Here is a 288358-nt window from a genome sequence, read left to right on the forward strand (position 1 = left end):
TCTGGGAGTCACCACCCCGATGATGATGAAGCTTTTGGGAGTCACCACCCCGATGATGATGAAGCTTGTGGGAGTCTCCATCTCTAAGATGATGAAGTTTCTGAGAGTGAAACCCTGATGATGAAGCTTCTCAGAGTCACAACCCAGATGAGGAAGTTACTGGGAATCACCACCCTGATGATGAAGGTTCTGGGAGTCACCACCCCGACGATGAAGATTCTGGGAATCACCACATCGATGATGAAGCTTCTGGGAGTCACAAAAACGATGATGAAGTTTCTGGGAATCACCACCCCAATGATGAAGCTTCAGGGACTCACCTCCCCGATGATGAAGAAGCTTCTGAAAGTCACCACCCCGATAATGAAGCTTCTGGGATTCACCACCACCATGATGAAGCTTCTGGGAGTCACCAACCTGATGATGAAGATTCTGAGAGTCACCACCACTATGATGATGAAGCCTCTGGGAATCACTAAACTGATGATAATGAAGCTTCTGGGGGTCACCACACCGATGATGATGAAGTTTTGGAGTCACCACCTCCAGGATGATGAAGCTTCTGGGAGTCTCCACCTCGAAGATGATGAAGCTTCTGGGAGTCAAAACTCTGATGATGAAGCTTCTGTGAATCACCACCCCAATGATGAAACTTCTGGGATTCGCCACCCCGATGATGAAGACTGTGGGAGGACCACCTCGATCATGATGCTTCTGGGAGTCTCCACCCCGGTTATGATGAAGGTTCAGGGAGTCACGACCCCAATGATGATGAAGTTTCTGGGCATCACCAACTCGATGATGATGAAGACTCCCGAAGTCATCACCCCGAAGATGATGAAGCTTCTGGGAGTCACCAAGCCTATGATGATAAAACTTCTGGGAGTCACCATCCCGATGATGATGAAGCTTCTGGGAGTCACCACCTGAAAGATGATGAAGGTTCTGGGGTTCGTAACCCCAATGATGGAGCTTCTCAGAGTCCCCACCCAGATGATGAAATTTCTGGGAATCACCACCCCGATGATGAAGCTTCTTGGAGTCACCACCCTGATAATGATGAAGTTTCTGGGAGTAACCATGTCAATGTTGATGCAGCTTCTGGGAGTCACCACCCCGTTGATTAAGCTTCTGGGAGTCCCCACCCCGACGATGAAGCTTCTTTTAGACACCACCCAAATGATGAAGCTTCTGTGACTCACCACCTCGATCATGAAACTTCTGGGAGTCACCACCCCGATGATGATGAAGCTTCTGTGAGTCACCACCACGATGATGAGGCTTCTGGGAGTCCCCACACTGATGACAAAGCTTCTGGGAGTCACCACCCCAATGATGAAGATTTTGGGATTCACCATCTTGATGATGAAGCTTCTGGGAGTCAACAGCCCGATGATGAATCTTCTGGGAGTCACCATCCGATGATGGAGCTTCTGTGAATCACCACCCCGATGATGAAACTTCTCAGAGTCTCCACCCTGATGATCGAAATTTTGGGAAGAACCACCCCGCGGATGATACTTCTGGGAGTCACCACCCTGATGATGATGAATGTTCTGGGAGTCACCACCCAGATAATGATGAAGCTTCTGTGAGTCACAAACCCTATGATGACGAAGCTTCAGGGAGTCACCACCCTGATGATGGTGAAACCTCTGAGAGTCATCACATCCATGATGAAGCTTCTGGGATTCACTATCGCCATGATGAAGCTTCTGGGAGACACCATCACGACGATGAAATTTCTGAGAATCAAAACCCCGATGATGAAGTTTCTGGGAGTCACCATCCCAATTAAGAAGCTTCAGGGGTCACCACCCCAATGTTGAAGCTTCTGGGAATAACCACCCCGATCATGAAGCTTCTGAGAATCACCAAACCTATGATGAAGCTTCTGGGAATCACCACCCCAATGATGAAACTTCTGGGAGTCGCCACCCTGATGATGGAGATTTTGAGAAGCACCACCCTGCTGATGATACTTCTGGGTGTCACCACCCCGATGATGAATCTTCTGGGAGTCACCACCCCGATGATTAAGAAGCTTCTGGGAGACACCACCACTGTAATAAAGCTTCTGGGAGTCACAACCCTGATGATGATGAAGCTTCTGGGATTCACCAACCCAATGATGATGAAGCTATAGGGAGTCACCACCCTGATGATGGTGAAGCATCTGGGAGTCTCCACCTCGAAGATGATGAAGCTTCTGGGAGTCAAAACCCGGATGATGAAACTTCTTGGAGTAACCACCCAGATGATGAAGTTTCTGGGAATCACCATCGCGATGATGACGCTTCTGGAAGTCACCACCCTGATGATGAAGCTTCTGGGAATCACCACCCCAATGATGAAGCTTCTGGGGGTCACCAAAACGATGATGAAGCTTCTGGGAATCACCACCCCTATGATGAATCTACAGGGATTCACCTCCCCAATGATGAAGAAGCTTCTGAGAGTCACCACCGCAATGATGAAGCTTCTGGGTTTCACCAACGCCATCATGAAGCTTCTGGGAGTCAGCACCCCTATGATGATAAAGCTTCAGGGAATCACCATGCCGATGATAAGGAAGCTTCTGGGAGTCCCCACCCCGATGATGAAGAAGCTTCTGGGAGTCACCACCCTGAAGGTGATGAAGCTTTTGGGAGTCAACACCCCGATGATTTAGCTTCTCAGAGTCAACACCCCGATGATGAATTTTCTGGAAATCACCACCCCGATGATGAAGGGTCTGGGAGTCACCACCCAGATGGTGATGCCTCTGGGAGTCTCCACAACGATGATGAAACTTCTGTGAATCACCACCCCGTTCGTGAAGCTTGAGGGAGTCACCACCATGATGATGATGAAGCTTCAAAGTGTCCCCACCCCAATGACGAAGCTTCTGGGATACAACACCGCAATGATGAAGCTTCTGGGAGTCAGCACCCCGATGGTGAAATTCTGGGAACCACCACCTCAATGATGAAGCTTCTGGGAGTCACCACCCCAATGATGATGAAGCTTCTGGGAGTCACCATCCCGAAGATGATGAAATTTCTGGGAGTCACCACTCCGATGTTGAAGCTTCTGGGAGTCACCACCCTAATGACGATGAAGCTTCTGGGGGTCATGAACCCTATTATGAAGCTTATGGGAGTCACTATCCCAATGATGAAAATTCTGGGAGTCACCACCCCAATGATTAAGGTTCTGGGTGTCACCACCACGATGATGAAGCTTCTGGGAGTCACCACCCTATGACGTAGCTTCTGGGATTCACCAACCCGATGATGAAGCTTCTGGGAGTCACCACACCGATGATGACGAAGCTACTGGGATTCACCACCCGACGATGATGAAGCTTCTTGGAGTCACCACCCGAATGACGAAGCTTCTGGGAGTCACCACCCTGATGATGAAGAAGCTTTTGAGAGTCATCACCGCGATGATGAAAATTATGGGAGTCACCACCCAGATGATGAAGTTTCTGGGATTCATAACCCCGATGATGAAGCTTTTCGGAGTCACCAACCCAATGACGAAGCTTCTGGGCTTCACCACACCAGTGATGAAACCTCTGTGAGTTACCAACCCGATGAAGAAGCTTCTGAGATTCATCATCCCGATGATGAAACTTCTGAGATTCACCACGCCGATGATGAAACTTCTGGGAGTCAACACAATAATGATGAAGCTCCTGGCAGTCAACCAACATGATGATGATGAAGCTTCTCAGAGCCACCACTACGATGATGAAGCTTCTGGAATTCACCACACTGGTGATGAAGCCTCTGGGAGTCACCAACCCGATGATGAAGCTTCTAGGAATCATTTCCCGATGATGAAATTTCTGGGATTCACCACCTCAATGATGAAAGTTCCAGGAGTCACCACCGTGATGATGATGAAGCTTCTGGGAGTCACCACCCGGAAGATGATGAACCTTCTTTTAGACACCACCCCAATGATGAAGCTTTTGGAAGTCACCAACCCGATGATGATGAAACTTCAGGGAGTCACCACCCTGATGATGATGATGCTTCCAGGAGTCACCACCCCAATGATGATGAATCTTCTGGGAGTCACCACCACGATGAGGAGGCTTCTGGGAGTCACCACACCTATTATGAATCTTCTGGGAGTTACCATCCTGATGATGAAGATTGTGGGATTCACCATGCCTATGATGAAGATTCTGGGGGTCACCCCAGTGAGGAAGCTTCTGTGAGTCACCATTCAAAGATGAACTCTTGGGAATCACCACCCTGATAATGCAACTTCTGGGAGTTGCCACTCCAATGATGGAGATTTGGGGAAGTACCATTCCGCTGATGATACTTATGGGAGTCACCAACTCAATGATGATGAATCTTTTCGGAGTCACAACCCCGATAATGATGAAGCTTCTGGGAGTCACCACCCCTGTGATAATGAAGCTTCAGGGAGTCACCACCCTGATGATAATGAAGATTCTGCGAGTCACCACCCACATGATGAACCTTCTTGGATTCACTACCGCCATGATGAAGCTTCTGGGGGTCACCACCCCGATGATGAAACTTCTGAGCATCACCACCCCGATGATGAAGTTACTGAGAGTCACCACACAAATGATGAAGCTTCTGGGAGTCACCACCCCAACGTTGAAGATTTTGGGTATCACCACCCCAATGATGAATCTTCTGAGAATCACCACACCGATGATGAAGTTTCTGGGAGTCACCACCCAACGATGAAGCCTCTGGGAATCACCACCCCGATGAAGAAACTTCAGGGAGTCAGTACTCTGATGATGGAGATTGTGGGAGGCACCACCACCTGATGACACTTCTGGGTGTCACCACGCCGATGATGATGAATCTTCTGGGAGTCACAACCCCGATGACGATGAAGCTTGTGGGAGACACCACCCCTATGATGATGAACCTTCTGGGATTCACCAACACGATGATGATGAAGCTTCTGGGAGTCACCACCCCGATGATGGTGAAGCTTTTGGGAGTCTCCATCTAGAAGATGATTAAGATTCTGCAAGTCATGACCCTGATAATGAAACTTCTCAGAGTCACCACCCAGATGATGAAGTTTCTGGGAATCACCACCCCAATGATGAAGCTTCTGGGAGTCAACAAAACGATGACGAAGCTTCTGGGAATCACTACCCTGATGATGAAAATTCAGGAATACACCTTCCAGATGATGAAGAAGCTTCTGAGAGTAACCACCCCCATGATGAAGCTTCTGTGATTCACCACAGCCATGATGAAGCTTCTGGGAGTCAACACCCTGATGATGAAGCTTCTGGGAGTCACCATCCCAGTGACAATGAAGCTTCGGGGAATCACCACCCCGATGATAATAAAGCTCTGGGAGTCACCCACCCGAAGATGATGAAGCTTTTGGGAATCACGACCCTGATGATGATGAAGGTTCTGAGAGTCTCCACCTCGAAGATGATGAAGCTTCTGGGAGTCAAAACCCTGATGATGAAGCTTCTGGGAGTCACCACCCTGATGATGAAGCTTCTAGAAATCACCACCCCGATGATGAAACTTCTGGAATTTGCCACCCTGATGAAGATTTTGGGAGCACCACCCCTATCATGATGCTTCTGGGAGTCACCACCCCAGTGATGATGAAGCTTCTGGGAGTCAACACCTTGAAGTTGATGAGGCTTCTGAGAGTCAAAACACCGACAATGAAGTTTCTCGGACTCACCAGGTGGATGATGAAATTTCTATGAATCACCACCCCGATGATGAAGATTCTGGAAGTCACCACCCAGATGATGAAGCTTCTGGGAGTCACCACAACGATGATGAAGATTCAGGGTATCACCACCTTGAAGATGAAGTTTCAGGAAATCACCACCCCGATGATGATGAAGCTTCTGAGAGTCAGTACCCCGATGATGAAGCTTCTGGGATTCACCACTGTCATGAGGAAGCTTCTGGGAGTCACCATCCCGATAATGAAACTTCTGAGAATCACCACCCCAATGATGAGGTTTCTAGAAGTCACCACCCCAATGTTGAAGTTTCTGGGAATCACCACCCTGATGATGAAGCTTCTGAGAATCACCACCCCGATGACAAATCTTCTGGGAGTCACCACCCCAATGATGAAGATTTTTGGAAGCACCACCCTGTTAATGATACTTCTAGGAATCACCAAACCGATGATAATGAACCTTTTGGGAGTTACCACCCCGATGATGAAGCTGCTGGTAGTAACCACCATGATGATGATGAAGCTTCTGGGAGTCACCATCGTGATGATGATAAAGCTTCTGGGAGTCACCACCACGATGATGAAGCTTCTGGGAGTCACCACCCCGATGAGGAATCTTCTCAGCATCACCACTCATACGATGATGCTTCTGGGAGTCATCACCCTGTTGATGAAGCTTCTGGGAATCACCAACCCGATAATGAGGCTTCTGGGAATCACCATCCCTATGATGAATCCTCTGGGAGTCAAAATCCCAATGATGAAGCTTCTGGGAGCCACCAACCCGATGATGAAGCTTCTCGGATTCACCATCCCGATGATGATTATTCTGGGAGTCACCACCCTGATGATGATGAAGTTTCCTGGCATCACCAGCCCAATTATGAAGCTTCTGCGAGTCACCACAACGATGATGATGAATCTTCTGTGAGTCACCACCCCAATGATGAGGCTTCTGGGAGTCCCCATAATGATGATGAAGCCTCTGTGAGTTAACTCCATGATAATGAAGATTCTGGGCATCACCATCCAGATGATGAAGATTCTTGGAGTCACCACAAGGATGATGATGAAGCAACTGGGAGTCACCATCACGATGATGCAACTTATGGGAGTCACCACCCTGATGATGATGAAGCTTCTGGGAATCACCACTCCCATAATGATAAAGCTTCTGGGAGTCACCACTCCAATGATAAAGCTTCTGGTAGTCACCACCCTGATGATGAGGTAACTTCTGAGAGTCACCATCCCGAAGATGAAGCTTCTAAGAGTCACCACCCGATGATGAAGCTTCTGTGAATCCACACCCCAATGATGAAGATTCTGGGAGTCACCAACCCGATGATGATGAAGCTTCGTGGAGTCACAATCCCGATCATGATGAAGCTTCTTGGAGTCACCACCCCAATGATGCAAATTCTGGGAGTCACCACCCTGATGATGATGAAACTTCAGGGAGTCATCAAGCCAATAATGAAACTTCTAGGAGTCACCACCCTGATGATGAGTCTACTGGGATTCACCATCCCGATGATGAAGCTTCTGGGAGTCACCAAAACGATGATCAAGCTTCTGGGAATCACCAACCCGATGATGAAGCTTCAGGAATTCAACTCTCCGATGAAGAAGAAGCTTCTGAGAGACACCACCCAGATGATGAAGCTTCTAGGATTCACCACCGACATGATGAAGCTTCAGGGAGTCAGGACCCTGATGATGAAGCTTCTGGGAGTCACCACCCCTATGATGATGAAGCTTCTGGGAGTCACCACACTGATGATAATGAATCTTCTAGGAGTCACCACCCCGATGATGATGAAGCTTCTAGGAGTCTCCACTTCGACGATGATGAAGCTTCTGGGAGTCAAAACCCTGATGAAGAATCTTCTGTGAGTCAACACCACGATGATGAAACTTCTGGGAATCACCACCACGATGATGAAACTTCTGGGATTCGCCACCCCGATGATGAATATTTTGGGAGCACCACCCCTATCATGATGCTTCTTGGAGTCACCACCCCATCATGATGCTTCTGGGTGACACGACACAGATGATGTTGAAACTCCTGGGATTCACCATCCCTAAGATGATTAAGCTTCTGGGAGTCACCACGCCTATGACGATGATGCTTCTGGGAGTCACCAACACGATGATGAATCCTATGGGAGTCACCACCCCAAAGATGATGAAGCTTCTGGGGTCATAATCCCGATGATGATGCTTCTCAGAGTCACCACCCAGATGATGAAATTTCTATGAATCAACACCACGATGATGAAGCTTCTGGGAGTCAAAACCCCAATGATGAAGCTCCTAGGAGTCAAAACCCCGATGATCAAGATTCTGGGAGTCATCACAACGATGATTAATCTCCTGGGAATCACCACCCCGATGATGAATCCTCAGGACGTCACAACGCCGATGATGATGAAGCTTCTGGGAGTCACCAACCCAGTGATGATGAAGCTTCTGTGAGTCACCACCCCAAAGATTATGAAGCTTCTGGGAGTCAACACCCCGATGATAAAGCTTCTCAGAGTCACAATCCTGATGATGAAGTTTCTCAGTATCACAACCCCAATGACGAAGCTTCTGGGAGTCCCCACCCCAACGATGAATCTTCTGGGAATTACCTCAATGATGATGAAATTTCTGGGAATCACCACCCCGTTAATGAAGCTTCAGGGAGTCACCAACCCAACAAACATGAAGCTTCTGACTGTCACCACCCCAATGATGAAGCTTCTGTGATTGACCACCACAATGATGAAGATTCTGGGAGTCAGCACCCTGAAGATGAAATTTTGGGAATCACCACCCCGATGATGACGAAGCTTCTGGGAGTCACCACCCCAATGATGATGAAGCTTCTCGGAGTCACCACCCAGATGTTGAAGTTTCTGAGATTCACCAACACGATAACGAAGCTTTTGGAGTCACCACACTGATGATGAGGCTTCTGGGAGTCACCACGACGATGAAGATTCTGGAATCACCACCCCAATGATGAAACTTCTGGGAGTCTCCACCGCGATGATGATGAAGCTTCTCAGAGTCACCACCACGAAGATGAAGCTTCTGGGATTCAACACCTTGATGATGATGCTGCTGGGAGTCACCAACCCGATTATGAAGCTTCTGGGATTCATCTCCCCAATGATGAAACTTCTAGGATTCACCATCCCGATGATGAATATTCTGGGAGTCTCCAAAGCGATGATGATAAAGATTCTGGGAGTCACCACCCTGATGATGATGAAGCTTCTTGGAGTCACAACCCCGATGATGATGAAGCTTTTAGGAGTCACCCCCCAGATGATGATGAAGCTTCTGGGAGACACCAGCCCAATGATGATGGTTCTGTGAGTCAACACTCTGAAGACAAAGTTTCTGGGAGTAACCACCCTGATGATGAACATCCTGGGAGTCACCACCCCGATTATGAAGCTTCAGGGAATCATCACCCTGACGGTGAAATTTCTGGGGGTCGTCAACCCGATGATGAAGATTTTGGGAAGCAACATCATGATCACGATGCTTCTGGGAGTCACCATCTCGATGATGATGAATCTAGTGGAAGTCACCAGCCTGATGATGATGAAGCTTCTGGGAGTCACCACCCCGATCATGATGAAGCTTCTGGGAGTCACCACCCCAATGATGATGAATCTTCTGAGAGTCACCGTCCCGATGATGATGAAGCTTCAGGGAGTCACCACCCCGATCATGAAGGTTCTGTGAGTCACCACCCTGATGATGATGAAGCTTCTGGAGGTCACTACCCCGATGTTGAAACTTCTGGGAGTTGCCACCCGATTCTGATGAAGCTTCTGGGAGTTACCACCCTGAAGATAATGAAGCTTCTGAGAGTCATCACCCCGATGATGAAGCTTCTGGGAGTCACCACCCTGATGACGAAGCTTCTGGGAGTCACCACCCAGATGATGAAGCTTCTGGCAGTCATCACCATGATGTTGAAAATTATGGGAGTCAGCACCCTGATGAGGAAGCTTCTGGGATTCAAAAACACTGATGAAATTTCTGGGAGTCACCATCCCAATGATGAATCTTCTGGGAGTCACCACCGCTATTATGAATCTTCTGGGAATGACCACCCCGATGATGAAGCTCCTGGGAGGCTCCATTACAATGATGATGAAGCTTCTGAGAGTCACCACCCCGATGATGAAGCCTCTGGGAGTCACCAATCTCATGAAGAATCTTCTGGGATTCATCATCCCGATGATGAAAGTTCTAGGATTCAGCAATCCCATGATGAAAATTATAGGAATCACCACAGCGTTGTTGATGAAAACACTGTGAGTGTCCACCCCTATGCTTATGAAGTTTCTGAGAGTCAACACCCCGATGATGATGAAGCTTCTAGGAGTCACCCCCCAATGATGGCAAAGCTTCTGGGAGACACCACCACAGTGATAAAGGTTCTGTGAGTCACCACCCCGATGATAAAGCTTCTGGGAGTCACCACCCCGATGAGGCTTCTGGGCCTCCCAAAACCGATCATGAAGCTTCTGGGAGTCACCACCCCGATGATGAAGATTCTGGGATTCACCATCCCGATGATGAATCTTCTGGGAGTCAACACACCGATGATGAAATTTCTGGGAGTCACCACCCTGATGATGAGGCTTCTGGGCATCCCAACACTGATCATGAATCTTCTGGGAGTCACCACCCCGATGATGAAGATTCTGGGATTCACCAACCGGATGATGAAGCTTCTGGGAGTTAACACACTGATGAGGAAGATTCTGGGACTCACCACCCTGATGAGGAAGCTTCTGGGATTCAACATCCCTATGATGAAGCTTCTGGGAGTCGACACCCAGATGATGAAGATTTTGGGAAACACCACCCTGATCATGATGCTTCTGGGAGTCACCACACTGATGATGATGAATCTTCTGGTAGTCACCACCCCAATGATGACGAAGCTTCTGGGAGTCACCACCCTGATGATGATGAAGCCTCTCGGAGTCATCATCCAGATGTTGAAGTTTCTGGGATTCACCAACACGATGATGAAACTTTTCGGAGTCACTACACTGATGATGAGGCTTCTGGGAGTCACCACAACGATGATGAAGTTTCTGGAATCACCACCCCGATGAAACTTCTGGGAGTCTCCACCGCGATGATGATGAAGCTTGTGAGAGTCACCACCCCGAAGATGAAGCTTCTGGGATTCAACACCTCGATGATGAATCTTCTGGGAGTCACCAACCCGATGATGAAGCTTCTGGGATTCATCTACCCGATGATGAAAGTTCTAGGATTCACCACCCCACTGATGAATATTCTGGGAGTCTCCAAAGCGATGATGATGAAGATTCTGGGAGTCACCATCCTGATGATGATGAAGCTTCTTGGAGTCACAACCCTGATGAAGATGAAGCTTTTAGGAGTCACCCCCCAGATGATGATGAAGCTTTTGGGAGACACCACCCCAATGATGGTGGTTCTGTGAGTTACCACTCCAATCAAAAATTTTCTGGGAGTCACCAACCTGATGATGAAGCTTCTGGGAGTCACCACCATAATGATGAAGCTTCTGGGAGTCACCACCCTGATGAAGAATCTTCTGAGAATCAACACTCAGATGATGATGTTTCTGGGAGTAATCACCCCGATGATGAAGCTTCTGGGAGTCACCAACCTGGTGACGAAGCTTCTGGGAACAACCATCCCGATGAATCGCCTGGGAGTCACCACTCCGATGATGAAGATTCTGAGAGCCACCACCCCAATGATGAAGTTTCTGGGATTCACGACCCCAATGATGAAGATTCTGGGAGTCATCACCCCGATGATGATGAAGCTTCTGGGAGTCACCACCACGATGATGAAGCTTCTGAGAGTCACCACCCAAATAAAGATGAAGCTTCTTGGAGTCACCACCCTGATGATGATGAACCTTCTGGAAGACACCACCTCGACGATGAAGCTTCTGGGAGTCACCACCCTGATGATGAAGCTTCTGGGAGTCACCACCCCGATGATGAAAATTCTGGGAAACACAACCGCGATGATGAAGCTTTTGGTAGTCACAACCCCAATGATGATGCTTCTGGGAGTAACCACACCGATGATGACGAAGATTCTGGGAGTCACAACCTGACGATGATGAAGATTCTGGGAGACACCAGCCCTTTGCCGAAGCTTCCGGGAGTCACCAACCTGATGATGAGGAAGCTCCTGAGAGTCACCACCGCGATGATGAAAATTATGGGAGTCACCAACCAGATGTTGAAGCTTCTGGGATTCATAACCCTGATGATGAAGCTTCTCGGAATCACCACCCCGATGATGAAACTTCTGGGATTCACCACCCCAATGATGACTAAGCTTCTGGGAGTCACCACCTCGATGATGATGAAGGCTTTGGGATTCACCACCCCAATGATAATGAAGCTTCTCAGTGTCACCATGCAAATGATGACGAAGCTTCTGGGAGTAAACACCACGATGATGGTGAAGCTTCTGGGTGACAGCACTACGAAGATGATGAAGCTTCTGGGAGTCAACACCCCAATGATGAAGCTTCTCAGACTCACCACCCCGATGATGAAGTTTCTGGGAATCACCAACCTAATGATGAAGCTTCTGGGAGTCACCACCCCAATGATGAAGCTTTTGGGAGTCACTACAACGATGATGAAGCTTCTGGGAATCAACATCCTGTTGACGAAGTTACAGGGAGTCACCACCCCAATGATGGTGAAGCTTCTGAGTGTCAACAACCCGACGATGAAGCTTCTGAGACCCACCACCACAATGGTGAAGCTTCTGGGAATCACCAACCCGATGATGAAGTTTCAGAGAATCACCACCCCAATGATGAAGCTTCTGAGAGACACCACCAAGATGATAATGAAGCTTCTCAGAGTCACCATCCTGATGATGATGAAGTTTCTGGGAGTCATCACCCCGATGATGAAACTTCTGGGAGTCAACACCCTGATGATGATGAAGTTTCTGTGACTCATTACCCCGATGAAGAAGCTTATGGGAGTCACTACACCGATGATGAAATTCCTGGGATTCACCACCACGATGAAGAAATTTCTGGGTGTCACCACTCCGATGCTGAAGCTTCTGGAAGTCACCACCCTGATGATGAAGCTTCTGGGATTCACCAACCCGATGATGAAGGTTCTGGGAGTCACCACCCTGCTGATGAAGATTCTGGGAGTCATCACTGCGACGATGAAAATTATGGGAATCACCTCCCGGATGATGAAGCTTCTGGGATACATATCCCTGATGATGAAGCTTATCAGAATCACCACACCGATGATGAAGTTTCTGGGAGTCAACACCCCGATGATGAAGCATCTGAGAGTAACCACCCTGACAAGCTTCTGGGAGTCACCACCCCAATGATGAAGCATTTATGAGTCAACACAACGATGATGAAGCATCTCAGAATCACCACTCCGATGATGAAGCTTCTGGGAGTAACCACAGCAATGGTGATGAAGATTATGAGGGTCACCACCAATATGATGAAGCTTCTGGGATTCTCCAAACCAACGATGAAGCCTCTGGGAGTCACCATCCCGATGATGAAGCTTCTGGGATTCATCATCTCGATGATGAAACATCTGGGATTCACCACTCCCATGACGAAGTTTCTGGGAATAACCACCCTGATGATGATGAAGCTTCTGGGAGTCACCACACCGAAGATGAGGCTTCTGGGATTCCCCACACCGATGATGAAGCTTGTTGGAGTCACCACGATGATGACGAAGATTCTGGGATTAAACATCCCATTGATGAAACTTTTGGGAGTCCAAACCCCGATGATGAAACTTCTCGGAATCATCACCCCGATGATGAAATTTCTGGGAATCACCACTGCGATGATGAAGCTTCTGGGATTCACCACCCCGATGATGAAGCCTCTGGGAGTCACCAACCTTATGATGAAGCCTCTGGGATTCATCACTCCGATGATGAAACTTCTAGGATTCACTAATCCCATGATGAAGATTGTGGGAGTCACCACCACGATGATGATGAAGATTCTGGGAGTATCCACCCAGATGATGATGAAGTTTCTGGGAGTCAACACCCTGATGATGATGAAGCTTCTAGGAGTCACCTCCCCAATGATGATGAAGCTTCTGAGACAGACCACACCAATGATGAAGGTTCAGTGAGTCACCATCCCGATGACGAATCTTCTGGGAGTCACCACCCTGATGATGATGAAGCTTCTGGGAGTCACGACCCTGATGATGAGGCTTCTGGGAGTCCCCACACTGATGATGAAGCTTCTGGGATTCACCATCCCAATGATGAAGCTTCTGGTGGTCAACACACCGATGATGAAGATTCTGGGACTCACCACCCCGGTGATGAAGCTTCTGGGAATCACCACACCAATGATGAAATTTCTGGGAGTCACCACCCTGATGATGAAGATTTTGGGAAGCACCACTCTGTTCATGATGCTTCTGGGAGTCACCACCTCCATGATGATGAATCTCATGGGAGTCACCAGCCTGATGATGATGAAGCTTCTGGGAGTAACCACCCCGATGATGATGAAGCTTCTGGGAGTCACCACCCCGATGATGATGAAGCTTCTGGGAGTCACCATCCCAATGATGATGAAGCTTCTGGGAGTAACCACCCTGATGATTATGAATCTTCAGGGAGTCACCACCCCGATGATGATGAAGCTTCTGAGAGTTACCATCCCGATCATGATGAAGCCTCTGGGAGTCAGCATCCCAATGATAAATATTCTGGGAGTCACCACTCCGATTATGAAGCTTCTGGGAGCCACCTTCCCAATGCTGAAACTTCTGAGAATCCTACCCCGATGATGAAAATTCTGGGATTCACCAAACCGATGATGAAGCTTCTGAGATTCACAACCGCGATGATGTAGCTTCTGGGAGCCACCACCCTGATGATGAAGTTACTGAGAATCACCGTAGACATGATGAAGCTTCTGGGAATCACCACCCCATTGATGAAGCTTCTGGGAGTCACCACCCCGATAATGAATCTTCCGGCAATCAACAACCCGATGACGAAGCCTCTGGGAGTTACCACCATGATGATGAAGCTTCTGGGAGTCATCATCCTGATGACGAAGCTTCTGGGAGTCACCACCCCGATTTTGAAGCTTCTGGGAATCACCATCCCAATGACGAAGCTTCTGGGAGTTACCACCCTGATGATGAAGCTTCCGGGATTCACCACCCCGAATATGAAGCTTCTGGGAATCACCAACCCGATGATGAAGCCTCTGGGAGTCACCACCCCAATTATGAAGCTCCTGGGAGTCACCAACCTGATGATGAATCTTTTGGTAATCACCACCCCTATGATGAAGATTCTGGGACTCACCACCCCGATGATGATGAAGCTTCTGGGAGTTACCAAACCGATGATTATAAAGCTTCTGGAGTCACCACTCTGATGATGAAGCTTCAGGGCGTCACCACCCCGATGATGAATCTTCTGAGAATCATCACCCCGATGATGCAGTTTCTGGTAGTCAACACCCTGATGATGAAGCTTCTGGGAGTCACCAACCCGATAATGAAGCTTCTGGGAATCACCATCCAGATGACAAAGCCTCTGGGAGTCACCACCCAGATAATGAAGCTTCTGGGAGTCTCCACCCCGATGATGAAATTCTGGGAGCCACCACTCCGATGATGAAGCTTCTGAGAATCACCACCCCGATGATGAAGCTTCTGCAAGTCAACACACCAATGATGATGAAGTTTCTGGAAGTCACCATCCAGATGATGATGAAGCTTCTCGGAGTCACCACACCAATGATGAAGTTTCTGGTAGTCACTACCATGATGAAGATGAGGCTTCTGTGAGTCCCCACCCAGATGATGAAGCCTCGGAGTCATCACCCCGATAATGAAGCTTCTTTGTGACACCACCCCGACGATGAAGCTTCTGCGAATCACAACCCCGATGATGAAGCTTCTGGGGGTAACCACCACGATGATAATGAAGTTTCTGGGAGTCACCATCCCTATGATGATGAAGCCTCTGAGAGTCAGCACCCTGATGATAAAGCTTCTGGGAGTCACCACCCCGATGATGAAGCTTCTGGGAGTCACCAGCCTGATGATGAAGCTTTTGGTAATCACCAACCCGATGATGAAGATGCTGGGGCTCAACACCCTGATGATGAAGAAGCTTCTGGGAATCACCTCCCCAATGATGATAAAGCTTCTGGGAGTCACCACCCCGAAGATGAAGCTTCTGGGGGTCACCACCCCTATGATGAAGCTTCTGAGAGGCACCCCCACGACGATGAGATTTCTGGTAGTCGCCATCCAGATGATGAAGCTTCTGGTAATCACCAAACCGATGATGAAGCCTCTAGGATTCACCACTACGATGATGAAGCTTCTGGGAGTCACCACCCTGTTGATGAAGCCTCTGGGATTCACCTCAGTGATTATGAAGCTTCTGAGAGACACCACCCCGATGATGAATCTTCAGTGATTCACCACCGCCATGATGAATCTTCTGGGAGTCACATACCCGATGACGAAGCTTCTGGGAAACACCACCCCATCAATGAAGCTTCTGGGAGTCACCGCCCTGATGATGAATCTTCTGGGATTGAACACCCCGATGATGAAACTTCCGGGAATCACCAGCCTGATGTTGAAGCTTTTGGGAATCACCACCCCGATGATGAAGCTTCTGGTAGTCACCACCCTGATGATGAATTTTCAGGTAATCACCACACCAATGATGAAGCTGCTGGTATTCACCACACCGATGATCATGAAGTTTATGGGAATCACCACCCTGATGATAATAAAGCTTCTGGGAGTCACCACCCTGATGATGAAGCTTTTGGGAGTCACCACCCCAACGATGATGAAGCTTCTGGGAGTCTCCACCTTGAAGATGATGAAGCTTCTAGGAGTCAAAACCCCGATGATGAAGGTACTGGGAGTCATCACCCAGATGATGATACTTCTGAGAATCACGACCCCGATGATGAAGTTTCAGGGATTCACCACCGCAATGATGAAGCTTCTGGGAGTCACCACCCCAATGGTGAAGATTCTGGGAATCAACACCCCGATGATGAAGCTTCTGAGAATCAACACCCTGATTTTGAAGCTTCTGGGAATCACCACCCGGATGATGAAGCTTCTGGGAATCACCATCAAGATGATGAAGTCTCTGAGAGTAACCACTCCGATAATCAAGCTTCCAGGAGTCACTACCCCGATAATAAAGCATCTGGTAATCACCATCCTGATGTTGAAACTTCAGGGAGTCAACACCCCAATGACGATGAAGCTTCTGAGAGTCACCACCCCGATGATGAAGTTTCTGGGATTCACCACCGCGGTGATGAAGCTTCTGGCAATCACCACTCCAATGAAGACGAGGCTTCTGGGAGTCAGCACCCCGATGATGAAGCTTCTGGGAGTCACCACCCTGATGATGATGAAGCTTCTGGGATTCACTACCCCAATGGTGAAACTTCTGGGAATCACTAACCTGAGGATGAAGCTTCTGGGATTCAATACCCAGATGATGAAGCTTTTGGGAGTTACCACCCCGATGATGAAGCTTCTGGGAGTCACCATCGCGATGATGATGATTCTGGCATTCACCAACCTGATGATGAAACTTCCGGGAGTCACCACCCCGATTTTGATGAAGCTTCTGGGAGTCACCACCCCAACCATAATGAAGCTTCTGGGAGTAATCACTCAGATGACGAAGCTTCTGGGAGTAACCACCCTGATGATGAAGAAGCTTCTGGGAGTCATCAACGCGATGATATATTTTATAGGAGTCAGCACCATTATGATGAATCTTCTGGGATTCAAAACACCGATGATGAAGTTTCTGGGAGTCACCACCCCGATGATGACGCTTCTGGGAGTCACCACCGCTATTATGAAGCTTCTGGGAATCACCACCCCGATGATGAAGATTCTGGGAGTCTCCATCATGATGATGATGAAGCTTCTGAGAGACAGTGCTCCGATGATGAAGCCTCTGGAATTCACCACCCCGAAGATGAAGCCTCTGGGAGTCACCAACCTGATGAAGGATCTTCTGGGATACATCACCCCAATGATGAAAGTTCTAGGATTCAGCAATCCCATGATGAAGATTATGGGAGTCACCACCGCATTGATGATGAAGATTCTGTGAGTGTCTACCCCTATGATTATGAAGTTTCTGGGAGTCAAAACCCCGATGATGATGAAGCTTCTTGGAGTCACCCCCGAATGATGGTGAAGCTTCTGGGAGACACCACCCCAGTGAAAAAGGTTGTGTGAGTTATCAACCTGATGATGAAGATACTGGGATTCACCACCCCGATGAGGCTTCAGGGCGTCCCAAAACCGATGATGAAGCTTCTAGGAGTCACCACTGGGATGATGAAGATTCTGGGATTCACCATCCCAATGATGAAGCTTCTGGGAGTCAATACACCGATGATGAAACTTCTGGGAGTCACCACCTCGATGATGAAGCATCTGGTAATCACCAACCCGATGATGAAACTTCTGGGAGTCACCAAACCAATGATGAAGATTTTGCGAAGCACCACGCTGATCATGATGCTTCTGGGAGCCAACACCATGATGATGTTCAAACTTCTGGGAGTCACCACCCCGATGATGAAGCTTCTGGAAGTCACCAACCCGATGATGATGAAGCTTCTGGGACTTAACACCCTGATGATGATGAAGCTTCTGGGAGTAACCACCACGATGATGATGAAGCTTCTGGGAGTCACCAACCCGACAATGAAGAAGCTTCTGGGAGTCCAAACCCTGATGGTGAAACTTCTTGGAATCATAACCCGAATGATGAAGTTTGTGGGAATCACCACTGCGATGATGAAGCTTCTGGGATTCATCACCCCGATCATGAAGCCTCTGGGAGTCACCAACCCGATGATGAAACTTCTGGGATTCTTCACCCCGATGATGAAACTTCTAGGATTCACCAATCCCATGATGAAGCTTCTGGTGGTCAACACACAGATGATGAAGACTCTGGGAGTCACCACCCCAATGATGAAGCTTCTGGGAATCACCACCCCAATGTTGAAGCTTCTGGGAGTTGACATCCTGATGATGAAGATTTGGGGAAGCACCACTCTGATCATGATGTTCCTGGGAGGCACCACCCCGATGATGATGAATCTTCTGGAACTCACCACCCCGATGTTGACGAAGCTTCTGGGAGTCACCACCCTGATGATGATGAAGTTTCTTGGCATCACCACCCGGATGTTGAAGTTTCTGGGATTCACCAACGCGATGATGAAGCTTTTGGAAGTCACCACACTGATGATGAGGCTTCTGGGAGTCACCACAATGATGATGAAGTTTCTGGAATCACCACCCTGATGATGAAACTTCTGGGAGTCTCCACCACGATGATGATGAAGCTTCTGAGAGTCACTACCCCGAAGATGAAGCTTCTGAGATTCAAAAACTCGACGATGAAGCTTCTGGGAGTCAACAACCTGATGATGAAGCTTCTGGGATTCATCTCCGCGATGATGAAACTTCTAGGATTCACCACCCCGATGATGAAAATTCTGGGAGTCTCCAACGCGATGATGATGAAGATTCTGGGAGTCACCACTCTGATGATGATGAAGCTTCTTGGAGGCACAACTCTGATGATGACGAAGCCTTTAGGAGTCACTCCCCAGATGATGATGAAGCTTCTGGGAGACACCACACCAATGATGATGGTTCAGTGAGTCACCATTCCGATGACAAAGTTTCTGGGAGTAACCACCCTGATGATGAAGCTTCTGAGAGTCACCATCACGATTAAGAAGCTTCGGGGAATCATCACCCTGGTGATGAAATTTCTGGGAGTGACCACCCCAATGATGAAGATTTTGGGAAGCACCACCCTGATCATGATGCTTCTGGGAGTCACCACCTCGATGATGATGAATCTACTGGGAGTCACCAGCCTGATGATGATGAAGCTTCTGGGAGTCACCATCACGATGATGATGAAGCTTCTGGGAGTCACCACCCCGATGATGAAGAAGCTTCCGGGAGTCACCATCCCAATGATGATGAAGCTTCTGTTAGTCACCACCCCGATGATGACGCTTCTGGGAGTCACTGCCGTTATTATGAAGCTTCTGGGAATCACCACCCCGATGATGAATCTTCTGGGAGTCTCCATCATGATGATGATGAAGCTTCTGAGAGTCAGCACCCCGATGATGAAGCCTTTGGAATTCACCACCCTGAAGATGAAGCCTCTGGGAGTCATCAACTTGATGAAGGATCTTCTGGGATACATCATCCCGATAATGAAAGTTCTAGGATTCAGCAATCCCATGATGAACATTATGGGAGTCATCACCGCATTGATGATGAAGATTCTGTGAGTCTCTACCCCTATGATTATGAAGTTTCTGGGAGTCAAAACCCCGATTATGATGAAGCTTTTTGGAGTCAACCCCCAAATGATGGTGAAGTTTCTGGGAGACACCACCACCGTGAAAAAGGTTGTGTGAGTCACCACCCCAGTGACAAAGCTTCTGGGATTCACCACCCCGATGATGGGGCTTCAGGGCATCCCAAAACTGATGATGAAGCTTCTGGGAGTCACCACCCTGATGATGAAGATTCTGGGATTCAACATCCTGATGATGAAGCTTCTGGGAGTCAAGACACCAATGATGAAACTTCTGGGAGTCACCACCCCGATGGTGAAGATTTTGGGAAGCACCACCCTGATCATGATGCTTCTGGGAGTCGCCACCACGATGATGTTGAATCTTCTAGGAGTCACAACCCCGATGATGATGAAGCTTCCTGGAGTCACCAACCCAATGATGAAGAAGATTCTGGGAGTCACCACCATGATGATGATGAAGCTTCTGGGACTTAACACCCTGATGATGATGAAGCTTCTGGGAGTCACCATCCCGATGACGATGAAGCTTCTGGGAGTCACCAACCCGATGATGACGCTTCTGTGAGTCACCACCCTGACGATGATGAATCTTCTGGGGTTCACTACCCCGATGTTGAAACTTCGGGGAGTCACAGCCCTGATCATGAAACTTCTGGGAGTCACCACACCGATGATGAAGCTACTGGGAGTCACCATCCAATGATGATGAAGATTCTGGGAGTCACCAACCCGATGATGATGAAGCTTCTGGGACTTAACACCCTGATGATGATGAAGCTTCTGGGAGTAACCACCACAATGATGATGAAGCTTCTGGGAGTAACCAACCCGACGATGAAGAAGCTTCTGGGAGTCCAAACCCTGATGATGAAACTTCTTGGAATCATCACCCCAATGATGAGGTTTGTGGGAATCACCAGTGCGATGATGAAGATTCTGGGATTCACCACCCTGATGATGAAGCCTCTGGGAGTCACCAACCCAATGAAGAAGCTTCTGGGATTCCTCACCCCAATGATGAAACTTCTAGGATTCACCAATTCCACGATGAAGATTGTGGGAGTCACCACCACGATGATGATGAAGATTCTGGGACTATCCACCCAGATGATGATGAAGTTCCTGGGAGTCAACGCCCTGATGATGATGAAGCTTCTAGGAGTCACCTCCTCAATGATGATGAAGCTTCTGGGAGACACCACCCAAATGATGAAGGTTAAGTGAGTCACCACCCCGATGACGAAGCTTCTGGGAGTCACCATCCCGATGATGATGAACCTTCTGTGAGTCATGGCCCCGATGATGAGGCTTCTGGGAGTCCTCACACCGATGATGAAGCTTCTGGGAGTCACCACACCGATGATGAAGATTCTGGGATTCACCATCCCGATGATGAAGCTTCTGGTGGTCAACACACAGATGATGAAGATTCTGGGAGTCACCACCCCGATAATGAAGCTTCTGGGAATCACCACCCCAATGTTGAAGCTTCTGGGAGTTGACACCCTGATGATGAAGATTTTGGGAAGCACCACCCTGATCATGATGCTCCTGGGAGTCACCACCCCGATGATGATCAATCTTTTGGGAATCACCACCCCGATGATGACGAAGCTTCTGGGAGTCACCACCCTGATGCTGATGAAGCTTTTCAGCATTACCACCCGGATGCTGAAATTTCTGGGATTCACCAACGCGATGATGAAGCTTTTGGGAGTCACCACAATGATGATGAGGCTTCTGGGAGTCACCACAATGATGATGAAGTTTCTGGAATCACCACCCCAATGATGAAACTTCTGCAAGTCTCCACTGCGATGATGACGAAGCTTCCGAGAGTCACCACCCCGAAGATGAAGCTTCTGGGATTCAACATCTTGACGATGAAGCTTCTGGGAGTCACCAACCTGATGATGAAGCCTCTGGGATTCATCTCCACGATGATGAAACTTCTAGGATTCACCACCCCGATGATGAATATTCTGGGAGTCTCCAACGCGATGATGATGAAGATTCTGGGAGTCACAACCCTGATGATGATGAAGCTTTTAGGAGTCACTCCCTAGACCATGACGAAGCTTCTGGGAGACACCACCCCAATGATGATGATTCTAGGAGTCACCACCTTGATGACAAAGATTCTGGGAGTTACCACAATGGTGATAAAGTTTCTGGGAGTCACCACCCCGAATATGAAGCTTCTGGGAATCACCATCCCGATCATGAAATTTCTGGGAGTCAACACCCCGATGATGAAGATTTTGGGAAGCACAACCCTGCTTATGATGCTTCTGGGAGTCACCACCCCGATGATGATGAATCTTCTGGGAGTCACCACCCTGATGATGATGAATCTTCTGGGAGTCACTACCCTGATGATGATGAAGTTCTGGGAGTCACCACCCCAAAGATGTTGAAGCTTCTGGGAGTCATAACACCAATGATGAAGCTTCTTGGAGTTACCTCCCCGATGATGAAATTTCTGGGAATCACCACCCTGATGATGAAGCTTCTGGGAGTCACCACTCTGAAGATGAAGGTTCTGGGAGTCATCATCCAGATGGAGAAGATTCTGGGAGTGACTACGTCGATCATGAAGCTTTTCGGAGTCCCCATCCCGATGATGACGAAGCTTCTGGCAGTCACCATCCAGAAGATGAAGTTTCTGGGAATCACCACCCTGATGATGCAGCTTCTGGGAGCCACCACCCCAAAGATGAAGCTTCTGGGAGTCACCACTCTGATGATGAAGCTTCTGGTAGTCACCACAGCGATGATGAAGCTTCTGGGAGTCACCAACCCGATGAGGAAGCTTCTGGGAGTCACCAACCAGATGATGAAGCTTCTGGGATTCATCACCCCACTGATGAAACGTCTAGGATTCACAACCCTGATGACCAATAATCTGGGAGTCACCTAAGTGATGATGATGAAGCTTCTGTGAGTCACAACCCCGATGATGATGAAGCTTTCAGGAGTCACACCCCCGACGACGATGAAGCTTCTGGGAGACACCACCCCAATGATAATGATTCTGTGAGTCACCACCTCGATGACAAAGATTCTGGGAGTCGCCACAATGATGATGAAGTTTCTGGGAGTCACCACCCCGATCATGAAGCTTCTGGGAATCACCACCCCGATGATGAAATTTCTGGGAGTCACCACCCCAATGATGATGGATCTTCTGGGAGTCACCACCCTGATGATGATGAAGCTTCTGGGAGTCACCAACCTGATGACGATGAAGCTTCTGGGAGTCACCAACCCGAAGATGATGAAGCTTCTGGGAGTCAAAATCCTGATGATGAAACTTCTCAGAATCATCATCCGTATGATGAAGATTATAGGAATCACCACTGCGATGATGAAGCTTCTGGGAATCACCACCCGATGACGAAACTTCTGGGAGTCTCCACCGTGATGATGATGAAGTTTCTGAGAGTCACCACCCCAATGATGAAGCTTCTGGGATTCAACATCCCGGTGACGATGCCTCTGGGAGTCAACAACCCGATGATGAAGCTTCTGGGATTCCTCACCCTGATGATGAAAATTCTAGGATTCACCACCGGGATGACGAATATTCTGGGAGTCACCACCGTGATGACGATGAAGACTCTGGGAGTCACTACACTGATGATGATGAAGCTTCTGGGAGTCACCACCCTGATGATGATGAAGCTTTTAGGAGTCACCCCATGGTGATGATGAAGCTTCTGGGAGACACCACCCAAATGATGAAGGTTCTGTGAGTCACCACCTGATGATGAAGATTCTGGGAGTCACCACCCCGATGATGATGAAGCTTCTGGAAGTCACCACCCCGATGATGAGGCTCCTGGGAGTCCCCACACCGATGATGAAGCTTCTGGGAATCACGTCCCTGATGATGAAGATTCTGGGATTCACAACCCTGATGATGAAGCTGCTAGGAGTCAAAACCCTGATGAGGAAGCTTCTGGGAGACACCACCTCGATGATGAAACTTCTGGGAGTCGCCACCCCGATGATGAATATTTTAGGAAGCACCACCCTGATCATGCTTCTGGGGGCCACCACCCCGATTATAATGAATCTTCTGGGAATCACCACCCCGATGATGATGAACCTTCTGGGAGTCACCACCTCGATGATGAAGACTTTGGGAATCACCACTCCAATGATGATGCTTCTGGGAATCACCACCGCCATGACGGAGCATCTGGGATTCACCATCCAGATGATGAAGCTTCTGGGAGTCAACAACCCGATTATGAAGCTTCTGGGATTCATCACCCCCCTGATGAAACGTCTAGGAAACATCTCCTCCATGATGAATAAAGTGGGAGTCACCTACGCGATGATGATGAAGCTTCTCAGAGTCACAACCCCGATGATGATGAAGCTTCTCAGAGTCACAACCCCGATGATGATGAAGCTTATAGGAGTCACCCCACGATGATGGTGTAGCTTCTGGGACACACCACCCCAATGACGATGATTCTGTGAGCCACCACCTCGATGACAAAGATTCTGGGAGTCACCGCAATGATGATGAAGTTTCTGGGAGTCACCACCCCGATTATGAAGCTTCTGGGAATCACCACCCAATGATGAAATTTCTGGGAGTCACCACCCCAATGATGAAGATTTTGGGAAGCACCACCCTGCTCATGATGCTTCTGGGAGTCACCACCGCGATGACGATGAAGACTCTGGGAGTCACTACACTGATGATGATGAAGCTTCTGGGAGTCACCACACCGATAATGATGAAGTTTTTAGGAGTCACCCCACGATGATGATGAAGCTTCTAGGAGACACCACCCCAATGATGGTTCTGTGAGTCACCACACAGATGATGAAGCTTCTGGGAGTCACCACCCCAATGATGGTGAAGCTTCTGGGAGTCACCACACCGATAATGATGAAGCTTTTAGGAGTCACCCCACGATGATGATGAAGCTTCTAGGAGACACCACCCCAATGATGGTTCTGTGAGTCACCACACAGATGATGAAGCTTCTGGGAGTCACCACCCCAATGATGGTGAAGCTTCTGGGAGTCACCACACCGATAATGATGAAGCTTTTAGGAGTCACCCCACGATGATGATGAAGCTTCTAGGAGACACCACCCCAATGATGGTTCTGTGAGTCACCACACAGATGATGAAGCTTCTGGGAGTCACCACCCCAATGATGGTGAAGCTTCTGGGAGTCACCACCCCAATGATGAGGCTTCTGGGAGTCCCCACACGGATGATGAAGCTCCTGGGAATCACCTCCCCGATGATGATTCTGGGATTCACCACACCTATGATGAAGCTGCTGGGAGTCAAAACCCCGATGATGAACCTTCTGGGAGACATCTACTCGATGATGAATCTTCTGGGAATCACCACCCCGAAGATGAAACTTCTGGGAGTCGCAACCCCGATAATGAATATTTTGTGAAGCACCACCATGATCATCATGCTTCTGGGAGTCACCACCCCGATGTTTATGAATCTTCTGGGAATCACCACCCCTATGATGATGAAGCTCCTGGGAGTGACCTCCACGATGATGATGAAACTTCTGGCAGTCACCACCATGATGATGAAGCTTCTGAGAGTCACCACCCCAATGATAAGGCTTCTGGGAGTCCCCACACTGATGATGAAGCTTCTGGGAATCACCTCACCGATCATGAAGATTCTGGGATTCACCATTCCGATGATGAAACTTCTGGGATTCGCCACCCCAATGATGAATATTTTGCGAAACACCATCATGATCATGAGGCTTCTGGGAGTCACCACCCCGATGATTATGAATCTTCTGGGAATCACCACCCCTATGATGATGAAGCTTCTGGGAGTCACCTCTCCGATGATGATGAAATTTCTGGCAGTCACCACCACGATGATGCTGAAGCTTCTGGGAGTCACCACCCCAATGATGAAGCTTCAGAGAGTCACCACCCCAATAATGAAGCTTCTGGGAGTCACCACCCCGATGATGAAGCTTCTGGGAGTCAACAACCTGATCATGAAGCCTCTGGGAGTCACCACTCCGATGACGAAGCTTCTGCGAATCACCACTATGATGATGATGAATCTTTTGGGAGTCACCACCCCGATGATGATGAAGCTTCTGGGAGTCATACGGCGATGAAGATGAAGCTTCTGGGAGTCACCACACTGATGATGATGAAGCTTCTGGGAGTCACCACCCCGAGAATGACGAAGATTCTGGGAGTCCCCACCCCGAGGATGAACTTTCTGGGAATCACCACCCTGATGATTAAGCTTCTGGGAGTCAACACCCTGATGATGCACCTTCTGGGAGTCACCAACCCAATGACGAAGTTTCTGGGAATCACCGCAACAATGATGAAGCTTCGGGAAATCACCACCCTGATAATGAAGCTTCAGGAAGTCACCACCCCCATGATGATGAGGCTTCTGAGAATCACCACCCCAATGATGAAGCTTCTGGGATTCACCACCACGATGATGAAACTTCTGGGAAACACCACCCTGATGATGAAGCTTCTGGGAATCACCATCCCAATGATGAAGCTATAGGGAGTCACCACCCCGATGATGAAGCTTCTGGGAGTCACAACCCTGATAATGAATCTTCTGGGAATCACCACCCCGAAGATGATGGTTTTGAGAGTCAACTCCCCGATGATGATGAAGCTTCTGAGAGTCACCACCCCGATGATAAGGCTTCTGGGAGTCCCCAACCTGAAGACGAAACTTCTGGGATTCACCACCCCGATGGTGAAGATTTTGGGAGTCACCACCGTGGTGATGATGTAGCTTCTGGGAATCACCATCCTGATGATGCTGAAGATTCTGGGAGTCACCACCCCGATGATGAAGCTTCAGTGAGTCACCACTCCAATGACAAAGCTTCTGGGAGTCACCATCCCGATGATGATGAAGCTTCTGGGCGTCACCACCCCAATGATAAGGCTTCTGAGAGTCCCCACCCCGATGATAAAACTTCTGGGATTCACCACCCCAATGATGAAGATTCTACAATTCACCATCCCGATCATGAAGCTTCTGGGAATCAAAACCCTGATGATGAAACTTCTGGGAGTCACTACCCAATGATGAAGCTTCTGGGAATCAACACCCTGATGATGAAACTTCTGCCGGGCGCGGTGGCTCACGCTTGTAATCCCAGCACTTTGGGAGGCCGAGGCGGGCGGATCACAAGGTCAGGAGATCGAGACCACAGTGAAACCCCGTCTCTACTAAAAATACAAAAAAAAAAAAAAAAAATTAGCCGGGTGTGGTGGCGGGCGCCTGTAGTCCCAGCTACTCGGAGAGGCTGAGGCAGGAGAATGGCGTGAACCCGGGAGGCGGAGCTTGCAGTGAGCCGAGATTGCGCCACTGCACTCCAGCCTGGGTGACAGAGCGAGACTCCGTCTCAAAAAAAAAAAAAAAAGAAACTTCTGGGAGTCGCCACCCCAATGAGGAAGATTTGGGAAGCACCATCACGATGATGATGCTTCTGAGAGTCACCACCCCGATGATGATGAATCTTCTGGGAGTCACCACCCCAATGATGAGGAAGCTTCTGGGAGTCACCATGCGGATGATGATGAAGCTTCTGAGAATCACCACCCTGATGATGAAGCTTCAGGGAGTCACCAACCCGATGATGATGAAGCTTCTGAGAGGCACAATCCCGATGCTTCTGAGATTCACCACCGTGATGATGAAACTCCTGGGTGTCACCACGCCGATGATGAAGCTTCAGGTAATCAGCAACCCGATGATAGAGCTGCTGGTATTCATCACCACAATGATGATGAATTTTCTGAGATTCACCACCCTGATGATGATAAAGCTTCTGGGAGTCACCACCCTGACGATGAAGCTTCCGGGAGTCACCACCACGATGATGAAACTTCTGAGAATCACCACCCTGATGATGAAGTTCCTGGGAGTCACCAACCCGACTATGAAACTTCTGGGAGTCACCACGCTGATTTCGAAGTTTCTGGATATCACCAACCCGATGATGAAGTTTCTGAGAGTCACCACCACGATGATAAAGTTTCTGGGATTCGCCACCGGGATGATGAAGCTTCTGGGAATCACAAACCCGATGGTGAAGCCTCTGGGAGTCAAAATCCCGATGATGAAGCTTCTGGGAGTCACCACTCCGATGATAAAGCTTCTGGAATTCACCACCCCGATGATGAAGATTCTGGGAATGAACACCTTGATGATGAAACTTCTGGGAGTCGCCACCCTGATGAAGATTTTGGGAAGGACCACCCCGATGATGATGCTTCTGGGAGTCACCACCCTGATGATGATGAATCCTCTGGGAGTCACCATCCGGATGATGATGAAGCTCCTGGGAGTCACCACAGCGATGAAGATTAAGCTTCTGGGAGTCACCACCCCGATGATGAACCTTCTGGGAGTCACCACCCCAATGATGATGAAGATTCTGGAAGTCCCCATCCCGAGGAAGAACTTTCTGGGAATCACCACACTGATGATTAAGCTTCTGGGAGTCACAACCCCGATAGTGAAGCTTCTGGGATTCACCACCACGATGATGAAGCTTCTGGGTGTCACCATCACAATGATGAAGATTCTGGGAATCACCACCATAATGATTAAGCTTCTGGGAGACACCACCCTTATGATGAAGCTTCTGGGATTCACCACCCCATTGATGAAGCTTCTGGGAATCACCAATCCGATGATGAAGCCTCTGGGAATCACCACCCCGATTATGAAGCTTCTGGGAGTCACCACCCAGATGATGAATCTTTCGGTAATCACCACCCTGATGACGAATATGCTGGAGCTCACCATCCCGATGATGAAGCTTCTGGGAGTCTCAGCTGTCCCCTACCTGGGGGATGTCAGGCTTCTTCACCATCAGGCTGGCAGAGGCTCCAAGGACTGGTGTGGAAGGACAGAGCAGTTTTCCCATGTGACGGGGAACTTGTTTCAGAGGTGTCAAGAGATCCACACTAAGCCTGGTGCTATAAACTCCAGCTGGTTCCCAAATGAAGTTTTGTGGGGATGGGGAAGGAGGGTGATTTCTAGGATAGGGGAAATATGCCGTTGGTTGAATATAGGATTGTACTTCTCGATATGTCTTGGAAAATTTCCTTTGGTTTTGGAAGCCTCAGAACCCTCCAGAATTTCAATTTCAGAGGCTAAGTCTTTGAGGGTCCCAACAAGAAATATAAACACTACAGCCTGCTGGTGAAAAAAAAAAAAATGGCGGTAGTGAGGAGAGGAGGATACTGAGGGAAATGTTTCTTCTTGGCTCATGACAGTTCCTTTCTGTGAAAGGGTGCAATTGACAGAAACAGTGGGGCTTCACCTGTGGCATCACTTTCTCTACCTTAGCAAGGAGGAGGGCCTCATCTGGTTGGAAAATTTCAGAAAAAAATACTAGCTCTTTCTTTTTGTCCTCTCTGATGTTAACTCATCGGCAGAAATGTGAGTTCTTGACAGCTTCTCCATGCTGTAAGTCTTATGTGGCACCACTGCTTGGGTTGTGTGAATCTACCTGCCAGAGGGTTGAGGGTGGGAGTACCTGAAACTGTTGAATCCTGCAAATACAAACCACAGCTTCCGTTCTAGTCTTTATCTGTCATACAGGTTAGAGTTGCACTTTCCAATCTGCAACTCTTGTGTCTTGTTTCTGTGCGAAGAACGTGGGTGTGGATGGGCATATTTATTGTGTCCCTGTGATAGTTAATTTTATGTGTCAACTTGGTGAGGATATGGCACCTAGTTGTTTCATCAAACACCAGTCTATATGTTGCTATGAAAATATTTTTAGATGTGATTAACATTTAAATCAGTTGACTTTAAGTAGAGCATATTTGTGTCCATAATGTGGGTAGGCCTCATTCAATCAGTTGAAGGCTTTCAGAGCCAAGACTGAGATTTCCCAAGAAAGCAGCAATTCTGACTCACGACTGCAACATATAAATCCCACCCGAGTTCCCAGCCTACCGACTCAAGACTGCAACACCAACACAACTGACTTTCCAGCCTGCCAGCTTGCCCTAGGGATGTAGACTGGCTAGCTCCCACGGTTGCATAAGCTAATTCCTTGAAATAAGTCTCTCTCTCATATATGTCTCCTAATGGTTCTGTTTCTCAGAAGAACTCTGGCTTATACAGTCCCTCATGATCCCCACACATAATGACTAATAACTCTGGCTGATATCATTGAGTCCTCAACTAATCCTCACAATTACTTACAAGATAGGCAATAGCATTCCTCCCATTTTAAAGATGGGGGAGCTTAGATGTGAAACAGTTAAGTAACTTGCTCAAGGCTGTGGAACTAGTAAGTGGAGATGCAGCATTTGAATTCAAATTTTCCTGAAACCGTAACTTACGTGTTTAACTATTATTCTCTGCAGCCTCCAGGCCACAAAAGGAAGTCCTACTCAAAGTTATGATATACTGCACAGTTAAGTTGAAAACACCCATTTGATCATAGTCAAGAGAGGAAAGTCTTTGTCTGTTAGTCTTATGCTGAGTGTTTATATTTTGGGTGTCTCTCTGTTTCAGTGTGGGATGAAAGAATTACATGTTAAAGCTGATAGTAATAGCCCAATTGTTACTTCTCTGGCCAGCCTCATGGGAGCTTCCATCCCTTAGTTTGGGATGTGATCTATGGTTCTGAGTGTCCTTTTTGTATTTGTTACTCTAATATTTAGCATAATCAGTAACTCTCAACGATGGCTATAGGAAGCACAAATACCAGCAAGGATAGTGGCATGAAGAAATAAAAGAATCATCATTGATAAAATTCACCTTTGAGGATTTATTCATACATTCATCTGTCTCTTTGTGCATTTATCTGATAGTCGACCAGAAAAGTTTATTGAGAAGTTATTCTGTGCATGTATTTTTATTTCATTCATTCATTTATTCAGAAATGAAATTATTACTACATACTCTGTCTCGCTAGGTGGATTCTCCCAAATTCACCCTTGTTTTCACACCCTGCCTTCAACTTCTCTCCCATCTACCTCTTGGAAATGTACCTAACCCGTTTCTATTCCCTCACAGCCTCGCACTATATTTTCCATGACGATATTTGATAAACTAATTCAGAGAAATGGATTAATGGAATTGAATGGCATAATGGTTAAGACATACTCAGTTTAAGTGAGTTTTTTTAAAAGCACATCATCTTGATGCAGAAGCAATAACTTTTATGATGGACACTTCAGGCAATACATTATGAGTGGTTTTGGTCTGATGAGCCTTCCCAGTGTCCATTCAACCTCACTACCCATGTTGAGGGTAGCAGTACCATTTTATCAGAAGCCAGCAATATGTCATCTTGCATGACATATTACTTGTTCATAGGATGATTCTGTCATAACATAAAAAGAACCAAGTATTTGCATTAAGAAACTATTTATGTAAGAAAAAGACAATGACTGAAAGAGGCCAACAGACTTCAAAGTGTCTCCTCTCTGGCTTCATAAAAATACTTTACTCCTTTGACAGAGGCTGAAGCTGCCTAATCAATAGCCATATTCCTGAACAAACATTTTGGTTAGGATGTAATTCCCACCAATATTTTGGTTAGGCTGTCTATTTAAAAGACTACATTTTCCATGCTCCATGTATCTAGCTAGTAGGGTGTTTCTTCTAGGAAGGTTCTACAAGTAATGCTGACTCAGCTAAGAGGTGTTTCCTTTTGTTTTTCCCTCTTCTTCCTGTCTGCAAAGCAGACATAAAGACTGTAGATTCAGCAGCCATTTTGGAACAAGAAGCAATGTTAAGAATTGAAGACATATAATAATATTACAGAGTGTAAAGATACGGAGAGTTTGGGTCCTTGGTGAGTAGGGAATTATCCCCTCCATATTGGACTACCTACATCCAGAATTCTTTGATGTAAAGAAGATATACATTTCTGCCTCATTTCAAACTTCTTCAATTTTTGTTTCCATGTATGTGTCCTACTCACCTGAATCTGATGGCAACTAACACATCCCCCAAGTTTATCATTAAAATCTATGAACTACATTATTCCAATAATAATGTTTCATTGGCCAGCTGTGGTGGTTCACGCCTGTAATCCCAGCACTTTGGGAGGCTAAGATGGGTGGATCACGAGGTCAGGAGATCGAGACCATCCTGGCTAACACAGTGAAATGCCATCTCTACTAAAAATACAAAAAATTAGCCTGGCATGGCGGCAGGTGCCTGTAGTCCCAGCTGCTTGGGAGGCTGAGGCAGGAGAATGACATGAACCCAGGAGGCAGAGCTTACAGTGAGCCGAGATCATAACACTGCACTCCAGCCTGGGTGACAGAGCGAGACTCCAACTCAAAACAAAACAAAAATAATGTGGGCAGCAGTTCCAAGATGGCTGAACAGGAACAGCTCCAGTCTACAGATTGCAGCATGAGCGACACAGAAGATGGGTGATTTCTGCATTTCCAACTAGGTACGGGGTTCATCTCACTGGGGCTTGTCAGACAGTGGGTGCAGGACAGTGGGTGCAATGCACCAAGTGTCAGCTGAAGCAGGGTGAGGCATTGCCTCACCCAGGAAGTGAAAGGGGTCAGGGAATTCCCTTTCCTAGCCAAGCAAAGGTGTGACAGACAGCACCTGGAAAATCGGGTCACTTCCACCCCAATATTGTGCTTTTCCAATGGTCTTAGCAAACGGCACACCAGGAGATTATATCCCACGGCTGTCTTGGAGGGTCCCAAGCCCACAGAGCCTTGCTCATAGCTAGCACAGCAGTCTGAGATCGAACTGCAAGGCAGCAGTGAGGCTGGGAGAGGGGCACCCACCATTGCTGAGGCTTAAGTAGGTAAACAAAGTGACTGGGAAGCTCAAACTGGGTGCAGCCCATCACAGCCCAAGGAGGCCTGCCTGCCCCTGTAGACTCCACCTCTGGGGGCAGGGCATAGCCGAACAAAAGGCAGCAGAAACCTCTGCAGATTTAAATGTCCCTGTCTGACAGCTTTGAAGAGAGAAGCGCTTCTCCCAGCATGGAGTTTGAGATCTGAGAACAGACAGACTCCCTCCTCAAGTGGGTCCCTGAATCCTGAGTAGCCTAACTGGGAGGCACCCCCAGTAGGGGCTGACACTTCATATGATCAGGTACCCATCTGAGATGAAACGTCCAGAGAAACAATCAGGCAGCAACATTTGCTGTTCAGCAATATTAGCTTTTCAGCAGCCTTCACTGCTGATACCCAGGCAAACAGGGTCTGGAATGGACCTCTGGCAAACTCCAACAGACTTGCAGCTCAGTGTACTGACTGTTGGAAGGAAAACTAACAAACAGAAAAGACATCCACACCAAAATCCCATGTGGATGTCAGCATCATCAAAGATCAAAGGTAGATAAAACCACAAAGTTGGGGAAAAAAGAGAGCAGAAAAGCTGAAAATTCTAAAAATTGGAGCGCCTCTCCTCCTACAAAGGAATGCAGCTCCTCACCAGCAATGGAACAAAGCTGGACAGAGAACGACTTTGATGAGTTGAGAGAAGACAGCATCAGATGATCAAACTTCTCCGAGCTACAGGAGGAAGTTCAAACCCATCACAAAGAAGCTAAAAACCTTGAAAAAAGATTAGACGAATGGCTAACTCGAATAACCAGTGTAGACAAGTCCTTAAATTCTCTACACTGATGGACCTGATGGAGCTGAAAACCATGGAACGAGAACTACGTGATGAATGCACATGCTTCAGTAGCTGATTTGATCAACTGGAAGAAAGGATATCAGTGACAGAAGATCAAATGAACGAAATGAAGCAATAAGAGAAGTTTAGAGAAAAAAGAGTAAAAAGAAATAAACAAAGCCTCCAAGAAATATGGGACTATGTGAAAAGATCAAATCTACGTCTGATTGGTGTACCTGAAAGTGATGGGGAGAATAGAACCAAGTTGGAAAACACTCTGCAGGATATTACCCAGGAGAACTTCCCCAACCTAGCAAGGCAGGCCAGCATTCAGATTCAGGAAATACAGAGAACACCACAAAGATACTCTTCCAGAAGAGCAACTCCAAGACACATAATTGTGAGATTCACCAAAGTTGAAATGAAGGAAAAAATGTTAAGGACAGCCAGAGAGAAAGGTCAAGTTACCGAAAAAAGGAAGCCCATCAGACTAACAGCTGATCTCTCCACAGAAAATACAAGACAGAAGAGAGTGGGGGCCAATATTCAACATTCTTAAAGAAGATAATTTTCAACCCAGAATTTCATATCCAGCTAAACTAAGCTTCATAAGTGAAGGAGAAATAAATACTTTACAGACAAGCAAAGGCTGAGAGATTTTGTCGCCACCAGGCCTGCCCTAAAAGAGCTCCTGAAGGAAGCGCTAAATATGGAAAGGAAAAACCGGTACCAGCCCCTGCAAAAACATGACAAATTGGAAAGTGCATCAATGCTAGGAAGAAACTGCATCAACTAATGAGCAAAATAACCAGTTAACATCATAATGACGGGATCAAATTCACACATAACAATATTAACATTAAATGTAAATGGGCTAAATGCTCCAATTAAAAGACACAGACTGGCAAATTGGATAAAGAGTCAAGACCCATCAGTCTGCTGTATTCAGGAGACCCATCTCATGAGCAGAGATACACATAGGCTCAAAATAAAGGGACGGAGGAAGATCTACCAAGCAAATGGAAAACAAAAAAAAAGCAGGTGTTGCAATCGTAGTCTCTGATAAAACAGACTTTAAACCAACAAAGATCAAAAGAGACAAAGAAGGCCATTACATAATGGTAAAGGCATCAATTCAACAAGAAGAGCTAACTATCCTAACTACAATATGCACCCAATACAGGAGCACCCAGATTCATAAAGCAAGTCCCTAGAGACCTACAAAGAGACTTAGACTCCAACACAATAATAATGGGAGACTTTAACACCCCACTGTCAACATTAGACACATCAATGAGACGGAAAGTTAACAAGGATATCCAGGAATTGAACTCACCTCTGCACCAAGCGGACCTAATAAACAGCTACAGAACTCTCTACCCCAAATCAACAGAATATACATTCTTCTCAGCAACACATCGCACTTATTCCAAAATTGACCACATAGTTGGAAGCAAAGCACTCCTCAGCAAACGGAAAAGAAAAGAAATTATAAATGGAAACTGAACAACCTGCTCCTGAATGACTACTGTGTACATAACGAAATGAGGGCAGAAATAAAGATGTTCTTTGAAACCAGTGAGAACAAAGACACAACATACCAGAATCTCTGGGACACATTCAAAGCAGTGTGTAGAGGGAAATTTATAGCACTAAACGCCCACAACAGAAAGCAGGAAAGATCAAAAATGGACACCGTAACATCACAATGTAAAGAAACAGAGAAGCAAGAGCAAACACATTCAAAAGCTAGCAGACAGCAAGAAATAACAAAGATCAGAGCAGAACTGAAGGATATAGAGACACAAAAAAACCTTAAAAAAATCAATGAATCCAGGAGCTGGCTTTTTGAAAAGATCAACAAAATTGATACACCACTAGCAAGACTAATAAAGAAGAAAACAAAGAAGAATCAAATAGGTGCAAAAAAAAATGATAAACGGGTTATCATAACTGATCCCACAGAAATACAAGCTATCATCAGAGAATACTATAAACACCTATATGCAAATAAACTAGAAAATCTAGAAGAAATGGATAAATTCCTGGACACATACACCCTCCCAAGACTAAACCAGGAAGAAGTTGAATCTCTGAATAGACCAGTAACAGACTCTGAAATTGAAGCAATAATTAATAGACTACCAACCAAAAAAAGTTCAGTCCCAGACGGATTCACAGCACAATTCTACCAGAGGTATAAGGAGGAGCTGGTCCCATTCCTTCTGAAACTATTCCAATCAATAGAAAAAAAGGGAATCCTCCCTAACTCATTTTATGAGGCCAGCATCATCCTGATACCAAAGCCTGGCAGAGACACAACCAAAAAAAGAGAATATTAGACCAATATTCCTGATGAACATCGATGTAAAAATCCTCAATAAAATGCTGGCACACCAAATCCAGCAGCACATCAAAAAGCTTATACACCATGATCAAGTGGGCATCATCCCTGGGATGCAAGGCTGTTTCAACATACGCAAATCAATAAACATAATCCAGCATATAAACAGAACCAAAGACAAAAACCACATGATTATCTCAATAGATGCAGAAAATGCCTTTGTCAAAATTCAACAACGCTTCATGCTATAAACTCTCAATAAATTAGGAATTGATGGGACATATCTCAAAATAATAAGAGCTATCTATGACAAACCCACAGCCAATATCATACCAAATGGGCAAAAACTGGAAGCATTCCCTTTGAAAACTGGCACAAGACAGGGATGTCCTCTCTCACTACTCCTATTCAACATAGTGTTGGAAGTTCTGGCCAGGACAATCAGGCAGCAGAAAGAAGAAAACAGTACTCAATTAGGAAAAGAGGAAGTCAAATTATCCCTGTTCGCAGATGACATGATTGTATATCTAGAAAACTCCATTGTCTTAGCCTAAAATCTCCTTAAGCTGATTAGCAACTTCGGCAAAGTCTCAGGATACAAAATCAATGTGCAAAATTCACAAGCATTCTTATACACCAATAGCAGACAAACAGAGAGCCAAATCATGAGTGAACTCCCATTCACAATTGCTTCAAGGAGAATAAAATACCTAGGAATCCAACTTACAAGGGATGTGAAGGACCTCTTCAAGGAGAACTACAAACCACTGCTCAGCGAAATAGAAGAGGACACAAATGAAAGGAAGAACATTCCATGCTCATGGATAGGAAGAATCAATATCAAGAAAATGGCCATACTGCCCAAAGTAATTTATAGATTCAATGCCATCCCCATCAAGCTACCAATGACTTTCTTCACAGAATTGGAAAAAACTACTTTAAAGTTTATATGGAACCAAAAAAGAGCCTGCATTGCCAAGTCAATCCGAAGCCAAAAGAACAAAGCTAGAGACATCACGCTACCAGACTTCAAACTATACTACAAGGCTACAGTAACCAAACAGCGTGGTACTGGTACCAAAACAGAGATACAGACCAATGGAAAATAACAGCGCCCTCAGAAATAATGCTGCACATCTACAACTATCTGATCTTTGACAAAACTGACAAAAACAAGCAATGGAGAAAGGATTCCCTATTTAATAAATGGTGCTGGGAAAACTGGCTAGCCATATGTAGAAAGCTGAAACTGGATCCCTTCCTTACACCTTATATAAAAATTAATTCAAGATGGATTAAAGACTTACATGTTAGACCTAAAACCATAAAAACACTAGAAGAAAACCTAGGCAATACTATTCAGGACATAGGCATGGACAAGGACTTCATGTCTAAAACACCAAAAGCAATGGCAACAAAAGCCAAAATTGACAAATGGGATCTAATTAAACTAAAGAGCTTCTTCACAGCAAAAGAAACTACCATCAGAGTGAACAGGAAATGAACTCAAACAAATTTATAAGAAAAAAACAACCCCATCAAAAAGTGGGCGAAGGATATGAACAGACACTTCTCAAAAGAAGACATTTATGCAGCCAAAAGGCACATGACAAAATGCTCATCACTGGCCATCAGAGAAATGCAAATCAAAACCACAATGAGATACCATCTCACACCAGTTAGACTGGCGATCATTAAAAAGTCAGGAAACAACAGGTGCTGGAGAGGATGTGGAGAAATAGGAACACTTTTACACTGTTGGTGGGACTGCAAACTAGTTCAACCATTGTGGAAGTCAGTGTGGAGATTCCTCAGGGACCTAGAACTAGAAATACCATTTGACCCAGCCATCCCATTACTGGGTATATACCCAAAGGTTTATAAATCATGCTGCTATAAAGACACATGCACACGTATGTTTATTGCGGCACTATTCACAATAGCAAAGACTTGGAACCAACCCAAATATCCAATAATGATAGATTGGATTAAGAAAATGTGGCTCATACACACCATGGAATACTATGAAGCCATAAAAAATGATGATTTCATGTCTTTGTAGGGACATAGATGAAGCTGGAAACCATCATTCTCAGCAAACTAACACAAGGACAAAAAACCAAACACCTCATGTTCTCACTCATAGCTGAGAACTGAACAATGAGAACACATGGACACAGGAAGGGGAACATCACACACCGGGGACAGTTTTTGGGTGGGGGGAGGGGGGAGGGATAACATTAGGAGATACACCTAATGCTAACTGACGAGTTAATGGGTGCAGCACACCAACACGACACATGTATACATATGTAACAAACCTGCACATTGTGCACATGTACCCTAAAACTTAAAGTATAATAATAATAAAATTAAAATTAAAGATCAAGAATTCTGGCCCAAAGGGCCTGCAGCTGGTCTTACCATCTATCAAAAAATCTGAATTTAAATGGAGACACATTGGATTGTGACATGCAATAAAAGAACTAAAGCAGCAGTGGGTCTTGATTTGGGTTTCCTTTCCACCCTACACAGCTCCAGTGAATGGAGGAGTGACCATGCCTGTGCTGCTCCTGATACATCTGGGGTGGTTCCCACTGACAGTGGTCAACCTTTGGGATTTTCTACACATTGCAGGGTCACTGTCCATCTATGCTAACCTAGAATGTCCAGATAAAAGCTCCTGTTTAGAGACTGGAGAGAAAACTCAAACCTGAAGGCCCATGAACTGTCTCAGTCTGGGGAGAACACATGTAGGAAAGGCTACAGAATCTGATGTAAGAAGCCTAATTTCAGATTGACCCATATAGCTTTAAGATTGTGAATAATTACCTTACTTTTCAATGCTCTGTTATTCTCTCATCAATGAGAAAAGTGAACCAAATAGTCTCCCATATCCCTTCCAATCTTAACATACTCTGACTTTATGATTAAAGAGTGATATTGACTTGGTGCAGTGGCTCACACCTGTAATCCCAGCACTTTGGGAGGCCGAGGTGAGCAGATCACCTGAGGTGGGGAGTTTGAGACCAGCCTGACCAACATGAAGAAACCCTGTCTCTACTATTTTTACAGAATTAGCCAGGTGTGGTGGTGCATGCCTGTAATCCCAGCTACTCTGGAGGCTGAGGGATGAGAATTGCTTGAACCCAAGAGGCAGATGTTGTGGTTAGCCAAGATCGCACCATTGCACTCCACCCTGAGCAACAAGAACAAAACTCCACCTCAAAAAAAAAAAAAAAAAAAAAAAAAAAGTGATACTAGTAAGGCTAAAACTGTGGCTGAACCCCAATAGGAGCCTGCTGGGATTATGTTATGCAAAATTACTCCACACAGAGCCATTCTGACCATGTCCCTCCCTACACCAGCTATCATACAGATATGCACTACTGGTATGAGAAGTCCTTGCTATAGAGGACATTGACTGATTCAATAATAGACTGATTAAGTCATTCAACCAAAAAATATTTACTGAGCACCTTCTAGGTATTTAGGTATACAACAGAGCAAAACAGACAAAAATCCCTTCCCTCATGGAGCTTACATTTTAGTGAAAGAGGAAGAGGAGTCAAGTATCAAATAGGAAATATGAGTTGAGGATATATTTTATGCAGAGCAGCCTGGAGGCCCTTCATAAGGTGACTTTTGAGCCAAAATCCAAAGCAGTGAGAGTGAGCCATGCAGACATAAGGGGAAGAATGTTCCAGGCAGAGGGAACAGCAAGGCCCAGAAACAGGAAAAGGTCAAGCATGCCTGGCATGTTAAAGGAAACACCATGAGCTCAGTGTTTATAAAGAGGAGTAAGAGCAGGAGAGTAGCAGGAAGCACAGTGAGACAGGTAGTAGGGGACCAGATAATGTAGAAAACAAAGCCACTGGAGAATTTGAACAGAGGGGTAAACATGATCTGAATTCCATTGTAAAAGGATTGTTCTAGCTGTTGTACTGAGAGTAGACCGGGTGGGTGTGGTGGCTCATGCCTGTAATCCCAACACTTGAGAGGCCGAGGCAGGCAGATTACTAGAGGCCAGGAGTTCAAGACCAGCCTGGCCAACAGGACAAAACTCTGTCTCTACTAAAAATACAAAAAAAAATAGCCAGGCCTGGTGGCTCACGCCTGGAATCCCAGCTATTAGGGAGGCTGAGGCAGGAGAATAACTTGAACCCAGGAGGTGAGGGTTGCAATGAGCCAAGATCACAACATTGCACTCCAGCCTTGGTGACAAAGCAAGACTCCATCTCAAAAAAAAAAAGAGAGAGAGAGAGAGACAGTAGACTGAAAGAGGCAAGCATGGAAACAAGGAAACCAGTTAGGAGACTGTGGAGATAATCCAGGTGAGAGATGATGGCAGATAGGTCCAGGGTGGCAGCAGTGATGAGTGAAGAAGGACAGACTCTGGGATGTATACTGAAGTTGAATCAACCAGGCACTGGAGGACAGGATGATCTTGGAAAATCTTGGGACTACTGCAGAATCGAATGAAGCTAAATGGCACTAAATTCCAACATCCACTGTGAAATCCTGGGATCAGGGATTTGTTCATTTCTGTCACCTATTGTCCCCACCCAGTGCTTGGCATATAATGGGGATATAAAATGTCTTCAATTCTTGAATGAATAAATGTGGAACTGAATATATTACAAAGCCAAAAACCCTGTAGTTTGATAGGTTATTAGGAAACCAAAAAGCGTGTGGTACTAGACATGTTTTACTAATAATGGAACAATGGATTCTCTCCCCTGAGTAAATCTATTTCTCATTTTTTTTTTGAGAGTCTTGCTCTGTCACCCAGGCTGGCAGTGGCACAATGTTAGCTCACTGCAACCTCCACCTCCCAGGATCAAGCAATTCTCATGCCTCAGCCTCCCCAGTAGCTGGGACTATAGGCACCCACCATCATTCCCAGCTTATTTTTTTTTTTTGTATTTTAGTAGAGACAGAGCATCACCATGTTGCTGAGGGCTGTCTCAAACTCCTGAGCTCAGGTAATCCACCTACTTTGGCCTCCCAAAGTGCTAGGATTACAGGCATGAGCTACCACACTCAGCCTGAATCTATTTCTTTTTATAAAAAAAATTCCCTTTATAACTTATTTCACATTAATAAGCAATGAAGCTGACAAACAACTTCATATAATACAGTTGAAAATCTGAACAACTTCGCCATTTCCCTGAGAGGCCAGATGTAGTCACCAAACCTCATACCACCTCAGTAACTTCCAACTAAAACACAAGGATAAATGTTATACAAGTAGTAAGCTCATGTTCTTATAAATAGTAAATCATGTGCCAGGCACCGTGGCTCACACCCGTAATCCCAACACTTTGGGAGGCTGAGGTGGGTGGTCACCTGTGGTCAGGAGTTCAAGACCAGCCTGGCCAACATGGTGAAACCCCATCTCTACCAAAAACTACAAAAATCAGGTGTGCGTGGTGGTGCATACCTGTAGTCCTAGCTACTTGTGAGGCTGAGGCATGAGAATACCCTGAACGTGGGAGGCAGAGGTTGCAGAAAGCCGAGATCATACCATTGCACTCCAGCCTGGGCAACAGAGCAAGACTCTGTCTCAAAAATAAAATAAAATAAAAATAAAGGCATACAGGATGTCACTTACATGGACAGGTGTTCAGAGCTTGTGTGGAGGAGTTATGGATAAGGATGAAAGGCAGCTTGGAGACAATGGAGGCTAACTGGAGTTACTGGATGAAGAAAGGAGGGAAAGAGAGACAAAAGGGAAAGGGTAAGGGGAGTGGAAGATTCACCTCAGTGTGGAGGTCATCTCTGATTGCTGACAAAGGAAAATGTTGGAGAAGGTCTGAAAATATTGCTAAAGGTCGGCAGTTTCAGAAAATCTTATAATATGTCCTTTACTTTAAAAGAAAACTCAGCATCTCAAAGGTTTAGTAGGAGTTGTTCCCCACCTCACACCGATTTCAGTAGTTGAACCATTCAGCCACAGAAAATAACTTCAGTATGAACACATTAGAATACTACCAATAAAGACATGGGACTCTCCTCCTCTGAGGTCAAGCACTTCTATTCACTTGCTGCTTGGCCTCCTCTTCTGCCCATTCTCACCTCCTTTGCTGGCATCTGTTCCTCCCATGGAGGACTTCACGCCCTCCTCACACAGCCAGATGCCACCTCCCACTCTTCGAGGCTCCATCATGTGCCTGGCTCCACCGCCTTCTCATGTATGACATCTACCTTTCACCAAGCTGAGGACACAGTGCACCCATGGTGTGTTTAAGGAGACAGTTCTGATGGCCACAAAATTCTTTTGTCATGTGCTCTGTGATTTTAATTGTCCTGTCCAAACACTAATGCATGGTCCACAGTCAGGCCAAGTAAGGTTATGTTAAAATGAGGAACCACCAAGCACCTTTAATTCCTTCCAAGATCTTTTATGAGTGGGACAGAGTCAAGTGCTGTTAGTGATGGCAAGAAGAAGATTCTCCTTCTGGTGACACCTGCTGTACTCTGGTGATGATGGCAAGTCCAGCACTGCTCCAGCACCCAATCCTTGCAGTGTCTTCTACGACACTTGCACATTCTTTATATAGTACAGGTTTCGCATTCTCACTTTCTGCAATAACTGTCACAACTGCCCCTAACAAAATTGGTGACTGCACTCCTCACAACCTTGAATTTGAGCTTTGTCTTCAGAAATGAAGTTTTCTACAGGTTTCATCATCTTCAGACTAATGCAAACTGAAGATCTACCTCCAGGAATATTTTTCTTTCTCTATTACCTCCCTTAGCAAGAAATGTATAACTTCCAATCTTCAATTCTTCACCAATGCTTTGATTCTTTGGCTAAATCAAAAGCATGCTAAGGGCAAGGTGTGGTGGTTCACACCTGTAATCCCAACACTGCGGGAGGCCAAAGTGGGTGGATCACAAGGTCAGGAGTTTGAGACCAACCTGGCCAACATGGTGAAATCCCATTTCTTCTAAAAATACAAAAATTGGCCAGGCATGGTGGCATGCAGCCGTAATCCCAGCTACTCAGGAGGATGAAGCAGGAGAATTGCTCGAACCCGGGAGGCAAATGTTGCAGTGAGCTGAAATCATGCCACTGCACTCCAGCCTGGGTGAAAAAGCGAGACTCTGTCTCAAAAAAAAAAAAAAAAAAAAAAAAAAGATGCTAAACCTATGAGTTAAACACTGAGTTTTGTCTTCTCCAATGCAGAACTCTTGGACAAGGATAATTTTCTTACCCTACTACAGAATTTCTCAACCACTTTCCATGCCATAATCCACACAAAATCTATTTGGCACATTGACTGACCTTAAGTAATTGCCCCAAGGTACTGTGGAAGCTGAAGGAGCAGTATTTTAGGATACACCCATTAACCCAACTTGAGAACATGTATTCACCTTAGCATTCATGAGAATGATTAACTGCACAAATTTGTAAACACCTAATATACACACATAATTCATACTTGATTCCCAACACTTATTTCCTGACAATACAAAACTTCATACTAAATGGCCATTTATTAGTTCTTGGCAACATAAGTTCCTAAGGTAATGGATGATCTACAAATTGTGGTCACTTACTCTGACAATGCACAATGGCAAACAAAAAGCTGGGAAAGAAAGGTACACTTAGAGCTCTAATAAAGAAACTAGGCTGGGCACGGTGGCTCACGCCTGTAATCCTAACACTTTGGGAGGCCGAGGTGGGTGGATCACTTGAGGACAGGGGTCCGAGACCAGCCTGGCCAATGTGGCAAAACCCCATCTCTACTAAAAATACAAAATTTAGTCAGGCATGGTGGCATGCACCTAGAATCCCAGCTACTCGGAAGGCTGAGGCAGGAGGATCACTTGAACCTGGGAGGCGGAGGTAGCGGTCAGCTGAGATCGCACCATCGTACTCTAGTCTGGGCAACAAGAGCAAAACTTCATTCCCCGCAAAAAGAAAATAACATTATTTGTTCAACAAGAGACTTATTGGATCTTTTTCTGTTAGGCTGTGATATTCATGTGCAGGCCAGTATTACAGTATTTGTCATTTTAGGAACAGGGCACACATGAATAAACATAAAGGTCTAAAGGCAAATAGTAACTGCTATCCCTGAACAGCTGAAATGTGGCTACTTCAAACTGAAATATGCTGTGAGTATGAAAGACACACCAATTGTCAACAAAAAGAATATACGCAAATGAAGAATGTGAAATACTTCATTGTGTATTTATAATGATTTCAGGTTGAACTCGAAAATATAAAATTATGTATGTGGCTTGCCTTTATAGCACACGTTGTATTGCTCTTGGATACTACCGGTCAAAATTCAAAGCTTAATGCCAGGTGCAGTGACTCACATATGTAATCCCAGCACTTTGGGAGGGTCAGGCAGAAGGATCACCTGAATCCAGCCTGGCCAATATGGTGAAAACTCATCTCTACACAAAATAAAAAACTTAACCAAGCATGGCTAACTTAGCCTGTAATCCCAGCTACTCAGAAGGCTGAGGCAGGAGAATTGCTTGAGCCTGGTTGCAGTGAGCCGAGATCACACCACTGCACTCCAGCCTGGGTGACAGAGTGAGACTCTGTATCAAAAAAAGAAAGAAAAAAAGAAAAACCTTGGGTTATCCCTACACTGCATCTGTTCATATTGATAAATCACAGAGTGCCTATATTGAGCTTCTGCAAAAGATTTTTTGGGGAGGTGAAGGAAGGAGCAGTTCCATCATGTAAAAGATTAATTTTTAAAAGCTTCAAGATTAATCTGTGCTTTTAAAAAGGATTTCACAACTATTTTACTTGTTGTATTTGTTCTTGGCTGAGTAACTTCAGTTGTATTGTGAGTAAGAAGTTTTGGTCTGTGAAAAACAGTTGATAATAATATTATAATAAAACATTTAGAAGATATTTACAGGTCTCTCACACAGCTTTGCACTGCTAAATATTATTATTATTATCTGAGATGGAGTCTCGTTCTGTCATCCAGGCTGGAGTGCAGTGGCACGATCTCGACTCACTGCAACCTCCACCTCCCAGGTTCAAGCTATTCTCCTGCCTCAGCCTCCCGAGTAGCTGGGACCGCAAGTTCACACTACCACACCTGGCTGATTTTTGTACTTTTAGTAGACACAGGGTTTTGCCATGTTGGCCAGACTGGTCTTGAACTCCTGGCCTCAGGTAATCCACCTGCCTCAGCCTCCCAAAGTGCTGGGATTACAAGCATGAGCCACTGTGCCCGGCCAATTTTTAAACATAATCCATTCTGCCTTCATTTTACAGTGAAAAAAATCATTTTGGTGACTTGAATTTTGAAAATAGCAATTTTCAGACATTCAGGTGAGACCACCTGGATGTCTCCAAAGTCATCTTTTTTGTAAGATAAATATGCAAAAGTCACTTTTCCCCCAAACCAGCCCAATTATATTTCTGAATCTTAGATGAACTGTCCCACAGCACAGCCAGAAGCAGCTTGCTGTATCATCTAAAAACTTTCCTCTCCCTTATAACTCAGTCCCAACGAATATACACAGATGCACAACCTCAATCAGTAAGCAAGACTCTACCCACTTCAACATTCCTTCCATGAGTAGAGAGAGGCTTTCTCTTCCTACACCCCAACACTCAAACTACTCATGAGTTACCCTTCAAAATCAAGCCAGAATAACTTTTCTAAAGGGCAGATCCAAATTATTTTAAGAGGAAACTGCTATGAGACCATTTAATGACTGCCACTGCTTTTGTAGGAGCCAAGGCCTTCCTCCATTTGGCCACAAAAGTCTATCTAAGCAATCCCACCATGCCCACATGGCACTCCTCACTCCACACAGAATGGGCAATGTATGTGAATATGTGAGGATATTTGACTCCTCTCTGCCTTTATTCATATTTGAAACACACTGCCTCCCTTCTGGATGCACAAATGACTGATCTGGGTGTGCCATCCTTGCCTTCTCCCCAAAAAATGCTCAATAACTCTTCATTGCATTTTTCTGAGTATTAAGCCTCCCAAGGACAGGGTTCTTGCTAGAACCAATTTTGCACATCTGATGCTTATACTAAATAAATGTTTGTTCAATAAATGAATCTAAATGTTAATTTTAATATAAAGAAGTCATAATGAGAGGGGAACAAAAGGCCCATCTTGGTCAAATTAATCTTTCCTTAGAGAAGACAATGGATTTGTTTCCGCAGATTATCATCTTACCTCTTAATAACAAACTTAATTCGATTGCTCACTTGAAAGATGTTTTCGAGCCTTGGGATTCCATGTAATGGGGGGCTTCTGAAAGGAATGTTTTCCGGTAGTCCTTCCACATTCAGCTCATTCACATGTGTTTCAAATTTTTGGTATGGTACAGCCTTGGCTTCAGTGCTCCCCAAGGCTTCAGCTGAAAAACCAAAGTAATTCAGAAGATTATGTTTGTGTTGAAATCAGATTTTAGTACAATCCAAAGCAAGGTGCAGGTCAATTTTTTAATTGGAAAAACTCTAGAAACATATTTACTAACTATTGAAACAGACTTAAAGCAAAGGCAACTATAAATGACCCATCATTAGACAGATCAACGACACAGAAAATTAACAAGGATATTAAGGACTTGAACTCAGTTCTCGACAAAGCAGACCTAATAGACATCTAGAGAACTCTCCACCCAAATCCACAGAATATACATTCTTCTCAGCACTTCATCGCACTTATTCTAAAATTGATCACATAATTGGAAGTAAAACACTCCTCAGCAAATGCAAAATAACGGAAATAATAACAGTCTCTCAGACCACAGTGCAATTAAATTAGAACTCAGGATTAAGAAACTCACTCAAAACTACACAACTACATGGAAACTGAACAACCGGCTCCTGAATGACTAGTGGGTAAATAACAAAATTAAGGTAGAAATAAAGATGTTCTTCAAAACCAATGAGAACAAAGACACAACATACCAGAATCTCTGGGACATATTTAAAACAGTGTTTAGAGAGAAATTTATAACACTCAAGGCCCACAAGAGAAAGCAGGAAAGATTTAAAACTGACACCCTAACATCAAACTTAAAAGAACTAGAGAAGCAAGAAGAAACAAATTCAAAAGCTAACAGAAGACAAGAAATAACTAAGATCAGGGCAGAACTGAAGGAGACAAGAAAAACCCTTCAAAAATTCAATGAATCCAGGAGCTGATTTTTTGAAAAGATCAACAAAATAGATAGACCACTAGCCAGAATAACAAAGAAGAAAAGACAAGAATCAAATAGATGCAATAAAAAAAATGATAAAGGGGCTATCAACACTGATCCCACAGAAATACCAACTACCATCAGGGAATACTATAAACATCTCTATGCAAATAAACTAGAAAATCTAGAAGAAATGGATAAATTCCTGGACACATACACCCTCCCAAGTCTAAACTGGGAAGAAGTCAAATCCCTGAACAGACCAGTAACAAGTCCTGAAATTGAGGCAGTAATTAATAGCCTACCAACCAAAAGAAGTCCAGGACCAGACACATTCACAGCTGAATTCCAGCAGAAGTACAAAGTGGAGCTGGTACCATTCCTTCTGAAACTACTCTAAACAATAGAAAAAGAGGGACTCTTCCCTAACTCATTTTATGAGGCCAGCATCACCCAGATAAAACCTGGCAGAGACACAACAAAACAGAAAATTTCAGGCCAATATCCCTGATGAACATCGATGTGAAAATCCTCAATAAAATACTGACGGCCGGGCACGGTGGCTCACGCTTGTAATCCCAGCACTTTGGGACGCTGAGGCAGGCAGATCACGAGGTCAGGAGATCAAGACCACGGTGAAACCCCGTCTCCACTAAAAATACAAAAAATTAGCCGGGCGTGGTGGCGGGCGCCTGTAGTCCCAGCTACTCCGGAGGCTGAGGCAGGAGAATGGCATGAACCCAGGAGGCGGAGCTTGCAGTGAGCTGAGATTGCGCCACTGCACTCCAGCCTGGGCGACAGAGCGAGACTCCATCTCAAAAAAAAAAAAAAAAAATACTGACAAATCAAATCCAGCAACACATCAAAAAGCTTATCCACCACAATCAAGTCAGCTTCATACCTGGGATGCAAGCCTGGTTCAACATACACAAATGAAAAAATGTAATCCATCACATACACAGAATCAATGATAAAAACCACAGGATTATCTCAATAGATGCAGAAAAGGGCTTCGACAAATTTCAATGCCCTTCATGCTAAAAACTCTCAATAAACTAGATATTGATGAAACATATCTCAAAATAATAAGAGCTACTTATGACAAACCCACAGCCAACATCATGCTGAATGTGCAAAAACTGGAAGCATTCTCTTTGAAAACTGGCACAAGACAAAGATGCCCTCTCTCACCACTCCTATTCAACATAGTATTGGAAGTTCTGGCCAGGGTAATCAGGCAAGAGAAAGAAATAAAGGGTATTCAATTTGGAAGAGAGGAAGTCAAATTTCTGTTTCCAGATGACATGATTGTTTATTTAGAAAACCCCATCATCTCAGCCCCAAATTGCCTTAAGCTGATAATCAACTTCAGCGAAGTCTCAGGATACAAAATCAATGTGCATAAATCACAAGTATCCCTATACACCAATAATAGACAGAGAGCCAAATCATGAGTGAACTACCATTCACAACTGCTACAAAGAGAATAAAATGCCTAGGAATACAACTTACAAGGGATGTGAAGGACCTCTTCAAGGAGACCTAAAAACAACTGCCCAAGGAAATAAGAGAAGACGCAAATAAATGGGAAAATACATGCTCATGGATAGGAAGAATCAATATTGTAAAAATGGCCATACTGCCCAAAGTAATTTATAGATTCAATGCTATCCCTATCAAGCTACCATTGACTTTCTTGACAGAATTGGAAAAAACTACTTTAAATTTCATATGGAACCACAAAAGAGCCCACATAGGCAAGACAATCCTAAGCAAAAAGCACAAAGCTGGAGGTATCACGCTACCTGACTTCAAACTATACTACAAGGCTACAGTAACCAAAACAGCATGGTACTGGTACTAAAACAGATATATAGACCAATAGAACAGAATAGAAGCCTCAGAAATGACATCACACATCTACAACCATCTGATCTTTGACAAACCTGACAAAAACAAGCAATGGGGAAAGGATTCCCTATTTAATAAATGGTGTTGGGAAAACTGCTTGAGCCATATGCAGAAACTGAAACTGGACCCCTTCCTTACACCTTATACAAAAATTAGCCCAAGATGGATTAAAGACTTACACATAAGACCTAAAACCATAAAAACCCTAGAAGAAAACCTAGGCAATACCATTCAGGGCATAGGCACGGACAAAGACTTCATGACTAAAACACCAAAAGCAACGGCAACAAAAGCCAAAATTGACAAATGGGACCTAATTAAACTAAAGAGCACAGCACAGCAAAAGAAACTATCAACAGAGTGAACAAGCAACCTACAGAATGGGACAAACCACAGAATGGGACAAAATTTGTGCAATCTGTCTATCTGACAAAGCGCTAATTTCCAGAATCTACAAAGAACTTAAACAAATTTACAAGAAAAAAACAACCCCATCAAAAGTGGGCAAAGGATATGAGCAGATACTTCTCAAAAGAAGACATTCATGCAGCTAAAGAACATATGAAAAAAAAGCTCATCATCAATGGTCATTAGAGAAATGCAAATCAAAACCACTCCAGTTAGAATGGTGATCATTAAAAAGTCAGTAAACAGAAGATGCTGGAGGGGATGTGGAGAAATAGGAATGCTTTTACACAGTTGTTGGGAGTGTAAATTAGGTTAACCATTGTGAAAGACAGTGTAGCGATTCCTCAAGGATCTAGAACCAGAAATACCATTTGATCCAGCAATCCCATTACTGGGCATATACCTAAAGGATTATAAATCATTCTACTATAAAGACACATACGCAAGTATGTTCATTGTGGCACTATTCACAATAGCAAAAACCTGGAACTAGCCCAAAAGTTCATCAATGATAGACCAGATAAAGAAAATGTGGCACATATACACCATGGAATACTATGCAGGCATAAAAAAGGATGAGTCCATGTCCTTTGCAGGAACATGGATGAAGCTGGAAACCATCATTCTTAGCAAACTAACACAAGAACAGAAAATCAAAAACTGCATGTTCTCACTCATAAGTGGGAGTTGAACAATGAGAACACATGGACACAGGGAGGGGAACATCACATATCAGGGCCTGTCGAGGGGTTGGGGGCTAAAGAAGGGATAGCATTAGGAGAAATACCTAATGTAGATGAGGGGTTGATGGGTGCAGCAAACAACCATGGCACGTGTGTATAGCTATGTAACAAAACTGCACGTTCTGCACATGTACCCCAGAACTTCAAGTATAATAAAAATAATAATAATCACAAAATCCTACCCCCAATCCAAGGCCACAATTTAATTAAAACAGGACAAACAAAAAAATCACTCAGTTTATTTCACTCCACAACTTGTATGTGTGGCTTACAATGCATTTACTTTAATATCAGTCTTGATAAACTCTGGGGCAGAAAGCCAGGGGTAACCCACCTAATCCTTTCATGAAATGTCTCCAACATGGCCTCGAGTGTGTGGGATCTTTCTCAAGCCCCCATGCTTAAGTGCCATTTGCTGATGGCCCTTCACCATGAGTGAAGAAGCTGTGTCACTAGTTGAACACTAGATACAAGAGAGCATGAGAATCATGCTTGCAGCTGTAGTTAGCTGGGGGGCTGGTGGAGGGCACTGCTCCATGATTGTGTATTCTGAGTTCTCCCATTTTAATGATAACTGTATATGTTTTCTATCTTTGAAGATACTTGCATTGTTACGTATCAGAATCGCAAGGCTGAGAAATAAAAATTTTAAAAACGAAAATAATAATAATAGCCAAGCACAGTGGCTCACGCCTGTAATCCCAACACTTTGGGAGGCCGAGGCGGGCGGATCATGAGGTCAGGAGATTGAGACCATCTTGGCTAACACGGTGAAACCCCATCTCTCCTAAAAATACAAAAAATTAGCTGGGTGTGGTGGCGGGCACCTGTAGTTCCAGCTACTCAGAAAGCTGAGGCAGGAGAATGGCATGAACCTGGGAGGCAGAGCTTGCAGTGAGCAGAGATCGCGCCACTGCACTACAGTCTGGGTGACAGAGCGAGACTCCATCTCAAAAATAAATAAACAGATAAATAAATAAATAAATAAATAAATAAATAAATAAATAAATAAATAAATAAAAATTACCCATCATTAACAGCCTGATTTTGGCAAATTTAAGTGCCCTGGTCCCAAGACAAAATAACTCTAAGATCTTAAAAGATTGAACTCTATTTTTCAATATCCTCAGGAAGAAGAGAGAGAAAAAAAATCATTATAGACAATAAAGAATACAACCTAAATACTATTTTTTTTCTTTTTCGAGATGGAGTCTTGCTCCGTCACCCAGATTGGAGTGCAGTAGCATGATCTTGGTTCATTCCAACCTCTGCCTCCTGGGTTCAAGTGATTCTCCTGCCTCAGCCTCCTGAGTAGCTAAAATTACAGTTGCCTGCCACCATGTCTGGCTAACTTTTGTACTTTTCAGTAGAGTCGGGGTTTCACTATGTTGGCCAGGCTGGTCTCAAATTCCTAACCTCAAGTGATCCACCCATCTCTGCCTCCTAAAGGGCTGGGATTATAGGCATGAGCCACTGCACCCGGCCTGCAAATACTATTTGGAAGCAGCCTTTTGCTACGAACTGTTCATGACTGTAATAACCCTCCTCCATTTGCTGCTGCAAACTGGCACATTTCAGGCTAAACTTTCATCTACACTGAAACAACAAGATCAATGTTCTTTACCCCCTTCAACCTCGTGAGCAAGATACATATATATATATATATACGTATACATATATATATATGTATACGTATATATATATATACGTATATATATATATGTATACGTATATATATACATATATATATATATATATATATATATATATATATAACTTTGCACACAGAATTCATGGAATGGGAAATAAAAAAAGTAAGCAGAGGCCAGTTTAGATTACAAGAAGCATAACAACCAAAGTTAGCACATGAAGATTTTTTGGATCCAGATTTAAAGCAAAATTTTTCAGATAATGAGAAAATGAGATACTGTCCATGTAAGAGTGAGAAACTTGGCTGGGTGTGGTGGCTCATGCCTGTAATCTCAGCACTTTGGGAGGCCGAGGTGGGAGGATCACCTGAGGTCAAGAGTTCAAGACCAGCCTGGCCAATATAGCGAAACCCCGTCTCTACTAAAAATAGAAAAATTAGCCAGGCATGGTGGCATGTGCCTGTAATCCCAGCTACTCAGGAGGCTGAGGCAGGAGAATTGCTGGAGCACAGGGGGCAGAGGCTGCAGTGAGCCGAGATTACGCCATTGTACTCCAGCCTGGGTGACAGTACAAGACTCTGTCTCAAAAAAAAAAAAAAAAGAAAAAGAAAAGAAAAGAGTGAGGAAACTCAACTAAGGGCTGCATATGAGCTGACACCAAAAAAATCATTGTCAATTTTGTCAGATATGATGAGATACTGGTTGTGTAGGAATACGTAAATGCTGTTCGGGGATGCACACTGAACAGATAAAATGATGTGATGACTGATGTGCTTTGCAATATTCCTACAAAGGGAGGTAAAGGAATAGAACAAAATGTGAGACAATCTTAAAGATCACAGAAATTGAGGAATGGGTATTTTAGTGGTCATTGTACTATTTTCTCTACTTTTGAATAGGTGTAAAAATTGTGATTTAAAAATGTAAAATAAAACAGCCGGGTGCTGTGACTCATACTTGCAATCCCAGCACTTTGGGAGGCTGAGGCAGGTGGATCACATAAGTCAGGATTTCGAGACCAGCCTGGTCAACATGGTGAAAGCCTGCCTCTACCAAAAGTACAAAAAACAAACAAACAAAAAATCAGCCAGGTATGGTGGCAGGCATCTGTAATCCCAGCTACTCAGGGGGCTGAGGCAAGAGAATCCAGGAGGCAGAGGCTGAAGTGAGCTGAGATTTTGCCACTGCACTCCAGCCTGGTGACAGAGTGAGAATCCACCTCAAAAAAAAAAAAAAAAAAGAAAAGAAAAAAAAGTAAAAATGAATTGACTAATCCCTGCTCTGAAGCCACATCCAAACAGAACTCTAAAAAAAAGATTCACGCAATTCACATGGTGCTGCTTATATGCACATCTCCCTCGCACCTCTGTATGTAACATTTAAATATTTTGCAACATGATGGGTGGGAGTGGCTCAAAGCTGGACATGCTGGCATGTGCCTGTAGTCCCAGCTACTTGGAGACTGAGGCAGGAGGATAACGTGAGCATAGGAGTTCTAGTCCAGCCCAGACAGCATAAGAAGATCCTGTTTCTTTTTTTTTTTTTTTTTTTTTGAGATGGAGTTTCACTCTTGTTGCCCAGGCTGGAGTGTAATGGTGTGATCTCGGCTCACTGCAACCTCCAGCTGCTGGGCTCAAGCAGTTCTCCCGCCTCAGCCTCCCGAGTAGCTGGGATTATAGGCACACACCACCACACCCAGCTAATTTTGTATTTTTAGTAGAGATGGGGTTTCTCCATGTTGGTCAGGCTGGTCTCAAACTCCCGACCTCAGGTGATCCGCCTTCCAAAATGCTGGGATTACAGGCATGGGCCACCGCACCCGGCCAACCCTGTTTCTTTAAAAAGAAAGGTCGGGTAGCTGTCAGGGAGCTCCTTGATGAATTATTTTGGCAATATCAACAATTGCTATCAAAACACCACTATAAAATCCAAAATTATATCTATTCCCAGATCTTTCTCCTTAGTTCTAAACTCATTTAACCAACTGTCTCCTCCACCTCCACACCTCAACTTAAATGTCAACTCAAAATAAATAATAATTAACTTATTTGTTCTTAGACTGGCTTTCCTCTAACATCTCAAGACTTGTCTTAAATTCTTACTTAATGTTATTAGCACCAAATCTGAAAGACTCTAGTATACAGACTCTTTGATATAAGAAACACGTGTTTTTGAGAAACCACACAAAATAAAATAATTATCATAGCTGTAAAAACAAATATGCCCATAAACAAATAACAGTAAAGGATTACAGGATTTCAGTCACACTAGAGAGTGATGTTAAATAAAATTATTCTGTTAATTCAACAAGAAAATATATAAACCTAATTCTAACAAACTTTCTATAAAATAAAAAAGAACCAATTGTTGAAGTTGAGAGTGAAAAAAGTGGAAGTTTCAGAAAGAGGTGAGGCCCACTGCAGAATGTGCTCCTCACGTATCATCAAGGCTGTCCCAATCACACCCCCTGCCTCCCCATCCCCTTATTCCACTTAATTCTATCCCAGACCTTAACACCTTATGTAGTAAATATCTCCTACTTACTACAGGTTTCCCCACCAGATTAAATGCTCCAGAATGTATGGGGCAGTTCCCCCTGCACCTGACTCACAGGTGCCAAATGACTGCAGGATTATGAGGCTGGAAGTAGTAAATATTTCCTCAATACTTGCAGTGGTTCACAGCCATGAGAAATCTAATATTTCCTCTCTCCCTTTCAGGAACCTTAAAGAAAGCAGCAATACTGTCGTAGGCATTTGAATGACAGCAACTCGATTTTAAATAGGAGCTGGGTAAAATGAGGCTGAGACCTACTGAGCTGCATTCCCAGATGGTTAAGTCTTTCTAAGTCACAGGGTGATGGAGGAGGTCAGCACAATATACAGGTCATAAAGACCTTGCTGATAAAATGAGTTGCAGTAAAAAAGCCAGCCAAAACCAAGATAACGACGAAAGTGACCTCTGGTCATCCTCACTGCTACACTCCCACCAACGCCATGGCAGTTTACAAATGAATGGCAACATCAGGAAGTTATTCTCTATGGTCTAAAAGGTGAACCATAAAAATACTCCACTCCTGGCGGAGTTCGGTGGCTCTCACCTGTAATCTCAGCACTCTGGAAGGCCAAGGCGGGTGGATCACCTAAGATCAGGAGTTTAAGACCAGCCTGGCCAACATGGTGAAACCCCATCTCTACAAAAAATTCAAAAAGAAATTAGCTAGGTGTGGTGGTACATGCCTGTGATCCCAGCTATTCAGGAGGCTGACACAGGAGAATCGCTTGAACCCAGGAGGTAGAGGTTGCAGTGAGCCAAGATTGCACCATTGCACTCCAGCCTGGACTCCATCTCAAAAAAAAAAAAAAAAAAAAAAAAAACAGTATGAGAGCCCGGGCGCGGTGGTTCAGGCCTATAATCCCAGCAAGTTGGGAGGCTGAGGTGGGTGGATCACCTGAGATTAGGAGTTCGAGACCAGCCTACCAACATGGTGAAACCCCATCTCTATTGAAAATACAAAAATTAGCTGGGCATGGTGGCAGGTGCCAGTAATCCCACCTACTTGGGAGGCTGAGGCAGGACAATAGCTTGAACCTGGGAGGTGGAAGTTGCAATGATCCGAGACCACGCCACTGCATTCCAGCCTGAGTAACATGAACGAAACTCTGTCTCAAAAACAAAACAGTAAGAGAAAACTGGAGCTGAGTACTACTCATTGTATTTACTTTCCTAAATGAAACATCATTATAAAAAACATTACTCAGTAATATAATTTAATTGAAGGGGAAAAAACAGACTTACCAGATTTTTTTGCAAAAAGCTGATCCACCATCTTTCATAATTTAGTGATTCTGGTATACCATACTTCCTTCACTATCGAAATCACAGGAATACAAGTTTTCAAAATCTAATGGGCTTAATAACTTAGGTTATTAAATATTATTATTATAAAATGGCAGTATTTTTCTTTCCTGTGACTAATTTTTTTTTTTTTTGACATGGAGTCTCACTCTGTCGCCCAGGCTGGAATGCAGTGGCACAATCTCGGCTCACTGCAAGCTCTGCCTCCTGGGTTCACACCATTCTCCTGCCTCAGCCTCCCGAGTAGCTGGGACTACACACACCTGGCTAATTTTTTGTATTTTTAGTAGAGAAGGGGTTTCACCGTGTTAGCTAGGATGGTCTCGATCTCCTGACCTCGTGCTCCACCCGCCTCAGCCTCCCAAAGTGCTGGGATTACAGGCGTGAGCCACTGAACCTGGCATCTGTGACTAATATTATTTCTAAGATCCAGATTGTATTTATTACTGAAACAATGCTGACATACACTGCACAAAAAAAGGAAGAATCAGACATTCGTTAAAGCTAGGAAAAAGCAGAACTGTGTGCTCAAGAACCACTAGCAGGCAGGACAGGCTGTCTCATGCCTATAATCCCAGTACTTTGGGAGGTCAAGGCGGGCAGATCATCTGAGGTCAGCAATTCCAGACCAGCGCCGGGCGCGGTGGCTCAAGCCTGTAATCCCAGCACTTTGGGAGGCCGAGGCGGGCGGATCACGAGGTCAGGAGATCGAGACCATCCTGGCTAACACGGTGAAACCCCGTCTCTACTAAAAATACAAAAAATTAGCCGGGCGTGTTGGCGGGCGCCTGTAGTCCCAGCTACACGGGAGGCTGAGGCAGGAGAATGGCGTGAACCCGGGAAGCGGAGCTTGCAGTGAGCCGAGATCGCGCCACCGCACTCCAGCCTGGGGGACAAAGAAAGACTCCGTCTCAAAAAAAAAAAAAAAAAAAAAAAAAAAATTCCAGACCAGCCTGGCCAACATGGTGAAACCCAAACTCTACTGCAAATAAAAAACTTAGACAGGCATGGTGGCAGGTGCCTGTAATCCCAGCTACTTGGGAGGCTGAGGTAGGGAGAATTGCTTGAACCCAGGAGGTGGAGCTTGCAGTGAGCTGAGATCATACCACTACACTCCAGCATGGGCAACAGAGGAAAACGTCATCTCAAAAAAAAAAACAGTGAACAGTTAGCAAGTGCCATTTGCTATGTGGAGACTAGGGATATGATCTTGCTGGCAATCCTTCCATTTTAGTAAATCTAAACAGTGTGATTCCATTCTTTTTTGTCTGCACTCCACTCCAGAGCCAAAACAAGTAAGAAAATCAATTATATTTCTATTTCTTTCAAAACACATCTAACAATTAAGAGATGATATGCATGGCTCCATACTCTAAAAGGAACCTTCTTATGTCCTGGGTATCGTGGACATTTGATGAATGCTTGTTCAGTTGACTAGTGTAGACTTCAATTATAAACTGTTCAATGCATTATGCCAGATAAATCTTGCATGTCAAAAGTAGGGCAACTATTGTGCTTTTAGTTATGTCTACCCATAAATGCAACATTTACATGTATTTATAAGGGGTTAATAAAAAGAAAATGAGTTTATTCTTCTAAAGAGTATTAGAATTTTGATAACATGAATTCTCCTGTCCTGGAACATAATTAAAAGTAAGAGAGATCTTATTTCATGTGAAAGGTACCATTAAAAAAATCATTGTTAAGAATTAAATAATTATTTCACATAATCTTCTAATCTGATTTAAGACTGAAGACCTACCTCCTAAAGCTGGTTTATCAAGTTGTAAGTCTTCATGTGTTGAATTCATAAGTTCATGTCTGAAAGGTGAGAATAAATACTTAATATTCACTAGGCAATATTCAGCAAAGTAATATTCACTGGTGCATATTTTACATTTCATCACCAAGGGTGGCTTTGAAAAGAAAGGCTGGCCATGGTGGCTCACACCTGTAATCCCAAAACTTTGGAAGGCTGAGGCAGACAGATCGTGAAGTCAGGAGTTCAAGACCAGCCTGGCCAACATGGTGAAACCCCATCTCTACTAAACATACAAAAATTAGCCAGGCGTTGTGGCAGGTGCCTGTCATCCCAGCTGCTCAGGGGGCTGAGCTAGGAGAATCGCTTGAACCTGGGAGGCAGAGATTGCAGTGAGCCAGGATCATACTCCAGCATGGGCGACAAAAATGAAACTCCAGCTGAAAAAAACAAAAGAAATATCCCATTACTTTAAGGCAATGTAGATACAGCCAGAATTTCTACAGAAATCTGAACCACATTATAAAGCCAGAAAAACATACCAGCTAATATTATTTAATACAGATAGTAGTAAATGGAAGAAGTATTTTTTTTTTTTTTTGAGATGGCATCTCGCTCTGTCACCCAAGATGGAGTGCGGTGGCAGGATCTCAGCTCACTGCAACCATTGCCTCCTGGATCCAAGCAATTCTCCTGTCTCAGCCTCCCGAGTAGCTGGGACTACAGGCACCTGCCACCATGCCCTACTAATTTTTGTATTTTGTAGAGACAGGTTTTCACCATGTTGGCCAGGCTGGTCTTGAACTCCTGACCTCAGGAGATCCGTCCACCTCGGCCTCCCAAAGTGCTGGTATTACAGGCATGAGCTACCAGGCCTGGCCGGAAAAGGTAATATTTTCCAAACATAAACATTAGCGTAACCCTATTGGACTTATAAAAATATTTTTTTTTAGTAACAGAAGCAGAAGATTCTCCTGAACTGTATCGTTTCAGCTAACATTTATTTACTTAAGATGAAAATAATATAACAGCTATAAAAAGTCAAGAGGTAGCCAGGTGCAGTGGCTCATGCCTGTAACCCAAACACTTTGGGAGGCCGAGGCAGGTGAATCGCCTGAGGTCAGGAGTTGAGACGAGCCTGGCCAACATGTTGAAACCCCATCTCTGCTAAAAATATAAAAATTAGCCAGGTGTGGTGGCAATTGCCTGTAGTCTCAGCTGCTAGGGAGGCTGTGGTGGGAGGATCACATGAACCTGAGTGGTGGAGGTTGCAGTGAGCTAAGATCGCACGACTGCAATCCAGCCTGGGTGAGAGAGCAAGACTGTTTCAAAGCAAAAAAGAAAAAGTCAAGAGCATGGGGAGTATTAAAATCAGACAGAACCAATGGTCTATCATCAGAACAGCTCCATTTTTTTGCTATCATTATGCGTTAAGGTCAATTTGCTAAACATTAATATTTGTATTAAAGTTTTAAGTGTACCATATAACACATTAGTGCTGACTTAGGTTTAATGTTCTTTGCTGTACAATATACTTGAATATCATACTTATATATCACAACAAAAGTATCTTTCCCTAAGGCAATTACCATTAATACTGCTTTAAAGTTATAAAATGTGGGCTGAGGGGTGGCTCACACCTGTAATCCCAGCACTTTGGGAGTCCGAGGCAGGCAGATCACGAGGTCAAGAGATCAAGACCATCCTGGTCAACATGGTGAAACCCCATCTCTACTAAAGTACAAAAATTACCTGGGTGGGGTGACGAACACCTATAGTCCCAGCTACTTGGGAGGCTGAGGCAGGAGAATCTCTTGAATCTGGGAGACAGAAGTAGTGGTAAGCCGAGATTGCAACTCCAGCCTGAACAACAAGTGTGAAACTTTGTCTGAAAAAAAAAATTATGAAATGTGAAGACTGTTTTTATAATTTTACAACACTTGAGCATTACTGTCTTTAAATAATCTAATAAATCACCATCACAACAAAAGCCCCACAAGCTAATCTGTTTCACCTTATAAAAAGCACTGACATTTAGTGTGCGGTAATTTGTTGCAGCAGCCACGGGAAACTAGTATTGTAGTGAAGCCTCAAAACCCACCTGAAGGGGCTGGGCATGGTGGCTCATGCCTGTAATCCCAGCACTTTGGGAGGCCGAGGTGGGTGGATCACTTGAGGTCAGGAATTCGAGACCAGCCTTGCCAACATGGTGAAACCCCATTTCTAAAAGAAATACAAAAATTAGCCAGGCGTGGTGGCACATGCCTATAATCTCAGCTACTCAGGAGGCTGAGACATGGGAACTGTTTGAACCCAGGGTGGGGCAGAGGTTGGAGTGAGCCAAGATTGTGCCACTGCACCCCACCCTGGGTGACAGAGCAAGGCTCCATCTCAACAACAACAACAACAACAACAACAAAACCCACCTGAAGAAGGTTTTCAGTTCTGTCAACAGTGCCCCACCAAACCCCTTAGAAGCACACATTCCTTTGCTGTGGGCCATGGACAGGAAGAAGGAAGTGCCTCCTCATGGCAGGGGCCTACCCAGGAGAAATTCAAGGGAAGGCACTGCCAGGCCGGTCCTTCTGCCACGGCCATTTTCTTTTTTTTTTTTTTTTTTTGAGACACACTTTCACTCTGTCTCCGAGACTGGAGTGCAGTGACACAATCTTGGCTCACTTCGACCTCTGCCTCCCCAGTTCAAGCGATTCTCCTGCCTCAGCCTCCTGAGTAGCAGTGATTACAGGAGCATAGCATGCCTAGCTAATTTTTGTATTTTTAGTAGAGATGGGATTCTGCCATGTTCCCCAGGCTGGGCTCAAACTCCTCGCCTCAAGTGATCCACCTATCTCAGCCTCCCAAAGTGCTGAGGAGTGAGCCACCACACCCAGCACTCACCAAGGCCTTTGATAGCAGGCTTTTTCCAGGTGAGCACTCTTGTCTGGTCTGGTTCTGCCCCACTCTCCCTCTCACCAAGTTGGAATCCCTCACTACTTTTCAGTAGAGGAGAGTGTGTACCCCAATCTCAGCTTGGTATGATTCAGGTCTGCATTTAACTCATGAAACCTGGCTGATCTGGGGAAAAAAGTGTCTCTCTGCAGGTATGATATGGGATGGGCCTGTCCCCAGGACCCTGGGAGAGGGAAGCCCAATGTCCCAACAGGTTGGCAGTGCTAGGGAAGGGAAAGTGTTATGGTAGCCCCAAGACTAAAAAGAGGCAGCAGAGGGAGCAGGGCATCATTCCTATTGAACTCATGCCGCTGCCTGAGTGAGGTGAGAGAGGAATGCACCCGAGTGACGTGAGGCAGAGAGGTGCGGTTCCAGGGTGGCCTTCACCCTCCCTTCCTGCCATGTTACTCTGCTCCCCTGCAGGTGAGCCTGCCCACTTTGGGCTTAGGGATGCCGCTGAGGCGTGTACTTAAACGCAGCCTCCCATGAATCATGTCTCCAGGAGTGGGGCAGAGCAGGGAGGAGTCCTAGACAGAGGAGAGGCCAGGGCAGGAGGGAGTGGGCCTCAAACTCCAGGAGGGGGCTCTTCTCATGGGTCCTCTTTTCCGGTCTCTCCTTCCTTTCCCCTGGGCTGATCACCTGGGGAAGAACTGAGGCAAGGTTTCTCATCCTCAGGGCTGAGGGGTTCAATTACCAGGCCCAAGTAGCTGGGATTACAGGCAAGCACCACCATGCCTGGCTAATTTTGTATTTTTAGTAGAGACAGGGTTTCTCCATGTTGGTCAGGCTGGTCTCGAACTCCTGACCTCAGTTGATCCACCCACCTCTCCCTACCAAAGTGTTGGGATTACAAGTGTGAGCCACCGAGACTGGTCAAGAAATCCTTTTTTAAAAACGAGCTGGGCTCAGTGGCTCATGCCGAAAATCCCAGCAATTTGGGAGGCCGAGGTGGGTGGATCACTTGAGGTCAGGAGTTTGAGACCAGCCTGGGCAACATGATGTAACCCCATCTCTACTGATATATATATATATATAAATTAGCTGGCTGTGGTGTTGGGCACCTGTAATCCCAGCTTTTCAGGGGGCTGAGGCAGCAGAATCACTTGAACCTGGGAGACAGAGGTTGCAGTGAGCCAAGATCATGCCACTGCAATCCAGCCTGGGTGACAACAGTGAGACTCCATCACAAAAACAAAAACAGATTCCATCTCAAAAATAAATAAATAAATAAAAATAAATGAAACAAAAAACGTGGTATGGCAATGAAAATACTGTGTTGAAGTTTCATAGAAAATAAAAGACCACTCAGATACACTAAGCTGTCTTTTTAGATGAGTATATTTGTTATTCTTATTTTACAGCTAAAGAAACCAGTTCAGAGAATGCTATTTGATTGGACCATGTTGCATTTCTGGACAGTGCAGCTGAGATCAGACTTCGTGTGTAACTCCACTAGCCTACCAGGGTGCCTCTCATAAAGGTAAGAAATGTAAATTTGGCCTAATATACAGTTTCCAGGGCCGCACTGGGTCCATTCTACATACAGTACTTCTATGTTCATCAAGGGAAACCTTAAGGGAAGGTGAAAATGCTTCTAGAAGGCAACTGGACACCAGCGCCCTTGTTTGTCGCCTTTGGGCTCTTCCTCTAAGGCCAATAGTGACCTGAAATTACTGATTAACTCTTCCAATCAAGTGGACAAAAGGGTACCAAGGTCGTCAACATCAGACAAATTCACCTGAGGACCTATCTATGTGCTTTGAAAGACAAAACTGCTTTTGTAAAGGATACTGTATTTCAGAAAAACATAATCATATTAACAACTAATAACACTGTAAAATGCTGATGTGTTGAATGCTACTTTAGAAAAACCTGTTCAAATCTAGGAAAAAAATTTGATAGAAAACTACATATAGGCTGGGCGAGGTGGCTCATGCCTGTAATCCCAGCACTTTGGGAGGCTAAGGCGGGCAGATCACGAGGTCAGGAGCTCCAGAGCAGCCTGACCAACATGGTGAAACCCCATCTCTATAAAGATACAAAAAGTTAGCCGGGCATGGTGGCATGTACCTATAATTCCCAGCTACTCAGGAGGCTGAGGCAGCAGAATCGCTTGAACCCAGGAGGCAGAGGTTGCAGTGAGCCAGTGAGCCAAGATCTGCACCCCAGCCTAGGTGACAGAACAAGACTCTGTCTCAAAAAAAAAAAAAAGAAAGGAAGGAAGGAAGGAGAAAGGAAGAAAGAAGAAGAAAGAAAGAAAACTACGTATCAATTATCTAGCTAGCTAGCTATCTAGAGACAGGCTTTCATTCTATTGCTGAGGATGGAGAGCAGTGGGATGATCATAGCTCACTGCAGCCTTAAGCTCCTGGCCTCAAGTGATCCTCCTGCCTCAGCCTCCTAAGTAGCTAGGGCCACAGGTGGACACATTTACACCTCGGTTTTTTGTTTGTTTTATACAGATAGGGTTTCACTACATTGCCCAGGCTGGTGTCAAACTGGAGTCTCGCTGTGTCCGCCAGGCTGGGGTGCAGTGGTGCGATCTTGGCTCACTGCAACCTCTGCCTCCTGGGTTCAAGCAATTCTCCTGTATCAGCCTCCCGAGTAGCTGCGACTTCAGGCATGCACCACCACATATGGCTAATTTTTGTATTTTTTGTAGAGACTGGGTTTCACCATGGCCAGGCTAGTCTCAAACTCCTGACCTCAGGTGATCCACCCGCCTCGGCCTCCCAAAGTGCTGGGATTACAGGCGTCAGCCAACGAGCCGAGACGAGCACTTTATGTTATTAAATAGCCTAACCCAAGCAGGGCGTGGTCCCTCATGCCTGCAATCCCGACAACTCTCATGGCCAAGGTGAGTAGATCGCTTAAACCCAGTTGCTCGAAACCGGCCTGAGCAACATAACCAGACCCCCATCTCTACAAAAGGTACAAAAATTTGGCCAGGTGTGCACCGCGCCTGGCTAATTTTTGTATCTTTTGTAGAGACTGGGTTTCGTCATGTTGCCCAGGCTGGTCTCGAACTCCTGAGCCCAAGCCATCCATCCTCCCGCCTCGGCCTCCCAAAATGCTGGGATTACAGGGCCCAGCCAGCCTCATGTTTTATTTAAGCGGTCCCTCCCTGTTGCACACTTGGATAGTTTTTTTTTTTTTTTTTTAGACAGGGTTTACCTCAGTCTGGCAGGCTACAATGCTGTGGTGGGATCATAGCTCATTGGAGCCTCGAACTTTGGGGTTCAAGTAGCTGGGGGGCTGAGGTAGGACTACAGAGATCCGGTCGCACCATATTGCTAGGTTGCTCTTGGCCTGAAGGGGTCCTCCAGCCTCGGCCGCGCCTGGACATAGTCTTCTAGTTTTGACCAAAATAAACACTGTGCTTGGTCTGAGTTTTCAACTACCCTTCTCCAGCCAGCAACATACAGGACCTGGCGGAGAGGTCGTGGTTACCAGGCTACACGCTGAGAAGACTGCCCAGCTGCAAGGACCCTACGGCCCCAGTGACGTCGCCGAACGCCCGCGCCTGTGACGTCACCGAAGGCCCACCTCTATGGCGTCACTAAGGACCGCCTCTCACGCGGAGCCAATCGGAACTCGCGGAGGGGCTGCTGGGGGCTTCCAGGAGCGCGCCTGTGCGGACGGCTGGCTGCAGGCGGCCGGGCGGGTTGTAACCCGCCGCTGGACTGGCGCTTTTGTGTCCGGAGGCTTCGGCCTGGCCGCCGTCGCCTATAAGCTACAGGAGGAGCTTTACGACTTGGCCGGGCGCAGCAAAGGCCAGACTCTGCGCGAACAGGCGCCACGCGCCAACCGGCCGGCACCTGGCGGACACCATCGCACGGGTGGCGCAGAAGCTCCTCAATGGCCAGCTCCAGCTGCAGCAGCGGCCGCGCACTCGCCTCACCTGAGCTTGGGTACGTACGCCCCACAACACCTCCCCCAGCCAGGGCCCGGGGACCCCCGGGAGCGTCCCCCCGCTACCTGGCGCTGCTCATCCTGGGCGGGGTCGGTCCCCTCTGAGGCTGCCCCTCATTAGGGAGCTGCACCCCTGAGCTTGACCTCTGAAGGCCCTTTGCGATAGCATTAAGCCTTTGAAACTTTGTAGCTGGTTAGAAGGGGCTAGAAAACGAAGAAAACATCTTTTAAAAAATATAAGCGATCGGCGGGGTGCGGTGGCCCACGCCTGTAATCCCAGCACTTTGGGAGGCTGAGGCGGGTGGATCACGAGGTCAGGAGTTCAAGACCAGCCTGGCCAGCATGGCGAAACCCCGTCTCTACTAAAAACACAAAAATTAGCCGGGCGTGGTGGCGGGCGCCTGTAATCCCAGCTACTCGGGAGGCTGAGGCAGAGAATTGTTTGAACCCGGGAGGCGGAGGTTGCAGTGAGCCGAGATCGCACCACTGCACTCCAGCCTGTTGGACAGACTGAGATAACGTCTAAACAAACAAATATATGTATGTATTTATATATATGCGATCGAGCCCAGGAGGTTGAGATTACAGTGAGCCGAGATTATATCAGCAATCAAGCACGGGAGGTTGAGGTTACAGTGAGCCGAAATTGTGCCATTGCACTCCAGTCTGTGTGACAGAGGGAGACTCTGTCTCTAAAAAATTATATGTAAGTGAGAGCTTTTCTTCCAGCGCTCATGCTCAGATTGAAGAAAGTAGTTGGGCCAGGACCCGAGGCTCACGCCCGTAATCCCAGCACTTTTGGGGGCCGAGGCCGGCAGATCGCTTGAGCTCAGGAGTTCCAGACCACGTTGGGCAACGTGGTGAAACCCTGTCTCTACAAAAATACCAAAAATTAGCTGGGCGTGGTGGCAAGCGCTTGTAATCCCTGCTGCTTGCGGAGCTGAGGCGGGAGGATCGCTTGAGCCTCGATCCTCGCTGCAGCCTCCACCTCCTGGGCTCAGGCAATCCATTTCAGCCTCCCAAAGTGCTGGGATTACAGGAACGAGCCATCGTGCCTGGCCTTACACTATATTTTAATGCTTTTTTAGAAAATGGAAACTTACAGGCAATTCACTTCTTCAAACTAATGATAAGGAAATGATGCTGTTCTGTCCTGTTACGTGTTTTGTTTGCGTGTATGTGTGTGTGTGTTTTTCTTTTTTGAGACAGGATCTTGCTCTATTGCCCTGGCTGGAGTGAGGTGGCGCGATCATGGCTCACTGCAGCCTTGACCTTCGGGCTCAAGGAATCCTTCCCCGTCAGCCTCCCCAGTAGCTAGTACTACAGGTGCCTGCTACCACACTTGGCTAATTCCTTTTTTGACATGGAGTATCACTCTGTCTCCCAGGCTGGAGTGCAGTGGTGCAATCTTGGCTCACTGCAGGCTGGTCTCAAACTCCTAACTTCAGATGGTCCACCCACGTTGGCATCCCAAAGTGCTGGGATTACAAGTGTGACCCACTGTGCCCGGTGATTTTGCTCATTTTAGGTACTAGAACTTTTTAATTTAATTTTTTTTTTTTTCCTGAGATGGAGCCTTGCTTTGTTGCCAGGCTGGAGTGCAGTGGCATGATCTTGGCTCACTGCAACCTCTGCCTCCTGGGTTCAAGCGATTCTTCTGCCTCAGCCTCCCGAGTAGCTGGGAATACAGGTGCGTACCACCACACCAGGAGTTCAAGGCTGCAGTGAGCCATGATCGTGCCACTGCACTCCAGCCTGGGCAACAGAGCGAGACCCTGACTCCACAAGTAAAGAAGTCAACATCATATGATCTGTACCAGGGTACAGGCAGGTGCTATTATCCCCACTTTCCATCCTCAACTCTGAGTTGAGTCATACATCAAACTCTAGTAAAAAGTGGCATGCTCTCAGTCAAAGGGGCAAGCCCAAACCACGTGGAAAGGATCTTATCTCTCTTGAGAGCTAATATAAAAAGAATTCCTCCTAGATATAAGCATTGTGACATCAGTTACTTAGGCTAAACATGCCTATTATGCTAAGTGAATTATTAACAATAAATACTTTAACTCTGTGCCATGTTAATTATCATAATATGATTTACGATTTGTTTTAACCTTAGGTTATATGTACCTTGAAGCCATTTATATTTTGGTATACTTTTAATGGTTACTATACACTAGACTATGTATATTGGACTAGACATGGAGAGTCAAAAAGAGTATGTGATCAGAGTAGAAATCATGCCCTAGCTTCCTTCGTGTCTACCTCCTACCTCAAGTAGAAGCAGTAGAAAAAGTAATTACCTAAGATTTTTTGGATTCTGGTTTGTGGAGAAGCACCCTTATATTTAGGCTGATGGGTGGCTAAATTAGAAAGTATTTTTTGTGATTTAGAATTTTATAGGGAGATGTTCATTGTGATTAATTATTCTTTGAATTAGCAGATTTTTGCTTTTTATAGCTGCATGATTTCTTGTTTATTATTCATTCATTGTTGTCTATTAATAAACAAAAACTTTATTTCACTGAAACAGCGATATATAATCCAAGTTGGGTTTTTTAATAATGACTGACTTTTTTCTTTGGGAATACATTACTGTTAAAAATGTAGATTATTAGATACATTATTTTTAATGAATATAAGTGGTATAATTAGAGGGCTGAAAAGAATCCTTGGAAGCATTAGTTTAATTTGATAGCTAAGAAACTGAGGACAAGATACTTATTCTTTGTAGCATATTTTCTAAAGTTATTTTATTGTCTCACCAAGAAGTACTTGCATAAAGCCAGTTCGATTCTAGCATCTGTTGAATATTTAAGGTTGAGTAAAGTGGGTGAGTTTAACAGATATTTTCCCTTATTTCTTTTAGGTGAATGTGCTTTGGGAAAGTCGACATTAATCAACTCATTATTCCTCATAGATTTGTATTCTGCAGAGTATCCAGGTCCTTCTCACAGAATTAAAAAGACTGTACAGGTATGGATATTAGTATTGTTAATTGATGATAAGCTGGAATAATATTAATACACACAAAGCACATGTTGTAACTTTTATTATGCTTCCTTAGAGGTAAGATGCAAACTTGCCCTTAGGTAGTGTAAGATGGTAAATATGACTTCATCAAATTAAAAAAAAAAGGAGAAGAAGTACAGTTAATCAGAAGAATTATCTTGACTAGAACTTTCCAAATTTGTCCTAAGGACTCTCCTAGAGATGACACTGTGACATAGTAACCAATTCCCCTGGAGTTGTGCTATCTAGTATGACAGTCATTTGCCATATGTATAAATCAGTTAAAATTAATTAAATTAAAAATGCAATTTCTCATTTGCTCCAGATAGATTTCAAGTGCTCAACAGCCACATATGGCAAGTGGCTGCCATTTTGTGCAGCACATATATGAAGATTTTCATCATTGCAGAAAATTGCGTTGGACGATGTAGAGAAAACATGATTTACAGAAAAGCTATTGTTATTTAAATACAGTGTTCTATATTAGTCAGTGGGATAATACCATATCATAGTTAAATGGCAATAGCAATTCTGTAAGACTCCCAAGGTATATATGATCTAATTTACTGCTTCTCAGTCTTTGCTATGCATTCCAATCCTGGGTATCCTGTTAAATTTACTTCTTCTAGTAGGTCTGAGATGGGCTGTATTTCTACAGTTCTAACAAGATCCCAGGTGATACTGATGCTGCTGGATGGTAGATCACACTTTATAGAGCAAGGGGCTAAACTCTAGATGTGCACTTCTTATTAAATCGTACAGCAGCCTGTAGCCACTTCTCATCTTAGCAAAGGTCACCTAACTTCAAGTAACATGACTTGGGTTCGTATACGAAGTTTGCCACTTATTTGATAAAGTTGTTTAACTTCTTTAAACCCGTTTACTTTTCTATAAAATGGAGATAATACCTATCATAAAATTGTTTTTAAGACATACTCTAAAATAATGTAGCTAGAGAGAAGAATTCTCAGTATTGTAAGAAATTTAAAACTATTTGCTTTAATTTTATCCATTTGTATAAATTCTATCTCAATCCTAATTTAAACCTGATATTTAGACCTTCAGTTTTTCCATAAGTCCTAAGTGAAGAAAACAACTATGAAATTTTAGTCTGAAGTAATTATCTTAGTAGTTTATAAATAATATTTTTATTTTTGTTTGAATTCACATTGTTTTTGAGGTATTTTTCTGTCAACTATTAAAACTCCTAAGTTCATCATGAAGTTTTTATATTATTTAAAGTAATCTCTCATTTGAAATTTAAAACTGAATATAATTGTTTTCATATTATGAAGTGTGTTATTAATACACTTAGTGCAAATAATATGCTAATAATTTAGCTGTGTTTCAACAATAAATAGTTTATTTTCTTTCATTTGGAACGTTTTGAAGTAATGAATAAAGATTTATTCAACATAATTTATATTTTTGAATCTTTATATAGAATAAGTGGACATATCTTCCACTGGTAAATTCATTTTGCCTATTTGAAAATATCGATTATTGTCCGTTAACAGTCATCAGTTAATTCATATGTAGAATTGCAACTTAATTGTTTGTTTATTTGCATTCTATAGCTGGCAGCCTGTTATCGATTACATTGATAGTAAATTTGAGGACTACCTAAATGCAGAATCATGCATGAACAGACATCAGATGCCTGATAACAGGGTGCAGTGTTGTTTATCCTTCATTGCTTCTTCAGGACATCGGTCAGTACCTTGATGCTTCTGATTCCTTTTTGTTGTTGTTGCTTACTGTTACCTGTATGTGCATATTTTAGTAATCTTTAAGTTTGTGAAGTACATACAGCTATACCCATTATGAAGTACCAAATTTCATGTAGAAATGTCTTAGTTGAAAAGCCTTTTCAAGTCCTGTATAAGCTAAGTGATTTTACTCCTTAGTTCTTTATTCATAAGGATTTTCCCTGCTTCGTGGAAATAAACAGTGTTGCCACCGTGGTTTGAGGTCTCAGTGTGGCAAATTTAGCTTTCATGTTGACCACTCTGCTACTAATTGAACGACCAAATGAAGAGAAGTAGCCATACCAGTTAGACCTACTCAGAATCAAAGACGCTATTTATTATAAGTCTCGTAAGAGATGGTTATCAAAAGCACTTGCATGCCAGTGTTTTCTTGTGCCATTTCTTTCTACAATAAATCTATTTGGCTTCTGTTTCACCTTAGCTGTCATAGACATGTTGTTTAGGTATCATATTGTCATTACTAACTTTTTGTTTATTAGGGCATAAGACCTAAGAATCTAGACATTAATCTGATGTGATTGTTCTGTTATAGTTAGCCTGTACTCCCTTTTTTTGTTCTTTGTACTTCCCCTTTATTTTGAGTACATATATGTGTCATTGACAACTGCAGATTTTTCCAGTTATTCTTCCTCAGTCTTTTCCTTTGGGTAAGTAACTCAGCATACATAATTCAGCCACCTGATAATTGTAACTCCACCATCTCTCCACTGAAAGAACTGTAGTAGCATCAGGCTAAACAGCATTAAGTTATCTAACACTCACATTACAGTAGTAGTGTAAACCAATTCCTTCAAGTATACCTTTCTCTTCTATTTTTGGCTTCTCGCTCTCTTTTTTTTTTTTTTTTTTGTAGATGGGTCAATGCCCATTATCACTCTAGATGGATAAGGGAGCCTTAATTATATACTTACATGTTTGCACTGTCAGATTGGAGTGGGTAAAAATGTTTCTTCTTTTATGTTTAATACTCTTTTTTTATTTATTTATTCTTTTTGCTATGCCCTAGACAGTTACATAACTGAAGACTCCCACCTTCAAGCAGGATTGCGTAGTACATGTTTGTAACTACTTCACATTGCCTTTTGTTGAGGTAATTTCAGTTTTTATTATTATTATTATACTTTAAGTTCTAGGGTACATGTGCACAACGTGCAGGTTTGTTACATATGTATACATGTGCCGTGTTGGTTTGCTGCACCCATTAACTGGTCATTTACATTAGGTATTTCTCCTAATGCTGTCCCTCCCCCATCCCCGCACCCCATGACAGGCCCCAATGTGTGATGTTCCCCACCCTCTGTTGAAGTGTTCTCATTATTCAATTCTCACCTATGAGTGAGAACATGTGGTGTTTGGTTTTCTGTCCTTGTGATAGTTTGCTCAGAATGATGGTTTCCAGCTTCATCCATGTCCCTACAAGGGACATCAGCTCATCCTTTTTTATGCCTGCATAGTATTCCATGGTGTGTATGTGCCACATTTTCTTAATCCAGTCTATCATTTAACGGTGTTCTCAGTTTACATATTTAAATCACTAAACTGGCTCTTTGACTTAAAAGGCTCAAAAAAAGTAATCTCAAAAATACAGCACACTGTATAACCTTTTATGAGTATTTATGTAGCTTCTTGAATTTATATTTTTAAATCTTTCTCATTTAACTTGTCAGGGCCTTTTCCTGAAAGCCAGCTGAGTGAAATCTTAACCTGCAGTTAAGTCAATAAAATTTGTCAGCTTATAACCAATTTTATTATTTTAGATCTGGACTCTCTCCAAGTTTAGTAATTCTCATGAAATCACATTCCTCCCATCCCTTTGGGGAAAATTTTATTTCTTAAAATTGCATGGGAAATGAGAGCTTTTTTAAAAGAAAAAAATTTTTATATTCAAATGATATCTAGTGGCTTTGCACCATTTCTGATTTGTCACAAGGGGTAAGATGTTTAAAATTGCTTTATCTTATATATAAACTGTACCTTTGAATAATTTCTCAGTTTTAACTATTTTTAGAAATGGAGCAAAGTTTTGCCCATTGGTACATGATATTGTGGATTAAGTGAAAGAATATGAGGCCAGGTGTGGTGGCTCACACCTGTAATCCCAGCACTTTGGGAGGCTGAGGCAGGTGGATCACCTGAGGCCGAGAGTTCGAGACCAGACTGACCAACATGGAGAAACCCCGTGTCTACTAAAAATACAAACTTAGCCGGCCGTGGTGGCACATGTCTGTAATCCGAGCTACTAGGGAGGCTGAGTCAGGACAATCCCTTGAACCTGGGAGGCAGAGGTTGCGGTGACCCGAGATCACACCATTGCACTCCAGCCTGGGCAACAAGAGTGAAACTCCTCCTCCTCAAAAAAAAGAATATGACACAGAATTTTATGTATAGAGTTCCAGATACCCTGCTTACTACAGACTGAAATTCCATGCAGTCTAACACATTAATCAGAGCCTTTCCATCTTGTCTGGGTAGTCCCTAGGTTCCCTTTTTAGAGGGATTTGTTTTTAGAGTAATTATAAATTGGTCCAACCGTGTACTTTCAGTGCCTCCTACCTCCCTCTACAAAGTATGAACTGCATGCATGGCTAATTTATTATTTCAGTTATTATTCCTTCATGTGCATTGTTCCCTATTTTGTAACTATTATTAAAGTAAAAAACTGACTTGGAACATGAATTTTAAAATAGTGTTTTATCCTTCAAGTATTAATTACCGCTTTTAGAAAAATTGGTATCATCCAGTGAGTTTTATACAGGATTTTTTTCCCTTAGAAATACATACATACGTACATACAAAAAAATTTATCATTTACCCTGTAGTTGTTTATTATGCTGTAGACTTTGAGGTTAAATAGTCTTTTCTCTCTAGTGTGGGTTTATCTTCTAGAAATGATAAAGGATTTTCTATTGCTTAAAAACAAGGTTTAAAAACTAAATTTGTTGATGAAAAGACCAGCCAATATAAAACTAAATGGAAAGAAGAAAAAAATTCAACCAGAATGTAATATACATGTGAACTAAATGATTTTTGTTGCTGATGTTTTGTAGGCTTCTGAAATTTAATGAGATTTTTACAAGGTTTACCTTTTCTCCCTAAAGTTTAATATTTAAACTGACTTCAATGTTTGTTTTTCCCTTTGATTACATTTAAGAAGTTGACTTCTCTAATTTCCTTATCAGGTTTATTTTTAAATATCTTTCTCTTTAAAAGTTGGGATATTATAATAAGTATTCAGCAAGTGTTGACTTGCATTTAAATAGAAAATCTTGTTATTTGGATTTTAATACTTTATATTAAATGCCTTTAAGATTTATTAAAATTTTAGATTAACTGAACTCTACTTTTTTGTCACTGGATTAATAAGCAGGCTTGTATCTGACATAATAGCTTAATAAAGCAGTGGCAATTTAAATTAGTCATGAGTATAAATTGAAAAACCATAATTTAGAAATCTGAGATTGAATAATTCATGGCATTTCTATTTAGTGTTTTATATAATGATTAATAAAAAGAAGCAAAACTTAATTTTTTTTTCAAAGATGGATAGGTTCAGGCCAGATGCAGTGGCTTACGCCTTTAATCCCAGCAGTTTGGGGACCAAGGCAGGAGGATTGCTTGAGGCCTCAGACTAGGCAACATAGTGACATCCTGTCTCTATAAAAAATAAAAGAATTAGTTGGGGCTGGGCGCAGTGGCTCACACCTGTAATCCTAGCACTTTGGAAGGCTGAGGCAGGGGGAACACCTGAGGTCAGGAGATCAAGACCAGCCTGGCCAACAGGGTGAAACCTTGTCTCTACTAAAAATACAAAAATTAGCTGGGGGTGGTGGCGGATGCCTGTAATCCCAGCTACTTGGGAGGCTGAGGCAGGAGAATCGCTTGAACTCGGGAGGCAGAGGTTACCGTGAGCTGAGATTGTGCCACTGCACTCCAGACTGGGCAATAAGAGTGAAACTCAAAAAAAAAAAAAATTAGGCGTGGAGTCACACTCCTGTAGTCCTGGCTACTTAGGACTCCAAAGTGGAAGAATTGGAGGCTATGGTGAGCTATGACTACACCACTGCACTCCAGCCTGGGTGACAGAGCAAGACCCTGTCAAAAAAGTAAATAGAAATGGATAGGTTCGTTTAGTTAACACTAGTGAGGCAAGAACACAGTTTACAGATAATATAAACAGTGTTATTCCATCCACACACTCTTTTTCATTGTGCTCCCTATTATCTGAATGCCAGTGTCAAATTTCAAGGGATTTAAGACAAGGAGAATTAGAATAGGCAACTATCTTAATTCTCCATGTTTGCTTTCTCCCCCTCACTGTCTCTTTCTTCCTGTCAGCCTTACTACCACAGTGAAGTACATACAGTAATCTTTGTTAATAAAAAGACTGGACTATCTTATTAGTCTTAGGACTCTGATCCCCCCAATTTTAATGTATATGTTTCTCTTTCTTCATTTTAAAATGTCAGTCAATTCAATTATTAGTATTAGTCAATACTGTTAATAACAGAATGAGACCTTTATTTCATTTTTCTCATGTTTTTATAAAAATTAAGGAATACCACTTTAGAATGGTGGTCCTTTTCAAAATATTTCTAGTGTCTTCATTTATTCTTGTGAAACATAAAATTTTAGTCCACAGTGTATTCTCGATTTGAGGATTTTGGTTCTCATTTAGAATTGCTAAAGGACATAAGGAAAATCAGAGCAGCTTACTTTTTTCTCAGCAAATATTTGGGCACCTTCACGAGTGTTAGATACCGTGCTAGTCCTGAGGATACAGATGAATGAGACAAGGCCCTCGCTGCAAAGAGTATTTCAGTGAGAAGATGGGAAAAACAAATACAGATGCTCCTCGACTTGGGACAGGGTTACATTAACCCATCGTAAGTTGAAGATACGTTTGATACACCTTGCCTACTAAACATGATAGCGTAGCCTACGGTTGGACAAATCATCTAACATAAAGCCTATTTTGTGATAATGTTTTGAATATCTCATGTAATTTATTAAATACTGAAAGTAAAAAACAGAATGGTTGTATGGTTTCTATTCAATGCGTATTGCTTGCACACTATCAAAAATTTGAAAAATTGTTAAGTGCAATCATAGTGAGGAAGCATCTGTATGCAGGCAGGCAGTTACTGTACAGCACATTAAGCGTTGTGACCACATAGAAATATGCCTAGTCTTAGGTTGGAGAAGGATTCCCAGTGGAAATTGGATCATAAACCAGTGTCCTGAGGATGAATAGGAATTAGCCAGGCCAAGGAGAAGCAGGATGATAATGGAGGGTGTTCCAGCCGAGGTGGTAGCCTGTGGCCAGATGTCAAAGTATGGTGCTTTCAAGGAATTGTAAGAAGTTCAGAAAGTTGGCACATTGGAAGTAGGAGGCAAAGGAAAGGCTAGGAATGCTAAGAGATGAGGTCAGTTGGAGAATCTATGTCTTCACAAGCCTCGTAGGCCATGCTAGTTAAGGCATCTGGTCTTTAATAAGATTTTTGGTCAGGGCATAACTTAATAAGATTTGGATTTAGAAAGACCACTCTGACTTCAGTATGGGTGGTTTGTATTACAGTTATTCATTCCAAAGGTCTTGGTGGCCTAAAGTAATGGAAATGGAGATATATATACATCTATACACATACTATATATATATGGGAAGAGGATTAGAGGAGGGGAGGAATCCTAGGTTTCCCACTTGAGTAATTAGGTAGACTGTAGTGCTGTTCACTGAGATAGGAAGCATAGAAGAGAGAAAATGAGGTTCAGATGAGCTTTTGATTTTAAGGAGCCCATGGAACACCCGGGTAGCATATCCACTGGGTAAACACAAATCTGGAAGGTAACAGTGAGATATGGGGTGTGTATGAAGATTTGAGAGTCAGTTGACCAATTGAAGATAATTGAAATCTAATTGGGGATGTGAAGAATCTTGTTCACTCAAACTGATCAGTTCAGTCATATTAAATACTATGTATTTCAGACTTAAACCATTGGATATTGAGTTTATGAAGCGTTTGCATGAAAAAGTGAATATCATCCCACTTATTGCCAAAGCAGACACACTCACACCAGAGGAATGCCAACAGTTTAAAAAACAGGTGAGCAGGATGTGTTAACTCAGGTTTCTTATACCATTCTCATAATTTGCAGTTTTTACTATTTTTAGTATGTGTTGCAATCCATTCCTCTTACTGCTTTACTGTATTGTCATTTATGCTGTATTAAAAATAGCTCTTGAATCTTCTGCCTTAGTTTTCCCCTCAAAACTCTTACCCATTATCATAATATCCTTATCCTTTGTCAGTTTTTAAATATGGTTGTTTTAAGTGTTTTGTTTTGTTTTTTCTTTTTTTGAGATGGAGTCTCGCTCTGTTGCCCGGGTTGGAGTGCAGTGGTGTGATCTCGGCTCACTGCAAGCTCTGCCTGCCGGGTTCACACCATTCTCCTGCCTCCGCCTCCCAAGTAGCTGGGACTTACAGGCACCTGCCACCACACCCGGCTAATTTTTTTGGATTTTTAGTAGAGGCGGGGTTTCACCGTGTTAGCCAGGATGGTCTCTATCTCCTGACCTCGTGATCCACCTGCCTTGGCCTCTCAAAGTGCTGGGATTACAGGCCTGAGCCACCGCGCCCGACCTTAAGTGTTCTTTAATAACACCCCCACACAGACAATTTCTCCCCATACTTTTTAGAATTATTTTCTTAAAATGAATTCCCAGGAAGTGGATTATTCTTTCAAAGTCTGTGATTGTATTTATGGGTCTTTATCTCCCCCACTCCCCATTTTGTCATGGTGCTTCCCCACTAAAACAAATTCATTTTATAAAGCATACATCTGTTTCACTGTGACTTTGCCAGCATTGTTTGTTATTTTTATTTTGAAAACCTTTTGGGAATGAAGTGGTACCTAATCATTTCTTTATCTTTTCCTTTTATTTTCCAGAAAGGCTGAACATTTTAAAAACAAAGTTTTCTTTTCCCCTTTTTGTAAACACCTGTTCAAATCCTTTGTCTTTTTGACCAGTACTACTTGGTATTGCCCGTATTTATTGATACGGGTTCTTTTTATTCTGGGTATTTAGTTCTCTCTCATTTTCACTGTATTTTTTATATTTTTTTCTTTTGCTGCTTATATCCTATTTTTGTTTTCAGTGTACTTTATAGGATATTTATAGTTTAAGTTATTGTTCAAACCCATGACCCTAAAATTAAGATTCTCATGCTGTATGACTGAGCTAGCTGGAAGACCGCTAAACTGTTTCTCTAGACTCATGTCTAGTTGTCTCAATAATATTGAGTTATACAGTCACACATATTTCTAATTTAATTGTGTTTGGTTCATTATGTATTACATTTTATGAAATGTAGGGTCAATTCTGGAACCTTTCTCTCTTCCAGTAGTCTTTATTTTTGGCCAGTAGTATATTGTTTAAACCACAGCAACTTTGTATAATATTTAAAAATAGATTGTAATTATCTCTATTGTCCGTATAGTACTGTTGTAACAAAATATTTTGTTTTTCACCTTTTTCAATATGAATTTCAGAATACCTTGAAACCTGTTATGAAAAGCCTGTTCAAATTTGCTTTGAAGTTATGCTAAATTCATATAAATTTTCAGAATGTTTGAGTACGTTTTTACTGTATCTAGCATTTTTCTGTTTTGCACTTACCCATTTCCATTTTTAGTTTGTAATGTGCTAAGTTTCAAATACTATCATGTAATACATTTCTCTTCTTTTATTATGTATTTCAATTTGGATTTTTACTGATAAAAGTAAAAAAGATGAATATGAAGTGACCTCTTCTTTCAAATTGGTCACATTCATGTGGTTGTACTCAGGTCATTTAATATACAACCTCTGACTAAAACCACTGGTTTTAGAGCCAGCTACTATTATTCGTTTTTCTCATCATGTATTTTCACCTCATTTATTCTGTTTTATTTTGTTTTTTTAATACATATATGTAGGTACATACCCTAATTGTAAAATATATGTGGTTCTATTTTTTTCAGTGACAATTTTATTTCTGTTTGCTTCTATCTAGTATAGTAACCATGTAACACAATTTGTTCAGGGTCCTTTTATAGCTACTGGGAACCTTTGCCATGAAAATTGCACCAAAATATAAGTATAGGCAGGGAAGCTAGTTTTAGGTGTATTAGCCATTGGTTTGTTATGGGCCCAAGGAAGGATAGGGAGTTGGAAATTATTTGGATGTCTATATTCTGCTTAGAATTTGGAGTGATTTTGGACATGATAATTTAATTTGAACTAGATCCTTCCTGATGTTATTATTAAGTTGTCTTCTTTAGTTTTGTGCATTCTCCTTATTAATTCTTGATTTCTAGGGTGTGTTTTCTCCCTATGTCCTTCCCTAATCTTGTAACTGTTGCTCCTCAGTTTGTGTGTATGCACATGTACACGCAAGGATTTTTCTGATGAATGTGCAGGGAGCAGTGGTGTACTTAGTTTTACTTTACTTTTGCCAGATTCTACTAAAAATTTTAAGTGAGTTTAGCCCTGTTTATTCAACTAAATAAGACACTTGGGGATTTATATCTAAAGGAAAAATCTCAGTCATTGTAAATAAATGACCTAAAGTCATTATTGTGGAAATCAATCAGAGAAATCCCTTTCTGGAGTTTTACATCTTTTTTGGAACTCTTTTGGTATGATAGCTATATGACTTTAACACTTCTGAAGTAATTGGATTTGGTGTTTATATATCAACTTTACAGTTTTAAAAAAAAAAGACCAGCATAGTACTTTGATTTTAGATTATAATTTTGCATCATTAAAAAACAGTAAAGGATCTGGAAACAAGGGGCCATATAGGAATCTAAGAAGCATGTAATAAACATAAGACTAATGTACTAATTATTAATGTACCAATTATGTATGGTACTCTTTGGCTGCTTCTTCCATTTTGCATAATGAAAGAAATCCAAGAACATAAAATATATGAATTTCCAGAAACAGATGATGAAGAAGAAAATAAACTTGTTAAAAAGATAAAGGTAGGTTCATCCCTGTACATACACTAAAGTAATCTGAGACCTTAAAAACATACTACAACGTCCACAGGAAAGATCAAAAGTATCAGTGTTTTAAGTAGTTGGCTTATAAAATGCCTAGGGAGATTTAATGTTGAATTCAACTTTATAGTTAACTTTGAAGATTAGCTAGTATATATAATAAGGAATTGTATAAACTACTGAGGTGAATAACACAACCCTTATTTCAAATTGTTTTTAATTAACTGGCTTTCATATTATTTAATTTTTTCCCTCCTAAAAAATAAGTGATGAGAAAGGAAAGGAGAGAATTCCTTCTGTTATGTTTTAATTGCCAGACAAAAATGTATTTCTTTTGTCTTTATAAAAGCCAACCAAAATTAAAGCTAGATAGGAGGAATAAGTTCTAGCGTTCTGTAGCATTGTAGGGTGGCTGTAGTTAACAGTAATTTAGTCTATATTTTCAAATAGCTAGAACAGAGGATTATGAATGTTCCCAATACTGAAAAATAAGTATGAGTTGATAAATGTGCGAATTACTCTAATTTGATCATTACATATTTGTATACAGGTATCAGAATACCATACTGTACCCCACAAATATGTACAATTACGTTTCAATTAAAAATAATAAAAACCAACCAAAAATTTACATCAAAATAATTTTCTGTAGTTTAATTTATCATGGTTTTCTAAGTACTTTGGCCCTAAAAATGGTATACTGAATAATGGCATTATGTAAGCAAATACCTTGGAATAACGAAATGCTTATACCTCGCCAGTGAAGAATTTCTGCAGTTGTATGAAATGGCTGGTTATATATTTCCGGGAGCCACAGAATTGTGAAGGGCTATGCATGGATGAATACAAATCCAGTCACCTGGATTTGAAATTCATGGTTAGAGCTTAGCAAATATACTATTCCCTGCTTTAGGTACTGTTATAGTTGGTTCATGATTAAGTAGGCAGGCTAGTCATTAGCCTCCTTTTTTTTTTTATCCTCAAATGCTTTTCTATACATATGTGTATATATACACATATATATACACATATATACACACACACACACACACATATATATATATATATATATATTTTTTTTTTCTTTTGGAGACAGAGTCTTGCTCTGTCACCCAGGCTGGAGTGAAGTGGCACATCTTGGCTCACTGTAAGCTCTGCCTCCCGGGTTCATGCCAGTCTCCTGCCTCAGCCTCCCAAGTAGCTGGGACTACAGGCGCCCGCCGCCACGCCCGGCTAATTTTTTGTATGTTTAGTAGAGACCGGGTTTCACCATGTTAGCCAGGATGGTCTCGATCTCCTGACTTCGTGATCCACCCACCTCGGCCTCCCAAAGTACTGGGATTAGAGGCGTGAGCCACCGCACCCAGCCAATGCTAATATATTTTTTACCTTTTTCCTCCCAAGTATGGGACAATTTTCTGTAGTGATTTTTAGTAAATAGTTTGCCCAGTATATTCTTGAATATTCTTAACTTTAAAGAGGAAATTTGGCAGGGCGCAGTGGCACATGCCTGTAATCCCAGCACTTTGAGAGGACAAGGCAGGCGGATCAGGAGGTGATGGGTGAGGGGACCCAAGTAGCAGGAGGCTGGTGGTATACTGACAGAAGTGGGTGGAAGAGGCCAAGGTGCAGCCAGCTGTCACTTCTTGGAACTCTCAAGTTAGAGGGCCCATGGGAGGGCCTGTTGAAGGACTCAAGCATTTGGATTTCAACAACAGAGAGGACTTAATCGCCTCTCATTGTTACCCAGAAAAGCAGCAACTACCAACAGTGAATTACAAAAGCCTTTCTCCTCCCTACCCCAGCATAGGAGGGAAGGGGCTAGAGCCAGGAAACAGGAGGGAATGGAAGTGTCCTAGAGGCAGGGTTACACTTTTCACTCTAAGGTGAGGGAGTGAGAAGAGGAGTTAAAGAGCAAATCAAGCTCCCTAAACCACAAAAACAATGGGCCCTAGGGGAGGGAAGTAAAAGAGATTTAAAATAAGTGACCTTGGACTTCTAAAATGGAGATATTTTAAATAATCCAAAGTATCAAAGATGTAAATAAACTCATATTTTGTAATGGGATCTACTATTCAATGAGTTGGGAAGTCTGACGTACTATGATTGGAGAGGGTAACTGGAAAAAGTAAAAATTGGGTTACAGAATATCTCCACTAAACACTGGAAAATCAGATGATTACAGACAGACTTAGACTAGCAGGAGATAAGCCTAGAGAGAGGTAGGTGGGAGTCACAACATTAAAGGCTATATTGTGCTAAGAAGCTAAGAACTTAGAACTTTGGACTCAAACTATGGGAGCCACTGACAAATTCTAGACAGGGGAGTCATATGATCAGAGTGAAGAAGATACCCTTTGACAACAGAGTAAAGACTGTTTGCAAGAAAGTCAGACTCATCTAGATTAGGTAGATTACAAAATACAAATAAAACACTCTTGTTAGCAAATATTTAGGTAACTCTTTGTGACTATGTCAATAAATTACAATATTTTTCTCTCAATGTAAAAAAAAATTACCATACATCTAATGATAAAATTGTTTCCTATGTCTTCAATGTAAACTTCAGTAAAATGTGTGTTTGCATTTTTCATCATCTATAAGCTGATACGTTTTGCTAACTGGCTTACATTTTATGCCTCAAAAGACAAATGGCTATATAGAAGACCAAAGCTAGAGAAGATATTACTTTACAAAATTAAGACTGCTATTCCTTGTTGAATAATATTTTTATAATTTCCAGGCAACTAGAACTCATGAAAATTTTTTTTATACGGTAACATATATTTTTTCAAAGGTATATGTTTTTAGCATCATTACTTTAAAGCAATTTTGAATGCTAAACTGAGTTAATCGCTCTAAATTCCATCTTTTACCCCCACCACTGACCTGAAAGTATTCAGTTACAATGAAGGTGGTACTTTAGAGACAAAAGTCTCCAACGGTGTTTCTGAAAACCGAACACCTAATAGAAAAACATTTCTAATCAACCTTGCTGAACATGGACATTTTTCAGCTCATTAGCCAGTCAAATCAAACCAAAAACTGAACCTGGTTCCAACTTTTTTACCTTAGGGGAAGTAGAATATATTGGTGAAAACGAGCCTAGAGAAAAATGAAAGATTTATAACACTCTACATTTAGGAAAACATATGACTGAGTGTTTTATGCAACGTGGCTTGCTGAAAGTGCCTTAAAGTAGGAGACAGGACAGAAAGAGAAAAAGTCTACTCTTAGCTCAGGCAGTAACTAACTGGGGTAAACTCCCTGGTCTTTATGTGGAGAGGCTGTAAAACAAAAAGGTAAGACATGCTTACCTTTTCATCCAACTCTAGAATATTATACTATTTATCTGTTTTTTTCATTATAGTTTAGTGAGAAAAAAAATCCCAAAAGAATAAATGTTGAAAATTTAATCAGATGCATCATGTGTTTTAGTTAACAGCATAATAAATAATTGAAAGTATTTATTTTTAAAAAAATAGAAAGACCAAAATAAAATAATTAGGGATTGTAAAATAAACCACCTTTTAAAAATGTTTAAAAAAACTAACATTTCTAAAGCCTTGTAACTCAAAGTATGAAATGCAAATCAGAAGCATCATTGGAATCACTTGGAAGCTTATTAGGAGTTTATTAGAAACAAAATCTCAGGCCCCAAACAAAACCGACTGTACTAGAATCTACATTTAGCCATGATCCTTTAGCAAATCTTATGTGTGTTGAATTTTAGAAGTTATAGAAACGTCAGTTTAAATAACTCCAATGAAATGGTTTCCAACACATAACTTAGGAAATTAATTTAGCCTAAATTCATTTTCAAAGAGTACGTCTCTTATTGTTATCCTTGTTCAAGTGGCTAAGACAAGTGTAAGTTTGATTGTCCATACATATTCAATTTTTTCTGAAATTTTCAACATATAAATATAGTTGTGGGAACACATTTCATTTTGTCAAATAAAAGGGATCCAATCAGCTGATTTTAGGCAAAGACACTCTAGAATTAAACACCACAGTTCAGAAAGCACCCTCATAAATGAAAAGCTTCATTCTCGTTATTGAGACCTTGCCCTGGTGTGCTATCATGAAAGAGAGTTTTCTTTTTGTCAACTGTGCATTTTTTTTTCCAGCTCACAACAAAACCCAGCTCATATTCCACCATTCACGGGCTTTCATTATTCTTTACCCTCTTTCTCTTGTAACACTTCACAGCGCCTCTCGCTCAGGCAACTGCTCTAAGTTTAGAAAAGCTGGTGAGGAGATGGTCTATCTGCACTCTGTGATTTAGTGGACTTGAAAAAAAAAAAGCACTAAGAACAATCAGAGGAAAGATGTGATGACGAAGATAAAGAAGGAATAAGGGAACAGGACCAGGTGATACTAGATAGAAAATATCAAGAAAAGCATTTAGTGAGTAAACTCAGATGCATAAAGTTGCATAGAAATAAAGCTTTTTGTTTGCTTTCCTGTGGCTTTGTCATCTTACAAGTTTTACTAAAGAATTTGTATTCTGAATAATAGCTTTGGGGTTGTAAATATAAGAAATAGAGATTACACTATAGATTTTGTTTATTAAAGGGTATAGTGACTTTCAGCTTTTAAAATGACAAATGTTTATATTCACTATTGTTTATTCATTCAGTCATGTGTTGTTCTTCAGTAAATATTTGAGTGAACTGTGTTCCAGTAAAACAAATAACAAATAGAAAAAGATCCCTGACCTCAAGAGGCTTGTTTTCTTTTTTCTTTTTTCTTTTTTTTTATTTTGGAGTTGGAGTCTCACTCTGTCTCCCAGGCTGGAGTGAAGTGGCATGATCTTGTCTCACTGCAACCTCTGCCTCCCAGGTTCAAGCAATTCTCCTGTCTCAGCCTCCTGAGTAGCTGGGACTACAGGTGTATGCCACCACCCCCAGCTAATTTTTGTATTTTTAGTAGAGGTGGGGGTTTCACTATATTGGTCAGGCTGATCTCCAACTCCAGACCTCAGGTGATCCACACACCTCAGCCTCCTAAAGTGCTGGGATTACAGGGGTGAGCCACCCCTGGCCACTGGAGCTTGTGTTTCAGTGGGGTTGGTGGAGATGAGGAGAGACAAAAATAAGCTATAAACAAAATAACTAACTAACTGCTAGAGGATTCTATTATAAACTAAATCAACAATTCACTTTCATTTTATTCCACATGCACTGAGAATAAGTATTTCAAGCAGTGAAGGGAATAAAGTGTATAGTAATATACAAGAAGAAACTAATAGTTCCTTTTAAAGTCCTTGGCAATTAAGTGAAGGAGATATAACTGGGACATAGGTAAATATTATAAAAGATTATTCCAAATGGTTTAAAAAAAAGGCATTCTAAAAGGTTTCAGAGGACTCAGACAAAAAAAATTTTTATTTAAATAAATGAGATGACAAGAAATGAGGAAATGGAATATTCCTTCAGAGAAAGGAAGTGCTAATTTTAAAGCTTAAATAATAGATGTGACAAGTCGTGCTTAAAGAAAATATTTCAACTGTGTAATAAAAATACATTTCCCAAGTTGAAAAATATATTTTAAAAATCTGGCCGATTTTAAACTTCAAAGAATGAAGGCTCTGAGCTTTGACTAATCCAAAAGGAATATTTATATAAGGTTTTATGAACGTCTGTATCCTTGTTTTGAGCCTATTTCTTTTCTGCCATGTACCTCTACTTTCACTGTTGGTATCACTCAGCAACTGTGTTTTTGTGAAGTATAAATTAAAATTCAAATTGAAGTTTTTTAGTTGGCTTAGAAGTTGTTTTGTTAGTGAAATCACTTTTTTTTCTTTTTTTTGAGATGGAATCTTGCTCTGTCCCCCAGGCTGGCTTGCAGTGGCACAATCTCTGCTCACTACAAGCTCCGCCTCCCAGGTTCACGCCATTCTCCTGCCTCAGCCTCCCGAGTAGCTGGGAATACAGGCGCCCACCACCACGCCCGGCTAATTTGTTGTATTTTTAGTAGAGATGGGGTTTCACCATGTTAGCCAGGATGGTCTCGATCTCTTGACCTGGTGATCCGCCCGCCTCGGCCTCCCAAAGTGCTGGGATTACAGGCGTGAGCCACCACGCCTGGCTGAAATCACTTTTAAAATATAGGGCAATGTTAGATAAAGGTGGAGAATGCTTTAAAACTGCCAATCAAATAGAAAACCAAGGTTTGAAGAGGATAAATCATGAGTAAAAACACCCAGTAATAAAGGCGTCCATTGTTAGGTTGATGTTTTCTTAAGGGCTTTAAGAAAAGATGAATTCATTTTTATTCTCTAAAGAAAAAAAAAATGGGTTTTACCTGATTCTTTTTTTACTTTAAGCAGTAGAAGGACAAACAAGGCAAGTCAGTGTAATGGCAATGAAGAAACCGAATGTGTACAGGAAGTGTACAGAAAGACTTTTCAAATTCCAATGGGCAGTGGGTGAGGCAATAAATATTAGATCAATACAAAAATGGTATTAACAGTTAACTTTTGTATTATGTTTCACAGCCTACAAATGTTTTTTGCATACCATGTTATTTAACTCAACACAACTCTTTACTTTCATTAATCATTTGTTATCTATTAGTCACTGTTATTCATGAAATAGACTGAATGCCTACTGCTAAACCTTGAACTATTTTCATTTTAAGTTCTTTCTTTAAGATGGAAGGATGAAAAGAAACTTCTCAAATGCCTCATCCACAAAATCTAGTCTCATGCAATGATATGGATTGTTAGTGACACAAATGGGTGTACAAAAATTCTTTTGATTGCAGAAAACCTACCCCAAACTGACTTCAACCAACATGACTCCAAAGATATAAAAGCAGAGGTTGATTTAGGACTTGTAAAATATCACTAAGATCTAGCTATGGGCTCCATATGCTTTACAGTGCCTCTATATTCAGGCTGCAATAGGAAGGTCCCGGCAACTGAGTACTGCCACATCATGGCAGCACCCAGTCCATCAAAATATAGTCTGCTTTCTGGCTAACTTAAAACAAACTCCAGAATTTCTGTTCTGGAGGACAGAACACTAATGTTCTGATGATAAAAAGTATGGCAGTTACTGGCAAAAGCAACAAGTATCTATTACATCAAAATGCTGCAAATAAGAGTGCTTCACACTTTGCTATTTTGTTCTCTCCATGACTAGTCTATTCCTTCTCCAGTCCATCTTATCTGCTGATCCCAGATTAATTGTCCTAAAGGACAGACTTATTCATGTTACATCTTTGTCCAGAAACCTTAAAAGTTCCCTGTGATTTATGGAACAAATGTCAGACTTCTTAGCCTGACATTTAATGTCCTTCACAATCTGGTCATGCCCAATTCATCTAACCATTCTTATCTCCAGCCTTTGCTTCTGCTGCGTGCTTTACAAAATGTGTTTTCTTACCCTCTCTATTGTCTAAATTGTACTGATAGTGTAATAAGTAAAGCAAATGGCATGTTTTCTTATGAAGCTGAAAGTAATTTTGTCCTCCTTTCAACTCCCAGAATTGCAAACCCCTGCCACAGAACCTACTACCTTCGACTTGAGTTTGTTATTTCTGGATCTGCCTACCAAAGTCCATATTCCTCACTGAAGGTGGGGTTTAGGTATTATACATTTTTGCTACTTTTAAAAAAACGAAGAACTTTGTACTTAATAATATGCATTTTGTAAATATACTAATAAATATAGAGTATTCATAAGAAATATCTCATCCTAGAGCCTCGCTATTTAGGCAGAATTTTTTTTATATATTATAAACAAAGTGTTGGCAAATCATTCATTAGTTTGTTCAGTCTTTCATTTGTTCAGCCTTTGTTCACTGCAAACCCTGTGCTAGATACTGTGCAAAGTTGATGGAAACACAAAATTCAATGGCTTGGTTCTCATTCTCAAGGAACTGAAAGTGTAAGTGGAAAACAACAAATGTAATTACAATACAATGGAATAAGATGATGTGGGAACACAGAGGAAAATATAAATTATGTCATAGAAATTCTTTAAAACTTTTTCAGAAAAGGAAACATTTGAGGTAGAAAGAAAAAGACAGAAAAATTGCAGATATTAATCAAAGAAACAATTCGTATTTGGGAATTGCGAGAGTTTAATGTGGTGAATGTAGACTGTACTTTGGTTTAGAGGAGAAGAAGACGTTGAAAAGATTTATCAAAGACTGCTTAAGAAAGGCTTTATATTTCATTAAAAAGAGTTTACGTTTCTTCACGTAGGTAATTGGGCAATAGCCAAAAGTTTGAGGCTAAAGATTGGTATCAGATTTATACATTAGAAGGCAATATAGAGAATGGCCTTGGAGATACGAAAAGAGAGATCAGAAGATGGTTTGAAGGTGAGTAAAACTTTGAAGATTCTAGCATAGAAAACAGGATATATATTAATGTCATTAATTAAGGGAATATAAAAATATAACATTCTGGGGACGGGAAAAATGATCATGTTGAATCTGAGATTCATGGAACCTTCTGGCAGAGATATCTAATAGGTGAGATAAGTGACGAGAAATAATGACTGCCTTATCTATTCCACCAGTGGTTGTGGAAAAAATGAAAATGTTTTAAAAGTAAAACAGAAAATGTATAGTCTAATATACAATACAAATTATTTTTGTACATTTTCAAGGTAGTGAAAAACATAATTTGCCAGTTGGCTCACGCTACACCATGAGGAAAGGAAATTAACAAACTAATTTTGTTAATGGAAAGGAGATTAATAAACTAACAACTAAATTTATAACTTTTAAGGTAAGGTTAATCCAAGTTGTTCAGAAAGGTGACTTCAAGTTTCTAGACTGGATGGACTCTCATTTGGTTAGTAAATCCCAGAAGACTGACATTTTGGGAAACATTTTTCAGTCTTTTCTGTTGGGACTTTATCATGTTTTTCTTCACATTTACTTTCTGGAATTTTACCCCAAGAACTATAACTTCCTGTGTACCACAAAAAACTTAGTAGTTTGGTTGTTGGAAAAGGTCACATTAATGTTGAGATATTTTCACTACTTTTGTTGGAAGCCATCAAAACCACAAAAAAGATAAGCTAAAAGTTAAGAATTCTTTTGGTTTTTCTGAAGGAATTATATTAATCTTGTATACTAAATAATGAGGAAGTTTTACATGCAGATTAAATATTGGTCATTTACAAACTTAAAATGATTCACCTTTATTTACTTACACACACTTGGAAAAATAATCTTTTTATATATTAAAATATACTCTTGAATAGCTGAGCCGTTGGCAAACATTGAAAACTGGGCACTTAACTGTTCTACACTTTGCTGATGAAATTGTGACACCAGCAGAAGTTGAAGTCTGATGTGACTTCAACTTGCCAAGTTAATTAAATTTAACCAAAAACATTTCTAAGACAAAATCCCACCCTACAGGACCTTATGCTCAATTATAATAATTAAACATGATATAAGTTTAAGAGAATAAAAAGATAAGCCACATATGGGAGAAAATATTTGTAAAACACATATTTGATGAAGTTCTTATATTCATATTTAAAAATCCCTTTAAACTTAACGATAAAAAAAACCACCCAATTAAAAAGTGGGAAAAAGATCTGAACAATTATCTTACCAAAGAAGTATACTTGATGGCAAGTAAGTATATGAAAATATGCTCAATATCATGTCATTAGAGAATTATAAATTAAAACAATGGAAAACCATTATACATTTATTAGAATGGCTAAGATGGAGAATATTGATAGCACTAAACGCTAGTGAGGACTTTGAGGAACAGGACCTTTCATTCATTGCTGATGAGAATGGAAAATGGTACAGCCACTTCGGAAGAGGCTTTGGCAGTTTCTTCTGAAACTAAACATAGTCTTACCCTAGGATCCAGCAATCACACTCCTAAGTATTTAGCCAAATGAGTTGAAAACTTGTATCCAAACAAAAACCTGCACACAGATATTTATAGCATTGATTGATTGAGACGGAGTCTGGCTCTGTTGCTCAGGCTGGAGTGCAGTGGTTGATCTCGGCTCACTGCAACCTCCACCTCCCGGGTTCAAGTGATTCCCCTGCCTCAGCCTCCCGAGTAGCTGGGACTACAGGCCCCTGCCACCGCGCCCGGATAATTTTTGTATTTTTAGTGGAGACGGGTTTTCACCATGTTGGCCAGGGTGCTCTCGATCTCTTGACCTCGTGATCTGTCCGCCTCAGCCTCCCAAAGTGCTGAGATTACAGACATGAGCCACCGCGCCCGGCCCTTTATGCCAGTTTTATTCATAATTGCTAAAACTTGAAAGCAACCAAGATGTCTTTCAATAGGTGAATGGATAAACAAATTGTGATACATCCACGCAAGGTAATATTATTCAGTGATGAAAAGAAATGAGCTACCTAGTCACAAAAAGACATGGAGAAAACTTATATTCACATTTCTTAGTGAAAGCAGCCTGACTGAAAAGGCTACACACTGTGTGATTCCAACCATATGACTGCTATGGTTTCAATGTACCTCCCAAAGTTTATGTGTTGGAAACTTAATCCCCGTTGTAACAATGTTGAGAGGTAGGACTTTTAAGGGCTGATTAGGTCATGAGGACTCTGTTCTTATAAATGGATTAATGCTGTTATTGTGAGAGTGGGTTGGTTATCTCAGGAGGGGGCTCCTGATAAGAGGATGAGTTCAGCCCCTATTTTCTCTTTGTCTTGTGCACTCACTTGCCTTTTCACTTTCCACCATAGTATGATGCAAAAAGATGGCCCTCAGCAGATGGCCAAGCAGATGCTGGCATCATGCCCTTGAACTCCTGAGACTCTAGAACTGTGATCCAATAAATCTCTTTTATTTCTAAGTTATCTAGTCCATGATATTCTGATATAGCAGCAGAAACTGGACTAAGACAATGGCATTCTGAAAAAGGTAAAACTATGCAGATAGTAAAAAAGATCTGGGGTTAGGAAAAAGGGAGGGGTGAAGAGAGAGCACAGGGGAGTTTGGGGGGAGAAGTGAAAGCATTCTGTATAACACTGTAATGGTGTACACATGGCATTATGCATGGGTAACACCTGTAAAACTGTACAACACAAAGAGTGAATGCTAACGTAAACTATGAACTTTAGTTAATGATAATGTATTAATATTCATTTGTCAATTGTAATAAAGGTACTACACCAATACAAGATGGTAATAATAGATGAAAAGGAGAGTAAAGAAGGAAGACATGTGTGGGAACCTCTGTACTTTCTGTTTAATTTTTTTGTAAGCCTAAAACTGCTTTAAAAATAAGGTCTATTAATTTAAAAACAATGAGATTAGTGACTCCATTATTTATGCTCTAAGAAATGGAAATAAATAGTATGGTAATGTGAGGGATTGCCTAAGGATTCCAACTGGAGGTATTTATGAAGACTTCATGGAGGTGGTGAAATTTAAGATATGTGTTGAAGAATGAGCTAAATTTAATGAGAACAATTAAAACAAACAAGAAATATTTTATTAGGCAGCACTTCGTAAACATAACTCTGTGGAATGACAGTAACTCAGACCAGGATGTGTTATGTTATATTAAGAAACAAAGGTGGCATAGCAGCAAATGACAGTGTTTAAGTATTATTTTTCTTATATAATTTATCTTAATATAATAATATTTTTTCTTACTTGTTTCAAAAGTGTGGAAAAAGTATACATGCAAAGTAACTACTAATGAAAGTTTGTGAAGATGTTAAAATCAACAAATTCATCACCCTTAAGAATATTTTTCCCTTTGCTAATGTTGACATCTTTACTTAATTCTTGTATTTCTCTTTCCTTTTATTGCCAAAAATTTTAAATGAATGAGCTATATTCAGTTCTTCAGTAGCAATACTTTATTACTGCACATGTATTTTAATGGCATCTTATTTGTCGAATTCAAAGATCTTCATCTATTCTCATTTTTCTTCACACTTTTTGAGTTCTCATTCATATTCACCACAAATTTTTCTTGAAAGTTTCTTTATCCCCAGATTTCAAAATACAGGATTCTTCTCCTCAATTCCGCCTCTATTTTGGTAATAACTCCTGAATTGATACAACACCTTCCTTGCACTCTCTGATTGCTGTGCTGTGAGTATGCAGGTATGAATAAGACAGGTTTCTGGGACCTTCAGAAATGCAAGTCTAGTGAAATGCAAGAGCATCTAGCCTATCTGCTGTAAGAGGCATAAGCAAAGCACTAAGGGGGTACTGATGCTGGCCTAATAAATATGTGGGGGGAGGTGGCATGGGAACAGGGAACAGCAAATGGAAAAGTGTGGTAATAACAACCTGTGATATGTCAGAAACTGGGTGAGAAGTTTATCAAGGCTAGAGCCTAAAGATAGATAAAAAGTTGAAGATCAGGAGAGCTGAAAAGAAGACTGAGGACTGAGTTGTAAAGGATTGTATTCATTATGCAAATATATTTGCCCTTTAATGAACACAGTCAGTGCTCAATAAATATTGGGTAAAAGAATCAATAAATCATTTGACTAACTAGCATGTGTTGAATAGGAAGTGAAAAATAAGAAATGATCTCTGATTATGAGAAACGTATTATGTAGTTGGAAGGAAAACAGTTTATAGGATGAGAAAGCATAAAATACTACAAAATTATACAAGGCATATAAGATGGGAGAAAAGAGTATTAATCAATGTGTGTATACTGACTGTTAGTCCTTGAATGCTAAGTAGGCTTTGGGTAGGGTCAGAAAAGACAGGATGATATTTTAGGTAAGTGGAAAAGCTCAAAGACACAGCTGAAAATTGGCCAAGAATGGAATAAGAACAATACTGGCTACATGAATAACTACTGTGTCTTGGAAAATGTAACAGTCATTGATGTTTGCAGTAGCCAGCCACCAAGCTGGCCACAAATAGTCCCCTTCTCATGATATTTATTAGCAAGATGAAAAAAAAAACAGATAACGTAGAATCAAAATTGAAGGTATCAAAGACACAGGCAGAATGAGCATCATAATTATAGGGTACCATCAATAGAATAAGCAGAAGTGGGGCAAAATTTAGCGTTGTTCAGCGTAAAACTCAACTCCCCTTAATTCATGGCTATGTCTCAATTAGAACTTTAAAAAGTTCTAGTTGAGGATTAAAAAATATCCAAAGACCAGAACACTGGCAGATATGGTCTTCCCTGAGTATCCTGCTGACCTCCCTGAATAAACCTTTTATCATTTTGTCTTCTTTGTCACTATGGTATATTTTAGTTTAGATGGTTTTCTTCCTTCCACCCTTCCTTTCACTGACCATCTGCTCTGTATATTATTATGCTCCATAAATGCCCTGTCTCCTCTTTTATGTTTATTCAAGTCCCAGCCATTTTTTACGGCCAAACTGAAGTCATACTTCTACTAACCCTTAACCAACAACTGCTTAGAACTCTTACTGCAAATTATATTATAATTATCTTATATATATAAAATATAATAATATAATATAATATAAACATATATAATATATATTATATTATATATAATATATATTATATATAATTTATATATAATATATATTATATATAATTTATATAATTTATATATTATATATAATATATATAACATTATAATATATATAACATATATAACATAATATATATTATATATAACATAATATATAATATATATAATACAATAATATATAATATATAATATGATAATAAATAATATAATATATAATATAATATAATATAATAATTTGCACTTACCTGATAAGCTAAAATTCAAGATACATTGTGTTGGCAAGGCTGTAGAGAGAGAAGCCCTCATGAGTTTATAGTGAGAGAGTAAATTATACAATCCCTACTTTAGAGGCTAGCTGGCAGCAATGATCAAAATTCAAATGTGTATACCCTTTGGCACCATAATTCTATTCCCAGAAATTTGTCCTAGACATATACTACTACACAGACAAAATTACATATGCACATGATTAGTCAGTGTAACATTATTTATAATAGGAAAATAAACACCCTAAATTTCCATTAAGAAATCAAAGAAATTATGGTATATTCATAAAATGGAATATTTTGCAATTGCCAAAAATAAAAAATAACAAGCAAATACTGTATGCATGGATTAATATGGATTAATATGGAAATAATTTTAAGGTACAAAAGAGCATATCATATAAGCTAGAAGAATGGGACAGAAAATTCATTCCAGTACTGTTGGGTAAAAACTAGTGGTGAAAGAGGGCATCCTTGTCATGCTCCAGATCTTAAAGAAAGTCTTTTAGTTTCTCCCCGTTCAGTTTGATACTAAATGTGGGTCTGTTCTGTATGGCTTTTGTTATGTTTGGGTATGTTTCTTCTATACCCACTTTTTGACAGTTTTTTTAATGAACGAATGTTGAATTTTATTAAATAGCTTTTCAGCATCAATTTAAATGATCATATGGTTTTTGTCCTGCATTCTGTTAATATGATGTATCACATTGATTGACTTGCATATGTTGAACCATGCTTGCATCCCTGGAATAAATCCCACTTGGTCATGATGAATTATTTTCTTAATGTGTTGTTGATTTCATATTGCTGGTATTACGTTGAGGATTTGAACATCAATATTGATGAGGAATATCGGCCTTAGTTTTCTTTTTTGATGTGTCTTTTTCTGTTTTTGGTATCAGGGTAATACCGGCCTCATTGAATGAATTTGGACATATTACCTCCTCTTCTATATTTTGGTTTGAGTAGGATTGGTATTAGTTTTTCTTTAAATGTTTGGTAGAATTCAGCAGTGAAGTCATGGGTTCTGGGCTTCTCTTTGCTAGAAGACTTTTTATGACAGCTTTGATCTCACTACTTGCAATTGGTCTGTTCAGGTTTTGGATTTCTTCATGGTTCAATCTTGGTAGCTTGTATATGTCTAGGAATTTATCCATTTCCTAGAGATTTTCAAATTTATTGGCATAAATAATTGCTCACAGTAACCACTAGTGACCTGTGAATTTCAGCAGTATCCATCGTGATGTCTCCTTTTTCATCTCTGATTTCATTTATTTGGGTCTTCTGTCTTTTTTTCTTAGTCCAGCTAAAGGTTTGTTGATTTTATTTATCTTTAAGAAAAAAAAAAAAGCATGTTTTTACTTTGTTGATTTTGTGTGGTTGTCTTCATTTCAATTTTGTTTATTTCTGACCTAATATTTACTATTTCTTTTCTTTTACCAATTTTAGGTTTGGTTTGCTCTTGCTTTCCTGTTTAAGATGCATTGTTAGGTTGTTTATTTGAAGTTTTTCTTCTTTTTTGATGTAGACACTTATAGCTATAAACTTCCCTCTTAGTACTGCTTTCACTGTATCCCATAGGTTTTGTTATGTTGTGTTTCCATTATCATTTGTTTCAGGAAATGTTTAAATTTCCTTCTTAATTTCTTTACTGACCCACTGGTCATTCAGAAACATATCAATTTCCATGTGTTTGTATAATTTCTGAAATTCTTCATTATTGAATTCTAGTTTTATTCCACTGTGGTCAGAGAAGATGCTTGATATTATTTCAATTTTTAAAATGTTTTAGACCTTGTTTTGTTAACCTAATATATGGTCTATTCTTGCATAGAGGAGTAGAATGTGCCTTCTACAGCCACTGGATGAAATGTTCTGTAAGTATTTATTAGGTGCATTTGGTCTACAATGCAGATTCAGTCTGGTGTGTCTTTGTTGCTTTTCTGTATGGAGGATCTGTCCAATGCTGAAAATGGGGTGTCGAAGTTTCCAGCTATTATTGTATTGGGATTTCTTCTTTGTCTCTTCTTATAGTTTTTATCTTGAAATCTCTTTTGTCTAATGTAAGTATAGCTATGCTTGTTCTTTTTGGGTTCCATTTGTTTAAAATATCTTTTTCCATTCCTTTACTTTCAGTTTATATGTATCTTTAGAGATGAAGTGTGTTTCTTGCAGGCAAAAGATCATGGGATTTTGTTTTTATATCCATTCAGCCAATCTGTGTCTTTTGATTAGATAGTTTAGCCCATTGTTGATTATAATTTAATATTATTATTGATAAAGAAGTACATACTGTTGCCATTTTGCTATTTGTTTTCTGGTTGTTTTGTAGTCTTCTTTCTTTCCTTCCTTCCTGTCTTCCTTTTAGTGAAGGTGATTTTCTCTGGTGGTATGTTTTAATTTCTTACTTTTTATTTTTTAAGTATCCGTTGTTTGCTTTTTGATTAGCAGTGATCATGAGACTTGCAAATACTATATAATCACCCATTATTTTAAACTGATAGCAGCTTAACACTGTTTACATAAAAAACAAACAAGCAAAAAGACAATAAACTCTACACTTTAACTTCATCCCATTGCTTTTTAACTTATTGTTGTTTCTCTTTATGTTTTCTCATACTTGTCTATGTCTTGAAAAATTGTTGTAGTTATTATTTTTGATTGATTAACCTGTTTGTCTTTCTACCTAAGGGAAGAGTTTACAATCCACAACTACATTGTTATAATATTCTGTGTTTTTCTAAGTACTTATTATTAACTGTGAGTTTTATACCTTCAGGTAATTTCTCATTGTTCATTAACTCCTTTACTTTCTTATTGAGGTACTCTCTTTAGCATTTTTTTTTTTTTTTTTTTTTTTTTGTAGGACAGGTCTGGTGTTGATGAAATCCCTCAGCTTTTGTTTGTCTGGGAAAGTCTCTATTTCTTCTTCATGTTTGAGGGATATTTTCTGCTGGATATACTGTTCTAGGGTAAAAGTGTTTTTCCTTCAGCACTTTAAATATGTCATTCCAAACTCTCCTGGCCTGTAAGGTTTCCACTGAAAAGTCTGCTGCCAAATGTATTAGAGCTCCATTGCATGTTATTTGTTTCTTTTATCTTGCTTCTTTTAGGATCCTTCCTCTATCCTTTATTTTTAGAAGTTTGATTATTAAACGCCTTGAAGTAGTCTTCTTTAGGTTAAATTTGCTTAGTGTTCTACAACCTTCTTGTACTTATATATTGATATTTTTCTCTGGGTTTGGAAAGTTTTCTGTTATCCCTTTGAATATTCTCATTCTCTCTCTCTCTTTCTGCCTCTTATTTAAAGCCAGTAACTCTTAGATTTGTCCCTTTGAAGTGATTTTCTAAATCTTCTAGGCATATTTCATTTTTAAATTTCTTTTTCTTTTTTTTCCTCTGACTGTGTGTTTTCAAATTGTCAAGTTCACTAATCCTTCTTCTTGATCAATTCTGCTGGTTAGAGACTCTGATATATTCTTTAGTATATCAATCGCATTTTTCAACTCCAGAATTTCTGCTTCTTTTCAATTATTTCAATTGCTTTGTTAAATTTATCTGATAAAATTCAGAATTTCTTCTCTGTGTTATCTTGAATGTCTTTGAGTTTCCTTAAACAACACTTTTGAAGTATCTGTCTGTTAGGTCACATATCTGTCTCCCTGGGATTGATCTCTGCTGCCATATTTAGTTAGTTTGGTGAGGTCACGCTTTTCTTGATGGTCATGATTCCTATGGGTTTTCTTCTGGGCATTGAAGAGTTAGATATTTATTGTAGTCTTTATAGTCTGGGCTTGTTTGTAACCCTCCTCTTGGGAAGGCTTTCCAAGTATTTGAGGGAGTTGGGTGTTGTGATCTAAGCTGTTTCTGCATTAGGGGGCACCCCAACCCCAGTAATGCTTTGGTTCTTATACACTCAAGGTATCACCTTGGGGTTCTTGGAAAAAATCCAGAAGAATTTTCTGGGTTACCAGGCAGAGACTCTTGTCCTTTTCCCTTACTTTCTCCCAAATGAATGAAGTCTCTCTCTCTGTGCCTCCCGGACTTGGGCAGGGGGACACAAGCACTTCTATGGCCTCCACCATTAGGACAGCATTGGATCAGGCCTGAAGCAGTGAGTCTCACCCAAGGCCCACTGTAACCACTACCTGGCTATTGCATAGGCTTACTCAAGGCCCTAGGGCTCTACAAACATCGTGTGGAGAAACCAGCCTGCCTTATGTCCTTCCCTTTAGGGTAGTGAGATCCCCCTGTCATTGGGTGGGTTCAGAGATACCATCTGGGAGCCAGGAATTAGAGCAAAACTCCTTAGAAACCTACCTGGTACTTTTTCTACTGCAGCTAAGCTGGAACTCATACCATGAGACAAAGTCCTTCTTACTCTTCCCTTCCCTTTTCACAGACAGGAGTCTCTCCCTGTGGGCACCACCACTGTAGACTCATGGAGACTACTGCGAGACTACCAGAGATGTTCATTTAAGTCCCAGGGCTCCTCTGTCAGCTCGTGGTGAATGCTACCAGGCCTGGTACTCTCCCTTCAGGGCAGTAGGCTCCTTTCTAGCCCAGGGCAAGTCCAGAAATATCATCTAAGAAGCAAGGCCTGTAATTGAGGACCCCGAGATCCTGCTTAATTCTCTACCTCCCTGTAGCCAAGGTGGTACCTAAGGTGTAAGACAAAGTCTCCTTTACTTTTCCCTCTGCTTTTCTCAAGCCAAAGGAGTCTCACCGTAGCCACTATATCTGGCAGTGTGCTGGGTCTCACCTGAAGGCAGTATGTCTCAGAGTCTTATCCAAGATCCACAGGGTACTACCTTGGTATCAGCACTGATTATTTAGGGCCTAACGGCTTGTTAGTAGGTGATGAATTCTGCCAGGACTGGGTCTTTCCCTTCAAGGCAGAGGATTCCCTTCTGGCCTAGGGTGTATCTAGAAATGTTGTCCAAGAGTTGGGTCCTAGAATGAGAACCTCACGACTCTGCCCAGTGCCTTATCCTCGTGTGGCTGAGCTGGTAATCGAGATGGAAGACAAAGTCCTCTTTACTCTTCCTTTTCTTCTCCTCAAGCAGAAGGAAGGGGTTACCGTTGCTGTGAGCTGTGCTGCCTGCGTTTGTGGCAAGGGTAGCACAAACAGTCCCTTAGCCACCTAGTTTATGTCTCACTAGGTAGAATGCTGCCCAAGTCCACCATTTCCAAGCCCAGCACAGCACCAGGACTTGCCTAGAATTTGCAGTCCTTGTGGCCTAGGCTGCCTTACAAGTTTATTTAGTGCCCCAGAGCACTTTATCCCACAGTGGCTAGGCTTGTCAAAACTCAAGTTCTGATGCTGGGATGTGGGATTTCTCTCTGCCTAGGGCTGATCTAAATGATCCGTTCATGAGTGGGTGTTGGCTGAGTTCATGCTAGTTTTGCTCTCCACCGTGACAGGGCAGCACTAAGTTCAATGAAAAGTATCACAACTGCTGCACTTTCCCTGGTCCAAGCACATAGATTCTCTCTCCATACCATATGCCTGCTGCTGGGGAAAGAGAAAGGGGAGGTGTTGGTGATTCAAGACTGTCCCTCCTACCCTCTTCAGTGCCTCTTTCAGCAATATGAATTTAAAACTATGTGCTGTGATTGCTCACCTGATTTTTAGTTCTTATGAAGGTGCTTTCTTTTGCATAGATAGTTGACAAATTTGATTTTCCTGTGGCAGGTGGCAATCAGTGGAGGTTTCTATTTGGTCATCTTTCCCTTTCTCTCATATGTATCTATTTTTAAAACTTGTTATTTTATCTAGAATTCTCTATGAGTAACCACAACTGTATCTATTTACTTTAAAGCAAGTGAATGGATAGTTTAGATCAAACAACTAATTTCTAACCCTCCCACTACTGGGAAGGCTTCCATTCTCTGAAGAATTATATGTCATTATATCAACTAGCTGTGTGCTTTTTTTTTAGGATTCTATCAATTTATGTATTAAAACAAACTATTGTTCAATTCCCTTCTAGCATTCCCATACAACAGCATTCTGAGACATTAAACAAATTCTTTAAGTCTTTGTTCAATTGTCAACCTCTCAGGAATCCTTTTTAATACATACCTTTTTTTTTAATTCCCAATTCAAGGACCACCAATGCCCTTTTTCTGTTATACAGGTGTGTGTGTGTTTGTGTGTGTTTGTGTTCATTCTTGTGTATTATATTAAAAATTTTGATTTTTACTACAATATTTTTACGTAAAGATATAGATATACACATTTACTAGCTATAAGCTTCACAGGGGCAGTATGTCTTGTTTTCTTCTTTATTGTCCACTGCTTTATCTCCAGTATGTAAAACAGTGTCTGGTACATAGAGGTACTCAGCAAATATTTGTTGAGAAAAAAATGTAATTATTTTAGGGAATCCAAGAAGGTTTAGGTCTTCAAATTGTAAACTCAACTGCGTTACATCTTCAGATATAATTAAAAGATTGGGTGAAAATCTATAACATTGAATGCTTGAATTTTATAATTTCTTTGGCAATTACTCACATTTTACCGGAAATGTTAATGAGAATGTCAGTTCCAACACTGGACCAGCCTGGGATAAATACAAGAAAAGAGAGGCCTTGGCAGGACAACAAGGGTAAAGACCAAAACCAAAGGGAATATAAATGAGCATATATAATATAGGGTTATCATAATAACAAAACTTCAACTATACAATAAGTACTTCGGTTATTATTTCATTTTTCCAAATATCTTCTAGACAAAGTACGCTCATAATGTGTATGCTGACTGAATATGCTACAGGGTCATGCATGCAATAGCTCATTTTTAGTTTTACCTAAGGATATTTGAGAATGGGAAATTCCCAATATGTTTAAAGACAGCATTACAGGATATCGTCCCACAGAATCTTGAATCACTCATTTTATTAAGAGAGTTTCAAATATTTCTGTTATCTGTTGCAACTGAAGTTAACAAAAGCTAGATTTCCTTTTGAGAATTTGCTAAATTACCTTTGGCCAGATGGCTTCTATATCCTGAATTTCTTTCCTATGCTGATCTTTGATGATCCTCAGCTGCACTGGTTGTCTTGGCTATTTAACCTCCTCTCATTATGCTCTCATCCTGCTAAAAGGGATTCTCCACGGATCAGCTTCAAAATAAATCTCCTTTATTTAATTACATCCAGAAATAGAATGGAAATATTACATGTGAAAATGACAATTAAGCAAAAACTTTATAAAACTAAAACATAAAAATGCACACCTCATATAGGATAATCTGTTTTGTATTTTTAAAAATACAAAAGTCTTTGATTTTCCCATCAAAGACTTACCATTGCAGATAATAATTAATAGCTGCATCTGTACAGTGCCTGGCAAAGTGCCTCACTATGTATTTATTATTTTAATGCTATGCCTCATTAAAGAAAATTTTTGATAGGTGGCCCAGTTTGTATATATATATATATTTGATAAGTATATAATATTTATCAACATATGCAATTAATACAATTAATGGATGCTTCTTGACTAATAGAATAAATAGTTGTTTTTATACAGCTGAGGTAGTTTTTTTTTCCTATTACAATCCAGTTGTCTGTTCTTCTTCAGCTATCAGGAGCCACTCTTCACTTTATCTCAAATAGCATCAATCCTCAGTAACTGAATGTCTGGTCTTGGAACACTGTTTTCCTAGGTATTCCTAGAACCACTGAGGAATGCTTTCCAGTTCCAGAATTATTCTAGTTATTCCTCTACCATGCCTTGCTCCTTGTGCCAGATCACATCTCCATCCTACTCTGCATCTTGTCTTGCTTTCTGGGAACTTTTTCCTGAGGCAGTTGCTGCCGTCCACTTTGGCACTGCTTTCCAAGCATGGGCCCAGAATATTCCCTAACTCCAGAAAGCACAGGGATGACCAGCTCACATGGTTTAGCAAGATTTTACTAAAGGTTTGCATACAGAAACCCAAATTTTTATTGGTGAGAAGCATATGCACACACATTCAAAAAAATAAAACACTTGAAATCTTGAAATGGGATTGAGTATATGAGAGATTTTAGACTGGGCTACCCCACAGGTACCCTCAGACAATTCTCAACTGTGCTTCCACAGAGCTATCCTATTTCAAGGACCACCATACCTCCCTCTCTATATCTCCCCACCAAAGAATTCAGAACACCCCTCTCAGATATCCACCAAAAAATGTGTGTGTGAGAGGGATTTCTGGAAACTCTTCCAAGAGTAAAATTAACCCTTTGCATTTTTGTTCCTGAAAGAACATTTTATTGTCTTAAACTTTCTCATCCCAGAATAAGATGTTTACCGTACCTTTGTATAACCGGCAGGCCAATTAACAACACATTTTTTCCTTAAGAAAGGATATATCATCCTTTTATATGAAAAACTGCTTTCAGTTTTGAAATAACATTAGCCTGCATCCTCTTCCTACCCTCACCTACACACTTGCACCCACCACCACACATTAAAGACACTGGCGTAAACCAATATGGGAGTCTAGTTTACTATACGCCCAGACCAGCATGTGGAACATGCCCTTATATTCTGCCGAGATATATTTTAGCTATAGTTTTCCAAATATTAGCAGAACATATTTATTTCTTTAAAAAAGTGAAAAATTTTGTGAATATATTTTAAGCCTGTTATTTTAAAAACATGACATAGTAGCAATTTGTTTTAAAGTATATGAAGACTTTGGGAGAAATATCAGAGACAAATATACGGATGTCTAGAAGCTGAAACCCTCACTGTATCAGTATTTCTGAACTTTGGCTGTACATTTAACTATGTGAAGAAGTTTTGGGAAATACTGATACTTGAGACCTATCCTCAGCAACTCTGATTTTTGCGGTATGGTGTGTCCCAAGCATGAATATTTTTGTAAAAAGCTCTCCAGGTGATTCTACATGCAGCAAAGATTGAGAACGTCTGCACTACATAAATCCAATGTGTGCGTTGCCATTTCCCTTCTCCCCAGTGCACCAAAACGCTTTCTGCACCAAAACTGCCACCCATATTACACCATGCTGCCGCTGCTGGGGAACAGGAGAGGAGTGGCATCAGCACTGCAAGACTGTGTTTTTTGACCTCATTAGTGCCTCTTTCAGTAATATGAAGATAAAATTAGGTACTGGGAGTACTCCTTTGATTTTTGGTTTTTATGAACATGCTTTTTTTGTGTGTAGATATTTGTCAAATTGTTACCCTTGCAGTGGAGATGATTGGTAGGACCTTCCATTCTGTCATCTTGCTCCACCCCTAATAGCCTCTATTTATATTGTTATGAACAAACTAGTGGTGTTTATCAGACTGGAGACTGTGTTCAGTGTAGATTTCAATATTGAATTTTTACTTCATAAATAGGAAACATCTTACAATCCCATGTCTTACAAAGTCATTCAATTTGTAAAGTCTGGAGTTTTACAACCCTTTGGTAACATCAGGGAATTGAATATAGATAACAGAGGAAATTGCTAATTAATTGTTGATAGGTACTTATCTATGTATAAGTGTAAATCAATTAAGAAAATATTTCATGCTCACTAGAAAGAAGTAAAGTACCTTGGAATTTGGACCAGTGATATGTGTGTGTGTGTGTGTGTGCAAGTGTGTGTGTATTGTTGAATTTTGACCTGTATCTAACGTTATGGACTAAGGTTAGAAAGTCTCGTGTGTCTGTCTATAATTGGTAAAATCCTTGACCTTTCATTATATATGAAGTATTTTCTTACTCTAGAGGGTATTAATATATTAAATACAAGGCCTCTAAAAATAAATGAGGTTTGTGCTTACATAGTAAGTAACAAGCTGGGCGCAGTGGCTCAAGCCTGTAATCCCAGCACATTAGGAGGCCGAGGTGGGCAGATCATCTAAGGTCAGGATTTTGAGACCAGCCTGACCAACGTGGAGAAACCCTATCTCTACTAAAAATACAAAATTAGCCAGGTGGGGTGGTGCATGCCTGTAATCCCAGCTACTCTAGAGGCTGAGGCAGGAGAATCGCTTGAACCTGGGAGGTGGAGATTGTGGGGAGCCAAGATCATGCCACTGCATTCCAGCCTGGGCAACAAGAGTGAAACTCTGTCTCAAAAAAAAAAAAAAAAAAAAAAAGAAAGTAATAAACACAGACATGATTCTAATATTCTCAGAAAACAAAGACAAAACTTCTAATGTTTTTAAATGTGCTTGCATTTTAAGAAGAAAAATCCCATCTCACTAAAACTGCTGGCTCAGATCATACTGCTTGCTTTGTTGTGAGTAAGAAACAGTCCTTTATTTCTGACCCAGAAGTCTTGTGTCTTCTACCAGCAACCCCGGAACTTTGGCAGGCTAATTTGTTAGCTTGTAAATATGGTAACATTTTATCCTTCATAGAGCAACATCAAAAGGCCTAAAAACTCTTAGGGAGCCAATCAAAGACCTTTGGTACCAATATTGAAAAGAGAGGAAAAACAAAAGGTACCAGTGAATCAGCATTTCAGATTTACATGTGTGTAAAGGTAGCCCAAAAGTGTCTACAAAGCCTGGACAGAATTTGAGACATACTACATGCTAAAGTTGAAAAATAGACAATTAAAACTTTTCATATCTTCTTAAGACTTAACTGCTATACCTGTGATTATGTCATGTATACCTTGAGAGAGCCACTGAACTAATTCTGAAGGCAAGGGTTTATAGTTCCAAGGGTCAGAAGGCCAAAACCTTGCATTGTAAAGTCAAAAGATTGGGCCTTTTGTCAAGACAGTAATACTTTCAAGAAGACACTCTAGGCTGGGTGCAGTGGCTCACGCCTGTAATCCCAGCACTTTGGGAGGCCGAGGCAGGTAGATCACAAGGTCAGGAGATCGAGACCATCCTGGCGAACATGGTGAAACCCCGTCTCTACTACAAATACAAAAAATTAGCCAGGTGTCGTGGCGGGCACCTGTAGTCCCAGCTACTGGGGAGGCTGAGGCAGGAGAATGGCGTGAACCCGGGAGGCGGAGCTTGCAGTGAGATGAGATGGCACCACTGCACTCCAGCCTGGGGGACAGAGCGAGACTCCATCTCAAAAAAAAAAAAAAGGAAGGAAGACACACTCTAAAGAGACGAGTGAGGAGGAAGGAGCATCTCTCTATTAAAAAATAAAACCATATCTTACTCAACCATTATGGGAAACTGATGAAATTTTCATGACACAGTTATGTATACACCTTAATGGAAAATATTCCTCTTCTCCATTCTGATGGTGATGGATACTCAATAAATTAAACCCAGGCTTTCAGTTATATCATCAATAGGTAGCTTATGCATTTCTTTCATACTTATCGGAAGGCTCTGCTGTATGCCAGAGATTTGTTCTTCAAGTAAGTAAAACAGTCGCAGAGTCTCCCAGAAAGACATGTATCATATGTTTTTAAATTATTTCAACCTGAGGAATAGACTTAGAAGTACGGGCTTTGGAACTTAAGGTGGTACCACTTAGATGACTATAAAGACAATACCTGACAATTGAGTCAGTAGTTTGGTTTTTTTTCAAACTCTAGAAGCCGCCAAATTTATGAAAGCACACTACCGACCCAAGATCAAGAGGGACAATATTTAACTGCATAGTATTAAATAAACTGATGAATAAAATCTATTGTGTGTCCCGGTATGTGTTGTTTTGTCTGCAATATTATCGATATGTATGACTGTTATATGAATCATTGTTATCATTAGCATATCTTTAAGCCTCAACTTATTAGATTAGACTTTTGCAGACTGAAATGAAACACATTTTAAAGAGCATTTACTACACATAAAATGGTTTTACTGCATCCTTTTAATTTTAATGACACGGTTGTTATTTTCAAGCTTCAATAGAAACCTTTTTTAATTGGAATTTCATTGCACAAATCAATTGTACAGCCAAGATCATGTACAAGACAATCTTCCCATATTTGAGAATAAATCCAATTTAATCAGAACTATAAGCCCTTCATTAAGGAACAAGTGCTGTAACTCAGATGTGGAATCAAAGTCTAAAAAGCTCTCCCAGGAAGCTGGTCTGCTACCTCATTTAGATTACAAGATCACAGCTTCATAGGTGACATAAAATATCAACTCCTTGCTGATCGGACTCTTAGCAGATTCTGGGACCTTAAAACAGTAGAATTCATACACATGAATAAGTAGTACATATGTAACCTGATAAAAACAAATGTCTTTTTTCCCCTAGCCTCAGAATAGAAGAACAAATAAGAGTTATTTAAAACAAAAGAAAACAATTGTGGAGCAGACTATTCAAAAGCTATGTAATATCTTTAGTTCTATGTCTGTAACTTGACAAAATACTCGGACAAACTTATTTTTTTAATCAAGAAAAATCTTCAGTTTATTTAGGATCACAAAGGGAGACTGTCATTCTGAAGCATTGTCCAACAAGCCCACTCAAGAATTACCTGATTATGATCACTTGTACTGAATTGCTACTTACTATTGATTAGGCTATTTTACATCGCACAAAGGGTAGATGTTAGCATGTCTAATATTGATAGCAATGCTAATAATTTTTCTCCTGCAGACATGCAGTTGGTGTCTGAAACCCACCATTACTCCTCCTCTTCCTTCTCTTTCTTCTGTCATATAAGACATTATTTAGTCTTGTGTATGATGTTACAACCATTCTTTTATTCAGTCACTGTAAATACTTTTGTTTCTTCTATCCTTTTTTGGAAACAGCTTCACCCTCCTGGTTCACTAAAGTGTTAAATAGATTTTGGGCATGTGCTTATTTTTATATGAAAGTCATCTTTTAACCTTTGACAACCATACTTTGACATCACGGAAGGATTCAAACAACAGTGAGACTCAGAGATTCTGTAGACATATAATTCTTTGTTTATGTAGTCCACTAAAAAATGAGATATTTTTCTCCCGAAAATTTTTCCAACATTGCTCTTCTTTTGATGCTCTAAAGAACACTAAAATAATTTGTATTACTACCCATTTTACAAAATTAATTTCATGTAGAATCCAGATATTACTATTATAATCCCTGTTATAAACAACTAATGCTAATTTATGCACTGGTCATAGAAAAATGCAAATCAAAACCACAATGAGATACCATCTCACACCAGTTAGAACGGTGATCATTAAAAAGTCAGGAAACAACAGATGCTGGAGTGGATGTGGAGAAATAGGAACGCTTTTACACTGTTGGTGGGAGTGTAAATTAGTTCAATCATTGTGGAAGACAGTGTGGTGACTCCTCAAGGATCTAGAACTAGAAATACCATTTGCCCAGCAATCCCATTACTGGGTATATACCCAAAGGATTATAAATCATTCTACTATAAAGACACATGCACACATATGTTTACTGCGGCACTGTTCACAATAACAAAGACTTGGAACCAACCCAAATGCCCATCAATGATAGACTGTATCCCATCCCACAATTCCCTTCCACATTGCCCTAGCAGAGTTTCTCCATAAAGGGATCACCCCTGAAGCACACCTATGCCTGGAAATCCAGGCATTTCCATACATCCTCTGAAAACTAGGCAGAGGTTCCCAAACCTCAATTCTTGACTTCCGTGCACCTGCAGACTCAACACCATGTGGGAGCTGCCAAGTGTTGGGGTTTGCACCCTCTGAAGCAATGGCCTGAGCTGTACACTGGCCCATTTTAGCCACAGCTGGGATGCAGGGCATCAAGTCCCGAGACAGCACAAAGCAGCAAGACCCTCAGCCCGGCCAACAGAACCATTTTTTCCTCCTAGACCTCCTGGCTTGTGATAGGAGCGGCTGCCATGAAGACCTCTGACATGCCCTGGAGACATTTTCCCCATTGTCTTGGTAATTAACATTTGGCTCCTCATAATTTATGCAAATTTCTCAGCTGGCTTGAATTTCTACTTAGAAAATGGGTTATCTTTTCTATGGCACTCTCAGCTGCAAATTTTCCAAACTTTTATGCTCTGCTTCCTTTTTAAACATAAATTCCAATTCCAAACCATATCTTTGTGAATACATAAAACTGAATACATTTAACAGCACCCAACTCATATTTTGAATGATAGCAAGAGTGACCTTTACTCTAGTTCCCACCAAGTTTCTCATCTCCATCTGAGACCACCTCAGCCTGGACATTATTGTCCCTATCACTATCCGCATTTTGGTCAAAGCCATTCAACAAGTTTCTAGGAAGTTCCAAACCTTCCTATATCTTCCTGTCTTCTGAGTTCTCCAAGTCTCTAGGAAATTCCAAACTTTCCGATGTTTTCATATCTTCTGAGCCCTCCAAACTGTTCCAACCTCTGCCTGTTACCTAATTCCAAAGTTGCTTCCATAATTTCCAGTGTCTTTATAGCAGCGACCCACTTTCAGTACCAATTTACTGCATTAGTCAATTTTCACACTGCTATAAGGACATACCCCAGACTGGGTAATTTATAAAGGAAAGAGGTTTAATTGGCTCATAGTTCTTCAGGGCTGGGGAGGCCTCAGGAATTTTACAATCATGGCAGAAGGGGAAGCAAGCATGTCTTTCTTCACATGGCATCAGCGAGGAGACATGCAGAGCAAAGTTATGGAGGAACCCCTTATAAAACCATGAGATCTCGTGAAAACTCACTATCATGAGAACAGCATGGAGGTAACCAATCCCATGGTTCAATTACCTCCCACTGGGTCCCTCCTACAATATGTGGGGATTATGGGAACTACAGTTCAAGATGAGATTTGGGTGGCAACACAGCCAAATCATATCAGCGTGTGTGTGTTGCTTTAAAAAGGGATGCTGATGAGTCAAACTTATTAGAAATATTTTGATTAATTTTTCTACCCATTTTCTTTAAAAGGAAAATATATTTTCAAACAGCTTTTCATGACATTTAAGTATAGTTTTAAAACATGTCCATATATTTATTCTGTTCAATTAACTATGGTTTTCTGTTTCTTGTCTTATAATTTCTAAATAATCATGTGACAAGAAATCTGTCCTAACCACTTTGATAAGCCAGATATTGTTTTTAAATGAAAGAATAAAACTAGGAGTGAAAAAAAGAACTGTTAGTGAAGGCATCATTAACTTGGATTTTGCTGTGTAATCTTATTAGATGTCACTTTTGTTTCCTTTATTTTCTCTTGAGATATAAAAAAGAGACTTAAAGTTTTGAGATTCCTTATCTTGTAGGCATTTGATTAGAATTTTTTATGCTTTCTAAAGAGAAAGGGATGAATTGAGTCTTCAATTGTCTTAAATTATAATATTTTCTTAGAGCACCAGATCATATCAGGTATACTTGATTTTTAAAAGACACACAGCAAAATACAGCTGACAACCTAAGAAATAGAGGTTATTTCTTATCTAAAATGCTTAGAATGAGAAGTGTTTCAAATTTTGGCTTTGGGAATACTTGCATATACATAATGAGATATCATGGGGATAGAACTAAAGTCTACACACAATTTTTTTTTATATTTCACATGTGCTTTATACACATAACCTGAAGGTAATTTTATAAAATATTTTTAATATTTTTATGCATGAAACAAAGTGTGTGTACACTGAACCATCAGAAAGTGATGAGGTCCCTTTCTCAGTCACTCATGAAGATAACCTGTGGTTCCTTGGGAATCACCACCATTCTTGACTAAATTTATAAGCTACTGATAAGCAATCATTCTCTTACACTTATTCACACATAAGTAACAGTGAAAAATAGGACATACCATTAATACAGTGAAAAAATAATGTGTTCAGAGTAACTAAGAAGCAGAGTAGTGTCACCAGAACACCTGTTTCAGCTATTACACAACAGCAACCATAAACAATGGCACCCTTTCAGTCTCTACCTACAATGCTGTGTTTTGATTAAAACGTTACTTTTAATTGCATTTTATTTATTTATTTTTTGTAGGTAAGAAGAAATGTCAGAAGAAGTTGAGGGACCAGAAACCGGGTCCTTTACAGTTGAGGAGACATCCTGCTGGATAGAGTTTTAAATGTTTCCTCCAGTTATCTGCGTTATTATGCAGGATTTTTGTCTCAGGAGTCTCCCCTTGATTTTATAAACTGACACAACTTCCTGTTTTGTTATGAATGCACACTGCTCCAGTCCTTCAATAAACCCATCGCACATTTTCACCATGTTGTCTATAGGCACTTTTTCTGCAGTATTAACAATGTCATCTTCGTTGCCGCTAGTGTCATAATCACCTTGATTCAAGACCATTTCAGCTACCTCACAGTCAATGAATGAACAACTGGAGCTTTATTCTTGATGTTAAAAACTTTATTATACCCTTCTTCCAGCTTACTAACATTTTGAAGGTAAGTTTTTTGCATATGTAAGTATGTCTGACGTCATTTTTTTCTCATTTGATATACGGAATCCTTCAAATTCACTACCTTGTTCATCATCATCACTAAACATAGTTGTAGGCCAAAGGTTGTGCTGGGGATGCACAACTGTATCTTTAGAACCTGTGTTCCAAGTGTTCACAACAGCATATATGGTATCCTTTGTGGTAAACTCCTTTTGAAAACTTTCCACACCTAGGCCTCTGTTCACTGCTGTTAGCATGCTGTCAAGAAAGTGTTGCTATATTTACTTTTCACTGATCTAAGGGTACCCTTGTCATACGGCTGAATTAATAAAGTACCATTTGGGGGAAGCATGTGACATTAACATTATTCTTGATAGAATGTTCACTGGAAGATTAACAGTTGTCAAGAAAGAACAAAATTTTGCAGTCACCATCCAATCTAGCTTCCTTGCAGTATGTATGAGCCACTGGTAAAACATGTTTGAGAAACCAATCAGAAAAGATATCCCTGGTGATCCACACCTTTTTGTTAGCATAATAATGGACTCCTGGAAAACTCAGTGCACAAGCTTTTGTCTGTCATGGCAAGTTACAGTTATGCAATGCCTGCTGCATTGGCATATCCCAACACAGTTACTCTGTTATTGGCATCCTTCATTACTGTAGGCTGTCTCATCAGCTGTAGTCAGTGTCTTCCTGGGGCAGTAACACCAAAACAGTGATATTTCATCAGCATTATAGACTTGACCTGGAGTCAAAATTTCATCAGCAATGACCCTGGCAAATTTGTCAATAAATTTCTCCTCTATTTCAAGATCAGTAGATGCTTTGTCACCACAATTCTTTAAAAATTTAATGCTATGTCTTTTTAAAAAAACTTCTACAGCCAGCCTGTTGAACATTCACAGTTCCCTTTATCAGTTCATCATGACAGATCTTTGCTTGTTTCATGATCAGCCTATCATTAAGTGTCATGCATTCACTGTGACGCTGATGGATCTACACTTTCAATACATGACTGAGATCCGTATTTTTAGCCATATGTAGTGTTTTCCTTTAATGGCTGTTTGTCACTTTCAGGGTAGAACTTCAACAGTTTATCTTCAGGTCATATATGTTGGTCATTCCACCACCACACTCTTCTGTGAGCTGTTTCATACTCACACTACTGTTGGGTTTCCCCAGCAGCTTGACTTTCTGTGCTACAGATAAACATAAACGCTTCCTCTTTTTCTTATCACGGTTACCCATGGGGTATCTGTGGGCCTTTTTGACATTTTCAACAATATCTTTACACCACAGAACAAAGAATATGCAAACAAAATGAACAAAAATCCACAGAGAGAAATGCTCATAGGGCCGGGCGCGGTGGCTCACGTTTGTAATCCCAGCACTTTGGGAGGCCGAGGAGGGTGGATCACGAGGTCAGGAGATCGAGACCACGATGAAACCCCGTCTCTACTAAAAATACAAAAAATTAGCCGGGCGTGGTGGCGGGCGCCTGTAGTCCCAGCCACTCGGAGAGGCTGAGGCAGGAGAATGGCGTGAACCCAGGAGGCGGAGCTTGCAGTGAGCCAAGGTCGCGCCACTGCGCTCCAGCCTGGGTGACAGAGCGAGACCCTGTCTCAAAAAAAAAAAAAAAAAGAAATGCTCATAGGTCTTTGCCCCATGTGGGTCATCATGGTGATATAATTTCAGTATTTTCCCCTCCAACTCTCAAGTTGAAATGTGATTCCCAATATTGGAGGTGGGGGTCTGGTAGGAGGCAATTGAATCATGGGGACAAATCCCTTATGAACGGTTTAGCACTATCCGCTTGGTGATGAGAGTTCTTGCTCAGTTAGTTCACATAAGACCTGGTTGTTTAAAAGTCGGGAACCTCCCACTTCTCTCTCTCTTGCTCCCTCTCTCACCATGTGATGTGTCGGTTCCCACTTCATCTGTTACCATGAGTAAAAGCTTCCTAAGGCCTCACCAGAAGCTGAGCAGATGCTGGCGCCACTCTTGTACAGCCTGCAGACTATGAGCCAATTAAACCTCTTCTTTATAAATTACCCAGCCTCAGGTATTTTATAGTGATTCAGGAACAGAGTAACACAGTGGGAAACTTACCATTGGCCAATATGGCCTGCACACATGCCATTTTATTTCCCTTTCAGAGCATGCTTAGAGGGGGGAATCTGGGCCTGTGCAAAAAAAAGATATATCATCATTGAAGGGGCTGGGAGAGTCTTTTTTGTCTTGGGGACACTGAATAAACTACATTGTGTGCCTGTGCTTAGACTGTGACCTGTCACAGAAGGTCAGGCATGGAACTTTACACTTGTGGCATCAGGTCAGCATTCAGATAATTTCAGATTTGGGGACATTTAACATTAGATTTTGGATTAGAGATGCTTAACCTGTGTAAAAAAGAAACCACTATATCTCTCTCCCTCATTGCTTAGTTAGAAAGTAAATAAGCAGATGGATTATTATTATTATTATTATTATTATTTTTTTTTTGAGGCAGAGTCTCACTCTACTACGTAGGCTGGAGGGCAGTAGTGTGATCTCGGCTCACTGAAGCCTTTACCTCCCAGGCTCAAGCAATCCTTCCACCTCAGCCTCCCAAGTAGCTGGGACTATAGGCATGTACCACGGTGCCCAGATAAGCAAATGAATTCTATATTAATTCTTGCAGATTGCAAAATCAACTACTTTTTCTTCCAAATTTGTGATGTTTAGCATATTTTCTGCATGCATTTAATATAGCTTAAAATTATAAATCTACAAAAAAGTTAAAAATGTTTTATAGTATGTTTTTTGAGATAAATATAAAATTTTACTACTTCACTATTTTAAATAAAAACTTATTTTTTGTTTATTATTTTGATTGGAGAGTTGGTTGATAACGGATGCCCATGTAGAAGTTTGCTGCAGGGGTGGATCCCTCATGGAGAAACTCTGCTAGGACAGTGTGGAAGGGAAAAATGGGGTTGGAGCCCCCAATACAGAGTCCCTACTGGGGCACTGCCTAGTGGAGTTGTGAGAAGAGGGCCACCCTCCTTCAGACCCCGGAATGGTAGATCCACCTACAGCTGGCACCATAGGCCTGGAAAAGCTGGAGACACTCAATGCCAGCCCATGAAAGCACCTGGGAGAAAGCCACAGGGGCAGAGCTCCTTGAGACCATCGGAACCCACCTCTTGCATCATCATGACCTGGATGTGAGACCTGGAGCCAAAGGAGACCATTTTGGAGCTCTAAAATTTGACCACTCTGCTGGATTTCAGACTTGCTTGGGCCCTGTAACCCCTTTGTTTTGGCCAATCTCTACCATTTGGAATGACTATTTACCCAATACCTGTACCCCCACTGTATCTAGGAAATAGCTGGCTTGCTTTTGATTTTATAGGCTCATAGGCAGAAGGGACTTGCCTTGTCTCAGATGAGACTTTGGACTGTGAAGTTTTGGGTTCATGCTGAAATGAGTTAAGACTTTGGGGAACTGTTGGGAAGGCATGATTGGTTTTGAAATGTGAGGACATGAGATTTGGAGGGGCCAGGGGTGAAATGATATGGTTTGGCTGTGTCCTCACCCAAATCTCATCTTGAATTGTACTACCATAATTTTCATGTGTTGTGGGAGGGACCCAGTGGGAGATCATTTGAATCATGGGGGCGGTTCCCCTATACCCTTCTCATGGTAGTGAATAAGTCTCACAAGATCTAATGGTTTTATCAGGGGTTTCTGATTTTGTATCTTCCTCATTTTCTCTTGCCACCACCATGTAAGAAGTGCCTTTCACCTCCTGCCACTATTCTAGGCCTCCCCATCTGTGTGGAACTGTAAGTCCAATTAACCCTCTTTTTCTTCTGAGTCTCAGGTACGTCTTTATCAGCAGCATGAAAATGGACCAATACATTGGTATTCCAGTGTTCACTAATTAAAAGAGAAATTCTATTTTACTTGGATGCTATTGAGTAGGTTATAAGAGAATTTGCTGTAGGAAAGTACTAATTACACTAAACTGCAGAGAATTACCATGCATAAACCTATTAGCAGGAAAATTTCTGGCCTGTAATCCAAAACTGGATACAAAACCAAGGGTTCACTCTGGGAAATGTTGATGTTTCACATATTCCTAGTGTTATTGATTCAATACTGATATCTATTACTAGCATATAGTTAATATGCAATTTTAGACAAGATGTCAAAAGTTGTTGAACATAATCATTTGAAAGACAAAATAAGCATTCCTTTTTAAAAAAGGTATTTAAACATCTGAACATAAAAGTACAATAATAAAAACACCCTTCCTTCTTTTCTCCCTCCATCCTATTTTTTATCTCACTTTTCCCTTCCTACTTTTCCATCCTGAATTTTATCAAAGTTCAGACTTCAATGAAATATTAGATATTCAGTGAAAGAAAAGTATCAGTCAGAGTTCAGAGAAGCAGAGCCAGTAGGAGATTATATATACATGTGAGCAATTATATGTCTCTTTGTTGATATAATTATAGGATCCCAAAGCCTGCTGGGCAGGCAGGCAGGAAGGGAAGATCATGAGCAGGCCGGAAGCCCAGAGGCAGGAGCTAAGGCTTGTTGTCCACTAGTGGGAGGCTCTACTGAGAGAAGGCCTCAGCATACTTAAAGACCTTTCAACGGATTAAATCAGGCCTACACAAGATAATCTCCCTTTTTAATAAAATCATCCAGTTAGAATATTTAATCTCATTCATAAAATTCCTTCACAAAGACATAGATCAGTGTTTGACTGAATAACTGGAACAAGGTATATGTATGCTAAAAATGGCTGCTGCTCCCTTTAGTTCTCCAAGTCTCTTGAGTCCCTGGGAACCCACCCTAAACATACTTGAGAGGGATTTCTTGGCACTGTGGTTCAGACTGTTCAAGGTGACACATCAACAGCCATCATATAAAATGCATTGATTTTTCTCAGAAGTTAGTAGATCTGATTCCTAAGTGGAAGAATATTTGCCATAAATACACAGACAAGGTGATAATGGAGACCTTGTGAGAAACCAGGCAATTATAAAATTGATCTATCTCACCAGTACTATGAACAAAAATCACAACGAAAAGTCCTCTTCTGACTCTTAATGAAGCAGAAATCTAGGGAACACCAAGACTTAAGACTTTTTTTAAATCCTTACTCACATTTTTTGATCAAGGATGAACATCTTTCCCTGAAGTCCACTAGAAAATTTCCTTTTTCTTCAATAGACTTTAAGAGCAGTTCAGTTTCACAGTAAAATTGTGCACAACATAGAGTTCGCATATACACCCCACATCCCACCAACCCTGCCACACACAAGCCTTCTCCACTATCAGTATCCCACAATGTAGTGGTACCTGTTTTTACAATTGATGAACTTACACTGACATATCATTATTATTCAAAGTCCATAGTTTTCATTAGGGCTCATTCTTGATGTATAGTCCATGGGCTTTGACAAATGTATAATAACATGCATTTCCCTTTATAGTATCACACAGAATAGTTCTAATGACTTAAAAATTGTCTATGCTTTGCCTACTTATTTATTCCTCCCCAACAACCTCCGGCAACCACTGATCTTTTCACTGACTCTATAGGTTTGCTTTTTCCAGAACGTCATATAGTTAGAATTATAAAGTATGTAGCCTTTTTCGCACTGGCTTCCTTCACTTAGTAACATGCATTTAAGATTGTTTTCATGTCTTTTCATGTTTTGATAGCTCACTTATTTTCAGTGCTAAACAGTTTTCCAATTTCTGGGTGTGCCACCGTTTATTTACCCATTAATTTACTAACGGGCATTTTGGTTATTTTCAAGTTTTGGCAATAATGAATAAAGCTACTATAAATATTCATGCACAAGCTTTCGTATGGACATAAATTTTCAACTTATTTGATTAAATAACAATGGGTACAATTGCTGAATAGTATGGTAAGTTTCGTAAGAAATAGCTGAACCATTTTGCAGCAATGAATGAATATTCTTGTTCTACACCCCCATCAGCACTTGGTATAGTCAGTGTCTTGGATTTGGGCCATTTGAAAAGGTGTGTAGGGTACCTCATTGTTGTTTTGACATTCCCCAACAGCATATGATGTTAAGGATCTTTTCTTATGCTTATTTTCCATCTGAATATTTTATTTGATGAGGTATACCTTCAGGGCTTTTGCCCATTTAAAAAATTGTTTTTTTTTTTTTTATTGTTGGATTTTAAGAGTTCATTGTATATTTTATTTTGGGAAGTTTTTGCTTTTGGTTTTTTGTTTTATTGTTTTTGAGACAGAGTCTCACTCTGTCGCCCAGGCTGGAGTGCAGTGGCGCAATCTCGGCTCACTGCAAGTTCTGCCTCCCAGGTTCATGCCATTCTCCTGCCTCAGCCTCCCAAGTAGCTGGGACTACAGGTGCCTGCCACCATGCCCGGCTAATTTTTTGTATTTCTAGTAGAGACGGAGTTTCACCATGTTAGCCAGGACGGTCTCGATCTCCTGACTTCACGATCCGCCCGCCTCGGCCTCCCAAAGTGCTGGGATTAGGGGCGTGAGCCACCGCACCCGGCCTGTTTTTGTTTTTTTACTAAATCTGAAATGAGCAGATTTAAAAAAATTAAAATTAATTTTTTTTTTATTTTTAGAGACAAGGTGACTCTGTCACCCAGGCTAGAGCATGGTGGCACAATCACAGCTCACTGCAGCCTTGACATCCTGGGCTCAACTGATCCTCCCTCCTCAGCCTCCCAAGCAGCTATGGCTACAGGCAAATGCTGTCATGTCTAGCTAATATATATTTTTTATATTTTGTAGAGACGAGGTCTCCCTAGGTTTCCCAGCTGGTCTTGAACTCCTGATCTCAAGCAATCCTCCCAACTTGGCCTCCCAAAGTGTTGAGATTACAGGTTTGAGTCATCACCTCTGGCCTGTTTCTATATTTTAGATAACAGTCTTTATCAGATATGCCTCTCCTAGCCTATAGTTTGACTTATTTTTTGACTGACTTTTTAAAATTGAGTCTAAATTTTCAATTAAGATAAACTTCAGGCTTAGTCAGAGATTTAAGATGAAATCTTATTTATAAATTAATATTAATATAGTCATGTCTACATGAGTTGATTCTCGAGTGAATCAGATAGTGCCTAAACAATAAGTAAATTTTTTATATCTTCATTCACCTAACTAGCAAAATAATAATATTACAGTTTTCAAAATACACTACAAGACATACAGTGGAGGTTATTGAGCAAAGACAAGCAAACATTGGTAATATTATGGAATGATTAAACTTCAGGAAGAGAAAGCATATATATTTTGTTGTAAAGGCATTGGATCAACTAATATACTCATTCTAATTTCCCTGATGTTAAGTAAAGCATGGTCTACTCATATTTTATATGTCATATGTTTTTATAAGGCAAAGCATAGGGTCTAGAGACAGTCCTCCATGGTTTTAATGTTCTTCCTTCTCTCTTTCACTTGAAGGTCAGACTTGCAAGCGTGCTTCCACCTGAACTTTCTTTCCTCTCTCCATCTGTGGTCTGACAGACCTTTTAGGCTTCTCAGGCCTCTTGCCTTTAAGCATTTCCTCTTTTAAACTCTTGCAAGTTTAAAGACATGGCCTTAATGTCTTTTTCTTGCAGTATCTGGATTAACACAAATAGTATCAGGATAGTCCAAGAAAACAGGTCTCAAGATGGGGATGTGGAAGACTGACTCACTCACTGACCTCTCAGCAGGTGAAGAGGACACCGTCTTCCCTAATAAGTGAGCATGGAAAATTCCTGGCACAAAGTTCCAGTTCAATTGGCAGAGATTTCTCTGGTGTTGAACTGGGAAAATGTTTTAGTGGAAAGACATGCTGCGACAGGTGTAATGATGTCGATATTTGAAACATATGGAAGAGGCAGGGAAGAAAATGCTTAAACACTCAGAAGAGTTGACTAGTTATTGCTAAGTTATATTGACGCTTATCAGAAACAGTGAAGGCTGTTAACAAGCAGTTGGTAGCTGTGTGAGAGCCAGATAGCTTCTCTGTAAAGCTCTGATAGATCACAATGATCCTTTTATCAACTGTGTTGGGAGGGCAGACACAGTTGAGGCACAGGCTGAAGACTTAATTGTTGGAGTTGCAGCATTCCACAGAAAACACCAAAAGCAATGGCAACAAAAGCCAAAATTGACAAATGGGATCTAATTAAACTAAAGAGCTTCTGCACAGCAAAAGAAACTACCTTCAGAGTGAACAGGCAACCTACAGAATGGGAGAAAATTTTTGCAACCTACTCATCTGACAAGGGGCTAATATCCAGAATCTACAATGAACTCAAACAAATTTACAAGAAAAAAACAAACAACCCCATCAAAAAGTGGGGGAAGGACATGAACAGTCACTTCTCAAAAGAAGACATTTATGCAGCCAAAAAACACATGAAGAAACGCTCATCATCACTGGCCATCAGAGAAATGCAAATCAAAAGCACAGTGAGATACCATCTCACACCAGTTAGAATGGCCATCATTAAAAAGTCAGGAAACAACAGGTGCTGGAGAGGATATGGAGAAATAGGAACACTTTTACACTGTTGGTGGGACTGTAAACTAGTTCAACCATAGTGGAAGTCAGTGTGGCGATTCCTCAGGGATCTAGAACTAGAAATACTATTTGACCCAGCCATCCCATTACTGGGTATATACCCAAAGGACTATAAATCATGCTGCTATAAAGATACATGCACACGTATGTTTATTGCGGCACTATTCACAATAGCAAAGACTTGGAACCAACCCAAATGTCCAACAACGATAGACTGGATTAAGAAAATGTGGCACATATACACCATGGAATACTATGCAGCCATAAAAAATGATGAGTTCATGTCCTTTGTAGGGACATGGATGAAACTGGAAAACATCATTCTCAGTAAACTATCGCAAGGACAAAAAAACCAAACACCGCATGTTCTCACTCATAGGTGGGAACTGAACAATGAGAACTCATGGACACAGGTAGGGGAACATCACACTCTGGGGACTGTTGTTGGGTTTGGGGAGGGGGGAGGGACAGCATTAGGAGATATACCTAATGATAAATGACGAATTAATGGGTGCAGGAAATCAACATGGCACATGGATACATATGTAACAAACCTGCACATTGTGCACATGTACCCTAAAACCTAAAGTATAATAATAAAAAAAAAAAGACATTCGAAATTTCAACCAAAGTAGTCCTGTTACGTGAAGAACCCAGCCTAGATGAATAAACCTGAGATTCTGAGACACGTGGACAGGGGACATTGAAATGTAAATTCTGCAACTCTCTGTGAGCCTTTGGGCTTGCAGACGTAGCTCATCTTGCCCCAGCAAGAGCTGGCACTTCTACTATGCTGGAAGATGCTGCAAGAATCTCTCCTCAGTGAAGTATCAGATGTGTCTCTCAGAATCTGTCCCCACTCACATGGCTATGAGGATGATAATTAGGGTTAAATCCAGCATAACCTAGTAGGGGATGTGCTTGGCCTGATGAGGGAGGAATATGTTATCAATCTAAAAAAAATCACACCAAGAATACAACGGTGATCCCTGTGAGTAATCCTGGGATTGAATTCTGATGTTGCTTGGTCAAGGGAACTATGATGTAAGACTAGATAAGCAATAATTTATTTACTTAGATGCACTTTTCTGGGGCACAAGACTTGTCTTAGTTTGTTTCCACTGATACAACAAAATACCTGACACTGGGTAATTTGATTCACTTCTTTTTATTGATACATATTAGATGTATATAGTTGGGGGTACATATAATTCGATGCATTCATCTGTAGTCAAATCAGGGTAATTGGGATATCTGTCACCTAAATATTTATCTTTACATTAGAACATTCAAATTATTCTCTCCTAGCTATTTTGAAATGTATCATCGATTAATGTTTTCCATAGTCAACCTACTGAACACTAGGTTTTATTTTTTCTAAAGGTATATTTTTACTCATTCATAAACCCTTCTTTGTTTCCTTTTCCCCTCTACATTTCCCAGCCTCTGGTAACCTTCAATTTACTCTCTATTTCAATGAGATCCACTTTTTAGCTCGCACATATGAGTGAGAATATGTTATATTTGTCTTTATGTGCTTGGCCTACTTCACTTCATAATGACTCCCAGTTCCACCTATGTGGTTGCAAATGACGGAATTTCATTCTTTTTTGTGGCTGAATAATATTCCATTGTGTACATTTACCATATGTACTTTATCCATTCACTTACAGACGGACACTTAGGTGGATTCCATATTTTGGCTATTGTAAATTGTGCTGCAATAAACATGGGAGTACAGACAACTAGACAATAAATTGATTTCCTTTCTTTTGGATGTATACCCAGTAGTGGAATTGCTGGATCTTATAGAAGTTCTGTTTTCAGTTTTTTGGGAAAGCTCTATACCATTTTCCATAGTGGCTGTGCTATTACATTTCCACCAAGAGTGTATGAGGAGATAGAGTTCTCCTCGTCCACATTCTAGCCAGCATCTGTTATTCCCTCTTTTTGATAAAAGCCATTCTAACTGTTGTTGGAGATGGTATGTTATTATTGTTTTAATTTGCATTTCTCTGATAATTTATGTTGACAATATTTTCATATGGCCATCTGTATGTCTTTTTTGAGAAATGTCTATTCAATTATTTTGCCCATTTTTAGTTGAATTATTTGGGTCTTTTGTTATTGAGTTGTTTGAACTCCTTATATTTTCTGGTTATTAATTCCTTGTCAGGTGAATAATTTGTAAATATTTTCTCATTCTGTGAGCTGTTTCATCACCTTGCTGATTATTTTCTTTTCTGTGCAGAAGATTTTTAATTTGATGTAATCACATTTGTCTATTTTTACTGTTGTTGCCTGTGCTTATGAGGTCTTACACAAAAAACTGTTGCCCAGATCAATGTACTGGAGTGTTTCCTCCAATTTTCTTTCAGTGGTTTCATAGTTTCAAGTCTTAGACTTAAGTCTACAATCCATTTTGATTTGATTTTTGTATGTGGCAAGAGATACGGGTCTAGCTTCATTCTTCTGTATATGTTTATCCAGTTTTTCCAGCACTGTTTATTGAAGAGACTGTCCCAATTGTATGTTCTTGGAACCTTGTTGAATGAGTTGACTGTAAATAGGTGGATTTATATCTGAGTCCTCTATTCTGTTCCATTGGTCTATGTATTTGTTTTTATGCCATTACCATGCTGATTTACTATAGCTTTGTAGTATATTTTAAAGTCAGGTAGGGTGATACCTCTAGCTTTATTCTTTTTGCCCAGGATAGCTTTGGCTATTAAGGGTCTTTTCTGGTTCCATATTAATTTCTCTTCCGTGAAAAGCATCGCTGGTATTTTGATAGGAATTGCAATGAATCTGTGAATTGCTTTGGATAGTATTATTATCTTAATATATAATATTAATTCTTCCAATCCACGAGCATGGGATATATTTCCATTTTTTGTGCCCTCTTCAATTTTTTTAATCAATGTTTTATAGTTCTTCTAGTAAAGATATTTCACTTCTTTAAATTGATTCCTAGGTCTTTTATATTCTTTATAGCAATTGTAAAGTTATTGCTTTCTTGATTTCTTTTATAGAATGTTTACTACTGGTGTATATAAATACCACTGGTTTTGTATGTTGATTTTTGTATCCTTCAAATTTACTGAATTTGTTTATCAGTTCTAACAGTTTTGTGGTGGAGTTTTTAGGTTTTTCTAAATATAAGATCACATCATCTTCATGCAATCTGACTTCTTCCTTTCCAATTTAGATGCCCTTTATTTCTTTCTCCTGCCTAATTGCTCTGGCCAGAACTTCAGTATATTGTTGAATAAAAGTGATACAAGTGGCTGCCTTTGTCTTGTTCTAGATCTTAGAGGAAAGGCTTTTAAATGTTCCCTTTTTAATATGATGCTGGCTGTGGGTTTGTCACATGCAGCCTTTATTATCTTGAGGTACGTTCTTTCTATACCTTTGTTGGGGGTTTTATCATAAAGATATGCTGAATTTTCTCGAATGATTTTTCAGCATCTATTGAAATGATAATATGGTGTTTGTCTTGGTTTTGTTGATGTGGTGTTTCATGTTTATTGATTTGTTCATGTTGAACCATCCTATGTTCAGCCTCCCTTGGGTGAATCCCACTTGATCATGGTAGATGATCTTTTTAATATTTTGAATTCAGTTTGCAGTATTTTCTTTTCTTTTTGAGATGGAGTCCTGCTGTGTTGCCCAGGCTAGAGAGCGGTGGCACGATCTCAGCTCACTGCAACCTCCGCCTCCCGGGTTCAAGTGATTCTCCTGACTCAGCCTTCTGAGTAGCTGGGATTAAGGCGCACACCACCAAGCCCAGCTAATTTTTGTAATTTTGGTAGAGACAGGGTTTCACCATGTTGGTCAGGCTGGTCTCGAACTCCCGACCTTATGATCTGCCCTCCAAGGCCTCCAAAAGTGCTGGGATTACAGGTGTGAGCCACCGCGCCTGGCCTCCGTTTGCAGTATTTTCATGAGAATGCTTGCATCTATGTTTCTCAATCATACGGGCTAGTAGTTTTCTTTTTTGTGTGTGTGTTCTAGTCTGGTTTTGGTATCAGGGTAATGTTTGCCTCAGAATAAGATTGAAAGTATTTCCTCTTCTTTAATTTTCTTGAAGAGTTTGGGCATTGGCATCAGTTCTTCTTTAAATGTTTGGTAGAATACAGCAGTGAAGCCAGCAGGTCCTGGACTTTTCAATGATGGGAGACTTTATTACAGCTTTGATTTCATTACTTATTGTTGGTTTGTTGAGGTTTTCTATTTCTTCATGGTTTAATTTGGACAGGTTGTAGGTGTCCAGGAATTTATGCATTTCCTCTAGGTTTTCTAGTTTGTTAGCAGCATATAGTTGTTCATAATATTCTCTAATAATTCTTTGTATTTCTGTTGTCTCATATGTCCCCTTTTTATTTCTATTTTATCTATTTGGTTCTTGTCTCCTTTTTGTGTTAGTCTAGGTAAAGGTTTGTCCATTTTCTCTTTTTTTAAAAAAGAATTTTTTGTTTTATATTTGATTTTCTGTATCTTTTTCTCAATTTTATTGATTTCTGTACTTATGTTTGTTACTTCTTTGCCTCTACTAATTTTGGGTTTGGTTTGTTCTTGCTTTTCTAGTTCCTTGAAGTGGATTGTTTGGTTGTTTATTTGAAGGCTTTCAACTTTTTAAATGTAGGCATTTATTGTTATAAACTTCCCTTTTAGTACTGTTTTGCAGTCTCCCATAGATTTTAGTGTGCTGTATTTCCATTTTCCGTTGTTCCAAGAAACTTTTAAATTTCCTTTGTAATCTCTTCATAGACCCATTGGTAATTCAGAAGCATGTTGTTTAACTTTCATGTGATTGTGTAATTTTCAAGGTTTCTCTTATTATTGATTTATAGTTTTGATTGTGGTCAGAAAAGATACTAGATATGATTTCTACTTTTTAAACATTTGTTGAGATTTGTTTTACTGGCCTAAAATATGGTCTGTCCTGGAGAAGGTTGCACATGTTGATGAAAGGAATGTGCATTCTGTAGCAATTGAGTGAAATGTTTTGTAAATATCAGTTAGGTCTTTGCAGTCTAGTGTCTAATTCTAATGTCTCTTTATTGATTTTCTATCTAGATGATCTGTCCATTACTAAGAGTAGGGTGTTGAAACCCCTACTGTAGCATTCCAGTGTATCTCTCTCTTTAGTTCCATTAATGTTTGCTTGAATTCTTGGGTGCCATGGTGTTGGGTGCATAGCTATTTATAATTGTTATATCTTCTTGCTGTATTGACCCACTTATCATAATATAGTGACCTTCTTTATTTCTCTTTGACTTGTAGTCACTTTTGACTTGTAGTCTGATGTAAGTATAGCAATTTCTGTTCCTTTTGATTCCCACTTGCTTGGCATATCTCCTTCCATCCCTTCACTTTTAGTCTATGTGTGTGTCTTTATAGGTGAGATGGATTTCTTACAGGCAGCATATTTGAGTCTTGCTTCTGTATCCATTCAGCCACTCTATGTCTTTTAATTGAAAAACTGAGTCCATTTACATTCTGTGTTGTTACTAGTAAGTAAAGACTTACTACAGACATTTTGTTGCTGGTTTTCTGGTTGTTTTTTATCTCCTCTCTTTCTTCCTTTCTTGCTGTTATCCTTCATGGCTACGTAATTTTCCCTGGTAGTATGTTTTAATTCATTGCTTTTAATTTTTAGTGTATCTGTTCTAGGGTTTTGCATTGTAGTTACTATGAGGCTTACAAAAATATCTTATAGATATAACAACTTACATTAAATAGATAACTTATATCACAAAAAAATAGTAAAAGCAAATGAAGAAAAAACTAAAAACTTCTCTGCACTTTAATTCAATTCCTTCACATTTTGACTTTTGGTTGTCTCAATGTACATATTTGTATATTGCATTAACTTAGCTATTATTGTTTTTTTATTGACTCATTTTTTAGGCTTCATACTAGAATTGTAAGGGGACTGTATGCCACAATTACAGTATTGAAGTATTCTGAGTTTGTTTTTGTATTTAATTTCACACGTGGATTTTATGTCTTCAAATGTTTCTTTGTGCACATTAGTGTATTTTTTGGAAAGAAAACTTTGAAGAACTCCCTTAGCAGTTCTTTGTAAGAAGGGTCTGGTAACCGTGAATTCTCTTAGCTTTTGTTTATCCAGGAAAGACTTTCTCTATCCTTCATATATAAAGAATAGCTTTGCAAGGTAAAGTATTCTTGAATGACAGGTTTTTTTTTTCTTCAGAAGTTTGAAAATATTGTCCCCCTACTTCCAAGTGTGTGTGGTTTCCATTGAGAAGTCTGCTGGGAGATGAATTGGAGCTTCTTCCTAAGTTTTTTGCCTTTTTTTTCTGTTGCTGCTTTTTGAATTCTTTTTGTCTTTGACCTTTGAGAGATTGATTATTATATTTTGGGGGGTAGTCTTATTCGGGCTGAACCCTGTTTGGTGTTCTCTAATCTTTCTATACCTGGATATTGATCTCTTTCTCAAATTTAGGAATGTTTTCTATTATTCCTTTTTTTAAATAAACTTTCTACCCATTGCTCCTACTCAACTCCCTCTTGAACATCAATAATTCTCAGATTTGGTTTTTTGAGGTAAGTTTATATATTTTGTGGAAAAAAATCTTCATTCCTTTTCATTCTTTTTTGTTTTACTTCTCTGACTGTGTAATTTCAAATAGGCTTTGAGCTCACTGATTTTTTTTTTTGGCTTGGTGGATTCTGCTGTTGAGAGCCTCTAATAAACTTTTAGTTCAGCAAATATATTTCTCAGTTCTAAGACTTCTGTTTGACTTTTAAAAGTTATTTTGATCTCTTTGTTAAATTTTTCTGACAAATTTTTGAATTGTTTTTGTGTTATATTGGAGATCACTGAGTGTATCAGTCTATTCTTGCATTGCTATAAAGAAACACTGGAGACTGCATAATTTATAAAGACAAGAGGTTTGACTGGCTCATGGTTCTGCAGGATTTACAGGAAGCATGGTATGTTCATCTGCTTGGCTTCTGGTGAAGCTTCAGGGAATTTTAAATAAAGGCAGAAGGCCAAGTGGGAGAAGGCACTTTACACATGGCGAAAGCAGGAGTGAGAGCGAATGGAGGAAGGAGGTGCCAAACACTTTTAAATGACCAGATCTTGTGAGAACTCACTATCATGAAGACAGCGCCAAGCTACGAGAAATCTGCCCCCATGATCCAAACACCTCCCACCAGGCCGCACTTCCAGCATTGGAGATTACAATATAATATGATAATTGGTTGGGGACAAATATCTAAACTTGATATTTGAGGAAACTGAGTTTCCTTAAAACTGCTCTTTTGAATTCTTGGTCAGAGAGCTCACATATTACTATGTTGTTAGGGTCAGTCACTATTTTCTTGCTTTGTCTCTTTGGGGAGGTCATCGTTCTTTCTTTGCTATTGTTTCTTCTGGCTATAGTTCTATGTCTTTGCATTTAAGGATTATTTATTCCAGACTTCTCTGTCTGCCTTGTTTTGGTTACTATTGGTTATGTTTGCTTAGAGAATCTTTGTAATTTACCTGTTGAATGTCTTACATTTGTTCTCTAAGTCACTGCCTCCTTTTTGGCACTAGATGGTGCCTAAAGCCCAGATTTCTGTCAGCTCTACTAACCAATCAGAGTGCTGCCTATCTAGAACTGGGGAGGTCCCAAAGGGAGGTCCAGCCATGTGGAAAGGCTGGCTAGTGGTTCATGCCCAGGAGACCTGTGGAACATACTTCCTACAGTATGATGCTGCCAAACAGCCACTATGATTTGGTACCTCCTTTGACAGAGTTACAGAGCAGAGTTTCCAGGGCTGGAGTTGGTAGTCTCACTTCCCCGCATTGTCTCTGGCTGTCCTCAGGGATATGTCTCACTTCAGGCACTCGGAATGCTTCTCCTGGGTTGAGGCATGGACGAGTCACCTGCTAAAGAACCCAAGATGGTGGGAAAGCTGGTTGTTCACTTTATTCTCACTTTTCCAGTGTAGAAGCCATGAGTTGGGGAAAGGTTTCCACATGTCTGGTGCCAGGCAGAGTGAGGGGAGGGGTGTCATAAATATAAAAATCTGATTCTCTTACCATCCACTGAGTTTTTTTTTTTTTTTTAATTATCTATGACCCAGGAAATTGACTTACCCTCACATTTGAGTTTTGATATATTGCCGTTGATAATCTCAGTGCTGTATATTTGGTTTTGGTCTTCTGGGGGAAAGGGGGTTGGGGAGTAAAGCCAGCTTGTGTCTATGCCACCAGTTTGGAACCAGAAGTCTCCAGGTAATTTATAAAAAACAGAAACTTATTTCTCACAGTTATGGAGGCTGGAAAGCTCAAGATCGAGGTGCCCACAGGTTCACTGCCTGATGAGAGCCCATTTCTCACAGGTGATACCATCTACCCATCCTCACATGGCAGAAGGGCTGAAATGTGCAAGAATGGGGTGAACTCCCTCTGTCATGTCATTTTATAGGGGCTTCTAATCATACTCCTGAGGGAAGAGCCCTCATTACTCAATCAGCTCCCACAGGTGACACCTCTTAATACTGTCGCATTGGGCATTAAGTTTCAACATGATTTTGAAGGGGTCAAAACATTCAAATTATAGCAGGACTACACGCTCTAGTTAGGACATCGGAGATGGCGGAAAAGTCACTGCTTGGCTCATAGAAGTCTGGAAAAAGGAGTGAAAAACTCTCAGCAAGGTGGAAAAGCTTGAATTATTCTGACGGATAGTATAGGAAGGGAAAGAGAGGCTGGAAGAAATGGGCACATGTCAAATAAATATATTATATAAGGCTGAAAGACCCATCATCCATCAGAAAATTATATTCCACAAGAAGGCCCAGAGGACCACATGTTCACGAAGGCCCTCAGGTAGGCGTTGACATGAGGGGCACCAGCATTACTAAAATATTCAGAAGATGTTTTGTTCTGCAAGGTAGAAATGTCAGTAGGAAAGGCAGTCACAGAGCTGGGCTCGTTTATAACCATGAAGATGATGCTTGGGCTTCCCCATCCCAATAATAGAGACCAAGTGGCAGGGCTTAATAATAAGTTAAGCAATTATCATTAGCATTATGGTTATGCAATTATTATAATGACCAGCAAGGTTGAAAGATGAATGAAGTAGGAGCCAAGCAAAGCAAGCTTGACTCACAGGGAGCCATGCAGACCATTAATAGGGTATGCCATCCCTATCAGTAAAAGAAATACGCAGCCAGGAAAGGTTCTGCTCCAAATCAACAAAAACAACAAAGCATGAATGGAGGGGTAGGGAGATGAGGGCGATTTCCCAAATAAAATACCGTAAGCCTTGCTCAGTTATCAGGTCTGAGACAATTTTCAGATTTGGAGCTTTCAGATTTGGAGGGCCATTATTTAGGCCCCAGAGATCCACAGTAAGAAGAACCCTGTAACATAATGGCAAGAGTGTACTGTGATGATTCCCTTATGTCCCTCCCACAGGGTCCTTGGTTATTCATTCCAGTGACTATATATCCCCAAAAGAGGGAGGATCGCGAGTTACTTCAAGAACTATTAGATATTGGACATCAGTTTGTTTGCTGTCTTCAATCCTGTGCAGCTCCAGAATCTAGTAATTGTTTTGATGAGAAAATCAGCCACAAGATCCATGCACTCCAAATCCAAATCTCCTGACTTAGTCCTTCTATATTTACTTGCTCATCAAACTGATTTTACAACATCATCAAATTGATTATGATCTTACGCGGCTTTTCTAGTTGTTTTTAATGGGAGTCTTGGTCTGCCACATGTTACTCCACCCCCTTTCCCATGAAGCTGCATTCATCATTTTATCATCTTCTAGAATCATATATTTATTTCTCTATTCTGTTTTTTCAACAAATATTTACTTATTGACTATTATATAGTACACTACAAGAAAACTGAAGTCAGGCGGAAAGTTCCAAAAAAATCTACCATCTAGAAAAAGAAGAAAATTTGGGCAAGTCTAGGCCTCACATAACAAATGCTCCAGCACTCTCTATATTCCTGGCAATACTCCCATCTCCTCCTCCCTCATCTCCATTACTCACAACCCTGTCCATATGATTTGCTTACGATTATTATTGTTTATATTAATCAGAGAAGCACTTGACTCCTAGGTAGTTACCCGTCTCTGGGACCCCAAACCCATATCGCTCTGTACATCTCCTAACCTGACCTTGTCACCTAATATTCTCCAATTCCTAAAACCATTCATTAGGCCCACCGGACTAACAGGTCAGTCACAGGGAAAACACTCTATATCTTCAAATGTGTCAGTTAAGTTTTCCTTCATCTTTTTTTTTTTTTTTTTTTTTTTTTTTTGAGACGGAGTCTCGCTCTGTCACCCAGGCTGGAGTGCAGTGGCGCAATCTCGGCTCACTGCAAGCTCCGCCTCCCGGCTTCACGCCATTCTCCTGCCTCAGCCTCTCCCAGTAGCTGGGATTACAGGCGCCCGCCACCACGCCCGGCTAATTTTTTTTGTTTTTTTAGTAGAGATGGGGTTTCATCGTGGTCTTGATCTCCTGACCTCGTGATCCGCCCGCCTCGGCCTCCCAAAGTGCTGGGATTACAAGCATGAGCCACCGCGCCCAGCCAGATGTCACCTTTTGTGTGAGGACTCCTACACTACTGTATTTAAAACTGCACCTACTTACATATAGACACATATATATACACACCAGTACTAATTTCCTGCTTGGTTTTCTTCATTGTTTTGATATAATATATATTTAACTGTTTGTTTATTCTCACTTCTTATACTAGAATGTGTGGTTTATGAGGGAAACATTTTTCTGTATTTTTTTTACTGCCATTTTTCTACTATTTAGAACCATGACTAACACATTATAGGCACTCCACAAAATTTGTTTATTGATTGAAAGAACAAATTCTTAGGACATATGGCCATTTTTGGTGTATCCACTGAATAGTGGATATACCACTTATGGAATTCTTAGTGTATAGATGAATTTGGATTTTGTGCATATTCAAATTAAAAATTATTTCTCAGACCATATTTTCCCAGTGAAGCTTTTTGAGAGAAGGTATTCTCTCATTTTCGTCAGTGGCCTAACAGACAAGCTAAGAAGTTGCAGCTTTACAGTTTCAACTGCAAATCAATGTTGTCTATTCACTTTTATCCTCACTAATGAGTTCCCTCTAACTGTGAATGTTATTAAGTTATTCTTTATTCATTTGGCAAATAGTTATTGAATACCTACTATTTGCCAAGGCACTATGTTAGTTGTTGAGGATGTAGGGTTCCTGCTGTCAGGAAACATTTAATTGTATTTTTCTTTACAGTATACAATAGTACCTCTTACCTACACTCTTGGTAATGGCATGTAAAATTATGTGGTTATTTGTGGAAATCCCTATACATGTGTCATTGACCTTAACTGCTTTGGGTTTATCCAAAAATGAATACTTGAAATAGACAATGTAAATGGCACAGTCTTTCAACACAAAAGACCTGAATTTTATTTCCCATAATGTGATTGACCTTTGTAAGCAAAGTCAGTCGGTCTTCATTTACCTCAGTTTCTTTTTCTATAACAAAAAGTTAACAATACCTATTAAACTGAAAAGATTCTTTGAAGATAAAACAATAGTTAATAAAATGCTTTAAGAAGCAATCTACTACTTAAAAACATAATAAACTTATCTTTTCAATGGGGAGGCAGCATTGTGTGATATGATAAAGAACAGACTTTGGAAGGAGACAGGCTTGAGGTCAAATCCCAGTCCTGGCCCCTAGCAACAAATGGAAACAGTCCCGTTTAATTTACAAAGTTAATGGAATAATTAGAATTAACATACTTAAAAAGCCTAGCATCTCCCACAGGATGTGGTGCATAGCAGATGTCAGCTGTTCTCATTTACCTTAATATTTTGGCATCTGACCATTAAAATTGTTATTTCTTCCATTTTTAAATATACCTCAGTTTCTTTATCTGTAAAATGGGGAAGTTGTATTGCAGTCTTTCAAAAGCCCTCCTGAGTATATTGCATTAACTGGTTGCCATCTCCAAGCAAAAGTCATTATTATCACATCCTCGAGGGCAATGGTTTGACATTATTAGATTTCTGCACGGCCAACTCTGAAGACAGAGACAGAAGAATCACATTCAGGAAAAGCTCTTCAGAGCAGGACATTGGAGAAAAATATAAATAATGAGGTAATACAAACTCTAAAGTAAACCAGGCAAAGGGCCAAGAATTATCATGCAAAAGGAGAATGGACACTATCAGCTCTCATGTACACACGTGCCTTTCAAATGGCAGGAGAGACATAGAACACACATCTCTAGTAATTTTTAAAAGTCAAAGCCAAACCAGCCCATTCTCTTCAATTGCTGTTAGAGGACAACCTTCCACAGCTCACTGTTGGCCTGAGATCACTAGTTTTGCTGACATCATTCTAGTCACATGGTAGAGATGTTTACACTTTGTAGAAACTTCCATTTTATTCTACATTAATTTAGTGTCAAGGTTATTCTCCTAAGTAAATGAAAGTAGAATAATGAAATGTTCAAGTCATCTTATCACAATTGTATTGTAAGGGCTTTGTGTCTTCGCTGTAAGTCCCCAAAGTGAAGACATTTCCCTTCTCTCATCTCAAGTACTTTTTGGTCTTTTGAAATGAAAAAAGTAAGTTTTATATTATAACAGCTAGAAATTAGCAGATGTTTTGGCACACTCTGAACTTGCGTTCTGACATTATTGCACAACTGCCTCTACACTAGCAGTTTTTTTTAATCCATTTTAGGTGATCCAGCACTGATCCATCCTTCAATAGCCATAGCATTTGATCTATTATTTAATGCTTTAGAAACACAATGCTCTATCACGCAATACTTTATAAACTAACTGACAAACTCAATGGCATTGCCTACTAGAGAATTTTATTTATTTCATAGCACTTCACTTAAAAACCAATTTGTGGGGTTTTAGGTGACATTTTGATAATTCAGCCTATGAAAACCTCACTTCTCTTTTATTTTTTGGACAAATCTGAACATACAGTGTAACAAAGAGTTGTTATTCTATATCACAAGCTTAAACTATAAATTCACTCTTGTAGAACTGGAATTTTACTACTGTTCTCAAAGTTACATGAATGCCATGAAACTGTACATAAACAGGATCAGTAGCATAGCTGTTATTTATGTAGATATTTATATTTATTTACTTTTAACATTATTTCAAAAAGGTGGTCCACCCTGCTCAAGGTATTAAATATTCAGCAGTTTACTAGCATAAGAATTGGGAGCTTTAGATTTATAGTGCAAGGCATTTGATATTTGCAATACTGTTCAATAGATAAGTCTGATATTTAAATTTGGTTTTGTTCTATGCCTGGTTATTTTAGAGTTCATCCATATGCTAGCTAATTTGCTGCCAGTCAGACACTTACTTGTTTTTGTTAATTGATTCAGAGTTAAACACACAGATTCCTTCTCTCTCATCTCTTGTCCTGTCCTTCTCAAGCTCATTAATTTTGTGGCCCAATTGACCTTTGAGCAGATCAAATCTCTCCTTCAGAGTCATGGCTTGCTTTATCTATTTACGTATTTTACACTCATATTACATTCTTTGGCCCAGACAAAGTTTTCTAAAAAGTGGTCCTCTTGAAACATTTTCCCACTAAAACAGAAGGGCTGTGGTTTTACACCCACCAGGGAGGAAAGAGCAGCTAGGGACACTCTGCTGGTTCCTGAAAGAAAGTCTGCGGATCTCAGGGTTTCCTTTGTCTCACTGTGATCACACACACATTGCTAATGGCCTGAGGCACTCATACATTTCAGGGAGCTCTCCAGCCTTCTCTTGAACTAATTCCTTCCAGAGCCTCTGTTCAAGTGTGACTCATCACTCTGCAAAGCCACTGCCTCCCAGCACGCCTCCTGCCAAATGTGGAGGGCATGTCTTTCCCACTGGATTCCTGCCATTTCTTTCGTACATTTGACGTAATCCCCTTTCCCATTGTTTTTGTGCATTTGATTGTGCAAAATTGCAGGCAAAAAAGTAAAGCAGAAACTAAAAGCCTGCAAAATGACTGTTCTGAGACGCCTTTAGTAATCTGGGGTATTCTTTGGCCATGAAGATCTCTACTAGTTTGAATAGAGAGGTTTAGTTTAGTTCTGTTTATTTTTGTGTTTGTTTGCTTTTGGTGGGGACAGTGGGGTATTATCAGACTTCACTTGATTTTAGGACAGTAGACAAGATTAAAGGAGACATCAAAATATTAGACATGCTGAAAAGCCAAAATAGATATATAAATAAAAAATAAAAATATTGAACACTTTTAGTCAAATTTACCATCTGAGCAGACCCTAGACCTTACTTGAGATTTCATGGCAACAGAAATAGTCATCATATTCTGTGTCCGTCTGGATTTCTGCCATTAATTATCCACTTTGTTCTCAGTACTATCAACCTTTTCCTTTCCACTGGCATCTTTCCCTTTGTGCATAAACATGCTCAAGTCTCTCCCATCTTAGGAATAAATACTTCCTCAATCTGCCTCCACTCTAGCTACTGAACCTTCTCCTTTGTACTTTTTTAAAAATAGATCAGCTTCTAGAACAAGCAGTCTACATGGACTGTCTTCACTTCCTCATATTTAGTTTCTTTCCCTTATTGATGAAAACTCTTCCAACTCTACATTATTGCTATTCCAAAGTGAGCTTCTAGGTTGCTCATTCCAATTTAATTAGTCGGTGTACTATTGGATACAAGTGACTGAAGACTCAATGCAAGTTGAGTTAAAGAAAAGCTATTGTTATTATTGTAGTTATTACTAGTATTTAGCTCACTTACCTAAAAAAAGCTCATTGCTTGTGCTGACTTAGGTGCAGCTGAACTAGGACTTACTCTCCTTTTCCTCGCTCTGCCTCCTTCTATTTTGGCTCTACTTCTTGGCTGGTTCATGCTTCATGGTGGTAAAAAGTTATTTTTACACTTACATCCTCACTGCTGTAAATATATCACAAAAACACAGCTTTTAGATCACAACTCCCATATAATTCTCAGGGTTAATTTGGTGTACTCAAAATGAATTGTGTGCTAAACAAAGTGTGCTAAACAAAGTGCTAAACAAAGCAATCTGGCCAAAGGGCTGCAGCCTCCTATTGACTAGGTCCGTGTTAAGTGTGTTCTTTGGAATGAAGCATGGCTTTGAATTTTGGCTTTAACAAAGTTTATTAGTAGTAACAATATAGCTATACTTACTATGTTATTCATTTTACACCTAGCATCTGTTCTTTATAACACGCCTGCAGGTTATGTATTAAACATTATGAAGAGGGTAGGAGTTCAAAGAACTTAAAGAATTGGCCCAGCTCTTAATGAAAAAGATCTAAGATTTGAACCCAAGTTTCTCTAGACTCAAAGTTGTGCTCTTCCCACTGGATCATACTGAGATATTATATTCCAAAGGAGTCATCACATGCCGGGTGTGGTGGCTCATGCTTGTAATCTCAACATTTTGGGAGGTCAAGGTGTGAGATCACTTGAGGCCAGGAATTTGACACCAGCCTGGGCAACATAGTGAAACCCTGTCTCTTAAAAAAAAAAAAAAAATTAAGTTAGCCAAATATGGTGGCATGTGCCTGTAGCCCTTGCTACTGGTGAGGCTGAGATAGTAGGATTGCTTGAGCCCAGGAGGTCGAGGCTGGAGTGAGCTATGATTGCATCACTGAACTCCAGCCTGGGCAACAGAGAGAGATCCACATCTCTTAAAAAAGAGAAAAAGAGTAAAAATAGTCATTACAGAGCTAGCACACATGCTTAACTAATGTTAGTTCCTTTTCTTTATTCTGCTCATGCAATTCTGATCAGATCATAGCTCTTAAAAACTTTGTCATGAAGTCCTCTCCCAATCTGGCCCTCACTTAGCTTCAACGGTTTCACCCCTCATCTATCTTCCTCAGGTCGTTCTAAGACATTATTTTTTCTTTCAACATGCCAGGTTCCCTAATTTGTCTGAAATTTTGAATATAAAATGTATTTATTCTGTCTGATTTCCTCTCCCCACAGAAAATTACTCATTTTTTGCAAGTCTGGCCTCAAGTACTTACTATCTTCTGCATTTCCTCTGCAGCTCATACATACCTTCGTTACGGAATTACTACATTGTATTGTAGTCGTTCCTATATCTTCTCCCCACTATGCTGTAAAATAGTCAAGTTAAGGCCATGGATCCAGTCATTTTCTCTTCATTTCCCAGGAACATAATGTAGGTACTACATAAATGTTTGTTGAATGAATAAATGGATATACAAAGAAACAAATTTCTTTTTCCCAAATTGGCCCAAACTCCTTTTCCCAGCACAGATTTTCCCAGCACAAACAACAACAATAAAGATGACAGGAATAGAGAAAAATGGAACAGGACAGGACGGGATGGGATGGAGAGGAGAGGAGAGAAAGGGAAAGGTAAGAGGAGAGAGGGGAGGGGGGAATGGGGAAGGAGAGGAGGTGGGAAGGGGGAGGGAAGAGGAGGTGGGAAGGGGGAGGGGAGAGGAGATGAGAAGGGGGAGGAGAAGGGAAGGGAGAGAAAGAGGAGGGGAAGGGAGAGGAGGAGAGGGAGGGAGGGAAGGGAAAGGGCGGGAAGACATCCTATCCCTGCAATGCAGAGGAATTACAGAGAATCTTTTCATATCTTTTACATAAATAAAAGATCATTAATATACAACCAATTATTAAAAGGAAGCAGAGGCCAGGCATGGTAGCTCACGCCTGTAATCCCAGCACTTTGGTAGGCCAAGGCAGGTGGATCACCTGAGGTCAGATCACCTGAGGTCAGGAGTTCAAGACCAGTCTGGGCAACATGGTGAAATCCTGTCTCTACTAAAAATACAAAAAGTAGCCGGGTGTGGTGGCAGATGCCTGTAATCCCAGCTACTCAGGAGGCTGAGGCAGGAGAATTGCTTAAGCCCAGGAGGCAGAGGCTGTGGTGAGGCAAGATCATGCTACTGCACTCCACCATGGCCAACAGAGTGAGACTTTGTTGCAAAAAAACAAAAAAAGGAAGCTGCAAATTTTGGCTACATGCCTTTGAGTCTTGGTGAACATAAGAAAAACAATTTTTGGTGACCTCTTTTTCCTTCCACCCAATGGATGCTGTTGTAACTTCCTTAAATAATCTTTTGATGTGGGTTCTCATTACTGTATTGCTATAGCTACTGCTTTAGTACAGATCTTCATTATTACCTGGATAATTGTAAGTCTCTCTCCTCCCCTTCTTTCTGCCTGAACCTCTCTGCAATCCATCTTCCACATGGCTGCAAAAGTGATATTACTAAACAAAACGAGAAGTACTTGTACAGCTTTCCAGTCTCTTTAGCACAAACTCCAGACTTCTAAAATGACAAAGCTATTCAAAACTGCCCTAATTTACCTCTCTAGTTCCTTTCTCTTAATTTTCCCACATTCACATCTCATGCTCCAGCTGCATGGGTTAAACATGTGTATTATACAAGGAATTTAGTGCCAGATTACAGAGATAAGAAGTGAAATATACTAACAACAACACACCCTGGTGAAAGAAATTAAACCTTGTATGAGAGCGGATAAACTTTAGAAGAGAGATAACTGTTCTTGTCATATCTTTAGCAGGTAACAGGTGCACCTTGGGAATTGTGGGGTTTGTGAGCTTGCCTGGTGGTCATTAAAGCTTCTGTCTCTTTCTTGTATTTCCTCTCTCTTTCCTGGGCCTTACTGTCTCCATTATAAAAGACTGAGGGAGCCACTTTCAGAAGGTCCTCTAAAGTACTCTCTGGTCCCAGGGCCTGTATTTGTAGCTTCCTCCTGATGTCATAAGCTGCCTGGGTAATAAATTTATCCTTTAGATTAGCTGTCCCTTGACTGAATCAGGAGACAGAGAGGTGTGCTTTACCAAGGCCTCTCTTAGCCTTTCCAGGAAGGCAGTGGGATTTCCATCAAATCCCGGGTTGATCATGGACAATTTAGTATAATTGAGAGGCATGGTCCTAGTTCTGCATAAGCCTTCCATTTCTCACACTTGAAAGTGTCTTCCAGCCTTCCACTTCCAGCCTTCCACTTCGTCATTGGGATGCCATTTAGGGTCATTCACTGGTACTGCTTCTCTTCTGGTTGGATAATATTTGCCCCCTTTTCTGACACTATATGCAACACAAAGCTCATCCCCAAATCTCTCCGCTGCTTGCAGAGCAGCCTGCTTCTCAGTGGCCATCAGGTTCTGATTCAAAAGTAACCGAATGTCTTTCCAGGAGAGTTCAAATATTTGAGTGAAATTCTGGAAAGCCTCTATATGAGAGGTGACAGCGTGCTGGCAGCCGTCACAGGTGTCGCTTGCTCTCGGCACCTCCTCTGCCTGGGCTTCCATTTTGGCAGCACTTAAGGAGCCCTTCAGCCCACTGTGGCACTGTGGGAGCCCCTTTCTGGGCTGGCCAAGGTTGGAGCCAGCTCCCTGAGCTTGCTGGGAGGTGTGGAGGGAGAGGCATGGGCGGGAACCAGGGCTGCGTGTGGTGTGGTCTTGGCGGGCGAGTGCGTAGGCTTGGCGGGCCCTGCACTCGGAGTGGCCAGCAGGCCTGGGCAGTGAGGGGCTTAGAACCTGGACCAGCAGCTGCTGTGGTCAACCTCTCAGCGGGCCTTAGCTGCTTCCCCACGGGGCAGGGCTCGGGACCTGCAGCCCGCCATGCCTGAGCCTCCCCCCACCACCGTGGGCTCCAGTGCAGCCTAAGGCTCCCCAACAAGTGCCACCCCCTGCTCCATGGCACCCAGTCCCATCGACCACCCATGAGCTGAGGAGTACGGGCACATGGCGCGGGACTGGCAGGCAGCTCCACCTGTGGCCCCAGTGCAGGATCCACTAGGTGAAGCCAGATGGGCTCCTGAGTCGGTGGGGACTTGGAGAACCTTTATGTCTAGCTAAGGGATTGTAAATACACCAATCGGCACTCTGTATCTAGCTCAAGGTTTGTAAACACACCAATCAGAACCTTGTGTCTAGCTCAGGGTTTGTGAACGCACCAATCGACACTCTGGATCTAGCTACTCTGGTGGGGACTTGGAGAACCTTTATGTCTAGCTAAGGGATTGTAAATACACCAATCGGCACTCTGTATCTAGCTCAAGGTTTGTAAACACACCAATCAGAACCCTGTGTCTAGCTCAGGGTTTGTGAATGCACCAATCAACACTGTATCTAGCTACTCTGGTGGGGACTTGGAGAACCTTTGTGTCTAGCTCAGGGATTGTAAACACACCAATGAGCACCCTGTCAAAACGGCTTCATTCTTGAAGTCAGTGAGACCAAGAACCCACCAATTCCAGACACATATATATCTATCAGCATCATCAGAAGACTTGCCAAGATTTCCCTTAATTTGCTTTAAGTCCTGTAGGAAGAAGAGGACCTGAGTCTCACTGGGCCCAAATTCACTGGGCATCTGTTTGAGGGGCAGGAATGAGACTGGGCTTGTTTAGGGAAAGGATTTTTAGGAGGTGGCAAGTGAGAGGCTGAAGCTCTATAGGGAGGTCAGGGTAGACCTGGAGGAGTAAGACTTGAGGGAGCTGGCTCCCCTTTGCTAGGAACCCTTAGACAGACCTCAAGGAGGAATCTGACTGCCATTTTACCCCAAAACAAAGCCTGCACATATGGGGCCTCAGACCACGTGTCCTCACATCTACAGAAAAGTTCCAACTTCTGGATGTTATCAAAATGAATGCTCCCTTCCTGAGGCCAAGCCAGCCCCTCCTATAAATCATAATTTGGTCAAGCCTTTGTGCAGAGGGCTATGAAGTATTTTTCCTTCAGGTTCTGAGGATAAAAACAGACCCAGTGGTTAAAGATACACTCTAGAAGAGTATAAGCTGGGGGTGGTGAAGAGAACTGGTGGCCCATTCTGAAAGACAGGGAATAGAGGCTCCCTCATTCCTTTCCTTCTTACAGTGAAAACTCAGGGTGTGATGGAGAGAGAAAGCAAGCATACTCCCTTCACTTTCCACCCCTTATCCCTGAGCCGGCCATAGGTACCACTGCAGTATATACCCATGAAGCAGGGAAAACCACCCTCGCCTACACCTCCATTTCTCCCTGCTGTCACAAACTGAGTTCCCTGGGCCTGCTTATGCTATGAAGCATGGCCTACTTCCATGGGGTGGGTTTCAGCACACACCTGTTATTTTAAGCCTTTGCTTTTGTTTGTGTTGTTGCTTCCACCTGGAACACTCTTTTCACTTTGTCCACTTTGCAAATATAAGCTCAGAATTATCTAAACTACCATCCAAAAGAGACAAAGCAGACTAACATATATAACTAACTGCTTCCTTTTTTTTCCCCATAAGTACATATTTTTATGAAAAAGCCACAACACATTTTTTTTTTAATTTATTCTATCTCTACCACTGGATGATAAACCTCTTGATAGCAGGGACTATGTCTTATTCATCTCTTGTTCCATGGCACCTAGCCCAGTGACCAAAAATAAATATTTGGTGATTAGGCTAAAAGGAAGAAGAAGAGAAAAGACAGGGAAACAGAATGAATTAAGTCTACTTTTACTTTTGTTTTAGGCCTCTAAAATATAAATCCCTAGAGAGAAAAATCTCTGAAGGACTATAGAGAAGGGATCTCTTGTCTATATCAAAATTGCTTTTGCCAACAAAAACATTTGTTGCAACAAATTCTTCTTCTTCTTCTTTTCTTCTTTTTTCTTCTTCTTCCTCTTCCTCCTCCTCCTCCTTCTCCTCCTCCTCCTCCTCCTCCTCCTCCTCCTCCTCCTCCTCCTTCTTCTTCTTCTTCTTCTTCTTCTTCTTCTTCTTCTTCTTCTTCTTCTTCTTCTTCTTCTTCTTCTTCTTTTCTTCTTCTTCTTCTCCTTCTCCCTCCCTTTTTAAACAGGGTCTTGCTAGAGTACAGTGGTGTGATTATAGCTCACCGCAGGCTCGACCTGCTGGGCTTAAGTGATCCTCCCATCTCAGCCTCCCAAGTAGCTGGGACTATAGGTATGCACCACCACACCTGGATAATTTTATTTATTTTTGTAGACATGAGGTCTCACACTTTGTTGCCCAGGCTGGTCTTGAACTCCTGAGTTCAAGCAATCTACCTGCCTCAGCCTTCCAAATTGCTGGGATTACAGGTGTGAACCACCTTGCACAGCTGATTATTTGATCTTGAGTTTTCATTTGCAAGATTTTAGTTATCCCAGAAATAACGTTTTCTCCAGCTGGCTTAAAAATACACTGCTAATTACTGGAGAATGAAATCCAAGACATTTGCATTCTTATTCTGCAAACTAACAAAAATAAATTTGAATAAATGAATTATTTCTGTTATATATCTATTTCTTCCCCCAATTGCTGACTTGATTCTTAGTAAGAAATGAGTAGAAACATCTCAAATATATTTTCTGTCTTAAAATAGATAGTATTTATTTTTATTATTTATTCAATTTATATTTTGTTCTGGCATCTAGAAGGGGCTAATTAAATAAGCCTTTTTTTCTTTCTTATTTTCTTTCTTCCATCATTTTCTTTAAAACTCTTCCAACAAATAGTTTGACAAGTATTCTATGTTCTGCCCATGAAGTATCTTTTTTTTTTTTTAATTTTTTTGAGACAAGGTATAGCTCTGTCACCCAGGCTGGACTTCAGTGGCATAATCTTGGCTCCCTGCAACCTCTGCCTCCTAGGCTCCAGACATTTTCCCATCTCAGCCTCCAGAGTAGTCTGAGACTACAGGCGCTTGCCATCACGCCTAGCTAGTTTTTGTATTTTAAGTAGAGACAGGGTTTCGCCATGTTACCGAGGCTGGACTTGAACTCCTGGGCTCAAAATGATCCACCTGCCTCGGCCTCCCAAAGTGTAGGGATTACAGAAGTGAGGCACCACCTTGGCCCCAGCCCTAAATATCTTTTAATGCCTTGCTATCAGCGTAACTTTGGCTATTCTATCCTACTGACATTATACCATCTAACTAATCAAAAACTTATTATTGAAATATCATTATTGTAGATTTAGAAAATTCTTGCTAATGACCCTCAAGTCAGCCAATTCTGTAACTTTCTTCTTTCTTTTCCTTTGTTTCTTTATCATGTTTGACACTTGAATTTTTTTCTTTTTTTTTAGAAAGCCTTTTATCTTTTAGCATCTGTAAATATTGCTTTCCTGGTTGATAAAATACTGTCTAAGATTGTTTGTTGGGGGGATGCCTGTAAGGGCGACCTCTATTTCTCCTGGCCTGAAGAATTTAATTTGACCACTGATGCTAAGCCAAGAGTCACAAGAACTAGAGAGATGAAGGGTTTGAAGAATCTAGTCAATCTTGTGGGTAGTTTCACAAGAAAGTGGAGCCTCCTGCTCAGATACTGAACCCTAGGGCATCAAAATTTTACAAAGACTTTTGGGGGCTCAGAACCATTATACCCCCCAAACCCTTATCCTCTCTTTTAGTCTGCTTTGTCTCTTTTGGATGAGATATCACAAAACAATATAAACTCACCCTGTCTTATTTGAAATGTTGATTGAACACATATTCAATAAATTGAATGATAGTTTGTTATTTTTAAAATGTACTCTTTTAAAGTAACTTTAGTTTTTTAAGTATCTGTATTTTTGAAAGGATATTCTCTGAGATAAAGCATATATATTATATGTGTTTAAACGCACACATATACATATACATAACATATTATCTCTGGACCTATAGGCTGTCATCAAAACACATATTTTAAACTATGTTTTCTAAATTAATTTTCAAAATGATCAACCAAGAGATATGTGATAATCTACTTTTTATATGACATAAGTAACTCTACCTACCCATATCTAGAGAGAGATACAAATATCTATGTATGCCAAAATAGCCTTAAGATAGTTTTCAAATATAACACGCCAAATATCTCAAATATTATAGTTATTATAAAAGTTGTTGAGTATACATGAAAGATTGAAAATAGAAAATTAAAAATTATCATCTCCATGAAAGTTACTAATACATATTCGATTTGATTTTCTAAATTTCAGAAGTCATGTTTCTTATTCTCTGGTTTTCTCTCTACTGAAACTTTAGAGAAATATCATGAAATGTTTTGTTAAACAGATCATTTGGCATTCTGTAAACTGAAAAACCCAGTTAAACTGAATTTAAACATTTTGGAACTTTATTTATGTCAAACTGATTTACCACTGAGGCTTTCTGTGTTCTTATCGCTCAGATCTTCTCCAGCAAGGCAAGCCCTTTGATTGAAGCCTGAGAGTTGTAAATGTAGTCATAAGATTTCTTTTAAAAGTACTTCCAAAACATTGTTAATCTTAAAATATACTCTTCATGTAGTCTGGCTTCCATATTCAAACACTAACCAAAGAGACTTCTTTATGCTAGAAGCTCTTGGCTTGAAACTCTACTTAGTAACTTGGAGTACAAATAAGTAATTGTGTGTTCAATTATACGCACTTAGAGAAAAGGTAGAGGCAGCAATAATTATCTACATGAAATTAGACCTAAATTTTACAGGGAAACACTGCTAGTTTCCTGTGAAAATCCACTTCTAATACAAATATAACAACAGCATGCAAACCCATACACTTAAATGAATATCCACTGAAATGAATATCCACTGACAGAACACGTTCCCAATTTAGTTTTAAAGGAATCATGGGAAACACTTTATAGGTTCATGCATGAAGGCAACAGATAGGGTAGTTTATTATTTTGAAGCAGGTAGCACATAACCTGAAATTGCAGTTTTCATGATTTCAGAAAAGACAAAGTATACCCTATGTATAGCTCAGGGTGACTTGGAATGAAGCCAAAATACACGGCACTAGAGTTCTCAGGGTTAAATCATCATATACTATCAATCTGAACAACAGTGATTAAAGTCATTCGCCCTGTAAGCAACCTAGAAAGAAACTTAAGTAAAGCTGGTTAGAACAAGTCCAATGTTGTTAAGAAAGTACAAATGTGGGAATTTAGTATTTTAGAAAAACTCTGAAGTATACATCTAAACAAATTCAGTGTCTAATTATTAAAAGTCAGATCTTTAATAATGGGTCATTTAGGTGCTTTACAAGGTTTTCTGCCACATATTTAAAATATTTATTTCTAACCCAGCAAAATGCAACATAACAAACAATCAGAGTTAGTCAACCCTTAACTCCAAAATAAGCTGAATGCTAAAAACATAATTTAGTATTTTTAAAATACTATATACATTTGAATTTATATTTAAATAAAACTCAGTCTTGTTTAGAAAGTTGAAGAAGTCTTGGTTTAACGACTTTTTTTTAAGTCAGTTAATAGGGAAGCAACTGGAACACACTACAAATGTCTGGTGGTAATCAAATAAATGTACCTTTTTAAAATACTTGTACCCATAGCTCTGAGGGATTTTGTTATTCATCAGCGGAACCCCTTTTTTAACAACTACATTTGATTTCCCACAATCATTCATGCTCACAAACATCCAAACCAAAAGTGAATAAATATTTTCATCCTGTATTAGCAATATTATAAAGGCCTTGGAGTGATAATGAAGTGAGAAACATTTACTGGCATACCAGGGTGGTGTAAAAATAGTAGTAACCTTTGATAACAAAAAGCTTAATCAATTCCCAGCGACAGTTGCTTTCTGCATCAAAGATAAAATCAACATTACCTTAGAAATCATAAGATGCTGCAACCTAAAATGGTATCTACCTTGAAATGTATAAAACAGAAAGCACTTTTAGTGAGAAGAATTTAATCATTTTTGCATGCATCATGGCATAATATTTGAAACTTCAGGCATATTGAAATATTTAACTTCAATTGCTAAAACTGCACCTCTGAAGGATTTACATGTTTTGTTGAAATGTACGGTATTTAATTAGGTTAAACTAATTAACTATTAGGTAGTATCAGTTACCATTTATCTTAATTCTTTGGAAAAATAAACATTGTAATAAAACAATTAGAGGGATGATTACACAAATTTATATCAGTCCCTTCAAAACTGACTACTTGTTCATAAGATCATAACCCTGGGCTTTGCCCTTTGATAGGTAGAATGGCAATTATCGTATGATTTTTGTTTGATAACCTCTAGGAATCAGTAAGAAGAAAGTTTTTACTTTATGCTAACTGAACTGCAAAGCAGATAAGAAATGCACTTCATTGTTACATTGTTTAAAGCCCTAATTCATCATCCCTAAAAATGAAAAAAAAAATTCAAAGTTAATTTACTGGAACACAATCCAGTGTCCTATAATTCACAGAAATAGGTATTATTCTTCTACACTTGGCTTTTTTGATGACTAGCTGTGAATCTGAAAAACTTAAGCCATTTAACTGCCAAATCTTTAACTTCACAAAATACATGATGTAAAAATAGATGAGAATTATATATGTAGTGTGTAAAAATTCTCATAAAAAATGAACTCTGTAAAATGCTGTAAAAATCAAGTTTAAGAAAACGGTTATTTTAGTGGAACAAATACATATTGACAGAAATCCTTTTAAAATAAGAGAAAGATATCCCAAAAGGCAAAGTATATATTTTGGCCAAATAGAATACAATTTCAGAGATATATAGGGGAAGATTTAAAGTTTTAATATTGGTATCACAACCCTATTTTCTTTAATGGTACTGTATTTGGTATACATAAAGAATATAAAGGAATAAATGTCAGTACTCTGAAAACTAAAAGTGAATTTAGAGAGATATACCTAGTTAATAAGTCAGAATGCTTGATAATATTAAGACATCAGTTTTTCTCAAATTGATCTATATTTCCACACAACCATATAAAATTCTCAACAGGGGTTTCCTTTTGCTTTTGTTTTATTTTGTGAAAGGATTTGACAAACATTGTAAGATTCTCTTGAAGAATATAAGGTATATAGAATAGACAAAACAACCTTGAAAAATAACAGGATTGGAGGGTTAATAACACCTGATTTCAGAACTTATTATAAAGCTGTGGTAATCTAAGTCAGTGTGGCATTGGCATGAAGATAGACATATCAATGGAACAGAATAGAGCATCCAGAAATAGACCCACACATAAATATTTTTTTCACAAAAAGGCAAAGGCAGTTCAATGCTGAAAGATCAGGCTTTTCAAGTGGTGTTCAAGCAATTGGAAATCCATAGGCAAGAAAAAAAGCTTAGATCCCTACCTAGTAGCACATATGAAAGCTAACATACAATGGATCATCAATCTAAATGTAAAACCTAAAACTATAAAATTTCCAGAAGAAAACATAGAAGAAAATCTTCATGATCTTGGGTTGTCAAAGATTTCTTAGAACACCAAAAGCATGATCCACATAAAAAATTAATGAATTGGGCTTAACTGAAATTAAAAATTTCATTTTTTTTGCCCCAAATGGCAGATTAGAGGCATTGCTAGCATGCCTGTCTCATTTGGAAGAACAGAATAGCATGTAAATATTCACACTGTGAACATTTTTTCAAGAAGCAATGCAGGAACTAAACAGGAAAGCTGAAGGAATCCACAGACTCTTTGAAGGAAAGAGCAGGCTGCAGCCTACACAACGGTCTACACTGTGAGTGAGGTAAAGGGCTACAAGTCCCCAGAGTATGAGTGGGAAGAGATTTTCTCTAGGATACATACCCCTACCAGGGAGCCTGAAAGTCCAGGCCACAGGGAGAAGGCCTTACCCTTACTCAGTGCAGGAACTGACTTGGGGAGGGTCATGGAATATAAAAGTAGAAGCAGCTGTGGGAAGACCGTTGTATGCATTCCCAGTCTCCAGCATGAACCAAGGGAAGCCATTCCATATTGTTTCTCACAGGGAACCCTGTGGAGGTCAGCCAAATAGTTCAGGCAGTGGTTGCAGGTTGAAAGAAGCCCTCAGTTGGGTTTCATTATATAACCTCTGGTGGGCACAAACTCCCTTGGCCAGGGCCAGTGGGAGGCAAGTGAGAAGTGGATTGCAGCTATGAGTGCAGCAACTGGGTTCCCAGCTTTGTGGATGCATTGGGAGTGACGTGGCTTGAAAGCCAGGTTGTTCTCTCCACGGGAAACCTTATGACCTGGGGCATTTACAAGTTTTGAGTGCAGGCTGTTTGGAAATTAGCTCAGTGCTGCCAGAGGAACACTGCAGGAGTGGATCTGCCTCACCGAATGCATGGGGTCTGTGTGGGGCTTATTGACACCTGCTATTCCCCACTCCCTGAACAAACCCTTCTGTGCCACATAGGCAGCAACAATCCCCTCTGGAACATTTGACCTGAAAACCAACTCCATCCTCCAACACCCAGAGGGGTTGTACTTGCCCTGCATGTGGAGACTCAGAGTGCAAACTCACCTGACCCAGCCCCCACCTGGTTTTACCCTGTCACCTGCCTTTATGTCCCAGGAGGATATAAACTTCTGGGAGCTATATGGCCCCACCCTTTGCCTGAGAAATCAGAGTACCCTTCATCCCAGTCAACACAAGGCAAGCAAAAATCCCACTGCTACTATTACAGCTGGTAGTCTTTTGCAAGCACCATCTCCTGGTTGAAGGCTAATAAAAGTCCATTACAGCATCTCCTGGTAGAATAACACTGTGCTCAAGGAGAAGACTATGGTGTAACGTCAATATCACCGCTGCTTGCATCACTCAGCCTAACCAGGAGGTTCTGAGTCTGTCCACATGACCAGTTCTTTACCACTATAACCAGTGTTCAAGAAAGCCAAAACACTAAGGCTACATACAACCAAGGAATCTCACAGAGTCTATGTCAGTCTCCTGCCACCTTCATTAGAGCTGGTGCTGGGAGACTTGAAGACAGGTCACATCACTGGATCCCTTGAAGACATTCCCCAGCACCAGCCTGGAGTGTGGCAATTTCATTGGGTGGCTAGACCCAGAGGAGAAACAACACTCACAGTAGTCTGGCTCACAGGGACTCCCACTACTAGGGGAATGGAGAGTGTACAACATCAAGGCAACACCGCATGCGACAAAAGAATGTGGATGGCAGGCCTTAAGCACTGGATCTTTCTGCTGGCAGGAAGTTTCTTTCAGTAGAGGCACAGTTGCAGTGCTGGACTCAGCAGGGAAACTGCAGCTCTAACCCAACAGTCAGGCAGTCCTTGTGTGTGTGAAGGGTCTTGGAGAAGAGGGTATCTTTTCCCCCATCGTACAACACTGCAGGCATAGCTGGGGGTTCTCCCATGGGAGCTTGGAATGAGTGCAACTATAGGCAGCCTTTCTGGAACATGTCAGGATGACTGTATCCCTGCAGAAGGAGCGTGCTCCAGGTTCAGGCTTCCATGAGAGATGGAGTCCCAGTTCCTCTCTATTTGAAACATCAACATTCCTACAGGTGAAAAGAGGTGCCTCTCTGATCTGAATAGCCAGAGCACTGGGACAGGAGTATGTCTGAGAGATAGATAGCTTTCCTACTGACCTGGTAGGGGAGCTGAAGTGGCTCCAACTCTTCCCCCTGATAAGAGCTTGGTGTGACTCACTGAAAGCTCCTCCAGCCACCTCTGTCCAGGCTGGGACCTCTGCTCATCCTTGAATATTGCATTTACCCACCTGCTTTAGCCACATCCAGTTCCTACCCAGGGATACCTCCCCTGCTAGCCTGAAACTTGAACCATCAAACCAGTAAATAAAATACGGTGGAATAATAAATAAATAAATAAGTGCACACCACAGGTTATGAGATAAGCTTCAAGAGACCTCTACCCTTCCAACGTCATAGGAGACAGTGAACTTGCCCACACACTGAGCACATTGCTACTACAAGAAGCACATGAGAAAGCCATCATACAAAGACTCTCTATAACCAAGGAACTCGTACAGAGTCTTCAGCCATGAATGCACCAAGAATCAAATTAGCCTATATTTAACTATAAGCATGAAATTCACATCCTTAAGTGGAAAAATAAATTAAAAACAACACAGTTAAATAAAACATAAATTCAAGAATAATTAGAAGAAATAGTCTACCCAAATGAGAGGGAACCAGAAAAGTATCTCTGGTAATATGACAAAACAGGGTTCTATAACACCTCAAAAAAGATCACACTAGCTTCTAGCTCTCCAACAATGGATCCAAACCATGATGAAATCTTTGAAATAACACTAAAAATACAAAATAACACTAAAAACACTAAAAATTACAGGCATGGTGGCACACTCCTGTAATCCCAGCTACTTCGGAGGCTGAGGCAGGAAAATCTTTTGAACTTGGGAGGCAGAGGTTGCAGTTAGCCGAGATCACACCACTGCACACTAGCCTGGGTGACAGAGCAAGACTGCATCGCAAAAAAAAAAAAAAAGATAAAGAATTCAGAAGGTTATTAAGCTACTCAAGGAGATATCAGAGAAAGGTGAAAAACAACAGAAAGAAATTTTAAAATCAGTTCAGGGTATGAATAAAAAATTTTCTAGAGATATAGATATCATAAAGAAAAACTAATCAGAACTTCTGAAAATAAAAAACACACTTAGGGAATTATAAAATTAAGTAGAAAGTTTTCATAATAGACTAGAACAAGTAGAAGAAAGAATTTCAGAGTTTGAAGACAAAGCATTTGAATTAACCCAATCAGACAAAAATAAAAAACAATAAAAGGAAATCAACAAAATCTCCAATAAATATTAGATATGTAAAACAGCCAAACTTAAGAATAACAGGTGTTCCTGAGGAAGAAGAGAAGACTCATTTGAGGGAATCGTTGAGAAAAACTTCCCAGGCCTCGCTAGAGATTTGACTATCCAAGTCTAAGCAGCTCAAAGAACTCATGAAAAATTAATTGCAAAAAGATAATCACTGAAGCATATGGTCATCAGGCTATCTAAAGTCAACATAAAAAGTAGTCAGACAAAAGTATCTGGTAACCTATAAAGGAAAACCTATTAGACTAACAGGAGACTGCTCAACAGAAACCCAACAAAGCAGAAACGATCAAGTTCTTATCTTCAGCATCTTTAAACAGAATAACTGTCAGCTGAGAATTTTGTATTTAGAAAAACTAAGTTTCACAAATGAGGGAGCTATAAAGTTATTTTCAGACAAATAAATGCTAAGGAAATTAATCACACCCAAACCAGCATTACAAGAAATGCTAAAAAGAATTCTAAACCTTGAAACAAAAGGGTCATATACACCAAAATAGAAGCTCTTGAAAGCTTAAAACGTAGAGAGTCTATAAAAGAGTAACACAAGAAAAAGTACGAGCTATCTAGATAACATAAACATGATAAAGAGAACAGTACCTCACATCTCAATATTAATGTGGAACGAAAATGGCTTAAGTGCTCTGTTTAAAAGATGCAGAATGGTAGAATGGATTAAAAATAAAATCACAAACCAAATGTCTACTGTCTTTGAGACTCAACTAATATGGAAGGATTCATATAAACTCAAGGTAAGGCCAGGCATGGTGGCTCACACCTGTAATCCCAGCACTTTAGGAGGCCGAAGTGGGTGGATCACGAGGTCAGGAGATCGAGACCATCCTGGCTAACACGATGAAACCCTATCTCTACTAAAAATACAAAAACAAGCCAGGCGCGGTGGGCTCATGCCTGTAATCCCAGCCCTTTGGGGGACCGCAGGTGGATCACCTGAGGTCGGGAGTTCGAGACCAACCTGACCAACATGGAGAAACTCCGTCTTTACTAAAAATACAAAATTAGCTGGCAATGGTGGCACACGCCTGTAATTCCAGCTACTTGGGAGGCTGAGGCAGGACAACTGCTTGAACCCGGCAGGCGGAGGTTGCAGTGAGCCAAGATCATGCCATTGCACTCCAGCCTGGGCAACAAGAGCGAAACTCCGTCTCAAAAAAAAAAAATACAAAAACAAAATTAGCTTGGCATGGTGGTGGGTGCCCATAGTCCCAGCCACTCGGGAGGCTGAGGAGGGAGAATAGCATGAAGCCAGGAGGCTGAGCTTGCAGTAAGCCGACATTGCACCACTGCATTCTAGCCTGGGCGACAGAGCGAGACTCCATCTCAAAACAAACAAACAAACAAAAACACAAGGTAAAGGGTGGAAAAAATATTCTACACAAATGGAAACCAAAAGCAAGCAGGAGTAGCTATTCTTAGACAAAACAATTTCAAAACAACAACAGTGAAAAAAGACAAAGGTCATTATATAAATGATATAAGGATCAATCCAATAAGAAGATACTACAATCCTGAATTTATATACACCTAACACTGCAGCTCATAGATGCATAAAACTATTATTATTAGATCTAATAAATGAGATAGCAACACAATAATAGTGAGAGACTTCCATATACCACTGGAAGCAGTAGACGGATCATTGAGACAGAAAGTCAACAAAGAGTGGACTTAAATGACACTCTAGAACAAATGGACTTAACAAATATTTACAGAACATTCTACCCAAGAACTACAGAATAGACACTTTTCTCACCAGCACATGGAACATTCTCTAAGATAGACCACATGACAGGCCACAAAACAAGTCTTAATAAATTTTAAAAAATCAAAATCACATCAAGTATCTTCTCAGACCATAGTGGAATAAAACTAGAAATCAACTCCAAAAGGAACCCTCAAAACTATACAAATATATGGCAATTAAATAATCTGATCCTGAATGATTTCTGGGTTAACAATGAAATCAAGACGGAAATAAAAAATTCTTTCAATTTAGTGATAATATTAGCACAATAATAATTCAAAACTTCTCTGATACCAAAAAAGCAGCACTGAGAGGAAAGTTTATGTCATAAAATACCTACATCAAAAAGCCTGAAAGAGCACAAATTGACCACTTAAAGTCGTACCTCAAGGAACTAGAGAAACAAAAACAAATTAAACCCAAAGCTAGCAGAAGAATAGAAATAACAAAGATCAGAGCAGAACTAAATGAAATTCAAACAAACACAAACAATATAAAAGATCAATGCAACATAAAGCCAGTTCTTTGAAAAGATAAACGGAATTGATAGACCATTAGCTGGATTAACCAAGAAAAGGAGAGAAGATCCAAGTAAGCTCAATTAGAAATGAAACTGGAGACATTACAGTTGACACTACAGAAATACAAAAGATCATTTTTGTATTTCTACTATGAACCTCTTTATGCACACAACCTAGAAAGCCTAGAGGAAATAGACAAATTCTTGGAAACATACAACCTTCCTAGATTAAATCAGGAAAAAATAGAAACCCTGAACAGACCAAAAACAAGCAGCAAGACTGAATCAGTAATTTCAAAATTGCCAACAACAACAAATGCCCAGGACCAGATGGATTCACAGCTGAATTCTACCAGACATTGAAAGAATTGGTAGAATTCCTACAGAAACTATTCCAAAAAACTGAGAAAGACAGAATCCTCCCTAAATCATTCTATCAGGCCAGTATTCTCCTATACCAAAATCAGGAAAGGACACAACAAGAAAGGAACATTACAAATAAATATCCCTGATGAACATAGATGCAGAAATTCTCAACAAAATACTAGCTAACTGAATCCCACACCACATCAAAAAGATTGTGCATCATGACCAAGTGGGTTTCACCCCAGGAATGATGGGATGATTTAACATCTGCAAGTCAATAAATGAGATACATCACATAAACAGAATTAAAATAAATTAAAATAAAAATTAAAAAATAAAAATAAAAATAAAAATTTAAAAAAACCACATGATCATTTCAATAGATGCAGTTCAAATAGATGCAGAAAAATCATTCAGCAAAATTCAGCATCCCTTTATGATAAAAACTCTCAAGAAAAGAGGCATAGAACTTACCTCAAAATAATAAAAGCCATATATGACAATCCCACAACCAACATCATACTGAATGGGGAAAACTTGAAACCATTCTCCCTGAGAACAGTAACAAAACAAGGATTCCCACTTACACCACTCCTATTCAGTATAGTTTTGGAAGCCCTAGCCAGAGCAATTAGGCAAGAGAAGTAAATAAAGAGCATCTAAATTGGAAAAGAGGAAGTCAAACTATTGCTGTTTGCAGATGATATAATCGTATACCGAGAAAATCCTAAAGGCTCCCCCAAAAGACTCCTAGATTTGAAAACAAATTCAGTAAACTCTCAGGTTACAAAATCAATAACACACATCAGTAGTACTGCTATACACCAACATCGACCAAGCTGAGAATCAAATAAAAAACTCAATCTCTTTTATAACAGCTTCAAAAGAAAAAAAAATACCTAGGAATAGACTTAATCAAGGAGGTGAAAGATCTCTACAAAGAGAACTACAAAACACTGATGAAAGAAATCATAGATGACACAAACAAATAGAAATACATCCCATGCTCATGGATTGGAAGAATCAATACTGTGACAATGACCATCCTGCCCAAAACAACCTACAGATTCAATGCAATTCCCCTTAAAATGCCAACATTATTTTCACAGAACTAGAGAAAACAATCCTAAAATTCATGTGGAGCCAAAAAAGAGCCTAAATAGCCAAAGCAAACAGAAGCAAAAAGAACAAATATGGAGGCATCACATTACTCAACTTCAAATTATACTGTGAGGCTATAGTTACCAAAACAGCATGGTACTGGTAAAAATAAGTAGGCATATAAACCACTGGAACAGAATAGAGAACCCAGAAATAAGTCAAACATGTACAGCCAACTTATCTTCAACAAAGCCTATGAAACATAAATTGATGAATGAATACCCTATTTAATAAATGGTGCTGGGAAAACTGGCAAGCCACATATAGAAAAATGAAACTGGATCCCTGTCTCCTTATACAAAAATAAACTCAAATGGATCAAATACTTAAATATAAGACCTAAATTCATAAAAATTCTATAAGACACCGTTGGAAAAACTCTTCTAGGCATCTGCCTAGGCAAAGAATTTATGAATAAGACCTCAAAAGCGAATGCAACAAAAATAAAAATAAATAGGATCTAATTAAACTAAAAGCTTCTGCACAGCAAAAGAAATAAAAATCAGAGTAAACAGAAAACCCACCAGAATGGGAGAAAATAATTTCAGACTCTGAATCTGACAAAGGACTAGTGTCCAGAATCTACAAGGAACTCAAACGAATAATCAAGCAAAAAACAAATTCAAAAAGTGGGCAAAGGATATGAATAGACATTTATCAAAAGAAGATATACCAACGGCCAATAAGCTTATGAAAAAAAATGCTTAACATCACTAAGCATCAGGGAAATGCAACTTACAACCACAATGAGATACCACCTCACTCCTGCAAGAATGGCCATTATAAAAAGTCAAAAAAAAAAAAAAAAAAAAGAGATGTTGGTGTGGATATGGGGAAAAACGAATGCCTATACACTGCTGGTGGGAATGTAAATGTGTACAGCCTCTATGAAAAACAGTATAGAGATTCCTTAAAGAACCAAAAGTAGATCTAACATTCAATACGTCAATCCCACCACTGGGTATCAACCCAAAGGAAAAGAAGTCATTATATGAAAAAGATACTTTCATACCTATGTTTATAGCAGCACAATTCACATTTGCAAAGATGTGGAACCAACCTAAGTGCCCACTGACTAATGAGTGGATAAAGAAAAATGTGGTATATATACATCATGGACTACTTCACAGCCATAAAAAAGAATGAAATAATGTATTTTGCGGCCACTTGGATGGAGCTAGAGGCCATTCTTCTAAGTGAAGTAACACTGGAGTGGAAAACCAAAAACTATGTTCTTGTGCATAAGTTGGAGGTAAGCTGTGAGCATGAAAAGGCATACGGAGTGAGATAATGAACTTTAGGGACTCAGAGACAGGTGGTAGAAAGGGGGCCAGGGATAAAAACTTACATATTAGGTACAATGTACACTAATTATATAATAGGTACACTAAAATCTCAGAATTCACCACTCTCTAATTCAGCCATTTAACAAAAGAACACTTTACTCCAAAAGCTATTGAAATAAATTTTTTTTCGAAAAATTAAGAATACCTGCTCTTCAAAAAACACTTTAAGGATAATTCAGGAAAAGCCAAACTGGGAGTGCAAATATATATTTGCAAAGTACATATCCTATAAAGAACTTATATCCAGAATCTATAAAACTCTCAAAACAGAATTAAAAGAGAACAACCTGATGAAAACAAAACAAACAAAAAAATTAGCCAAAGATTTGAACATATACTTTACCAAAGGAGAAATAATAAATGACATGGTAGGCTGAAAAATGGCTTTACAAAATTTATCCACATCTTTATCTCTGGAACCTGTGAAAGCTACCCTATTTGGCAAAATAAAAATTTTAAAAGGACTTTGCAGGTGTGATTAAAGAATTTGAGATCGGGAGATTATCCTGGATTAACCAAATGGGGCCTAAATGCAATCACATGTTCTTTATAAGAGGCAGACACAGGATGCTTTGACTCCAAGAAGAGAGGAAGGCCATGCGAGAAAAGCAGAGTCAGAGAGAATTGGTGCTTCACCGCTGGCCTTGACAATGGAGGGAGAGGCCATAAACCAAGGAATACAAGGAATGTTGCACTGAATGCTGAGAAGAGCAAGGAATTGGATTCTCCCCTACAGCCTCTGGAGGGAGCACAGCCCTGCCAGCACTTCGGTTTTGACTCAGGCAATCTGATTTTAGGCAGCTAGGCTCCACAACTGTGAGAGAATAACTTTCTGTTTTAAAGCCACCAAATTTGTGATAGTTTATGACACCAGTCAAAGGAAACTAACACAGATGGTGAAAAAGCACATGAAAACACACTCAACATCATTAGTCATGAGGAAAATGCAAATTAAAACCACAATGAGATACCACTATCCTCCTGTTAGAACGGCGAATATTGTGGTAGTTGGTGGATGGGTGGAGGACGTTAATGGATAAACCAACAAATAATGAACAAATCAATTGTTTAGAAAACATGCACTGTATGATCCAGCCATCCAAATCCTAGATGTTTTATTCAAGAGAAAAGAAAGTAAACTTCCAACAAAGACTTATATATGAAGTTCAGAGCAGCTTTATTTGTAATAGCCAAAAACTGGAAACAGCTCAAATGTCCATAAAGAGGTAAAAGGATGAACAACCTGTGGTATATCTACACAATAAAATAAAACTTAGCAATAAGAAGAAATGAGCTAATGAAATATGAAAAACATGAATAAATCTCAAAATAATTACACTTAGTGAAGGAAGCATGAGTGAATCTTGAAAAAATAATACATAAAAAGCATGGGTGAATTGTAAAATAATTATGCTTAGTGAAAGAAACCACACTAAAAAAAATGAATATATAACATATGATTTTATTTATATAAAATTATTGAAAATGAAAACTATTCAAAAGTGACAGAAGACGGATAAGTGGTTGCCTGGGGAGGGGGACTGGGAAAGACAAGAGGTGCACCAGCGAACCAGGGACACCAGGCAAGTTTGGGGAATGATTTGTGGCTGCATAGGTGCACACGTACATCAAAACTTACCCAGTTGCACCCATGTGTACTTGCTTGTATACAGAATATACCATAATGAACCTTATAATCGGAAGTACATTTTTGATTATCTACTTTCACTCTAGGAGCTCGATCTAAGTTCCAAATTCATAGAACATTAATCTTGAGGGCATTTCTTTTCACAGAGCATATAAACCCACCCAAAGCCTTTGGATGCCTATGCTTGTTTGCTCATTTGATGTAAGGTTAAGTTGGCAATATTGTGTATTATAGCTTAGCGAACTCTCTCCCACTATGAAATATTAAACTATGAAATAATATCTTGCATATAACATCTATTGATTAATATATGATATTTAGCTTTTCTTCTTTTTTTTTTTTTTGAGACGGAGTCTCGCTCTGTCGCCCAGGCTGGAGTGCAGTGGTGCAATCTTGGCTCACCGCAAGCTCCGCCTCCCTGGTTCATGCCATTCTCCTGCCTCAGCCTCTGGAGTAGCTGGGACTACAGGAGCCCACCACCGCGCCCGGCTAATTTTTTGTATTTTTAGCAGAGATGGGGTTTCACCATGGTCTTGATCTCCTGACCTTGTGATCCACCCGCCTTGGCCTCCCAAAGTGCTGTGATGATATTTAGTTTTTCTATTCAATGAACACACTTCAGGGAGAAAAAAAGCCTCAGTTCAATAGAAAAAGAAGATATGAGTTATACACTCTACAAGGTATGTAGCATATGAGTAACTGGTAGAACTACGGTAAAGAAAGAAAGGCCTAAGGAAAAAATTCATATAAAATGTAATTATGTAAAATACTTGAACTTATAAGTAACCTAGTTTCTAGTCCACTCTAAATTCTGTTATATCTATGCTATCTTTATTTTTTAAGTTATTTATAAAAAGAATGTATAGAGCACCAACATGTTTAAAAACAGTGTTTTGCTTCTTAGCACTCAAAGAGAAAAAAGAAAGTCCCTGACCTAAAGAAGCTGACAGGTTAGGTGGTGAGACTGACAAGAAAAAAGACTAGACTGTGAACAAATGCTATGAGAGCTAGAAAGAGAGACTTGCTGCAGGTTAAGAGTCATAGAATGATAGTAAAAATGGAAGTCATAATTAAATCTGACTTCTTGTTTTAATTTGATGAAAGTGGAATTTTCTTGCATGTCATTAAAAGTAATGGCAAAACCACAATTACTTTTGCACCAACCTATTTTATAGTAATAAGTGAATAAAAGAATCTCTCTCTATTTCCTCTTCCAATCTTCCAGTTTTATATGTAGGAAGTATTTCCTTCACTACTCTACCACTGTAGGTAGAGCCTGGATGCCTAATTTATGTCACCAGGTCATTGCTGCCCATTGTTATGTCATAAAAAACTTCTGGACTTCCAAACAAATTCACATAGCTTAAAGACACTCTTTCATAACCAATACCAAGCATGTACTTCACACACATAAACCATTTGCGCAGACCCACTTTTTAAACAGAAAACTTAATATTAAAATGAGAAAACAAAAGCATTGTCATAATTACTTAAACATTTTGCATTTCCCTTGTCAAAATATTTTACCGAGGGGGTGGAGTCAAGATGGCCGAATAGGAACAGCTCCAGTCTACAGCTCCCAGCCTGAGTGACACAGAAGATGGGTGATTTCTGCATTTCTGTTTGGGGTACCGGTTTCATCTCACTAGGGAGTGCCAAACAGTGGGTGCAGGACAGTCGGTGAAGCGCACTGTGTGCGAGCCAAAGCAGGGCGAGGCATTGCCTCACTCGGGAAGCGCAAGGGGTCAGGGAGTTCCCTTTCCTAGTCAAAGAAAGGGGTAACAGACAGCACCTGGAATATCAGGTCAGTCCCACCCTAATACTGCGCTTCTCCAACGGGCCTGGAAAATGGCACACTAGGAGATTGTGTCCCGCACCTGGCTTGGAGGGTCCTATGCCCACGGAGTCTTGCTGATTGCTAGCACAGCAGTCTGAGATCAAGCTGCAAGGCGGCAGCGAGGCTGGGGGAGGGGTGCAGGCCATTGCCCAGGCTTGCTTAGGTAAACAAAGCAGCCAGGAAGCTCGAACTGGGTGGAGCCCACCACAGCTCAAGGAGGCCTGCCTGCCTCTCTAGGCTCCACCTCTGGGGGCAGGGCACAGACAAACAAAAAGTCAGCAGGAACCTCCACAGACTTAAATGTCCCTGTCTGACTGACAGCTTTGAAGAGAGTAGTGGTTCTCCCAGCATGCAGCTGGAGATCTGATAATGGACAGACTGCCTCCTAAAGTGGGTCCCTCACCCCTGAGCAGCCTAACTGGGAGGCACCCACCCAGTAGGGACAGAATGACACCTCACTCGGCTGGGTACTCCTCTGAGACAAAACTTCCAGAGGAATTATCAGACAGCTGAATTTGTGGTCTCACGAAAATCCGCTGTTCTGCAGCCACCGCTGCTGACACCCAGTTAAATAGGGTCTGGAGTGGACCTCTAGTAAACTCCAACAGACCTGCAGCTGAGGGTCCTGTCTGGTAGAAGGAAAACTAACAAACAGAAAGAACATCCACACCAAAAACCCATCTGTACATCACCATCATCAAAGACCAAAAGTAGATAAAACCACAAAGATCGTGAAAAAACAGAGCAGAAAAACTGGAAACTCTAAAAAGCAGAGCACCTCTCCTCCTCCAAAGGAACACAGTTCCTCACCAGCAAAGGAACAAAGCTGGATGGAGGATGTCTTTGACAAGTTGAGAGAAGAAGGCTTCAGATGATCAAACTACTCTGAACTACGGGAGGAAATTCAAAACAATAGCAAAGAACTTAAAAACTTTGAAAAAAATTTAGAAGAATGGATAACTAGAATAACCAGTGGAGAGAAGGGCTTAAAGGAGCTGATGGAGCTGAAAGCCAAGTTTCGAGAACTACGCGAAGATTGCAGAAGCCTCAGTAGCAGATGCGATCAACTGGAAGAAAAGGTATCACTGATGGAAGATGAAATGAATGAAATGAAGCAAGAAGGGAAGTTTAGAAATAAAAGAATAAAAAGAAATGAACAAAGCCTCCAAGAAATTTGGGACTATGTGAAAAGACCAAACCTACGTCTGATTGGTGTACCTGAACATGACGGGGAGTATGGAACCAAGTTGGAAAACACTCTGCAAGATACTACCCAGGAGAACCTCCCCAATCTAGCAAGGCAGGCCAACATTCAGATTCAGGAAATACAGAGATGCCACAAAGATACTCCTCGAGAAGAGCAACTCCAAGACACATAATTGTCAGATTCACCAAAGTTGAAATGAACGAAAAAATGTTAAGGGCAGCCAGAGAGAAAGGTCGGGTTACCCACAAAGGGAAGCCCATCAGACTAACAGCTGATCTCTTGGCAGAAACTCTACAAGCCAGAAGAGAGTGGGGGCCAATATTCAACATTCTTAAAGAAAAGAATTTTCAACCCAGAATTTCATATCCAGCCAAACTAAGCTTCATAAGTGAAGGAGAAATAAAATACTTTACAGACAAGCAAATGCTGAGTGATTTTGTCACCACCAGGCCTGCCCTAAAAGAGCTCCTGAAGGAAGCACTAAACATGGAAAGGAACAACCGGTACCAGCCACTGCAAAAACATGCCAAATTGCAAAGACCATTGAGGCTAGGAAGAAATTGCATCAACTAACGAGCAAAATAACTAACTAACATCATATTAACAGGATCAGATTCACACATAACAATATTAACGTTAAATGTAAATGGGCTAAATGCTCCAAATAAAAGACACAGACTGGCAAACTGGATAAGGAGTCAGGACCCATCAGTGTGCTGTATTCAGGAAACCCATCTCAAATGCAGAGACACACATAGACTCAAAATAACGAGATGGAGGAAGATCTATCACGCAAATGGAAAACAAAAAAAGGCAGGGGTTGCAATCCTAGTCACTGATAAAATAGACTTTAAACCAACAAAGATCAAAAGAGACAAAGAAGGCCATTACATAATGGTAAAGGGATCAATTCAACAAGAAGAGCTAACTATTCTAAATATATATGCACCCAACACAGGAGCACCCAGATTCATAAAGCAAGTCCTGAGTGACTTACAAAGGGACTTAAACTCGCACACAATAATAATGGGAGATTTTAACACCCCACTGTAAACATTAGACAGATCAACGAGAAAGAAAGTTAACAAGGACATCCAGGAATTGAACTCAGCTCTGCACAAAGTGGACCTAATACACATCTACAGAACTCTCCACCCCAAATCAACAGAATATACATTTTTTTCAGCACCACACTACACTTATTCCAAAATTGACCACATAGTTGGAAGTAAAGCTCTCCTCAGCAAATGTAAAAGAACAGAAATTATAACAAACTGTCTCTCAGACCACAGTGCAATCAAACTAGAACTCAGGATTAAGAAACTCTCTCAAAACCGCTCAACTACATGGAAACTGAACAACCTGCTCCTGAATGACTATTGGGTACATAATGAAATGAAGGCAGAAATAAAGATGTTCTTTGAAACCAAAGAGAACAAAGACACACCATACCAGAATCTCTGGGACACGTTCAAAGCAGTGTGTAGAGGCAAATTTATAGCACTAAATGCCCACAAGGGAAAGCAGGAAAGATCAAAATTGACACCCTAACATCACAATTAAAAGAACTAGAAAAGCAAGAGCAAACACATTCAAAAGCTAGCAGAAGGCTAGAAATAAGTAAAATCAGAGCAGAACTGAAGGAAATAGAGACACAAAAAACCCTTCAAAAAATTAATGAATCCAGGAGCTGGTTTTTTGAAAAGATCAACAAAATTGATAGACCACTACCAAGACTAATAAAGAAGAAAAGAGAGAAGAATCAAATAGATGCAATAAAAAATGGAAAAGGGGATATCACCACTGATCCCACAGAAATACAATCTAACATCAGAGAATACTACAATCACCTCTATGCAAATAAACTAGAAAATCTAGGAGAAATGGATAAATTCCTCGACAAATACACCCTCCCAAGACTAAATCAGGAAAAAGTTGAATCTCTGAAGAGACCAATAACAGGTTCTGAAATTGTGGCAATAATCAATAGCTTACCAACCAAAAAGAGTCCAGGACCTGATGGATTCACAGCCGAATTCTACCAGAGATACAAGGAGGAACTGGTACCATTCCTTCTCAAACTATTCCAATCGATAGAAAAAGAGGGAATCCTCTCAAACACATTTTATGAAGCCAGCATCGTCCTGATACTAAAGCCTGGCAGAGACATAACCAAAAAAGAGAATTTCAGACCAATATCCTTGATGAACATTATGCAAAAATCCTCAATAAAATTCTGGCAAACCGAATCCAGCAGCACATCAAAAAGCTTATCCACCATAATCAAGTGGGCTTCATCCCTGGGAAGCAAGGCTGGTTCAACATACGCAAATCAATAAATGTAATCCAGCATATAAACAGAACCAAAGATAAAAACCACATGATTATCTCAATAGATGTAGAAAAGGACTTTGACAAAATTCAACAACCTTCATGCTAAAAACTCTCAATAAATTAGGTATTGATGGGATGTATCTCAAAATAATAAGAGCTATCTACAACAAACCCACAGCCAATATCATACTGAATGGGCAAAAACTGGAAGCATTCCCTCTGAAAACTGGCACAAGACAAGGATGCCCTCTCTCACTGCTCCTATTCAACATAGTGCTGGAAATTCTGGCCAGAGCAATCAGGCAGGAGAAGGAAATAAAGGGTATTCAATTAGGAAAAGAGGAAGTCAAATTGTCCCTGTTTGCAGATGACATGATTGTATATCTAGAAAACCCTATTGTCTCAGCCCAAAATCTCCTTAAACTGATTAGCAACTTCAGCAAAATTAATGTACAAAAATCACAAGCATTCTTGTACACCAATCACAGACAAACAGAGAGCCAAATCATGAGTGAACTCCCATTCACAGTTGCTTCAAAGAGAATAAAATACCTAGGAATCCAACTTACAAGGGATGTGAAGGACCTCTTGAAGGAGAACTACAAACCACTGCTCAATGAAATAAAAGAGGATACAAACAAATGGAAGAACATTCCATGCTCATGGGTTGGAAGAATCAATATCATGAAAATGGCCATACTGCCCAAGGTAATTTATAGATTCAATGCCATCCCCATCAAGCTACCAATGACTTTCTTCACAGAATTGGAGAAAACTACTTTAAAGTTCATATGGAACCAAAAAAGAGCCCGCATTGCCAAGTCAATCCTAAGCCAAAAGAACAAAGCTGGAGGCATCACGCTACCTGACTTCAAACTGTACTACAAGGCTACAGTAACCAAAACAGCATGGTACTGGTACCACAACAGAGACATAGATCAATGGAACAGAACAGAGCCCTCAGAAATGATGCCGCATATCTACAACTATCTGATCTTTGACAAACCTGACAAAAACAAGAAATGGGGAAAGGATTCCCTATTTAATAAATGGTGCTGGGAAAACTGGCTAGCCATATGTAGAAAGCTGCAACTGGATCCCTTCCTTACACCTTATACAAAAATCAATTCAAGATGGATTAAAGACTTAAGTGTTAGACCTAAAACCATTAAAATCCTACAAGAAAACCTAGGCAATACCATTCAGGACATAGGCATGGGCAAGGACTTCATGTCTAAAACACCAAAAGCAATGGCAACAAAAGCCATAATTGACAAATGGTTTCTAATTAAACTAAAGAGCTTCTGCACAGCAAAAGAAACTACCATCAGAGTGAACAGACAACCTACAGAATGGGAGAACATTTTTGCAACCTGCTCATCTGACAAAGGGCTAATATCCAGAATCTACAATGAACTCAAACAAATTTACAAGAAAAAAACAAACAACCCCATCAAAAAGTGGGCAAAGGACATGAACAGACACTTCTCAAAAGAAGACATTTATGCAGCCAAAAAACACATGAAGAAATGCTCCTCATCACTGGCCATCAGAGAAATGCAAATCAAAACCACAGTGAGATACCATCTCACACCAGTTAGAATGGCCATCATTAAAATTCAGGAAACAACAGGTGCTGGAGAGGATGTGGAGAAATAGGAACACTTTTACACTGTTTGTGGAACTGTAAACTAGTTCAACCATTGTGGAAGTCAGTGTGGTGATTCCTCAGGGATCTAGAACTAGAAATGCCATTTGACCCAGCCATCCCATTACTGGGTATATACCCAAAGGACTATAAACCTTGCTGCTATAAAGACACATGCACACGTATGTTTATTGCGGCACTATTCACAATAGCAAAGAGTCGGAACGAACCCAAATGTCCAACAACAATAGACTGGATTAAGAAAATGTGGCACATATACACCATGGAATACTATGCAGCCATAAAAAATGATGAGTTCATGTCCTTTGTAGGGACATGGATGAAACTGGAAAACATCATTCTCAGTAAACTATCGCAAGGACAAAAAACCAAACACCACATATTCTCACTCATAGGTGGGAATTGAACAGTGAGAACTCATGGACACAGAAAGGGGAACATCACACTCCAGGGACTGTTGTGGGGTTGTGGGGGGGGGAGGGACAGCATTAGGGGGTATACCTAATGCTAAATGACGAGTTAATGGGTGCAGGAAATCAACATGGCACATGGATACATATGTAACAAACGTGCACATTGTGCACATGTACCCTAAAACCTAAAGTATAATAAAAAAAAAAAAAAAAGAAAGTTGTGTCTCTAAACTCCTTGATAGCGAAGATACAGAAAACCGGTTCTCATTACTTTCAAAAGTGAATTAACTAAAACGCAGTAAAGGGACTTTTGTTAGGTGATTTGTTTGAAGAGAAATCCTTAGAGGGCTTATTTCAACCTGGAGCATAATGTCAATTATTATTAATAGCTTAGAATATGCTCTTGACAATATTAAGGAAGTAGTCTCTAAGTCTTATATGTCTTTATAAGACTTTAAAATAATAATGGATTGACTTGATAAAATACCCTGTAATATCTACTCATTTATTGATTTATAGACTCATTTTTTAGAGATGTAATGTAAGCTATAGTAATATATTAATGTTTTTCTTAATATTGATCACTTCTATACTTGGGATGAACCCTTTGTGCTTTATATTATTATTTTAATGTCTCATTTAATTCTACTTACTGACATTGTTATTAATCACATAGTTTTGTATTCACAAGTGAGATTTTTCTAAAATTCTTTTGATTATCTTGGTCAGTGTATTGGGAACAGGAGCTTATATCTACCTTATAGGATAAATCTTATAGCTTTCTGTCTTTTTGTAAAGACAGGGAGCAGAAAACACCCACATTAAATATTTCTCATTTGCTTCATTCCTTAGTATAATTTCAAATTCTTATTTGATCTTACATCAATTTGCCATTGTCAATATGTTATGTAAAAATAAGACATATCATTAAGATGTTTCATTACTAACAGAATATAATTATGTACACCTCATAATTGCATTTATAATAATACATTAAAAGTGTATTGTTATTTTCTATTGTTACACCTCCTTTTTTCTATCATATTTTGAATCTTGCTAGTGTTTTAGTTCTTCTTTTGTTTTTTTTTTAGATGGATTCTCACTGTGTTGCCCAGGCTGGAGTGCAGTGGTGTGATTTCTGCTTTCTGCAACCTCTGCCTCCTGATTTCAAGCAATTCTCCTGACTCAGCCACCCAAGAAGCTGGGACTACAGGTGTGCACCACCAGGCCAGGCTAACTTTTGTATTTTTAGTAGAGATTTCACTACGTTGGCCAGGCTGGTCTCAAACACTTGACTTCAAATGATCCACCCACCTCTGCCTCCTGAAGTGCTGAGGTTACAGGTGTAAGCCACCACCCCCAGCCCCAGGTATTTTAGTATTTTATTTAATATTACTATTTATTTACTAATTAATATTACTAATATTATTTTATTTTATATTTAGTATAATGTTTTATACTAAAATGGCTAATATTTTAGTTATGCTATTAGTCTCTTCTAAAATACATTTATTGCTAGGTTTCATGGTTTCGTGTTGTTTAAATAGACACTGTAATTATTTTCTTTATTTTTAAATTTTAGGTAGAATGCTTCAATTTGTTTATTTTCATCTTTTTATTTTATTACAAAATATTCAAAGTTAAGAATTTATTTTGGAGTATTGCTTTAACCACACTGCAGTCATTCATCACTTAAAAAGGGAGATATTTTCTGACAAATGCTTTGTTCAGCAATTCCATCATTGTGTGAACATCATAGAGTGAGCTTACACAAGGCTAGATGGTAGGGCCGAACACACACCTAGGCCATATGGTAGAGCCCATTGCTCCTTGGCTACAAATCTATTTGGCACATGACTGCACTGAATTCTGCAGGCAACTGTAACACAATGGCGTTTCTGTATCTAAACATAGAAAAGAAACAGCAAAAATGCATTATTATAATCTCATGGGAGCACTGTCATAGAATTCATCACTGACCCAAGTGTCATTATGTGGCCCATGACTCAATATATGTTTCTATAGTGGTTTTGGTGGCAGGGGTTATTTGCGTCTGTGTATGTGTCCTAGACAGAGTCATACTCCGTTGCCCAGGCTGGAGTGCAGTGGTGCGATCTCAGCTCACTCCAACCTCCCTAGCTGGGATTACAGGCATCCGCCACCATGCCCGGTTAAGAAGATCTTTTTTGATCTTCTGCAAATGACTCTATTCTAAGTACAGTCCAAATGTTGTCAGAGTTCATCAATGTTTGAATTAGACATCACATGGACACCAACATCAGTGGCATATTCCCTTCTTTTCTACCCTGGTTTCTCCTTTGGCATCATTTCACCCCAAAATATTTCTGTTCATCTCTTTGGAGGGCAGAATAATGGTCCCCTAAAGATGCCCAAATCCTAATCCCCAGAACGTGTGAATATGTTATCTTACATGGACAAAAAGGGTTAAGGACTTTGAGATGAGGGTATCATCTCAGATTATCCAGGCAGGCTCAACCTAATCACATGAATCCTTAAAAGAAACCTTTCCAGCTGAGGTCAGAGTCAGTGAGAGAGGCTGGGCACAGCGACTCACGCTTGTAATCCCAGAACTTTGGGAAGCTGAGGCAGGAGGGTCGCTTCAGCCTAAGAGATTGAAAGCAGCCTGGGCAACACAGCAAGACTGTCTCTACAAAAGAAAAATTTAAAAATTTGCCAGGCGTCAAGGTGCATGCCTGTAGTTCCTAGCTACTTGGGAGACTGAAAAGGGAGGATCATTTGAGCACAGGGGGTTGAGGCTGCAGTGAGCTATGGATAATATCTCACCTGGATAATTTGAGATGATACCCTCATCTCAAAGTCCTTAACCTTGATCACATCTGCAAAATCATTTTGTCCATGTAAGATAACATGTTCACACGTTCTGGGGATTAGGCTTTGGGCACCACTGCACTCCAGCTTGCACAATAGAGCAAGACCCCAACTGAAAAAAAAAAAGCCAGAGAGGGAGCTGTGATTATGGGAGAATGGTGAGAGAGATGCAATGTTCCTGGATTTGAAAACAGAGAAAGGGGCTATGAACTGAGAAGTGTGACATGAGCAGTCTCTAGAAGCTGAAAAGGGCAAGGAAATATCTGATCTCCTAGGTCAGGAGTCCTCCACCCCCGGGCAGTGGCCTGTTAGGAACTGGATCAAGCAGCAGGAAGTGAGTGGAGGGCAAGCAAGAGAAACTTCATCTGAATTGACATCTGCTCCCCATCACTCACATCCCTGCCTGAGCTCCACCTCCCATCACATCAGCTGTGGCATTAGATTCTCACAGGAACGTGAGCCCTATTGTGAAATTCACATGAGAGGGATCAAGGTTGCCCCCTCCTTATGAGGGTCTAATGCCTGATGATCTGTCACTGTCTCCCATCAACCCCAGATGGGAACATCTAGTTGCAGGAAAACAAGCTTAGGGGTCCCACTGATTCTACATTATGAAAAGTTGCATAATTATTTCAGTATATATTACAATGTAATAATAGAAATAAAATGTAATAATAGAATAAGAGAAATAAAATGCACAATAATGTAATGTGCTTGAATCATCCAGAAACTACCACCCCCACCAACTGCTTGTGGTCCATGAAAAAATTGTCTTCCATGAATTTGGTCCCTGGTGCCAAAACAGGTGGGGACCGCTGCCCTACTGCCTCCAGAAAGAGGAACATGGTCTCCTTGACACCTTGATTTTAGCACAGTGAGACCGATTTCAGTTTTCTGACCTACCAAATTGTCAATAATACATTTGTATTGATTTAAGCCACGAAATCGGTGGTATATCTGATGGCAGCACTATGAAATTAACACAGTCCCCAATGCATGCTTTTAGATGGCTTACCAACCAGCTGCAGGACCACTCTCCCACCTTTTTCTTCTGCTGCTCTGGTTGTTCAATGTTGGCTGCTCCAGAAGCCACTGGAACAGCGTTAACACTGGTAGGATACAGCAGAGAGAGGAAAATGGCCAGGATTGGATCCAAAGGCAAATAGGACCTGGACAGACTTGGGAATGTTGTCAGGATCAAATGAGTTAGTATACACAAAGTGCTTTCAACAGTGCCTGGCTCATGGTGTTATGTTTTAGCTAATGCTTTCTCACTTCGAAATCCAGGGGAAGATGATTGAGTTGGCCATAATCCTTACTTCATGATATGTCCTCTGGACCTGTGCGTGGCCTATCTTGTTTACATTCATTCATTCAATCACTGCCTTTAATTACCACAACTCACGCTAGTTCTCTTTTCTTCCCTAAACAATCATTTTAATATATCGTTTGTGTGTCTCACCTTTTGAATGTGTTTTTACAAAATCACATTTTAGTTTTGTTTGCATGCAATTTTTAATTTGTGTAAATGACACTAATATAGAACAATTCACTTGCGTAAGAACTAGTTTTTTTTTTAAGATATAAGCTTGTATCTACAGCCATTGCTTCTAACTACTGCCTAGTAACCCATGGTATAAATTTATTGTGGCTGACCCCTCCACACTGTTAATGTACAAAATATTTAACCCTTGAACAACATAGGCATGACCTAATGAGGAGGTTGCCTCGATGCTCGGCTGCAGCTGGGTCCCAGAGGCTCCTGAAATTCAGAATTTAATCTTAAATTGCTGCAGCAGGAAAGGTTAGGGTAGGTTTGCAGGGAAGATGGAGAGGCATTTTTTAGGCTGGGAAGCAGCTAGTTATCAACCCACATGACATGAGGACACTGTTTCACTATTTCAACAACCTGTGTGGCTGTATCATGCCTATCAGCTGAATATTACCCCTTGTGTTAGTCTGTTATTGTGTTGTTTAAAGAAATAGCTGGGGCAGGATAATTTAAAAAGAAAATAGGTTTATTTGTCTCATTGTTCTGTGGGCCATACAAGAAGCATGGCACCAGCACCTGTTCCTGGCAAGACATCAAGAAGCTACCAAACATGGCAGAAGATATAGAGGGAGCTGACATAACACGTGGCAAGAGAGAGAGCAAGTGAGGGAGAAGAGGGAGTTTCCAAATTCTGCTAAACAATCAGGTCTCACATGAACTAACTGAGTGAGAACTCACTTATCACCAAAGGATGGTGCCAAGCCATTCATGAGGGATCCACACTCATGATCTGATATGGTTAGGCTTTGTGTCCCCACCCAAATCTCATCTTGAATTGTAATCCCCAGGTGTTAAGGGAAGAGACATGGTGGGAGGTGATAAGATCATGGGAGTGGTTTTCCCCATGCTGTTCTCATGATAGTGAGTTTTCATGAGATCTGATGGTTTTATAAGTGTTTGGCAAGTTTCTCCTATACTCACACTCTTTTCCGCCACCTTGTGAAGAAGGAGCCTCTTCCCCTTCTGCCATGATTGTACGTTTCCTGAGGCCTCCCCAGCCATGCTGAATTGTGAGCCAATTAAACCTCTTTTGTTTATAAATTACCCAGTCTTGGCTAGTATCTTTATGGCAGCGTGAGAATGAACTTATACATGATCCAATCACCTCCCACCAGGCCCTGCCTCTAACATTGGGGATCATATTTCAACAGGAGATTTGGAAGGGACAAATATCCAAACTGTATGACCCCTGCCTATCCCGACATCTCCACTTCTAGTAATGAATTCCCAGGAATCCTCCAACTTCCCCACCATAAACCATAATGCAAAAAAATTCCTTGTACAAGTCCCATTATGGACCCTGAGATAGATACCAGGCAAGGAATTGCTGAGGCATGTGTATGCATATATATAATTTGCATGAGTAACATCACAATGGCTGTACCAGTCCACCTATCCACCAACAGAGCATGTGGCCTCCCACAGCCCCACCAGCTCTCTAATTGTCACCTAGTCCAGTAGTCGTGGAGAAGTAGCTCACTGTAGTTTGAATGTGCATTTGTCTTATTTCTAATTACCAAGAACCTTGGGCTCTCATTTTGTGGTCAAAACCTTGGTGACTTCCCATTCTACAAATATCCTTTTCATAGCAAATCTCTTTTTTAAAAAATGGGGTTGCTTTCTTTTTATCACTTATAGGCAGGAGTTCCTTGTACAGAAGTGTCAAGGTATTTGTCAGAGGTGCTATCTCCTAATGCTTCCACAACTACAAATTCTCAAAGGGTCAGCCCTGCACTAAAGACTGTGTCAAGATGAGGAGACTGGCTCTCTAAGTGACTCTGCCTCACACACTTTGGGGTCACCTGGACCCCAAAGTAACACTGTGTGTGCTCAGAGTCTCTAAAAATCTCTCCCTTTTTTGAGACAGGGTCTTGCTATGTTGCCCAGGCTGGAGTGCAGTGGCATGATGATGGCTCACTGCAGCCTCAGCCTCCCATACTCAAGCTACCCTCCCACCTCAGCCTCCTGAGTAGCAGGGAATACCGGCATATGCCACCACGCCTGGTTCATTTTGCATTTTTTTTGTAGAGACAGGTTTTCACCATGTTGCCCAGTCTGGTCTTAAACTTCTGAGATCAAGCAATCCACCTACCTAGGCCTCCCAAAGTGCTGGGATTACACTGCACCAAGCCAGAAATCCCTTAATGAAAGCCTTTATATGACTGCTGTGCTGTCCTTCACCCACTGGCTGAAAAATAGGATTGAAACAAATACCACTGAAACAGCCACATTGAAAGATAGGGATGGTACTTTGTAGTCTAAAGTAAACCATGGCTCAGCCAATCATAATGCCATTATGGGTGTGGAGCCAAGATGTCCAAATAGGAAGAGCTCCAGTCTACAGCTCCCAGCATGAGCGACGCAGAAGATGGGTGATTTCCGCATTTCCAAATGAGGTACTGGGTTAATCTCACTGGGGAGTGTCAGAAAGTGGGTGCAGAGAGTGGGTGCAGTGCACCCAGCATTAGTCAATGCAGGGCAAGGCATCCCCTCACCCAGGAAGTGCCAGGGGTCAGCAAATTCCCTTCCCTGGTCATAGAAAGGACTGACAGATTGCACTTGGAAAATCGGGTCACTCCCACCCTAATACTGCGCTTTTCCAATGGTCTTAGCAAATGGCACACCAGGAGATTATATCCCACGCCTGGCTTGGAGGGTCCTATGCCCATGAAGCCTCACTCATTGCTAGCACAGCAGTCTGAGATCAAACTGCAAGGTGGCAGTGAGGCTGGGGGAGGGGCACCAGCAGTTGCCGAGTCTTGAGTAGGTAAACAAAATGGCTGGGAAGCTCGAACTGGGTGGAGCCCACTGCAGCTCAAGGAGGCCTTCCTGCCTCTGTAGACTCCACCTCTGGGGGCAGGGAATAGCCAAACAAAAGGCAGCAGAATCCTCTGAAGACTTAAATGTCCATGTGTGACAGCTTTGAAAAAAGAAGTGGTTCTCCCCGCATGCAGCTGGAGATCTGAGAACAGACAGACTGCCTCCTCAAGTGGGTCCCTGACCCCTGAGTAGCCTAACTGGGAGGCACCCCCCAGTAGGGGCAGACTGACACCTCACATGGCCGGGTACTCCTCTAAGACAAAACTTCCAAAGGAATGATCAGGCAGCAACATTTGCTGCTCACCAGTATCTGCTGTTCTGCAGCCTCCACTACTGATACCCAGGCAAACAGGGTCTGGAGTGGAACTCCAGTAAACTCCAACAGACCTGCAGCTGAGGGTCCTGACTGTTAGAAGGAAAACCTACAAACATACAGGACATCCACAAGAAAAACCCATCTGTACGTCACCAACATCAAAGACCAAAGGTAGATAAAACCACAAAGATGGGGAAAAAACAGAGCAGAAACACTGGAAACTCTAAAAATCAGAGCACCTCACCTTCTCCAAAGGAATGCAGCTCCTTACCAGCAATGGAACAAAGCTGGATGGAGAATGACTTTGACAAGTTGAGAGAAGAAGGCTTCAGATGAACAAACTACACAGAGCTAAAGGAGGAAGTCCGAACCAATGGCAAAGAAGCTCAAAACCTAGAAAAAAAAATAGATGAATGGCTAGCTAGAATAACCAATGCAGAGAAGTCCTTAAAGGACCTGATGGAGCTGAAAACCAAGGCACAAGAAGTATATGATGAATGCACAAGCCTCAGTAGCTGATTTGATCAACTGGAATAAAGGGTATCACTGATAGAAGGTCAAATGAATGAAATTAAGCAAGAAGAGAAGTTTAGAGAATAAAGAATGAAAAGAAATGAACAAAGCCCCCAAGAAATATGGGACTACATGAAAAGACCAAATCTACGTCTGATTGGTTTACCTGAAAGTGATGGGGAGAATAGAACCAAGTTGGAAAACACTCTGCAGGATATTATCCTGGAGAACTTCCCCTATCTAGCAAGGCAGGCCAACATTCAAATTCAGGAAATACAGAGAACACCACAAAGATACTCTTCCAGAAGAGCAACTCCAAGACACATAATTGTCAGATTCACCAAAGTTGCATTGAAGGAAAAAATGTTAAGGGGAGCCAGAAAGAAAGGTCGGTTTACCCACAAAGGGAAGCCCATCAGACTAACAGCTGATCTCTCGGCAGAAACTCTACAAGCCAGAAGAGAGTGGGGCCAATATTCAACATTCTTAAACAAAAGAACTTTCAACCCAGAATTTCATATCCAGCCAAACCAGGCTTCATAAATGAAGGAGAAATAAAATACTTTACAGACAATCAAATGCTGAGAGATTTTGTTACCACCAGGCCTGCCCTACAAGAGGTCCTGAAGGAAGCACTAAACATGGAAAGGAACAACTTGTACCAGCCACTGCAAAAACATGCCAAATTGTAAAGACCTTCGTGGCTAGGAAGAAACTGCATCAACTAACGAGCAAAATAATCAACTAACATCCTAATGACAGGAGCAAATTCACACATAACAATATAAACCTTATATGAAAATGGGCTAAATGCTCCAATTAAAAGACACAGACTGGCAAATTGGATAAAGAGTGAAGATCCAACAGTTTACTGTATTCAGGAAGCCCGTCTCATGTGCAGAGACACATATAGGCTGAAAATAAAGGGCTGGAGGAAGATCTACCAAGAAACTGGAAAACAAAAAAATCCTAGTCTCTGATCAAACAGACTTTAAACCAACAAAGATCAAAAGAGGCAAAGAAGGCCATTACATAATGGTGAAGGGATCAATTCAGCAAAAGAGCTAACTATCCTAAATATATATACACCCATTACAGGAGCATCCAGATTCGTAAAGCACCTCCTTAGAGACCTACAAAGAGAATTAGACACCCACGCAGTAATCATGGGAGACTTTAACACCACACTGTCAACATTAGACAGATCAACGAGGCAGAAAGTTAACAAGGATATCCAGGAATTGAACTCAGCTCTGCACCAAGCGGAACAAATAGACATCTACAGAACTCTCCACCCCAAATCAAGAGATTATACGTTCTTCTCAGCACCACATTGCACTTATTCCAAAATTGACCACATAGTTGGAAGTAAAACACTCCTCAGCAAGTGTAAAAGAACAGAAATTATTACAAACTGTCTCTCAGACCACAGTGCAATTGAACTAGAACTCAAGATTAAGAAACTCATTCAAAACCGCTCAACTACATGGAAACTAAACATTCTGCTCTTGAATGACTACTGGGTACATAATGTAATAAAATAAAGGCAGAAAAAAAGATATTCTTTGAAACCAACGAGAACAAAGACACAACATACCAGAATGTCTGGGACACATTCAAAGCAGTGTATAGAGGGAAATTTACAGCACTAAATGCCCACAAGAGAAAGCAGGAAATATCTAAAATTGACACACTAACACCACAATTAAAATAATAGAGAGGCAAGAGAAAAAACATTCAAAAGCTAGCAGAAAGCAAGAAATAACTAAGATCAGAGCAGAACTGAATGAAATGGAGACACCAAAACCCTTCAAAAAAATCAATGATTCCAGGAGCTGGTTTTTTGAAAAGATCAACAAAATTGATAGACCAGTAGCAAGACTAATAAAGAAGAAAAGAGAGAAGAATCAAATAAATGCAATAAAAAATGATAAAGGTGATATCACCACTGATCCCACAGAAATACAAACTACCAACAGAGAACACTATAAACACCTCTATGCAAATAAACTAGAAAATCTGGAAGAAATGGACAAATTCCTAGACACATACACCCTCCCAAGACTAAACAGGAAGAAGTTGAATCTCTGAATAGACCAATAATAGGCTCTGAAATTGAGGCAATAATTAATAGCTTACCAACCAAAAAAAGTCCAGGACCAGATAGATTCACAGCTGAATTCTAATAGAGGTACAAGGAGTAGCTGGTACCATTCCTTCTGAAACTATTCTAATGAATAGAAAAAGAAGGAATCCTCCCTAATTCATTTTATGAGGCCAGCATAATGCTGATACCAAAGCCAGGCAGAGACACAACAAAAAAGAGAATTTTAAACCAACAACCCTGATGAACATCAATGCAGAAATCCTCAATAAAATACTGGCAAACAGAATCCAGCAGTACATCAAAAAGCTTACCCTCCATGATCAAGTGGGCTTCATCCCTAGGATGCAAGGCTGGTTCAACATAAACAAATCAATAAATGTAATCCAGCATATAAACAGAACCAATGACAAAAACCACGTGATTATCTCAATAGATGCAGAAAAGGCCTTTGACAAAATTCAACAACCTTCATGCTAAAAACTGTCAATAAATTAGGTATTGATGGGATGTATCTCAGAATAATAAGAGCTATCTATGACAAACCCACAGCCAATATCATACTCAATGGGCAAAAACTGGAAGTATTCCGAAATAAATGGTATTCAATTAGGAAAAGAGGAAGTCAAATTGTCGCTGTTTGCAGATGACATGATTGTATATCTAGAAAACCCCATCGTTTCAGCCCAAAATCTGCTTCAGCTGATGGGCAACTTCAGTAAAGTGTCATGATACAAAATCAATGTGCAAAAATCACAAGCATTCTTATACACCAACGACAGACAAACACAGAGCCAAATCGTGAGTGAACTCCCATTCACAATTGCTTCAAAGAGAATAAAATACCTAGGAATCCAACTTACAAGGGACTTTAAGGACCTTTTCAAAGAGAACTACAAACCACTGTTCAATGAAATAAAAGAGGATACAAACAAATGGAAGAACATTCCATGCTCATGGGTAGGAGGAATCAATATCATGAAAATGACCATACTGCCCAAGGTAATTTATAGATTCAATGTCATCCCCATCAAGCTACCAATGACTTTCTTCACAGAATTGGAAAAAACTACTTTAAAGTTCATATGGAACCAAAAAGCAGCCCGCATTGCCAAGTCAATCTGAAGCCAAAAGAACAAAGCTGGAGGCATCATGCTACCTGACTTCAAACTATACAGTAACCAAAACAGCATTGTACTGGAAGAAAAGAGACATATAGACCAATGGAACAGAACAGAGCCCTCAGAAATAATGCTGCATGTCTACAACCATCTGATCTTTGACAAACCTGACAAAAACAAGAAATGGGGAAAGGATTTCCTATTTAATAAATGGTGCTGGGAAAACTGGCTAGCCATATGTAGAAAGTTGAAACTGGATCTCTTCCTTACACTTTATACAAAAATTAATTCAAGATGAATTAAAGACTTACATGTTAGACCTAAAACCATAAAAAGCCTAGAAGAAAACCTAGGCAATACCATTCAGGACATAGGCATGGACAAGGTCTTCATGTCTAAAACACCAAAAGCAATGGCAACAAAAGCCAAAATTGACAAATGGGATCTAATTAAACTAAAAAGCTTCTGCACAGCAAAAGAAACTACCATCAGAGTGAACAGGCAACCTTCAGAATCAGAGAAAGTTTTTGCAATCTACTCATCTGACAAAGTGCTAAAATCCAGAATCTGTAATGACCTCAAACAAATTTACAAGAAAAAAAACAAACAACCCTATCAACAAGTGGGCAAAGGATACGAACAGACACTTCTCAAAAGAAGATATTTATGCAGGCAAAAGACACATGAAAAAATGCTCATCATCACTGGCCATCAGAGAAATGCAAATAAAAACCACAATCAGATACCATCTCACACCAGTTAGAATGTCGATCATTAAAAAGTCAGGAAACAACAGGTGCTGGAGAGGATGTAGAGAAATAGGAACACTTTCACACTGTTGGTGGGATGTAAACTAGTACAACCATTGTGGAAGTCAGTGTGGCGATTCCTCAGGGATCTAGAACTAGAAATACCATTTGACCCAGCCATCCCATTACTGGGTATATACCCAAAGGATTATAAACCTTGCTGCTATAAAGACACATGCACACGTATGTTTATTGCAGCACTATCCACAATAGCAAAGACTTGGAACCAACACAAATGTCCAACAGTGATAGACTGGATTAAGGAAATGTGGCATATATACACCATGGAATAGTATGCAGCCATGAAAAATGATGAGTTAATGTCTTTTGTAGGGACATGGATGAAGCTGGAATCCATCACTCTCAGCAAACTATCACAAGGACAAAAAACCAAACACTGCATGTTCTCACTCATAGGTGGGAATTGAACAATGAGAACACTTGGACACAGGAAGGGGAACATCACACACCAAGACCTGCTGTGGGATGGGGGGAGTGGGGAGTGGGGAGGGATAGCATTAGGAGATATACCTAATGTTGGTGCAGCACACCAACATGGCACAGGTATACATATGTAACAAACCTGCACGTTGTGCACATGTACCCTAGAACTTAAAGGACTTAAAGAAAAAGTTTACATGAGGGTAGAAACCAAGAAAGAAACTTTATTTCTTCCTCAAACTCTTAGCATGTTCTATAAATTATAAGCACTTATTGAAGGTAGGCGTCATGACTATCTTGTTCTCCACTGTAGCCACCACAGTAGGCATTTATAAATCACGATTTCTAGTATACAATTAATAATCAAGAGTTTAATAAGTGTATGAATGAATAAAACAAATGAAAGAAATTGAGAAAGAATTTGGGTCACAATTTATAATTATATTTTCTGAAAAACTACCTCTATGTTGTTAAACAAAACAATCTCTTCTGTTTCTTTTTGAACTACACTAAGGCCACTAATTTAGAAGGCAGCAAATAGAAATGAAGTTTGATCCTGGAACAATCCCTTTCATAGATTATTACTAGTGAGACAGCCAAGTAGAAAGAGTTCCCTGAAGAACCTCCTACCAACCTTCTCACTGGGAGGAATGTGTACTGGGGTAGAGTCTCCAGAAGTTTACTTTTTGCAGGGAGGAGGAGCAGTCTGGCCCCTCCTCTTCCTGGGTGGTACCTGGGATTCAATCTGTGAGGTGGGAAACCTATACTAGCAATAATCTTGCTCTGCTGAGAGTCCCTGTTTCCCTTTTGTTCCCTTAAGGCCAATGAATTCCATTTTTCTCACCCTTCAAAATGTCTTAAAGCCTAATTTCTCCTGGCAACTTGACAAGTACCCCGTTTTTAGATGAACTAAGGAGAAAGTCCTACAACACTAGCACAATCAGCAGCACTGGGAGATATCACGAGACATGAAATATGTTAGGTTGTACCCCGTAATAGAAATGTGATATATTTCTTGATGTGGTGTGGAATGTAGTATCAATAAGGAGGATGCATTCAACCCTTTGCAGGACATTTGATGTTTCGCTGCACAATACCTAAACAGTTTTGCAGACACATGTACCTGTTTCATAATGATGGCTGAAGATGAGCATTAAAAACTGCCTCAGTGGGCCCTGATTGTGCATGTCCAACAGCAGTTCATCCTCCTTCTTGGATAACTCAACCCTGATATTCCTCTGAAACATCACAACCCGTCTGTATTCAGTATGTAAGGTTTGGGTAATAATATCTCTCAAGGATGGAAATATGACTGTTGTTTGATCATCAGAAAACATATCTCCAAAGCTGTAATGATCAGGTCAGGCATCTAGCAGCAAATGAAATGCAGACTTACTACTTTTGTTTGAACTCTTAGGAAAAGTTGTTCCTTTATAAAAACTTTATATTTAGGGGGTATGTGTGCAAGTTTCTTACATGGTTATATTGTGTAATGCTGGTTCTTTTTTCCTAAAGGAGTTTCTGAAGGAGCAGACCCACAACTCCTGCCTGTAATCTTACCATGAGTAAAGAAACCCTGATCAAAAATGGAGTCAACACAAAAGAAAGCAAAAACAACAAACAAGCAGAAGAAAACAGTTCTATGAATAACATGTCAACTGCAGAGTTCATGTATTTCCAGACTCCTTTATCAACTTCATATTATTGATTTTTCTACCTTTATTTAAATTGTGCATCAAATACTTGTAAACTTACTATCTTCCAAATTTAAACATTACCAATGACCAAATCTATTTTAACTCCTTTCCTATCCTGCCCCCTGCCTCACTCTAAAAGTAATCAATGTCCTGATCTTTTAATGTATAATTATCTTACTTCTTATAAGTTATCTTTCTCAGATATCTATTTTTTGTTTTTCCTTGGTTTAGACTTGTATGCAATTTATCATACTATATGAAAAAACTTCAGGAGTTTTTTAAATTTTTTCCTCAACCTTAAGTTACTAATTTTTTTCCATTGTTGAATGTTGTTGAATTGTTTTCACTTCTATGCCACATTCTACTCTTATCATTTAAAAGTGTGCTTATTCATTATCCTATCAGTGAGTATTTGACTACTATGAACAGTGCAACTATGAACATTTTTCAACGTGTCCCTAGGAATACAGTTGGCAGGAATGCATTTCAGGTTGTGCCAACATTTAGCTTTACAGGATAATATTATGACATCTCCATAAGAGATACAGGAAATATGATCTCTTTATATGCCAAAAAAAGAAGATCTCATTATATGCCAAAAAGCCACAAATATTCCATATAGTTTTCCACATAGCTGCATTAGGAAACAGTTTTCCATATAGTGGAATATTTGTGTTTTTTTGGCATATGATGAAATCTTTTTTCCACTATGTGGAGTATTTGGGAACAGACCCAAAAATCTCTACACTATGATTTAAAAAATTAATTTGAAGAATGCTATATTTTGTTGTTATTGTTTTAGTTATGTACATGAATCAATTTGCAATCCAAAAAACATGGACTTCTTTTTTCAATGTCAATTTCAAAATGTCAATACTTAGTCACTTGATCTGTGTCATATATTTGGACTAAAATTTCTTGAACAGTAAATAGACTGATGTCTGATAAGAGAAATAGTTCCTTTGAGGCATAAAGATTGCTTTACTTATTAAATGGTATTACAATATGTGATCTAGAAAGTTAGATCTGAGCCATAAGATTGTGCTTTTTCTATTAAAGAAACCATATTTATAAAAATATTTTTTCTACTCCTACATACTGGCATCAATTAAAGATGACTAACATCTGTTTATAGTGGGGGAAATAAATTAATTAAAATGTTAAAAATAAAGACTTGCACAGGCTAGCAGAGGCATAATAATAATTTTTTAAAAAACCTTAGAATATTAGATGATGTCCTAGAATTCTTTTTTTTTTCTAGAATATAGCCTAGTCTCAAAAGCCTGCCCAAGTAAAGTAAGATCTGCTGTTAAGAGAATGATAATAATGTGTGTTCTCCTGCAGATTTGTTAGTTCAATACATATATTCACCTCCAGATCCATGAGTTTTAAATGGACCTGATGCCTTCTATTGGCACACTGTCTGCAGATAATTTGCCTCATAGTTAAAGATATCTTCATGCTACTTCATAATTTAAAATCCAATATAATTTATTTAGATAAGGTATAGAGATTGATTCCACATGTCATGTTTCTCTAGGGTGAAATGTCTTGGTGCCAGGAGCTATGCTGAGGTCGTGACAACGATGTATTCTTTAGATCAGCCTTGTTTACAGATTTCTTTGAACCCAACCCCAGCCTCTGTCTCATGAAGCAGGAAAGGAAAAAATGCATTCCCTGGGGTATATTGTAAAATGGTCAATATATACTTCCAACATGTTCTCTTGGTCTCCAAGGCTGATGTAATGCTTTAACCATACAGAATGTTTGTTACCGAAACCACTTCCATGCTGTTATATGTGTCCGTGTGAAAAGAACACCAAACAGGCTTTGTGTGAGCAATAAAGCTTTTTAATCACCTGTGTGCAGGTGGAATGAGTCCAAAAATGGAGTCAGTAAAGGGAGATGGGCATGGGGCAGTTTTATAGGATTTGGGTAGGTAGTGGAAAATTGCAGTTAATGGAGGCTTTGCTCTTGTGAGCAGGGGTGGCAGTCACAAGATGCTCAGTGGGGAGCTCATGAGATTCATTGTCCAGGAGAAGGAATGTCACAAGACCAATGGATCAGTTAGGGTGGGGTAGGAACAAATCACAATGGTGGAATGTCATCAGTTAAGGCAGTAACTGGCTATTTTCACTTCTTTTGTCATTCTTCAGTTGCCTCAGGCCATCTGGATGTATACATGCATGTCACAGCGGATATGATGGCTTAGTTTGAACTCAGACGCCTGACATTCCTGTCTTCTTATATTAATAAGAAAAACAAAAGAAAATAGTGGTGAAGTGTTCAGGCAGCACAAAAATTTGGGGGTGGTATGGAAAGATAATGAGTGATGTTTCTCAGGGCTGCATTGAGTGGGATTAGTGGTGACATGGGAACCTAGAGTGGGAGAGATTAAACTGAAGAAAGATTATGGGGTAAGTGGTGACATTGTGTTAGAAGGAGCATTTGTCATATAGAATGATTGGTGATGGCCTGGATGAGGTTTTGTATGAATTGAGAAACTAAATGGAAGACACAATGTCAGAATAAGAGGAGAAAAACAGATATTAAAGGACTAAGAATTGGGAAGATCCAGGACATCTAATTAGAGAGTGTCCAAGGGGATTCAGCATAGTTATTTGCTTGGTTGGCAAGTTTTGGGGCTCTATCCTTGAGTTATTTTATGTTGTCATATACCAGGCAAGACTGATTTAGGTAAAAATAACACTCTTAATTTAAAAATATACAGAGTACTCCTTTATAAGTTGGAGGCTGAGCTTGGTGAGGTGTGTTTTTAAAAGACCATTAGTCCATTCTACCTTTCCTGAAAATTGAGGACAGTAAGGCGTATGAAGGTTCCACTGAACATCAAGAGCCTGAGAGACGGCTTGGGTAATTTTACTAGTAAAAGCCAGACCATTGTCAGATTGGAAAGAAGTAGAGAGGCCAAATCAGGGAATTATATCTGTTAGAAGGGAAGAAATGACTGCAGTAGACTTTTTGGAGCTAGTGGGAAAGGCCTCGACCCATCTGGTGAAGGTGTCAATCCAAACTAGGGATATTTAAATTTACGAACACAGGGCATATGAGTAAAGTCAATCTGCCAATTTTGTGTTGGAGTATATCAGTGAGCCCGATGCGTAAGAATATGAGGAGGCCTGAGAAAGCTTTTGGGGCTGGTGGCATGGCAGACAGAGCATTGAGTGGTGATAGTCTTAAGTATGGATTTCCATGAAGCAAAGGTGATGAGGGGCATCAGGAGGTGAGCCAGAGTCTTGTATCCAACATGGAAGTGGTCAAGAAGAGAAGAAAGAATGGGCTGAGCTTGTGAGGCAGGAAGTATAAATTTTCCATAGTCTAAGAACCATTTGCCCTGAGTTGGGAATGACTGGTAGAGCAGGTTTTCAGAAGAAGAGTAGGTGGGAGTGATAGAGGAGAAAGAAAATTACTGGCCCTCTTGAGTAGGGGCTGGAATACTAGAGGGAGTGGAGACATTGGATATTTTTTTTTTTTGCTGTCCTGTCTGCATAGGCATTTCCTTTTGCAATAACATCAATAGGTTTCTGTTGTCCTTTACAATGAATGACTCCAGCCTTGGTCAGCAGTAGAGCAGCCTTAAGGAGGTCCTTTATTGTGGAGGCATTGATAATGGAAGACCCTTGTGTGGTAGGAAAGCCTCTTTCAGCCCAGATGGCAGCATGGTTATGGAGGATGTGGAAGGCATATTTGGAGTCAGTATAAATGTTAATATGCATTCCTTTTGCGAGAGAGAGTGCACGAGTTAAGGCAATCAGTTCAGCTTGTTGGGAAGTGGTGGAGGGAGGAAGGGCAGCAACTTCGATAATAGAGGTGTGGGACATGACAGCATATCCAGCTTTAGCTGGTGAAAATTGACTGGGTTTAGAAGAACTGCCATCGATAAACCAAGTGTGGTCTGGGTTTGGAATTGGAAGAATAGAAATATGAGGAAAGGGGGAAGATGCTCTGTGTATTAGGGAAATACAATCATGTGGTTCAGGACTTGTGTTGGGGGCTAAGTGAGAAGCTGGGTTGAAATTGGGCCCATGGGTAATAGTTACTGTTGGAATTTCAATAAAGAGTGAATAGAGCTGGAGGAGTTGTGGGGTAGACAATAAATGTGAAAAGTTTGAGGAGGATATTGATGCCTGAAGGTTGTGAGAACTGTAAAGGGTAAGTGGAGCATAGCCTCTGACTCTAAAGTCCTCTAGAAGTATTAAAGTGGCAGCCACAACTTTAATACACAGACATGAGGGCCAGCCCAGAACTGTGAGGTCAAGTTGTTTTGATAGAAAGGCAACAGGGAGCTGTCTCCAGGGCCTTTTTGAGAGAGCAAAAGGAAGAATGGGGAAAAGACTTAGGGCCTATGGGATCAGCTAAGTTACCATTTGTGAGCCTGTAAAGTGGCTTAGTTAGGATAGCAAACCTGGTAACCAGATTTGGAAATATCCAACAATGCCTAAGAAGTAAAGGAGTTGTTGTTTTGTAGTGGGGTTGGGGTCTGGGAGAACAACTGAATACCTTCTGCAGGAAGGGAATGTGTATGTTGATAGAGGATTATACCGAGATAGGTAACACTAGGGGAAGAAATTTGTGCCTTGGAGGGGGATACTAGGTACCCCTTTGAGTAGATATGTTGAAGAAGCAGGATAGTGTCCTGCTGGGAAGATTGGTAAGAAGGTGTCAAAGAAGACCAACAAAATATTGAATAAGGTGGGAGGCAGATGGGTGAAAAGAAAGCAGATTATGAGAAAGAGCCTGGCCAAAGTGGCGTAGGCTGTCCCTTAAGACTTGGGGCAGAAGAGTCCACGAAAGTTGTTGGGCTTGGTGGGTGTCAGGGTAAGTAAGTCCAAGTAAAGGTGAAAAGAGGCTTGGAGGAGGGATGCAAGGGGATAGTAAAGAAGGTGTCTTTGAGGTAGATAACAGAATAGTGAGTTGTGGAAGAGGATATTGAAGATATCCATCCATCCTATAGTGTACATGTTTGGCACTATAGGATGGATGAGAAGGATGGTTTGATTAATAAAGTGAAGATCCTGAACCAATTTGTAAGATTCGTCCAGTTTCTGGATGGGTAAGATGGGGAAGTTTTAAGGAGAATTTGTAGGCTTTAAGAGGCCATGTTGTAACAGGTGGGTGATAACAGGCTTTAACCCTTTTAAAGCCTGCTGTGGGATGGGATATTGGCATTGAATGGCATAAGGGTGTTTAGGTTTTAATGGGATGATAAGGAGTGCATGATTGGTCGCCAAGGTGGGAGTAGAGGTATCCCCTACTTGTGGATTAAAGTGGGGAGATACAAAGGGAGGATGTGAAAGAGGACTTAAGTTGGGTGAAAGTGCAGAAATAAGATGTGGCTGCAGCCCAGGAATAGTCAGGGAAGCAGATAATTTAGTTAAAATGCCTCAACCTAATAAGGGAGCTGGGCAGGTGGGGATAATTTTAAAGAAGTGCATACAAGAATGTTGTCCAATTTGGCACAAGAGTGGGGGAGTTTTAAGAGTTTTGGAAGCTTGGCTGTCAATACCCACAACAGTTATGGAGGCAAGGGAAACAGGCCCTTGAAAAGAAGGCGAAGTGGAGTTGTTGGACTCTGTATTGATTAAGAAGGAGATGGACTTACCCTCCACTGTAAGAGTTACCTGAAGCATTTGTGATCGTCCAGGAGTTCTTGGGTCCACGGATAAAGTGTGTCTCATTTGTCTCTACTAGAGAGGAAAAAGAACGGGAATGGGAAGGACAGGGAGATTGTAGGGTAGCAAGAGAGGCTGGAGAAGAGAGTGAAAAGACTGCTTACCTGATTTGAAATTGGTGAGATGTTCCTTGGGCTGGTTGGTCTGAGGACTCGAAGTCATAGGTGGATTCCTCATGGAGTGAGGTCGAGGACAGGGGACCAGTCTCCCAAAGGAGTCCTCCTGTCCCAGGTCTTCAGCATTAAATATCAGGCGAGTTCATGTGAAGAGACCACCAAACAGGTTTTGCATGAGCAACAAAGCTATTGAATCACCTGGGTGCAGGTGGGCTGAGTCCAAAGTCAGCGAAGGGAGATAGGCATGGGGCAGTTTTGTAGGATTAGGGTAGGTAGTGGAAAATTAATTAAAGGGGATTGTTCTCTTGCGGGCAGGGGCAGGGGTCACAAGGTGCTTGGTGGGGAGCTCCTGAGATTCATTGTCCAGGAGAAGGAATGTCAGAAGGTAATGTCATCATTTAAGGCAGGCACCAGCCATTTTCACTTCTTTTGTAGTTCTTCAGTTGCCTCAGGCCATCTGGATGTATACTTGCAGGCTTGGGCTCAGAGGCATCACACTTATGTTTAAACATGAGGAAATTTGAAAAATAGTTACTTGGAATCTCCAAATGTGTGGGCAGTGCTTGTATATCTTTTGGCTTAATTTGTGAGCTATCAGGCAGTACATAGATCATCTCTTTTCTTACATAAAACAATCTGCCATCTCTTATGACATGTGCATGGTAGTGGAAAATCAATAAGGTTGTTACATGTGCTGGCTGCTGACATCCTGGGAACTGCAAGAGGAAAGGACTCCCAGAGCTCATTGTGTAGATTTTCGCTTATCCTTGTACACACTTGTGAAATAAAAATATCTTGGGCCCCTTCCAACTAGAAATTGCTCAGGGCAAATCTGCCTCCTATTCTATTCAAAGTTATCCCTCTGCTGACTGAGATAGATTCATATGTGATTGCCTCCTTTGGAAAAGCTAATTAGAAACTCAAAACAATACAACTGTTTGTCTCTCACCTATCTGTGACCTGAAAGTCCCCTCCCTCCTTTGAGTCTCCCTGCCTTTGCTTCAAGTTGCTCAAACTTTCCAGACCAAACCAATGTACTTCTTACATATATTGATTGATGTCTCTTGTCTCCCTAAAATGTAGAGATCTAAGCTGTGCCCCAGCCACCTTGGGCACATGTCATCAGGACATCCATAGTCTATGTCATGTGAGCACATCCTCAACCTTGGCAAAATAAACTTTCTAAATTAACTGAGACCTATCTCAAATTTTGGGGGTTCACATTTTTCATAACCACAGAAGGATTCTGAGTGGAGATGCCCTGGCCTTTCACTAATATCCTATCAGAACTTGGTATCAGCATGAGCTAACTTTATGGGTCAAACCAATAGGACAATTGGCTGAGGTCTGAGAGCACCCCCTTAGGAGAATCCCTGATCTCCCAAAATTCTGTTGAGATCTAATGTATATTTTGTTGTACATCTCCTCTTCTTTTGACATTGCATTTGCTTCCTGAAAGGTTCTCGTATCGGTTTGAATGCTGAGAGTGTGCCAACAGACAACACAAGGCAATGTGGAGCAACATGCTCTTATAATGAGTGCCTGGGTGCAGGTGGGCTGAGGCCTAAAATGGCATCAGCTCCAAGTGAGGACGGGGCAACAGTTTTATAATCTGTAAACAGAAAGTGTCCCTGTCTGACGTTACTGGTACATAGTACCCAGACGGCCTCTTTCTCGATCTTCAGGTGTATGTGTCTTCCTTCTAGGGTACATGTCTTCCATCCAGGGTACGTGTCTTCTGGCCAGGGTACGTGTCTTCCAGCTGGCTCTCTTCCTGCTTCTGCTATCTTGCTGGCACACACTGCTGGCAGAAGTAGCATTGCACCTTGGGACTGGGCCTGAGAAGGGAGGAGTTATTCATCCCTCCCAAGTTTTCAGGCCTTGGGGAGAAATCTTTCATTCCTATTTGGTTATAGAAAAAAGGAAAGGAACAACTTTTTCAATAACTACTTCAGGCCTGACATAGGAGTGGTGTGGGAACCTTGGAAAAAGAAAAACTTAATTTTGGGGGTATTCTTGAGAGAGCAGCTCGTATCCATTGTGTCATTGCAGGAGGAGCATCTTCTAGATTGTCTGGCAATATGGTAAAATTGTCAATATCTTCTTCCAACATGGTCTCTTGGTCTCCAAGGCTGATGTAATGCTTTAACTATTCAGAATTTTTGCTACTGAAACTGCTTCCACGCTAACAGGCACTGTTGTTTATCAGCTCCCCAGTGACAATTTCTGTCAGCCAATGGTTTCTTGGCAAGAAGATTCAGTGCTTAATCCCATTATTGAAATGCCAAAAATGGTCCCTAAGAGTAGGACCCAATTCCCCCAACAGAGTAAAAGATTCTCTAAACTTATCACATTAGCCATTTGCATGATGTTTCTGTCTCTAATGCCCAGGCTAGTCAAGAACTGCAACTGAGGCCCATTCCTTTTTCTCCATATGAGTTTACGCCAACTCTCTGCTTTTGCACAGAGCATCTTCCTAAGATCACTCTTCTTTCCTTCCTGTCACAGAGAGCATGGGCAAAGCTCCATCCTTACTCAAGACTTGTGTGTCTTTGGATGTTTCCATTGTTTATATACATGTAACCTGAGGGTACCTTTTTAATGTGTAGACAATTGTTTCTCAAATTTGATTACCTGGCTAAGGACTTTTAAATAGAGATGCCCTGAAGATCAGCTTTAGCTCCGGTATTCAGCCAAAATCATCTATCAGCTTAGACTTAATTTGAAAGGCTGATGAGCTAAATGCCTACATCAGTGTCATTTCTGTTGTCTCTGCCCTGCAGGGATACAACTGCATAGGTTATCATGTCCAATCTGCATAGCAGTATCATAAATTAGTTTTGGAAAGAAGAGTCATTGCCAATATAGGAATATACACTTCAAATATTGATGAACATTACAGATGTATCTTGGAAAGAGTATCTCCTCCTTTGTTTTTTGTTTTTTTTTTTTCACTTTGGTTTCCTTTTGGATAGCAAACATTAACCAGATTAACATTTGTATAGTATAAATCGGGATAATACTAACCTCTTTCCAAAACTGAACACAGACATGACAAACACAGCTGCAACTGACACTAAATCATTTCAGTAACGAGCATGAATAGGGTCACAAAGCAAAATAAAATTGTGCATTTTTTTCTTTCTTCACTTTTTTTTAACATATCACAATTATTGCTAATGAATGGAATGCTTTCTTATCTTCTTGCCTCAAACATTAATAGAAACATCTGATAGTTTTATAATATTTGTGCGTGTTCCACACACACATATAATCTTTTAAGGTATATGAAATTCATATTATATATATATATTAATTTCAATAGCTATAGGGGTAGAAGTGGTTTTCGGTTCATGGATGAATTGTATAGTGGTGAAGTCTAGGATTTTACTGCACACATCACCTGAGTAGTGTACATTGTACCCAAACAGTAGTTTTTAATCTCTCACCCTGCCATCTATCTTCCCTACTTCTGAGTCTCTAGAGTTCATTATACCACTCTGCATGCCTTCGTGTACCCATAGCTCATAGCTCCAACTTATACCGGAGAACATGTGATATTTGGTTTTCCATTCCTGAGTTACTTCATTTAAAATAAGTTCCTCCAGTTTCATTCCAGTTGCTGCAAAAGACATGATTTTTTATGAATGAGTGGTTTTCCATGGTATGTAACACATGGTATGTGTTACATGGTGTATATATATACACACACACGTATAAATAAATACATATCTTTACACACACATGCAAACATCACGCATGTATACATGTATACATATATATGCATGCATGTGTGTGTGTATTATATATACCATATTTTCTTTATCCACTCATCAGTCGATGGATACTTAGATTGATTCTATATTTTTGCAATTGTGAGCTGTGTTGCAATGAATGTATGTGTGTAGGTATCTTTTTGATATAGTGACTTTTTTTCCTTTGGGTAGATACTCAGTTGTAGGATTGCTGGGTCAAATGGTAGATCTACTCTTAGTTCTTCGAGAAATCTCCATACTGTTTTCCATAAAGTTTGCATTAATTTACATTTTCACCGGCAGTGTATAATAATTTTCTTTTCACCACATCCCACAAATACCTATTATCTTTTGACTTTTTAATTATCACCATTCTGGCCTGGTAAGATACTATCTCATGGTGGTTTTGATTTGCATTTCCCTGATGATTAGTGATGTTGAGCATTTTTTCATGTTTGTTGACCATTTATATACCTTCCTTTGTGAAATGTCTATTCATATCATTTGCCCACTTTTTAATGGGCTCATTTTTTTCTTGTTGATTTGTTTGAGTTTCTTATAGATTCTAGATATTAATTCTTTGTCAAATACAGAGTTTGCAAATACTTTTTCCCACTCTGTCAGGTGCCTGTTTACTCCATTATTTCTTTTGTTGTGCAGAAGATTTTTAGTTTAATTAAGTGCAATTTATTTATTTTTGTTTTGTTGCATTGCTTTTTGGGTCTTAAGCATAAATTATTTGCCTAGGCCAAACTTGGAGGAGTTTTTCTTAGATTTTCTTCTGCAATTTTTATGATTTCAGGACTTAAATTTAAATCTTTAATACATTTTTTTTTTATATGATGGGAGACAGGGATCCAGTTTCATTCTTCTACATGTGGCTATCCAATTTTCCCAGCACCATTTATTGAATAGCTTATTCTTTCCTCCAGTTTATGTTTTTGTATGCTTTGTCAAAGATAAGTTGGTTGTAAGTATTTGGTTTTATTTCTGGGTTCTCTATTCTGTTTCATTGTTCTATTTGTCTAATATATTCCAGTACTATGTTGTTTTGATAGCCATGGCCTTGTAATATAATTTGAAGTCATATAATGTGATGCCTCCAGATTTGTTCTTTTTGCTTAGGATTACTTTGGCTATTTGGGCTCCTTTTTGATTCCATATAAAATTTAGGATTGCTTTTTCTAATTCTGTGAAACATTATGTTAGTATTTTGATAGGAACTGCATTGAATCTGTAGATTACTTTGGGCAATATGGTCATTTTCATGATATTGATTCTTCCAATCCATGAACATGAGATGTATTTTCATTTTTTCATGTCATCTATGATTTATTTCAGAAGTTTTTGTGTAGTTCTACTTGTAGAGTGCTTTTTCCTTCTTGGTTAATTATATTCCTAGATTTTTTTCAGCTACTGTAAAAGGAATTGTGTTATTGCTTTGATGCTCAGCTTGGTCATTGTTGTATAACACTGCTGCCAATTTATGTACATTGGTTTTGTAACCTGAGACATTACTGAATTCGCTGATCAAATCTAGGAGTATTCTGAAGAATTCTTTAGAGTTTTCTAAGTATAAGATCATATTATCAGCAAACAGAGATAGCTTGACTTCCTCTTTTTCAATTTCAATGACATTTATTTCTTTCTCTTTCCTGATTGCTCTGGCTAGAAGTTCCAGTACTTGGCTGGGCATGGTGGCTTACGTCTGTAATCCCAGCACTTTAGGAGGCCAAGGCTGGCAGATCATGAGGTCAGGAGATTGAGACCATCCTGGCTAACACGGTGAAACCCTGTCTCTACTAAAAAATACAAAAAAAAAGGGAAAATTAGCTGGGCGCGGTGGCGGGTGCCTGTGATCCCAGCTACTCAGGAGAATGGTGGGAACCCAGGAGGCGAAACTTGCAGTGAGCAGAGATCATACCACTGCACTCCAGCCTGGGAGACAGAGTGAGACTCCATCTCAAAAAAATAAAATAAAATAAAATAAAAAGAAGTTCCAGTACTATGCTAAATTGAAGTGGTGCAAGTGGGCATCCTTTTCTTGTTGCAGTTCCTGGTGGGAATGCTTCTAGCTTTTCCTCGTTCAATATGATATTGGTGTGGGTTTGTCATATATGGTCTTTGTTATTTTGAGTTGTGTTCCTTCTGTGCCTAGTTTGTTGAGAGTTTTTATTTTGAAGGGATTTTTTATTTTATTGAATGCTTTTCCTACATCTATTGGGATGATCATATTATTTTTGTTATTTATTCTGTTTATGTGATGAATCATATTTGTTGGTTTGCATGTACTGAGCCATTCCTGCATCCTGGTATGAAACCCACTTGGTCATGATGAATTAGTTTTTTGATCTGCTGTTGGATTCCACTTATTAGTATTTTATTGAGGATTTTTGCATCTGTGTTCATCAGTGTTATTTGGCAGTAGTTTTCTTTTCTTGGTATGTTCTTTCCAGGCTTTGGTATCTAGATGATACTGGCTTCATAGAAAGCCAAAACCATGAGTTAGAGAGGATTCCCATCTTTTGACATATTTTAAGTAGGATTGTTACTAATTTTTCATTGGATGTCTGGTAGAATTCAGCTGTGACTCCATCTGATTATAGACTTTATTTTTGGCTGGCAGATTTCTTATTACAGATTTAATATAATTGCTTCTTATTGGCCTATTCAGCATTTCTATTCCTTCCTAATTCAAGTTAGAAGTGGTTATATGTTTCCAGCAATTTATCCATTTCCTCTAGATTTTCTAGTTTGTGTATACAGAGGTCCTCACAGTAGTCGCCAATGATCTTTTGTCTATCTTTGGTGTCAGTTATAATATCTCCATTTTCATTTCTAATTGAGTTTATTTGAATCTTCTCTCTTACTCTCTTGGTTAATCCAGCTAGTGGTCTGTTAATTTTGTTTATTTTTCAAAGAACAAACTTCTCATTTTCTTGATTTTGTTGTATTTCTTTTTGGCAGGAGGCTTCTAATTCATTTAGCTCTGCTCTGATCTGTGTTATTTCTTTTCTTCTGCTAGCTTTATGCTTGGTTTGTTCTTGCTTCTCTAGATCTTTCCATTGTGACATTGGCTGTCAATTTGTGATCTTTCTGACTGCTTGATCTCTGGCATTTAGTGCTATAAACTTTCTTCTTAGCACTGCTCTTTCTATTTCCCAAAGGTTTTGATAACTTCTGTCACTGTTATCATTCATTTTGAAAAGTTTCTAAATTTCCTTCTTGATTTCATTGTTAACCCAAACATCATTCAGGAGCAGATTATTTAATTTCTATGTATTTGTATAGTTTTCCAGATTCCCTTTGAAATTAATTTTAGTTCTATTCAACTGTAATCTCAGAAGATACTTTATATGGTTTCATTTTTTAAAAAATGTATTGAGACATGGTTTTTAGTCTATTATATGATCTAGCTTGTAGAACTTTCTGTGTTCTGATGAAAAGAATAAATATTCAGCAGTTCTTGGATATAATGCTCTAAAAATATCTGTTAGGTTCATTTATTTTAGAGTAAGGCTTAAATCCAGTGTTTCTTTGTTGACTCTCTTCCTCACTGATCTGCCTAGTGTTGCCAGTGGTGTGTCAAAGTCTCTCACTATTTGTTGCTGTCTGCCCCTTTTCTTAGATATAGTAATGATTGTTTTATGAATCTGGGATTTCTGGAGTTAGATTAATATGTGTTTAGAATTATTTTATATTCTTGTTGAATTAATTTTTTATTATTTTATAATGTTTTTTTTCCTTTTTTAGTGTTTGCTTTAAAGTATGTTTTATCTGATATAAGAATAGCTACTCCTGCTTGCTTTTGGTTTCCATTTGAATGGAATATATCTTTCTACCAGTTTACCTTGAGTCAATATGAATTTTTACATGTTATGCATATCTCTTGAATACAGTAGATATTTGGTTTGTAATTTTTTTATCTATTCTGTCAGTTTGTGTCTTTAAGTAGAGAATCTAGATTATTTACATTCAACATTAATATTGAGAAGTGAGATAGTGTTTCAGTCATCATGTTGAGCCTATTTACATTGTTTTCTTTGTGTGATTGTTTTATCAGCCCTTTGAGTTTCATGCTAAGTGTTCCTATTTTGGGGAATATAAAACTTTTGTTTCAAGCTTTAGAACTACTTTTATCATTTCTTGTAGGGCTGGTCTAGTACTGACAAGTTCCCTCAGCATTTGCCTGTCTGAGAAAGACTTTATTTCCCCTCCATTTATGAAACTTAGTTTTGTGAGATATAAAATTATTGACCAACAATTATTCTGTTTAAGAAGACTAAAGATAGGAACCCTATTCCTTCCAGCTTCTAAGATTTCTGCAGAGAACTCTGCCATTAGTCAGATATATTTCCCTTTTTAGTTTATCTGATGCTTTTTTCTCAGTGTTTTTAGAATTATTCCCTTCACATTGACTTTAGCCTGATGACTATATGCCTTGATGATGTCCTTTCAGCAATGAATCTAACAAGAGGCATTTGAGATTTTTATTGGAATGTCTAAATCTCTAGGAAGGCCAGGGAAATTTTTCTCAATTATTCCCTCAAATAGATTTTCCAAACGTTTTGCTTTTTCCTCTCACTCAAAAACATTTGTGATTCTTAGGTTTGGACATTATACCATAATTCCATGTTTCTTGGTGGATTGTTGATTTATTTTAATTATTTTTTTCTTTATTTTTGCCTGATTTGGTTAATTCAAAATCTTTGTCTTTGACCTCTGAAATCCTTTCTTCTCTTTGATCTAGTCTGTTATTAAAACTTTCCACTGCATTTTGTAATTCTCTAAAATTATTTTTCATTTCCAGAAGTTCTGACTGTGTTTTTCTTTAAAATATCTTTCTGTTTTTTAAATATTTGTATTCATATTCTGAAGTTTTAAAAGTTTCTTTAGGTTTGTTTTCAACTTTCTCTTCTATCTCATTGAGTAATTTAATAATCAACCCTTTTTCATTCTTTACCTGGTATTTCAGAGCTTTCATGTTTGTTTGGATCTGCTGCTGCAGTTACTGTAAATTTTGGGGAATTTTATAGAACCCTATTTTTTTCATATTTCCAGAATTATTTTTCTGACTCCTTCTCATTTGGGTAGATCATTTCTTCTAAATATTTTTGAATTTAGTTTATACTCAACCAGGGATTTTCTTACATTTTTCCCCTTGAAGATATGAATTTAATGTTTATAGTTTATTGTCACCTACCTTTGCCTCTTGGTGCTTTCAGTAGCAAAGACTCTGTATGAGTTCCTTGGTTATAAAGAGTCTTTGTACAATATCTTTCTCAGATTTTGGTTGTAGCAGTGATGCGCTGGTTATGTGTGCAGTTTTACTGTCTCCTTTGGGACCAAAATGGCAGAAGTCTCATGAAGCTTACGTCATTCACCAGTGCTGTGCCTTTTTTAAATTTCCTTTTCCACCCCAGTATTTTATTCACTGCATTGAACAGTATAGACTTCAAGCCAATAGGAGATGCTAATGAGTAATAACCAGCTGCAGGTACAGCAGGTGGCTATAGTTGGCAGTGGTCCCAGCCTTGAAAGAGCCCTGAGGGAGCTCTCAGTGAAATGTAGTGAGATATTTACAAGGGATAGGAAGGGTGCCACCTCAGTTTCCTTTCCAAACCAGTAGGAAAGTGATCTGCCTCCTTTTCAGACTCCTGACTTGGTGTTTTGGGTGTTCAAATCAGACAGGTGCTTCTTTTTATCTGCAGGAACGTTGATGCTCCATTTAGAGAGGGATTATGATTCTACCTTTCATGAAAGCCTGAACCTGCAGGGCACTTCTCCTATGAGGATGCAGTCACCCTGAAATGTTCCAGAAAGGCTATCTGCAGGTGCACTTATGCTGAGCTCCTATGGGAGAAGTTCCATCTGTGTCTGTAGTGATGGGCAAAGGGAAGAAGAAATCCCCTTCTCCAAGACCTTCATGGGCACCAGGGCTGCTTGACTATTGGGATAGAGTTTCAGACTTCCCCCTATTGAGCCCAGCACTTCACTTTTGCCTCTGCTGAAAGAAACTTCTCACAACCAGAAAGTTCTGGATCTCAAGCAACCTGGTTGCTTTTGTCCCACAAGGTGCACTTTTGATATGGTGCACCCCTGACCTTTACCATAAGAGTAGAAGTTCCTGAGAGCCAGACTACAATGAATCCTGCTGCTTCTCTTGGTCTGGCCGTACAGTAGGGCTGTAACACTCCAGGCCTGTGATGGGGAATGTCTGCAAGAGATCAAGTGATGTGAAGATACAAGGGTTCAAGGACCCTGTGCAGAACAAATTTCCACAATGGGTGCACACCCAGTATGGTGCCCATTACTAAAGCTTAGCTCCAGGAGGCAAGTAGAGGGACCTTGTATGAACAAGGTAATATCCTCAATAAGACTCCAAATTGCATCCCACTCCAGTACTTGTGCTCATGGGTGAAAGAAAGCTCTTCTTGAGCTCTGATGTCAGCAGTCTGCCACAGGGGCTAGAGGGGCTGAGAACACTCCCAGCTATCATTTTATGGATTACTAAGTCTCAGAGTTTGATATCTGCCAGCTTCTTCTTACTTTTTTTTTTTTTGGCCAAGTCTCGCTCTGTCACCCAGGCTGGAGTGCAGTGACATGGTCTCAGCTCACTACAACCTCCGCCTCTTGAGTTTAAGCAATTCTCCTGCCTCAGCCTCCCAAGCAGCTGGGACTACAGGCACCTGCCACCATGCCCAGCTAATTTTTTGTATTTTTAGTACAGACAGGGTTTCACCATGGTAGCCATGATGGTCTCAATCTCCTGACCTCTTGATCTGCCTGCCTCAGCCTCCCAGAGTGCTGGGATTACAGGCATGAGCCACGGTGCCCAGCCGGTTACTTACTTGTGTGTGTGTGTGTGTGTGTGTGTGTGTGTGTGTTGTAGCTTCTTCCAATGAACTTTCCAGTAAACTTCAGTATGCTCCCCTTAACCTGTTTCCTGTGTGCCCTGAGAAATGAACACTGGCAACAAGTTTCACATTTTTTTTTCCTAAATAGGAAATGGGTTAACTTTCCATTTGGTCTCTTATTATTTATCTGTAACTTTCGTTCTTTCTGAGGGGAATTGTTTATGGACATCTCTTGTCAGCCAAATGAGAGAAGTTCTCCGATGCCACAGCCTGTAGACAGGTCTGCAGGATGTGCAGTGGATTGGGCTCCACACTTAGCCCCATTAGGGAGCCATGTTGGGTGAAGTTGGACCATGTTACCCTGTCCTGTAGTCTCCCAGAAGTGGGTACCAACACCAGCTCTGATGGGAATGGTGGGGAATGATGTAGTCTCTGTGATGGATATTCCCTTAGTTTTAAATAGCCTTAGTATATAGGTTTTCTCAAATGTCAGCTGTAGTAGTAATCTACTGGGCATGTAGACAGGCTTAAGACATAAGACCTTCTGGTTAGCCAAAGAGAAAATATATTTTATGTACAAAGGAATAAAGGTAAGAATTATAATGAAGTTCTCATCAGAAACCATGTAAACCAGAAGACCATGGAGCAACATCTGATCCAGACATACACACACACACACACACACACACACACCCCACATGATCTCATTTACATATGGAATCTAAACTTTTTTTAAGTGAATACACAAAGATAGAGAATAAAATGTACCAGGGCAAGAGGTTGGAAGAGGAGAGAAACCTGGAAAGATGTAGATCAAATGATACAAAGTAGTAGATATGTAGGATGAATAAGTCTAAAAATCGAATGCACGACATGAGGACTATAGTTAATAAAATTGTACTGTATACAGGATTTTCCCTGAGAGTTGGTTTTTAGGTAGTTGTGCCCAAAAAGGTGGGGGAACCCTATATGAGATGATGGATATGTTAATCTGCCTGACTATAATAACAATTTTACTATGTATAAATATATCAAAACATCATGTTGCATGCCTTAAATGTATACAATAATGATTAGAATAAAAATAAAATACTCAAACCAAAATTGTCAACCTAGAATCAATATTCAGCAAAAGTATCTTTCAAATACAAAAGTGAAGTAAAGACTTTCAGATATACAAAAGCCAAGGAATACATCAACACCAGATTTCACTACAAGTATGAAGCAAGTTCTTTGGTCAGAAGGAAAATAATTCTACATGGAAATGTGGATCTACTTAAAGGAGTAAAGGCCACCAGAAATGGTAAACGTATGTGTAAATACAATAATATGATTTCTACATCAGCAAATTCAACATTGACTCATCTTCCCTTATTGTAAAATGTAAGTTTAGTCACAACATAAGAGAATTCTCATCATAATACTTTTACATGTATGTGACAATTACTAAAGACCCAAATGTAGATGTCTACTTGATATAGTCACAACTCCTCCCTCCTAGATCCCCTGAAAGTTGACTGTACTGGCTGATATAAAAATGCCCTAAATCAAAGCTAAACATTGAGCTATTTGTAAATTTTAAAGCCTTATGAAGTATAAGAAATACCAATTTATCAAAAATGGCCTCATCTTCAGGAAAAAGTAGATTTTCAGGAATGGCTTTCTACCGTATAATTCTGCTTTGGCAAGTATCTATCAGTTTAGATAACCACCCTATCCTCTGAGATTAGAAACCCTCCTCCAAAGAGCCGAAGCCAACTGGCCTGCTTTAGGTGAAAATGAAACTATGTAAGAAGAGTGACTTTAACAGTCTGTTCCATGAAAAACGATCGCAACCAAATTCACAATGAAAGATACAATAAAGTGGAAGATTTTGCTAATGTTTGGAAATTTTGCTAAAATTGTTTGGAATATCATCAGGAACAGATGATGCTCAAGACTGCTCCTGAGACAGCAATAGCTTTGGTACCTGGACTACCTCCAGATTTAAGATGTCTTGAAATCTATTTGGAGAGGGTGAAAAATAGACCATTTACAGAACTAATAACTGAAGCTAATAACTGAACTAAAACTTCTCATCACTGTTCAGATATTTCAGAGAAGAATAAAGGGACAAAGACTCTCAGACAAAGGGAAAAAGAAGAGCTTATTAATAAAAGAGTTGAGAATACATTTTTATTAATTAGTAAATTTGTCACACCTATGGACAAATAAGCTAGATCTATAATATTATAAATTTTCAGATAAATATCAATTCTCAGGACCATTTTCTAAACAGACATGGGAAAAAACCACGTACCCTAATCCCTGCTCAGATTAGGACAATGTGGTTAATAATAATTTCTGTAGCTCTATCGCGATTTTACTCATTTGCCCTGATGTGATTTTCCCACAAGGTGGAGCTCAAGTCAAACAGCAAGCCAAGTCGCAGCTCCTTGAACCTCACCAAACTCAAGTTTAATCTATTCCGGGAGGATTCGGTAGATTTATTTATGTCTTCAGAAAATGTTAATAGATTGAGTGAATTTTTTAACAAGTTGTGCCTCACCTTATAAGTGTTACTTTGAGACCACACTAAATGGTTTCACTAAATGACCTGGATCTCAAGTGAGCTCAAGTGAATAGAGTGTCTGGAGGTCCACAGTCCATTTATGCTCCCCATGTCCTAAAGGACTATTTCACACCCCTCCCTGTATCTTTAATAGCTCCTTATAGCTCCTTTTTTTTTTTTTTTTTTTGACAGAGTTTTACTTCATTGCCCAGATTGGAGTGCAGTGTCATGGTCTTGGCTCACTTCAACCTCTGCCTCCTGGGTTCAAGTAATTCTTGTGCCTCAGCCTCCCAAGTAGCTTGGATTACAGGCACCCGCCACCAAGCCTGGCTGGGTGTGTTTTTTGTATTTTAGTAGAGACGTGGTTTCCCCATGTTGCCCAGGCAGGTCTCGAACTCCTGAGCCCAGGCAATCCACCCATCTTGGATTCCCAGAGTGCTAGGATTACAGGCATGAGCCACCACGCTCGGCCAATAGCTCCTTTCTTTAACTCAGTGTCAATGACTCTTGATGACTTTACTTTCTACTTCACAGAGAAGCCATAAATCAATCAGAAAACATTTTATACAAACTCACATCGCCCTATGACCCCACCCTCCAGCATCTGTGCCCACATAGTCAGCCTCTCTGCCTGTTACCATAAAATCTTGCTACCTATAAACTATCAGTGCTACTATCTAAAGCCAGTACCTTCACTCATGCACCAGATCACATTCTTCTCATTTACATAGGAACAATGGCCTGATAATTCACCTTTCTCTCCTTAGCAATGCTTGCTCTCTACAAGATCATTCCCATTATCATGAAAATGTCCCTTTAAGTCCCCATCTTTAAAAAGTTATTCTCATAACGCCACTTATTTGCCAGTTATTTTTTTCCATTGATTTATTTCTCTTCAAAATGAAATATGTTGGAAGACTTGCTCCCTCTAATTCCTTTCCTCTGAGTCCATCTCAAATCTGTACCAGGAAGGTCTCCCCACCACTCTACCTTAACAAATTTTTCTTTTCGATTTTGCAAATCACCTCCACATTGTTAAATCCAGCGGTCACTTCTCACCTGTTATTTTACTAGACCTATCAAGCAATATTGGAAACACTTCTTCATTCTTACCATCTCTTATATTTGATTCACCCAGTTTCCAGTACATCTTTGTTTCTTGGTTTTCTTTCTCCTTCACAGGTCACTCTTTCTCATTCTTCTTGCCAAGTCTGCTTTTCCTCCCTGACCTCTTAAGATTATAGCTCCCCAGGGCTCAGTCAAGGTCATCTTTTCCTCTGACAATAAACACTGCTTCAGTAAATGCATCCAATTCCATAGCTTTAAATGTTATCTAACTGCTGAATGCTCACAAATTTTTATCTGCATCTCAGACCATGCTGTCTAACATCAGACAATATATCTGATTACTGTCCAAATATCAACTTTGTTGCCTAATAAAGATCTCAAATTCAGAATGTCAAAATAATGTACCTTGACTCCACAGCCCCTCACCACCGCCACCATCACAACCACGTCCAAGCTCCTCCTGTGGGACTCCTCTCCTCAGCTGATGAAAAGTCCATACATTTCTCAGACCTGAAACCTTAGAGTCATTCTTCACTATTCCATCTCGTCCCTTACATCCCTAAATGTGAGTCACATTTAGTTTCCACCTAATTACTGGAATTCACTCCCTAACTTGCCCACCTCCTTCTGCATCTGCTGCCCCCCAACTTCAACTTCATGCCAGTGGAATCTTAATACAGCAGCCAGAGTGAAATTGTCACAAGTAATTCAATCCTTGTCTCTCCTTGGATTAACACTCCCCATGGCACTCTATTTCACTCTCATTAAAAATGAAGTTCAGGCCAGGCACAGTGGCTCATGCCTGTAATCCCAGCACTTTGGGAGACCAAAGTGGGTGGATCACAAGGTCAGGAGATAGAGGCCATCCTGGCCAACATGGTGAAACCCCGTCTGTACTAAAAATACAAAAATTAGCCGGGCATGGTGGCAGGTGGCTGCACTCCCAGCTACTTGGGAGGCTGAGGCACAAAAATCGCTTTAACTCAGGAGGTGGAGGTTACAGTGAACTGAGATCAGGCCACTGCACTCCAGCCTAGCAATAGAGTGAGACTCCATCTCAAAGAAAATAGAAAAAAAAAAGGAAAAAAATGATGTTCACCACTCTCTCTATGAATGACCTCACTTCATCCTATCCTCTGGGTTTCTGCCTCACTGGCCAGCTTTCTGTTTCTCAAATCCAGTAGAGACACTCCTTTATGCAGTATCCACATGGCTGTCTCCCTTACCCTGTTCAAGTATTTGTTCAGGATGATGCTCTCAATGAAGCCTTCCCTGACCATCTGCTTAATGTTGCAGATCATCCCCAGCCCTGATGGTCCTCCTTACCAATCTTCATTTTTCATTTTTCTATGTACACATAGACTTCTAACAAAACATGCTGTCCAGATATTTGTTAGTTTATTGTTTATTTTCTCTCTTCCTCATTTACCATAGTAAGTACTCATGTATATATAAACACACAAATACAGTAATGCACCACATAGCTCTGTCTTGGTCAACAACAGACCTCATATGAAAGGATGGTCCCATAAGATGATACTACTTTTTTTTTGTTTAGTTTGTTTTTTGGTTTGTTTTGAGACAGAGTCTTGCTCTGTCACCCAGGCTGGAGTGCAATGGCATGATCTCGGCTCACTGCAACCTCCGCCTCCCGGGTTAAAGCGATTCTCCTGCCTCAGCCTGCCAAGTAGCTGGGATTACAGGTGCCCACCACTGTGCCTGGCTAATTTATGTATTTTTAGTAGAGACAAGGCTTTGCCATGTTGGCCAGGCTGGTTTTGAACTCCTGATCTGAGGTGACCCACCCGCCTTAGCCTCCCAAAGTGCTGGGATTACAGGTGTGAGCCACCACACCTGGCTAACGATACTGTATTTTAACAGTACCTTTTCTATGTTTACATACACAGGTACTGACCATTGTGTTACAATTGTCTACAGTATTTAGTACAGTAACATGCTAGGTACAGTCTACTGCTCCTAGGCTACAAACCTAGAGGCAATAGGCTATACAGGCAGTCCCCAACATTTTTGGCTCAAAAGACCAGTTTTATAGAAGACAATTTTTCCATGGATGGGGGTGGAATGGTTTCTGGATGATTCAAGTGCATTACATTTATTGTGCACTTTATTTCTATTATTATCACATTAAAATACATAATACAGTTATTATACAACTCACCATAATGTAGAATCAATGGAAGCCCTGAACTTGTTTTCCTGAAACTAGACAGTCCCATCTGGAGGTGATGAGAGACAGTGACAGATCATCAGGCATTAGATTCTCATAAGGAGTGTGCAACCTAGATCTCTGATATGCACAGTTCACAATAGGGTTTGTGCCTCTATGAGAATCTAGTGCCACAGTGGATCTGACAGGAGGCAGAGCTCAGGTGGTAATGTGAGCAATGAGGAGCAGCTGTAAATGCCCAGTTCCTAACAGGCCATGGACCAATACTGATCCATGCCCTGGGGGTTGAGGACACCTGGGCTGCACCATATAGCTTAGGTGTGTAATAAGCTGTACTATCTAAGTTTGTGTTAATACATTCTATGGTGTTTGAAAAACAATAAAATCACCTAATGAAACATTTCTCAGAACATATCTCCATTGTTAAATGACACATGACTGTGTGTGTATTTGTGTGTGGGTGAGTGTGTGCATGTGGGTGTGTGTGTGAAGGAAAAAAAATATATCATGTCATGCCACTGAGGTTGTATGGTTGTTACATAGGAATAGTTAACAGATACAGGACTCAATAATGGTGGCTATAATTATCAATGGTCTTAATAAATTCAGGATTTATAGAACATATATTGTGGGTCAGAAAGCAATAGAAAATGGTGATGTGGAGATGCATACTAGCCAGGCAAGGTGTTGAGAATAAATTAATATGTATTCTCAGAAATACAAGTTAAAGAGCTCAGCTTTAACACTGCAAGCAATCAGTTGAATTCCCTAAAAGATGTGTAAGTTGGGATTTCCAATAGGCTGGATCTACAAAATGAAAATCAGGAGACAACTGAGGCTGCAGAGCTAGTACTCTGTAGTGAACAGGTTTATATAAACCTAGCCCCAAAAGTCAAGGGAGTCGAGAAGCTGTAGAAGGAGGCTGACAAATCTAGTTTCTTAGAAAGAAACATTTAATAGGGACTTATGAACAGAAGCCATGTCTCCAGCAGTTGCAAGATAGGGAATTTGCCTAAGGGCAGGACTTAATGTAAATATATGTTTAAGATAACATCCAGGTTGTTTTGACCTAAGGGCAAGATTTCCAGTAAGTATATGAAAGTAGAGATCTTAAAGACATTCCTGGATCTGGGTTTAATCAGAAGTCAGCATAGCAAATTAGCATCTTAGATGGAGTTACTTTAGCTTCCACATCAAGATTTAGTGAATGTCAGTGTTAGCTGAAAGCACAAGGGCAGATGAGAGTGCGCAGCTAAAGCACGTGACAAGTTTAGAAGAGTGAACCAAGAATAGAACCCAAGTTTACAGAGACTTGATTGATTGATTGATTGATTGATTGATTGATTGATGGAGACATGGTCTTGCTCTGTCACCCAAGGTCGGATGTAGTGGCATGATCATAACTTACTGCAGCCTCCTAGTCCTGGGCTCCAGTGATCCTTTTGATTCAGCCTCCCAAGTAGCTGGGACTATGGGCATGCACATGCTGTCACACCCGGCTAATTTTTATTTTATTTTATTTTATTTTATTTTATTATTTTGCCTTGTTTTGTTTTATTTTATTTTATTTATTTTTAGCAGAGACGAGGTCTTACTGTGTTGCCCAGGCTGATGTCAAACTCCTAAGCTCATACAGAGACTTTTACAAAACAGGGAGTTACAGCACAGGAGACTATTAAATGGACCAAGAAGTAAGATAGGAGAAGTGTCAGTATAATAATGAAATCACGATGTAGTGGAAATCAAAGGAGCAGAAATACAAGGCAAAGAAAGTGGAATTTCTCTGAGAAAAGATGTTTTGACAAAAAGATCTCTAAATCACATGCCCTTTCATTTCAAATTGAAATTCTAAGAGATATTTGAAATAAGACAAATCTTTCCTTAGGGCTGAAACTAAAAAATGGACACCTGTATATTCAACAAGTTTAAGGAATGTCTACAGACCTAGGTTCCATATGGATTGGGATCATGACTCTCTTTTTCAACTTTGAATCCACCATTTATGGAACTGGATATGTACTTCAAAAATAATAGGAAGTAAGGAAGAAGGGAGAAAAAGAGGAAAGGAGGGAGAGAGGGATTAAATCAGACTTGTCCTGAGTAACAGCTAATGACCCTTCCTGAGAAAGGATGTGATGATGCATAAAACAAATAGAAGATATCTGTTTGACTAGCACCAATGCTTCCAATTTGGAGGTAAGGCAAAAATAAAGGTGTTAGGCATGGAACCCCACAGTGGGAATCCCTTTCAGTGCTGTAGCCAGAATTATTGTTAATCAGTATCTCTGAAAGAGGTTGCTGGTTGAATGTCAATGGCAGGATATCTCCCTGATGCAGTAAGACTCTCCCATGACAAGGTGTACAACTGTATCAATAAGAAGAGTTGATTATACCTAAAGAGGACACTGAAAGCTGCCACACACTTGTTTAAAGACTGTGACCCATATATTGTGGCAGGGCAGGTCTCACTAATGCAGGCCTCCATTACAACTGTCCCAGCACTGAGTAACTTGGTTAAACATTAAAAGCTGATTAAGGGAGTGCTCTTATACAAAGGCTGGAATGTAACAAAGAGCCCACAAAGAGTTTTACCTAGGCTTTTCCTGGGCCTTGAAGAATGACAGGATAATGAAGGAATTCTTAACAGGACCCTTTTTAGGATTAAACAAGTTTTATTGAAGGTCTGAAGAAACTCTCCAGGCCTCCACAAACAAGTTTATTGGGGTCTAAAGGAACTCCCCAAACCTTTATGATCTAGCAAGAGACAATGTAAGGGTAATCACCCAAGAACCTAGACCCCATTTAGGTTAAGTAAACTTACTGAGGCTCCAGAAGAAGGTCTTCAGGACTCAGACCTTAGTTGTAGATTAAAAGAAGTTAATCACTTATCTCTTTCAATGAATTGCACGCTTACATGTAGACATATAGCTTAGAAGGTTTATAAGCTCTGGAAAACTTTGTAATTTTGAGTTGGTCTGGTGATAATTTCCAGGCCGTCTCCCTGTAACCGGTTACAGAAATAATAACTCTCTTCCTCCCCAGTTCATCTGCATCTCTTTATTTGGGCCGTGAGAAATAGCAGCCTGACCCTGCTTGGTCTGGGAACAACATGAGCAACACATCTAAGGAAGTGTCATTTACATCGAGGTAGCATAGATTAATATATTTATTTCAGCAGTGTTTTGAGAATGAAGAGCACTTTTCTAATTTGTACAAAGTATAAGGACAGTCATGCAGACCTCAGAAAACAGTTGTGAAAATGGGTAAAACAGAGATGTTTTTTTCTCTCTCTTTTTTTTTTTTGAGATAGGAGTCTCGCTCTGTCACCCAGGCTGGATTGAGTGCAGTGGCATGATCTCATCTCACTGCAACCTGCACCCACCACCATGCCTGGCTAATTTTTGTATTTTCAGGAGAGATAGGGTTTCACCGTGTTAAGCAGGATGGTCTTGATCTCCTGACCTCATGATCCGCCCACCTCGGCTTCCCAGAGCGCTGGGATTACAGGTTTTAGCCACCGCGCCCAACCCATTTCCTATTTTTCATAATAGGCACACCCTTCTATTCTCAGACCACATGGTTAGTTCGATTGGTGCCTCTACCTATGCTTCAAGTGTGGGCATATGACCAGGGTTTGGAAAATCAGATAATTCTGTCTTTCTGGAAACAGTGATTGCTTCAGGAAGAGTATCTGACACATATAAAATGCAATCTCAGTAATTTTGCTGCATTTGCTGCTTAAGGAAAAATCTTCTCTACTCATAGAGTTTTTGTATATTTAAATATTGTAATTTTTTAGAGACAGGATCTCACTGTCACCCAGGCTGGAGTGCAGTAGCAGGATCATAGTTCACTGCAACCTCCAACTCCTGGGCTCAGTCTTTCTGCCTTGGCCTCTCAAAGCACTGAGATTATAGACATGAGCCATCACATCCAGACTGATAGAGATTTTATACTGCAGTCCAGCCTAGAGGCTCATGGTAAGTTAGGATTCAAAACACTGTTATTATTCCTTAGCCCAGTTCTACTTACTAAAATACAGTTGGCCCTTGAACAACATAGGTTTGAACTGTTCAAGTCAACTTATAGGTGGATTTTCTTCTGCTTCCGCCAACCTTCTGACAAAAAGACGAACACCTCCTCTTCCTCTTCTTCAGCAGCTTACTAAACCTGAAGATGACAAGGATGAAAATCTTTATGATAATCCACTTCCACTTAAAGAATGGTAAGTATATTTTCTGTTCCTTATGATTTGATTAAAAACATTTTCTTTTTCTCTAGCTCATTTTATTGTAAGGATATAGTATATAATACATATAGCATACAAAGTATGTGTTATTTAACTTCATGTTATCAGTAAGGCTTCCAGTCAACAGTAGGCTGTTAGCAGTAAAGTTTTGGGAGAATTAAAAGTTACATGTGGATTTTCAACTCTGTGTTGCAGGGAGGGTGGGCACCCCAACTCCCAAAATGTTCAAGGGTCTACTGTACTGGCATTATAACTTTTGATGTAGATCCTGTCCTTCTGACTGAGAGGGTAGAGAAAGGAGAAACATAAGTGATTTCTGCAGTGTTCACAGGACTCTGACTGGCTGTTATCCTCTTGGTTCTACATTGCCCCTTGGTCATCCAGCTATTTGAAGTGACTGGTGCCAAAATTACTTCAACACTAAACATGATCCTGAGGTTCATTTCTTTATGCAAGGAACCTCAGACATAAGTGTAGAGATGGGGAATTTAAAATGCCTCCCCTCACCATATAAAATCACAAAATGATTTTATAGGCCCTGTCTTGGATCTCTCATGAAGTTACTTTGTGATTTTTTCTTCTTCCCACTTACCTGATCAATAATAGGTTGATTTTCAGACCTCCTATTCTTGCCCTTCTCCTATACTTGGCATGATTCTCCTTCCCCATGTCCTCATTACGCCTTCCTGAAGTCAGTCTCTGTTTAACTCACTTGGAAGTTTTTCCTGCTTACAAATAAGGTTTAATTGTACAAACTTTTGTCAATAAAAATCTTTTATATGAGTGCAAACAAATGTTTCTCAAATTGGAATAAAGTACAATCTATTTATAAATGAAAACAAATTATTTTGAATTCCAGTGTTGATGTAAGTTATTCATGAATTCACGTTTTTTATGTAACAAGATGTTAAAAGTAAAATTTTGACTAGACACAATAGATGTGGAATTATAATGTGTGTCCAAATTACTCTATGCCCTCTATGGTCTAAATGTCTATGTCTCCCCAAAATTTATATGTTGAAATATGTTGAAATTCTAACCCCCAAGGTAGTGGTATCAGGAGGTGTGGCCTTTGGGAAGTGTTTAGTGCCCTTATAAAATAGGCCCCAGGGAGAGACTCTTGTCCCTTCATCCAGGTAAGTTTGTAGTGAAAAGATGGCAACCTGTGAATCAGAAACGGGTCCCTCACTGGACACAGAATCTGATGATGACATCTTAACCTTGAACTTCCAAGCCTCCAGGACTTTGAGAAATAAATATCTGTTGTTTGTAGGCTACCCAGTTTATAGTATTTCATTATAGCAGCCTCAATGGATGAATACAATGTCTATTTAATACCAAATAATTTTGAGAGATTTTCCAGTCAGGGTCTAGGTTTTCACTGAATTTTCCAGCTTTTATTGGAGTTTGAGGGTCCGTCAACGTAGATAGATATCCTCAGTGAGGCAGGGTTCGGCAAGGATTTCCAGAGTAGTATTTCCTGGAAGTATCCTCTCTAATCCCCCAATGGCCAAGACAACTTTGATTCTACAAGCTCCCAGTCACCTATGGATTAGTTCTTATAACCACATTCATAAGTTATTAGAATAAAATCTGGAAAAGGAACTTGTACATGTACATGTACACGTATACACACACACACTCACAATTATTCTGTCATTAGTCAGGACATTTCTTTAAAAAAATGTATAGGAAGCAAAGTTACCATGGGAAAATGGCAAAATTTGGATGAAATTCAAATAAGGACCTTCACAGGTTGGCCAAAATGATTATGAGCCTTAAGGAATCATAGTGTAATGCAATTATCTCAGCATACGGTAGGCATATACACATATATACATTTGCACACATATATACACACTTATGTGTATACACACACACATATCTTGGTTATTTCCAAACAAAAATACTTTCTAGTTCATGCAACAAAAACTAAATGGTTAAAGAAACAGACACATATCATTTATTAACTAATGTCATATTTTGCTACACCATAATTTTTTCATGGCATTTTTCACTTCTGCATTCCTCAGTGTATAGACCAGAGGGTTAAGTAAAGGTGTCCCAATTGTATAAAACACAGCGACCATTTTGTCTATTGGAAAGGTGGTTGGTGGATGTGTGTATATAAATATACATGGACCAAAAAATATGACAACCACAATAATGTGGGAGGTACACGTGGAAAGTGCCTTTTGCCTTCCTTCTGCACTGTGGTTTCTCAGAAAATGTAAGATGACAATATAGGAGATAAGCAGGATTATGAAACTCACCATGAGGATGGCCCCACTATTAGACACAACTAGCAAATTTATCACATAAGTGTCCATGCAGGCAAGTTTCAACAAGGGCTGCAAATCACAGAAATAATGATCAATCACATTTGGGCCACAGAAAGGCAGTCTCAAAGCCAGGAAAATTTGTGCTGAAGAATGGATGCAAGACCCCACCCAGGCCAGAATCACCAACACACCACAGACATGTCGGCTCATGATAGTTGTGTATTGCAAGGGCTTACAAATGGCTACATAGCGATCAAAGGCCATGAGGATGAGCACAAAAATCTCCATGCACCCAAAGAAATGGGCTGCAAAGACCTGAGTCATACACTTATTGTAGGAAATGGTCTTCTTCTGAGAAAGGGCATCCACAATCAATCTGGGGGTTGTGGTTGTAGAGAAGCAAGCATCAGCAAAGGACAGGTAGAACAGAAAAAACTACATGGGACACCTAAGGGTCTGGCTTGTTTTAATAGTCACCACAATGAGAAAGTTCCCCAACAGAGGCACAAGGTAAAGAATCAAGAAGATTCCAAATATTGCCTTCTGCTTTCCAGCATCCTGTGTCAACCCAAACAGAATGAATTCAGTCACACTGGTATTCATCACCACATTAGTGGCTGGAGGTAGGATGCAGTTAACAAGTGTTTAATCTGCAGAGAGAAGAAAATAAATGACATCTTGGGGAAATCCATGGGCTTGCTTCTGAATTCCTTTGTCCTAGTCCATGCTCTGTTACCTCCAACTTTCTTTGAGGTGAACCAGAATCCCCTAGGAACCTTAAAAATCTTCAAATGCCCAGACCTCTTCAGGATTTAACCATTGATTTAGAGAATCGTTGGATTAAACTAAAGCTTTCACATTTCGGGAGTCAAAAATAAATGTCCTTCACAAATTTTTGTTTCTACCTAGAGTGAGAACAGTTGAACTTGTTTTTTCCTTGGACAAGTGACCACTGCTTTGAAACTTAGCCTTCATAATATAAAAAAAAATAGTGCAAAAATTTGCCCTACGATTTCCTGAATTTTCAGAATTAAGAAAGATTATATACCCACACATATACACATATATACACACATATTTCATATATTATGCATTTTATCTCTGTGCTTTGCAATCAGAGAAACACTGTTCCAATATAATTAAGTGCTAATACTGTTGGAGCATCCTCCCTGAAAAAGATCTTCTCATTCAGCTCACTGATTTTTGTGTCCATTATCTGTGATGCCTTCAGTATCTTAGATGAAATATTCTTTACAAAAAATCTAGTTTGACAACCTTTTACTTATGCCACCTGTGTTCAAGATGTCAACTCACTGATGGTCATGATGTAATAGGTATGGAAAATATCTTGAGATTAGTGTACTTGAGCTCAGGAAACTATCCATTACTCTCTTTACTGTACTCTTAAACTTATACCATTACAATACTGAGCTTCGCTGCCTATAAATGCTCTACCGATATAAATCTTCTAACATGCTATGACCTAAGTAGGCATGTTTTCTTTAATCATATGTGCCTTTTTACATATATGTCCCAAATTCCCTAGTGCACTTTTTCTAAAATCATTATTTGAAAAAAAATTGCATAATTCTAACTTAGAATTTTATGATTTTTCTATTTCAAGTCCTTGTTCATAGCATAGTTATTATAATTGAATGATCATATAATATTTTGTATTCTGGTCTTGACAGAATTTTTAGAGATATTATTCTTATGTTGCCATACTTTCCATACATTAATTACTAATTTAATAGTGTGATAATGTATACATTTTTATAAGAAGTATTTATTTGACCATTTGACTATGGAAACATTTATGTTGCTCTCAATTGTTACTCCCATAGCAATCCTGCAAACAACAATTTTACAATAACTTCCAAAGTACAGTGTTATTATCCAAATGCTAAAGATTATCATTGTTATTTATGACAGTGCCAAGATGGCCAAACAGGAACAGCTCTGGTCTACAGCTCCCAGTGTGAGCAACACAGAAGACAGTTGATTTCTGCATTTCCAACTGAGGTACCAGGTTCATCTCACTGGTGAGTGCCAGACAGTAGGTGCAGGACAGTGGTCCCAGTGCACCATGCACAAGCCGAAGCAGGGAGAGGTATCACCTCACCAGGGAAAGCAAGGGGTCAGGGAATTCCCTTTCCTGGTCAAAGAAAGGGGTGACAGATGGCACCTGGAAAATCGGGTCACTCCCAACCTAATACTGCGCTTTTCCAACAGGCTTAAAAAATGGCACACCAGGAGATTATATCCTGCACCTGGCTTGGAGGATCCTACGCCAACGGAGTCTCACTCACTGCTAGCAGAGCAGTCCAAGATCAAAGTGAAAGGTGGCAGTGAGGCTGGGGGGAAGGGCATCTGCCATTGCCAAGTTAGTTGTTTGATTAGGTAAACAAAGCAGCCGGGAAGCTCGAACTAGGTGGAGCCCACCACAGCTCAAGGAGGCCTGCCTGCCTCTGTAGGCTCCACCTCTGGGGGCAGGGCACAGACAAACAAAAAGACAGCAGTAACCTCTGCAGGCTTAAATGTCCCTCTTTGACAGCTTTGAAGAGAGTAGTGGTTCTCCCAACATGCAGCTTGAGATCTGAGAAGGGGCAGCCTGCCTCCTCAAGTGGGTCCCTGACCCCTGAGTAGCCTAACTGGGAGGCACGCCCCCAGTAGGGGTGGACTGACACTTCACATGGCCGGGTACTCCTCTGAGACAAAACTTCCAGAGGAACGGTCAGGCAGCAGCATTTGCCGTTCACCAATATCCGCTCTTCTGCAGCCACTGCTGCTGACACCGAGGAAAACAGCATCTGGAGTGGACCTCTAGCAAACTCTAACAGACCTGCAGCTGAGGGTCCTGTCTGTTAGAAGGAAAACTAACGAACAGAAAGGACATCCACTGCAAAACCCCATCTGTACATCACCATCATTAAAGACCAAAGTAGATAAAACCACAAAGATGGGAAAAAAACAGAGCAGAAAAACTGGAAACTCTAAAAATCAGAGCACCTCTCCTCCTCCAAAGGAACACAGCTCCTTACAAGCAATGCAACAAAGCTGGACAGAGAATGACTTTGACAAGTTTAGAGAAGAAGGCTTCAGATGACCAAACTACTCTGAGCTACAGGAGGAAATTTGAACCAATGGCAAAGAAGTTAAAAGCTTTGAAAAAAAATTAGACGAATGGATAACTAGAATAACCAATGCAGAGAAGTCCTTAAAGGACCCGATGGAGCTGAAAACCAAGGCACGAGAGCTATGTGAAGAATGCAGAAGCTCAGTAGCCAATGCAATTAACCGGAAGAAAGGTTATCAGTGATTGAAGGTGAAATGAATTAAATGAAGTGAGAAGAGAAGTTTAGAGAAAAAAGAATAAAAAGAAATGAACAAAGCCTCCAAGAAATATGAGACTATGTGAAAAGACCAAATCTACATCTGATTGGTGTACCTGAAAGTGATGGGGAGAATGGAAACAAGCTGGAAAACACTCTTAAAGATATTATCCAGGAGAACTTCCCCAATCTAACAAGGCAGGCCAACATTCAAATTCAGGAAATACACAGAACATCACAAAGATACTCCTCGAGAAGAGCAACTCCAAGACACATAATTGTCAGATTCACCAAAGGTGAAATGAAGGAAAAACCATTAAGGGCAGCCAGAGAGAAAGGTCGGGTTACCCAAAAAGGGAAGCCGATCAGACTTACAGCTGATCTCTAGGCAGAAACTCTACAAGCCAGAAGAGAGTAGAAGTTCTACCAAGCAAATGGAAAACAAAAAAAGGCATGGGTTGCAATCCTAGTTTCTGATGAAACAGACTTTAAACCAACAAAGATCAAAAGAGACAAAGAAGGACATTACGTAATGGTAAAGGGATCAACTCAACAAGAAGCGCTAACTATCCTTAATATATATGCTCCCAATACAGGAGCACCCAGATTCATAAAGCAAGTCCTTAGAGACCTACAAAGAGACTTAGACTCCCACACGATAATAATGGAAGACTTTAACACCCCACTGTCAACATTACACAGATCAATGAGACAGAAAGTTAACAAGGATATCCAGGAATTGAACTCAGCTCTGCACCAAGCGGACCTAATAGACGTCTACAGAACTCTCCACCCCAAATCAACAGAATATACATTCTTTTCAGCAGCACACCACACCTACTCCAAAACTGACCACATAGTTGGAAGTAAAGCACTCCTCAGCAAATGTAAAAGAACAAAAATTATAACAAACTGTCTCTCAGACCACAGTGCAATCAAACTAGAACTCAGGATTAACAAACTCATTCAAAACCGCTCCACTACATGGAAACTGAACAACCTGCTCCTGAATGACTATGGGGTGAATAATGAAATGAAGGCAGAAATAAAGATGTTCTTTGAAACCAATGAGAACAAAGACACAACATACCAGAATCTCTGGGACAAATTCAAAGCAACGTGTAGAGGGAAATTTATAGCACTAAATGCCCACAAGAGACAGCAGAAAAGATCTAAAATTGACACCCTAACATCACAATTAAAAGAACCAGAGAAGCAAGCGCAAACACATTCAAAAGCTAGCAGAAGGCAAGAAATAACTAAGATCATAGCAGAACTGAAGGAAATAGAGACACAAAAAACCCTTCAAAAAATTAATGAATCCAGGAGCTGTTTTTTTCAAAAGATCAACGAAATTGACAGAACAATAACAAGACTAATGAAGAAAAGGGAGAAGAGTCAAATAGATGCAATAAAAAATGATAAAGGGGATATCACCACCGATCCCACAGAAACACAAACTACCATCAGAGAATACTATAAACACCTCTATGCATATAAACTAGAAAATCTGGAAGAAATGGATAAATTCCTCAACACATACATCCTCCCAAGACTAAACCAGGAAGAAGTTGAATCTCTGAATAGACTAATAACAGACTCTGAAATTGAGGCAATAATCAATAGCTTACCAACCAAAAAAAGTACAGGACCCAATGGATTCACAGCTGAATTCTACCAGAGTTACAAAGAGGAGCCAGTACCATTCCTTCTGAAATTATTCCAATCAATAGAAAAAGAGGGAATCCTCCCTAACTCATTTTATGAGGCCAGTGTCATCCTGATACCAAAGCCTGGCAGACACAAACACATAAAAGAGATTTTTAGCCCAATATCCTTGATGAACATCGATGTAAAAATCCTCAATAAAATACTGGCAAACCGAATCCAGCAGCACATCAAAAAGCTTATCCACCATGATCAAGTGGGCTTCATCCCTGGGATGCAAGGCTGGTTCAACATATGCAAACCAATAAATGTAATCCAGCAAATAAACAGAAACAAAGACAAAAACCACATGATTATCTCAATAGACGCAGAAGAGGCCTTTGACAAAATTCAACAACCCTCCATGCTAAAAACTCTCAATTAATTAGGTATTGATGGGACGTATCTCAAAATAATAAGAGCTAACTATGACAAACCCACAGCTACTATCATACTGAATGGGCAAAAACTGGAAGCATTCCCTCTGAAAACTGGCACAAGACAGGGATGCTTTCTCTCACCACTCCTATTAAACATAGTGTTGGAAATTCTGGCCAGGGCAATCAGACAAGAGAAAGAAATAAAGAGTATTCAATTAGGAAAAGACGAAGTCAAATTGTCCCTGTTTGCAGATGACATGATTGTATATCTAGAAAATCCCATAGTCTCAGACCAAAATCTCCTCAATCTGATAAGCAATTTCAGCAAGATCTCAGGATACAAAATCAATGTACAAAAATCACAAGCATTCTTATACACCAATAGCAGACAAACAGAGAGCCAAATCATGAGTGAACTATCATTTGCAATTGCTTCAAAGAGAATAAAATACCTAGGAATCCAACTTACAAGGGATGTGAAGGACCTCTTCAAGGACAACTACAAACCACTGCTCAATGAAATAAAAGAGGATACAAACAAATGGAAGAACATTCCTTGCTCATGGGTAGGAAGAATCAATATCGTGAAAATGGCCATAGTGCCCAAGGTAATTTATAGATTCAGTGCCATCCCCATCAAGGTATCAATGACTTTCTTCACAGAATTGGAAAAAACTACTTTAAAGTTCATATGGAACTAACAAAGAGCCCGCATTGCCAAGGCAATCTTAAGCCAAAAGAGCAAAGCTGGAGGCATAACACTATCTGACTTCAAACTATGCTACAAGGCTACAGTAACCAAAACAGCATGGTACTGGTACCAAAACAGAGATATAGACCAATGGAACAGAACAGAGCCCTCAGAAACAATGCCGCATATCTACAACTATCTGATCTTTGACAAACCTGACAAAAAAAGAAATGGGGAAAGGATTCCCTATTTAATAAATGGTGCTGAGAAAACTGGCTGGCCATATGTAGAAAGCTGAAACTGGATCCCTTCCTTACACCTTATACAAAAATTAATTCAAGATGGATTAAAGACTTATATGTTAGAACTAAAACCATAAAAACCCTAGAAAAAAACCTAGGCATTACCATTCAGGACATAGGCATGGGCAAGGACTTCATGTCAGAAACACCAAAAGCAATGGCAACAAAAGCCAAAATTGACAAATGAGATCTAAATAAACTCAAGAGCTTCTGCACAGCAAAATAAACTTCTATCAGAGGGAACAGGCAACCTACAGAATGGGAGAAATTTTTTTCAACCTACTTATCTGACAAAGGGCTAATATCCAGAATCTACAATGAACTCAAACAAATTTACAAGAAAAAAAACAAACAACCCCATCAAAAAGTGAGCGAAGGATATGAACAGACACTTCTCAAAAGAAGACATTTATGCAGCCAAAAAACACAAGAAAAAATGCTCATCATCACTGGCCATCAGAGAAATGCAAATCAAAATCACAATGAGCTACCATCTCACACCAGTTAGAATGGTGATCATTAAAAAGTCAGGAAACAACAGGTGCTGGAGAGGATGTGGAGAAATAGGAACACTTTTACACTGTTGGTGAGACTGCAAACTAGCTCAACCATTGTGTAAGTCAGTGTGGCAATTCCTCTGGGATCTAGAACTAGAAACACCATTTGACCCAGCCATCCCATTACTGGGTATATACCCAAAGGATTATAAATCATGCTGCTATAAAGACACATGCACACGTATGTTTATCGCGGCACTATTCACAATAGCAAAGACTTGGAACCAACCCAAATGTCCAAAAACGATAGACTGGATTAAGAAAATGTGGCACCTATACACCACGGAATACTACGCAGCCATAAAAAATGATGAGTTCGTGTCATTTGCAGGTACATGGATGAAACTGGAAACCATCATTCTGAGCAAACTATCGCAAGGACAAAAAACCAAACACCACATGTTCTCACTCATAGGTGGGAATTGAACAATGAGAACACATGGACACAGGAAGGAGAACATCACACACCGGGGACTGTTGTGAGGTAGGGGGAGGCAAGAGGGATAGCATTAGGAGATATACCTAATGCTAAATGAAGAGTTAATTGGTGCAGCACACCAACATGGCACACATATACATATGTAACAAACCTGCACGTTGTGCACATGTACCCTAAAATTTAAAGTATAATAATAATAAAATTAAAAAAACAACAAAACAAAACAAAAAAGTTTTAAAATTTTTTTTTGTATACTTAATACCCTTTTATTAATATAATAAATATGTATATATTGTAAGATAATTTGATTAGGATAAAATATTCAAAATAAACAGAAAAATGTGAAAACAACTAAAACATCTCTTTAAATTATTTAAATCTCTAAACTTACTCTCTGGAAATTACTCTTATTTTCTTGTATGTACTTCCAGAGCCATTGATATTTACCTATAAGTTTATCTCTATTCCTTTTTTTTAATGTACCAGTGTGGTCAATATTTCATTGATGATTATTCAGAACAGTTGAGCCCACATCAAAAAAGTTACCTTGTGACATTGTTTTATTATCTTATTAGGTTAATATAAATAAAATCATATTTTAACGTATTTATATAAACTTTATGAACCAAATTTTACAGGTTTTATACATTTTTTGATAATATTGCCCTTGTAATCATCTATAATCTTTTGTAAGCCCATCTTTTGCAATATTGATACTTTAGTAAAATTTCTACTAATCTAACAAAATAATAATTATACTCATTAAGAATTATGATTTTTCTTTTTCTGTTATTTCTATCTTCTTTTATATACTTTAATATGTCAATTTTCCCATTTTAATATAGTCAGTTGTTTCAAACATTAAATACTATATTCCTCTACTCTTTTGTAATTCTATAATTTTTTTTGCTTCAAATATTAAGTCAGAATTATCTGGAATTAAAATTATTAATCAATTAATTAGAATTATTAAATCAGATTTATTGTGAATAATAGGAAAAATTCTCCTCTGTTTTTTTGTTTTGTTTTGTTTGAGACAGGATCTTGCTCTGTTGCCCAGGCTGGAGTGTAGTGACAAGATCTTGGCTCACTGCAGCCTCTGCTTCCCCACTTCAAGCTATTCTTCTGCCTCAGCTTCCCAAGTAGCTGGGATTACAGCCATGCACCACCATGCCCAGCTAATTTTTGTATTTTTGGTGGAGACAGGGTTTCACCATGTTGACCAGACTGATCTCGAATTCCTTGCCTCAAGTGATCCACCCACCTTGGTCTCCCAAAGTGCTAGGATTACAGGTGTGAGCCACCGCGCATGGTCTGTTTCTAATAAGTTATAAGAATTTTAAGATAAATGTAGATAAAATCATTAACTAGGTAATAGATTATGTAATTGATATTAGAAACATAGAAACCACCTCTAGAGAAAGAGTAAACATTTTTAAAGAATATACTGGTCAGTGAAAAATTCAAGTTTATGTAAAGAGATGAACTATAACTTTAATTAAACGGAGTCAGGTTCCCAACTGGGTTCTAAGAGTTATGAACATTCAAAACCAGAGTTGAAAGTCGTGTTAGCACAGTACAGTGATGAGCACATAATCTGAAGCCACACAGCCTGGACTGAAACCCCACCCCACTGCCCACTGGTGACATTTAAAAAGTAGCTTGATAATCACATGTAAACATAAATAATACAATCTATCTTTTAGTTTTGCTATAAAAATTAGATAATTCAATATCTGCGAAGCATTTAGAAGGTATGGCTATACCCTACACACAATTGTTATGATTATTTTTATTTTGATTATTAGCAGTGGCTTTCCAAGAGAAACTTTTCATTTTTAAAAAATATTAATTTAAATTGTTTATTTACCCATAATACAGTTGCACAATTGTTTTAAAATATTAATTTCCTTTGCTGAATGGCTGAAATTATCATTTTTATTTGTTTTGATACATGTAGTTGAACTTCTCACTGATGAATGGCTGAAATTGTATCAGCATTAAGGATCATACTAGTTCTTCATGTTGATCAGAAGCTAGAAATGCTAGTTCCAAGTATTTTAAATTAATATAAAAAAGAATAAAAAGCATATAATGCCTTGAATATATGAGACATGATGAGAGGAAAATAGAAATAAAATAGGTCTTTGGTTGTCAAAAAAGTTGGGACCCAGAGATATAAAAACCATAGAAGTAAATGCATTTGGAGTGAGAGAAAGAAAACCACATCTTAATGTAAATGAGAAAGAAAATGTATTATGAGGTAATAGAAGATCAATATGAAACCTCTAGTTAGCCAGACTCCAAAATTATTGTAGAAAAGCTTAAAAATGTTACATTGCCCTCCTAGCTGAAGGTGAAAGGCAGGTTGTGAAGTTTGAATAACTTTTCTTTGTCAAAGCACAAAATTTGAAGCCACAGAAACATGAGAGCAGCTTTTATTAAGATTTATGTATCATCTAAGAACAAAAATCACTCAGCGTTGTTCAATAAAATTTAACATTTTTGTTTTACTAAATTTAGTTCGATTGGATTTGAACTTATCTGTAATAAAGAGCCTACCTCCTTAAAGATATCAGATTCACACTGAAGACATTTGTCTTTCTGTTGCCTGCACTTAGAAACTCAGTGGAAAGCAAGCACTGTGATGGCCTGCAGGCATCCCAAACAGGGCTCATCAGTTGCTTCCCGCTTGATGCTTCTTTCTTAGAGAAGGATCAGAAGTGCTCACTCCCAATTATTCTCTGTGGAAGATTTTAAAATCTGGGAAATAGTAAAATTAAACATCTCTCAGCTTTAATGGAATCATTTTAAATTCTAAAAATGTAGAACATAATTCATTTTGCACAGTATTTAGTACGCACTAAATTCTAAATAAAATGTAAAATATCTCATGATATTTTTTAGAAGAAAAATAATATCTCACTTTGAGTGAGATGTCTATGTGACTTTGAGTGAGATATCTATGGCTTCACAAGCGGAGGCCAGTGTGAGCTGGGGAACTCTAAAACATTGGAATCTTTTCATCGCTGAAGGAAATATGTCCCTGGAACTTCAGGTTTCTCAGGAGACAGAAGTAGATATTGGGAATTGTCCTAAAACTTGTACCAAGTGGGGGGCAAGAGGAAAAATAGTTCAGCTGAGCTTGAAAACATACCTTTTTTCTTGTTGTTGTCATTGTTGTTGTTATTTTTAATAAAAGACATAACATCCAATAGAAATGAGCTAATAGTGTGAGAACTATTAGCTCACACACACTGGAAATTTAGGCTGACATTTTGTAAAGACTAATGTTACAAATGGCCACTCATGGATTTTTTTTAAGTGGATCCTCATAGGTCTTTATGAGATGCCTGTTCCATGTCAATAAACTGGAGGAAGGATCCCAATGTAGGTATTCCCTCTTCTCACTCTTTCTATCTTCTCCCTCTTTTTGCCTCCTTCCTATTACTTGAAAAATAAAAATGGGCATTTCATTTATAGATGAAATATAATAATTCATGACTATAATCAATGATCACTATGGTTTCCAAATGCAATGGCAGAGATACTCACAGTGGCTTTCAAAGCCCCCAACTTGGTACCCTCACTTGCTTTCCACTTGTCCTTCCACTACGGCTCATTCATGTTCCATCCACACCTGACACTTTCTGTGCTTCATAAATACACCTAGACAGTCTTATTCTCTAAATTTCCCTATTTGACAGTGTCTGAATGACCTTTCCTCTGCTATAATCTCCATGCTGCCTTTCTACCTGTGGACAGGGTACCCAGCTTTAATACCATCTCCTCCACAAAGCCTTCCCAGATTATTCCAAATGACTCTCTCACTGATGGCCTTTCATTGTTAAAATCGTGTGTGCTGGGGGGTGTTTATTGAAACATAAAATTCTTAAGTATCTTCTTCTCTCACTTTTGTTTCAACAGCTTTTATTCACTTCATTTTACAATATTCTGTAAGGCAAGTTGGTGGTGTTCTGTTTTGAGCACTTCAGGCTAAGCTGAGAGGTGGGGTTTACCAGAGAGCAGTCAGAGAGGATCCAGGACCAGAACCCAAGCCTCTTTGATCCACAGCAATCTCTCTTTTGCACTCCACCAGACACTGCCATGCAAAACACTGACTCCAACCACCCAGGTGGAACCAAGATCAAGGTGAAAACCCCTAAACAGGTAAAGAAGAAAACCACTGATAATTCAGGTTGTGCCCTGACTATCAAATGGATGTAGTAGTCTTTAGGATAGGTCAAAGATATCAACATTTTATATGTTTATTTGAGAAATGAAAGTGAAGAGGAGATTTAAAAGGTTAGAATGATAAGACAAATTAGAACTAAAAAGACAAAAAATGTCATTGTGAGCAAGAGTCAAGGAAGAAAAACTAGGAGATAAGACAGAGAAAAACATAGAGTACAACGACGAGCAAGAGAGTAGTTTCTCCTAGGATTTCACTAAAGAGTTTTGCTTCCCTTTGCTCCACTCCTTATATTATTTCTCACTCTAACCCCACAAAGAAGACATGGTAAGCAGGGTAACAGTAGGACATGGGCAGCCAACACTGTATCATAAGTACCAAGATATTCAGTATCATCAGCATCAGTGCATCCTGATTACATATTATCAGTGTGCATTCCTATTTTTGTCCTGACCTTCAGCTTTGAAAAGAAGATATCTACCAGTATTGGATACTATACCTTTGCCCCGTTCATTGAGTTCCTTTTTTTTTTTTTTTTTTTTTGGTCAGAATTGGGCCTGAGACACTGCTGCATCAAGCAGAGGCCAATGTGAGCTGGAAAACTGTAAAACATTGGAATCTTTTTGTCACTGAAGGAACTATGTCCTTGGAACTCCAGGTTTCTCATGAGACAGAATCAGATATTGGCAACAGCCCTAAAACTGATCCGAATGGGAGGCAAGAGAGAAAATAGTTCAGTTAAGTTTGAAAATTTACCTTTTTTCTTGTTTAAAAAAAGAGATAACATCCCATAGAAAACTGCTAGTTTTCCCTTTTTGAATTCTGATTTACTTCCAAGGTGAATCAACTGCCGTCTACATGAAATGTGTGAATTGCAGTTCAGATTTATCTTCCCTTGCTTTCTGCTGCAGAAGCTAAGGGGAGAGGAGATACTCCACAGAGAGCCAACCCTTCCTAAAAAGGCCTGAGTTATACTCTAAAAAAGAAACTGAAATACTGGTAGAAGGTTTCTTACTTCTGTTTCTAAAAATCTCTAGAATAAAAAGAAAATATCCCACTATTCTGGGTAGAAACATCTCTAAAGTTTGCTCTGTTACCCCAAAATATTGCCAGGCAGAGCATGTGAATTAAACATTTATTTTTCCTCCATTAAGTACTTATAGAGATTTCATTAAAGGTCACACATGTCCAACCTCCAGAGGGACAAAGAATACATCCTTTCCCACCCATCCCTTAGGGACTTGCTCAGTGAGCTACTTAGCAAAGTTAATCCAGGACCACAGAAAACATGGGGTCAATTAATCCCAGACAAGTCTGTCAAGTGGCAGTTCTGTCCTCTGAGCCTTCCTCTTCTCACCTGTCCTAAGAAACTCCTCCCATTTCTGTTACAAGTGCTCCACTGAAGCACACTTTCAGTCACCTTCCAGTGTAGTCTACTAAAATAATCTCCTTTAGAGCAAAGGAGAAGTATCATCAGCATCAGTGGATGCTGATTGCATATCATCGGTGTGCATTCCTATTCTTGTCCTGACTTTGTAAAGAAGCCTACAAGTATTGGATACTATACATTTTCCCCCCTTCATCATAAACCATTTTTTTAAATAAGAATTGGGCCTGAGCTCCATAGAATACTAAAACAGCTTCTACTTTAGAGCAAATCTTTTTGACTGGCCCAAGTAAAGACTCAAATATATATGATATTATTGAATTCTAGCTCCATCATTTGTGTTTCTATGACTTTAGGCAAGTTTTTTTTTTGTTTTTTTTGTTTGTTTGTTTTTTCTTTTTTGACGGAGTCTCACTCTGTTGCCCAGGCTGGAGTTCAGTGGCATGATGTCAGCTCACTGCAACCTCCACCTCTCAGGTTTAAATGATTCTCCTGCCTCAGCCTCCTGAGTAGCTGGGATTACAGGCACACACCAAAACACCCTAATTTTTGTGTTTTTAGTAGAGATGAGGATTCACCACGTTGGTCAGGCTGGTCTCAAACTCCTGACCTCTTGATCCACCCGCCTCAGCTTCCCAAAGTGCTGGGATTACAGGCATGAGCCACTGCACCCCGCCGGCAAGTTTTTACTAACTTCTCCTAATTTCCTATTCTGGAAAAATTTACCACTAATATAACAATTTAATAATCATAATCATAATAAATTAGCAAGTGGTAATAATTACTCTTAATCCCAATGATAATTATAAAATTCACTATCAGTAATTATAGTGAAAACAATGAATTCATATTTCTATAATTTCTAAAACATTTTAAAGTCAGTAGAGAGAGGAAAGGGGATAGAGAAGAAATGAAAATATAATAATGTTTTTACATCCTTTTGTTTTTAAATCAACTTCTTAAGTTATACTTTACGTAAAATAAAATGCAGCATTTTAAATATATATTAGGTGAGTTTTGGCAAGTGTGTAAACCCATGTAGCTACTACCACAGTGGTAGATATTTATCAATTTTATCTATTCAAAGAACCAGGTTTGAGCGTTTTTTATGTTCTCCTCACTTTTATATTCTATTTCTTGGCCTTCTTCTCTGTATTATTTGGTTTTATTACATGGTTTCATCAGAGGACTAAGAGGGAGGATCTGTTCAATGCCTCTCCTCTAGCGTCTGATGATTTGCTGACAGTCTTTGAAGTTCCTTGGCTTATAGATGCCAAGAACTTAGAATCTAGATGCCAATCTCTGCCTCCATCTTCACATGACATTCTCCTTGTGTACATGTCTGTCTCCGTGTCTAAATTGCCACTTTAAATAAGGACACAGTTATGTAGGATTCTCACCCTAATAATCTTATTTTAACTGGATCATTTGTAAAGACTCTAATTCCAAATAAGATCACATGCACAGGTACTGGAGAATAAGACTTCAGCATCTTTTGGGGGATACAATTTGGCCCATAACACACCTTACAGAGCCCCTGGAACTGGGGAAATGCCCTGAGAAAAAGTACTGCATGATTGAGGCTCTTCAGATTTCCTCCAGAAGCTCTGCTGGTGTTTCTGTCCCTACTGCACCTCCAACAGTGACCCTCCACCAGTGCCAAGCCCAGGTTCTCTACCTCCTGCTCATGCCCAGAATCAAGAAATGCTCCCAGAGTAAAAGTGACCACAGAATTTAACTCACTTTATTGAAAGTCGTGTCTCTCCAGATACTTACACAATTCAGTTTTGGTTGCCCCAACAGTCCCCAGTATCTCATGAAGGTGATTCTTCATTTTCTGTTGTTCACAATAGGGGAATTTTTGGCCATGAGTTATTGCAATCCATCCAGGAGCAGAAGCCCATTTATGTGTTTTTATTATTATTCATTCATTTATTCAGTAATTATTTATTGACTATTTACTATTCAGCAAGCACTGTTCTAAACACTGGGGATTTAACATTAAATTTGTTTAAAAAGACAAAAATTTCTACCCTCATATAAATTACTTTCTAGCATGTAAACAGTAAACAAAATAAATAACTAAACTACATGACATGTTAGATGATGATAGTGTTAAGTGGAAAAATTAAACAGAAATGGAGGAATAGGAGTGAAACTGTTAGTGGGTAGGATTTGCAATTCTATAAGGTAGTCAGAAAAGTCATTATTGAGAAGACATATTTGAATAATCAACCAAAGGAAGTGATGGGTTAAGCCATGCAGATATCAGGAAGAATAATAGTTGAGACTCAGAGAAGAATCTTTCAAAGTTTCTTAGTCAGGAGTGTGTCTGGGGTCAGATAAAAGGTTGACAGGAACAACGTTTTGTATGCCACAATGAGGTAAAAGATTGTTAAAGTTGGGCACTATTAGAAGTACTCTGGAAATAATGGAGGGGTGGTTGAAAGTTGTGGGTATGAAATTGAGATTATAGAAAGATTTAAACTAATGATAATAACAAAGTCTATGGTAGGACCATCGGAGTGCCGCTGAGACAGATTAAAGAACAAGATTCCTATAAGAAAATTGGTTCATTTGTCAATTTGGGAGCTAGTATGTTGAAGAATCATCTACGTGGATATTAAAATCATCAGGAAGTGTAGCAGAATCACGTTGAGTGATGGTGAGCCAGGAGCCAACACCTTCAAGGAACAATGGGAAGGACGCTGGAGCTCTAAATGATTTTTATAAGGAAGAATGGAGTTTGGCATAATCACATGGAGATAAAAAACTAGGAATAATCATGAACTGGGGAAGGAGTATGAGCTGGAAGTAGCAATAAGAAGCAATCATAACAAAATCTCATTTCCAGGCCTCCCACCTGAGGACTGTGGAAAAGGAAACATCCCTTACTTAAGTGGAAACAAGGATGAGAGAAGCAGGAAAGCAAGACAATAAAGGAAATGTTCATATAAGAGATTGAAATTGCAGGGGAGTCTGCTTATTATGGATCTAAAATACAGAAGACCTAATGAAAGGGGATTTGGTGGGGGGGGGATAAAATTTATTATGGAAACAGAAAGGTTACAGTGCTGGAGGGAATTCAAAACACAAACTTAAACATTCTCTTTATAAAACTGGCAGTTCCTAGTTGGAGAAATGTTCATGCAATATCTTCAAATCCTGGGAACTCATAAAACTCTTGAACTTGCTATGCGATGTTTTAAGTGAGCATAATCCACTAGAATGTTCACTGTCAAAAATGATTTTTTTTCACTGCTACCTAGAATAGCACTTGGCAATAATAAGTTTGTCAATAAATATTTGTCGAATTTAATTTAATTTCTAGAGAAAATATTTCTGTGGATGTTCCTGGTGCCAGATAACATTGACAGAATCTGCTAATTGTCCACTAAAGCCCATTATCTGCTCCCTCTCCATAACAGAGGGGTACCTGTGTTCATGCCCACTCAAACAGGGCTTACCTTCCTCAGTCCTCCATGCATCTAGGTGTAGCTCTGTGACTAAGTTTTCGTCATTTGGATGTAAGCAGAGATATATGTGTAACTTCCAGGCTGAAATTCACAAGGTTAGATGTGTGCTTCTCCAGTTTATTTTCTCTTCCTGACATCTCTCATCCCGGCTGGTGGTGTCACAACTGTAGATAACCATGCACCATGGCATTGCTTCTCAGACTGTAATGTACAAACGAAACACCTAGGATTAAATGCAACCTACAATTCATCAGTTCTAAGGTGAAACCTGGGATTCTGCATTTCTAATAAGCTCCTTGGTGATATTGATGATTCTAGTATGTGGCTCACACTTTGAGTGTGAAGCCTCTAGGGAATCACTCAGAACATCCTGGAAGCTACCTGGGTCCTTGAATGAAGAAGAGGAGGTGCCTTGCCAACCTGGACCATTTATATGGGACTGTTACAGCAAGAAGAATAAATTTCATATTGTTTAAACCACTGTATCATTGTGGCTCTCCTTCATAAGTCGATCCTTATGCTAAGTAAATATAGAATTCAAAATATGCATGAGACAACTATCCTTTTTATATAATAACACTATACTCCTGGGAGGATACGTGCATCTCTGATATTGTCTGTCACATGCAAAGATGGCATAGCTTCTCCAACAATTTTAGCATTAAAAATATTAGTTTGCATTGACCATGAGAATGTGTAGCATTGAAATTTGAAGCTCATCAAAATAGATATACAGAAAGAAAAGTTCAGAAATTGCCTGCATCTTCACAGTTCTGGATTGCCTCTTCTTATTCCTTTACCACAAAGCAACTCTGGATCAGTATCTGAGATTTGCAGGGCAACAATCAATTCTGTCAAATACCAAGATGTAGATAATTTCTAATAGATTGGCTCATTTTGACCAAATAAATGGGAGAAAGAAGCTCACATTATAAACCAAAACATAAATTTAGTCATTATCTGGGAAACTGCAATTTGAGAACAGGCTGAAATATTCACAGTATTAGTTATCTATTATTGTGTACAAAATTCCGCAAATTTAGCGGTTTAAAACAACTGACATTTATTTTTCACAGTGTCTTCTGATTAGGAATCTAGGCATGACTTCTCTGAGTTTTTCAGGGGTCTTTCACAGGGCTTCAGTTAAGGTGTAACCAGGGCTGTGGTCTCATCTTAATTAACTGGGAAAGGTTCTTCTCCCAAGTTCATATGTTTGCTGGCAGAGTTCACTTCCTTTCAAATTGTTGGACTGAAGGCCTCAACAATTGTTCATTGGATATTAACCAAAGGCTGTTCTAATTTCCTTGCTACAGGGACATCTGAAACAGAAGTTCACAAACTGGCAGATTGCTTCATCAAAGTGAGCAAAGGAAAGAATCTTGAGAGAGATAAATTACTGGTTTGTAATTGTAATTTCTTATATTAACAATAACAAAAAGTAAATTACCCCAGAAAGCATTTTTGATGAAAATAGAATCATTAATAGAGATGATCTTGATACACCTCAGTGATTGCAGGGCCACAGTTAATCATAATCTATTGGACTAAATGGACTTTCTATTGTCCATAGCATTATACTCACACTTAAGACTTATATTTCATTTAGATTGTTCAGTTCACATTTAATTAAGCAAATTGCTTTTTTACTACATACAGTTTTATTTTTAAAATATAGACCAGATTTTCTTTTTAAATTTAATTTTATATTTTTATTTGCATATAATCAAGGGGTACAAGTGCAACTTTGCTGCATTAATATATTAGATTGTGATAAAATCAAGGCTTTTAGTGCATCTATCACTGGAGCAAATTATATTGTACCCACCAAGCAACTTCCCTTCTTCTACCCTCCAACTAACCTCCCCTGCCCCTCCAAGTCCTTATTGTCTGCCATTCTGCACTCTGCTTCCATGTGTACACATAACTTAGCCCCCTATTTATAAGTGAAAACATATGGTATTCATCTTTCTGTTTCTGAATTGTTTCACCCAAGATAATGGCCTCCAGTTCCATCCATATTTATGCAAAAAGCATTATTTCATTCTATTTTATGGCAGAATACTATTCCATTTTATATATATATATATAAATAAAACACACTTTCTTTATCTACTCCTCCACTGATGGACACTAAGGTTGATTTCATACCTTTGCTATTGTAAATAGTACTACAATGAACATAGAAGAGCAGGTATCTTCTTGATATAATAATTTCTTTTCTTTTGGATAGATACATAGTAGTGGCATTGCTGGATGAAATAGTAGTTCTATTTTTAGTTCTTTGAGAAATATCCATACAAATTTCCATATAAAGGAGTTACCAAAACACCAGGGGTTTGGTCTATGTCCTGCTCCTCAACATGCAGAAAGCCAATCACTGAGATGACAAGTATTGCCAAGAAGGAAGGATTTAATTGGGTGCTTCAGTCAAGAAGATGGGAGCTGAGTCTCAAATCCATCTCCCTGGTTGACTAAAACAAGGGGTTTATATATGTCAGGGAAGAAATGTAACAATGTGTGAGATAACAGGAACTAGGGAGGGGCAAGGAGGCATCTGGTGCAGTGATCTGGGAGTTTCAGTTCTTTAATACTTCCTGAAGGTCCTTTCCTGAGGAAGGAACTCTAGATAAAACAAATACAAGTTTCAAGCTTTAACAGTAGAAAAGGGTCAATTTCTATGTTCATCTAAAAACAATGATTTATGGGACTACTGGGCCAGTCTCAAAGGTCCATTCTAATTTATACTTCCACCAACACTGTATAAGAGTCCTCTTTTCTCCACATCTTCTCCAACATATGTTCTTGTTTTCTTAATAATAGCCATTTTGGTTTGTGTAAGATAGTATCTTATTGTGGTTTTAATTTGCATTTTGCTGGTGATAATTAGTGATGTTGAACATTTTTTTCCATATGTCTGTAGGCCACATCTATTCATGTCCTTAGCTCGCTTTTTTATTTTTTGAGATGGAGTCTCACTCTGTCACCCAGGCTGGAGTGCAGTGGCATGATCTCAGCTCACAGCAACCTCTGCCTCTGGAGTTCAAGTGATTCTCTTGCCTCAGCCTCTCAAGTAGCTGGGATTACAGAGGTGTGTGACACCATGCCCAACTAATTTTATTCTATTTTACTTTATTTTGTTTTATTGTATTTATTTTTTGAGATGGAATCTCATTCTGTAACCCAGGCTGGAGTGCAGTGGCATGATCTTGGCTCACTGCAACCTCTGCCTCTCAGGTCCTGGTTCAAGCTATTCTCCTGCTTCAGCCTCCTGAGTAGCTGGGATTACAGGCATGTGCCATCATGCCCAGCTAAGTTTTGTATTGTTAGTAGAGATGGGGTTTCGCCATCTTGGCCATGCTAGTCTTGAACTCCTGACCTTGTGATTTGCCCACCTCAGCCTCCCAAAGTGCTGGGATTACAGGTGTGAACCACTGTGCCCAGCCTAGCCCACTTTTTAATGGAATTATTTGGGTTGGGTTTTCTTGAGTTGTTTGAATTTCTTGTAAATTTTAGATATTTGTCCCCTGTCAGATATATAGTTTGCAGATATTTTCTTCTCTTCTTCAGGTTGTCTGCTAACTCTGTTGATTATTTTTTCTGTTGTGCAGAAGATTTTCATTCAGTTATGTCCCATTTGTCTATTTTTTTGTAGTTGTTGCCTGTAGTTTTGAGGTCTTAGTCATGAATTATTTACCTAGACCAATGTCTAGAAGAGTTTTTCCTAGATTTTCTTCCAGTATTTTTATGCTTTCAGGTCTTATGTTCAAGTCATCTATTTTTCTTGGTTAAGTTTTGTATATTCTGGGAGATAGGGGTCCATTTTCATTTTTCTGTGTATGGCAATCCAATTTTCCCAACACCATTTATTGAATAGGGTATTCTGTCCCCATTGTATGTTTTTATTCAGTTTATCAAAGATCAACTGGCTATGTGTAAGTGGCTTTATTTCTTGGTTTCTCTTCTATTACATTGATCTATATAACATGTTTATACCAGTACTACACTGTTTTGGTTATAAATGTCTTGTAGAATAATTTGAAGCCAGGCAGTGTAATTCCTCCAGCTTTGTTATTTTTGCTTAGGATTGCTTTGGCTGTTCAAGCTCTTTTTTGGTGTGATTTGAACTTTAGAATTGTTTTTTCTAATTCTATGGAAAATGGCATTGGCATTTTGATACAGATTACATTGAACCCGTAGATTGCTTTGGTTAGTATGGTCATTTTAATAACATGAATTCTTCTGATCTATGATCATGGGTTGTATTTCCATTTGTTTGTGTCATCTATGATTTATTTCTTTGGTGTTTTGTAGTTGTCTTTGTAGTGATCTTTCACTTCCTTGCTTAAATATATTCCTAGGTATGTTATTTATTTTTTGGTAACTATTGTAAACGGGACTGCCTTCTTGATTTTGTCCTTGGCTGGATCATTATTGGTGTAGAAACACTACCGAGTTGCATACATTAATGTTGTATCCAGAAATTTTACTGAATTCATTCATTAAGTCTAAGAGGTATTTGGTGGAGCCTAGGGTTTTCTAGATACAAGATTATATTATCAACAAATATGGATAGTTTGACTTTCTCTCTTCCGTTTCCAATGCCTTTTACTTTTTTACTCTTTCGTCACTGCTGTAATGAGGACTGCCACTACTGTGTTGAATAACAGTGGTGAAAGTGGGCATCTTTCCCTTGTTCCAGGTCTTAAAGGAATGCTTTCAACTTATTTGTAGGTTTGTAATATATGACCTTTATTATCTTGAGGTATGCTACTTGTATGCCTAGTTTGTTGCAATTTTTTATGAGTGGCCTGCTGAAGTTTATATTAATGCTTTTTCTGAGTCCATTGAGAGGAATATATGATTTTTGCCTTAATTCTGTTTATATAATACATTATATTTACTGATCTGTGTATATTGAACCATTGTTGCATCCCTAGGATAATCCCACTTCATCATGGTGTATTATTGTTTTGATGTGCTATTGGATTCAATTTGCTAGTATTTTGTTGAGGATTTTGCATCTATGATCATCAAGAATATTGATCCATAGTTTTCTTTCGTTGTTTTTTCCTTCTCTAGTTTTGCTATCAGGGTGATATTGACCCCATAGAAGTCATTAGGTAGAATTCCTTTCTCTTTGACTTTTTGGAATCCTTTCAGAAGGATTGGCATTAGTTCTTTGTATGTTTGGCAGAACTTAGCAAGGAATACATTTGGAGATTTTTTATTACTGATTCAATCTTACTACTTATTATTGGTCTCCTCAGGAATACAATTTTATGCTGTTTCAATCTCTAGATGTTGTTTGCTTCCAGGAATTTATCAGTTTCCTTTAGGTTTTCTAGTTTGTGAGCACATAGTTATTCATAGTACTATCTGAAGATCTTCTGTATTTCTGTGGTTTCAGTTGTATTGTCTCCTTTTCTATTTCTGATTGTGTTTATTTTGATCTCCTTTTTTTGATTAGTCTAGGTAGTGGTTTATCAGTTTTCTTTATCTTTTTGAAAGACCAACTTTTTATTTTTTTGTTTCTTTGTAATTTTTTGGTCTCTTTTTATACCATTGTGCTCTGATTTTTGTTTTTTCTTCTGCCAACTGGGGTTGGGGGGCTTGGTTTGTTCTTCTTTTCTAGTTCCTTGAGGTGTGATGTTAGGTTGTAAATTTGTCATCTTTTTATCTTCCTAGTGTAGGCATAATGCTATTCCCTAGTAGCAGCAGTTTTGCTCTATCCCACAGGTCTTTGTGTGTTGTGTTTTTATATTCATTTATTTTAATTTCTTTAAATTTTCATCTTACTTTCTTCATTGACCCAGTGATCATTCAGGAGCATACTGTTTAATTTCCATGTATTTGTATAGTTTCTGAAGTTCCTCTCAGTATTGATTTCTAACTTTAATCTACTGTGTTCTGAGAAGACACTTGCTATGATTTTGATTTTTAAAAATTTGTTAAGTCTTGTTTTGTGGCTTCACATGTGGTCTATCTTGGAGAATGTTCTATGTGCTAATGAAAAGAATATATATTCTGGGGTTGTTGGATAGAATGTTCTGTAAATGTCATTAAATCCATTTGGTCTAAGGTCTAACTTAAGTCCAATGTTTCTTTGTTAATTTTCCATCTTAATGATGGGTCTAGTGCTGTGAATATGGTGTCAAAGTCTCCCAATATTATTGTATTGCTGTCTCTATCTTTATTTAGGTCTAGTAATATTTGTTTTTTTAATTTAGCTACTCATGCATGCTTTTGGTTTCTGTTTGCATGGAATGTGTTTTTCTATCCCTTACAGTCTATATGTATCTTTGAGGTACGATGAGTTTCTTGTCAGCAACATATAGCTGAATCGGGTTTTTTAATTCATTCTGCCAATCTGTATCTTTTAACTGGAGAATTTAATCCATCTACATGCAAAGTTAATATTTATATGTAAGGCTTTGTTTCTGTCATACTGTTAATTGTTTTCAAGTTGTTTCATAATTCTGTTTCTTTTTCCCCTCTGGCTTTTTGTCTTTTGTGGTTTTTCTGTCATGTTGACATTTGATTCCTTTCTCTTTCTCCTCTATGTGATTATTTTATTATAAGACCTGTGAGTTTTACATTTCTGATTGATTTCATGATGGTAAATATTATTTTTTTATTTCCATATTTATTACTCCTTTAAGCATTTCCTGGAGGGCCAGTCTAGTGGTGATAAATACCCTCATCATTTGTTTTTCTGGGAAAACCTTTATTAAACTGAAATTTCAGAAAGGATTTCAGACACTCAGTTATTCAATACACTTGTGTTGGGTTTCCCAAAGTAGAATAAATATTTCAAAGTTAGTAATTCAATTTTTTCATTAATCTCTAATAAAGCTATAAAACTGTTTCTTTTCCATTCAGCTGAAATAATATTAGTTCAATGTGAGAGACTAAGGTTGTTATACTAACTGTAAACTCTCATTGGCAGTTTCAATTATCTCTGGGAAAAAAGAGAAAATAGATAAATTATTTATTTCACTACATCACAGTTTTTTGGGGGGTATAAAAACAAAGACACCTATGAGGAGAGGAGAAGTTAAGTGAGAAGAGTTAGTACAAAATCCTAAGAAGTGTATTGTTTTAGGCCAACATAGAGATAACTTCCATAGAAACTACACTCTCCTTAAATCAAAAAGGTGTAAGAGATAAATTCATGGGCAGATAATAGATAACCATGAAATCCAGATACTGCAATTCTATTTTGGTTTATTTTAAATAAACAAAGAGAAGATCTGAGGACATAACAACAGGAAACAGCACTTTTACAAGGTGCCTGAACTAGTTCAGATCAATACCACTTTAGAATATTACCACTAGTTAAGTCATTAGTTTCTCATACCACTTGGACTATCTTACTTTACTTATCTCGGGAATCACCACAGTAGTGGTGCATATTATTTATTCTTCTTTAAGCCTTAATTTTCACAGTCACCTGTTTAAATTTTAAGCAGTTCAAATTATATCTGGTCCCAAAAGTCTTCCATTTCCCCCCCCAAGAAAAATAAACATCACCTCTATTTCCTATACTCCTATATTGCCATGTGCTTTATTAAATATGTATTGAATTAAATAAGGTAATCTTATATTATATGCTATTCTTGTTCTATGACCTTATAATTTAAATGAGTATTCACATTTGTTATTTCATTTGACATGACATTTTATTGTAAGGTTAGTTTTGCTATTTGCTTTATTATATTTTATGTACAGTTTGACCTGTGATACAGACAGTTTTACTAGGTACAGTTAGGCTATAACTAGAAGGGGATGCTATGAAACTAGATAGCCTCTCTCTCTGGCATCCTTCCTACATGTCATATAAAACATCAAATGACAACCATCAATGTGAATTTCACCCTAGAAAGGAGAAATCCTGAGCTATCAGAGAAGGATGCCAATTGACACCTTAGTTTCCTGAACTGACCCCCAAATCAAGTCCTGTAAACTTCATGGTCAGGCAAGTATCAAAGCAGAAAACTGGATACCTAACAAATAATAGTGAGAGGGGAAAAAGGCAGGGACTCAGTGAAGTCAGAACAAGAAAGAGGAGAGCAATAGTAAACAGCAGCAGAGTCAGGGGCTAGGATAATATATATATACATAGAAAGATACACAGAGGGAGGTGAGCAAAGACTGTTAGACTGTTAGAGAGAGTAGTTTGATCCAAGATTTCATCACACAGTTTAGCTTCTTTCTCTCTACCTACTTTATTATCACTTTTCCCAAAAGCAGGGAGAGAATGTGACTGTGGATCATGAGCAAGCATTGCCAAGGGTCTTGAGAGGTGTGTAGATAGTGCAAATATGTAAAAAGTGCAGCTCCTCTCCTCCATCTTCTGCCTTTCCCAGAAACATCACCACTGATCTTGAGTTCATCAAATGAGAAGACCCCGAAGTTAGAAATTTCTGCCAGGTTGGCCTCAATGCAATAGTGTTGAAGCCTACCTTTTGGGAGCAGAGAGGGTTTGACAAGAGAATATAGCTTTCTGATGAAGCAGGGAAGGCTTAGAACTCCTAGAGCTCTGGAATGTTACCTTTCATTGGTGAAAATACTCCCCAGGAGCTCCATATTTTACAAAAGATACATGAAGTATAGATCCTATTAAATCAGTCTTGAGGAGGTAATGTGAAGAATGCATTTCAGACATTTAAAAAACTTACCTTTTGGCCAGGTGCAGTGGCTCATGCCTGTAATCCCAGCACTTGGGAGGCGAAGGCAGGCGTATCATGAGGTCAGGTGATTGAGACCATCCTGGCTAACACGGTGAAACCCAAAAATCAGCCAGGCGTGGTTGCAGGTGCCTGTAGTCCTAGCTACTCAGGAGGCTGAGGCAGGATAATACATGAACCCGGGAGGCGGGGCTTGCAGTGAGCTGAGGTCACGCCACTGCCCTCCAGCATGGGCAACAGAACGAGACTTCATCTCAAAAAAAAAAAAAAACTGACCTTTTTTCTTAAAAACAAACATAACCTCCAATAAACTATGTTTTTCGTATTGTCAATTTTAATTTATTTGGAAGTAGAATCATATGAAACCCAGATAAACATGCAAACTATACTTCATTGAGAATTATCAATGCTTTCTATCACAAGCACTTGTGGAATGTGAGTAGTTTACATACAGAATGACTCTGCATGGGGACCTACTTCATATGGCTCTTCCCCCAGAAGCACTGGGTTAAACAAAACAACAGAGTCTATGTTGGAATGAGGAAGAGGGTTGTGGAAAATAGAGGAAGTCTCTTAATTGGGTTCTTTAAGGTTTGTGAAACTATTCCTGTGCTCTGATAGACAAAGACCTCTGAAGACGGCTCTTTTCTCAGTTTCCGTTTTGAAAAAAACATGAATTTTTCTATCTACTGCATTGGAAATTTTTAGTAATTACCACACAAGTTTTCAAATGTCTAAAGCAGACTTTCCATCCTCAGGAGCTCCAGGGAAACCATAACTCCCAACCAAATCCTTAAGGACGTCCATGGAGCCACTAAGTTCAGAGAGGCCAAGGGCAAAAACAAACCTTAGGGCCAATTAGTTAAACTCCAGTTTGCTCTGAATTGCAGGAAGGAAACTTCTTTTCTCCATATCGTATGTTTAAGCCTATCTCTCCTAGATGAACAAAAGTCTTTTAAACCAGTTAAAGGTTCAGCTAAATGAAATGTGTGTGGTAGACATGCATCTTTGCCTTACCACTTATCTGCTATGTCAATGTAAGCAACTATCTCAAGCTATTTAATTTGCAATATGCTCTTTTGTAAAAGACAAAAAGCAAAAATAATTATCCCATTTCTTTCTTTTTCTTCACCCGAATTTCTTTAATGTTAACTTTTTACATACCCACAGGACAAAGATAGAAAGCAGGTAATTCATAATATATTACAATTAACTAAACCATGGAGCCGTATTTGAATTTATTTTTTTTTCTTTTACATTGAGTTCTGGGATATAAGTGCAGGTATGTTACATAGGTATACATGTGCCATGGTGGTTTCCTGCACCTATCAATATATCATCTATGTTTTAAGCCCCACATGCATTAAGTATTTGTCCTAATACTCTCCCTCCCCTTTCCCACCAATCCCTGACAGGCTCTGGTGTGTGATGTTCCCCTCCCTGTGTCCATGTATTCTCATTGTTCAACTCCCACTTATGAGTGGGAAGATAGAGTGTTTGTTTTCCTCTTCCTGTGTTAGTTTGCTGAAGATGATGGTTTCCAGCTTCATCCATGTCCCTACAAAGGACATGAACTCATTCTTTTTTATGGCTGCATAGCATTCCATGATGTATATGTGCCACATTTTCTTTACCCAGTCTATTGTTGATGGACATTTGAGTTGGTCCCAAGTCTTTGCTATTGTAAATAGTGCTGCAATAAACATACATGTGCAAAATGATTTATAATACTTTGAGTATATATCCAGTAATGGGATTGCTGGGTCAAATGGTATTTCTTGTTCTAGATTCTTGAGGAATTGCCACACTGTCTTCCACAATGTTTGAACTAATTTACACTCTCACCAACAGTGTAAAGGTGTTTCCATTTCTCCTCATCCTTGCCAGCATCTGCTTTTTCCAGACCTTTTAATGATCACCACTCTAACTGGTGTGAGATGGTATCTCATTATGGATTTTATTTGCATTTCTCTAATGACGAGTGATGATGAGCTTTTTTTCATATGTCTGTTGGCTGTGTAAATGTCTTCTTTTGAGAAATGTCTGTTCATATCCTTTGCACAGTTTTTGTTTCTTTTTTTCTTGTAAGTTTGTTTAAGTTCCTTGTAGATTCTTAATATTAGACCTTTGTCAGATAGATAGGTTGTGACAATTTTCTCCCATTGTGTAGGTTGTCTGTTCATTTTGATGATATTTTCTTTTGCTGAGCAGAAGCTCTTTAATTAGATCCCATTTGTCAATTTTGGCTTTTCTTGCAATTGCTTTTTGTATTTTAGTCATGAAGGATTTGCCCATGCCTATGCCCTGAATGGTATTACATAGGTTTTCTTCTAGGGTTTTTATGGTTTTAGGCTTTACATTTAAGTCTTTAATTCATCTTGAGTTAATTTTTGTATAAAGTGTAAGGAAGGGTCTAGTTTTAGTTTTCTGCATATAGCTAGCCAGTTTTCCCAGCACTATTTATTAAACAGGGAATCCTTCCCCCATTGCTTGTTTTTGTCAGGTTTGTTGAAGATCAGATGGTTGTAGGTGTGTGGTATTATTTCTGAGGCCTCTGTTCTGTTTCAAAAGAAGGGGTCCAGTTTTAGTTTTCTGCATATGGCTAGCCAGTTTTCCCAGCACTATTTATTAAATACGGAATCCTTTCCCCATTGCTTTTTTTGTCAGATTTGTCAAAGATCAGATGGTTGTAGATGTGTGGTGTTATTTCTGAGGCCTCTGTTCTGTTCCATTGGTCTATATATCTGTTTTGGAAGCAGTACCATGTTGTTTTGGTTACTGTAGCCTTGCAGTATAGTTCAAATCCAGTAGCACATCAAAAAGCTTACCTACCATGATCAAGTTGAGGCTTCATTCCTGGGATGAAAGCCTGGTTCAACATATGCAAATCAATAAGTGTAATCCATCACATAAACAGAACCAATGACAAAAACTACATGATTATCTCAATTGATAAGAAAAGGCCTTTGATAAAATTCAACACCCCTTCATTCTTAAAACTCTCAATAAACTAAGTATTGGTGGAACATATCTCAAACTAATAAGAGCTACTTATAATAAACTTATAGCCAATGTCATACTGAATGGGCAAAAGGTGGAAGCATTCTCTTTGAAAACTGGCACAAGACAAGGATGCCCTCTCTCACCATTCCTATTCAACATAGTATTGGAAGTTCTGGCCAGAGTAATCAGGCAATAGAAAGAAATAAAGGATATTCAAATAGAAAGAGAGGAAGTCAAATTTTCTTTTTGAAGATGACATGACTGTAATTTGGAAAACTCCATTATCTCAGCCCAAAAACTCCTTAAGCTGATAAGTAAACTCAGCAAAGTCTCAGGATACAAAATCAATGGGAAAAAAATCACAAGAATTCCTATACACCAATAATAGACAAGCAGAGAGTCAAATCATGAGAGAACTCCCATTCACACATGCTACAAAGAAAATAAAATACCTAGGAATACAACTTACAAGGAATGTGAAGGACCTCTTCAAGAAGAACTACAAACCAGTGCTCAAGGAACTAAGAGAGGACAAAAACAATTGAAAAACATTCCATTTTCTTGGATAAGAAGAATCAATATTGTGTAAATGGCCATACTGCCCAAAATAATTTATGGATTCAATGTCATTTCCATCAAGCTCCATTGACTTTCTTCATAGAACTAGAAAAAAAATACCTTAAATGTCATATGGAACCTAAAAGGAGCTTGTATAGCCAAGATAATCCTAAGCAAAAAGAACAAAGCTGGAGACATCCTGCTAATTATCGCATTTCTAATCTCACCTATGTTTTTAGATCAGTGCAGAGAGGAGAGATATGGAAAAGGAAAATGAACTACTGAATACTTGTCTTATGTATATTCTTTTTATTTTTAAAAATATATGCTCTTTTACTCACAGGGAAGAAAAGCTTTTGCTTTTGAATGTGGTTCAAGCTATTAAAGTTGGAACAGATTACATTACAAAATTAGTTTCCTGCCTGAGAGACTGTTACTACCCAGCATATCTGCTAGATATGCCATTGCCTGCTAGGTACCTACAATGAGGATGAAGAGAAAGGTCCATGTTAGAGATAGGAGAAAAGAGGACAGAAATTGAGAAAGGAGAACTAATGGATAGATTGGACCATGCTTTGCACCTTTGATGAAGGACTTAGTTGCAACCACAAGCCAAAGTGTCTTAGAGAAGCAGCTTACAGAAAAATTGCACTTCAATAGCTGGACTTTTTTCTTAAAAATGGACTGAAGCAATTTTGAAGAAGGCTTTTGGTATATCACTTAAAGTTTTTGAGCCTCAGCTTCTCCATCAATTAAATGCAGGTATGAAGATACAGCTTTATAAAGTTTCTGTAAAGAGTAACATGTCGAACTTAAAAGAAAGTATCTCTGGCTCAGAGAATGTGCAGAATAAATATTTATGTGTTCTTATTAATCCTCCTTAAAAGTGAGAAATTGAGGCCAAGATAAGTGAAATAACTCACCCAAGGTCACACCATCAATTAGTGGCAGAACTGAGCCTAGAATCTAAATTTTTAAATGTGTACATCTAAAGCTCTTTTATTGTAATAGCATACCTACAATAATATCATAAGATTTATTGGCAGTTGGACACAGTGGCTCATGCCTATAATCCCAGCAATTTGGGGGGCCAAGGCAGGTAGATCACAGGAGGTCAGGAATTTGAGACCAGCCTGGCCAACATGGGGAAACACAGCCTCTAACAAAGATACAAAAATTAGCCAGGCATGGTGGCAGGCACCTGTAATCCCAGCTACTCAGGAGGCTGAGGCAGGAGAATTGCTTGAACCCGGGAGGTGGAGGTTGCAGTGAGCAGAGATTGTGCCATTGCACCACTCCATCCGGGGCTACAAGAGTGAAACTTCATCCAAAAAAAGAAAAAGAAAAAGAGAGACTGAGACTTATTGGCCTGGAAAACAAGAACAGGTAATGAGTATTTCACCACAACTATCTTCCTGCTCGAAAAGCTCTAAATTAAGTATCTACTTTTGAGGGAAATATCAAGCCTCTTAGAGTTCTGCTGGAAAAATTTCACAGAGGATAGATTCAAAGGAGGCCATTAAATTGCATAAAGGCAAGAAGTTAAATTAATAATCTCATGAAATTCCTTCAAGTTTTGAGTAAATATACTATGAGGTCTCATTAAATGCAAGATGAATTAAATTGAAAGATGAGTGGCTGGATTACCCAGCTGGATTCTAGATTCTGCCAAAGCAATGTCAGGGGTTTATTGAATGTAATTGACTTAGTCATTCAGTCTTGGTAACTATGGAAATGGGAACAGGTTACAAGTGAGTTTTGTACTATTTTGAATTTTGATCCACCTCTGTATCACATGCTATTTCAGTATAAATGAGGGCATTACTTTAAACTCTGTCCACTTAAAGTTATATCTTACTAAAGTGAGGTTTCCAGTGAATAATTCAGAAATTCTAGTCAGATTAAACTCAACTAATAAAATGGGAAATTCGAAGCAAAAGATTTTACTATTTTTATTATTTTATTGAGATTAAAAGTACCTTCAGAATAAAAATCATATCACTGAGAGAACATTTATTTTCATAAGGGATGAGAGAAGGATTGGGGAATGAGAAATGAGAAGAAAAGCAGGTAGAAATGAATGCCTTTAGTCCCTGTTTGAATTTTTACTATAGATATGAGAAACTTAACTAACATTTATAATCTATTTAAAATACTTGATCATGTCAAAATATGAATTTCAGCTATTATCAAGATGTGGGCCAGGAACATTGGCTCATGCCTGTAATCCCAGCACTTTAGGAGCCTGAGGTGGGTAAATCACTTGAGGTCAGGTGTTTGAGGCCACCTGGCCAACATGGTGAGACCCCGTCTCTACTAAAAATAAAAATAAAAAAAAATTAGCTGGGTGTGATGATCCGTGCCTGTAATCCCAGCTACTTAGAAAACTGAGGCAGGAGAACCACTGGAACCCAAGAGGCGGAGGTTGCAATGAGCAGAGATCAAACCATTGCAATCCAGCCTGGGCGACAGAGTGAGGCTCCATCTCAAAAAAAAAAAAAAAAAAAGATGTGGGGGCTAATATCATCAATAACTACATTCTACATTCACATTGCCAAATAATATATTAGTGAGTTAATATTAGACATAGATTTAAATTTATTGAAAGATAGGCAATTTATATATTTATTCAGCATATGTTTACCAATCTCCTACACCAGGCTGTTTTAGATGCTAGTGATACATAAGTGAATGAAATAGAAAAAATTTCCTGTCTCGTAGTTTACAGTCTATGAGAGGAAGCAAACCAAAAATACAAGTAAACAAATTACATATTATATCAAAGAGTCAGTGATAAGTGCTCTCAAAAAATATTTGGTGGGAAGAGGGCTTAATGAAAGCCAAGGTGAGGGTATTACTATTTCTAAAAAGATTGGCAGCATAGGATTTAGTGAGAAAGAAGAAAGAATGAACCATAAAATATCTGGAAGTAAGGAAAAGGGCTCAATCCAAGGGAGATGTGCAAAGGCTGTGAAGGAGGAGAGGTTTTGTGTATTCACAGGAGCCCGTGTAACTGGAGCAGAGTGGGTGAGTGAGAAGAAGTCAGGGAGGTCACTGCGGCCCAAATTTAGAGTCTTGGCAGTCCCTGTGAGGACTTGCCTTTTCCTCTAGTAAATTGCAGAACCATTGCAAGACTTTGAGCAAAGTCTTGATTAGAGTTGATGTATGATTTAACACAATCCCATTCCTGAATAATTTCATTCTTTAAGTTAGAAATCAGCTCTCTATTAGCTTCTTTCAGACATCCAGAGGCCTTTTTTAAAATCCCCACTGCATGAGGTCATCTTTGAGTTGCTGTAAAGAAATACCCGAGACTGGGTAATTTCTAAAGAAAAGAGGCTTAATTGGCTCACAGCTCTACAAGCTTTACAGGAATCATGTTACTGGCGTCTGCTTATCTCTTAGGGAGGCCTCAGGAAGCTTACAGTAATGGCAGAAGGCAAAGGGGTAGCAGGCACATCACATGGCAAAAGCAGGAGCAAGAGAGAGAGAGCAGGGGTTACAGGTGCCACGTGCTTTTAAACAACCAGATCTTTGCGAACTCAGAGCGAAAGTTCACTATCACCAAGGCGATGGCCCAGGCCATTCATTAGGGATCCACCTCCACGATCTAAATACCTCAGGTCTCATCTTCAAGTTTGGATATTTCATCTCAACATGAGATTTGGAGGGGACAAATATACAAACTACACTACTCACTTTTAAAATTGCCCATGTGTTTCTGAAAACTTTTTTAGTTACTACAATAGCTACAATGAGCTGCCTTAGTGTTTCAAAACAGTTTGCCTGAGAGCTAAGAACATTTGAGTAAATTTCACCATGCTTAGGCAAATTCAACATAGAAAACAAAATGGAAAGCTAAAGCAATAATTTTTATTGGAAGAATTTTGCAAAGTTCTGTTCATGAATCTAATTGAAATGAAAAAGTTTGGGTAGATGTCTTTCAGTATTTGTTTTTTTCTCTGCTGAATCTTTTCTCCTTGTATATTATCACCAGAGTTCGCAATAAGAGTTTGGGAGTTAAAATAATAAAAATATGTTTTAATTTGAGTGTGTGATGGATCAAACATGAATCTGCATTGGTCACTGTAAGCTGTCCAGAATAATGTTTTATTTTATACTGTGTCAAATCTTAGATTCTTAGACTCATAAATTAATTAAGTCAATGACAATTTCTCATGTCTCCAGCGAGCTTTTAGGGATGAATAAACTACTTAACAATAAGAGCCTCTAAGTAAGGGCAAAGTATGTTAAGATGGTACCCTTGCAGATGATGGAGAAGCAAGAGAAAGGAGCAGAAAAACCTCCTAGATGGTCTAAGTCTTTCTTACTATGCTTGCTCTCTTCAGTGCACACACTTTGTTCAGATAGTTTTTAGACCCTAATCTTAATCCCTCATGGACTTAACCTTGAGAGATCAATGAAACCTTATCTATCTTCTGTCATATCTATTCTGAGGAAGAAAACCAATATCATACACTCTTCTATTTGAAGCTTGGCATTAAGGATTAAGAAAAGAAAAAAAAAGGACATTTAGTATTTTTTGTCCACATACTCAATTTATAGGCATGTTATTAGTGTTGGTCCTCTAGAGTAAATTGAAATATTTTACTGTAATTAAATTTTTTCCAGTAAATAAATTTTATTTAACCACTTGACAACCTGAGAGTAACAAAACTTAACTATGGGAATGACATATAGAGGACTTGTTTAAATTTGAAGGATTTTTATTGATCATTGTTCAAATAAAATTATTTTCACTTGAGTAGATAAAGTCAAGAAGATTCAAATTACCAGGTAAGTTGAAATGTAATCCATTTTTGAAATTTACTTTTCACTCTCTGATGCCACTGGTTTCCAGTTCTGTATAGCAGGGGTAAGTCAGGTCATTACATCTCTGTACTTGGTGCGGGTTCGCTAGTAATGTGGTCTCTCAAGAGTTTCCTTTGTACTTGAATTGTACTTGAATAAGAGCTACTCATTGCGGATGTCTTCATGGAATCTGATTCCTTTTTTTTATTTCCCATAGCTGATTGGTATGGAATAGTCACCTGACTCAAGAGGAACTCATCTGTAGGCAGGACTGGGCCAATCAGGTTTTATCTCTCAAGAAATTCACCAAGTGACCTGAAGGAGATGGTAATAAACCCATGTTAAATGATGGAGTCATATAATACAGAAACACCTACATGTGAGGTTCTGCAAATGCTCTGGTCTGTGCCCTTCTTGAGTCCTGAGTTTTGTTTTTTTCATTAGAATCATTGACAACAGTGTCCTAAATATAAACTTCTCACTTGAAATGCAAGTTTGAGTAAATTTCTCTTCCTAATCTGTAAGATATGTGTGTCTTCCCTCCACAAAGGTTTTTTTTCCTGAATCATGAAGTGAACGCCCAGCAGTCTAACAAATAATTATTCTTGTCATTCTTTTTTTATTATTAAATCCAAACTGTGCATAAAATTCAACTCTTTTTAGTTTGAACATGAGAATACTGAGTTGCCAGCTCAGAGTTGATGAATGACCTGAGGGTGGAAACATAATTTTTCTGATCCCACATTAATGATTTTTTTTCCAGCATTACTTTATCTCTTGCCATGAAGGATATATCTCATTAAGTTTTTATTTAAGGCCATTTTGACTTTTTTACGCTTAACTTTGGATTTTTCTAAGTTTAATATTTTCTTTCTCATCAGAAACCACCATCAGTCTGTTCCATATTCTCCTCATGGCCTGTTTTACTTCCTTATTCCTGAAAGTGTAAATCAAAGGATTGAGCAAGCGAGTTAAGATGGTATAAAATATTGCCGCCATTTTGTCAAGGGAAAAAGCAGATGGAGGTCGTGCATATACAAATATGCATGGGGCAAAGAACAAAATCACAACAGCAATGTGAGATCCACAGGTGGAGAGAGCTTTCCAGCGCCCTTCAGAACTGTGTGTTCTCAGAGAGAGCAAGATGACAGCACAGGAGACAAGCAACAAGGAGAAGTTTATGATGCAGATAAACCCACTGTTGATGACCACCAAGAGGCCAAAGATGTGAGTATCAGTGCAGGCAAGCTCTAGTAATGGGTACAAGTCACATATAAAGTGATCGATGACATTGGGGCCACAAAAGGGAAGCTGGAAAGTAAAAAGAATTTGTATCATGAAATGCAAGAGGCTCCCTGTCCAGGCTACTCCCATCAGAATGCCACAGAACCTCCAGTTCATGACAGAAGAGTAATGCAAGTGTTTGCAAATGGCCACATAACGATCATAGGCCATGGCTGTGAGGACAATCACCCTCCATGCCAGCAAAGAAGTGTTCAGCAAAGAGCTGCATCATGCAGCCTTCAAAAGAGATGGTTTTTGTCACATAGAGGGAGTCCACAATCATCTTTGGGGTGATGACAGATGAGAAGCATGCATCCAGAAAGGACAGGAAGCCCAAGAAGAAGTACATAGGGGATCCCAGAAGAGCAGGGCTGCTGAGAATGGCTACTACAATTAGCATGTTGCCCCCAACAGTTGCAATGTAGACAAATAAAAATACAACAAATACTATTTCCTGAACATTTAGATTCTGTGAAAGTCCTAGGAGGACAAACTCAGTTACAAAGGTTTGGTTTTGCATGTTTCCCAAGGAAAAGATGAAAGCTCCAACAGGGATCATGTAGAGTCTGCAATTAGGACAAAGGGAAATTTGCTTCAGATCAATTTGTAGTATCATAGTCATCAACAAGTTGGTACACCCATATGCAAAATTATTGAGTGCTTCTGTTGTCATTGAGAACATAAATTAGAAATTATTGAAGGTAATACTGAAATATCAGGCAGAATTGTGATAGAGATAATTTAAAGATTACTTGAAAGCAACCAGAGGTTCAATATGGGGGAAGGATATGTGGTAGATAAGAGAAGAGAAAGAGTTTTCACATCAAGTGCCAGCTTTGATCATTTACTAGTGGCTTCCTGGAGTGAATTATCGAGAAGTGTTCTGAAGTTACCTCTAAATTTTGAGAGAAGGGGCATTGTAACTTATTACTTATTCCTGCCATTGGCATCAAATGGGAGCAGGGATGACCAGCATCCCATCCTAATCAGGAGACTGCTTTATCTGCAACTAGAAGAAAACAGCATATAGTTCAAGAGGCACTTAAAGATTATGGCCGTTCTTCAAATATTTCTTTAAAAGTCTTAACTGAATTCATTCTTTACAAAAGAGAAAGATGTCCAGAAAAGTCCCTAGCCTGACATTTAAAACATAAAATGTATGTACTAAGTGCGGAGGGTTTTCTTAAATCTGTCATTTTAAAATGAAAACAGAAGTTTATTATTGTTATAAAAGTAATAATGCCTACATCAGAATGTTGTTATGATAACTAGTGAAACGATGGAAGGCTAAGGACCGACTGCCCTAGGGAATAGTCTGCATTAGATCTTATTATTCCTATTTGATTGGTGGGAAACTCATGCTTAAAGAAGTTAAGTTTAAGCAAATAACAGACAATCTGGGATATTAACACAGAACCTCAGGCTCCAATACCCAATTCCTTTCCACTAAATCAGCATGGAAAGGAGTGGGGATATTCCTTTCCAATAAGAACTTCAGAGTACGAATGGACTTTCTACAAACACTTGCATGTATAAATTGGCATCAACCACATAAGTAAGGAAGAGAAACAATATATTGAATATAAACCAGAATCTTGAGGCTTTATTAATTATTTTCCAATTATTTATACAAAATAATCAGGTCTAATGAAGTTTAATTCCTAAAAGTGTATGTTTCAACTTTATATGCATTATTATGTAGCAGAGGTGTTTATATATAGCTTACATGCTCATGTCTCAGGATTATGATGATGGTCAGATTTGAAAATGTGAAAATTTTACTTATGATAAAGTGCTCTTACCAATTGTATTTACTCACTTAAAAAGTCAGCCACCTTATCTACAAAAAGCTTTTTCATGAGTCATCTAGATAATTACTCTCCAACTTTTGACTTCATTTCCACAGGCAGACACAGCTTTAAAGGATAATTCTGTCTTTGCCTATACATATAATTGAAATGTGTATTTCAATTACCATATATATGTGTGTGTTTGAATATTTGTATATGTGTATATTTATATGTGTATACACCTTTGTTAAAAAATAGGTAAATAAAAGAATAAAGAGATTTATTTTGAGATTTAAATAAGCTGATTTTTATGAATGTCACTTGGAGTTAACAGAAACAATTTAAAATGTTAATAAAACTAACAAACATACAATTGTGTATGTTAATATATGTTCTTTTGCTTACTTTATAACAATCATTTCCATTATGTTTTCAGTTTCATTTGTAACCAGTGTCTGCACTAGGAATTCCATATACAGTTATAAGTTACCGCCAAGAAAATATGAGCTGAAACAAACCTTATAAGGTTATTAGATAAGTCAATAACCATTTACTGCAAAGTAAAGCGTGTCAGTAAATGATCCAACAGTGCTCAGCTTAGCCTAGAGCCAAAGTGGGAAATAGGATGAAGTGAAATGAGTAAGAACTTCAGTTTCAGACTCATATAGATGTAGGTTCAAATCCGAGCTCTGCTACTTGTTCTATGGCATGTTAGAACAAGTCACTACAAATTCTTAACCTTCTCAAAGCCTCAGCTTCCACTTCAGTAAATGGATATGATAAGAATGTCTATCCATACATATCTTGTGAGTATAAGATAAAGCAATACACACAAAAGCGTTGATGCAGTAAGAAGCATAGAAGATCATGATGAGTGGTGAGAACAAGCTCTCAGAGCCATTGACACAGAGCAGAAATAACATTTTTACACTAATTTTTGCTTTACCAAGACGAGATGGTTTTACTCATCCTTTAACATATGGACACAGGAAGGGGAACATCACACACCGGGACCTGTTGTGGGGTGGGGAGAGGGGGAAGGGACAGCATTAGGAGATATACCTAGTGTTAAATAACCAGTTAATGGGTGCAGCACACCAACATGGCACATGTATACATATGTAACTAACCTGCACGTTGTGCACATGTACCCTAAAACCTAAAGTATAATAATAAAAAATTTTAAAAAAGAAACTGTGGCACATATACACCATGAAATACTATGCAGCCATAAAAAAGGATGAATTCATGTCCTTTGTAGGGACATGGATGATACTGGAAACCATCATTCTCGCAAACTATTGCAAGTAAAAAAAAAAAAAAACACTGTATGTTCTCACTCATAGGTGGGAATTGAACAATGAGAACACATGGACACAGGAAGGGGAACATCACACTCTGGGGCCTGTTGTGGGGTGGGGGTAGGGGGGGAGGGACAGCATTAGGAGATATACCTAATGTAAATGACGAGTTAATGGGTGCACCACACCAACATGGCACATGTATACGTATGTAACAAACCTGCATGTTGTGCACATGTACCCTAGAACTTAAAGTATAATAAAAAAAATTTAAAAAACAGAAAAAAATAAAAATAAAAATAAATTTTAAAAAATGTTAGATATTTTCTTTGGTCGGTCTCAGTGCAGACATGATATTTTAAAATGCACAACCCTTTTAAATGTCTTTAGTAATCCCTGAATAAAGTACTGTGGCCCCCATTCTGTCAAATATCCACTTCTATTTCAAATAGCTTCGTTGTACATAGAAAACTTAATTGGGTCGGAGATGGAAAGAAAGACAAGGCTCTATATTAATCTAATAATTAAACAGTTCTTAATCTCTCCACTTCATTTAGCTAGGCTGTTCTAAGAACAATAACATTTTAGAATTAAAATATTTATTAGATATAAAGAAACCAACCATTTCTTTCAGATAAAAGGAATTTCCAAAATTAGTGTGGAAACTTTGACAATAGAAAGTATAGCATTTTCCTAATGTATGATAACAAGATTTATGGTTTTAAATCATTTAAAAATAGTCCTAAATGTGATGTGTTGTTTCAGATTGAATCCTAGAATAGAAAAAAGACAGGAGAAAAAATAGTCAAATATGAATGAAATCTGGTGCTTAGTTAATAGTATATATCAATGTTCATTTCATAGTCTTCACAAATGTACCATGGTAGTGTAAGATGAAAATATTAAGGGAAACTAAGTGAGTAGTATACAGAAGCTCTCTGTACTATCTTCAAAACCTTTCTCTTAATCTAAAATTACTTCTAAAGAAAAGTTAATTAAAAAGTAATTTTTTTCTGCTATCAAAAAGCTAGCAATCTCAGCTTCATCTACTAGCCATGTATCATGAACAAAGTGCTATGCTTCAGCATCCTCTGCTATAAAATAGGTAGCAACACCTGAAGCTTCCTTACCCATGAGAGTCCAATAGACAGTTATTGCGAATGTATTTTGCAAAGTGTACATTAAAAGGAAGATATGAAATCTTTATGTCAACATTATTTTTAAGCAGCATCTACATACACAAAGTGAGCTGGAAAGTTGAATCGATCATAAGAGTATAATACGTGTGTTCAAAATCATGCTATTTTTAAGTTACATCCATTCTAAAATTACAATAAAACTGCTTAATTCATGTCATCCTTTTGGAAAACATATTAGTAAATAGCTTCAGAATTATAAACATTTTTATTTTCTTTATACTAGTAACCTCAACTCTAAGAACATATTCTAAAAGTGAAATGAGATGGGAAAGTTTTATAATAAAAGATGGTGCAACATCAACTCAATTCTCAATATGAAAACTGAGAAATATCTAAAATGTACAATCATAGGAAGATATTCATCTGAATTAGACTAAAACAAATTAATATCACATGTTGCTATAAATAAAATACTAATTAATGACATGAGGACATAGAAGTTGAGGTATTTTTACAATATTTTAAGTGAGAAAACAGAAAAAATATAACTCTGCCAATTGGAGAGATATTTTTAATATAATTTTATGATCTAGAAGGAAACATATAAAATGACAGAGACTATTTTCTCTGTATACCCTGTATTATTGTAAGAATATTTAAAATTAAACATCAAGTTTAAAACTCACACGGCCATATTTTCCATCATCTAAACAGTTCAAAAAGGAGATGGAGCTTGGGGATAATTCATTTGCACACGTGAAACTAATATGCTAACATAACACAGAATCAAATACTAAAAATTTTAAACTTCCTATACTTCCCATAAATAGCCATATTATGGGCCCAGCCCTCTCCACCCTTTAGACATTTACTTTAATATCAATTTAAAATTCACATTGTCCTATAGGTAGTGGTTTATTTTGTTCATATTTCTCATAGAACATTCCGTGATCTTTCCTTTCTTGATAGCCACACACTTAATACGCTGGAGCCACCCCTGAGACTGCCCCAGGGCCCCTCACATCATGAACTGTGGTTGCTGGGCCATTTCTTGGGCTGTGACCTGAGGAAGTGGCCTCCTCATTCCCCTCTATCCACATTGCCTACTATTTCCTTCCCATCAGTTTTAACAACAAAACTAATTCTATTTGTCCTGGAAATAATAGAATTCTTATTTCAAGTATGAAGTATATACAACATTCAAAACTATAAGAAGAATTAGCAGTAAGGTTATCATTACAAGTAACATTTTGTAGTTATAGTTCAAGCAGTAAATTTTAGAGATATTTATATGGACATATGAATGCATATTAGTCACATTTGCATACACTTTTCCAAATAAATATTGTTATGACAAAGAAGAAGAACAAATTAAAATCTTATTTGTAACTATCCCGCCTGTTAAGTTTCTTAAATCTACCACATTTTTGATCCAGGATTATTATTCAACAATGAAAAGTTTATTCCTGGCCTGTCTAGCTAAGCATGTTCCTTTCCCTAGCAATCTGGGAAATAATGTTCTCTTCAACTTTCAGAATTTCAGATCATTCTCTCTTTTCAGTGTTGCTCTGTTGATTTCCCTAAATGGTCCAACTTTTATACCATTACTTTCTGGAATTTGAAAGAAAAAAAAACTTTTTCTTTTTCCACTGGTGTCCTTTCTCCTATATATTGGATGCCTGACCCTGCCTTTTACCTTTTTCTTTTTCTTTCTTTTTTTTTTTTTGAAACAGAATTTCTCTCTTGTCTCCTAGGCTGGAGTGCAGTGGCATGATCTCGGCTTACTGAGATCTCCACCTCCCCTCCTGGGTTCAAGCATTTCTCCTGCCTCATCCTCCCGAGTAGCTGAAATTACAAGCACCCACCACCACACCTGGCTAATTTTTGTATTTTTAGTAGAGACGGGGGTTTGCCATGTTGGCCAGGCTGGTCTTGAACTCCTGACCCCAGGTGATCTGCCTGCCTCAGCCTCCCAAAGTGCTGAGATTACAGGCATGGGACACCGTGCCTGGCTCTTTCTTTCTTTTTCTTTTTTTCTGTTTTCTTAGTGATTTATCTCATTTTAAGGAGGAGACAAAGCCATGACAACTAGTTCTAAAGCAATTCACAGCTTCAGGCATTTAAATTTTCCTAAACAATTCTAAGGAGGGAGCTTAAAGCTACTTAGGATGTGAAATGCACTTGGGAAAACTGAGGGGGCCATAGTTAGAAGAATTTACTCTATGGCTTGGGTCATGATTTTTCATCCTTGTTGTCCTTCTCAGGGCCATTTGTTAGGGGATAATTGTGGAAATAGTGAATGTTTCATTCTATATCAGTAAATATAGTCAGTATTATTCTATATCAGTAAATATAATCAGTATTTAGCTCTGTAAATGATACAGTAATACTTGAATTATCCATGTTACATCAATTTTCTTTATACAGCCTCAGGAAATTCTACTCTTTAAAACATCAGGAAAGTGGGAGCATTAGAGGATAAATGATAATTATTTTATTAGACTTGAAGTAATTAGGTGCTTTGACCCTCCAAAAACCACCAGCTTGCATTTTGTTATAACAGCTGCTGTTTACTGGGTACCTATTATGTGTCAAGTGCCATTCTATGATCTCTGCATGTATTATTTTATTTGTGTACACATTCTTCAAGCTTGCTAATATTATTGTCCTCATTAAATATGAGGAGTCAGAGAATCAAAAATGCCATGCAACTGCCCAAGTTTACAATTATTAAGTGTAGGCTCATGCATGGCATTAAAATTTGTATCCTGACCACAACACCCACACTTTAAAGCACTACAACATAACTTGAAATCCTCTCGGAAAATGCAAAAATGTGAATTATTATCTCACCATTTATCAGTTCTTTGAAAATTTTGTTGATGCCAGTCTCCTATTCTCTATAGTGAAGAGTCCATCCAGTGGCTAAACGTGAGGTTGTTTCCAGCTCTTCCTTCTACATTTAATAGACAAAGGAAGAGTATCTCTGGCAGATGAGGTAGGGAGTGTTCCCCACAGCTTTTCAGGTGCTGTCTTCAACATGATCTCAGGAAAACAATAAAAATAAAGGAGCAAAAGTTTCCTCCTTGATTTCTAACAGGAATTTAAAGAGGTTTCCCTGAGAGGTCATGAACTTGCAGAATAGTTCCTCCGTTCCCCCCAGGGTTTGGAAATGTCCCATCAGTATGATTTGCTAAGAAGCAATTTTATGTGGTTTGACTTGTTCAAGAGTTTGCCAAACTTTCATGGCCCTGATAATTAGACTTTTTGTTTGTTTTAACTTCTCCTGAGTTTCTATTTGAAGATGCTTTCCTTTCCCTTTGTGTTCAGGAATAGAACACTGTGTACTGTGATGAAATATGTCTCTGCAGAATTCGGGGAAAATGCCTACTCACTACTTACTAAAGAGCGATTTCCGGGACAAGACAACATTAGTCAATAAGGACAACATGTGTTGTTTTGGGACTATGGTAGCAATGAGATGAGTGCTTATTAAACAATAACATTTTATGTATAAGTATGCAAAGAAGTATAGAGTAATTGAAACATGATTTTTTTTCTCCCAGAAACTGATCTTGAGATGCCATGACTTTAAAAATTAAGATCTCTAGAAAGTACAGTTTCTAGAGATTAAAGGAATTTTTATCTTTTGATTTTATTCTATTTGAAAAGAAGATATGGTCTGTTTAAGATAACATAGCACTGAGACTGAAGCTTGAGGGACAACGTAAACTGATCTCCTCAGGTCCATTTAGAAATGGACCACATCAAACAATTGGCTGCTTTCCACAGTCTCTAAACATTTTTACCTATTTCTTTGCAAATATGTAATTTTTAATTTTATCATTAATGAATGACATGCATACAGAAATACACACACAAAGCATTCATGTAAAGCTTGATGAATTATTACAAGACAAATATACGTAAGTAACCAAGAAGTAAAATCAGCCTCACTTATACCACCAACAATCACTTTCTCCCTCCTTCCCCCATAAAGGTAACCAATGTCTTAAGAGCTAACATTGTACATCACCTTTCTCTTCTTATACAAGTCTTGTATTATAAAAAATTTAAAACATATACAAAACAAATAAAATAGTATAATAGACCCCATCACTGAGCCTCAACAATTACTAATCAAGTGCCATTTTTGTTTCATCTGTACTTCAACCCATTCACCACATTCCACTTCATTATTTTTTTTTCAGTTCTTCTTTTGGTGTGTGTGATATCCTGCCTATTTTTATATCTTCATCTGTACTTCAACCCATTCACCACATTCCACTTCATTATTTTTTTTTCAGTTCTTCTTTTGGTGTGTGTGATATCCTGCCTATTTTTATATCTATTCACATTCCACAGAAAAATGTAGGATTGAAGTGATTTATCAAAAAAGTCACGGCCCAGAAGCACCGTTACTTCAAATGTCTAGGAATTTACAGAGAAGTGTTTTCTTGTCATTGGATTTTAGATGTGTGTTCTGAAACAGAAGAGTTGCCTGGCATAGACCACAGTCCTGGTTATGGTGATATTTTTAAAATATCACTCAGCAACAAGACTTCAGCAATTCATTCTGGAATCCTGGTTCTCACTTCAAACCACAGTTATACAGTTAGAATCTTCTACTTTATCCCATGTCCTGCTTTGCTTAATCGTTTATTAGTACTGTAACATGAAAATAAGATCATAAAGATGGGCCAGGCGTGGTGGCTCAAACCTACAATCCCAGCTGTTTGTGAGGCCGTGGCAGGAAGATGACTGAAGCCGAGGAGTTTCAGACTAGCCTAGTCAACAATAGGGAGACCCCAACTCTACAAATATATATTTTTAAAAAAATTAGCTGAGTATGGCAGCACTTGCCTGTGGTCCCAATTACTCCAGAGAATGTGGTAGGAGGATTGCCTAAGCCCAGGAGGTCGAGGCTGCAGTGAACTATATTTGCACCACTGCACTCCAGCCCGGGTGACAGAGCAAGATCCTGTACCAAAAAAAAAGAGAGAAAGGTTGTGAAGATGGAGTAGGGCAATAACATAAGAAATATATTTGCACAGTTATGAAAAATAGAATAACTCAGAAAAGTTTAAATAGTTTAAATCAGAAAAGAGAAAGACAGAGACAGAGAGAGCCATAGTCAAGGAGAAGAAATAGCAGGTGAAGGAATAGCAATTTTTTCTTCTAGAATTTATCCCATATTCTACTCTTTCCTACTGATTTAAAACTCTATCGTCATCATTTATTAAATTATACTAAGTTTCCAAAGACAGGTGGCTCAATTTCTAGGCAATTCCTTATCATGCAAACTATAGCAAAGTTATTTACAAACCAGAGCTTCAAGAAATGTTCCTGATATCTAATAAATCTAGTCCTCTAACTCTATGCTTCTCACACTTTTTATTACCAAGGCTACTATTTTCAAACCTAGGCCCACATTCATATGCATTTTAGAACTGGCTTATCAATTAATGTGAAAAAATGTTTCATCATTATAGAGGGAGGAATAAAAGGGTACTAATTCATTATAAAATTAATGTCTCTAAAATCAGAGTCTCCCCTAGAATGTGGAAAGTCAGCCAAATGTGTTTTGCAGGAACTCTGTTTATACAATCAGGTTGATGTAAAAAAAATAATTTGACTGAAGAATGTATTACAAAATTTATGAGCCAGTATCTGATGTAGTGATTTGTTGGGTGGAGATTTAGAATTGTGTGCAGAGAATAGGTACCTATGTACTTGTTTATTGTCAAATCAGAGAAAATGAAAATTCGTCCCAGTGTCCAGGTATCTCTCTTCCTATTCATGTCCAGGAACCATCTCTTCTTCTTCTTTGCAAATCCTGCTTATGTTGAAATAATGCCTTTGCACTTCTTTAGTACTGTTTATTTAACTCTATTTTACCTCATTACTTACGATGTTGCATCATTTATAGGGCTGTCCATGAATATGGGATTCCAATGACTCTCTCAAAGACATTTTCTTAATAATGATCACAGACACAAGTCTGATAACCACAGCCTGCAAGATTTTGTGAACAAGTTCCCTTCTTGGTTATGTCAAATTGACCTTTTGAAATTTTAAAGCATTAGTACAGAACTACACATCTTCCAACCATGCCTTCTCTTGAGCACATTAGACTATAATCATCGTATTCCTGGAAAGTGATATCTTTTGACATTGTCAATAGCCCTACCTTCCAAACACCACCAACAAGGCGGAAGACAGATGAAAAAACTGACTGGGGAATCAAGAAAAGTGGTTTCATTCATACAAGACATGTCCCTCATCACATATGGCTTAAGACCAACACAGGAGAATACAATGTTGCCATCTTTGCTATCAAAGGAAGCAAGAAAGGGCAAACATTGGACAGGTCAGTCAACACTCCTGAGCAAAGGTCTTTAAAGCCCTTGAAATAGATAAGGCTAGCCACCCATAAAGAACTTCCTGACACATAGCATAGAGCCTGCAGAAGAGCTGAGATGGCCTTTCTGCGTGCCAGCCTTAAGGATGCACAAGATAAAAGATGTCTGCCACCCCTCTTACCACCTGCAGGGCCATAGATGCTGGCACTGCATCGAAGCATGAACAGATAAAAGCTGACTAAGCCCCACACACATTTCCAAGGCCAAAGGTTGGTAGGGGGTCATTTATATTCCAGAATTTTGTCCCTGTCCTATGTCACCCAGAATCATCATGTCAATACAATTCTAGTAACCAATGTAGTACAATCCCATGAAAAAAATAATGAACTAGCTTCTGAAAGACATTTGCTTGTCAAGCTATCCTGCTACTCTGATCCTGGCTGCAGAGCCTGCTATAACTTCATAGGTGCAGCAGCCAGAGCTTCTGAGGATGTCTGGGTAATCCCATGGAATAGAGTGACAAAGAGCATCCCAAACAGGAAAAACAGGAAGTGGATCCATGTAGTTGGGTCTGGGCTGGAATGCCCCATCAAAAGCACTGCCCAGTCCCAGATACTGAAAGAAAATTTGGAAAATTTTAGTGAAGATACTCCAAAGTCTGAACTTGAGAGCAGCAGCCCTACTTGTGCAGGAGTAAGGACAATACTATCTAAAACATTATTTCTGGGCCGGGTGCGGTGGCTCACGCCTGTAATCCTAGCAGTTTGGGAGGCAGAGGTGAGTGGATCACTTGCAGCCAGGAGTTGGAGAGAACAGCCTGGCCAACATGGTGAGACCCTGTCTCCACTGAAAATACAAAAATTAGCCAGGCATGGTATCACACACCTGTAATTCCAGCTACTTGGGAGGCTGAGGCAGGAGAATTGCTGGAACCTGGGAGGCAGAAGTTGTAGCCAGCTGAGGTTGTGCCATTCCACTCCAGACTGGGCGACAGAGTGAGACTTCATCTCAAAATAAATATATTATTTCTTCCCATCTAAAAACAAGAAGTGAGTTTGTCATGCAGATGATTGGAAGAAAGTTTTCCAGGCTGAGAAAATAGCCTATGTAAAGGTTTTATAGCAAGAGTATACCTGGCTAGTAAGAGGAACAGAAAGGCTGCTTGTAGTATGAGAGGTGTTCAGAGAAAGAATAGGGCAGCAAGAGTATAGCTGTCAGATATTTAGCAATTATAGTAGTTTTAGATTTTACCCTGAGTGACATAGAGAGCTATTGCAAAGTTTTGAGTAGAGGTGTGAAATGATGTGACTGACTTGTGAATTTAAAAGATACCTCTGAGTGTGGTGTTGAGAATCAAATATGGGACTGGGGGAAATTGAAATAAAAGCAGGAGGAGTAGGTAAGAGGCAACTGCAGTAATCCAGGTAAAAGATAATGGTGGCTTGGAACTGGATGACAGATCTAAAAATGATTAGAAATAGTTGAATTTGGAATATATGTTGAAGGTTGAGTCTAAGGGATTTTCTGATAGACTGGATTTGTGGTATGAGATAGACCAAATGTATCATCCACTGAGACAGAAAATGTGATTAGAGTAGGTTTGAGAATGGGGGAAGAATCAGAAGTACATCTTTAGACCTGTTCAGTTCAAGGAATCTATTAGTCATTCAGATGGAAATGACATGAAAGAGATTGGATTTCCAAGTCTTAACTTCAAGACAGAAGTCAGAGCTGGACATATTTACTGGTTGGGGAATCTTGGTTATGTTTAGAGAGTCTGACAAGGAAAACTGATTTAAATGTTGCTAATTGATTTAAAAAAATTAGAAATGAGAAGCGACCATTAAATGTCATGATACAGGGGTCACTGGTGTCCTTGAGAAAAGCATTTTAAGAAAGCATTAGATATTGCATATGACTAAAAGGCACTATCAAAGAACGAAAGGAGAGAAGTAGGAGACAAGCATAGGTATCTCTTGAGTTTTGCTACAAAGGAGGAAGAATGGAATAGGATAACAATTGATGAAAGAAGTAGGCTCAATGGAAGGATATTTTTAAAGAAAAGAGAGACTTAAAAATTGCTTCTTTTCTGATGTAATGATCCAATAGAGAAGGAAATGTCAATCAAAGAAGAAACAGGAGAGATTGTTAGACCAATGCCCTTGTGTAAGCAGTAAGAGCATGACCTCAGTCCAGCACACAGCAAAGTGGTTTTCTTGGCTTTGGATAGGGGAACAGATAATTTATGTGTAGTAGCAGGTAGGGAGACAGCATGTAAGTGAATGGATGTTGGCAGATTGCTACAACTTATGTATTTGTAAGAGTCTGGAAGTTCTCTTCTTATCACTTACTTTTTCTCGGTAAAATGAGAAGGAAGCTCACCTTATGGTTCAATGAATTTGCAGTAGTTTTTAAGGCATTTCTCCTTTATATTAAAGTACCCTTCTATTCCTAGTTTGCTATGCATTTAAATCATGACTAGAGCTAAATTTTCAAATTCAAATCTATGGATATTCATGATTTATAAACTATTAATAAGAGTAAGCACTTATAAAAAAATGACCAAGATTTATTCCAGAAGTCAAGAGTGTTTTAAAACAAAAAGTCAGGCATTGAGCTGCCAGGTAATATGTTTTATTGGTAAAAGTATTTAATGTGAATTAATTTGGCGGATGTGTAGAATATAGAAGAATTTTTTTTGAATATAACTGACCAGTAACAATTTCAGCATGAATGATCAGAAGAGCTCTTATCTATTGATTAGAAGATGTAGATTCTAGGCCTACTTCTGACACTATAAAAATTATCAAGCAGATTACAAATATTTGAAGTTAGGGGTCTCATTATGATCCTTTCACTTCTTTAATGTTATAATTGAACCAAGAATGTGGCCATCATAAAGTTCTTACACAGACTCAAGTTATCATACTTTCAAGGCATTTTCTTCTTTTCTGACATAAGCAGGCTGAAGACATGTAAAATGAACCTAGGTATTTAACCCTAAAATATTATGGCTTTTCTAATTTTTAATTTCTTTTTTGAGATAGTGTCTTGCTCTGTCACCAAGGCTGGAAGGAGTGCAGTGGCACAATCACAGCTCACTGCAGCCTCAGACTCCTGGGCTCAAGCGGTCCTCCTGTCTCAGCCTCCCAAGTAGCTGGGACTACAGGCACACAACACCACATACAGCTATTTTATTTTTTGTATTTTTGTAGAGACAGGGTCTCACTCTGTTGCCCACGCTGGTCTTGAACTCCTGGACTCATTCAAGCCATCCTCCCTCCTTTGCCTCCCAAAGTGCTGGGATTACAGGCATGAGTCACTGAGCTGAGCCCTAATTCTAAAATATTGTTAAGCAGGCAATAAAACCTATGTTCTACTCTTGGCATAGCAAAAGTTAAATGGAAGCCATATGCAAAGAATTTTGATGCTAAGTTTCTGAAGTCATCTATAAGACCTGATGGGTGGGGGTTTTACTTATTTATTTATTTGCTTCTTTTTTTGTTTTATTTTTATAGATTTTAGGGGTACAGTGCAGTTTTCTTACATGGATATATTATGAGGTGGTGAAGTCTGGGCTTTTATTGTACCAATTGTTCAAATTGTGAACATTGTAACCAATAGGTTTTATTTTTTTAGTATTCCATGGTATATTGATATACACACATATGCACACAGCATATTTTCTTTATCCAATCATTTGTTGATGGACACTTATGTGGTTTGGCTCTGCGTCTCCACCCAAATATCTCAAATTGTAATTCCCAATGTTGGGAGAGGGACCTGGTGGGAGGTGACTGGCTCATGGAGGTGGATTTCTGCATTGCTCTTCTCATAATGATGAGTGAGTTTTCCCAAGATCTGGTTGTTTAAAAGTGTGTAGCACTTCCCCCTTCACTCTCTCTTTTGATGTGAAGTAGTGAAGGTGAGCTTGCTTCCCCTTTGCCTTCCACCATGATTAAAAATTTCCTGAGGCCTCCCAGCCATGATTCTTGTACAGCCTGTGAAATTATGAGTCAATTAAACCACTTTACTTCATAAATGACCCAGCCTCAGGCAGTTCTTCATAGCAATGGGAGAACAGACTAACACAGAAAATTGGTACCAGGAGTAGGGCATTGCTATAAAGATACCTGAAACTTTAAAACTGGGTAATGGGCAGAGATTGGAACAGTTTTGAGGGCTTAGAAAAAAACAGGAAGATGAGGGAAAGTTTGGAACTTCCTAAAGACTTGTTGAATAGTTGTGACCAAAATGCTGATAGTGATATGGACAGTGAAGTCCAGACTAAGGTGGTCTCAGATGGAGATGAGGAACTTATTGGGGAGTAGAGTAAAGGTCGTGTTTTGCTATGTTTTATCAAGAAGACTGGCAGCATTGTGCCCCTGCTCTAGAGATCTATTAAACTTTGAATTTGAGAGAGATGATTTAGAGATCTGATAGTTTTTAAAGGGGGAGTTTCCCTGTACAAGCTCTCTTTTCTTGTCTGCCACCATGTGAGACATGCATTTTACCTTCTGCCATGATTGTGAGGCTTCTCCAGCCACGTGGAACTGTACGTCCATTAAACCTCTTCCTTTTTTAAATTGTCCAGTCTTGGGTATGTCTTTATCAACAGCATAAAAACAGACCAATACAGGATGTAATTATTGTTGTCACTTTAATTTTCATAAACTCAATAAACTGATGATTAAAAAGTAATAGCCTTCTCTGATCAAAGCCCTGCCTACCTTTCATATCCCACCTGGAACTTCATTTCCCCTTGTCCACTGTGCACTGATTTTTGGACCTTCTTTTCTTCAGGCTAGTGCCTGCCTTAGCGTTTCTGGACAACCTTTTCTCTTTTGCCTAGAATGCACATCCAACTGAAATGGTTAAAGTTTGTTCTATCTCATCATTGAAATCTCATTTTAGAAATTCCTCTCAGAAAAGCCCCCATGTCCACCTAACTAGAATTAGAACTAGTCATGCAACACCACTTCATTACAATTTTCTGAGATTCAATTATCGCTATGATTTTATTTTCATTTCTATATGTCATCTCCCGAACTAAAATGTAAGCTCCAAGACATGATGAAAATATAGGGAAGTCTTATTTAACACTGTATACCCAGTTGTAGGAAGAGGATCTGAAACTTTTTACAAACTCAGCAAATATTCTCCAGTGAATAAATGAACCTAGTAATTATTTCATATAATTGGCGATTTCACATATATATTTTAATTTTAAAATAAACATTTTTATTTAAATATTGTTTTTTCCAAATATTGTAACTGATCCTATAATTATTATTATATGTGTGTAAGTGTGTCTGTGTGTATATATATGTCCTTTTTTTTTTCTGATGGAGTCTAGCTCTGTTACCCAGGCTGGAGTGCAATGGTGTGGTCTCAGCTCACTGTAAACTCTGCCTCCTGGGTTCAAGCTATTCTCCTGCCTCAGCCTCCAGAGTAGCTGGGATTAGAGATGCCTGCCACCACACTGGATAATTTTTGTATTTTTAGTAGAGATGGGGTTTCACCATGTTGGCCAGGCTGTTCTCGATCTCCAGACCTCGTGATCTGCACGCTCTGGCCTCCCAAAGTGCTAGGATTACAGGCATGAGCCACCGCGCCAGCCTATATATTTGTTTTAATAAGAAAACAGAATGGTAAACATTGCTATGACCTTAGGCATCCCATCTACTTCATCGAGGGAGGCAGTTTAAAACAGAATTAGTGTCTTTCTAGTTAAAGCTTTTTCAGAGGAGGATCTGGGAGAAAATAAACATCCTTTGGATTTGGAAATTTAAATCTCAAATCTCAGCAAAACCATTCTTTCACAGTTAATAAAATAGATGTATACAGTTGCTCTGGTCCCATAAAGAACATATAATTCCAAGACATAGACACTTTTTAAAAAACTTTTAGATATGGGGTCTTGCTCTGTTGCCCAGCCTGGTCTTGAACTCCTGAACTCAAACCATCCTTCTGCCTCAACCTCAACCTCTGGAGTAGCTGGGACCACAGGTTCATGCCACCATGCCTGTGCTCTAAGACAGAACCTTAGATTCCAAGATACCTTGAATCAAACACAATGAACCTTATTCTGCTTCTCCCATGAGTGAAAAGAGTTAGTAGAGAACTTTGGTAAAGTGGTGGCTCCCTTATTAAATTTTACACTAATAAGCTGAGATTGTCTTTGCTTCCAAAGAAACAACTTGGCATCAGGAAAATAGGGGATTCTGACTCGTACAGTGCATATATGTATTTGCCCTCCCCACTTCTTTCTTTATATTTATTTGCAAAATTTTTTTTTAACTCAAAGTCTCTTTTAGACTTATATCCATCCAATAAAATTTAGTAAGCACATACTAGGTGACTGAGAGTGTTCTAATTATTGGGTTTACAGCACCCGTGAATAAACATAATTTGTGCCTTGACAAGGATTACAAGCTTTTAGAGAAAACAGAAGGTAAAAGCCAAAACAAATTTTTTAAAGTATAATTTGTGATCATCAATAATAAGGATATAACTAGCATGTGGAATTAGAAAATAACTGAAGAGAATGACCAAAGAACATCACCAGGAAAGACTCTTCTGAGGAGGTAGCAGTCCATCTGAAGATAAAAAACAATGACAGGGAGCCAGCCAACCAAAGGCTGCATATTAGCAATAATTAAATAGTCTTTTTTGTTAATGTTTTTAATATCATGTTGACTTTATCTTCTTCTGGGCATGCTTAAGGGTGGCTAATTTATTCTCTTTCCACCACATTTCTAATGCTGTGCTGTGTACATACCTAAAATTTAATTAAATTAATTAAATCTATGCAATTGATTTCATCCAAGGAAAACCGGAATGAACCGTGGGGCCCAGGCAATGGCAGTGCCAGTCCCTGCCTCCAGGAAAAAAAGTGTTGTTGTCAGAGGTTGATTGTTCTGCCATCCAGGCTCAAATGCCCTATTTACCATCTCGTCTTTACCATTTCCACTTTTAGGCATGATTTAGCCAAACTCAAGAGCGGAACCATAACTTGGACTTCCAGTTTAGTATTAAATCTGCCATCAAATCCACTTTGTAATACAGATGGTCCCTGACTTACAATGGCTCGACTTATAATTTTTTGACTTTACAATGGTGCAAAAGCATTACACATTCAGCAGAAGCCATACTTTGAATTTTGATCTTCTCCCAGGAGAATGATGCAGTTTTACATTACTGTCTCATGAGGCTGGGCAGAAACAGTGAGTGGCAGCCTTCAGTCAACCATGCTGATAAAAAGCAAAAACTCTACAGTGTACTGCATTGCCATTGTTTTTTGTTTGTTGGTTGGTTTTGTTTTGCTTTGTTTCTGAGGCAAGGTCTTACTCTGTCACCAAGCTGGAGTGGAGTGGCACGATCACTGTTCAAGGCAGCCTCGACAACCTGGGCTTAAGCAATCCTCCCATCTCAATCTCCTCAAGTAGCTGGGACTATAGGCGCGCACCACCACACCCAGCCTCTTTTTTATATTTTTTTGTAGGGACAGGGTTTCACCATGTCGCCCAGGCTGGCCTCAAACTCATAGGCTCAAGTGATCCACCTGCCTTGGCCTTCCAGTGTTAGGATTATAGGCGTGAGCCACCATGCTGGGCCACCAGTGTTATTTGAAACTAGTATTTTGTGTGTTTGCATCCCATCATGTCTACAAAACACCCATTTGTTTACAGTATTCAACACTTTATTATAAATAAGGCTTTGTGTTAGATGATTTTGCCCAACTATAAGCCAATGTAAAGTGTTCTGAGCCCATTTAAAGTACACTGGCTGAAATTTGATGCTCTGTAGGTTAGGTGCATTAAAGGTATTTTCAACTTAGGATAGGTTTATCAGGATATAACACCATCATAAGTCAAAGAGGACCTGTATTGTCATTTCTTTCCAGAATTTAGGCAAAATATCATTGTTCAAAAGACTGCTCATTTAAAGGACTGGGGACTCACATTTCTTCAGGTGTCTACTTATTATGTAGACATTATTTTTTCTAGTTTCAGAGTACATCCAACAGTGCGAGAGACAAAGGGAAGTGTTCTATCCATAAAGAGGAATACAGAATAAGCACCTGTGAAAACACTGCATGTAGGATATAAACTTCAGAATGAAAAAATATCCTTTTAATATGCAGATTTCAAAGGAGATGAAATGAGCTAGGCCTTGGCATCAGAATTTAGAAAATCCTAACTTTATAATTTATAAAGTGAGCAACAAGGACAACAGCATGAGCAAGGAAAAATATGGTAAACATAGTTGAAATGTATGGACTTTGACATCCCCCAAACTTTGATTTTATTGTAGACTTCCAGGGATATAATTTACTATAGGTTATAGATTCTCTCTAAATCATAGCTGCTTTTTTAAGTGTTGCATTAAACATATTAAATGCCTAGCATTTATGGTTTATACTTTAATATTTAAACTTATAGACATTAAAATACAATAAAATATTAATATTAAATATAACTTTAATGTTTATTAAACACTATACTATCTAGTATCCCATAAATTTAGTCACATACACCCCTACTGGCTCTAGGTGCAAGGTGCCTTGAGTAGACACACCTGGCTAGACTGGAGTTCAATTGGGAATGGATAGTAAGGGTTATAATCATATATAAACCCATGTAAAAATCCCGGTTTTACAAATTACAGTTGTTCTTCAGTCTCAGCACCTATTATATGCCAGACAACATCCTTGTGCCTCAGTTTCATTTTCTATAAAATGACAAACTAATGTCACCTATCTCAAAAACTTTTGTAAGATTAAACGAGTTTATAAATGTAAAGGGCTTAGATGAGCATCCCCACTTATTTTTTTCAGGATGAGGAGAATGATACTGAACACAAACTAGCTTTAAAAAAAAATCCCTTGGGAGTTCTGGCCAGGGCAATCAGGCAAGAGAAAGAAATAAAGGGTATTCAAATAGGAACAGAGGAATGCAAATCATCTCTGTTTGCAGATGACGTGATTGTATACTTAGAAAACCCGATCATCTCAGCCCAAAAACTCCTTAAGCTAATAGGCAACTTAAGGAAAGTCTCAGGATACAAAATCAATGTGAAAAATCGCAAACATTCTTATACACCAATAACAGACAAGCAGAGAGACAAACATGAGTATACTCCCATTCACAATTGCTACAAAAAGAATAAAATATCTAGGAATACAACTTACAAAGGATGTGAAGGACCTCTTCAAGGAGAACTACAAACCACTGCTCAAGGAAATAAGAGGGGACACAAACAAATGGAAAAAAAAATCCATGCTCATGGATAGCAAGAATCAATATCATGAAAATGTCCATACTGCCCCCCAAAATTTATAGATTCAATGCTATTCCCATCAAGCTAACTTTCACTTTCTTCACAGAATTAGAACAAAAACTACTTTAAATTTTATATGGAAACAAAAAAGAGCCCATATACCTAAAATGATCCTAAGCGAAAAGAACAAAGCTGGAGGCATCACACTGCCTGTCTTGAAACTATACCACAAGCCTACAGTAACCAAAACAGCATGACACTGTTACCAAAGTAGATATATAGACCAATGGAAAAGAATAGAGGCCTCAGAAGTAAAACCACACATCTACATCTGCTTGATCTTTGACAAATCTGACAAAAACTAACAATGGGGAAAGGTTTCCCTATTTAATAAATAGTGCTGGGAAAACTGGCTAGCCATATGCAGAAAACTGAAACTGGACTCCTTTCTTACACCTTATACAAAAAATTAACTCAAGATGGATTAAAGACTGAAGTGTAAAACCTAAAACCATAAAAACCCTAGAAGAAAACCTAGGCAATACCATTCAGGATATAGGCATGGGAAAAGACTACATGACTAAAACATCAAAAGCAATGGCAACAAAAGCCAAAATTAACAAATGGGATCTAATTAAGGAGTTTCTGCACAGCAAAAGAAACTATCATCAGAGTAAACAGGCAACCTACAGAATGGGAGAAAATTTTTGCAATCTACTCATCTGACAAAGGGCTAATATCCAGAATCTACAAGGAACTTAATCAAATCTACCTGAAATAAACAAACAACTCCATCAAAAAATGGGTGAAGAATATGAACAGACACTTCTCAAAAGAAGATATTTATGCAGCCAAAAACCATATAAAAAAAAAGTTCATCATCCCTGTCCATTAGAGAAATGCAAATCAAAAGCACAATGAGATACCATCTTATGTCAGTTAGAATGGCAATCATTAAAAAGCCATGAAACAACAGATGCTGGCGAAGATGTAGAGAATAGAAATGCTTTTACACAGTTGGTGGGAATGTGAATTAGTTCAACCATTGTGGAAGACAGTATAGTGATTTCTCAAGGATCTAGAACCAGCAATACCATTTAACCCAGCAATCCCATTACTGGATATATACCCAAAGGATTATAAATCATTCTACTATAAAAACACATGCACACATATGCTTATTGAAGAATTATTTACAATAGTAAAGACATGGAACCAACCTAAATGCCCATCAATGATAGACTGGAAAAAGAAAATGTGGCACATACATACCCTGGAAAACTGTGAAGCCATAAAAAAAGATGAGTTCATGTCTTTCGCAGGGACATGGATGAAGCTGGAAACCGTCATTCTCAGCAAACTAACACAGGAACAGAAAACCAAATGCGACATGTTCTTACTCATAAGTGGTAGTTGAACAATGAGAACACATAGACACAGGGAGGGGAACATCACACACGGGGGCCTGTCAGCGGGTGAGGAGCTACAGGATGGAGAGCTTTAGGACAAATACCTAATGCATCTGGGGCTTAAAACCTAGATGATGGGTTGACAGGTGCAGCAAACCACCATGGCACACATATACCTATGTAACAAACCTGCACGTTCTGCACATGCATACCAGAACTTAAAGTAAAATAAAATAAAATAAATTTCCTGCCTTTGAATATATCTTTAAGAAACATGTGTTTAGATATACTTCTGTTAAATACTCTATTGGCTAGCAGAATATCAGCCTAATAATGATTTCCCAACACGCAGCAGAATGTAACTTTTTGAACTGACTTTAAAAGACCAGTCTTCCAAAACCATTTCCTAAAACACCCTGCAGTTCTAACCAAAAGTAAAATTATTTAAATAAAACAAGTGTTTTTTACTGGTATTCTTATAAATTATGAAAGCAAAGAATGGCTCTTGAAAAATATTTTATACAAAGTAATGGAAAGGTTAAGTCAAAGGATACTTCCAATCACAAGGACTCACTTGCTCCTCTACTGATGGATATAAGTAACTTCATTTAATCATTCCACAATGTATGGATATATCCAAACATTATATTGTACCCCATAAATATATACAATTGTTTTTTGTTAATTAAAAATTTTAAAATAAAAAAAGTTTAGTTCATGTTCTTCAGAAGGGCATTTGTATGTAGGTATATTGTATAGGCGCAGGCATTTATATATAAAAATACATAAAATATATTAATATGTTTGAAATTTTAATCTGCATGGGTGGGCATTATCTAATGACAGTATTTATAAATTATCCTTTTCTTAAATTGCTTAATATTATTTCATTTTATAGTTGCATCATAATTCTTTTAACCAATCCATTTTTACTTGACATTATGTTGTTTATAATGTCCCACCTTACACATAATGTTGCAATGAACAACACTTTACAGACATCTTTACTTACTGATTTGAATATTTCAGTTGGAGAAATTCCTAGAAATGTCATCACAAAGACAAAAAGAATTTATATGCTTCACATTGATAGATTCTATAATGTTACTCTCGAAATCCTATACTAGATTTTATCCCCATTAGTATTATATTAAAGAGTAATCTTCCACACAGCCTTACTCACACTAAATATTATCAATCTTGGTTATATTCACCAAATAATAAAATGAAAAATAATATGTTGTTTTCATTTGCATTCATTCAATTATTCATTCATAGAATTTAATTGATGATATAAACAATAAATGTCTTTTTGGTCTCTAAGTAAAGCTAAATTAAAATCAGTGTAATGTCTATATAGAGATACATCGTTTATACACAGATATCCAGATGGAACTACTGATAATTAATACATTAGTTAGCACTTGCTACCTACCAGACATTTTGCTAATATTTTATAGCTGTTTACATGTTTAGTCTTCATATCTGACTATGATGTGACACATTTTATGACTGCAAAAAAGCAAAATAATTAATTTGCTCACAGCGATACAGTTCAGAAGTGATAGTTGAATCCAGGAAACTCACTTTACAGCTCGTATGTGAATCTTGTGTCTGAATTCCTTATGGGGCCTAAATAATTTCTTCAGTAAAATCTTGAATGGTAAAAAGGTTGCAGTGGTGTGTTCAGTGAGTGACTCTGGGTCATCATTTTTAACAAGCAACCTGTGACCTTGTGTTCCTTGGAAGATATCTACCCTAAGCATATGCACCATCAATAGCATACAACTCTAATTATGGGCTTTAAAAGGATAATTACTACTTATTAATTTTCTTAATTCACCTTTCTTTCCTTGAGAGATGAGTGGAGGGAGGATTATCTTCGACAGCACTTTTATAGAATGAAAATTACTATAACACTGTAGATTAAAATGCTGATGTTTTCTTGGAATGCTTCCAGAGGAAGAGGGCTTAGTCCCTAAAAAAGCTTTCTTGATTTCACCATCCCATTCCCAAGCAAATCACCAGCATCATCTTCAGAACAAACATCACATCTGTGGGCAGGGCTGCTCACAAATAAATGTGCATGTTTTTATATTGATAAATACATTTTTACAATGCAATTCATCTTTTCATTAAAAATGAAAACCTGAATTTGAATTATTAACTAATTCAAATAGACACAACATAATTTCTTTCTTAAAACTGATTTGTAGAAAAATCAAGATTAAATGAAGCTGCAACAAGAGGAAAGCAGAAATGCATATATAATATATACACACAGAGAGAGAGTCAAATGAAAGAAGAGAAGCAGAAGATCTCTCAGAAACTATACTAGGCATACCAGCTATTCCTGTTCCTCCTTTTCCTAAGAGCACGTCTCTAGAATATTAATACACTATTTTATTTTCTAATCTTAATTATCTGGATAGAGGCCAAAAGTTAGATACTTAATTTTGATAGCGTGTCAAAAAGATTAAAGCAAATCAAGCTAGAAATTGTTGATAAAGTCTCTCCATTCTGAGATCTGAATTTGCATATACAAATAAAACAAGCAAATTAATGGACATCTTAAGCATAATATAATAGTGCATGTAATTAGGTGATTCAATTATTTTAACAGTTTCAAAATAGTAGCTCAAATTAACAGGAACATGTTTAATGCTCAAATAGAAATTTAAGGTCATCACCAAGGTTTATTTGGTGTTTGGTGTCATCTCTGTGACTCCCAAAAGCCAGTTACCTGATGATCCCAGTAAGCAGAAGGCAGAGATTATGCAAGTAAATTCTCTTAATATCATATCAGAGGGACCAAAAGTCTGGCCCCATCCAGGACGTACTCACGTGATCTTTCTTCTACAGAAGAGCTAGGAACCACAACACATTAGAGAGTCAAAATAAATCAGGGCCTGCCCAAAAAATAAATCATCTCATCATTTAATGGAAAGTTGATAGGGCTATAATTTCTAGGGATTTTAAAGAAACATTTAAAATAGTCAAGTGTCCAAGAACTTAAATGAAAAAAAACTCTTGTGATTGGCAGAGAAGCTTAAATTTTATCTAAATAGGAAAAGTTACCAAAAAAGGTAGCCAGCTAAGCTGTCTACAAAATCATTCATAGGACTACGCTTGCCATTTGGCTGCACTTTGGGCTTAATTTGTAAACAACTTCCAATCTACATTTCAGAAGAAACATTATTAATAAGATGTCCACCTTTGGGTACTGGGCCTGGGCTACAAGAGGGCAGAGTGACACTTTGAAATAGTATAGAACTCCACAATGTACAGACTTACCTCATCCCAATCGCATTACTTTGAGGCTGTGCCTCTACTGACTGAGAAGCTAATCACAGTACATTCACCCCTGCAGTGATTGGGTTTTTCCCATGGGCAGGGCTTCACTGGAGTCAAGCCAAGCTGATGTTTCACAAGCACAAAACTAGATCATGGTATTCCCCATTCAATGATTTGCTCCTCAGCTACGTTCTGTCCTTCAGTAACAGAATAGCCACACAGTTATCCTTCTGCCTGACAATACAGATGAAGAAATGCGAGTACTACTTCTCTGGGCCACCTAACAAGTATCAGGACAGAATTTTTTAATACGTAGTCTGATACTCTCTTCATGTTTTCAGACTTTTCTTGAAATTGTGTTATATCTAACTGCAGGATAGCTGCCTTTATTAAGAATTTAAAAATGAACCTCAGCCAGAAAAAAATATGGATTAAATTCCTTCTCACTCCATAACAGTTAGTATTCTTAAATGATATGACTTTAATTTTTAAAATATTTAGAGTTATAGCCTTCATTCTTTTTGTTTTTCTTTTTTGAGGCAGAGTCCCCCTCTGTCACCCAGGCTGAAGTACAGTGGCAGGATCATGGCTCACTGCAGCCTCGACCTCCTGAAGCTCAAGAGATCCTCCTGCCTCAGCCTTCCAAGTAGCTGGGACTACAGGCAGGCACCACCATGCCCAGCTAATTTTTGTGTTTTTAGTAGAGACAGGGTTTTATCGTGTTGCCCAGGCTGGTCTCAAACTCTTGGGTTCAAGTGATATGCTCCCCTTGGCCTCCCAAAGTGCTGGAATTACAGGCGTAAGCCCCACCATGTCTGGCCTATAGCCTTCATTCTTTTTCTACCTTCAATAGTAATAAAATTATTATTCTACATTTGCAATATATTTCACAGTTTACAACTGGTTCACTAACATATTTGACTGAATATCCTAGAAGTATCCTGAGAAGGGAGAGTCTCTCAATTTAACTGTATCTGAGCTCACAGGTGATGGGCCGACCTCTGCACTTAAATTATCTTTTCAGTGTACCAAAGGTACTCTGTGCTCTTACCTAACCATGTAGCCATGGATAAAAGAAATGATATTCAACTTTTTTTCTTCCTTATTTTCCTTCTGAGGAGGCTTTTTGGATGTTTTGTTCTCCTAATGACCCTGCCTCTGAAATTTTAACACCACAGATATACTATCTACCAATTTATGTATTTTATTTTATCAGTATTAGTCCATTCTCACACTACTATAAAGACATACCTGAGACTGGGTAATTTATAAAGAAAAGAGACTTATTTGGCTCACAGTTCTGAAGGCTGTACAGGAAGCATAGCAGCTTCTGCTTCTGGTGGAGGCGGGCAGTCTCAGGAAGCTTCCAATCATGGAACAAGGCAAACTATGTAAAAAACCTAACAATACATATGCTTCATAGTTGGTCTTAACAATAGTAAGCCCACTCCCGTTACCTAAATAATGTGTATTTAGGTAAGTATTTTTACTGAATTGAATGTTTAGATTAAACCAAAGCATCCTTATACATGAGAACCAAATATTATTTTTCTGTTTAATTTATAGGGAGAAACGTACATACTTGCTTTTAGGTCATTTTATTTTTAAGCACCAGAAATAATCAGATTGAAGTTGGTCCTCATGAGAGACTCTTGATGATGGGTGCAAAGGGATGTCTTAATATTCTTCAAAATTCTTTACAAACCAGCAGGACTTCATCCACTGAGAATGCCAGGTTTACTTACATTTCTTCTTTTAGTTTTACACCTTCCAAGTTTGTTGTTGACAATTTATAATTTGTGTTTCACTAATCTTCTCACTCCACCACTGAGCACTTGATGTAGCCCCTAAGACACAATCATTGGCCCTAGTTTCCATCTTCAAATCTTTATTTTTGTGTTAGAATAGAAATAACATTTTCTCAACACTTTTCCTATCCCTAACCCTGGTTTACACTCAACCACTATCTAACAATCATGATACAAAGTAAACCACAAATTATTTCATCTAGATTCTGTTGAAATATTTAAGTCTCACCAGCAATTGCAAAGTCAATTATTTTTATTATATTAAGTGCTTATTATATCATCTTTTGGGCCTAGGTTTTGTGAGAAAAAGTTCTATTTATTATGAATTTGAAACATTCAAGGATAAGCTAAAATACATAGTCATCCCCCTACCCAAAAGAACAGAAATTCCATGCTCTGGCATTACTGTGTGCTCAAATTATGGAAGAAATAGGTCAAGATGACCAGTGAGCTTGAGAAAGATAACATTTGTGAGAAGTAAATGTGTTACAGTCAGAGAAACTTTGATTCATGAAATGTTTTACAGTAACATAGAATGATCTGGTATTTTCCATGCATAAATAGGAACATTACTGCTGAAATATATTTCAGTAGTAATATATATTACATGTGATAAAGGGCTACAACAAATTTGGCATCATCTTTCTTGAAGGATAAACTGAATCATTAAGATTACATATGAATTTCTTATCTATGGACATAAACTTACCATAAACAACTGTTTTATTTGAAGTAGGACTGAGATTTGGAAGACCTAGATTCAAATTTTGTTGCTGAAACTCAGATGTGTGATCTGAAACAAGCAAATTTGTGTACCTGTCCTAGCTTTAATTTGCTTCTTTATAAAATGGGGGCAGTAATCTTGAAACTGGCAATTTAGTGTATGGTTTAAGTTACTTAACCAAAGTGAATGCATTTGATAAATAATAAGACATGCATTTAATATAAATATATATAGCATATTTAATGAGCAATAACTTTGGAAACTTAGCATATGTCTTTTGTTGAGAATAAATAAAAGAATGTTTAATCTTGCTGCTTCAAATTGCTTCTCAAATCTTGGTGTGGAAAACAAAACAAAGCCTTTATATTCAAGAAAAACTGTGAGCTATGAGGAGATTTAAGAAATTCAGAACAAGTTAAGTATAATCTCAGCTTATTTTTCACGCCAAGGAAAACAATTTTAAGATAGGTTATTAATTATGTCTTTCTTCTTTGTCAGTATCTCTCTTTGCTTTCTGTAGATTGACGATGAGAAAGAGAGAGAAAAGAAAGAAGCAGGAAGGAAGGGGAGGAGAGCGGAGCGGAGAGAAAGGGAGGGGAGAGAAAGGGAAGGGAAGGGAGAGGAAGGAAGGAAGGAAGGAAGGAAGGAAGGAAGGAAGGAAGGAAGGAAGGAAGGAAAGAGAGAAAGAAAGAAAGAAAGAAAGAAAGAAAGAAAGAAGAAAGAGAGAGAAAGAGAAAAAGAAAGAAGAAATAAAAGGAAAGAGAGGAAGAAGGGAAAGAACAAGAGAAAGAAGAAAGAAAGAAGAAAAAAGAAAGAAAGAAAAAAGAAAGAAAGAAAGAGATGGAGGGAGGGAGAGAGAGAGAGAGAAAGAGGGAGGGAGGGAAAGAAAGGAAGAAAGAAAGAAAGAAAGAAAGAAAGAAAGAAAGAAAGAAAGAAAGAAAGAAAGAGAAAGAAAGAAGAGAGAGAGAAAGAAAAAAGAAAGAGAGAGAGAAAGAGGAAAAGAAGAAATAAAAAGAAAGGAGAGGAAGAAGGGAAAGAACAAGAGAAAGAAGAAAGAAAGAAAAAAGAAAGAAAAGAAAGAAGAAAGAAAAGAAAGAAAAAGAAAGAAGAAAAGAAAGAAGAAAGAAAAGGAAAAAAGAGAAAAAGAAAGGAAGAAGGAAAGAAGGAAAGAGAAAGAAAAGAAAGAGAGAGGGAAAGGGAGGGAAAAAACGAACAAAGAAATAAATCACCAGTGGTTCTTTCGCTTCTCAATTGTCACCCTCCATCTACCCATATCTAAGGATTTCTAACCTCTTTTTTGCTTTACCATGAGCCAAGCAAAAATTTTAAAAGTTCTGAGATCAAGATTCTATGCAAAAGTCAATTTCATGTATGTAACATGTATGAAGAATTTAGCAAAGTAACAGCGAGACTAGAAAAAAATACTCTAGAATTATCAAGCTAGGGATTTACGGTTGTTCTTTCCATTGCATATCCAGAATCAATGCACATGAACATAAAATGTTGGTAAAATATGTTAAAAGCTATCAAGATACCTAGCAAAAAGACCTAGCCAATATTAAGTACTCAATAAATGTTAGTTTCTTGGGACCATTCCTTTTTAAATTGTTTGCTTGTTTGTTTAGTTTTTGTCAATGATCTGTAAAATTTTTGTGAATTCTCTTGCACAATTTACCACAGAAATGATCCTCCATGTTTATATATATCATCACTTTCTTGCCATTATGCACAAACTGTTACTCTTTTCCTCTACAAACTCCTCATGTCATTTTTTTACCTCTGTGTTTCTCATAGTGTAAATTATAGGATTTAACGTGGGAATGAGGACTGCAAACAACACAGTCACCAACTTGTCCACAGAGTAGATGACCACAGGACGCACGTAGGTGAATATGCAAGGCACAAAAAAGAGTACAACGACAGTAAAGTGGGAGCCACAGGTGGAGAGGGCTTTGCGCTGTCCTTCAGAGCTATGGGATTTCAGGGAGCTCAGAATGACTATGTAGGAGATGAGGAGCAGGGAAAAGATGAGCAAGCACATGGCTCCACTGTTGGCTGCCACCACCATCCCAAGACTGTAGGTGTCTCTGCAGGCAAGTTTCAACAATGGGAAGAGATCACACATAAAGTGGTCAATGACATTGGGACCACAGAAGGGCAAGTCGGTCATGAAAAGAATCTGCACAGTGGCAGGCAGGATGCCTCCAATCCAGGCTATCACCACCAGAAGGTGGCAGACCCCTTGTTGCATAATGGTTGTGTAGTGCAGGGGCTTGCAGATGGCCACGTAGCGGTCATAGGCCATGACAATAAGGAGGATGATCTCTGAGCCTCCCAGCAAGTGCTCCACAAAGAGCTGAGTCAGGCAGCCAGCCAAGGAAATGGTTCTCTGGTAGAGCAGGTCGGTGATCATTTTGGGTGTTGTGACAGAGGTGTAGGAGGCATCTATAAAGGATAAGTAAGTGAGAAAGAAGCACATGGGTGATGAAAGTGTGGGGCTAGAGGAGATGGTGATGACAATGAATAGACTGGACAGCACAGTAAATAGAAAAATAAATAAAAATACAATAAAGAGTATTTTCTGCAAGTGTGGATTCGGTGTGAGCCCCAAGAGAATGAATTCAGTCACATTGTTGGGAGGCATGAGGTGATCCATGCAGAGAGTAATACCTTCCAGGGGTCTGAATTACCTACAAGTGATAGATAAAGAAAGATTATTATTAATCATTAAAGGTTTACAGTCTGAATTTCACAGTATAGAGATAGGGTAGTTAACTGTGGAGCATGTCTTTGGCTTCCCTCACCCCACTAATTATTTAAATTATTCATTTTCACTTCCTCCATGATGCTTTCAGTCTCTTCATGTAAATACATCTAATATTATCACCTGTAAAACATCTATAAGGCAACGGTTTCCGTGTAATTTGCTGAGAACATACTTGACTATATACATGAGATCTGGATTCTTCCTCTTGTTCCAACTCCATTTGACTTTGCTAAGTTATTCCAGTGTCCCATGCTTTTGAGCCTTCCTCTACATCTGTGAGTTTACAAACTGTAGTTGTGAGATTGATTTTGTAAACTATAAAGTGCTGTACACAGGTAAGGATTATTCTCTCTTCCCACAGAATTTACATTTGAACCCACAGCTCTAACTGGGAGAAAGACATGGTCAAGAAATATCGATTGTAAGCAGGCAGATTAGGGAAACATAAGTTGTCAGAGACACACTCTCCCTAGCACCCACCATAACAAATATGCTATTCATATTGCTTTCCTCACTGTACCTATGCGGTGGTTGACATAATATCTTCAGTGCCTGGCACCTACCAGGCAATGAATACATGCTTGGTGAATGCCCCTACATCTTCCCTTCCTATGTCTCCATGTGTAAGGATGCATGTGTTTCCCCAGCCCATAAACCTAGGAATTTAAGTACTCTTATCCTCCCACTCTGTTTATCCATGCTCTGTACCTTATGAGAACATAAACTTTTGAAAGGAAGATGCATTCCAGTTTAAGTGTTTCTAGCATATATTACAGGATGAGGATGGAAGTATCAATTGCCTGTAGGAAAGACTGTGTTACTGGGTAATTTGGATCTTAATATAATTATAATTTTTTTTTTGACAAAGTCTCGCTGTGTTGCCCAGGCTGGAGTGCAGTGGTACAATCTTGGCTCACTGCAACCTTCACCTCCCCAGTTCAAGCAATTCTTCTGCCTCGGACTCCTGAGTATCTGGGATTACAGGTGCACACCACAATGCCCAGCTAATTTTTTGTATTTTTAGTAGAGACAGGGTTTCACCATGTGGCCAAGACTTGTCTCAAACTCCTGACCTCAGGTGATTCACCCACATCGGCCTCCCAAACTGTTGGGATTATAGGTGTGAGCCACCATGCCCAGTCATGCTCTTTAATTAATATTGTTTATTCTTCAAAATTATGTTCTACATACAATTTAACACAGTCTCAACTCAGTAAATTTAAAACTTCTATAGACTGGTATATATACATAAAAAAACTCTTGGAGAAGTTTTTCAGACAATAACATGTCAAAGACAAAGAACCCCTTATTTTCAAAGTTTTAAAAATAGAAACTCAATGTAGATAACAGAAATAGACTGCTAGATAAGACAAAGTACTATATAAATATATACACACACGTACACAAACACTGACATATAAAATCTACTAGTTACTATAAGTAAGTATCTATGACTTGCATATTCACTCATTCAGTGAATACTTATTGGACACTCTACATATTCATGTATGTTTGCCCATATAAAATCATAAACATGTTCCTGACAGAGCCGTTTTGTCAGCTCTCCGCTGACATTTTATTACCACATAACAACAATTCACCTACTCACAAGATGAATAATCCCTTCTACTACTTTATTTCTGCTACATACATTCTCATGCCTTTTTCTCCCACCCTTCCCTAAGATCTATCGTACATCACTCTTGCTTTGAGAAAACTGCATTATTAATAGAAAAGGAAAAATCATCCCAGTTTGGAAACATATATTTCTCAAAAATATGAAAACAAGGCTGAGTACAGTGGCTCACATCTGTAATCCCAACACTTTGAGAGGCTGAGGTGGGTGGCTCATGAGGTTAAGAGTTTGAGGCCAGCCTGGCCAACATGGTGAAACCCCATCTCTACCAAAAATACAAAAATTAGCCAGGCATGATGGCAGACGCCTGTAATCCCAGCTCGTTGGGAAGCTGAGGCAGGAGAATTGCTTAAACCCGGGAGGCAGAGGTTGCAGTGAGCCAAGGTCACGCCATTGCACTCCAGCCAGGGCAAGAGTGCGAGACTCCATCTCAAAAAAAAAAAAAAAGAAAGAAAGAAAACAGAAAACATAAATATAACAAAACGTATTTTGTGAAAAGTATTTTTCTTTTGAAAAATAAGTGGATAAAGGGGTTTGTTTTTTAATTGTCCAGGACAAAAATCGTGTACGTATGTGATAACAACGTGCAGCCGCTTCATCGTTTTCTCTTATTCTGAGGTCGACCAAGCAGATCTGATACAGTATGGTGTGCATAAAGTAAGAGAAGACACAATAAATGTGATCTAAAAATAAACATGGATAAATTAAAGTCAGCTTGTCTTTTTCCTTGGACTTCACAATATTTTTTCTAAGAATAAACCCTAAAAGAAAATGTTTTAAAAATGGAAAAATCATTCAGTACTAATATGCTCAACAAAATTATTAAAAGCTGCAGAAAATTAGAAACTACATGGAATGTCTCACATTAGAGAAGTGGGGAAGTAAAATATAGTGAGCCTCTCAGAATTATGTGTAATTTTTAACAATGTTCTTAAAATTTGTGTAATATCAAATGAAAATTTTGATGTTGTAATATTAAGTGGGGAAAATGTGGACACAAATTTGAATACATAATATAATCCTAATTAATTTGAATATATATCAACAGAAAAAAAGACCTTAAAATATTTTTACTTCTAAAGTGGTGGGATTATATTATAGTTCATTCTATCTTTCTTGATATTTTAAATGCAGAAGAAGAGAATTAAACCTTAGATTGATGGGGAAGAAAGGTGATTTTTAAGATCCATTTAATCCTGAGGTTCTATGTTTATATGATTTCTTAAAAAACAAATCTCACCTATTAACTTGTCTGTCATAGCTCCATGGCCAGAGCCCCAGGCAGCTGTTAGTTTATCAAGAAGTGAAGTTGTAAGATAGAAAATGCCAACTAGCTCAGCTCCAGTAGGTCTTTGTGGATTTATAAATGGCATCTTTGGATGGTACCTTTCTCTTGAGTCTTAGAAGTGCTACCACATATCCTCTTCGCAGGCAAATTCTGCAAAGTTTCTTAGTTGTGGTTAATTAGACCTCATGGGTATTTCACTATTATTAGCAGACCTTGCCTACAGCCCAATTAGTTCACGTTGCTTAACTGAATACGAGAGGAGAATGTTTGCAGCATTTATCTTTAATTTTAACTCCTTGCTTAGGTCTGCATGAAGATAAATCACTGTGTCAAAAACAAAGTTGACCACTTATAAATTTGGACATTTGATAATGTATCAAATAAACATAGTAAGGAGTCTGGATATTTGGTATTGTATAAATTAAACATTTGGGTGGTTAACCGACTTTTAAATTTTTCATTATAATATTTCCTTATTAACCTATCTTTCATAAATTTAATCTGTTATAATTTCAGATGTAAATTAAGTGATAATAATGACTCATTATAATAGCGGCACTTCACATCAATTATAGCTTACAGTACTTCAAAGTAGTTGTTTCTCATGCTAATTCTGGAATTAGATTATCATGACAATGATGAAAATGATTACATTCTTAAATTATATGCAGAGTAGTAAAATTCATTTATTTCAGTCATTTAAATTTAATCTAACAATATCCCTATGGCTTGGGAAAGATATAGGCATCAGTATTCCTTCTTTACAACATGGAAAACTAAATCAAGGAACTAGAACCTCATCTTCCAAGGCAAAATTAGAAGCCAAGCCTTCTAAATTCTGGGCCAGGATCCTTATTCTTAAATTATTGCCTTACAACTAATGTATCATGAAATTTTTATGTTGTTGCCAATTGTGAAGCATGTTAGAATTACCTACCAGTAGAAACATTTACCTAGTGTAGTGGCATGATAATATTTACAAAAGTAGGTGACAAAGAAAGTTTGAATGAGGGTTTGAAACTATCTAAAGAACTATAATAAACATGAATTTTGCTAAGGCGCCGTCTGTGAAAATGTCTTGAACTGTCTTTCAAGTCTGGAGTGAAAGCACAGAGCCAGATCAGAGAATTTGTATGTACTTACAAGGTCGTCATGCCCAACCTAATAAAATATTAAACTCCATTCATGATGGCCCATTAGGTAGCCATCCAGTCTCTACTTAAATAACTAAGAGTGGTGATAGATAGAGTTCTTTGGAATCCCTACACCTGTCTAGTCAAGCACCCAGGATCCCGGAGTAGAGTAGCATGGAGTGAAGAAAGGACAGTCTACAGAGTTAGGTCCCAGTCAAAGAGGGTTGAACATAAAGGTAACTTTTCAAAAGAGGAGTTCCTGGAGCTATAAGAAAAAGTCTGTTTCCAGAATACAAGTCCAAAAAGTGAGTGGGAAAAACTGAAGAGACAGCAAAACAGATTTTTCCAACTAGAAAGGTAAGCCAGAATAAGCAAAAAAATTACCTATGGATCAGATCACAGTTGGTAAGAAACCAGTGGAGTGTAAATTTAACATTTGACAGATCCATGTCAGGAGCTAATTAAACAAAAATAAGGTGTCTGACGGTGTTCTTATGGGCAGTTTAATGCACTTCAATAGACTCAAGAACACATTCTCAAAGTAACAAAACACTCAAGAGCAGAGCTCGTATTTTCTTAGTCCAATCTAAAATCCCTTTTATCCCAGGAGGACATCTAATAAGTTGTTTATTAAAAATTGAAAAGTTTAGAGTTGGATTCAGCTGCTGGCCTGTAGACACACAATCACTCAAAACCCTTCCAACTTTCCCTCTTCTAGTTGTAGAATAAAATATAGCAATATTTATCATAATAAATATCTTAGTATGGACATAATCACAGAACTTGTAAACACCTTCTAAATGTTCTAAGTAAACTACTTGTAGAAATAGGGAGAGCTATTTAAGGCCATGGAATGAATACAGTGGAACAGTAAGAAATAAACCCGTGTCTTCTGATCCTGAAGCTGGTGTTTCCATCTTGTTTCCACAATCATGATATGCTTGCTAAATATTGTCACATGGAAGAGTCTACTGATTTTTTAAATAAAACATATAACCATCAGTTCGGAGGCTGGATCTTTCTGACAAAAGAGGTAGCTATAAACATATCTATGAGATATATATTTGTATTTGGTAACAGGCTACATTTTTTAAAAGATCCAAAAGTTATTCATAACAAAATCTTGTAAGTAAGGTAAGTTGTTTAACTGAGAAATATTTTTCTTGGTCAACCATGAATGACTCCTGTTTTCTTTCCATATACTTCATGAGCCATCTCCTAAAGCATTTTTCAAAAAGGATTTCCTATTCTAGGAACTAAGCTGAAAGCCAGCTTTTTAATAGTGAAATTGTTTTATGGTTATATTTTACTATGTACTGCTGAAAAAAATTATTTATTGACACTAATAATTTTTAATCTAATAAATTTTCACTTTTTATGATATGTATCAAAAAGTACTTTTATATATCACACCATAATCAAATAGAAGTCTCGAGGAATTCTGCCTAATGAAAATATCACAGGATACAGAGTAAGAATATTTGGGCTCAAAGACAATATGCATCTTCTATAATTTAGTTATTTAATCTTGCTGATCCTCTGTTTCTTCTGTAAAATAACAAAACTAGATTTCAATTTTACATGGCTATTGTGACCAAGTAGGGACACTAAAAAGTTTTCATAGGTTTAAATGCAATTCATTTTTTGTTGAATTGTATTTAGTTTCTAGAATTGGACAGCCAACCATGTCCTCTTTGTGGCATTAAGGTGATTACAGCACGTGGCACCCGAACTATTAACTTCTGATCTAGGGCTAGCTTGTTGGCATCTTCTCTAAGGATTGCGGTAGCTGCCAATGCCCTGAGGAGCGCGGCCAACCTAAGGCCACCAAGTCCAGACTTTTGGATAAGTATGCTACTGGCCGATGCCAAGAGGCCAACAATTGAGTTAAGACACCGACTGCCATTTTGTTTATCCACATACAAAAAGAAGGGCTTTTTTACATCTGGTAACGGTAGTGCCAGGGCCTGGGGGAGAGCTTCCTTTACATCCTTGAAGGCCTTTTCCTGTTCCTTTTCCCATAGGAGGGACTCTCTTTTCCCACCTTTGGTAGCCTCATGTAAGGGCCTTATTATAGGGGAGAAGTTTGGAATCCAGATTCGGCAGAATCCCGCCACGCCTAGAAATTCCCTGACCTGCTGCGTTTAACGGCGGTGGGCAATGCACATACAGCCTCCTAGCATGCACTTTCAAGCCTGCGCTGGCCTTGGGATACCATGAATCCTAGATATCTAACTTCCCAAAGACAGACTTGCCTTGTCCTTGGACACTTTATAACCAGCTTCTCTGTTCCTTGGAGGCATTCCTCCCTCCTGAGGGCAGCGAGTAACAAACCATCAATGTATTGTAATAGCACACAATTGTCACTAGGTGGCGCAAAGCCTCAAGATCTGTAGCCAAATCCTCCTCAAAAATGGTAGGAGAATTCTTAAACCCTTGTGGCAGCCTTGTCCAGGTATATTGTGATTGCCCCCACTGGAAGGCAAATATAGCCTGACTTCCGGGAGAAAGCTTCAAACAAAAAAAGGCATTCTTTAAGTCCAGACATGTGAACCAAGTGGCATCAGCAGGAATCTGTCCCAGCATTGTGTATGGGTTGGGTACTATGGCATGGAGAGTGACAGTGGCCTCGTTTACCTCCCGGGTGTCCTGTCTTGGCCTGTATTCCCCATTTGGTTTGCACACGGACAGCAGAGGAGTATTCCATGAGGACTTGCATTTCACTATAATCTCATGTATATAAAGCCAATTTAGGTGCTTTGTTATTCCATCAATTGCCTCTGTGTGTAGTGGGTATTGACAGACTCACACTGGGGCAGCATGAGGGTTAAACTCTACTACCACTGGGGGTCTATTTGCAGCAAGTCCAGGGGGTTGTCCTCGGCACATACACCCAGTAACTTGAAAAGCATTCCCCATATAGTGTGTAGTTCTGGGTCTGGTAGCCTTCTGGCACACAGTTCATAGAGCTGCCATTCCTCAACTCTTGGGACAGTCAGGGTCAGTACCATTGCCTAAGATTTTCCAAACTCCAGAGTCATATTCCCTTTAGGTGTAAAGGAAATGTGTGCCTGTAGTTTCTGGAGTAAGTCTCTCTCCAACGAGGGCATTGAACGACTTGGCATATATAGAAACTCGTGCTTCTTGTCCCCCAGTAACACATCTCCTGAATTTGCAAAATGGTCTCTTTTCTTTGGCCCCAGGAGCCCCTACGATAGTAGCACAGTTCTTTGTAGGGGGGCTAATTGGGTGAGTTACCACAGAGAAATCGGCACCAGTATCGACCAAAAAATCCATTAATTGGCCCCTACTTCCATAGAGACCATAGGCTCCCCAGGCCTAAAAAGATGGAGCCCGGTCTGTCTCAGTCCTCAAAATTCTCAGCCCCTGCTAAGCCAATCAAATCAGGATCTGCCTTTGAGGCGCCATGACTAGCAACCAGATGTCGCACTCAGGTGTCAGACCATTGACCATCATTTTCATCCTTTTCCTTTTCGGAGCACTCATCTTTCCAGTAGCCCCTTTGCATGCACTTTACACATTGATTACTGTCCAATCAGGACTGGCTTTCCTCTCCCAGTCTTGTGTGCCCCCTTCCTCAGCCTCTGACTCGGCCACGCCTTCTAGCAAATCCAGGATTACTTTCTGCTAGTGTAGCAGCTATAAACTGAGCCATCTCTTTGTTCCTATTTCTGTTTTTTCTTTCTTCCTTTGGTTGGGCTTCCTGAGCCACTAATGCCTTGTAAAATCCCTCTAGGCAGGCCTGTAGCCACTTGGGGTGAGTTTGTACCACATTGAGCCTAGAGTCTATATAGGAGAACTGGTCTGGGTATCCTGGTTTTCCTCCAACTCCAGTGACCACATTGAACACACGGCCAATTATTTCCATGTCTATTGTACCTTCAGAGGGCCAACCCACATTGAAAGCAGGCCAGTCTATCTCACAGTATGTCCTTAACTTTTGAGCATCCAGTTTCATCCCATAAACACCTCTAAATCCTTTTTTAAAATTCTTTATCGTGCACTGCAAATGAGTTGGTTTCAATGCTTTCCCTCCCATTTCCTCCCTTGAGGCTCACTTTCACTCTCATTTTCACTCTCAGGTCCACCAGAATGGGTCCTATTACAGGAGTTTCCAATGCCGCTTAGCCAGGAACGTGCCTTCCCCATCACAGCCTGCTGCAGCTGCGAAGGTGGTCCTAAGGTCAGCCATATGCAGTGGTCTAGGTCTGATTTCTCCCGCAGTCGCCTCGGAGCACACAGCCCGTGCTAAGGGATCTGTGCCTCCCCATCTCATTCCCTGCACTGGCCTCTCCTGAGAACGTCTCTTTCACACACTTTCATACCCCTCCCCTGCCCCAGCACTCCTCATCAGACGAAATGAGCCTCTCTCATGTCCCGGGTAAGCCCAGTTAGGCTCCCACATTCACACACATAGACACACCACTTGTACCCCAGGACACCTCATCAGACTAAACGAGCCTCTCTCATGTCATGGGCAGGAGGTTCACATGCGCCCACACACTCCTAGTTCCTGTCTCCAGATTCAGTGAACCACTTTCACTTTACTAGTGGGGACATGAGGTTCATCCAAGTTGGCAAGCCACTCCTGCCAGCCCCAGCTGCGTCTGGGTTGGATTAGTGGCTGTTCCCCAAGAGATGATCAAGCTCCCCTTCATCCTTATGGGACAGGCTTCCTTGCCTTGGGCCCTTGCTCCTTACCATGGCTCTTGAAGTGCTGATATCATCCTGCAACCCCATCCCCAGTTCCGTTGCACTGCTGGGGGGGCCACTGGGATGCAGGGAGAGCCAGTCTCCATCCAGGTGAAGCTTCCCCGCAGTGTGCCTTGGATGCTGGGTCTCCCCTGGCCCCGGGGCTCTATTCTCACAGGCAAAGGAGACAGTAAATCTGTCGTCTCCAATCCCAGGCAAGCCCCCAGAAATGTTGCAGGATTTTTAAGGAATCAGAGAGACCAATGGGGTTCAGGAGGATATTTATTATTTAGGTGCATTTGTCCAGGTGGATTAACATCCAAAGGACTGAGCCCTGAACAAAGATTTAAGTTACCTTTTAAGCATTTTGTGGGGTGGGGGGAGATCTGTGGAGGGGGAAGCATACTACAGAAGTGAGAAACAAAGGCAGTTATTCAATCGATTGAGACATGCATTACATCATTTCTTACTTTTCAAGGAAAAACATGTTTTGTGACTTGAGTTTATCTGTGACCTTGCAGCTTCACATCTAGGGAAATAGGGTCTTCACAATGCCTGGGAAAGGAGGAGAGATAACGCTCACTAACCACAGAAAAACAGGCAGTTATATTTTAAAGGACTCCAGCTCTTTCTCTTATCAGGGGAATTGAGTTTTCTTACATACAACTGAGTTTCTGCTTACACACTCTTTAATTTCTTTTAATTCCTGTTCCAATAAGAAATAAAATAAATCATTGTATCAAAGAGACATCTACATCCCCATTTTTACTGCAGCACTATTCACAATAGCCAAAATTTGGAATCAACCTAATTGTCCAACAACAGATGGATGGATAAAGGAAATGTGGTATATATACCACATGGAATACTATTCAGCCATAAAAAATGAAATTTTGTCATTCATTACAACATAGATGGAACTGGAGGAAATTAAGTGAAATAAGCCAGGAACAGAAAGTTAAACTCCACATATTCTCACTCATATGTGGAAGCTAAAAAGAGCTGATCTCACAGGTGTCAAAGGTAGAACAGAGAATACTAAGGCTGGGAAGGGTAGGGGGAAGGGAGGGATAGCAGGATATTCACTAAAGGCTACAAAATTACAGATGGACAGGAGGAATAAATTCTAGTGTTCTATGCCACTGTAGGATGACTATAGTTAACAACAGTATATTATAGTTAACAACAGTGTATATATTGTATATTAATATGTATTGTATAGTACAATATATATTATATTACATAGTTCAAAATGGCCAGAAGGAGAATATTGACTGTTCCCAATACAAAGAAATGATAAATGTTTGAGATTATGGATATGTTAGTTACCCTGATCTAATCACCACACATTATATATATGGAAATGATACTTTGCACCCCATGAATATGTACAATTATTTCACAATTTAAAAATAAATTTTTTAAAAAAGAATTAGTTTCCTGAGTTCCAATCTGTTAGAATAATCCAAACCAAAGGTATTGTTCTGTTTGCTTAATTTATCCATATAATTGCTTCAATTAGCCCCATTGTTTTTCAAGTGAGAGATACTTTTTGAGAAACAAAGATGCTGAGAGATTATAACCAAATACATCCTTTGACTCTGTCTTCTAGGGTCTTAATATATACAGTAGTCCTCTCTTGTCTGAGGTTTTTGTTTTGGCTTCTTTGATTTGGTTTAGCTTTTTAGTTTAGGTTCTGCTTTTTTATTTTTTGTTGTTTTGAGACAGAGTCTCACTCACTCTGTCTCCTGAGCGGGAGTGCAATGGCATGATCTCAGCTCACTTCAGCCTCTACCAACCAGGCTCAGGTAATCCTCCCATCTCAACCTCCCAAGTAGCTGAGACTACAGGCATGCACCACCATGCCTGGATAATTTTTGAATTTTTTGTAGAAACCCACCTGCCTTGGCCTCCCAAAGTGCCACAATTACAGGCATGAGCCACTGTGCTCAGCGTTATCTGAGGTTTTGCTTTCCACAGTTTCAGTTATCTGTGGTCAACCATGGTCCAAAATATTAAATGAAATATTCCAGAAATTAACAATTCATAAGTTTTAAATTGCAGGCCAATCTGAGTATTATGTTAAGATCATAAATCACCCTACTCTCTCCTGCCCAGGAACTGAATCATCCCTTTGTCCAGCATATCCATGCTGTAGATGCCCCCTGCAGATTAGTCCTATAGTAGCCATCTGAGTTATCAGATTGACAGTTGCAAAATCACAGTGCCTGTGTTCAAGTAACTCTTATTTTACTTAATAATGGGCACAAATAGTGCGAGAGTATGATGCTGGCAATTTGGATATGCCAAAGAGAAGCCATAAAGTGCTTCCTTTAAGTGAAAAGAAGTTCTCAACTTAATAATAAAACAAATACTCTGCTGAAGTTGCTAAGATCTATGGTAAAAACAAATCTTATATTTGTAAAATTGTGATAGAGGAAAAAGAAATTTATGCTAGTTTTGCTGTCACACATCAAATTACCAAAGTTATGGCCATAGTGTGTGAAAATGAGATGGGATAGTTCTCTTGACCTCCTTCACGAGCAGGAACTGGAGTGGCTCATTTCACTCAGTTCACTGCTAGCCATTCGTGGGAGGGAGCATGCAAGTGAGCAAGTGTGGGAGCCGGAGGGAACAAACACTGAATCTGTCTGGTCACTCCTGTCCGGTGGGAGCAGGCTCTTTGTGGACCCTGCAGCAGCATCCAAGTGTGTTACAACCAGCTCTTTCAGCTCTGCCACCCAGGGATGGCCAAGTGCCAACCAGCTCAGTGGAAGTTCAGGGTGGTAGCCCTTGCCATCTCGGCACCCAGGTTCCTGTCCAGTCCAGGAAGAATCAGGTCACATGAACTGTTTGAAAGGAGATGCAAGAGGAAGACTTTATTGAGTGGTGGGTGGCTTTCAGCAGAAAGAGAGGCTGGAAAGGGGATGGGAGGGTGATCTTTCCCTGAAGCCATACTGTCTGAAGTTAGCCACATCTATCCATAGTCTCTGATGCTCAGTTGCTTCTCTGATCTCCACTCAGCCTCTTGTTTCTTCCACACTCAGCTGCTTGTGTTGCCCTGCCAGATGAAGTCTTTTATGGGCATAGGATAGGGGTGGGGCAATCCAAAAAGGCAATGTTTGGTTGGAAAAAAGGGGTCATCTGTTTTCACTTAAGGCTGTAGATCCAGGTTTAAAGGTGGGGTTTAGTTGGGAGCCCAGCCCTTCTGTATGTATAAGTGCTTAGTTAAGATGGAAAAGACATGAAGTTTGTAGGTAAAAGACATGAACATTATCATATTCTGATTTACAGCAATCGAGTTCATTACTATCCTCAGTTTCAGGTATCCACTGGGGATCTTGGAATGTATCCCCTGCTTATAACAGGGGACTACTATAAAGGCAAATCACAAAAATTTAAGATTAATGATACAAGGTTTTTAAACTTCCACTTCCACACAGATTAAGCCTGTCTCTCCATCTTATTCCTAAGATAAACAAGTAAATTAAATGGAAATGTGGTAAGAATCACTATCTGCATCTATCAAATTTCTTCTTAGCACTAATTTTTCCAAGTAGCCCAAGGGTATGGTGTTGCATTTTGCTTATTATTTGGGTAAAAAAGGTTCATTCCAAATAGTTCTAATTGGTCTCTCATACCAAAATAACTTTACTTCAGAGATCAGGTACCCTATATAGATACTTTATATAGACATTTATACATCCATAAAGAATTAAGGTTTGAAAACCTCCCCCTAGATTTCAGGGGATATCCAAGCAGAAGTTTGCTGCACAGTGGAGCCCTCATGGAGAACATCTACTAGGGCAGTGTGGAAGGGAAATATGAGGTGGGAGCCCCCATCCAGAGTTCCCACTGTGGCCGGGCCTAATGGAGCTGTGAGAAGAGTGCCACCGTCCTCCAGACCCTAGAATGGTAGATTCACCAACAGCTTGCACTATGCACCTGGAAAAGCCACAGATACTCAATGCCAGTCATGAAAGCACCTTGGAGGGAGCTGTACCCTTCAAAGCCATGGGGGAAAACCTGCTCAAGGCTGTGGTAGCCCACCTCTTGCATCAGTGTGACCTGGACATGAGACGTGGAGTCAAATGAGGACATTTTGGAACTTTAAGCTTTAATGACTGCCCTATTGGATTTTGGAGTTGCATGGGTCCTGTAGCCCCTTTGTTTTGAACAATTTCCCCCGTTTGGAATGGGTGTATTTACCCAATGCCTGTACTCCCATTGTATCTAGGAAGTAACTAACTATGCTTTTGATTTTACAGGCTAATAGATGGAAGGGACTTGCCTTGTCTTAGATAAGACTTTGAACATTTGGGTTAATGTTGGAATGACTTAAGGCTTTAGGGAACTGTTGGGAAGGCATGATTGCATTTTGAAATGTGAAGATATGAGATTTTGGAGGGGCCAGGGGAGGAATGATATGGTTTCACTGTGTTCTCACCCAAATCTCATCTTTAATTGTAGTTCCCATAATCCCCATGTGTTGTGGAAGGAGCCTGGTGGGAGATAATTGAATCATGGGGACAGTTACCCTCATGCTGCTGTTCTCATGATAGTGAATGAGATCCACAAGACCTGATGGTTTTATAAGGGGCTTTTCCCCGTTTTGCTCAAGCAAAACAAAGTAATACTTTGGTTCACCAAAGGCTCTGAGTGGTGCCGCTTTCATGGAATAAAAATAATAAGCCCCTATCAAAAATGCTTTTACGTACATTTTCTTATCTAGCTTACATAAAAATCCGGAGCTAACCATTAATATTGCCAAGTTATTAATAAGGAAATAAACTCCAAAAAGCTGGACAACATCCTGCAGATTGTTCTCTACTCAGGGGTGCAACGCTCCACTAGATGCTAATAATAAATATAATAGGAATACTTATTATTACTAATTGTTGACATTAGTTCTTAGTTATTATTTATAATTCTAATTATTATATTAATATAAATCATTGTTTTGTATTATTAATTGTTCATATTGTTAAATGAGTTGTTTCTTTAGTGTTTATCATATATCAGGAACTGTATTTAGTACTTTACATAGATAATCTGATTACATTGTCACACCAATTTTGTAGGTCATATTAGTATGAGGATAATGGGAATATATAACTGCAACCATACTTGCAGATATTGAATCTTACAGAAATTAAATAACTTGCCCAGGATTACGAAGGAAGTACCCATAGCCTAACCCTGGTTAACTTGACTCCTGAATTGGCATCCCTACTTGCTAATCTGTGAACTCCACTAGGGTCAGGACCAGAGCCATGGAACCTACCACTCTTTCCTTATGGCCTGGCACAGACCTAGCATGTGATAGGAACTCAGTGAATCATTATAAGATGAAAGCCTGGTCCTGTTTCCAAACTTGAGATTCCTTCTAATTTTCCATTCTGCCTCCAACATGAAGAAAGCAGCTCTGAGCTATAGGTCTGGAGGCCAATTGGACCCATTTCCTACTCATCACTGAAGCTTTTCCTCCATCACTGAACCTCAGTCAGCTCATGGTCAAAATGGTCATAAGGGTTTATGCCTGTAATCCCAGCACTTTGGGAGGTCAAGATGGGAGGATTCCTTGAGGCCAGGAGTTCGAGACCAGCCTGGGTAACATAACAAGACCTTGTCTCTATTAAAAGAGAGAGAGAGAATGGTCATAAGCCAGGCTGCCATTTAACAGGTACTAATGACATGTGCAGCACCATTCCAGGCACTCTGTGGGCATGAGTCGGATCTTCCACATGACCCTGCAAGGGCGGCCTTATTACCTCTGGTTTTCAAAGAAGGCAGCTGCAGTTCACAATGTTTAAGTAACCTGGCTAAGCTCATACAGTAACTAAGTGACAGAATTGAAATGGGAACCCACATCTAATTCGGAAGTCAGGCTCTAGATAGTCTCTCTCTCTCAACAGTTTTAATGATCCATAAGAAACCACACAATTCACCCATTTAATGTATCCAATTCAGTTGTTTTTCGTATATTCACAGAATTGTACAGCCATCACCGCAATCAACTTTAGAACATTTTTTTATTACCTGAAAAAAGAAACCCCTTCCACTTTGGCTATCTCCAACCGCACTCCCTCATCCCTAGGCAACTACCAATCTCATTTCCATCTTTTTTTTTTTTTTTTTTTTTTTTTTTTCTGAGGCAGAGTTTCATTCTTGTTGCCCAGACTGGAGTGCAATGGTGTGATCTCCACTCACTGCAACCTCCACCTCCAGGCAATTCTCCTGCCTCAGCCTCCTGAGTAGCTGGGATTACAGGCATGTGCCACCACACCCAGCTAATTTTTGTGTTTTAGTAGAGACGGGGTTTCTCCATGGTGGTCAGATTGGTCTCAAACTCCCAACCTCAGGTGATCTGCCCACCTCGGCCTCCCAAAGTGCTGGGATTACAGGCCTGAGCCACCATGCCTGGCCAGTTTCCATTTTTATAGATTTGCCCATTTTGGACATTTCCTATAAATGGAATCAACAATAGGTTGTTCTTTGTGACTACTTTCACTTAGCATGATGTTGTCAAGGCGACTCCACATTGTAGCATGTATCAGTACTTGGTTCTTTTTTTTTTTTTTTTTTTTTTGTGACAGAGTCTTGCTTTTTTGCCCAGGTTGGAGTACAGTGGCACGATCTCGGCTCATTGCAACCTCTGCCTTCCAGGTTCAAGTGATTCTTCTGCTTTAGCCTCTCGAGTATCTGGGACTACAGGCATGTGCCAGCAGGCCTGGCTAATTTTTGTATTTTTAGTAGAGACAGGGTTTCACCATATTGGCCAGGCTGGTCTCAAACTCCTGACTTCGTGACCCCCCTGCCTCAGCCTCCCAAAGTGCTGGGATTACAGGCGTGAGCCACTGCACCTGGCCAGTACTTCATTCTTTTTCATTGCCTAATAACAGTCCATTGTATGGATGTCCCACATTTTATTTATCCATTCGTTAGTTGACAGACACTTGGGTTGTTTCTGGTGTTATTTCTCTTATTCACCCTATTTGCCTGCTAGGGATGTTCTGAAGACCAAATAGGAATGAGACAAGAAAGCATTTTCAAACTACGAAATGCTCTACAAGCAGGAGGTAGCAGTTTTTAACTGAACTGGTGGAAACAAAAGAGAGTAAGTTGGCTTATGTTTGTTTATTTGTTTCCAATGAGCATAGGCATCCCAAAGCAGTAGTTGGAAATGTAGTGCTGGCCTAAGCGCTGTTTGTGTTGGCCAGGCACGGTGGTTCATGCCTGTAATCCCAGCACTTTGGGAGGCCAAGGTGGGCAGATCATCTGAGGTCGGGGGTTCAAGACCAGCCTGACCAGCATGGAGAAACGCCATCTCTACTAAAAATACAAAATTAGCCAGGCATGGTGGTGCACACCTGTAATCCCAGCTACTTGGGAGTCTGAGGCAGGAGAATCGCTTGAACCTGCGAGGCAGAAGTTGTGGTGACCTGAGATTGCAGCATTGCACTCCAGCCTGGGCAACAAGAGCAAAACTCTGTCTCAAAAAAAAAAAAAAAAAAAAAAAAAGAGCTGTTTGTGTTTTTATCACCACTCATGCCTCTTCAGCATGCCATTCTGTGATAATAGTTTCTATTTCAACCTTTATATTTTGCTGTAAAACAAATGATAGCAAGTGGCTCTTTAAGGGAATGATTTTCATTTGGAGTGATTCAGAAGTCTGGCATTTAACTTTTATGGAAAACAGATCTATCTTCTACCACTAAACTAGAGAATTGTTGACTGGAAGTAATCTTACTAAACCAATTAAAAAACTCTTCATGGATCTTTCTCATCAGCAGTTCAGCAATTCATATATCTTTCAGATATCAGAAGAGGCTAATCTTGTGTGTGTTACTAAGGAGTCCACTGTGTATGTTTTGTAAACACACATAGAAGAATCCAAGAAGAAAATCAGGACAGTTAGGAAGCTTGCATCCTCTCTTCTTCCTTATCCTGGGGTGAAATGAAACAGAAGTGGAAGATTATGTTCTTTTCCCCATCTTAATTTAGCAAACTAGGAATTGTTTCAACTGAGTCCTATAAAGATTGCATATGCTGCACAAATATTTCCCATATATAACAGACTTTGGGGTTAGGTTTTTTAGCAGCTAGTCTGAAGGCAGTGCAAAAACATCCCTGTAAAATCGTTCCTGTTTTCAGCTAAAGGTTGCTTTCACCATTTTTCAAAGGGGCCTCTACACAGTTCAGCAGATGTATTGGGTATTGACTGTATCTGTCAAAGCACATAGGTACTGGCATAGAGAGGGGTACCAGCCACAGCATGAGGAAGGTGATCATCAAGACAGGAAAAAAGGATGTGAGTGGGCAGGGCCAGAGTAGAGAGAGAGTCTGCATTGGGACAGCAAGTAGAAAAGTCACTTGTGGGCCAGGCTCAGTGGCTCACCTGTAATCCCAGCACATCTGGAGGTAGAGGTGGCCAGATACCTTGAGCCCAGGATTTTGAGACTAGCCTGGGAAACATGGTGAACCCCTGTCTCTACAAAAAAACAAAAACAAAAACAAAAACAAAAACAAAAAAAAATAGCTGGGAGTTGTGGTGTGCACCTCTAGTCCCAGCTACTTAAGAGGCTGAGGTGGGAGGATCCACTAAGCCTTGGAGTTTAAGGCTGTAATTTGTGTAGAAAATACTGGTAGCCAGTTACTAATAGTTAACATTTTTTATGCATTTACTGTTTGCTAGAAACTGTGTTTGCAAACACGCTGTCACTTTATATACTTTCTCATTGATTCATCACAACTGTAAGGTGTGGATACTGTTATTAAACTCCCTTTTAAGATGGGACTTCCTTGCCCAAAGCACACCTTTGGTAAATGATGGCATTAAGGCTAAAATTCAGATGGATCCCCAAAGCCCAAGTTCCCAACCACTGCCCTAACCCATCTCTTAATCAAGCAGAAACCAGTCTACTCAGGATGCTCTATATCTGAAAGTAGAAATGATTTTGTAAAGGAAAATGAAGTCTAATTTTCCCACTGCAAATTAGAAAATTCAGCTCTGAAATCTGAGTGTTGGATATGAAGAGATAAGAATCTTACATTTTTCTCATTTGAATATCCCTGGGATGGACATGTTATTTCAGTGGCCTTCAGTGAGGCTGGGAAGAGAGGGACTTTGATCTGTGACACTTCCACACCCTACCCCTTCTCCACTGTTCAGGGCTGCTACCGTTTTCGTTACCATTTCAAGTTGCTATTTGATTTCTCCATCACTCCTGAGCTGCCTCATGTCCTATATGTGATTTGTTTCTTAGCGTTAGAGGAAGCAGGCGCTAGAGCTGGAAGGGACTTCAAGACATTATCTCGTCTAATCCTCCCATTTTGCAGATGAGAGAAACTGAGTTCCAGAGAAGTAAATCATCCCAACTCACAGAGCTGGATAATAAGTCCCCGATGAATTTTTCCTTTTTGTGTGTAATGGTGGTGTTTTTCGAGAAAACATGAAAGGGGCCCCCAGAATTCCTCAAAGCCTGAGATAACCACTGGTGGTTTTCAAGATGATTTAGGTGATGTTCAACAGCATTTAACTTCTCTGTCAATCCTCCTAGTGTGTGTGGGTCAAAGAGGTAATCTCGATTTGGCCCTGTTTTTCACACTTAACACTTGGTAATCTCTCTTTTTAACAAAGCTCAGGCTCAGAGCCTTTGACAGTCAGCAAAGCAGTCAGAGTCTAATAACATTGTTTTCTTTCATTGTTTTTATTATTATGCCTCTATTATGGTAAACGATACTGGCTTTCAATGCATAGTACTGATACAAAGTTTCTTCTAAAATATCTCTGTTTATGTTTTTAAAAATTGATCTAAACTGTTAAGGAAATAATAGTGCAGCTGGTTCATAATTGTGACAAACATCTTGATAATGGCAAGCAAATGACTAAAAGCAGGAGGCACGACAGTGAACCATTTAAGTGGCAAAGAGTTCAATGATTTGGGGCTCCATACAGGCCCCATGAGGTAGGCATGTCTCAAATCACACTGCCTGGGCCCCTGCCTACTTTGAGAAGGGTCTCCTTTGCATAAGAATACAGGTTGAATTCATACTGACCAATCACTTAGTGCCATCCATCCCATGCCCCACAATTCTACCACTACCACTGTCTGGCTTCTCATGGTGTGACCGTGAGAAGCACCCCATCCACAGCCCTTCCATTCCCCAAATGACCTCCAAGTTCCCTTCTCTTCTCCCCATAGATTATGACACTAAAGATGCCAGGTAACTCCCAGAGAAGGTTGGTGACTCACTGTGGCTCCTGTGACCAGGCTTGAGTGGGAGAAATAATGCTGTGTGTGGCAGGGGAGCCATGCTGGTGTGGGGGTCCCTGGGCCTGCCATCTGGAACCCAATGGGCCTGGTGTGAGTGACAAATCCTTCTCTAGGGCCCCGTTTCCTCATCTTTGCAATTACTGTCACATTTGCCCTTGGACTCCAAGTTCAAATCATCCTGTACCCCATTGATCTCATCTCTCTGCCCACAGGTAAGGTGGCCTGAAGAAGGCAGGTGGAAGGGGAAAGAAAATGGCCAGAGATACGAGAGTTTTCCCGTTTGTGAAATGAGAGAGATGCGTGTAGTGGATTAGCGTCCCAGGTTCACAAGGCTGCTGTGAGGAAGAGTTACTTAAGACAATGTCTGGGAAATGTCTCAACACAATACCCAGCACATAGTAGGCGCCCAGACGTGCCAGCTGGTCTCACCATCATGAAGCTGCTGGAGGGGCGAGCCAGCCTCTCAGACAGTGGAAGGCTCCGAGAGGTTGTGGCTTCACCCAGGGTCCTTGTTGGTGGAGCCGTTCCACAGCCCAGACTGGAGAATAGGCTGATTCCCTGCTCCTGAGTCTGACCAGGGACAGAGGGCACAGTCAGGAAAATCACATGAGGAAGAGAGTGATGGGATTCGGGGCCCTTGTGTGGAGGAAAAAAAAATGAAAAGCAAGCAGTCAAAGGTCAGGAAATCAATTTTTTTCTCCTTACAGATCTATAAGTTGAGAGCCTTGTAAAGGTCAACGTTGTCCTTTTAAAGAACCTCTAGGATTTACATCCTGAGTAACACTTGGTTTCCTCCATGGTAAACATGAAGATCCAATTAGTTTTCCCTATAATTCAA

General features: G+C 39.6%; 3 protein-coding genes and 2 pseudogenes across 32 annotated transcripts; 1 reads left to right on the top strand and 4 right to left on the bottom strand.

Moving 5' to 3' along the window:
• Positions 1-41667: 41667 nt before the first annotated feature.
• Positions 41668-64020, bottom strand: LOC129483185 (general transcription factor II-I-like). 3 transcript variants are annotated; one of them, XR_010120971.1, is made up of 6 exons: positions 63773-64020; positions 59751-59872; positions 59402-59537; positions 57653-57711; positions 55831-55902; positions 46354-46532 (listed from the first exon to the last, which is right to left on the bottom strand). XR_010120971.1 is itself a non-coding variant. In XM_055280207.2 (3 exons), the coding sequence occupies exons 1-3, from the start codon at positions 57792-57794 to the stop codon at positions 41851-41853; spliced, it is 339 nt and encodes a 112-aa protein (XP_055136182.1). In that variant the 5' UTR covers positions 57795-57875; the 3' UTR covers positions 41668-41850. The 3 variants fall into 3 exon arrangements, 1 of the variants encoding a protein (XP_055136182.1); XR_010120970.1 differs by having other exon boundaries at positions 55831-55936; XM_055280207.2 differs by lacking the exons at positions 55831-55902; positions 59402-59537; positions 59751-59872; positions 63773-64020 and adding an exon at positions 41668-41863 and having other exon boundaries at positions 46349-46532; positions 57653-57875.
• Positions 64021-67501: 3481 nt separating this feature from the next.
• Positions 67502-190664, top strand: LOC129483183 (septin-7-like). 28 transcript variants are annotated; one of them, XR_008657968.2, is made up of 10 exons: positions 67502-68069; positions 69100-69234; positions 70298-70381; positions 75275-75392; positions 77699-81635; positions 82546-82743; positions 84668-84766; positions 85829-85930; positions 86552-86670; positions 107945-108171. XR_008657968.2 is itself a non-coding variant. In XM_055280202.2 (7 exons), the coding sequence occupies exons 4-7, from the start codon at positions 74137-74139 to the stop codon at positions 108019-108021; spliced, it is 309 nt and encodes a 102-aa protein (XP_055136177.1). In that variant the 5' UTR covers positions 67882-68069; positions 69100-69234; positions 70298-70381; positions 74016-74136; the 3' UTR covers positions 108022-108171. The 28 variants fall into 28 exon arrangements, 8 of the variants coding, with proteins under 8 accessions (XP_063496446.1, XP_063496447.1, XP_055136177.1 ...); XR_010121110.1 differs by having other exon boundaries at positions 67877-68069; positions 77699-77806; XR_010121109.1 differs by lacking the exon at positions 77699-81635 and having other exon boundaries at positions 67880-68069; positions 84665-84766.
• Positions 190665-203484: 12820 nt separating this feature from the next.
• On the bottom strand, positions 203485-205114 carry LOC129481649 (olfactory receptor 4C11-like; annotated as a pseudogene).
• A 33036-nt stretch (positions 205115-238150) lies between these two features.
• On the bottom strand, positions 238151-239117 carry LOC129481648 (olfactory receptor 4C15-like; annotated as a pseudogene).
• Positions 239118-267471: 28354 nt separating this feature from the next.
• On the bottom strand, positions 267472-268362 carry LOC129481647 (olfactory receptor 4C3D-like). Its single transcript, XM_055276744.2, has one exon. The coding sequence runs from the start codon at positions 268360-268362 to the stop codon at positions 267472-267474; it is 891 nt and encodes a 296-aa protein (XP_055132719.2).
• Between the last annotated feature and the right edge of the window lie 19996 nt (positions 268363-288358).

Source organism: Symphalangus syndactylus, chromosome 5, assembly GCF_028878055.3.
Source record: "Symphalangus syndactylus isolate Jambi chromosome 5, NHGRI_mSymSyn1-v2.1_pri, whole genome shotgun sequence".
Classification (NCBI taxonomy): Eukaryota; Metazoa; Chordata; class Mammalia; order Primates; family Hylobatidae; genus Symphalangus; species Symphalangus syndactylus.

What these genes read in the sequence shown, in the direction of transcription:
- LOC129483185 (XM_055280207.2), bottom strand. Translation starts at nt 57,794, where the DNA reads ATGAAATGTAAAATATGCACCAGTGAATATTACTTTGCTGAATATTGC. An exon ending in TGATAAACCAGCTTTAGGAG is followed by an intron (nt 46,533 to 57,652) that starts GTAGGTCTTCAG and finishes TTGGTTTTTCAG; the next exon opens with CTGAAGCCTTGGGGAGCACT.
- LOC129483183 (XM_063640373.1), top strand. Translation starts at nt 69,164, where the DNA reads ATGAACAGACATCAGATGCCTGATAACAGGGTGCAGTGTTGTTTATCC. An exon ending in ATTGCTTCTTCAGGACATCG is followed by an intron (nt 69,235 to 75,274) that starts GTCAGTACCTTG and finishes TATGTATTTCAG; the next exon opens with ACTTAAACCATTGGATATTG. An exon ending in ACATTTTCCCCATTGTCTTG is followed by an intron (nt 105,879 to 107,944) that starts GTAATTAACATT and finishes TATTTTTTGTAG; the next exon opens with GTAAGAAGAAATGTCAGAAG.
- LOC129481647 (XM_055276744.2), bottom strand. Translation starts at nt 268,362, where the DNA reads ATGGATCACCTCATGCCTCCCAACAATGTGACTGAATTCATTCTCTTG.